Source organism: Lichenostomus cassidix, chromosome 20, assembly GCF_008360975.1.
Source record: "Lichenostomus cassidix isolate B80296 chromosome 20, HeHo_3.0, whole genome shotgun sequence".
NCBI classification, from domain to species: domain Eukaryota; kingdom Metazoa; phylum Chordata; class Aves; order Passeriformes; family Meliphagidae; genus Lichenostomus; species Lichenostomus cassidix.
In genome coordinates this window covers 8,159,896-8,448,253 of record NC_139500.1, presented here as the reverse complement: position 1 = coordinate 8,448,253, position 288,358 = coordinate 8,159,896, and the positions used below count along the sequence as shown (strand labels likewise).

At 41.3% G+C, this 288,358-nt stretch overlaps 5 protein-coding genes and 2 long non-coding RNA genes across 13 annotated transcripts; 4 read left to right on the top strand and 3 right to left on the bottom strand.

Annotated features, from left to right (window-relative positions):
• Positions 1 to 77,784: 77,784 nt before the first annotated feature.
• Positions 77,785 to 162,423, top strand: EYA2 (EYA transcriptional coactivator and phosphatase 2). 3 transcript variants are annotated; one of them, XM_085078904.1, is made up of 16 exons: positions 77,785 to 77,868; positions 113,776 to 113,894; positions 117,519 to 117,567; positions 118,182 to 118,324; positions 121,187 to 121,303; positions 133,286 to 133,353; positions 135,290 to 135,467; positions 137,115 to 137,242; positions 137,725 to 137,808; positions 149,097 to 149,186; positions 154,644 to 154,702; positions 155,514 to 155,674; positions 156,264 to 156,378; positions 156,993 to 157,114; positions 157,933 to 158,033; positions 161,762 to 162,423. In XM_085078904.1, the coding sequence occupies exons 1-16, from the start codon at positions 77,804 to 77,806 to the stop codon at positions 161,786 to 161,788; spliced, it is 1,626 nt and encodes a 541-aa protein (XP_084935030.1). In that variant the 5' UTR covers positions 77,785 to 77,803; the 3' UTR covers positions 161,789 to 162,423. The 3 variants fall into 3 exon arrangements, with proteins under 3 accessions (XP_084935030.1, XP_084935029.1, XP_084935031.1); XM_085078903.1 differs by having other exon boundaries at positions 161,554 to 162,423; XM_085078905.1 differs by lacking the exons at positions 77,785 to 77,868; positions 113,776 to 113,894; positions 117,519 to 117,567 and adding an exon at positions 117,617 to 117,747 and having other exon boundaries at positions 161,554 to 162,423.
• Positions 162,424 to 164,376: 1,953 nt separating this feature from the next.
• Positions 164,377 to 213,885, bottom strand: ZMYND8 (zinc finger MYND-type containing 8). Of its 3 annotated transcripts, none has more exons than XM_085079285.1 (21): positions 213,588 to 213,885; positions 203,626 to 203,696; positions 193,677 to 193,825; positions 189,021 to 189,239; positions 188,036 to 188,149; positions 187,147 to 187,239; positions 185,780 to 185,867; positions 185,077 to 185,132; positions 184,545 to 184,622; positions 183,402 to 183,517; positions 181,862 to 182,343; positions 181,377 to 181,517; positions 178,627 to 178,779; positions 177,447 to 177,950; positions 174,827 to 175,198; positions 173,069 to 173,259; positions 172,446 to 172,526; positions 171,374 to 171,452; positions 170,585 to 170,824; positions 170,282 to 170,439; positions 164,377 to 168,877 (listed from the first exon to the last, which is right to left on the bottom strand). In XM_085079285.1, exons 1-21 carry the CDS (start codon positions 213,599 to 213,601, stop codon positions 168,803 to 168,805), a joined length of 3,474 nt encoding a protein of 1,157 aa, XP_084935411.1. In that variant the 5' UTR covers positions 213,602 to 213,885; the 3' UTR covers positions 164,377 to 168,802. The 3 variants fall into 3 exon arrangements, with proteins under 3 accessions (XP_084935411.1, XP_084935412.1, XP_084935410.1); XM_085079286.1 differs by having other exon boundaries at positions 164,377 to 169,993; positions 213,588 to 213,884; XM_085079284.1 differs by having other exon boundaries at positions 164,377 to 165,762; positions 213,588 to 213,884.
• Positions 213,886 to 224,156: 10,271 nt separating this feature from the next.
• On the bottom strand, positions 224,157 to 227,188 carry LOC146428759 (uncharacterized). The gene is made up of 3 exons (XR_014856008.1): positions 227,033 to 227,188; positions 224,442 to 224,613; positions 224,157 to 224,275 (listed from the first exon to the last, which is right to left on the bottom strand). It is a non-coding gene; the product is annotated as an uncharacterized LOC146428759 (long non-coding RNA).
• A 707-nt stretch (positions 227,189 to 227,895) lies between these two features.
• LOC146428758 (uncharacterized) lies at positions 227,896 to 253,985 on the bottom strand. Its single transcript, XR_014856007.1, has 5 exons — positions 253,108 to 253,985; positions 244,928 to 245,052; positions 236,190 to 236,598; positions 231,988 to 232,140; positions 227,896 to 228,880 (listed from the first exon to the last, which is right to left on the bottom strand). It is a non-coding gene; the product is annotated as an uncharacterized LOC146428758 (long non-coding RNA).
• LOC146428757 (protein-glutamine gamma-glutamyltransferase E-like) lies at positions 228,150 to 254,346 on the top strand. 3 transcript variants are annotated; one of them, XM_085079292.1, is made up of 13 exons: positions 228,150 to 228,303; positions 245,024 to 245,191; positions 245,499 to 245,732; positions 246,257 to 246,375; positions 246,857 to 246,985; positions 247,934 to 248,111; positions 248,305 to 248,440; positions 248,995 to 249,098; positions 249,567 to 249,812; positions 250,753 to 251,058; positions 251,716 to 251,873; positions 252,074 to 252,207; positions 253,980 to 254,346. In XM_085079292.1, exons 1-13 carry the CDS (start codon positions 228,150 to 228,152, stop codon positions 254,125 to 254,127), a joined length of 2,214 nt encoding a protein of 737 aa, XP_084935418.1. In that variant the 3' UTR covers positions 254,128 to 254,346. The 3 variants fall into 3 exon arrangements, with proteins under 3 accessions (XP_084935418.1, XP_084935420.1, XP_084935419.1); XM_085079294.1 differs by lacking the exon at positions 228,150 to 228,303 and adding an exon at positions 237,474 to 237,585; XM_085079293.1 differs by lacking the exon at positions 228,150 to 228,303 and adding an exon at positions 242,876 to 243,251.
• Positions 254,347 to 256,678: 2,332 nt separating this feature from the next.
• Positions 256,679 to 270,698, top strand: LOC146428756 (protein-glutamine gamma-glutamyltransferase 6-like). Its single transcript, XM_085079297.1, has 14 exons — positions 256,679 to 256,947; positions 257,953 to 258,067; positions 259,987 to 260,160; positions 260,362 to 260,601; positions 264,251 to 264,369; positions 264,574 to 264,699; positions 264,853 to 265,033; positions 265,271 to 265,406; positions 265,777 to 265,880; positions 265,974 to 266,216; positions 266,895 to 267,206; positions 268,185 to 268,348; positions 269,002 to 269,126; positions 270,195 to 270,698. The coding sequence occupies exons 2-14, from the start codon at positions 258,061 to 258,063 to the stop codon at positions 270,343 to 270,345; spliced, it is 2,082 nt and encodes a 693-aa protein (XP_084935423.1). The 5' UTR covers positions 256,679 to 256,947; positions 257,953 to 258,060; the 3' UTR covers positions 270,346 to 270,698.
• Positions 270,699 to 275,540: 4,842 nt separating this feature from the next.
• LOC146428755 (protein-glutamine gamma-glutamyltransferase 6-like) lies at positions 275,541 to 286,558 on the top strand. The gene is made up of 12 exons (XM_085079108.1): positions 275,541 to 275,748; positions 276,103 to 276,342; positions 276,875 to 276,993; positions 278,159 to 278,287; positions 279,471 to 279,648; positions 280,462 to 280,597; positions 280,986 to 281,089; positions 281,870 to 282,112; positions 282,782 to 283,108; positions 284,102 to 284,259; positions 285,965 to 286,098; positions 286,404 to 286,558. Exons 1-12 carry the CDS (start codon positions 275,541 to 275,543, stop codon positions 286,555 to 286,557), a joined length of 2,130 nt encoding a protein of 709 aa, XP_084935234.1. The 3' UTR covers position 286,558.
• The last annotated feature ends 1,800 nt before the right edge of the window (positions 286,559 to 288,358 follow it).

Here is a 288,358-nt window from a genome sequence, read left to right as displayed (position 1 = left end):
ACCTAGAGCTCAAGACCATAAATTGCACCTACAGCAGAGGTACTTGCTGGTGGAGGAGACAGTCAAAGCCAGCAGCAAGACTCTGCCAGCCAAACCTTCACTAGCGATGGAACATAGAGGGCAGTAAGGAAGGAAATAGGAATGGAAAAGATTTTAAACACATGAAGCATCATTTCATAAAACTGCCATAAGCAACACAGCTCAGTTTCTTATATTTCGCCTCTCATTTCTGACTAACTTTTGCTAAGTCACAGCCTTTACACCCCCATACAGTATCTGAGGAGGAAAAAACATCTGATTGTTCTGTGCATGCCTTTTTCTTTTTCTTTTTTTTTTTTTTTTAATCCTTATGTAGTACATGATACCCAAAACAACAGGAATAAATTATTCTAGTTTTCAGAGCTGGCATGTTTTAGCCTCTTGAATACCATCATCTATATTCTACATCACTTCCAAGTACAGCCCAAATGCCTTGTTCTGCAAAACGACTTTAAAGGTTGCAATCATTTATGTCGCATTCGAATCTGCTGCCAAATTTTCAAAGCATTCTGCACTTGGCTGTCCTACCAGCCACGCCTGCAGAGGACGCTTTCCAAGTGCTCCCCGTGGCCGTGCAGGGACAGCGTCTGCAGGCAGGGAGCTCCCGTGGAGCTGCGGCAATGCTCAAAAGCAGCCGGCTAGCAAGAGGGGAGGGAGACAGCCTCCTGATAACTGAGCTGACAATTTCTAGGTTCTCCAAAGCCAGACCCTTCCAAGAATGCCCTTTGTTCAGCAGTTGCTCCATTCAGTCTCTCTCCCTGTTTGCTTGTAATTTATTCCTTCTAAAAGCCTTGCCCTAGGCTAGCAGAAAATTAAAACAAGGAGCCAGATTTTCTTTTTTTTTTTCCCCTCACTTTTGCTCTTTCATCAAGAACAGTGAAAATTTGGCACAGTCAAATATTTTGTTCAGCTCTTTCTTTCAGTCTTTGAAGTCCCCTAAAGCCTTGGTAGGAGTCTAGGCTTCCACTCACATCTGCTTTCCATGAAGCCATTTACCGCACTTTATTTGTGCCATATTAGATTTTTCAGGACAGGGACAGAACTAACGAAGCATTTACATTCTTGGGAAAGTGGCATATATACAACTACCGCATTACTCTGATAGAAACAAACTATAACTGACATATTTCAAGTTCTCCAGCAAGGAGCCATGTCATGCCACAGGCAGCAAAGAGTCCTGAGCTGTTGGTTACCTCATTTCTTCCCAACGCTCATTTAATATCAAATACCCTCATTGCAATTTTTGTTTACACTGTTATCGAGGGATGCTCTAGTACCTGCAGGAGAATGAAGGGAAATGTCCTGCAAAAGGGAGAGCTTAGAGGAAAGCTTAATAAAAACAAATTGTGGCTGAACAGAAGCTGCATCAGAGACGGTATCAATGACACAGAGCACTGTCAACAAGATAATGGCATCATGCTGCTAACGAACTGCTAAAGCATTTCTTTTACAAGCAGAAGACTAATCCCCTGACAATGCTCCATTCCAAGGACTTTATTGTTATTAGAGCAGGGAAAGGGTGTTGACTGAATCTCTATCAGAAGGATCCTGGCACAGCTTAACGGAATATTGATTATCCTGCTGTTTTCTATTTTTCACTTCTCTCTTCAATAACCAAACCCCTCCCCTAAGAAATATTTGTCTACTTCTCATAGAGAGTATTACTGAGAGAGTTCTAAGTCAGAAGTGATAAAGTAGCAACTGAGAAAAATATGCCTTGGAGGAGGCAAGATCAAGAGCTCAGCAAACTCATCCTTTGAGCACAATCTCCAATGGTCTTCTGAGCTTAACTAGGGGGAGTTTGTTAAAAAGCCAACTGGAACTTGGAAAGTTCATCACAGGATTGCCTATCCAAGCTCAGCGCAGCTCCAATCACTGAAGCTCATGGAAGAAACATTTTTTGGAATCCGGCTCTTTGCCATCCAGGCAAAGGACCAAATCACAATCAAATGGCAAAGTTTGAAACGTGCTTGGATTCATTTAGGCTTGGGAGGAAAAAGTCACTTACTGGTTGAGCTTGATGGCAGGGGCTATGCATCAGTGGGTGAAAGTGTTCATAATATTGCTTAACATTACTTAGAGCAGAAATGGCCAGGTCAGAATCTTACGTGTGGCTTTGAGTAGACAAATACCCACTTTGTTGTCTAAACAGACATGGAAATCACATCCCATGTACAGCTATGAACAGCAGCAAGGAAGGTGGTAGCACAGCCTCCCATCTCAGTTTTTCTCTGAAAGTGAGAGAATAAGGTGTCCAGAATGGAAGTCATTTACTACATCCTGCACTGAGAGGTAGGACTACAAATACAGGAGGATTATCCTGGGTTTGATGGAAAGCATGGAGAGGGTGCATATCCCACCTCTTTGTAAAGCTCCATTCAGTTTCCCCTACCTCAGGCTGAGCAGTGCTGGTCCCCTCCCTTTTGATACATCTTTCTTCTGAACACTTTCTGCTTCTTCATCTTTTTCATGGAGAACGTTTCCAAGGATGGAGGGTACTGAAATAACCCACAAGACAACCATTGCAGTTCCCAGATGACAGCCCTGCACCTTCTGCCTTGCAAGAGGTGTCACATTCCTGTAGGACACCCTCACTGCTGCCACGTGTTTTGCTGCTGAATTGCACATCCCTTACAAAAATATTGCGGCATGATTCAGATGTTTAAAGGTAGCTTGGACCCCAAAGCCTTCCCCAACCTGGGCAGGGGATGAGGTGCCCCAAGAGTGTTCAGGTCTCCTCTGTCCAGAAAGACCCAGCTCTGGCTGGGAGCTGCTTGCAATCACTGGAGCAGGGCTGAGGTGGATGTCAGGAGGCAGGGGCCCAAGAAAGGGATGCTTTCCCCTGCTGCCCTAGCGATTTGAATTATTTCATGATGGCAGAAAATTAGGAGAGGAAAAAACCACAGCACTATATTAAAAAAAAAAAAAAGAAAAGAAAAGAAAAACAGGATTTTAAAAAATGCTGTGCCAGGTAAAACTCCTCCACTTTGTTATTATGAGAGTTCCCGGTATTGATAATTTCTCCTAGTTGCTGGTTTGTAAGTTACTTCTGAGTAGAAAATTCAATTACATGGGCCAAGTCAACAATAATGTTTTTCCTGGCAATGGTTCATTTTGCCAGTGGAAACATATTCCCCCCCTCCCTCTTCTGGATTCAGCTCTGCAAAGTTGCTAAATTCTTCCAGATCTCTGGTCTGATGTGATCATAAATATCCTGATTGTATTCGACTGATTGACAGACTGGGGATGGATTAAGTGGGGATTACAGCCTGGAATGATCAAAATGTGCTTTCATGGTCAGTAACTCTGCAATAAGTCATAGTTCCAATGTACATTAACTATATAATCTAATTAACATGGCTGTTTATGTATTTAATATTATTCTTAAAACTTTTTAATAAAAGAGGTTTTAAGGAGAATTAAATGTTGTTTAAAATATAAGAACCTGCTCCTTGAATGTACAGTAGTTTGGGGTTTGCACTGTCATTAAGACGACTAATAAAACTCTCTCTTACTATTAAAATGAGATTTGAGCAGTATGATGGGCCCAATTCTGCCCTAACTAATAGGTGTGTAAACTCAGGCTTTCTCTGTTTTATTTAAAGTTACTTCAGGTATAGCAATTCAGGGCAGAATTTAGTCCATTAGGATTAAGAAGCTACTTTTTTTAATCAACCGAGAATATTAAATCCATATAGGTACATAACAAAACGTATTCTAAGGTGCTCAGCAGCCACAGATCTCACAGCTATCATTATTTACTGAGTAGGAGCAGCAGGAATTAGCTTTATGGGTACTAATCTGAAAAGTTTTACTGCACAGGTTAACACCCCCCCATACATATCTAATGATATCAAACTGAATGAAACAATTCATCAAGGCAAAACTCCCAACTACAGCAATGTGTTCAGCAGCTGCACTTGTGAGTATAAAAAGAGCTGGCTACTTGAGGGCAAGGGCAAGGAATTATAGTGGAGATGTTGTGCAGTTGTCCATAAAAAATGAAATCTGAAACGAGGAAATATCTTGCAGGGCATTGCTGTCTCCAATGCACCAGTCTCAAAGTCAGCATCTCAGAGCTGTGAATCATATTGCTCTGCACATCCAGCTCTCCTCCAACACCCTTTTTAAGTTTTCAGGTTTTGCATTTTCACTTGAGAGGTGCCCAAGCAAGTTCAACATGGTGTGTAAGTAGTGCTGGGCCATGCCATCAAAATCAGGGTGAGAGGAAGTTCTTCTGCCCTGCTCTCTCACACCCACATTGGTCTCCTCCCTCAGCTGCATAGCCAGCTTCTCACTTGTGTTCTTACTGCTTTTTCCTGACCTGAGAGCCTCTAAAAAGGAGCTGAAAAATTTCAGCACATCCAGCTATTGGCCTCTGATGTCCCTTCTGCTGCCCTCCTGGTCAGCACATGGCCAAGGGACTGCTCGTTCTGCTGTGTGGCCATTGCTGAACCAGGATCAGGATGGACACCACTGACCCAGACTTAGGACCTGACTTGGAGATCACAGAAAGGCTGAGCCCTCTGCTTACCCAAACCTGGGGTCCTGGCTCAGATCACAACTCCACAGCATGTCACCAGAGATCAGTGATGGCTTGCCTTGAGACTGACCTTGCACAAGACAATCCATCAACCCCAGGGTGAAACCCGCTTCATCACACAGTCGATCCTCCAAGCCACACAGAAAGCTCTACCCAAAGTCCCTTAAATGAAGCAGGAATGTTTCAATTTAAAGGAATTAAAAGCATTTTTAAAATGTGATGGTTCCCATCATACTAAGTCCCTACACAGTGCGCTGCCCGACAAGCCTGATTATTCTCCATCCAGCCAGGGGCTTAGAAAGTATGTCGAGCACTCAAACCATTTTAGATCCCACTGCACTGTGCATACCCAGAATTCGAGCAGGGTTCACATTCAAGGGCTTATAAAAACTTGAATACACTCCAATAACTTAAATCACTCAGTGAGGTTTACAGTGATTTAAAGCCATTGGAACTCTCCACGTTTGGTGTACAAGGGCTCCAGCTTGGAAAAGAATCAAGGCATGTTCCAGCATGGCAGCTCCAGGCATATTGAATCAATTTCAGCATGTAAAAATAATTAACAATGATAAAAATACGTTAATAATGCTGTAATTATAAGGCCAGACCAAAGTTTCAGCCTGGAAAAAAAAAAAGAAGAAGAAATTCAGCAAGGTTCGTGAACGGTCTGGACTGGGAGTAATGAGGGATTTCAGTGACAGGAAAATGCATTGAGGCAAATCAAGGGTAAGGAGCAAAGGAAGATCACATTTGTCAGTAGTTTAAAAAGTTATACTGGCCTGAGCTGCAGGACTTGCTAAATTCTGTCCTGGAGGTGTGCCAGCACAGCACTGCTAGGCCAAGGGATCAGAAACAATCCAAGGTCCAAGTTCTTGCAAGCCTTCGGGACAAGGATCAAATGCTATATATCATGGAGCTGCCCCATAAATCTCCACTTTCTAGTAGCTTAGAGTAGGGAGGCCAAAAGTAGCACCTGTCTGGAAAGGATGCCACACTGTCTGAAGGATGCTTTTCCAGAACCAGCTCTGTCCCTGTAGGGTGATGTCAATCCCCAGGGGACAGCAGGGATTTGGCTATTTCTACATGAACTTTCCAGCACCTGGTGCAGTGGCTTCAGCTTGGACCAGCACTGAGGCTACAGGAATAAATACTGCCAGGGACATTAACCACCAAATGGTTTAGTCACATCAAACAACTGATTTGCTTTGGTCGGCAGTCCAGGATGATTCTTATTTCATCAAGGCTGATTCACCCATCCCACTTGTTCTGTACTCAGCCCTTGTGCAGGTGCCTCCTTGAGCCTTCCAATAACAGCTCTGCAGAAAAATTTATAAAATAAACTAACAGCACAAGGTCTGCCCAAAGGCTGCAGGGAAAAAAAGTAAAATATGACAATCTCTAGTGCACATGCTTGAGTGAGAGAAAAGGGTTGGGCATAGACAGGTGGTGCCTCCTTTATGCAGGGGAAAAATGTGTTAACTGTAAATCTCCTGGCAGAAGTATTTTTTCATTGTTCATGTGAAGGTGAGTTTTTGCACACAGAAGATGGTGACTCTGTTTCCAGAGCCACCAGAAAAAAAAAATAAAGCCTTATCATATGCCATTATATCCCCAGTTGTACTGCAGTTTTGAAATTAACCTTTTGCTTTGGCACAGATTTCGATCTCATTTTCTGTGAAATACAGCAGAGCTCAGGACAAATGCAACGAAGAGAGATTTCTATGGAAAAAAAAAAAAGAAAAGGAAAAAAAAAAGCCTGTAAATCCTTTACTATCTTTAATCATGAAAATAATTCAGTTGCTGCAAACCTGATATTCATGGCTGGGGCCCAAGGACCTTGCAATTCACAAAAGCACTGAAGGGATCCATAAAAAGTGGCTGGCCATGAGGAATTTACACTTGTTTTTTAAAGGGAGTAAAAATGAGGCTATAGTAATTTAGAAGAGTTTATGTATTCTGGCCTCAGAGAGGTTTAAATCACTCAGTTAAGAAAGATGCATTGCTGGGTTAGTGAGCCTTTAGGCAATGCAAAAGGCCAGAAGAAATTCTATGACAGAAGCATTTTGGGGCGGAGAGTGCTCTGAAATCTTGCTCTGCCCCTCAGTGGAGTCCCTGACTCACTCTGGACATTCAGAGCATCCTCCCAACTCCCTCCATGTCTTTTCCACCCCCCTACACCAGTCGGGGCCCCTCACACCCAGCTCAGATCCCCCAGCTCCCCTGGAGCAGCCCCTCACATCATCCAGCCTCCTTCAGTGCTTGGGAGGTCCCTCTGTCCCCTGGGATGACCAGGAGCCTTTGGCCAACAGAAACATCCAGGACAGGGAGGCCCAGGAAGAAAAGTGCTTTCAGAGGGCTCAAGATAAGATGTGGTCTTTGGGAGATAATGACAATCCCCAGCCTCACAGCATGCAAGACTAATTGCAAAGCCCATCTCCCTGACCCAGGTTTCCCACTCTAAGCCCTTCTCTGTTTCTCATATTCACTTGCTAATTCTGTTCAAGCATTTTAATCCCACCTACTGCCAGGACAGAAAAATAAGAACTTAGTGTTTGGAAATCAAGCTAGTAAAAATACAAGAATGCAGTGAAGAAAGGGCTGCTGGTGTGCAAGAGCTGTGATCTCAGGTTTTGCAGGATCTCAGGGCCCCTGACCTGGATGCCCCACGTTGCCCTCAGGTACCTGGGGGAGCTGCTGCCCATCTGCAGTGTGAGTTCAACACCACGAATGTTCAAGCTGCCTTCCAGCGTCACACAGCTCTGACAACAAATACCATCACATGCTGCTCCCTCTGACAAAGATATTCTGGCAGACTTCAAGAATTTAGGGCATGACATCCCTGCTGCTTGCAGGGGAGGTGACACAGCAGCAGCACTCCTTGATCCTGCAGCTACACTATACCTGGAGCTAGAGAAACTGAGGAAAAGTGCCTGATGCCAAGACGTTTAACCTGGGAGAGCACAACACAGAGAAAAGCACCTGGCTCTCAAGTGGCACAAGTTTTGCAGCTCAAAGGGCCACAACTCCACCTCTGCATCTCCCAAAGTTGCCATCCCAGGAAAATCCCAGTTGCTTGCTTTTTCCCAGTCCTGGGAGCAAGTATGGGAAAGGCACTTTTCTTGTTCAGCTTTGGGTGTGTGTTTTATTTGCCTTGCCTTGGTGCCCTCAGGGTGGTTGTTGGCTGTAGTAGATGGTGGGTTTTATTTTCCTGGCTGGTTGTACCCCTCTTGAGAGAAGTTGTTACAGTTGTAGTTGTATTTTTCCAGCTTTTCCAAGCTTACCAGATCCCCAGGGTGCTGTTTGCCTGAGTGGTTTGGTACAGTTTTATTTTTACAATAACTATTACACTTTTAAATTTTATTTTTGTATGTTAATTAAATACTTTTTAATCACAATGCAGACGCAGTTGCAGGGGCCAAGAAAAATACATAAACAAGAAGAGAATCCAAACATATATCTGCCCAGCATGGTACAGAAAAACTTTCCAAACCCAAATTCAGCCTAGCCCAGTCCTGGATCTCTGCATTAAAGGTTTAACAGCAGAACTCAGCCATTAGTATCTTGTTCTTCAGTTCACTGCAAAGATTTTCTTTGCATTATGGAGCAGGAAGGTAAAATGTCCAAGAGCAGTCATTGGCATATGAAAAGTGCTGAGCTGTGGCACCAAATGTGCTCACCCGTCTCAAATCAGAGAAAAATATCCTAAAGTTCTCTTAAATAGTGTTTGTCAGATTATGCTGAAGAGATGCTGAAATTGTACAGCAAATGTGACTTGTTTCTCACCCCTGGGGCTGAGCACCTGTCAGGTTAGCCAGCTCAGTCATCTGTCCCATACATTTTCTCCTATTCCAGTGCTTACCCCTGTAAAATCCACAGGGAATCAGCTTGTCCACCTATGCAAACGCAGCAGAAAAGAAGCCAAGAGACCATGGACATCTGGAGAGACCTGTCTATGCCTATAGCATGGTCAAAGCCACCTCTTTAAAGTGCAAGTGCTGTAAAATTCTTGCCATGCCTGAGAAATAAAATGTGAGGTTTAATTTAAAATGAGAGATATTAGAATGGTGAGCTGCAGGTGATGAGGTGATGGCGTTTCCTTGGCTTGGGGCCAGGAGGGTAGGAAAAGAAAACAAGCAAGATGCATTATATCCTACATACCTTGGCAGCTCAACAAAGTGACACTCATGTAGGGCTCATGAGCGAGGCAATTAATGACAGGGAAGTGGCATAAAGAGGACTGTAAGAAATTAGAGCTGAAGTTCAAAAGCACAGGAGAGACAAGGCTAATAAAAAAAAAATCCAGCAGCAGTGTGTATGTGAAAAGTCAATGCAGGAGGTATGTAGTGAAGGTGGAAAAGGTAGCTCTTTTGAGAACCTGTGTGTGATCTTTGCATACCTGTCACCTTCTTCTTATTAAATGTCTAACTAAGTGGTGATTTCTTTAATATCTCCATGTATGTAAGTGGTGAACACAGTGGTGCTGGGTTAACAGCTGGACTCAATGACATTAGAGGTCTTTTCCAATCTTAATGATTCTTTGAAAGGCTGGGAATGATACAGGTTGGAACAGCTGAGCATGAGGACCCCTTGTCCTCAAAAACAGGTTCTCTACAATACTCCGAAATTTACCTGATGAAAACCACAACAATGGAGTTATCTGAATATGTGCAAAAGGTAAATAATAACATTGATTAAAATAGTTTGTTTCATGATATTACAAACAATGTTTGAAAGACAATATTATCTCGGAAATATCTATTTTTAGTTATTTCCCACAATTAAGTTTTTTCTAAGGTTGTGCTCATGGTGGTGGGCAATTAGAGCTGTGCTTCCCCTTTAGCAGAAACCCTGCAGTATATCTGGCACATTATGAACTTATCAAATCCGCTGTAAATACTTTTTTTTAGTAATTTATAGCAAATTATTAGAGCTTTTCTGAACAGGCAGCAGCTCTTCCACTCATAATTTGTCCAAAAGGACAACAACAAGGCTCAGCTGCTTGGCTGCCAAGCAGAAAGGTCAAATTACTGACCTCCATTTTGGGGTATCAGTTACAGCCACCTCAGCACTCCCCATTGCCTGCTGCAGTTGTCTTCTAAATATAGCTGCTCTTACTTGCAGGATATTCTCTCCTTGTACACAATGGCAATAAGGTTCATCACTTCCCCCCAAAAAGCCTATCACAGGATACTGCCAGTATTTATCATTAAAAGTTACAGGTTCTCTGCTATGTTATTTATTTAGTGTTGACAGAAACTTTGATGCTGCTGGTACCTCCAAGTAAAGACAGCATGGTTTGAGCAGTTTAAGCCTAAACCAGCAAAGCTGGGCCATGTCAGTTGGCCCAAATAACGCCAGATGTGTGGCTCAACAAAATCTCAAGTCACTTTGCACAGAAAGATTAAGTCCATAGATATATTCTACACTGAAAATTATTTTACATTTCTTTCAATCACAGGAACACTAGCTGACCTAAATTCATGATTCAGACAGACCAGTCAAAATGCAGGACTGGGAAATAAGACCTGGGCAAGTCCACATGGAAGCAACTCAGCTGCCCATGAATGTCCTTTCATCTCCAGCACAACAGATGGTGGGGACAAAGCCAACCCTAGAGCTGCATTCTGGCTTGGCCTAATTTTAGACACAAATGTGTTATTCATAAGAAAGTCTTGGGGTGTCTATTGGTTTGGGAAGTCACAACACAACAGTGGGAGACTGATCCATCTTCAGGGAAAATCCAGTGGTGTTTGCCAGCATGCCACAGCCTGGGGCAACCAGGGACTGAGCAACACATTCCTTCACAGTGGTCTCCCTTTCTCTCCTGCTACAGCAGCATAAATATATAAAACTTCTGTCCCTGGAGGGTCTTTTTCTTTGACTAATAACTGGAGGGATCCCTTAGTACCAACAGTTATCTACAGAGCTCACCCCACAAGGATAAACACCAAGCAATTTCACTGCCCATCATCTGGGACCAAGTTTGGACTTGGGGGCCAAGGAGAAAGTCTCTCAAAATATGCAAGGGATAAGTCAGTAAGTTTGGCTTGTGCAAGGCATTTTTGACATTCCCACATCTCAAATGTCCACAGCTTAAACACAAACAAAATCAGTGGAGATTTAAAGAACTTTGACCCTCTATTCTTCTTGCTTTTCGTTTCAAAAGGAGAAGCCGAAAGCCCCTCATGCATGCTCACAGGCACAGGTTGAGCACCCTGGCTCAGGCCATCTTTCCATCTCTTCCAGGGGGATGAAACTCCCCACTGGAGCCTGGCCAGGTTGTCCAGGGCACGTTGTGCTTGTTTTCATATCTGCAGTCTCAGCAGAGCAGTGAATAAGTGCTGTCAGGAGTGTTGAACAAACACTGCTCTTGACTTTTCACTGGGCTCTTATGGGCTCACAGCAAAAGCCTGGATCTGAACCCACAGAAACTTTGGGACATGTCAAATCTGAATCCAGATCTGAAACTTGTGGTTGGGTTTCCACCTCTAGGGTTTCAGTTAGAGTTTAGTTCATAAACACTTCTGCCATGGCCTTTTTCTGCTTTACTCCACCATGAATCAAGAGTTACTGCCATGAAATTAGGTTAGACCTAATCACAAGTGGGAATAGAGCAAAGTTTACTTATGTCACCAGCCATAGATTTTTGCTTTTTCAGTTCTATAATATATCTATCTTACATATATGTATAATATATAATACAGTCAGGGACAGTGGCTCACATGTCCATAGATTGTGGACACAGCATTGGGTTAAAGCATGGTGATGCTCTGGTAGGAGGGGGTGAAATTAAACAGGAGAAGGACTGGGCAGAAGCACAGAAGTGTTCAAAAGTGGTTATAAAAATTTATCTACCTCTTCTACCAAACACACTGCAGACCCCACTGACTTTTAAAGCCTTGCAAACATCCACCTCAAAATTTTCTCACTCATGAGCTCCTCGCCAAAAATTAAGTTCCTGAGTTTGCTTGTGATTCAGAGCAGGCAGGAGTCACATGTTTGAGACTTCACCAGGCAAAGTGATTCAATGAAATAATAAACATTTTAACATAAATTAAGAAAATCTGCCTGTGGGCTTGTAACAGTAGAACTCCAAACCTGCACACCCTGTCTCCAAGCATATAACTGTAAGAACCACTGTAGTTTTTCTGCTCCTTTCCCATGGAAGGGAGAATCTGAACTGAAAGATGCTCCCCAATTTGCCCCTAAAGCTCTGTGAAATGGGCAGCTCAGAGCACCAACACACTGTCTCATCACACAAGGTGATGCTACCACCTCTCCTTCTCACCCTGGTTTTTGATGCTGGTGGTCCCATTCCTGCATTACAAATTCCCCACTCACTGAAGATTCTGTGGCAGAAGCTCTGACACAGAGTTTTATTCTTTGATGACCATTTTCGTGGCTTGATATCTTTTTAAGGCTAAAATCTGTTAAGCAGATACTTCCTACAGTTGATGTAACCTGCTTGTGTCTTTACTCTAGGATCCAATAGCTTTGGTGTGACTGTTAATTATCTCCAGTGCAGAGTACTATTTTCTATTTACAGAAGGAAAAAAGAAAATGAGCTCATGGTGGGGTGAGCAACCAGATATAAACCATCATCCAGTTCATCAGAAAACTTTTCACTAACCCTTTGCATATTCAGTTCTTCAGGGGTTAATAAAGTCTCTTAGAAAGCAAAAGGTTTCCATCTGTAATTGGATCCTTTGTATGTGCTTTCCGCTATAGGAATCAACTTAGCATTGACATCCTCGTAAAAATTTCCATTAGATCGAGGCCTGAATGCCCACTAAGGCTCAGTGTGGTTTTGCAATTGATTCACTGAATGAAATCTTATCTAAAATCTTTTTATTTTATGCTATTATGGGCACAAGGGAAAATAGTGATGCAAAAATTTTCACTGCTTAGTTAATGCACAGTGCCTCTTGGAAATGGCCTTCAGGTTAGCTAAAAAGATTGCCATTTCTATTTCCCACTATTTTGTTTCATATTACCAGTAATTGAAAAATGTTTCATTTCTTACTGAGTTACCTATTGACACTTTGAATTGAATTCAGAACCTTTATCTTTAATCTTCTCATTAGATCTCTTCAGACAGCAGCTCATGCTATAGAGGGCAGGAAGACTCAGTTCATCTGTTGCATTTTTTTTCAGCAAGAGACAATTTTCACAAGACGTATGTAAAACTGTTCTTGTGCTTTAAAGATGTAAAGAGCAGTCTGGCCACGTAGAAGCTAAGAACCAAACTTCACATTTCCAGTGTCACTGCAGTGGTGGTGTTCTCCAAGGAATGATAGGTCAAAATATTGTTTACAAAAAATGTCAAATATTTTATTCTTTAAAATTTTATTGAATCAAGGACAGAGAGAACTGAAGGGAAAGAACATTTTGTCTTTAAAATCTGCAGGTATATATGGATTATCCACTGCATTTTTTCATTTGCATGCTATGAAGAATAATCACCCAAATCACCCAAACCAAATTCAGAAGTTGAAGCCAGAATGAAGGCTGAACTGAGCAATTATCAGAATTCTTTGCAATGACTTCTTATGTCTTCTCAGCCAAGCAGATTGGAATTCCCATCCATCCACCATGGGCACAAAGAGAACTGTGTACTCACAGCGTGTACTCAGAGTGCACTCAGCCATAACCTCAAAAACAACCACTCCAGCCTGGGGCAGAAGCACATGTACAACACCTGCACCCTCCCACCCTGTGCACAGCTGCCCAGAGGTGCTCAGTGCAAGCACATGGCTCATGCACCAATACCTGCACTCAGACACAGCACATGGACACATGGTCTGCATGTGGGTCCTACACACAGAGTCTGTATCTAAAATTAACAGGTTCATTTTCCTTTTATCTTCACTGGTTCTGGCCTGGGAACATCTCATGTCCCAGTAGCAGCTGCAGCATCCCTTACTCCAAGCTAGAAGACGTTTGGGCCACTGAGTAATACCATCCCAATTTAAACAGGAGATCCTCATAGTCAGCTCTTGTGCACCTCACAAAGCAGACAGGGATAATAGCAACAATAATAAGTTTCTCTCTGCCTTCCTGCCTCTCGTTTCAGTTGCTGGAGGTCTTTACAGTGCTTAGAAATGAAAATAAAACAATCCCTTGCCCTACTGCTGGAGGGAAGGGAATGGAGCACTAGAGCATCCAGGAATGAGTAAGGCTGTGCCAGCCTGGAAGGAACTCCACATCCCAGAGTGCAGAACGTGCCCTGTCCCCTGGACTGGAGGCAGTTGAGGGACAAAGAGCAGCCCCAAGCCATGTTCATGGTGTCTGAATGATCCCTGCCTGCCCAGGCTTCTCCACAGGAGGAACCTCCACTTATATGGCTCTCTATACAACATTTAATGATAATTGGAAAATATCCTAGCAATGCTGTGTTGTCAGCTTTCCAAACATCTATTTCAAGCTGAGATGGCTGGCAATTTTCTGAACTTTTTTTCTGAGAAGCCTGCCTTCCTAATGTTTTTCAGATAATCTTAAATTTTTCTTTTTAAAAAATCTCAGATTTCAAAATTAAATTGTAGAGCTTTTACTTCAAGTGCTCTACCCTTTCCTCTGCCTTCCCTCACCTCCTGAGTGCAAAAACATGAGAAAGTAGTACAAGATAGCAGGAAAGAGGAGATACAAAACCAGCCAAATGCAGAACAAAACCCAAAACTGCAAAATTACTTTTTTTGTTTTTATGAGTTTTCTACTGAAAATGCCAAACCCCATTCTTTTTCACAAAACAATTTAAAAAGTAATATTAATGAAAATAGTCATTTTTCCTTACAACTCACATCTGGCCTGAGTAATCCTGAAGGCACCTGACATTAGATGAGCCATGGGACCATTGGCTCAGCAGTGATATTTGTCATTAGTCCAGCAAGAAACCTCAAACTGGCAGAATTTTCATTCTCTGCATACACGAACACACACAGTGTGACCACAGCCTGGAAACTCCCCAAGACGACAAATGAGCTGAATCCCAGATTTCATTTCAAAGCCAACCTCAGAATTTCCATGGTGCGTTGAGCCCTCCAGCCTTCCATCCAGAAACCAATGAGGTGACATTGGCATGGAATAAAAATAATGTAGTGACGAAACAGGGCCCTAAAGTACTTCACAGTGACATTTTAAAAACTAAATGCCATGTGAAAAAAATGAAGTCAAATGCCCTTTAATCTCCATAACTCTGTAGTGTCACAGTCTAATTAAACCCTCAGCCTTCTGCTGACTTAGAGCTACACCCACTGACAAAAGATGCCCTCTGATAGGCATTCCTAGGTGACCTCCTCCACCCCAACATCTGTCTAAGTGCCCTTAGCTCTAATGAATGCATGTGCTGGAAGAATGACTGGATTTCCTACAAGCTCAAATTCACCCCATAAACTGCAGAGCATTGCTAATGTTTCTGTCTGTCCCGCTAAAATCCCATCCCTGGATCAGACAGGCAGGAGGAATGAGCTGGACCCCTCTGCTGAAGCTCTGTGCAGTTCCCCTTAATATAAATCTAATGCAGGAATAACGGCAATTTATAACCCAGTGTCCTAGGTTGCAATATTGATGTAGTTAAGTATTCTATTACCACCAGCTGTGGGCCATTAGCTGCTATCACCCACTCCGGATGACAGGCAATGGGCCATCCGTTAGCTATTATCACTTGCTAACGACCCACCCCGCATGACAGGCAATGGGCCATCAGGGACCCACCGTGTGACTCATGGACTTATCTCATCCCATTGTGAGATGCTCTGCCCAGGAGGGAGGAGCCAGGTGTTCCCACGTGGATATAACCTGGCCTTGAAACTGCCTGAGCGAGCCCTGTCTACTGGGTTCCCAGAGGACCAGAGCTACTACTGGATCTTCAGCTGGAGACTAGACCTTCAGAGGATCACCGCTTCAACTGGACTACTTCAGTTGGACTGCTACTACCACCCTAACAGGGTGTTAGGTTGTATCTGACTTTGTCAGTGCTTTTCCTTGTATTATTTCACTTATTTTTAATTTCAATCTTGACTTGTGATCTCCCACTGGTTTGTTTTCAAACCAAGACATATTTTGGCGCCCAACGTGGGGCACGACCTGGGGAAACTCAGAAAATCCTATCACCATGATGATCAACCTGTCTATGTGGGTAATGTATCTTACCCTTTATATTTTCCCTCAAATGGGAAACTATCTACCCGTTGCATTGCTCCTGTTGCGACCAGGGAATGGCATGAGAATTGCTGTATTGGTTTATTATGCCTATTGCATGGTAACGTGTGAGGCGATGAGTACCATTCGGAATATATACTCGACTTTGTCTGCCTGGCCTAACCTGAGCTGCTTCGTCTGGGACCTCCTCAGCAATCGCACCCACCCTCTGGGGCTAGGAGGAGAGAGTGGTTTCTTCCAGCATTTCAGGCCAGGCACAGCCATCTTTGACAACATTGAATTCTCTCTGGATGCTAAGGATGGCATAATCTTCCTGTTAGTTCTGTTTTCTTTCTTCTCTGCGACCAGCACAGTGTACCTCATGCTGAGAAACAGAACAATACCTAGTGTTGTACAGCGTCTTCTCAAAGAGGAGGAAAAAAGAAACAAGTCAGCAGGCAAGAGGAAAAGAACCAAAGGAGCAGTCAATGTCTCAACACAGACCATTGCCGAATCAGAACAGCCAAAGCCAGTAGCGGTTGCCCCCGTCCAGAAAAAGAAATCCAAGAGCAAATCAGTCCGCACAGCGACTGATGAGGATGCGGCAGGACCATCTCACCCAGCAGAAGAGACAGAGCCGGAGATCATCACTCGCTCTCTATCCCTGGGAGAGCTGCGGGACCTACGGAGGGAATTCACCCGGCAGGCGAATGAGTCCATCTTGACCTGGCTGCTCCGTATCTGAGACGCCGCAGCTAATAACACTATTCTGGATGGAAGTGAGGCCAAACAACTGGGATCCCTGTCTCAAGATGTGGTCATTGACCAGGAGATTAGGAAAACCCAAGAAACTCTCAGCCTCTGGCGGCGATTGCTGCTGAGTGTACGGGACAGATACCTGTGCAAAGAAGACCTCCAGATGCACCAAAGGAAATAAAACACAATAGAACAAGGTATCCGATGCCTGAGGGAATTGGCTGTGCTAGAGATCATTTTCTCAGACAACGAGAGATTCCCCAAGAGCCCAGATAATGTCCGGTGCACTTCACAAATGTGGCTAAGATTCGCACGGCTCAGACCAGAGATATACTCTCGTTACCTAGCAACACTGCAGTAGAGAGAAGGCGAAGACCAGGTGGGCGTGTTAACAAACAAACTGAAAATTTATGAAAACACTGTCACCGCTCCACTACGCACCCAGGTCTCATCGGTAAAAACAAACCTGGCCGAGCAAGTCCGGAGTTTGATTGAAGAGAGCCTCCAAAAACTAAGGAAAGAGTTCAAAGAAGGATTTTTCCATGTCACACCGAAACCAACCCGAGTCTCTGCCATCAGGAGCAGACGTACTCCAGTCAGGGAAAGAAAACAAACTCCACGACGTGACCTCTGGTTTTTCCTTCAAGAGCACGGGGAAGACATGAGGAAGTGAGATAGGAAACCCACCTCCACCTTAGCAGCCCGGGTACGTGAATTGAAAACAAAAACATCCACCTCAAGAAGCTCATCTAAGTACAACACTGCCCCAGTCTCTTGTGGACAGAACCCCCGACAGAATGGAAGTGATAATATGACTGATCCTCTTGAAGGGACCTCAAGAACACATTTACAGGAGAAGAACATCGTCCACCAAAAACAGGATTAGAGGAGCCCTGCCTCTAGCCAGGTAGAGGAAAGGGATAATCGGATCTATTAGACTGTGTGGATCCGATGGCCTGGCACGTCTGACCCACAAAGATACACGGCTTTAGTTGATACCGGCGCTCAGTGCACCCTGATACCATCCAGGTATGTGGGGACTGAATCCATTTCTATTTCTGGGGTGACAGGAAGATCCCAGCAGCTGACTGTACTGGAAGCTAAAGTGAGTTTAACTGAGAATGAGTGGCAAAAACACCCCATTGTGACTGGTCCAGACGCCCCATGCATCCTCGGCATAAATTATCTCAGGAGTGAATATTTCAAAGACCCGAAGGGACATCGCTGGGCTTTTGGGATAGCAGCCGTAGAGACGGAAGACATAAGACAACTGAATAGCCTGCCTGGTCTCTCAGATAACCCGTCTGCTGTAGGACTACTGAGAATTGAAGAACAGCGGGTACCAATTACTACAGCAACAGTGCACCGCCGGCAATACCGCACTGACAAAGACTCTGTGGCCCCCATCCATAAAATGATTCGAGATCTAGAGAGCCAAGGGGTGGTCAGCAAGGCTCACTCACCCTTTAACAGCCCTATATGGCCGGTGCGTAAGTCCAGTGAAGAATGGAAACTGACGGTGGATTACCGTGGCCTGAATGAAGTCACACCACCACTGAGTGCTGCTGTACCAAACATGTTGGAACTTCAGTATGAGCTGGAATCCAAAGCAGCAAAGTGGTATGCGACCATTAATATTGCCAATGCCTTTTTCTCCATTCCTCTGGCAGCAGAGTGCAGGCCCCAGTTTGCTTTCACCTGGAGAGGTGTGCAGTACACGTAGAACCGACTGCCCCAGGGGTGGAAGCACAGTCCCACCATCTGCCATGGACTGATCCAAGCTGCACTGGAAAAGGGTAAAGCTCCAGAACATCTGCAGTATATTGATGACATCATTGTGTGGAGAGACACAGCAACGGAAGTATTTAGGAAAAGAGAGAAAATCATCAGAATTCTCCTAAAAGCCGGTTTTGCCATCAAGAAGAGTAAAGTCAAGAGACCTGCCCGAGAAATCCAGTTCCTGGGAGTAAAGTGGCAAGATGGACGGCGTCAGATTCCTTCTGAGGTCATCAATAAGATCATCGCGATGTCTCCACCAACCAACAAAAAGGAGACGCAAGCCTTCCTAGGCGCCATAGGCTTTTGGAGAATGCACATCCCTGAGTATAGCCAGATCGTGAGTCCTCTCTACCTCATAACCCGCAAGAAGAACGATTTCCACTGGGGCCCTGAACAGCAACAAGCCTTCATCCAGATCAAACAGGAAATCGCTCATGCGGTAGCCCTTGGCCCAGTCAGGACAGGACCAGAAGTAAAGAATGTGCTTTACTCTGCAGCCGAGAGCCATGGTCTGTCCTGAAGCCTTTGGCAGAAGGTGCCTGGCGAGACCCGAGGCCGACCACTGGGATTCTGGAGTCGAAGTTACAGAAGGTCTGAAGTCAACTACACTCCCACCGAAAAAGAAATCTTGGCAGCTTACGAAGGAGTCCAAGCCGCCTCAGAGGTGATCGACACAGAAACACAACTTCTCCTTACACCCCGACTGCCAATACTGGGGTGGATGTTCAAGGGAAGGGTTCCCTCTACCCACCATGCCACTGATGCTACGTAGAGCAAATGGATTGCCCTCATCACACAGCGCGCCCGTATTGGAAACCCGAATCGCCCTGAAATTCTGGAAATCATAACAAACTAGCCTAAAGGTGAAACTTTTAAATTATCTTCAGAAGAAGCAGAAGAGCAAGTAGCACGTGCCGAGGAAGCACCCCCGTATAACGAGCTGCCGGAGAGTGAAAGACGCTATGCCCTCTTCACCGATGGGTCCTGCCGAATTGTAGGCGCAGATCAGAAATGGAAAGCTGCAGTATAGAGCCCCACACGACAAGCTGTACAGGCTACCGAGAGACAAGGTGGATCGAGTCAGGTTGCAGAGCTTAAAGCCATCCAGCTGGCTTTAGATATTGCTGAACGAGAGAAATGGCCAAGGCTCTATCTCTACACCGACTCCTGGATGGTAGCCAATGCACTGTGGGGATGGTTAGATCGCTAGAGAAAGGCTAACTGGCAGCGCAGAAGAAAACCCATCTGGGCCGCTGAGATTTGGCAAGACATCGCCGCCCGGGCAGAAAAGCTGACCGTAAAAGTTCGACACGTGGATGCACATGTACCTAAGAGTCGGGCTAATGAAGAGCATCGTAACAACGAGCAGGTAGACCGAGCTGCCAAGGTGGAAGTATCACAAGTAGATCTGGACTGGCAGCACAAAAGAGAATTATTTCTAGCTCGTTGGGCCCATGATGCCTCTGGTCATCAAGGGAGAGATGCGACATACAGGTGGGCTCGTGACCGAGGGGTGGACTTGACCATGGACAACATCTCACAAGTCATCCACAGCTGTGAGACTTGCGCTGCAATCAAACAAGCCAAGCGAGTGAAGCCTCTGTGGTATGGTAGACGATGGTCAAAGTACAGGTATGGGGAAGTATGGCAAGTTGACTACATCACACTTCCCCAAACCCGCCAAGAAAAGCGCTACGTGTTGACCATGGTGGAAGCAACCACGGGATGGTTAGAGACCTACCCTGTGCCTCATGCTACTGCCCAGAACACCATCTTAAGTCTAGAAAAGCAAGTCCTGTGGAAACATGGTACCCCTGAGAGAATCGAGTCTGACAATAGAACCCATTTCAAGAATGGCCTCATAAGCACCTGGGCTAAAGAACACGGAATTAAATAGATATACCACATCCCCTATCATGCACCAGCTGCCGAAAAAGTTAAACGGTGCAACGAACTACTTAAAACAACTTTAAAGGCACTTGGCGGGGGAACCTTCAAAAATTGAGAACTAAACTTAACAAAAGCCACCTAGATAGTTAACACAAGGAGTTCTATCAATCGAGCCGGTCCTGCCGAGTCCGAACCTTTGCACACAGTAGATAGAGATAAAGTCCCTGTGATACACGTAAGAGGTTTCTTAAAAAAGACTGTTTAGATTAGTCCCACCTCAGGCAAAGGCAAACCCATCCGTAGAGTGGTTTTTGCCCAAAGACCTAGTTATACTTGGTGAGTGATGAAGGCAGATGGGGAAACCTGTTGTGTACCACAAAGAAACCTTATCTTAAGTGAGAACTGTGTAGATGGTAATAGAATAAGGGGTGGATAATGTCCTAGGTTGCAATATTGATGTAGTTAAGTATTCTATTACCACCAGCTGTGGGCCATTAGCTGCTATCACCCACTCGGGATGACAGGCAATGGGCCATCCGTTAGCTATTATCACTTGCTAACGACCCACCCCGCATGACAGGCAATGGGCCATCAGGGACCCACCGTGTGACTCATGGACTTATCTCATCCCATTGTGAGATGCTCTGCCCAGGAGGGAGGAGCCAGGTGTTCCCACGTGGATATAACCTGGCCTTGAAACTGCCTAAGCGAGCCCTGTCTACTGGGTTCCCAGAGGACGAGAGCTACCACTAGATCTTCAGCTGGAGACTAGACCTTCAGAGGATCACCGCTTCAACTGGACTACTTCAGTTGGACTGCTACTACCACCCTAACAGGGTGTTAGGTTGTATCTGACTTTGTCAGTGCTTTTCCTTGTATTATTTCACTTATTTTTAATTTCAATCTTGACTTGTGATCTCCCACTGGTTTGTTTTCAAACCAAGACACCCAGGCAGCCAGAAAGCAGTGAAATGGAGCAAGCAGCCAGTTAATAGCCTCAACAGTGCTTCTGAGACTGAAATGCAATTTCTGGCCCCAGAGGGTGGTTTTGGGAGAGCGATTCCACCTTGCTCGCATTCCTGCTGGACACCATTCCCACCCCCAGCACACAGACCTGCATTCCGAGCAGGAAAATCTTTCCTTTGGCCATGGCCTCTTCCTCATCCACCTGAGCAAACCAGGCATAAGGAGAAACTCTACAGAGTGGGGATACCATGCTGCTAAAATTCCTGTCCCAGGCAGCAGCTTCATTTGGCCTCTTCTCCCCCATCACCGAGCTCAGCACTTTTGGGGACACACTCATCACACAAAACTTGACACCATTTCCCCCTCTGTCTCCATCCATGTGTCTGTGCAGTTTAAAAGCTCTGCAATACAACATCTTAAAGACTAGAAATATTAATGAGATTATTACTGAAGTAGCCATATCTCTCCCAAAGAACCCCCTTGTCAGTAAGGATTAAACGCCCACTGGTCTTAATGGGCATGGTTCCAATAGGAAACAGCCCTGCTTGTTTCAGGCAGAAAAGGACAGATTTGTCCTTCTCTCATGTATTTACCAGTGAGCATTTCTATTACTCTGCATTCTCACTTCCCTTCCAGACCACAAATGCCCCACGTTGTGCTGGACACCATTCAAATGCTTTGCATAGAAACCTTAGAAAGAGTAAACAATAATAATACTATAATCATAGGCCACCCCAACACAAAGTTTTCACAACCCAGTTTGAGAACTCCCCAGGTTACCCAGCAAACCCAAGATGGACTAAAGATTCACCTCCTTCAAGCCAAGCCTGCTACAACTACCTGCCCTTCCTGAGGCCAAGCTGCCTTTCCCAGGAGATGAAAAAACCCAGCCAGACAGTGTTGCTGTCAAAAAGTCAGTCTCCCTGCACTTTTTGGAGGAAGGTCTAGTCTGCAGCAAGCAAAGGCAGGGGCTACAAGACAGCAAAGAGGAAGCAGGGGGGAAAGTAAGCTGGAGATACAGATGAGACCATCAGTGTGATCATTCAGTGATGGCCACACTAAATGTATCCTTTTCCTATGAATATTTCAGGGTACAGATGGATTTTGGAGGCTTGGGCCCCAAGTTTGTTCTTTAAAGTGAACCTCTACACCTGACTTGGCAAAATAAATATTTCACAGGTAGGTGCTCCCAATCTCCTTCACTGTGCACCTCCTGGGAGAGTGGGCACTGAGGGGCTGCAGGAGGAAGGAATAGCCCACAGCACCCAGCCAGGTCACCTTATTTCCGGGAGAAAGGGCCCTGGGACCATGCACTGGGGCTGGCAAAGAAGGAACCTGTAGCAAGAAAGCAGCAGAAAGCTAACTTCTAGTCTGGCACCACTTAAGCAAGAAGAGAACATGTATCCACAGGCCACACTGCTCATGATTTACACCGACATGAATAAGATCAGAACCAGGCCCTGGTGCTTTGTTACAACAGTGAACACGACAGGGAGCTTTGCCTCTCCTCCTCAGGGTATATCCCTATGTCTTTGTGGTACCAGCACAATAAATAATGCATTCCTGGAAAAGGAGATCCAAGCTTTCCATAAACAATTCAGGGTTTCTCCTTTAAAAACCTCTGAAATATATTCTTAATGCCTGAGCCATGTAAGTCATTAGGTTTCTGTCAGTGTGCTCAATACATATGTATGTGCCAGAGACCAGAATCCTGGTGGAGTCTGTACTGCAGGACATCTATAAAAGAAAATTGCAGTTAAAGTGTCCAAAACAATGATCTGTGGGTGGTCCTCTGGTTAGCAGATTGGTTTCTACAGTGCACATATAGCTGTTAGCAACAAACACCTCCTTGTTTTTGAAAATCTCAGTAGCCTCTGCATGTTAGTGCACAGAGGATTCACTGCCTACAGATTAGCAGTCCATGTATCTGTACTGAACAGTGTGCAATCCTATCTAGGTAGGTCTGGGAGCTCTAATAGCATTTTCACTCAAAATGGAGCTACTTGTAGGCATTTACCATCATAAAATAACAAAACCTGACACATGTGCTCTCACATGGCATAATGTTTTCCAGGGGAAGCCAAACCACAACAGGTAGGGTAAAAAAAGAAATTAAAACCTCTTTCCCTTTGACTCATGGAGACACCCATAGAGCCAGTGAGATGTTGCCTGTTGGATCTACCAGTTTTGACCACAAACCTAATGTGGAGCCTCCCCAGTCTAAGGTTTCTTTGAAACAGGCCATGAAGAATCACCTTGAACATCCCAGTCATAGTTTAACCTAAGCAGTGTTGCTCCTCTGATTTGGAAGGAAGAGTTGCATAAATTACATTGAGGTGGAGAGAAGCATGAGGGATGGGGACAGTGAAAGGATTGTCAGGAAGGTCAGAAACCTTTAAAGGGAGCTCATGAAGACTTACGCCTGCCAGGGAGTGACAGGAGAGAGAGAGAAGAGTTTAAGCATTTTACAGGGCTTTAGAAAATTCAGGTGACATGACAAACTGGCCTCTTGAAACTTTCTTTCCTGCCTCCATAGGTCTTTCAAGAGTAAAAATTACCTGGGTAAAAATGAACTGATTCTAGTTTTTAGTTCACTGCATAGACAGAGATTACTTTAACCCTCTTGGCTTTAGCTGTTATTTAGCTCACAAGGATCATTGCTGGAATGGATGGTTTGGCCAAAAAAGTACTGACATTATGGATGTTCTAAAACATTCACTCCAAAGTGAATTAGTTCATAAGCACTTCCAGAGCACATGATGTTTCACACTACAGAGCTTGTCTTAAATTTTCCATCTGGGTGTAAATCCTGGAAGATGTCACCAGCCAGTTCTGAGAAGTGAGAGTGTCATTAGCATGTTGCTTTAATTGTGTTTTGAATATCATATTAAACAATTTTTTGTACATTTCCTAAGAAGAGTCTTCTTTCCTGAGGTGTCCCAAGTCTCATGTCAACTTACTGTGGCTCAGATGTGTACATAAAATCAAATTAACACATTCCAAACTTCATTTCCACTGAAACACAATCAATTGTAACTTATTTTGGAATCACGCTGCTTTCTCTAATTGTTAGCTCCAGCCTCTGCTGAATAGGTGGTTAAGCAAATTATTCCATCTCACATATGAAAATTGTGCTATTTATGCCGACAGCTTTCACAGTTACTGATGAGGTTTCTTGAGCTAATGAAATAATGAAAACACAAAACAGATTTACCTTTCTTAATAAGGAAAAAGATAATGAACTAAAATTAAAATTGAAACTCTCACTATACACAGAGTTACTGTAATATCATTTCTGTTTTAAATTAATGCCCATGCTTTTTTATTTTATTTTTTACATGCCAGTGACAAAGCTAGTTAAAAATCAACCATGGTAATGTAAAGATGCCATTACTTTATTGCATTTTTTATAATAGAATTATGGGACATACAGTTTTGGTGACTTTTCTGTGTGATTAGTCATACATGAAAGGGCAACACTTTGATTAGACTCTGTGCTTGGCTTCATTGAAGGGGAAAGGGGAAGAAAGTTGCTTTTGGTCACCTTTGCATCCTTTTGTCCATGCCTTGATGCTGGGCTGGGATTGTCCTGGTGCAAATCTGGTGGGATTTGCCTTGCTGGAGCCCTGCAATGCTAGCCAGGTTCCTCACTCACCCACTGCTCTGCTCAGCTTCCCAGGCAGTGCCAGAGATCTTGCTCATGAGGAAGTCTTCCCAAGGAGAAAGCACAGCCACACTGTCCTTCAAAACTCCACCTTCTCACCCCAGGGCCAAAGCAGGCAGGAAAACTCAGTGTGCTTCTGTCACCTGTATGGCAAAGCCCTCTTGCTTCCTCTGGTTTACACATTTTGAGTCTGAAATGGCCTTGCAATGTTGTTTTGCTCTCTCCCTCATGGTCCCCACGGGGAGGCCAAGGACTGGGGCTGTGGGGCTCCAGCAAAGGCTGAGCTGGTTGAGCAGGGAAGGAGCCCAGCCACAGCTGCCTGGGCTGTAACAGGAGATACCCCCTGGCACCACTTCAGAGCTGGAAGCCTACGAGTATGTGGTCCCTCTGGTTTTGAAATATGTATTTCTAGGGCTTAGCACCATTGGTTTTCATTGCAGAGAGATTTTGGCTGGGAATACAAAATCTAAGAAATTTGATATGGGGCAACTGTCAGGATATATTGGTATTTCTGTCAAATAACCTGCACAGCAGGTCCAGGAGATGCTCCATGTGTCCATGACATGTCTTTGGAGTCTTGCAGGGTTACCAGTAGGATCCTGAATTCATTCCTCAAATCCTGTCAGTGATATTTTCTTGAGGAAGATCAAGAAAAAGCAGCAACAGCAGAGCCCAATGCCAAGGGATCTGGCTGCCCGAGGATCCCAGTGCTGGCACATCATGCAATGCCCTTGCTTTAGGAATGCATTAGGAAATTGCTGCTAAAGCCCCTCAGGCTCCCACTCCTCACTGAGCTCCCAGCTCACACATCCCTTCTCTCTGCTGCAGCACCCACTTTTGTGCTTAACCTAAAACAATTATACATTTCTGTCAATAAATACCATGCCATGAATTAGCGGGCTTGTTGGCTCTCTGCCTGCCAGTGCAGGAGGAAATGGCCTCATAAATATTTGTGCAAGACATCAATAAATTTGAAGTGTTGACTTGAGTACTCAGCTTCCCTATCTGAGACCTGGAGCAGAGCTTCCGGAGTTCACATGTTTCTGCCGCGAGAGGCCAGCGCTGGAGGCCAGCGATATCCCCAAGATGCTGAAACTGGAGATGCAGAGAGAAACCCCATATAAACTCCTTTGCAAAGTCCCTTCATGCTACTGATCCCGGTGGAAAAGGTCCTTGCAATTCAGACAGGGGAGGTTTTAAGAAGGAAGGTGTTTCCTTGCCCGCTGCTGCTCCTCACTTTTTTTCTGATTTCCCAATTTTTACTGTTTATTTCTGCAGAAAGGCCATTGTTGTAGAGCTTCACATGGCCAGTGAGCTGAGCAACCCCCTCCAGCAAAGCTGCTTTAGGCTGAACACAAGAACCAGAATTTGTTTTTCTCTCTGCTCTGTGTCCATGGTGTATGCACACACACAGACTGATCTAAGGAGCATGCCCCTCCAAACAGCTCCGTTCTGTCCTCAGGAGATGGTCCAAGTGGTTTACGAAGCTTTTCACTTCTTGTAAATCAAATATTTGGGAGTCTTGTCTAGAAATGTTCCCTTGCTACTTGTGGAAATGTAAGTGTTAGAGGAAAAAAGTCTCTGAGGATGTAAGGAGAAAAGGTGAGGGTCAGGAGGTTTCCCTGGCTCTGTGTGGAACTCCTCTCTTCTACCCCAAGAGATGAGCAGCAGCCAACAGCTCCATTCTAATGAAATGGTGTTGATTGGAAAGACAAGTGCAATATTTTGTTCCTATATAGGCAACAGGCTCTCCTGCATTCTCAGTCTGTGAGATCTCAGATTGTGATAACTAATTAGAAATAGCTGTGAAAAAAGCATGTGCAGGACTTGGATTAGAGGGTGAAGCAGATATACAAGGAAGGTGCTCTCTGCCTCACTTTCCCTGGTATTCCCAGCTCACTGTCTAGACTCAGCTCTCCTGGGAAGAAAGAAGGCAAGAAGGCTCAAGGAAGAAAACGAAAAAATGAAACTCAAGCTAGCAATTGTCAGATTTGCAATAATGCTAAATTCCATCCTTACTATCCAGGCTGCTCAGGAAACCATTTTACAAGGCTTTGAAGACATCTGGGGCTGAAGTCAAGAGATATTTATTAAGCCGCTCACATTTCCAGGTTTGCTAAAACAATTGCTTTATCTCTTAAGTTCCCATGTGTTAAGATGGTTACTGGAACACAGACCTGGAGAGGGACCTTGAGCAAGGTCCCTGGAGAGACCTTGAGCACCCCACCCCATGGATGAGCAGCAGCACAGCCAGACATCATCCAAGGCACCATTTCCTGGGGCCCAGGGTGACCCAGGGTGGCCCAGGGCTCAGTCCTGTCCCCACAGTGCCTGTGGCTGCTCCAGCTGCTTGTCGTGGTGCTGCTCCTGCCAGCACAGCATTCCTGTGTGACGGGGTACCCAGGCACACACTGGCTCTGTGGTCACAGATTGTTCACAATTCAGTGTTTTCTCTAGTCCAGCATGGCATCCCCAGTTTCTGAGCTGGAATTTGCCATTTGGCTGTAGCCAGGAGCTCAGCATCAGGATCCTTCTTCCCTGTTGGAGCCTGGCTGCAGATTAGTCTTTCCTTGTTCCTTTCAACACAAGAAAAAGCACTTTTTTCCCCACCCTGCTGGAGGGAAACCAAGAAGCAGAACAAGAATTATTCTAAGTTTTAGGGTGTCTTTTTGCTTTTTGAAAGAGGACAAGGGCTTTTCCCCCAGGTTCTGCTTCATGAAATGGATGTTTTAGAGAAAAGACAAAGCACTGGTGGTGAACTAGCCCCTGAAGAGGCTGTAGAGCTGCTGTTTGGGTAGGTGTGTGTACATCAGTTGGGTTCATCTCATTCTCAGCATTTCACCATCTTCATCAGCAAGAGATTCAAGCTCAACCCCACCAGTCAGCCCTCCTGCCTTTAAAATGTGAATCTTTATCTCCCTCATCCAGATAAACATTACAACAAATTGGAAAGCTCCACCAAAACTACAACTGTAATAAAATCAACTTAATACGACTTCTGAACTATTTGCTATGGCAAAAGAAGGCAAGGGAGTATTCCCCAAAATAATTTGCCTTAAATCTGCAAACAGCCCGTCAAGCATCATCAAACTATTCAGGGAAGATGGCAAGAAGATAGAATTTGTTTTGCTTACTGTCACACCTGCTTGTCCTGGTTACCATCTACTACCTTCCTTACCCTGGTTTTCTTTCTCTTGTAAAACATTTCCATTTTGTTTTCTTAAGAAAAGCAATGTTGCAGAACAGTAACATTCATGTATGGAGGGAGAACGGCTGACTAAGGGGATTTATGCTGGCAACATTACACACAAAAGCTATTTTTCAAAGGGGAAAAATGTGTGCCACACTTTCTTGGCCATCAGAGATCACTCTCCTGACAGAGAATCTGTTCAGCTGAGCTGATGGGAAAGACTCTCATTACCAGCTTGGGGTTACTGGCACCGCACCTGCAGCAGCTTTCTGGAGTTCACGACTTGCAGCCCAGTGCCAGACCACAGAAAAAGGCAGAAAAGGGAAAGAACAGCCAGATATTATGTCTAACTATCGTGACTCACTAGGGCTCCTATTCTCAATTTGCTGTGACCTTTAGAGAAGTGGAGCTGATACAGAGCAGACAATGCAGCTCCCTGCTCTCTGGGAAGCCCCAGCTCCTGCCCTGTGCCTCTCTCTGAGCAGTTTGCCCAGCACTGCCAGCCACACACCCCACCCGGCCCGGCTGGAAGGGCTGGGATGACGCACCAAGTCAGCTTGATTTGTGGCATCTCCCTGAGTAAGATGTGCAAAATAAAGACAGATGGCAATGGATAAACTCCAGTGACTGTGAGGCTGCTATTAGCAATAGCTCCCACACTGTGTGGAGCGCCCTCAAATGAACTTCCCTGTGGCCCCAAGCCCCTGGTAACACACGGAGATACTGCAGCCCATCTTTTAGTAAGAGCTTCTGTGCCTTTTGCCATTTTACCATCTTGTTTGGCTTTATACTTTTTTCCCAACCGCCTGACTTTTTTCTAAAAAGCCACCACCTTCACACAGCTGTTCCTGCAGCTGTCCAAGTTAGTGGTGGTACCTTGGCCAAGCAGGGAGATTTCTTACCTTCAGGGTCTGTGTGGGAAACCTCCTTCCAAATCCAAGCTTCAAAAAGCCATGGGAGCTGTAATGTTTTCCATGTGCTCCCGTCATGAAGCACTAAGATGCTAATTCCTCAAAATCATTTTCTCCCAGGATTTTTGCAGCATCACCAAACCACGTTGAAGCTCAGCAGAAGGATCCAGGTGATAATCCAGGCACCTTTCTGGGGGAAGTTTTGCTTCCCTCTTTATTCGTCGTGTTACCTCTAAGTTCAGATGCCTGAGGTCTGCAGTTGGCATAAATGTTATTACATCCAAAATAAATGTAGGCACATTAATGTTTTCTGATGACTTTTTCCTTGGATATATCAACAGAAACTGATCACTGGTGGTCTTTTCCAGAAATTAAATTAGGAGGCAGAAATAACCAAAATGCAAAAACCAACCTGGGGTAGCATTTTAATAAGGAACCTCTGCGGTTTTGGAGCCTCTGTGTTATTTTCAATAGTAATTTTCTCTGCTTTGGATTCAGTTCAGCTTTGAAGAAGAATCCTACCTTGCTTACATGCCTTTGCAATCACTCCTTTCAGCCTTCAAAGGTCATCTCACCACCAGGTATACGGAAGGGAGAAAACTGGGATGGTTTAGTTTAATGATAAAATCTGAGCCTTTCATGAAAAAGAAAATGGAAATTAATGATACAATGAGAACAATAACTTTTGTGGGTTTAGTCTGACTATTATTAGTGTGGAAGACATGGTAAAGGAAATTTCACACATTTTTTTCAAAGTCCAGTGGAGAACAACCTGGGTCTGCCCAAGGCAGTTCCCCAGCCCAGCAGAGGCTCATTTACAGCCTCTGGTAGCCTCACTAGCAGATTTCCAAGTCACTCTGGTGAAAGCAAAGAATTTCCTCATATGCGCAAACATACCTGACGAATGGCATAATCCCAAGGAACACACATTAGGTCAGTTAAAATATTCCACTGTATTGATATTAAGTCCACAGCTCAGACCCAAGATCAAGTTCTCATTTGTCTGAATAACAGAGTATTTAAATATTTAGTTCAAATATAAAGACTTTTGGCTTATATACAGGAGAGGGGGAAATCCAAGGAACAAAAGTTTTCCTTGTAGCATGCACAGTGCAGATTCCCAAACCTTGGCAGCCACAGTACAACACAACCATGGCAAATGCCTGGCCAAGACAAATCTATAAAATTTGCACTGTACATGCACCCCTTCCATGCATGAAGGTCTAATAAGCCCAGATACTTTCTGCCTCTTCAAACAGTCAAGCTACAGAGGTTTCCCCATGGATTCTAGCGAGGCCAGAAGCATGGAGACTTTATTATGTAACAGCCCACATTATTTAGTGAAAATCTGGAATGCGCTTTATTAGTTGGGCCTTTGTTTGGTCAGGAAATACCTCCAGACAAATGTGATGACACAGGCATTTTTAATTTGCCACTTCACATTCACAGCAAATTAGGTGATTTTACGTGTTATTCCCTCCATTAAAAGCGACAGGCTGCAAGGTTAGCAGTTTCCCTCAGAAGCTCTTGATGACATTACAGACACACATAGAAAGCACGAGCACATCAGAACGAATTAAGATCACCTCTCTTTGCCTATAATCTGAAACACTCCATGTGGTCTCCCTTAGCACCAGTCCCAAATGCCAATGCTCTGGAACAGCATGTGCAAGTGGTTGGAGGTAAGGGGAGGAGAGGTCAAATTCTGTGCGCTCCGTACGATCAAATTTGTGGTATAAAACCAACAATTACCAGTGAAGTGGTGAGTGAAAAACAAACGTCCTATCTATTACCCAATTTCAAATGCCAGTGCGATGCCCGCAGGACTCTCAGACCTCAGTTATTTTTTTGACGTATTTGGTAACGTGTCAAGTCTTAATCCCTGCTTTCAAATGGAGTTGGATTTTTCCATTTGTGAGCTCGAATTCATTTTCATTTCAGAGCAGACTTAGAAAAAGGCCAGTTAGACTGCTGCTGAAGTATAATTTGAGGACGTATTCCTCTGTGGATTACACTTCTGCTTAGGATAAGTAGGAAAAACTGCAGGAGAAATGATGTTAAATGCAAAATATTTAATCTTGACTGAATATCACTGAAGCAGCTCAATGAAGACCCAAAGGAAACGCTGGTAAAGAAAAAGAAAGAGGGGGGAAAAAGCAATCCTAGTTTTCTTACAGTGAGGATTAGGAACTGAAATGTGGCCAGCATAGGAACATGCACTATTGCTGGACTTCAGTCCAGATAATAAAAGGAAAAATAGAGATTATGTAGAGCTGGGTAATAAAAGAGGTAGCGGTGGTGAGTCTGCAGCGGCAGGTTTTTTGGCTGGCGGTTTAATGACTGAGGCTGCAGATTTGCCGAACGGCGCTGAGCGGGACTGACGCAGCTCCTGGGGTTTGCTAAAGAGGGGAAGCATCAGTGGAGGTCTGCAGGCTGCAAGGGTGAGTGGGTGGGAGCCCTGTGCTGGAGCTGCTGCTCAATCCATTAGCGGTGTGGGACACACCGACACCTTCCCAGGCAGCGGCGGGTTCCGGGTGTTTGTGCAGGCTCAGGACACCCTGCGAGCCCTCCTCACAGCACAGGGCTGGTTTATGGCCAGGCAATGAGGTATGGCTGGGCTTTTGAGGAATACCAGGTGTGCTGGAGAAGCCGATTTCCATGTCGGGAAAGCCTCCGGCCCCTCTGCCTGGCTGGCCAGGTGGGTGGCCCTTGCCTGCCACTGGCATCCCCAGGAGAGCAGGAGTGCTCCCCTGAGCAGTGACCTCAGCCAAATGCCACCAACAGCCCTTGGTGTGACTGCAGGGAGTGAGCAAAGAGGAGGAGGAGAGCAGGGCTCCATTAGAAAGTTGTCTTCCAAAACCAGGAGCTGCAGACTTTAATCTCTTCCCACCTCTTAATGAGGCTCAGAGTTTCCGTGTTATGTTTTTTCCCCAAACTTCTCTGAAGTTGGGCACCTAAAACTGTCAGTGAAACTCAGGTTTCAGCACATGAGGAATAATTTGGCTGCTTTCTACTCAGGTATTTGAGAAGTACTCCCACAGCCAGGTGCATTTCTGCACAGTGGCTTTGTGTGCTGTTGCTGCAAACACTTCAGTGGAGACTGGACAGAGGTGACAAATTGGAGACTTTTTCCTTCAGGTCAAGCAAATCCAGGCTGTGTTTGTAATGCAGTTTCCAACTGTTGGATGGTCCCATGCCCTAACAGGTGTAATGTCCTTTCAGAATTCTTTCCAAAGAGATAACCCCACAATGAAAACATCTCCTCACTAGCAAGGCACAATTCCTTGGAAGCCACCTCAGCAGGTGAGGCAGTGGTGGTTTGCAGATCTTTGTCTTCAGCTCTCAGAGGTGCAGGATCTGCAGGTCAGCCAGGTGTGAGTGAGCAGTTAGCATCCTCTCCTCTGCCTTCTGCTAGACAAGGCTAAAATACAGGAAATCCCATTCTTGAGTATTTTTTCCCAGTTCTATATGAATAACTTTCATTTTTAAAGCAAGAAGAAACACCAGATGTATGTGCATACCTGTCCTGCTGTCTGTGCCTCACCCTCTTGCCACCACCAGCATGCAGTGAGCACTCTGTTGAATTTGTCTGCCCTGATGTGTTTTAAGCCCACTTTTAATTGCTGAGAAACCTTCTCTACTGAAAAGTCAGAAGAGACTCTTTCTTTGTGTTTCTTTTTGCTCAGAAGGGGCTGAAGCAGCAATCTTGACTTAAAGGCTGACTCTGATTGGAAAATAAACAACTATAAAGTACAATAAATCCCATTGAAGAGCCCAGTCAAAACATCCCAATGAACAGCTAATGCTCCACTAACCAACTCCAGATGTCACAGCCTTGTCTGGCACTAATTGGTTGACTGGAGAGTCAGTAACTGTGTAACCTGGAGGAAATCTCTACTTCTTGCACTTGAGATGAGTTCCTAAGACAGAAAATGGTTTTGTTTTTTGTTGTGTTTCCTAATTTCTAAACTACAGAGGTGTCACAGGCACCTGCTGATATCTTCCCAGTGGCAGGACACTGTCCAATTTTAGGGTCCCTTAGGCACCTCACAAAAATTTTCTCAAGAGCATGAAGCTGCCTTTGATGTCTGATGTTTCTCCATTCCCAAGCTTTTCTGGGTTTATTTGTTTAACCAGAGGACATGCCCTAGCAGATTTCAGCTAAATTCTTAGATAAAGGTAGTTGCAAATTCCATCTGGCAGTGTCTGAAGCACCAAAAAACCCCAAAGAAACCCCAACCAAACGCAAATCAAAACCAAACAAACAAAATCCCAAAGAAAGAAATTGCTTCCAATTTTAGTTAAAACACATAAAATCAGAAAACTGGAGATGAGTTTGGAAATCAAAAATAATTTTTTTTTAATAAGATGAGCCTGGTGCACCCCAGTTCCTACAGGCTGGAAATTCCATGTCTGCCTGCATGACTGCATTGGCAAGGAACATAAAAAGTGGCTAACCAGGATTTTCCAATGGGATTTTAAGGTATATTTGACAGGATCATATTATATATTCTGTGTAATACTACAAAGCAATGTGTGCCTGGAGGTACCTCCTCTGTTTTACCAAAATACTTCCCAGTGCCATGATTCTGCACACATTCACTTATGTTGTTTAACTTCAAGGAAAGATATCCCACTGCTGTCTGAGACTTCCATGACATTAAGAATTGCTATTCATAATTCATTCTTGGGGTTCTGGTCATATCCTGAGCACATGGGAGGAGGTTCTGTGAAAGACCTTTCTAGAAAGTTACTTAATATGTTTCTGTCAAAAAATATACTGTTCATATTCCTTATTATTTTAGATTAATCTGTAACAATAATTTTATCTCTAATAAAAAAATTTATCAAATGGTTTACATGAATTTTAATAAACATTTCCCTTAGTGTCACTGAAATGACGTTTATACTTTGTAAGAGCATTTTATAAGTACAGAAATTTACACACCAAAATCTGATGTTGAGCTTCCATTCAATTACATATAATTGAATTTTTTTAGTGTTTGTAAAAATACCCAAAAAACCCCAGTCTATAACCTGTTTCATAAGTGTCAAAACCATTTTTTCTGTAGAGTACTATGCAATGGAGCATCTGTTTGGACACGTCCAGCCATATCTTTCACTCCTGATCTGCAAGGGAATAACACAGGATTAGAAATACAGTAGACACTTGTGCAAAGCATGAACAATGAAAATTACATCCAGCCCTTAATCCAGGGGATTCTGGGCTGAGCTCAGCCTCCATGGGTATACATATCCATTCTGCATTTAGTTCCACATATTCCAAGACTGGATGTTTCCCTATGAGAGTCACATGGGAGCAAAAGTGGGATTAAGTGGCTTTCTCTCCATGTTTTGCTATTAGCATTACACATGTAATATGCAGGCACATGAGCAACTGGGCTGCACAATGGTCAGCGATGAAATTAATTTCTTCCAAGATACCAGAAGGTTTCACATTTCATGTATCATCTTAATTTTGTCCATGGCCTTGGGAGAGAATGGATGGAAAGGAAGCAGGAGGTTAATCATACACCATACATTCAGATTCAGAAAAACTTTGATAAATCTTCCTCCTTCAAGCTTGAGTGAAGGACTGTTTCCTGCCAACAGGGAGTGCAAAACTGGCTCCTTCACCAAACTTCTCCTTTCATGCTTTCAAATCTGCCAGAATCTGACCTGAGTTTGGCAGTGGTGACACAACAGAGGATCCTCTGTGTGCTCTCTCTGGCTGCTGAATTTGTATCAACATAAATAAACCCCTCTTGCTGGTACAAAGCAGCACCTCTTAGGTGCAAGGAACATCTCATCTACCTGGTCTATAATTTGACTCCAGCAGGAGTTAGAATTGTAAATTATGTAAAATTAAATTTAAAAATTAAAATTTAAAACATTTAATGCATGAAAGTACCAAATTTAAGTAGACAGATATTGAACTGGTCACTATTTTCTGTTCAGTTCTGTTCTGTTCAAAAGTTCCTACAAAGAACTTGTGGGATGTTAGAAAGGAAATGCCTGTGGAAGTTAAATTTCTGTTTCCATTGAGCTGAGTTAATTAGATATAAATTCTGAAAAAGATTTTTTATACCTTTGCAGAGCATCAGTGCTCATTGGCATTCAACATTAAATATCTCTGTTTATCACTAAGCACTTAAGAGTACTAAAGCAAATCTTTAGAAACCAGCCTTTGACTTTGGCAGCAAAGTTGTCTGTTAAAAGAAACTGTTAACATTCAGTTGAGTGGCATTTGGAAGAGAACTGGCAAAGTAAACTCAAGGGTTAATGAAAGTAAATGAGATAATCCTCATTGATCCCCCATAATCCCCATGGTCTGAGTGCAGCTGTCAATCACCAGGAGAGACTTTTTCCTAATCTATTCCTCTGTGAATAAGTCACTCCAAACTGAATATACTTTATACACAGACGTATTCAAACATACAAACAGACACTCTGAACATAAAACAAAAACTTAGCACAGTGAATTCCAAAATTAAGGGGAAAATAAAGCATAGCTAAAATATGGTGCATAAATTTTAAAAATAGAACGCTTCTTTTGCTAGCTAAAACATATTCCAGCTGTCTGTTCTTACTAACTCACTGTTTCCCATGTAAGCTGGTAGCAACTAATGAACCTGTTAAATCCCTTCTCTGTAAAGCAGGAAAGACTGTTCCCATAAAATTAAAACTTGCTGTTTAACAGATTGACCTAAGACAAATATAGTCTGGAGCATAAAAGAAATTATTTCATTACTTTTCAGAGAACTGCTGACCTGAATAAAGTATTAAATCAAATTATGCCATATCTGAGGCTCTGAGGATGTTGCAGGAGGAGCAGGGTGTGCAATGGAAGGGCATGGAGAGCTGTGCCCATGACTTGTCCTGGCTGCTTTCAGGCACTTCTGTAGCCCTTCTTTAGCAGTACCAACCCCACCAAAGTTGTCCCTTCCTTTGTCCACATCACTGCAGGGCTACCTCACATCCCTGAGGGCTCTGGACACCAGTGGTGTCTGCAGAGCTGAGCTCATCAACTCACTTTTCCGAGAGCTGCACTGAGTTCAAAGAGAGTCTGAGGCACCAGATTCCTTCCTTAGCTCTCCTTTCACTTTGGTCCTTAAACACTTGAGCAGTTAGTTCTGTGCTCCTCCTGCACAGAGGGATGCAGAAGGACAGGCACCAGTTGTCCACTCCCAGATCTGGGGAAGGAACTGGCTCAAGAGAGAGTGGGATCTGGGGAGATGAACACATCTGGACATCAGCTCTTGTAGTCCAGATTTGCCTCAAAAGCTGAGTTGTAAATCCATGCTTGGTTTTGTGAGAAATTCATCCAGTGCATAGACACTGTTAATTGCAGCATTTACAAGTACCTGCTTATTCTGGTAAATTTCCATCTAATACTTTGCAACTGGAATTCTTGATGGTGTAGACATGGCACTTAGGGACATGCTTTAGTGGGGGACTTGGCAGTGTTACATTTACAGTTGGACTCAACATTAAGGGTCTTTTCCAACCCAAATGATTCTGTTTCTATACTACAGCAGTCACTTACACAGAAACTCTTTGGCATCTAGAAGAAAGCCAATCTTTCTACAGAGCATTCAGACCCACCTGTAATAACGTTACTGCATTCTGCAGAGGAAAAGGAAATTGTCTGTCAAAGATTTGGGATAGAAATGCTTCACACCGCCCAAAGGTACCTCTTGATAACACAGTGCCACAGCCATTTTCCTCCTGTAAACACTCAGAGCCACCACCTCTAACCTGAGGCTGAGTTGGAAATAAATGCCCCACTCTCAGGTTTAAAGAAAAACCAGCTTGGTAGCCATTTGGCCTGCAGCCAGGATTAAAGTGTTAACTCAATGTCTGTCAACCTGTCACTTAAACATTTACAAAACTACTGACCACTTCTATTAAAAGACCATTAAACCAGGATTAAGCTTTTCCAGGGTTAAGCTGATGTAAAAATGCAAGGAATGTCACACCGAGGGCAGCTCATTTTATTTGTATTGTAAACAGGCAGAAGTTGGAGGATAAAATGTTACATGTTTATTAAATATGAGGGTATACCCCTGCTTTGCATTTTCCCTTCTTTCAGCATCCTAAACACAGATCCCATTACTCAGGCTCTGATAGCTGCAGAGGATAGCCTAGTGAACATGGAAACCTGCAGCTGCCTTAAAACCAGCCCTGGATGCTTCAGAACAGATTGGGGTAGCTTTGACTGGAGCAGGGATGTGACACAGAGTCTGGCCATAGTGCTGGGAACAGCCATGGATATGAACACGGCATTTAGTTAATGTGTCACAATCATAATTAATTATTATTATGTGTCATAATCATAATTCATGTCACAATCAGATACAAACTGTTAAAAAAGCAAGAGTGTATTTTGAGCAGTCTGTGGACTTATTTTGTAAAAGCAACAAGGTCCACCAAGGGGTACCAAGAGCCTCAGTGGAACTCCCTGCAAGCTTAGCTCGGCAGGTGCTGTGGTGGGACAGTGAGGTTCCTCTGTTTCCTTACCATTTCTTAGCTCTTGCTAGCCCTTGGCAGGGACAGGGTGCAAGGCTGGATGGGCTGATGGCCTGATCTGCTCGGTCTGTTTGCATCTGCCACATAATTACCTCTGAATAAAAGCGTGCTGGCCTGAGCATCAGTGCAGAGACATGACTCACAGAACTATTGGCCTTTATTTATTAACTACTACCCTGCAAAATTTCCAAACATATAAGCCATTGAGCAAGTCTGCCTACATAAATATTACAGAATTGGCCATCCCTGAAGAGGGAGGTGCACACATTAAATGAGATTTCTCCCCTTCCCCATAGCCCTCCCTCCATCTAGCCTGTTATCTTTATGAAATATAATTTTGGTTTCAGGAAGTATCTATGACACTTCCATCTGAAGCAGTGCTTCCAGTATTTACAGATATCAAAGAACTGGTCTTAATTTCATCTGATACTTTAAAAAGCCTTTTATTCTAAAATAAATTATTGAAATGTGGTATTGGTAAAATGGGTTGCTCCAGTAATGGATTTACTGTGATGGTGCAATCAATTTCAGAGATTGGATTTCAGGATAGAAACTATTCATCACTCTCCATGTCAAGGCAAGGTTTACCTTCACACTGCGGTCACCCACTGAAGCTTATGGATACCAAGGGCAGAGGAGGATCCATTGGAGGAAAACCCATACTGTTGCTTTTTTCCCATTGTTTCTGAGGCCAGAGTTTGGAGTTTTGACAGTTACAGCATCTCCAGAGCATCATGGGCTACCCAGGGGGGTGCAGAGGGACTCATGCCTATGCCACAGCAGTTGTGCTTAAATATTCTGTTTATCTACTCTACCATGACTCAAATGCAGGCTTCACTGTATGAATTTTCCCACTTCTCTGTCTGATTTCAGGATCAGCAGAGCCTTTCATTAGGTAAAGTCCTTCAGCAGTAGGGAATACAATGGTTTGAATAGGAATGAGGGGGAGACACCTGCAGTGGTATGAACTCTCCCCATCCTGTAACACTGAGCACTCAGCTCTAGTGATGCCAATGAGGTAAAGAGGAGGGGGGTTGTGACATGAACCATCCCCTCTTATGCCTGCCCTGACCCTCTCTTCCACATCTGAACTTTTTCACAAGCTGGAGACCCCAACAAGTCATGCCCTGCCATAGCTGGAAATGGATCTCCTGGACCTCTGCAGCAAAGGAGGAGGTTGAGAACAGAAGCAGTTTAGTCCTGGAGGCCAACAAAGACAGGATTTTTCTCCATTTATTTTTGCTCCATAGAGGCCCATGTGCCTATTAGCATAAATACATATTCACAGTTTCCTTAGTATTGCCTCTTGCTCCCTCCCCTTCAATCCTAAGGGGGCCACAACCCAGAGAGGCTCTACAAGGCACCATGAAACACAGCTTCTCTGGGGTGTCCTGACCTATCAGTGGCAGGAACAACTGGCATATCTAAGCCTTGTGACACAAAAAAATTAAAGCTTTTTTTCCATCTTCATCCCTAATGAACCTTGCTCTTCATTCCTAGAAAGCAAAATCAGCTCCATAAATCAAGAAGTCTGTGGATTTGGGGTTTTACGTTAACACTTCAATTTGTGCTTTGCTGTGACCTCTTGGATTGGGGTGAACTATTCTACTGTGCTGGGAAACAGCAGCTCCAGAGCCAAATTTAGCACCTAGAAGATTTCCCTTGGCTCCCAGATGCCTTAACTTTAAACCTGACTCCCTTCTTAAAGACAAAGTCATGTCTACTTTTGATTTCAGGGGTTACATACAATAATTTAAGAAGTGGGGACCCAGCAAGTCTCTGACTATGGAGGCAGTTGAAAATATTATTTGGAGCCAGAATTGCAGCTTTCGTGGCTATGGTCTCTGTACCAAACTCAGCTCTGCATTTAGTCTTTCACTGACTTTCTTAAGTACTACAAATGATGGAGTTTTGCTCAGCTGGAGAATCACCATCAATAAATACAGCTGGATTGGAATAACTAATGAAGGGTGAAAAACTGGGCTTGTTATAGTTATTTATAATGCCTCTTAAGACAGTTAAAAGTAACTGAAAAGTCTCTGGAGTTTTAAATCTTTCTTCTTACTCTACTTCACTACTTGCACTCCTTCTTTTCCTGTTTTTTCATATGAAATATGGCCTATCCTGGAAGTTTATTTAAAAAATCAAAACTCTGAAGAAACTCACAGAAGGCACTTTGCAATGGCTAAGACAGAGTGAGCCTTGGCAAGAAAACTTCTACTGATGTCCCTGTGATGCCTGCAAAGAAAGGGCTCCTGGAAGGCCACAGATGCTTTCATTTTGGTGACAGCAAAAGGGTGCTTAAGGTTCCTCAATGCAGAAATTCTTCCATCCATCCTGAGCCTCTGCTTCACTTACTGTGGGGCCTGCCTGCAGCCTCAGCAAGTCTGTAAGAAAGGTTTCTCAGTTCTTACATTTTTAGTCCTCCTGTCTCTGTTCAGAGCTCTTGATTTTGCACAGGGATGAGGTGAAGCTGCTCTACCTATGCCAGAGACTCAGTATTTTCCACCTGTGGTAACCACACTTGGAACATTGTAAAATATAGGCTCCTGGGGTGCTGCACCTTCTGCAATCCAGCACTGACCAGAGCAGATCTACATAACTCAGTGGTCACCAACACTAGTGTATCTTCTTTGGGAGTGCTTTAGGGATGGGAAGTGATGGAAGGGTTCAGGAAGGAGAAGCAACACTGAAGGGGGATGAAACTATATCGTAAATTAGACTTTTACTCAGAATTTCCAAGTTTTGAATTTTGAATTTTCAAAACAGCAACTGCAGTGATGAATGAAGAATTCCTTTCTTAATGATCCAGCATGCCCCATAAGATGTAAGGAATCCAAGATATTCCTAAGTCCAACCATCATGTTACAAAAACCTGTTCCTGCAATTACTTTGTGTTTCTTATCTTAGGAATATCAATGGACTGGAAATAAATTAAACCCAGAATATTCTTGCAGCCTTCTCAATCCACAGTAAAAAGGGGGGAAAGGGATACGACCAGATTCAGCAATAACCTCTAGAAAGCCCAGTAAATGACAGCTGGAGTGCAGGACACTCTGAAGTTATCAGTGCTATATTAGATATTTCAGAGCAAAGCAGAATTAATCACTCTCCAAGGAAGCTCTAAGAGCCATTGATCTGAGATCTGACTCTGGTATTCCTTGGGATCTCACAGCCATTATACCTGGTTCATCTGTAAAGAGATCTCAGATCTCCCTCGATGAGCCAGCAGTGCCTCCTGCTGTACTCCAGCCTGCATTTATTCCCAGACTCCCAGCTCTGCCAGGTTGCAGCTACCAATGAAGCTACTGTTGGCATTTTGAGAGCTGTGATGAGTAATGGCAGATGTGCCTAACTGGCCTCAACACCTCTGGAAACATCAGTCTGTGTCGGGGGGATACACCCTGCCCAGCCCAGCGTGGGACAACTGGGAGCTCAGCAGTCTGTCAGGCAGCCTGAAACACCCAAGAGATGTTTTGCTCACAAACCAGCTTTTAACACATTGCTGAGTGTGTTTGAGTATCACAGCACACTGGGGCTAATCTGTGGAACCCAGAGGGTTTCAGCCTACTCAGCCATGCTCCTCCTCTAGCGTTTACACATTTCAGCACTAATCTGCAGGAAGCCCTGCTGCAGTACCACGACCTTCTGCTGAACAGGCTTTTGCTTGTGCTGACCCATGACAAGCCATCACAGTTGGGGAATGCTGACTGTATCACAGCCCACGTGAATGCCAAGTCTGGCTTAATCCAAAAACATCAGAAAAAGGAACTTGGGGTCAATCTCACTTAAGGAATGTGCCAAACTTCCTGGAGGTCACAGCGAGAGAACAAGCCCAATGTTTCACCTCTGAAGCTGAGAGACGGAGAGGTTTTAAATCCTTTTGAGTCGTCAGCCTGCAAAGCAGGTAGAGTGGCAAAACAAAAGAGGGGCTTGTCTCTGCTCTGGGCTGTAACTGGGAGTCTTTCACTGGAGAGGGTTCTTCCTCCCCCTCGGGGTGGTTTTCTGCATATCAGGTAGAAAATCTCCTTGAAAAACAGCAAGTCAAATCTTTCAAAACAACCATTATGATAACAAAGAAGAATAAGACTACTCTGCTGCCGCAGCTTCTATCCAAAAAGTTCCTGAAGGCTTTGCAGAACCTGTTTATTGAACCTCAGGAGCTCAGGGGAGAAGCATCAACATCAACATCCTCCACATCTTGCTGTAGTCACTCCTCACTGCAGTTGGCAGAGCTCTGCTGGTGAGATGGCTCCAATAGGAGAATGTGGCAGCAGCCTACCACCCTTCCCTCCCCACAGCTACACTAATCATAAAAATATGCTCCCAGTAACTGACATTGGTTCAGATGATGGCACTGCTTTAAAGGATGTCAGTTTGTCCCACTCTCACACCATTTGCATCAGTCCTGTTTGCTGACTTTCAGACACTGGGGCTAAGTAACAAAAGCAGTCTGAGATCTTGGATTCAAGGATGCCATGGGTGCAAGGTAAACTCTTTTGTTCCTAGGGAAGCTTTAGACTACCATTAATTTTCATAGCACTTCTGGCACACTTCTGTTTTATGTTAAAAAAAAACAAGACAGAAGGTCTCATGGTTTCTAAAGATGACCCAATGAAACTGTAGGAGTTCCAGATAACCCTTTGATGACCCTTCCATTCAAAAATCCCTTTTATATTAATTTCCCATTAAGGATTGAGAAATATCCTAATACTCCACTATGTGAAATAGAGAAGGACAGTTATACCTGAAACACATTTAATCAGGGAACAGGGCTACTAAACAACCTTCCTTATGCAAGTCCCAGTTCAGTGACAAGGTAGGAGGGGACAGTGGACCTGGAAGCTGTGACACTTCCCTTGCCAGGCACAGTGCTCCTGCCAGCCTGGCTCCAGAGGCTTGTGCCAAGCTCAGCTTTGCTGCAGTAATCCCCTATCAACAGCATGGCCAGGAAAAATGTGATCTGCAAGCTGTGGTGCCAGCAATGCTGGAATGCTGAGCCCTAGGAAGGTGTGCCAGGGCAGCTAAAGACCCAACTGAGCTGTGGTACAAAGCCATGAAAGGATGGCCTCAGCTGAGGAGAAAGTTGAAAAAACAAGGAGGGGATGGTTTGGAGGCAGGAAGAGGCCTGTGGACACTGATAGAGTTACTCCAGGCTTCTTCTGGGATAAATGAGGGGAAAATCTTGATCTTGTCCATGCACAGCCAAAAGTGAATGTATGCAAAACCTGAGTGACATGAGGGAGGTATTTCTACTCATTTCTTTCCTCCTATAATCATTTCCCCGATTACCATTTCATACTTCTTTTCTTCTTCCTCATTCCAGAGCAAAAAGCCTGATCCATGAACAGACAGGCAATCCACTTATGATTTCAGCTTTTCTGTAAACTCTCCAAAGAAACACTTTTCCTTAGAAAATTATCTGCTCCCTCTGCAGACCAAAGAGAGCATCATCTTCTGAGCATCAGTGCAAGCCAAGCCAAACTTCTAAATTGTTGGCAATTCAAAACTCACAGTTCAAGACACAGCATAAAATGGAAAGTTTTCACTCTTTCACAGTTGCTACTGAATTCTTAGAACAGAGCAAGCACTGCATTTGGGTAGCCATGCAAAAATATTAATTTGCATTATTAAGACTGTTTTCATTAGCTTCATTGACTGCTTTCCAAAATTGTTCTTGAGAGTAAGTAGGGTTAATCAGAACAGTAATCCTTCTGACATTAATAGGAATGTGAGCATGTGCCAAGCATTCTGAAATGAAATAGTTGATACTCACTGGCAGCCAGAGGAAGGAAGATATCACCACAGCATCTCTCTGCATCCTTATCACAGACATTTTGTGCAAAGCAGCAAGAAATGCTCAGAGTGAAAGTTTTTATATGGGAAGGGGAAGAGGCTTCTCTACTTCACAAACTAAGATGTGGCAAATTATATTTCCAGAAATGAAATTTAGAATTAATTTAGAGACTCACCAGACAGAATCATCTCTTCTCACAGTGCATATAAGTACTTTTTGGACTGGTCTCCTTTCTCTCAAGCATTTATAGGTGATTATCAAGAGACAAATGTCATATTCCTCCTTTGTCTGAAACTTGGGTTTTTTCCTTGTCTCTGTATTTTCTGAATAATAATTCAAAAGTTGGCATTTTGGGAAGACTTCCCAAATTTCTGACCATGCTTGCCATGGGGTTGCATTCCAGCATAAAATCCCAGCCATCTACTATTTTTCTGTTGCAACCAGTAAAGAAGGAGGCCAACATATCAGCATATATAGGTATAGGGAGGAGCTGCATGCACTCTGCTGGCAAATGACTGCAGTTAAGTACAATTTTATATTTATGAAGAATTCTCTTCTCGTGAAAATAGACAAAGACATTCTTCCTACTTACTGTACACTTGAGGATGATGTCTAGCCAAGCACTTTATTACAGTTTGACAACCAGAAATATCCTTGGAGGGGTACAATTACCTGACACAATCCCTATGAAGAGCCTGGCAATTAGAAACAATTAAGATCCCCGTTAGCCTTTCGTAGCTTCCACCCAGCTGCTTCCTTCAACCTCCTGGACATATTCCTCCCCTTCACTGGCCTCCCTGCCATTTATTTTTGTCTTGAACAGGGGAGCCCAGAACCAGCCTTTCACTCACAATGCTGTGAGGCAGAGAGGAATCACCATTTTCTCCAAACTAGTGGCTGTGCCTTTGTTAAACCAGCCCCATGTGCCTTCATCACCTCTGCATTCCTTGTTCCTTCCCTCTTCTTGCTTTCCCCGTGAGGAGAGGAACAGATTCTTTCAATCAAAGGTAATTTTAATGTGTTCCTCTCCTTTGCATTGTGCAAAAATAAAAGGAGGTGCTCTTCATTTTGTAGTAGCCTCACAGTTTTTGGAAAACTTCAGTCTTAATTTTGCCTACTTTGCAGATACACCCTGGGTGTATAAAAGCCTGAAGGAATTGAAATGAGGCCCAAAACAGAGGGCTTGAGCAAATGTTGGACAGCTGCATGCATCTTTCTGAAGTAAAACAGATACTGAATGTAACTACTTGGAAATTAAGATTTTCTGCTTCTGCTATGCTTGTCATCCTGCAAGTTCTCCTTGTTTTATTTATCAGTTTGGATGCACCTGACCTTGTCTGTTCTGTCTTGAAAACCTCCTTGTGCAGAAACAGCAGCTGGGCACTCGTCCCACTCACAGCCCTGAGCAAAGCAGCCAAATGACCCCAAAACTCTGTCCATCTGTTTGTTTTGCATATTTTTTAATGCCAGGAGATGTGCAGAAGGCAATCCCTCTGGGTTCTCAGCTCACTGCCATTGCTGTCCTGTGGTTCCCTCTGAAGTGACCACCCTGCCTCCTTCCTCCCAGCTGCCCTTTCAATGTTCTCACCGTGATGGAGCAATAAACTCATCTGGGGGACAACACCACCCAGGAGAAGGAAGGCAAAAGTCACTCTTTGTACAAATTTCCATCCTGATGATGAAAATGTAAAATGAAAACAGATCTCGTCTTCAGTAATGGGATCATGTCAAGCACTCAGTCTCTTTTCCCTACCCCACTCCCTGCAGTGCCTGTGGGGTGATCTGGGGAGCTTTCCTCCAACCCAGGCCAGACAATGTGGGAACCCTGCCCCAGAGAGCCCTCTTGCTGCTGCCAGATGTTTGCCAGAGGACTTGGTGTCCCTTCAGTCTGCTTTCAGGGATTGACATTGCATCTTCATTCTCTTCAACTGAGATCAAGAAAAGAGCTCCTTGTATCCAAACACTCCCAAGCTGCTGAAGAGTGCTGTCCTGGCTCTTCTCTCTGTTCTTGTTCTCCAGGCTGGTGACACCATGGGAGTTACACCCTGAGAGGTGTAACTGGTCTTGTGCACTGCCTTCTACAAGTACTTGGATGGTTATATTAAAGGAGTTTATTTCATCTGAAAGACAAAAGGTTGGTGCCCTGGGCAAATGCAGAGATCAGTCAAAGGCAGAGGTTCCTGGCCCTCTGCCCTCTCAGGATTGAGATCTGGCTCCACTCAGGGCTTCTGGCCTTGTAAAGATTGAAAATTGGGGTTGGACACCCTCCCTTGCTGTCCTGTGCCCTGGAGCAGCATGGCTGGTGAGTGATGGACCAGGGTCATCCCAGCCTGGCCTCAGCCTCAGCTCCAGCCTTGCACTCTGCAGGAACCACAGCTAATAATTTCCTGTCTGTCACCACAGGACAGCATCTCTGGGGCCACTTCTCACCTGCCCTGCCATGTGGGCAGGCTTTCACACCAGGGAAACCGCCTGAAAAACACATTTAAAGCAGAATAACAGCCCAACATTTATCACACAACAGGGAAATGAAAATGTGAGCATCAAAGAAGGCAAGGATCAGCCCTCTTGTGCACAGTAAACAACTTCCCCATCTCCAGGATAATTTCTTGTCTTCTCTCTCTTTAAATCATCAGTGTCACAGTGGAAAAACCAGAAGGACGCAGTCCCTTAAAGCTCTTTCCTCTTTTTGCCTGTTGTTTAATTAAATTATCCTATAATGAAATCTTTCCCTAATGAGTCAGTGTTTAATAATTTATTAGCCACTGAAGCCCTGCTTGGAGTCTCATCAATTATGTATCACAGCACTAGGCACTTTCAATCTCTCTTTTTTCATTTCTCATTCACTTCATTAAAAGCCCCAGCCTTGATGCTTCTGGGTTTCAATTCACTTGCTCAGACATAGAGGTCAGCTCAGTGATACCAACTTTGCCCAGTGCTCACCAACAGATGTGTGTGCATGTGCTGCTGGTCTACAATTACACCTGGCATCTGGGTACACATCTGTGCACACGTGTGGCAGAGGTGGTTACCTGCCTTTCTGCCTGGGAGAAACAATGTGTATTTATCTCAGATTTAGAGATTGTCAACCAGGTGCACAGGTAAATACATTTGGAGATGTATAAAATCTGTTAGCACTTGTGCAGCTACATCTATAAGGTCATTTTTGCTCACATCTGTGAGGAATTCTTTTAGTTGTGGGGGATTAGTTTGTCTTATTTTCACTTTTTTTTTTTTTTTGGGTCTCCTTAAAACTGTAGCACAGATAACCCATAGGATTCACTGAGGAAATACACATGAAAGACAAGGAGTTTGTATCTACTGAAGAAATTGGGAAGAGACTACCAAGCACAAATTGCTGCAGTACTGTGTCACCCATGGGTAACCTGGGGAAGAGGAACTTGCTTTTTAATGAGGTTTCCCATCCCATTCACTATCAGCCTACTGCACTAATCTGTTGTGTGGACCAAGCTCCTCCAGTGACACACAGGTAATTCTGGAGTCACTAACCCAGCTGACCGTTAATCCCGGATGCATTTTTCTGTGAGGAATTGTGTAAAATACACTGCCATAAAAACCTGATCTAGAGTGAAGTTTTCCTAAAGCATTGTTGGCCTTGGAAGAGTTGTTACAAAACATCAGCCTTTTGGTCCAGCTTATTTTTGTGTTGATTTTTTCATTTAGCAGAAAAACATGATTAGTTTAATCTCCATTTTGGGAGTGGAGAGTAAAGCGCAGTTGTGCTAACTTGTGCAGTGTCCTCAGTAATCCTGATGTGCTGGAGAGCTGAGGCAGGAGAAGCACCTGGCTCCACACACCTCTGCTGGGAGCACAGCTCAGTGGCACTGGCAGTGGAAGAGCAGATCTGATATTCAGCTGTTCTGGAGATGCAAAGAGTTCTTTGGTTTCCTTTCCTGAGCAAAGCCTTGCTTAGCCCTGCCTGAATCTGAGCAGATGGAAGCACCACTGATTTATCCTGATGTCTTAGAGCTCCCTGCAACTTTGGGTTGGGATTCTCCAACTGCAGCACGTCTGACTTTTTGGTTTCAGAATTATGCTTTTACAGTAGCCAGTTTGCAGAGAAGAGCAGAGAAGCCATGGTGCTGGCTGCCTTTCACTGCAGTCACATTCTGACTTTGTCCTATTTCCCAGCAGTTCAAGAGAAAAACAGACCCACACCACATGCATGGGGTCACCACATGCTCCCAGAGATGAGGCTCTCTGGCTGACCAGGAGGATCCAAGGACAGAGGTGATCCCTTCTCCTCCTCTGGACAACCAGCACAGCCTGGCTCTGCTTCACCTGACCACTGCCCCTGGTCACTCAGGGCTGCTGCTCCTGTCCCTTGTGACATGAGGTGGGGTGTAAGTGCTGCTCCCACAATGTTCCCAAGGATGGGAAAATCACAATCACTCACATGTACATGCATTTGCATTTTGAATACTTAACTAGACAGCTGTTCATGGGAAAGATTTTTTGATCAATTTATACCCTGAAGCACAAAATTTGATTTTCCTCTTAATTATCTTATCAAGCATTTCTAGAAGAGCTGTTAGCTGTAACAATCTCATCTGTTCAAAAAATCTACTGTGATTTTAGATGGTCTTTCTTTACCTCAAATTGTTTCTTTCTAAGTGAACACTTCCCCACAACCATTGCAAGAGAATCTGTAACAAACACCAATAAAATGCATTTTACTAACTAAATCTTTTTTTTACAAAAAAGAGGATGCAGCCTTCCAAAACAACCCTGTATTGGTGTCACTGGAACCCTGTGTTGCTCATCAGTAAATATTCTGTGTCAATAGGCCATTAACTATTAATCCCAGTGCTGGCCATTTGAGAACTTTACATCAACACTCTTGTTATTTTACACATTGCTTCTCATCTTATTAAATGACTTGTGCATATGGACAGGGCACAGGCTCTCAAATGAGCCCACATCAATAACACACGGGACACCACCTCTGATAAGGAATGGAGAGAATCCCAAGAAAATGAATATGTCTGGGGCTATCATGAGTATTTATTTACATTGAGAAGAAAGAGATCCCATTTTTGAAGAGCTTATTGTATTACCTAAGCTGAACTTCCAACATATGTTCACTCTCAACCACATCCTGGCTTCATTTTTTTTTTATCCTTAAAGCAAATTTGGTGTTAGTGAAAGATGCCAGACTGACAGGCAGAGCTCCCTGCTCGCCGTGCAGGCTGCTGTCCAAATGTGCTCCTCTCCTGCTCAGCTCCTTGCTGCTACCTGATGCAGAGAGATGATTTCCAGGGTGAGAACTGAGCTTGTTGATCCAGTCCTACACTATTACCAAAGACTATCAGTTTCAGGAATGTGTTCTCCAGAATAAAAGACAAGGGGAGACTTGAAAAGCCTTGATTCTCACCCCTTTTCTTCAACAGTATATTGCAGCTTAAATGGATTAAATGCCAAAAAACAGGAGCAAGACTTTAATGGTGAAAAAATGTGCACCAGTAAACAATGGTTTTTCAAATTATTTCAGTATGCTGGACATTGCTCCTCCCAACAAATTCTCTCCAGGCACCTAATTTACGATCTCAAATCAAACCCTGACCTGCTGATTTTAACCTGACTCTTCTGTAAGTCACCCTAGAAATACTTTGATTCCCCAACTGGCTTTTCACTTCCTTCCAAGTAAGAGTCATGCAAGTCCACAAAACTACTCCAAGCAATTATTCAACTGGACAATCTAAGAAATACAATATCCTGTATCCAGCTACTAGAGATGTCCCTACAGTATTCCTCAGGCTGTTACAGAAGGTGACTGACAAAAGTTTTGAAAAGTCCTATTAGTGATGTATGCGGTGAGACTGAAGGGGAAAAAATACTCACTTCATGTTTTTACTCTGGCAGAGAAATGGAAGCGAGGGATAAGCGAGGAACAGAGATTTGCAAGAGGTGTCAAGAGCATGTGGCAATGCAGCAGCCAGACAGACACACGCACACATGGACAGAATTGAATAATATTGACTTGGCAATTGCTACTTTGTGATTGCACAGCTCTAATTCCTGCCACTTAGCTGGTCAGAATTCAGCAGGAATTGCTGTGTCTTCGACAGAGAGAAATGATGACATTGCAACAGCTGTGCTCTCCAGTAAAATCTGTAATGATACTCAGGTTTTACGGCTCTCTGGTTTGATTCCCAATAGCAGCTCTCCTATTATCTGTGGTCGAGACAGGTTAGCACCTGCTAAAAGCAATTTCTCATAAATTAGTCCATGTCAGCTCTTGAATGGCTGACGCTGACGCCGAGCTCTGCCCGTCCCGTGGCGGCTCCGCGGGTGCAGATGGCTGTCCCCACACAGCTGTGCTGGAACAATTGGGGCCCTGTCAGAGCCTGCCAGGTTGTGCTGGTGCTTGTGGGGACCCACACCTGTGCTGTGCAGATGGTGCTTGTGCCCCTTCCCTTTGGGGGCTGCAGAGGAGGAGCACACAGGGTGTCTGTGAGCATCTAATGCTGGGTGTCCCAGCAGCCGCATTTAGGAGAGGGGCCAGGGGGACTGGCTCACCTCAGGAAGCAGAGCCCACCCTGTGCACAGAGTCCTTAAGCAGCCTAAGGGACTTGTTTGTGTCTGGCACTGGCAAATGGGTCATTTGTCAGGAGTCAGCAGCTCCACAGTCAGACTTGACTGATGCAGAAAGTATAAAGTGGGTCCCACCCATCCACGCTAGGCTCTTGCTGTACATTGGTCATTACTTTTACATACTTCCAACCCAACATTTGAAGGCACTTCCTTTACCGAGTATCTGAGACCAAACTCAGCCCTAACTTCACTGTGCTGTGAAGAGTTAAGAGCAAAATTTGAATCACTCAGCTGTAGAAACGCAGATCTGCCCGCAGCTCCGCCTGTCCTTTGGCTGCTAGAGATCAACACGTGCTTCATGCTCCTTGCAGAGACCCAGATGTGTCTATTTGTGCCCACTCCACTCCATGCCCAACTTCAGAGCTGCCACTGTGCAACTTGACCCACAAGCAGCAGCATTGTGGGCTGAGCTGCTGGTGTTGACCTTGGTGGGGACGAGGCGTTTGCAAGACAGCACAGATGGAACATTTCCTTGACACAGGCAGACCTTATATTACACAGAGTCCAGTAGGTCACTGTAAGTGCTTTGGATCAATGAGGTATCTCACGAGAGGCCTTGCAGGCCCCTGGACTGGGATGAAACCTGATCTCATGGCTCAATGTGTTAGAACAATTTTTCAACTGCATTGAAAACAAGAGGCTACAGGGCAAGCAGTTGTCTCTCTTGAGGAAATAGCAAGGAAAGGATGAGGTTTACATGAGGCGTGGTCAGGATCACCAAACAGAAAGTAACAGCTGTGAACAGGGGGAAGCAACAAAACCTGATGCCAGTTAGCTGACTGGCAGTGGTCAGAGCAGGAATGGTCAGCACAACCTGCCAGTTATGGCCATTTCATTGGCCTGGCATTATAGAGCAGCATTTCCCACAGATGCCACAATTATCACCGTGCAGACCAGGGAACCTTGTTTCCACATGTCCTACTGGGCTCCAGACCTTCCCTGCCCTGGGCCAAAGTCTTTCCCAGGCAATGACCACTGCAGGAAGCTGGCAGAGCCTGCCCAAAGGAGGCACAGGGCTACTGGAGTGCACCACTTTTCCCCACTTCCATTACCACACTCATTTTTACTCATTTCATAACTCCAGATTTCCTTTTATATTTCTGATAGCTTTGTTACCATTTTTCGTTTTATTTCCAGGGGATAATTTTATTTTTTCATTTTTCCCCTGTGTCTGTTCCTCCTACACAGTGTTTCTTGTTTTTGTTTTCCACTCAGCCCTACCACCTCCTCTGCTCTTGAAACTGTACGTTTCCACAGCTCCTTCTTCCTCTTTATTTGTGAACAGCTTTCATTTTTAACTCAGCAATTTCTTTATCTGTTGGACAATGTACTAAACCCTACCAGAGATTTAGGTTTCCATCCAGAGGGAGGCTGAGCAGAGGCTGAGGCTTTCATCCTTCTTTGGGTATTGCATGACACACTTTTCAAGCAGAGCATGGATGTAAGCAGTTTCAAATTCACACCAGCTAACAACTAAACAGGACTAGCACACCTTCATCCACAGTAATGACTCTTAAGAAAAACATTAAATGACATATTTTACCTGCTAAACAGTGACCATGGAGGAGACCTGAGTCCCATTTCAGTGGTGTGGATATGCACAGGTGCAGAGCCCCAGGCAAACATCACTCCCACAAAACAGTGTTTTCAACACATTCTATTCCTCAACAATTCAACCCCAGCAACAGCAAAAACTAGGAAGCAAAGAGCACAAATGCTCCAGAGTTAAATAGTCACAGGGACAGGTGCACCCCTCACCCAGGACAGCACTTGCCATGTCTGTGAATAGCACAAAGTAATATGGAAAGTTGGAAAAAGCCAGGAAAGTCAATATGGGAAAGTCACGGTCAGCAGGAGCATAAAGACCTCAGTTTACAGCACCAGACAGGGGGGAGTGGGGGAGGTGGGGAAAGAAAAAAACCCACCAGAGTCAACTTCATCTGTCATAGGCAAGCTGATTGCAATCAATAGACACTTAATGGTCTCTCAGAGTCCCATCTGGGCAATTAGCAATAGCATTAAGCAAGCAAAGACGTATTGTAAGTCTGTTTCTTCAGTGGAAGTGACAGAAAAGAGTAATAAGATACCAAATTACATCTTTAGATCCAAATTCTTCTCTCATTAAAACTGCATGAAACCTACTGTCACGGTCAAAAATGGAATAAAACTCAGAATTTTGTTTTCTTCCTGCAATTTTCTGTTGCTTTTTTTTGGTGGTGGTTTGTTTAAAATTCAATCTCAGTTTCAAACTGTAATAAAATCTGTCAAAGCTGGGAAGTAAATATGAGTGCCAGTGAAAGAAAGAGTGGCCTTTGGAGTATTTTTTTAATCAACAAATAAACAAAAAATAATTATTTTGAATGCCCCAAATTTCACTGAAATCAAGGAGAAGCAGTTATATTTTCTCTTTCTCAACCCTAAAATGCAGCAGGCATCCTTCCAGGCCTTCCAAGGATAGAAAACAGCATTAGCAATAACTGGAAAAGGTAAAGTTTTCTGTACATCTTTTATTTCATTCATGACAAACACTGACGAATAACTTACTAATCAGGCAGAAGTATGTAGTGTGCTTTTGATTTTATTAAATATGACACTGATACACCACAGATGACAAAATTATACACTACAAGTCATGTAACTAAATTACTGTCTCCACTGTGATCTCAGGACACTTTTCCTGAGAAATGGAGCAGATCCAGTATCCTGCACAAATTTAGTTGATTATCCTAAATTTTGCTCTAGCAATTCAGCTGACCTGCTATTGTGCAAATTTTGACCTGTGATTTCATAGAAAATAAAGACCAAGGTTGTTGTTGGATTGGGATTAAACTTTCTATTGTAAGTTGTGTTCTTTTATTGTCTATCTATCCAGATATTCCAAAAATAACAGAGAAAGTAAATTTTGAGTACAGGAAGTTCCTGATGTGCTTAATATTGCACAAGCAAAATGGGAATCTGTGCACACAGCCAACAAATTGGGTGCACTCTTGCATTAAAAGTAATTACCTGTTTCATGTGCCATCAGTGAACTTCTACAGATGACACAAATTATCATACAGAAGTCAAGTCTATAATGGAAAAAAGTAATTTTGAAAGCTTTTTCTCAGCTCAAGACTTCAGAGAGTCTGTCAGAGTTAGACTGGAGTGTTAGACTACATAAATTTTGGCAAGTTATTAGCACCTTTCTCTATCCAAGTGGGGCTACGAGGATCAAATTTGCAGCAGATGCTGTTAACTTCATCTATGGAATTTTGCAGACAAAACAGACAAATTACAGAAACGTATGTCAATTTGCCAATGGAAAGTCATATCCTGTCTATGCTTAAGTTCTGTGGAACAATTAAAAAGAAATAGTGGGATATGCATTCCTTATGCATTTGCTTTGTGGCACAGCTATGAACTGAAGATGGTAATCTCAAAATGACAGAGCAAGAAAATATGACATCTCTGAGCACACTGACCCTGTATCATGGTAACTCTCTGCACTGCTGACCAATCTAACAGAGACTCTTTTGAGCTCAGCGTTGCCCCTCTGAGAATCAAATTACATTTTAAACCTGCAGTGCTACTATTTTTCTTATCAGTGACCTACTGTAGGAAGCAACTCTGAATCTGCCTTGAGTAGACCTGTTTTCAACAAACTTTTTAACTATTACACTGGTGGTGAGCTCTGAACTCCAGAAGCAGCAACTCACTTGCAAATACTTAGTAAATCACTTTATCTGAAATAGTTGTCAGCAAGATAGAGCCTGTGTTTCTTTGCAAAGTCTTATCTAAGAAAGAGTTCTTTATAAAGGCTTTATTAAATACTGCAGGAGTGACAGACATAACAACTGAGCCACAACCAGATGCCAAGAGTCTGGCCATGGTAGCAATTATATTTGGCAAGATAGGTTGCTGAAATGCTTCTGGTTGTTGAATTTCTTTTTTCAAACCCCTTCCTTTCCCCTGCCATAATGAGTTTTGCAAACATATATAAAAGATGGCACCGAGACAGCTTGTAACATATTGACTGGGTTAACCAGGTCTGCCTAGAAGGGTTTTCAGTGGGAAAGTGATACTGAAAGCAATCCTGAATCCTGGCTGCTCGCTCCTAATTGATTTACATAAATGTTTATGTGACTCCGATTTCATAAACATTACATGCAACATTAAGGGATTTGTAGGACAGATTTTTACAGCTTTCCATTTGGTCTCCATTTATCAGCAGAGACAGAGATCAGACTGAGAAGGGCCAGAAGGAGAGGCAGAGCAGAACCAGGAGATCTAGTGTCAGAGGAACTGTACATCAGATGAAGTTCATGATTTCTAATGGGCTGTTATTAACTGTTTCTGGGCTCCCCAGTACCATAGAGATCTGGTCACTCTAGAGTGAGTCCAGCAAAGAGCAAGAAGGATGATTGAGGGACTGAAGCATCTGACATCTGAAGAGAAGCTTAGAGCTGGGACTGTTCATCCTGGAGAAGAGAAGCCTCTTGGGGAGCCTTATTAATGTGTACAAATATCTGATGGGAACTAGGTGAGAAGATGGCTCAGTGATACCCAGTGGCAGGACAAGAGGCAATGGGTGCAGAAATAAACACAGAAAGTACCATTTAAACATAAGAAAAACATTTTTTTGTGGTGAGCATTGTCAAGCACTGGACCAGGCTGCCCATGGAGGTTGTGCAGATATCCAAAACCTGGAGGTACATTGCCCTGAGAAATCTGCTCTGGCTGACCCTGCCTTGAGCTGGAGGCTGGATGTGCTGAGATCCCTCCCTCCTTCAGCACCTTTGGGGTTCTGCTCTGTGGAGGGATCTGAGTAGCTACAAACAGCCCCATTACTTGACTCACACCATTTGGAAGGTTGGATCTGTAGCAAGACGCTGAAGGAAAAAGTGATTTTTAATATATTCTTGGTTCTGTAGATTAATTTGGTGGCACACAAAATATGTTACAATTTATAATTTATTACTGTCAAACACAGTGTAGATAATTATTCTTTCACTGAACATGCTGTGATCTCTTTATGTTAATGACAATATTCTGCACCTGGGTATAATCGCCATTATTAATACTGATGTAAATTAAATGTTAATTCTTGCTAATACATCAAACTATGAAATGCTTTAATAGCAGAATTGCTATAATAAAAGCAATTGGGCTTTTTCTTTGTAATTTGATGGCCCACAGAAGTGCAGAAACATGTCTTATGGCTTTACAAATCTGTGATAATTTCCTTCAACTTTTCCTTTTATTGCCTTGTCATTAAATTCTCATTGAGTTCTTAAAACAAAAATGTTTAAAACAGATGTGGCTGTTAAAGTTACAATATGAATTTTACAACCTTAAATTTTATGATACTGAAAGAAATTTCAGCCACCAAAGTGACAAGAATGGAAGCAGAAGGTAACTCTAAGGGTGACAAATTTCCATAATTGCCAAAAACTTAACATAATACACACATTATATTCTAATCGTGTAAGTCAGTATTCAGGAAGAAAATTATCCCAAATGCTATCGGGACCAAATAGTGAAGAAACAAGAAAAGGAAATAAAAAAAAAAAAAGGAAAGGGAAGAAAAAAGAAAATAAGGAAAAAATGAAAGAGAAATAATTTCTTAGTTCCACTTTAGTTCTTTATCAGTTTCCTGTATCGATCTAATTTATGGGACCTAAATAGTTTACTTCACAGTGTTCCACACAGAATTCTTCAAGCAAACCTGGGGCAAAGATCCATTAAAAAAAATATTAGTAATTTTCATGATATTTTGGGAAAAAAATCAACTTCCATTTAATCTGTCTATAAAAACCCTGATATCTGATTTCACCAGAAGTCTCATTATTAGTAGACAGACAGACAGAAATGTAGACATGGTCTCTTTATGTCTTAAAATAATTCACAACAAGTGTCAGAATGACCCCTCGCAGTATATTATCCCACACAATATGTTTTCTGAACTTTCATGTGAATTGCTCCATGCTAATTCCTCATTTCCTGGATTTAAGTCTGCATGCCACAACCCTTCACCAGTGTGTGCACATTTCCTTCGCTCCCTTTCAGCAAGAAACATCTTCCCATGTTGAATATTCTTTCATGTTTGAATGTTCTCAATCAGTTCAGCAGGATTACATCATGACTATCCCAAGTGAGAGAGGTAAAATCTGATTTCAGCCTTCTTATTTTATCTTTCTGTCAGTTTTTTTTGGTCTTTCCAGTTCTGTGGATCTGTAAAGCTTTGAACCTCCCAGCAACTATATATTTTTTTCTTCTCCGAGGCAATTCATATTAATGGTCATTTGCTAAAATTTAAGTCTACATATTTCAGATATGGGCTGTCTGACTCACTTTACAATAAAACATCCATAATCTGGTTTAAAATCTGTCTTCCTTTTGTTTATCAAGTTCTACATACCTCAGCTTTGTAATCAATTAAACAGTTTTAGTGAGGGACTAAATCTTATGCTCAGGGAAAGTGAAAATTCAGCCCCAAAAAATCTTTAGTGTGACTGTAACATCTCCCTGTATGCTGCCAGAACACTGTGAAGTTTTCCTGTTGGATTTCAGTGGGATGTGTATTTAAGTAAAGACTGGTATCATCGAATTAACCCATGTAATCAAGTTGCTGCAAAGGCTGGTGTTTATTAATGTGCTCCCCAAGTTTAATGGCTCCATTTTTTAGTTGAACCCCTGTCAGCAGCAGTGTCCCCGCACCACACTGCTCCATAGCTCTCTCCAACTCTCCTGCAATGAGCCTTGCAGACGTTTTCCTGTTCCCTGACTCCCTGTTCTTGCTTATATTTTGCTCAAGACTGAGCAGAGGCTTTCCAGCTTTGTGCTGGTCCTTGATTTACTGCTTTTCCTCCAGTGCACTCCACAGTAACTTCCCCGTGCTCGTTACTCCCATAGTATCAAGCACATTCTAGAAAAGGCAGCTCTGTCAGTCAGCCACATGATGACGTACACTTTTGGCTTCAGTAGGGAAAAAACCTTCACCTCTTCTCTCCCAGTCAGTCCCAACTCCAGCCCCTCTTCCCCAGCAGCCACATTACCTCACGGTTTCGGCAGCCCTCCCTCTGATCTCCCCCTTCTCCCGTGACTGATCTCAACACTGGCCAGGTAACTTTCCATATTAGCAGCTAATCTCTCTGCTCCCATATGGCTGGGGTCAGTCATCATTTCCATGACTTATTTGTTTCAATATCCGTAAAAAGTGAGGAAGTCCTTGGCATCAAGTAGCTTTAAATGATGTCAGGGGTCAACTGTGTCTTTGTTCCAGCACTGTGAATGTTCCCCTGTGCCTGTGCTCACCTCTGAGCACTGCCCTGCAGCGAGCAAGGGGGTAGCACAGGTGTCCTCCCATCTCCTTTAATTTACTGCAGACATTATTAGAGTATATCCGTAGTATTTCAGTCATTAATAATATGGTCCCTTTCCTATCAGCCAAGCATGAGAAATGTCTGTTAGGAAGGTAAGTCTGGGGCTTACGGGGAAATCTGATAAAATACTGTCTCACTTCCAGAATCACCATGTCAGCAAGACTCAAATGTCTCTCAAAATCTGTATCATCCATGCAAGGTCACAAAGGCAAAAGAGGCGGAAATAGATATATAAAAAAACCCCAGGGATCTGAGTTGCCAGAAGGCAGAAGCTCCTTTGCTAAAGGAGGGTGCAGCTCCCTTAGCTACACCCTCCCTTAGTTTGACAGCTCTCAGTCCATTTTACTCAGGCCTATTGAACTTCATCTGTTTTAAAATTATTTTCTTATAATTCCTTACCCACTGCTGTGTAAAATCTGTAAGACCCATATATGCTTTTACAAATAAAGCATATACATCTGCCAGCACCTTAGCTCCTCAGTCCTCTAGATAAGTTAAGAGAGAGACAGAATATCTCTGATTGATGCTAATGCTTGATTAGTGAGCTAATGCTCTCATGGATGCTAACAAGCCACCATGTAGAGAAAGTGCTACATGAAACATTAGAGACTGGCATGAGAAAATGATATAATAGGCCTATTAACATTTTATTCTATTATTTATTGTAGCTAAATCATGTGTAACTTGCATGCTATAGTGTTAACATAATTTGAAAAGTCAGAAATCTCTCTGATATTAAGAGATTCATGCACATATATACAGAAATTTTTAACCACTCTCCAGACATTTACAGTCTAGCTATTGCACGTAGCTTCAGAAAAAGCATTTTTTTTCACTGAAAGTATCACCATCCGTTCCCATGCACAAATAGTTTGGACATGATATAATGACAGTGCTTCAGACCAGGCAGCCCCCAGATTTCACAGATGTGGTGTGTAACTGGCTGCCACCCAAGTGGTGATACACTCCTGTCAGAGCAGTGCAAAGAGATTTCACCCAGAAAGTCAGGCCAGCTTCTCCCTCAGACTGCAGAGCACAGAGTACAAGCTGTGTTTGTCAGCACTGACCTGCATGTTTTCAGCAGCAGCAAAAACAGATGGGGCATCATCCACAAGTAGTACCAGCTGGGGGATCTGAGACAGAACTGTTTCCTTTTGTCCTTAGGGAAAAAGAAATACACAAAGAAACTACGGGAATAAATTCCACCTGCTGTTTAACGACATGTTCAAGAGCTAATTAAGGCTCTTCTAGTCACAAGCCAGAAGGAATCAAACAGGAGGAGGAGCTGAGGGTCTGTGTAAGGTTTTCATCACATTAGGAAGCTCCAAGTGCTGCCATTCAGATCCTGACATCCTGACCCACCTGGGTGATGTCTCTGAAGCTTAGAAACACTGTAAAAATAACAACCTCACACACATTTCAAGGAGAAGCTTTTAACTCCTCCCTTCTTTTCAGCAAGGGCTTGACATTTGGTGGCATGGGAATATGCATGGTGCCTGGATGATCTGCAGCTCCCAGTGTGACTACAGCTTTGCCAATGTCTAAGTCATGCAGCTCAGAATTGTTGGTCTGCAAATACTCATCAGAGACCTGTGGAAGCTGAGTAGCTGTCTACTCTGCTTAGATGTAAAAGGGGGCTAATAAAAGGATTGACTATTGCAGCATTGATGCAAAGGTGAAGTAATTAATTTTGAGAAGCGTTCAGATATAATGGTGATACCACCATGGAAATGTACACAACTAAATTAACTTTCATATTCCAGCAGCAGTGGAATGATGTGCAGTACAAAAAATCTGGGACCACATATTAAAAGGGGATATAAAGCACTGAATAGCCCATGAGCATCCAGGGGATGAAGCAGGACAGGATGATGCAGTTATGATTTAGCTGAATCAAGCATAGCCGAGGAAAGATAGTCTGCATTAAGGTTACAACATTAATTCTTGGCTATTCTAGTTTTTGAGTGCTTGAAATAACAATTTCAGCATATTTTGAGAAAAGTAATATAATCAAGTTTTGCGCATACCTTAATGATTTCAGTTGAAGTGTGTGTAGGTTTGACTAGACAGTGTAAGCAGTAGCACTGACACTTTTCTCTTAGTTACACTATAGCTGAGAAAGTAGAGATACATGTGAAATAGATACAAACAGGCATCCATTTCACTTTCCAGCTCTGGCATTTAGAAGTATCTTGGATCTCAGCTCTGCTTCAAAGTTCCTGTGGAGCAGCTTTCCAGCTTATTGCAGCTTCCCTGATAAATGCACTTACACAAAATGCCAGTAAGAAAATTTGATATTACGTGAAACTAATCTGGTTTCACATTCTGTCAAAGCTTCCAAACCAAGTCCTTCCCAGCTGAAAGATTTGTGTACCTGTGACCCATTCTTGTGTTGCCATGAAAACTGAGCAAAGACGGGAACAGATGCTTTAGACACACAAATGAGATGATTACAACAGTTTAAGCTAAGCTTAACCTCTGGATTTGGGCCTCAGTCTGCAGCTGAGTGATAACCAGGATAGACACTCTCTCACACATATAAACTGGGAAACATTTCTGCAAGGTCCTGGGAAATGAAATACAGAGCTGTAATCGGAGTCTTCTCCACTCTTTCTCAATATGGAGATAACATCCCCAATGCACAAACAGCCAAAGCTGTCTGCACAAACACTGTCAAACCATGCCTTGGGTTGTGTCCCCACAAACAGACCATATAAGCTGCTGAAGTGGCCCTGCCTTTTGTTATGGTCATGCAAGAATGGAGTCACAGTGGCAGAAATTTTATTCTCCCACATTCATCCTGCCCCACATATCCATGAAGATGGTCACTGACCCCTGCATAGCCCCTTTCACACGAGCAGCTCAGCAGGTAATGAAGGTGGTGACCAAAGTGATCATTCCCTGATGTGTACATGGCAGCACTGGCAAGTAGTGTTCTTGTAATTCGCTCTTGGCTATGGCAGAGAAAGCATCTCCCTGGTGTATGTCCCTGATTGTCCCTTCTCCTGCCATCCCACGTCAAATCTGGGGACAAACACACATGTTCTTTCACACATGGAGCAGCCCAGCCTGGGCCAGGGCTGAACCCCTATGATAAGAAAGAAGAATTTTGTACTTAATTTTCATTTTCTTTGGGATTTGCACAAGAGAACCCATCAGTGTGGCAGTGGAGGCAGAAGTAGTTTGGCTCTGTTTGGCTCTAAAAACACCATCATGGAGTATTTGCTCCTTCTCACTTTGATTTCCATACAAAAATATACGTAACATTTAAGTGAATACTGTAATAAGAGTTATATTATGAAAATCAAAGTCTGGTTTGTTTGTGTGAGTTCCTTCAGCCCTATACCTTCATCATGCATTATTTTTTTGGTTAAATTAGAATCTCAACAATATTTATGGTACTCCACGTCCTTAAGGAGATTAAACAGGCAAATTCAGTGAACTTGGATTTGTATCAATCAATCTCAGTTTTATGATTCTCTATTGGTTTTGGTTCTTTCAGGCCAACAAAAGTAAAAATCAGTAAAAACTTTTTTTTGGCACTAGAGACAGTGGATTTGACTGAATACAGAAAAACAGGAGATTGACTGAAATGGTTTCATTATTACATGGTCATTTTGAATGTTGAACTTCACTTTAAGCCAAAGAACATGCTAAAGAAAATAAAGCTTGAATATATTGTTCCCACATTTGCAAACCACTAACATAGGAATATTTTTGAGCATCCTAAATATTCACCATTTTTGGCTATGACTTTATCTCAGTCACCATCTCCAATGCCAAGTTTATTTTTAAAGAGCAGTCTAGTTCCTGCTCCTTCAGGTTTCTGCAGACAGCTGTTTTGTTTTGCTCTTCCCATGCTATGAAAAATCTGTCATTCAGTATTTAATTCTAGCACCTAACTGCCTCTCTTGAGACAACAGAGGAGCCTCCAAAAACTATGAACCCATCAAGATCCCCAACTAGGATAAAAAACCCCAAAGTGAAGGTTAAAGCAAAACAGCAGGTCAGGAAGCTCAAAAGCTTGTAGCATTGATTTCTTTGGCACAAAAACCACTGGGTTAGTCCAGTCTGTCCTCTGATTTAAAAGGAATTATCCTGAGGTAAAAATAAAGGAATGCAGTGGTGAATTGGGCTCATTGTCTAGATTTAGCACGAAGCTGAGATGAAGGCACTGGGCTGTGTGTGATGCAAGGTGTAAATGAACAACACACAGGAGCAAGGCTTGATCTGTTCCTTATGGTGTGTGCAAAACTTCTCTCAGGTGTTTGTCTGCACAGCTCCTCAAGCCACACAACACTCGTCTGTTTTCTGAGCAAAATATTGAGCTGATACATCAAGACCTTGAAAAACCATTGGAGCACAATCATACGGTGAGACTCCATCATTTCTCTGTCAAAATTTGTAGGAAGCCACTTTTAATTGGGGAAGGTTTAAGGCTGCAAGCTTGTGTTTGTCAATATGTACTTGGGAGCAATTTGCTGTCCATGATTCTACTCCTTCCCTGTGATTGCCCAGCAACTGCACTTGATTTTTTTCATCCCTTTTGAAGGTTTAAGGGCTGCTCCTGTGGCTGCTTCTCCCCTCCTCCAAAGCAATCACTATTCCCTGTCCTGAATAACTTGCAGAAAGCAGGGCTTTGGCTGACCAGTCACACAGACTGCAAAGGTTCAGGTGGGGAGAAGCTGTGGGGAGAAAGCAGGCTGGGCAAGAGCAGAGCTCATAAAGTCCTTAACATGGCTTTCAACAAATATTGCTCCACTGTGCTTTATATCCCTCAGGAAAGCAGTTGCCAAGTGACTCAGGCTGTTTTCATCTCTGTCTTCTGTGCATCAGACATGAGCAAGGGGCTTATCAGACCTTCTGGGTGTCCTGTAACAGGACAGTTGCACCCTCACTGTATCAAGGCTTGTCAATAGGACTGCCATTTTTGAGAACTGCCTCGTACAATAAGCATATACTAAGAGGGGCCCAAAAGACAGAGATAACCAGAGAAGCATGCACTGGAATACACAGAGCTTTTGCCCAAACATTGCAGTGCTTGGTATTCTTTTTAAAGCACCAGCCCTAATGGTATGGCTCTAGATAATGAGATGTGACTGCATTTGAAATATACGGAGTTCATTGAACATCACAGTTATGAGGACAATCTAAACCACCAAAAAGCTCAAAGAGCCCGTCACGATTGTTTTAAGCATCAACTAAACTTTCCCTACACACCAGTGGGGGAACCTCCCTGTGATGCTGGAGCTGTGGGATTGACAGCATTGTCAGCCTTTCAGGGACCATGACCTGGGTGTACCTGAGACTCCCAGAGAGGCAAAGTGACACTTCTTGAAGCAGCTTCCTGCCTTTACAGAAAACCTCTTCTGGAGATTTCCATATCTCACTACAATCTGGCTGAATTTTAAACAGAAACTTAGCTAAAAAGGGGCTTCTCACTGTGTTTCACAATACCTGGCACTGGCTGCTCCAACAGTGAGCACAAACGCCCTAAGAAAAACACCAGTTCAGCCATAATTTCCTGTCTTTCTGTTTCTGCTTTTCGGGGTTATGCATACCATTACCCAGGGCTTAGCAGTGTTGTGAAAGACACTAACCAAGTGTAATGACTTGGGGAATTCAGCTCTCTTTAGAGTTTCCAAAAATTTTTCTCCCCCAAGAAGATTTTCCAGCTATTTTATAGGCAGCAGAAGGAAAAACAGTTTGCCCAGACAGCAGCAGCGTGAGCTATCTTTGGATCCATGCTGTCAAATGCAGAAGGCATTTGCTGGGCAACTCTCAAAGTGTGCATACCACAAGATTTAATCAAGGAAACTCAAGTTCATGTCCTATTTTGCAAGAGGTATATTCCCCAAAAGGGCTGGGCATACCTCCAGAGAAAACTCATCACTGCTGTGGAGCAAAATGGAGATGGCAAATGCTTTAAGGCTGGAAACATCCGTGTGCTGCTCCTGCACTGCCTGGGGATCACTAGCCCAGAGCTGGGACCACAGACTGTGCCTGAACTTTTGCAAACTGTGGGGCAGTGGCACTGCTTTCAGCACTGTGTTCCTGGCAGCAGCCCATGCAAAGCCCCTTGGTGGATCATATAAAAATTCAAGGCCACTCAGATTTGTGAAAAGTTGTGACAAGAGCTTTTTTCCTTTTGTTGGGCAGATAACTTTGATTTTGAAATGTCTTTTTAACTAGGAGACAGACTAATTTGGGAAGCCCATTCTGTTCCAAAAATGGCATTAGGTTTATACCAGCCCAACTAGAAAAACTATCAACAACCAAGACAGAGAAGAGCCAGGTTCTGTTATCTTTGCTCACCTAAACTAGCACTCCTATAAAAATAACCTCATGGAAGCTCTCAGTTATTGAACAAGAAAAAGATCATTATTAAAATAATATTCAAATATTATTGCATGAGAATACCTATTTTATAATACCAAAAATTAATGTCAAGTGTGATAATGATCAAAACTAATAAGGAGCAAAATAGGCTTCTTTTTAAAGGAAAACATCTGCTCTGCTTTGTTTTTTCCCTGATCACTGCGAAAATAGCAGGTTTTGCCTCAGGAGGTAGAAAAGGTTTCACTCCTCCAGCAATGCCTTCATTTTTCTTCTGACCCCTTGGATCATTTAATTGGGCTCCTTTTAAAGCCACTCTGTAGGTAAACTGCATGCATAATTAGCCAGCTGGGTCCCCTGCCAAGAGTGTGTCATTTAGTATCTGTGAGTGCCAGCAGGGTCAGGCATGACACATGGTGCAGCTCTGAAAAGCAAACAACCTTCAGGTCTTGTCCATAAAACAGGGAACACGTTCAGGGCTGTATCAGGCTCTTTCAGCAGTTTCTCATGCATGACCAGAGGTGTGGATTTTATGTGCAACTCATAAAGAAAACCCTCCAATTTGCACGCCACAAGCACTAGCAGGTGATGGCTCAGGGTAGCAGAGGAGATGAAAAAACTTTGGCAAAGACATTAAATTGTGTCTGCATGTAAAGAATACGCTTTTCCATTTAGTGCAGGCAGCAGCTGCCATGTGATGGCTTAAGGAGCTAAGCTGAAAGTTAGAAATAGCTTTGGGAATCACTTCGTTGTATCCCAGCAGGACTAGCTCAGACCCTTTGGAAGGTGAAATTTTAGGAATCTACCTGTAAGTGCATTTTAATTTTAATTAAATGCTCCGGCAGGACCCACCCTTTGCTTTCAGTGCAAAGGTGGTGCTTTGCACAGCTGGCAGAGAGTTAATAGTGCCTTGGCCATGTGGTGGCCCACCCTGGGTGGATTTTGGAGAAGGTTGTGTGCAAATTAGCTCCAGGCATCTCTGCAGCCACTTGGAAAGTCCTGTAGTAACAGAGCTGCATTACACTGTGCTGGGTGTTATCTCTGACTGTAGGATATGCAGCAAGGAGATTTATCTGGATCTGATGAACAGAGAAACAGTTTCCTGACTGAATCTCATCCGAGTAATCTCATCATTATTATACCATCCCTTCCATCAAGTCACTCTTCTCTGCCTTGCCTTCAGCTAATTTCCTTCCAAAATCCAGATGAGACTCACGCAGTGATGAAGTGTAACTTGCCTGCCCACAGTGAGAAGCCATCAGACACCACCTATGCCAGGAGGCTCCCATTTCCATCAGTCACCTCTGTTCTTCCCCTGGGTCAGCTGTGACTCTGCCACCAAAGAGTCACCTGCTCCTTGAGGGTGCATTGCCAAGTCCTTTGCTGGTAAAAAAATGCATTTTCTGATTAGGAGAACTTTCACACTCCATGTAGGAAACTGAACATGGAAAGCACTCATAAAACTAGATTAAAATACACAGTGACATTCTTACCCTGGAAGGACAAACCCAAAGCCAAGCCCCAGATGCGAATCCTAGCAGTTCTTTACTCATCAAACCCTCACATTGTGCCCCTTCTCTGCCTCACACCAGCTCTGTAAAACACACACCCAACACCTGTGTGGCTCCAAACATCCACAAGCAAAGTATGAGCAGGGAATCCTTGAATGATGTCAGTATCCCAGGATGCCCTCACCACCTCTTACCACTGACATTTCTTCATTGTGGACACTTCACAGGCCACTGCTTTTATTTTCTGAGGTAGGGGCAAACTTGCAGATTCAAAATATAAAGGTCTGCCAAATCTGCAAAATCAGAAACTTTGTATTTTAATATTTGAATCTTTTGGAATCTCATTTCTAAGCTTTTCTCCACAAGTAGCAACACTAGTAGCTTGTCTGAGTGCTTGCTTATGTAAAGTACATGGAAATGCTGACAAATTCATTGATTCTAGAAGCTGGAGATTTAAGAAAAACACCCGGTATTGTGAGACTCTCAACAGTCATAAGACTTTGATGTTTTGAATGATGGAGTTTCCACCACTTCCACTGGAGACTAGTCCAAACCAGGTCCCTGTACGCTCATGTTGCTGTTACTCAGCAGTTTTGTATTTTCACTACAAAACCACTCCTTTCATATCATTCTTGACATCCCATACAGAGGAAATCCAAAGAATGGAGGTTTCTCAATTCTCCATAACACTGAGGAATATGAGATTAATACATTCATGTGGTCCACTTAAGGTTATCACATGATTGTCTTCAGGAAATGAAAGGGGCCAGAGCTTTTGCACATTTTTAAGCATATACAAAAATAATTATTGAAAGAAAAAACTCTCCAATCTTCTTGTTCAACAAAGAAGATATTGTTTGGAAGATAGAAAATAAATTAATTTTCTACTATGACCTCATTAAGATTGGATTTAAGTTCCAACCCAAAAGAATTTTAGAACAACATTAGTCTCCTGCCCTTAAATCTCCATCTATTGAAGCTGGTCTATTTATTAATTTCCCTGCTGGAGAGCATATTTTGACTGGCCTGAGAGCTGAGCAGACAGTCTCTCCCCAAAAGCTCACACACAAGGGCCATTTCCTTATTCGTTTCTTCTCAGTAAAAAGGGTGTTTCCAACCATATCATTTTTAATCAAAGCACTCTTGACTCAGACACAATTGTTCACATTGATGGACAGATGGGGATTTGATCCAGACCCAAGAAAACAAAAAAGCAGAAAGGGCAGCGCCTCTCTTATCTTCAATGAATGAACGAGATTAGCCATAACCTGTTCTCTTCTCACCATACAACAAATCCAGTGTGTGCTCCCAGCACAGCCACAGATTCACATCTTGTAATTTTTAATACAAGACATATACAGCCTGAGGGAACAAATTACTCTTCTGTATTCAACATGCTTCAATGCCTTCAGAGGACTGTGCTTGAGAAATACAGTTACTTTGCTTGGCAGAAAAAGCCTTTGAAAACAAAGGAGAGTACTCTCTGCGATGAAAGTCAAGTTCATCCCAAAAGCAACAAAAGAAAGCAGTTTGGGAAGTTGGACAGGCTCTGGTGGAAAATTGTCCAGACACGAGTTCACTTTCTAAGTGGCACCGTGCAGCAAATTGTTTTTCTGTGCAATCCCAAAGCATGACTGTCTGAAAAAAAACCCCAACCAAAATAGAAAAACCACAGTTCGAAATGGGCAGGGCTCTGTATCCCAGTTTTCCTGTTGGGAACCTGGAGCTGAGCTGTTGGAATGAGAGAGCCCCTCTCTTCCTTCTCTCCTCTTCCGCCTGTCTTAAAATCTCAGCTCATCAGGAGAGGCACTGTTTTCTCATGTGAAAGTGCCAGAAGACTGGGATCTCAAATGCTACTGAAATAAAAATACCAAAGGGAGATGAAAAGCGTGTGGGTCTCTATAAATAAGGCCGAGTGGGCTCGTTGTGTGATACCCCTCGGCAGCTGGGCCACCCCTGTGTGCACTAAATCACACCAGGGCTGCCTCCACACTCAGGTTGTGATACTCACTCAAGAATCATGAGATTCGAAAAGTTACAAGGTTTGAGAGACCTTATTTGTTTCATACAGCATGAGTTGGTTGGAGCCTATGAAAGCAACGAAAACTAGAAACTTACTCTCTCAAAAACAAAAGCAAAAAGCCAACCAAACAAAAAGAAACCACTGAGAAAGAAAGGAGAATTTGGTAATGGCCTGACTTCAGAAACAAAACCCACAAACAGTAAATTTCTTTTTACTAAGCAAGGAAAGGGGAGCCTTTCTTATATTGAATATTTGACCAATCACATCAGATGCTCCATTTGAATTTCCTTTCCTGCAGGCTTTGCCACATGAAGATTTCTATAGGACTGCAAATGTCAAATACAGAAAATGTTTCTATTTCTCTGCCTGCAGTACTCCTCACTAACCCATCCACAATACTTCTTTTTTCTAAGTGCTCTTCAGAAGAACCTTTCTCAAGAAAAATCCAATTACAAAGACTGCAGCTTTTCTGATCTCAGAACTGTTTTCCAATATGATATAATTCTATTTCCATTTTAAATCATCACACTGAAAATACCAAAATATTGCTGTTTTATACTGCATCCGTTCAGAAAATAGTTTCAGGTTTTGGCAACTGAACATTTTTGTTTTCCACCTCTGCTGGCAGTACAGGAGGGTTTCCAATTTCTTAACTTTCTCCCTGTCTACCAAAAAATACCCCACCAAAGCAATACAGCTTGTAAGAAGCATGAAAAGGCAAGTACAATGGTGAAAAAAAAAAAAAAAGAGTGATACTGCTTTGCCTAGGGGATGTAAATAGTGTTTATTTACTCTCTTTGCCTCTTGAAATCTTCGTAAGAGTTAATTAGAATGCCATTTTCAGACACAGTCTCTTTTTTTTTATTATTGAATTGAGATTTTCTTATGCATTAAAGTCCAGCATTCATGTCCAAACAACAGTCCTATTTTCTCTTAAAAATGTAGCTAGTTCTAGATGCCTCTCATCCTAAACAGTTCCATGGTTTTGGGAACAATGCAGGTTGTATTTTCCAGTTTACAAGTAATAAAGTGTAACTTCCAGGAAGGAAACCCAGGATAAAGTATCCTGTCATCTCTCCATACAGTGTCTGGTATATTCATTTGCAGAACCAAGTATGCAAAAATATAAAGAGAGCAAATCAAATGTCATTTTAGTGCAGACACAATTGCATGGGTAATGATAATACCTTGTTGTTAGTTTGTGGGTTTCTCTAAGTGAAATGTTTTCCAGTCTATTCTGAAAATCTGAATTCATGTGCAGCCAAATTCTATCTTCCTTGCTAACAATTGTCATAACAACAAAGAAAAGACATATGCAAAATTTACATATACAATGCCTATTGACACAGACTTAAAAAAAAACCTCTTGCAAAAATGGTATATATGCTCCCTGCAGTGGATTTGATTTTGCCTGGCCTGTAACTAAAGTCCCTCGATACCCTAGTTTTATGAGGGTGTGATGTAGTGGTAAATCAGGGCCATACTGATGATCTAAATCAGAATAACCAGCATGTTTTTCATTTCAGAAGGAAAAAAAAAAAAGTTTGTGAGAGAAAGTTTGCCAGTTTCAGCACTTCCTGGCCGCCAAGAACATTTACTGAAAATCAATGGTCTGTCCAAAACCTAATGTGAGCAGGAGTCGTAGTGCAGCTGTTCAGAATCTATACTGCTTCCTAGGCAAAGTTTCTAAGCCCTTTCAGTCCTTTAGAATAATAAAAATGATTAATGGTCTCAAACACTGTGAACCAAGTGTTTTGAAGTGTAACCTGCTACTTGTAATGCACTCAATATTTCTGATCTGTATTGTACTGGCACACGGCGCCTCTGGAAGTTAATGTTAAAACGGGCAACGTTTGAAATGAGTGAAGAGAGGCTCATGAAGTCTGGTAGCAAAACCTTTTTCTCCCAAACCAAGATATTATTTTCCCTAAGTTCACAAAGGCAAAAAAAAAAGGGACTATAAATATATATAAATATCTATTATTTTCTATAAACATGTTCTAAGAGAGCAATGCGGTGACCTCACAATGTGGAAGGAAAATGATCCATCGCATTCAGTGCTCTAGAAACATCGACTTGTTTGGGAGAAAAACAAGTTTGGGTCCTCTCAGAGAATGCATGGAACAACATCTGGGTCTTCCCTATTCCTGCCCCGTTGGGCACAGCCTTGCCATAGGCACAAACCTTAGAGCCAGTCTGATCTGTGCCAAGAGCTGGTAGATTCACATAAGTAACAGAACCCAGTGAGACCCAGAAAATCGCTGGTGGCCAGAGACACCCAGTGCCTGCAGAGCAGTCACACAGGTCACCATGGGGCACTCTGCTGTGCCCCAAGGCCACCTCCAGCTGCCACACACCTGACCCCAGCTCTGCCTGAGGCTGCAGTTGCACAAGAGCCTCTCTCTGAAGGGCTGGACTGCAGCCCAAGCTGTCAGTTGGCGCCCTGGTTATCCCGGCTTGTTTGCTCATGCCCGGTACCAAACTCGAGCAAACAAATAGATTAATTTGGGCCACAGTTATTTCCAGATATTGGCAGTGCCCTGGATGTATTGAGTCCTTAATTGCCCTGAGCAGCCTCACCTGGGCCCACAGCCCCTGCCCATGGCCCAGGAGCTCTGTTCAAGCTCAGCCCAGGATACCCAGTCCCTATCTGGGCTAGAGGGGTTTGTGTGTCCAGCCTGGTCTCCTGGGTGAAGTTTGGACCTGTGCTGTAGGTGGTTTATCCCAGGTATTCTCTTTGCCCCCTCTTGCCCCAGCCTGGGTGGGTTTCCTGGATGGACTCTGCTTCATTGCTCCTCATGTCTGGGGCTTTAAATGGTCCCCATTGCTGGCACCCATCACTGCCTGTCCAGGAGCCATGCTTGGTTCCTGGGCCACCTTCCCTTGGGAATCTATTGGCATTTGCTGCTCCCTGAAAAACATAAAGTTTTAGTGAAAAGTTGTTAGAGGTGGGAAAACAGCTACAAAATACAGTGGAACAGGAGGAAGCTCAACCACTGCATTGGCTCTTCAGCATCCTGGCTACCTGCACTTCCCTGTCTTCTTGCTGGGTGCAATAGAAGCTTGGCAAAGCATTATAAGGAATATTCAGTTAATGTTTACAGAGAGGTGATGTGCCAAGCTCTTTTATGAAACTTCCAACTCTAAATTTACAGGCCTTATATGCAATATTATTTTGGGGACGGCATATTGTATTCATTAGATATTTAAAATGGTATAAACAAGGCAGTAGAAGTACTCAAATTGCTGCAAGCCAGATGGAGATCTTATCATAATACCTCCCACAATTTGGAATAACTTCTTTTTGAAAGTTATTCTGCTCACAGCCTAGCAGAGGAGTGGATCTCCAGGGTCAGCACTGATCTAGGGTGTGTAGGGCACACAGTTGGCTGTCCCCTCTCTGCAAAGGAAGGACATGAAGTGCTTCTCCTCTCACTAGTGCACAGGAGCAGAAGGGACATGTATGCTTAAACCTAATCAAAGTAAAAATTAGATCATGCAAAGTCACATTTTTGCAGCATGAGGGAACATTTTAGTCCAATTATCTTCTTGAGCACAGAAAGGAAAGGAAACATTTTACCAGAGTCAGTTTTTAAAAGAATTATCCTAGGTAAATTGATCTGCAGAGAATTTCCCCCTAAAACTATAAATCATATTGATTTCTTTGCTTTACACTCCTAAAGGGTGACCAATGAGTTATTGGAAGGGTGCATGGAGCTCTCAGCCTCACAGATTGAGGATGGGGTTTATTCCTGCCTGTAATATGGATTAGTAAAATGCAAATGATCTTTGTCATTATAAACAGGAAGGGAGTTAGTGTATGCTTGAGCAAAAAATTGAGAATACACTATTAGTAATTACCTAGCACTAACTGACTAGATCTGATTTTCTTGAATTTCACGGTATTTGCATAGGAGTTAGGAAAGAGCATTTATTCTTTTAGCTTGGGGTGGATCTGTACAGTTTGCAATCCCATGCAATACTAAATGCACTCTGGAAGCACATCTCCTTTGGTACTTTGCAGTTCTTCAGCACATAGCATCTGCCCTTTCATTAGTTTGTAAAACAAATTTAAAAGTCGAATAACTACAAACGATGGGAAACTGGCAAAATGCTCTTAGGCATCTATTGTATTCTCAGATTGTTTCAAAACACTTAACAGCCATAGTTTGGAGCAATTTTTAAAATATTATGTTAAATTTCCAATTAAAGTTTTGCGGCAGCCAGATTGGCTTATCTGAACAAAGCCATTGGTTTGGCAGAATTGACTCAGGTCATTCTACCTGACAGCATTCCCTTTTGTGGGAATGTAACTCTTACTGTGAAAATGTTGTACTAAGCAAACCTCAGTTCCGCTCGTAAATCAGTTCGATGAAAGGTTTGAAAGGCTGTTTCTATGGTGCAGCTAAATTACACTCAAAGTACAACTGAATTTGTCCCTACTTTTCCATCAAGTTTAATGTGACTTCAAGAAATGTTCTTTAAAGACAGAGAACATTTTAGAAAGCCAGATGAGAATTCCTGAATGAAAGTAGATAGAATTTAGGTAAACATTCTCCAAGTTTAAAATAACAGACTGAAGCATTTGTCTTTGATTATCAATTTTAATGTACATAATAATGAGACTCATTCCCACTAGGACAAGCATGCTAAAAAAGTTTTGGAGTGCTTGTATTCAGATTCCTAAAATCAAACTCTTCCTTTCAGTCAAAATCCTATGTAAAGCTGGAAGAAGAATGGCTTTTGATACCTGTGTAAATGAACTTTCAAAAGACTTGCTGTTCTACAGGATAGATGAAATGAAAGATTTCTGGAAAACTAGTCAGGCTTATGTACCAGATGCTCTTGCATCAAAAGCCAACCAGTGCCTAATTTGGAGCCCACCCAAAATTCAGCTTTGTTTTGGTTTACTGAAACATCAACTGTCTGGAGAGATACAATTTTATATGGGTCAGAAGCAACTTCAGTGATGGCCCCAAATTCCATTTTGCCTCATGCACACTCTCCAGCCATAATGAAACAGAGCCAAAAGTTGTAATTCATGAGTTGGTTTGCCAGCCTATGGAATTTGTAAGTCTTCCCTGAGGAGGAAGCTGATATCTACAAAATATTTCACCTGAAGTGTAAAGAAAGAAATAAAAAAGCCAAGGACCCATGAGAAAATAACTGCACAAATCCCTTCTGTTTTCATTCACAGCCACAGGAATGGACCATGTGTCTTCCTTTTGGATCACTAATACACACTAGTTTCAAAGGGAACGTGCTTTTATTAAAAAATAATATAGGTTTTATTAATCTGACTTTTGATGCACATATTGGTTAGAACTGAAAATTGGTCATTTCTCAGCTCTGCTCTAGTGTAAAAAAACCCCACAATCCTGCACCTCCTCTCCAAATGGATCAATGTCCAAATTCTTCCTAGTGATCTTTTTTCTTCCTAGTGATTTTTTTTTTTTTATTGCTGGTAATTGAAATAACATCAAACCTTAACTTTAAAATATTGCTTTAGCTCAGTGTCAGGTTTTCAAATCTCTCCTGCAGACCATCATTCCTTCCACCAGCAGAACCACAACCATTCCCATATTCGGATCTGGGTTCGTAATTGCACATGGCAAAGTGAGTCAGCAGGAACCATGTATTTGCATATAATGCTCCATGCAGGCAGCACAACACAAGAATTTTAGTCTGACATTATGTTATTAAAAGAGGTCTTGCAAGAAAGCTCATGAAGAAAAACACCAAAATGGTCATAATACTTATTTTTTCTTTTAATATCTTTCAATGCATTTCAATTTTAATATCTTTCAAGTGCTCACCGGTGAAATTTGTTTTTTTCCTGTTGCTAGAGATGGCTGTGGTAAGAGTGGCAGGATCCCAGCCTGGAACAAATCATACATTTTCTGTCAATGGATGTTTTATTTGTGAAATTTCATTGTCTGCATAGTACAAAACATTTGTCTGCTAAAGGATAAGGAAACAGGAAGGATGGAATAGAGGGATCTGTTGATTGTAGAGGAGAAATTCCACGCAAAATAGTGGGAGAGTATTTAAAAAAAAAAAAAAGAAAAAAATTCTAGTTTTTTCGTTTCAATCCAGTAGTGGAAGTTGATTAATCAAGCCCGTCTGCAGCCAGTAAAAAGGGCCAAACCTATCTTGCTAATATTAAATAGCAAGCTTCTATTTTTGAAAACCAGAAAGAGGAAGGGGACATAAAACTAAAAAACAAACAGGCATATTTAATCATTTAGTGGTGACTAGATCAGGCACTCCTCAGTCGCAGGGTTTTATTTTTGTGCATTGTGTCAATGATTGGAAACCATATGTTTTAAGACCAGCTTCAATAGTATCAGTAGCTACAGTCCTGCTCTCAGATTACTTTTTACTGCCTGCCTAATTTTGAGCTTTAATAGCTAACATGCACTTTGTTTATCAGTTACAAATGTTCTGAATGTTGATGAAACAGGCTAAACAACACATATTGGTTTATCATCAGTACCAAGGACTGAGATAAAATGTGTTTAATGTGGCCTGTGACTTTGCAAACAAGAAGTTCTTAGAAATAAGAATAATCTCAGAATTGATGGCTCTGAATGTGTGTTAGCACTCAGATCCTGACACAGCTCTTATTATTCACAGAAGAATCCATCCTACAAGGAGCAGAGTCTTTTGGCACCAAAAGTGCAACCAAGTACAGTACAGTTAAGCTGTATGAAAGGCTTTATTGCACTGGGGGCAGTCTGGTGGTATTCAAATTAAATATATTTAAAGTACTTCCAGAATCAGACCCTTGGTACCTTGCAGGCCTGAGCACTAATACATGAAATAGGTAATTTTTTACATAATTCTGTTTAGCTGTACAGCAAAGAAATTTAGAATAGTCTCTAGATTGTGTTATTTATCTTCTAATTACTAGAGAACAGAGTACCTCTCTTCTGTTTTTAAAACACTGCATAAATTAACAATGTTCTAACAATAACAGCAGCAGCAATTCAGGGCATTTACCAGAGAGAAAGCAACCATTAGCCTTGAGAATGAAATTTCCTTGCAATCCACAAAATAATGTGTTAGGAAATATTATGGTTGCCAACTTTCGCAATTTTGTTGAAAGTCTTCTAAAATGTGAGGGTTGGGGTGTTTGGGATTTGTTTTTGTTTTTTTTCCCCACAAAGCCTGAGCTCTGGCATCATGTGAAAACATGAAAATGTGAGATCCTCAGTTTTAATTTTAGAAGACAACTAAGTTACTCAGCATTGTGGTTGCAAAGAGAAATTGAAAACATGAACCCAAGGGCCAGAGAACAATTAGGAAGAGCCCAAAACGCATTACTTTTAAACTCTTACACTTTGTAAAGCGATTTCTGACTTGGGCTATTTCCATGCTCAGGGTTTACCATATTCAGTACCCCAATAAATCCTCTGTGTCCTTTTTGAGGACTTCTGACTTTGCTTTTTGACACGGGGTGACATCACATCTTAATTGTTGGGGAGGATGCTTAAGCTCAATATTGGTACATTTCTTGTTTTCAAAAACAGAATCAGCTGTTTCTACGGAGTAGCTCTCTTCCTTTTGTCCATGTCAACAGCAGAAAGTAGCAGTACTTCCTCAAGGGAAATACACTTTCCATAGTAAGTAAAATTTGGGATCTAGCTCTTCCCCTTCTCAGAGAGGCTGACGTGTGGCTCTCCTACACTGTGGGATAAACCCTCTGGAGCCCAAGTGCTGGAGAAGACAACTCCCCATGTGTTCTAAGGACAGGGTATTGGCTGGCTGCCCTGGTGCCCGAGGAAGCCCAAAATCTCCTAAATCTGTGCAGGACACTCTCACACAGTGCAGTGACTGGCAGCATTTCTATTTGGAATACACAGAGCTTTCTGCACCGTTTCCCTTAAGTCTTTGAGTTTATGATTTGTGGGAATAAGCACAGAGTAACAAGTCAAGAAAATCCCCTTTTAAAACTGCCCTGTTTTTTTGACCAAAAAATATTCCACTGCTCTGAGAATTCCCTGGCGTTATATGGCTGATTATGCCCCAGCTTGATGAAATGGAGACTTTTATCAAGCCAACTGCTGGGACTGGCTCCTTCTCTCTCATCTTGCAGCCTGCTCCCCATGCAGCTGTCTGACCCTGCACCTCAACCCACAGTCTCACCAACGGGGCAGAAACCATATTATTCCCTTGCCTTTCTAAATGGCTTTTAAGATCTACAGGTATTTTCCTGAATACTTACAATGATGGAAATACTTAAAATTCCTAATTGAAAAAAATACCCTTTATCTTCCTCTTTGCCCACCCTTTCCCCTAAATATTGCATACAACGTTTTCAGTAAATAAAAAGGATATTAGAGTAGACAAATAATGTTTACTCAGCATTACTCCACCAGCTCCAGAAAGGTGTTTCTGGCACCAATTCACAACTTAGTCACAATTTACAAAAATTACTTATACTGAAAGGGACAAGGAGTGTCTTTTTGTGTGCAGGGTGCTGAACAAACAATGAGGTCCTGGTCCCTGCCTGGCTTGCCGTGGCATTACCACAAACAATACTAATTCTTAAATACCTGCCTGACTTTAAGCACTTAGGTAAATAATTGTATTGATTGTTGTAGGACTATTCACATGCATAAAACTAAGCATATATTCAAATATGTTGTGAAATCGGGGGTTGAAGGAATTTTGCAAGCAAGGCATTTTTAGATACGAATTTACTTGTTAAAACCAGCATCAAAAGGAGCTAATGTGGCAATCAGGCTTTTGGGCAGGGCAGGGGGAGGAAGGAGAAGATTTATTTCCAAGATGGATCCAAGGACTTTCTTGTACTTCAGAGACTCCTCACCAGAACCACAATTACAGGTGAGAAAGGCAGCAGGGAAGTCCCCCAGCCAGTGATTGCTCAGAGTTTAATGTGAGAGCAGTGTAAACTCAGAACTGCAGATAATCCATGGGGAAATCAGGGGGTTAGTGCCGAGAACTGATGGGGAATAACAACTGAAAGAGCTTTGGTTTTTCTAGGCTGGCGGGAGGTAGCTCATGCTAGGAAGCCTGCCAGCTCCAAACTGATGCTGGGAGCTTTGTCTCCTTTGGATTGTAGGAACACACTTTGCAGTCAAACTGATCTGAGAGATTTTGATAGTAAAAACAGCTGTCTCATTGCAATGATGTTTTTGTTCCATTGTCAAAATCTTGAGTTAAATCCATGAGTGGGCTGCAGCTTGTTCAAATCCTGAACTCAACACCCTTTGTGCTCCTTTGGCTTTTCCACCGCGGTTCATGGGATATCTCCTTCCTGAGGAAAGGGCTAGGTGTAATAAAAGCCGTTGGGGCAAGGAACTGCAGGTCTCCTCCGATGCCTCCCCAGTGCTGGAGAGACAGAACTGGAGAGCTGCAGTCTGTCCCAGACTGGTGAGAAAGGGGAATAGAGAGGAAGAGCAGGGTGAGGAAATGAAACACTCCAGTGCTGCTGAGGCCAGGCTGCATCCCCAGCAAGCAGGTATGCAGGTGGGAAGGGGCAACTATGTGGTACCTGAGCAGGGACGAGGCCAGCATGGGCAAGGGGCAGCTGATTGTGGGGTTTCAGGGGTTTCAGCACAGGGGGATTCAGGGAGGATGCACGCAGTGGGATGTCCCAGCCCCATCTTCCCAGCATAAACCATCTGAAGGTGCCTCTTGTCCCTCTCTTGGATGTGCAAACGAGCAGATGGAGATGCCTGATGGAGGTGTCCAGCACATCAGGCAGGAGCACGAGGGGCACATGCCAGACAGCCTCTGGTTTTGTGCTGACATGGGACATGGGACAGCACCTCTGTATGGCCACAAAGCCATTCTGTCTCCCTTGAGGTGATGGGATCTATGGGCAGGCTTTTGCCCTCTGGGGAGCCAGGAGCTGTGTGATGCTCTGTGTGTGCAGAAGGGTCGCTTGTGCGAGTGATGCTGTTCCTGCAGGTCTGCAGGACCCAGGGCTCTGTGGCACTGTATGTGTAAGACAAAACAGATGTCAACAAAACCCCTTCCTTTCAAATTGCTATTTTAAAATTGTCATTAGAGATGTGTAACACAAGGACTGTACTGAAAATGTTTTCATGGAAGCAGAGCCTACATCCAAAGTGGTATTCACACGGTATTCAAGGGTCCAAGCTCTACACGACGAATTTCTTCCAAGGACTTGCAGCTCGATGAGCGCTTACAGCACGCACGCATAAAGCTGTAGCTCCGGGCGGAGACAGCGCGTCCAGCGCGTACCTGCGGCCGGTGAGAGCGCTGCCCTCCTGCCCGGAGCGGCGGCTCCCTGCGGCCCGGGGGGCGCGGGCAGCTCCGTGACAGCACCGGGGGGCTGCCGGGCGGCCCCGGGAGCCGCGGCAGGCTCCTCCTCCGCCCCGGCACCGCGGGCAGCGCAGCGCTGCGGGCTCCGGGACGCGCCGCGGCCCCACGCGTGCGGTAGGTGCGCCTCGACGGCGGCGGCCCGGGGACCGCCCGCGGCTCTCCGAGGGACCGGCGGCCCCGGGGCCGGGCTGCCGCGGGGGGCGGAGGGTCGGCCGTGCCGGGCGAGCAACAGGTCAGAGGCACCGAGCGAAGAGCCCCGCGCCGTCCCGCCGTGCGGCCGTGGCGCTGCGCTCCGCGCTCCGCGCAGCCTGCGGGCGGCTCCGGCGGGAGGCGCGGCGGGGAGGGGGCGGGTGGGCGCGCCCGGGGCGCAGCGCGGAGCGCGGAGCCGCCGCCCCGCTCCGCTCCGCTCCCTTCCGCGGGCATGCGCGCCTGCCTCGCACATGCTCACTGCGCCCGCGGCGGGCGCGCACACTCCGCAGCGCCGCGGCTCCGCGCTGCACCGCCGGTGAGTGGGGCAGGGGCTGTCCGCGCCCGCGGAGCGCTGCGGTGCGGGGTGCCGGCGGGGCTCTGCCCGCCCGCGGAGCGCCGAGGAGCGGGAGAGCTGCGCGGGTGCGGGGCGGGGGCGCGGGGCGCGGAGCCCGTCGGGGTCGGTGTGGCGGAGCGGGGCTGCGTGAGGAGCTGCGGGCGACAATTAGCAGGGGGAGTTAATTGCCGCGCAGCGAGCGGTTCGCTTTTACCGTCAAACGAGCCCCGCTTATTAATTACTTTAAAAGCTGAAGTGCGCGTTTAAATAAAATGAGCCAATGCACTTTCCCGCGGCTGCTTCTGTGAGGAAAACTTCTATGTGATTTATGCAGTTTAAGTAAACTTTCTTGAGTGTTAAATTGTGCTTGAGCCGTGTCTGGCCTCTAAAGGAAATTTTTCATGGTATACAGCTACTGTTGTTCAGACATTTCAAATAGTGTTATTTTCTCTTGTATAAAGTTGTTATTGCTAAAATACATGTAGAGAACCAATAAACAGTTTATTGGTCTATATCAAATATTAACAGAAATTCTGTTCGGTGCAGTATCAGATTCACGCATCCCTGAGCGCCGTTAAAGGCATTGGCAGGAATGGTTTATTGTTTAATCTCTCTTGTGGACTTTATTAATTTACTGAGAATTTCTTATCTCTGCAGTGCTATCTGTAGAAGGGTCCCTCCCCTTCCTCTGCCCCAATTTTTTGAGAAAGCATGTCTAAATTTCTTTATGCTAGTCCACATCAGTGTGTGTTAGGGCAATCTGGTCCACCGAAGATGGCATACATTTAAACTAGTAGTTCGATGTCTAAACTAATGCTCCTTAGATAGTTTCATACATTTAGCATTGCATTATTTTGTTACTTGTTGCTTCAGACAGGAAAAATTCTTTCTCATCATTCCTTTTTTACGTGGGAAAACTGTTTCTATTCCTTAATGAAGCTGAATTTATATTTCTGCTTTGAAGTTGAAGGCATAGTGTGGCCTCAGATGTAACACAGGCAAGCAGGAAAGACTTGCAGTACAAATGTCTTGAAAATAATCAGTACTCACAGCTTTGGAGACATTCCAGAAACTTTTTAAGCATGTTTTGAAAATTCACTTGAAATGGCACAGCAGCTGATAACTTGACTTAATTATTCTAACCTAAAACTCTTAAAAAAAATTTAATGTATGGTGTAAAATTGAATTGTGCAGTTACAGAGTCAAATTGTCCACGTAACTCTTGTGCCTCTTCTACTCAACCACCAACAGGTCAAAACGTTTGGCTAAATAACAAGTGGTGTATGCTTTTGGTTTTACGCTCATCGATTTGTTTGGCTTTGCTTTGTTTAGCCCACTCCCCTCTGCTCATTTTCTTTTAAATCAGCACCCGGAGACTCGATTCCCATGACTCGCTAATCTTGTGACCATTATTTGGTTGCAATTTTTGAAATGGGTTCCTGTTTCAAATATCTCACAACCCTGGCAGTCTTAGGTTCCATTAGGAAAGCTTCATTAGGGAGAAATAAAAATGTTGTTGGTAACTCCCCCTCCAACAATAAGCCCCACGTTCAACTCCACGGTGTGTGCGGATATGCCTTGAATTATCAGAAGGAATTAAACTCAGGTATTCACACAAAGAACTTGATGTCACAATATCACTTGAAGAGTTTCGCCTATTGCTGTGTTGTTGTTTGTAGCTGGTTAATATGCTTTTCTTTTTATTTTTTTCCGAAAATGTAACAATTTAGCTATTAATCCTGCAAATATTAGTTGCATGCTTAATTTCCAGGCTGAAGTCTGCGTGGCTGTGTTTGTGTGTCAGTGTGGATATGTACACACTGCTGACAAAGAAAACAATTAAAGACGTTAGTAATTTTCTGCTGTCTTCCCAACTGTTATTTATGATGTGTAGTAGTAAAACAGCTATTCTGAAATCAGCTATAATTCTCTTCAGTAAGATTTGTTTCTCCTGTGCCAAATTTTGCAGTAACCAGATGGTCTTAAGGTGTCTTCAGCCGGAGAACAAGCATGAACAGTGCTGAAGACTAATTATTCCTTGCAGTAAATTCCTTCTGCAATAAATTCACAGGTTGTTAGACCTAATCTGTGGAAATGATTGTTAAGATTACTTAGGCAGTGAAAAATGCTTTTATAAATCCGTGAAAACTAGCAGAAGTTCTTAGAATGCTAAGAAAGTATTTTTGAGTTAATTTTGCCTGGTTGGGGTAACTTTTATTTGGGACAAACTGTTAAATGAAGTTGCAAATTCAAATACTTTTCATAAGCCGTGGAACACTGCAGTTTTAATACGAAGATTTCAAATATATCCTGTAAGTGGAGGGGTCGTTTGGTAAACCAAGTAGGGAAATCTCATACTGCCATTTCCAGTGTATAGTTAATTACCCTGTATATGTGTATTTTTCACAGCACGGGTAATACAAATTTGATTAGTGTATGGTGGAGTCTCCTGGATTAACAATCAGGTTCTTTTAATTAAATTTCACATTGTACTGCACAGGACAGAAAAACAGGAACAATAATATATTCAGAGTTACAAACAGTGGTGTATACTAAAGTTAAGCCATTCAGGCTTAAATACGTCCTCCTTTTTGGTGGCTTAATGTAGTAAAAAATGCGAGTTTTTTTTTATATATATGTCTATGGAAAAAAAATGTAAATACCCAAACCTCTTGGCATTTTGCTCGCTTTGGTATGAATAGGGAGAACTTGTCAAATCTCTTTCCCTTCCTTTTCTGCTGAAAAGCCAGCAAGACCATCCTGGTTGGGACTGTTCATTAAGAGATCCCATCAGAAAACAATTGTTCATGGCAGTCAGATTCTTAAAACAATACTTCATCTTTATTTGCAGATCTTAACTCAAGTAATGATGTTTAACAAACACCTTGTTTTAATCAGGTGAGGATAAGCCCTTCAATTAGGATGCAAATAATTGCTTCTCTTGGAGATGCTGCCATTTCCAAGTAGATTTGGTCCTCCTCAAGGTTTGAAGCAGCAGAGAGGAGAAAGCAGGAATAAGGATTTAGGGCTTGTGCAAAATATTTTTTTATCACAGCATCCAAAACCTGAGCCAATTCCTTTCTTTGTCAGGCTGTTCAGTTGCTCTTGATTTACTGCTGCAAGAGGTGTGAGAGGAAAATTGGATCCAAAATAATGTTCACTGCTGAGATGGTTCCAGCGAGTGTGTCACAGAGTGACTATTTAATTGAAAATAGTCAAACCTCTTTTCACTCAGTCTTTCTGCCTGTGCTTTAATTATGTATTTTAATTATTTCAAAGATGTGTAAAATGAGATGAGAAAGATTACATGGGCATAATCCTTCCCATTTAAAATTATTTGTCTGCAGCTGCTTAAGTCCTGGCTTTAGGAGTCACATATAAACATGTTTATTTAACATCAGCGTTATCTGTTAGATTGTACATGGTTCATTAACATGGAGAGAATACTTTTTGTTTAATAGTGTGTGGGAGCTGCCAGAGGTCAGTAGAGGTTGTTTGCCTGAAGTCGAGATGGCATCTTGGCTTTGCTCTCATTCTGTTTGTCACCTCTGCTGTGTCCGGAAAATGCTTCATTAGTGCCGTGCTAAGGTATTTTCCTGGTGGTTTTAGGTACACAGGCTCTGTGGAAAGCCAGAAGTCTGCTGCAGGGTTGCAGTAAGGTTTATGGGGAATTTTAGGGGAGGTTTGTTGTAATTTGGGGAGGTTTGTTGTAATTTGTGGAGGGTTCCATTAGAAAAAGTGGCTTGGAAAGGATGGGACAGGAGGGGGGAGAGGAACCTGGACATTGTTGTGATTTACAGCGTGGCTCTAAGTGGAGGTATTTTACAGAATTGAGAGTGTTTTTGTGCCAGTGGATAAGGTTTGTTGGTGTGGCTGGTCAGAGCTGGGCTCAGGAAGCTGTGCCTGGTGGTGATGCTGATCTGCCAGAGGTGACACCTCCTCTGCAGGACAGCACAGGATGGGGCTCTTCTCTCTCCACAGAGCTTGTGGGGTGTTCTCCACTCTTCATGCTGCTGATAGAAACATGCCTGGACATACAGACCTGAATCAGGGACTCCAGGAATATACAAGTATCCATGGCCTCAAGTTAGAAAAGGTTACTTAAAGTCTTTTAGTGTGACTTCTGTATGCGAGCTAATAGACACCCTGCATGCAGTATTGGGAGGGAGATGTGCACACTCATCTCTGTGCACAGTTTTAATTTTCATTTCAGCTTCTGGAAAATGTTTCTGAATGTTTCCTACATGTCAGTGAACTTCTCCAGCCTGATTTGGATGGTGGGGGCTCATTGGGCTTTTTGTGCCTTGGAGGGAGAAGATAATTTAAATTTCCATTAGAAAAAGGAAGAAAATTGCCACCTTGATTTTTATCAAGCAAGGACCCTGGTAGATAATAACCAGAAGGTGTTGAATAAAATGAGCATTATTGTAGAATTCAAAGTGCTGTGGAAGATGCAGTGTGACTGAAGCATACCGCAAATGTACAGTTTTTTAAAAGCATAACAGCAAAAATAGAAGGGCTTAAAAAAAAAAAAGATTAACTACTGTGTTGATTATAAGTTGTAGCTGAATCACTCTTAAGGCCTGGATATTGTTTTTTAAAAGCCAGCAAAAACAGCTATTTCTGAAAAAATAGTAAGTTCCCTCAGAAGGAGAGAGAGAACAAAAATAAGTGTTATCTTGGAGGAGGGAATGTCTGCGAGAGGGGTTTTTTTCCTTTGAATTATTTTCAACAAGTACTTACTCTGTTCTGTATTTTTAAGAAATTATGTGGACAGCAATTTTGTTGCTTTACCAAGGCAGTGAAAACACCAAGAATCCTTTTTATAATTTGGAAAGAATGTCAAAAGAATGAAGTAGTTAAACCTAAGTGTATTAGATCATACGCCTTAAATGCATAAATAAGCATAGCTGCAATCACAGAAACCAATGTTAAAACCACCAGGAAAACTCACCCACAAGCCGTAATGACTTAAAGGGAATGACCTCAGCCATTGTGAAATTTGTGCCTATTTGTTGACTGACATTTATTTGGTAGAAGCAGGGTGCGTGTTTTGTTGGGGTGTGGGATTTTGTTATTTGCAAGACTGCTGGGGTTTTTTTTTTGTTGTTGCTGCCAGGTTTGAATACAAAGAGTGCAAATGGGCTCGAGGCCGTGAGAGCCTGGATGTGATTTGGGCTTTAGCAATTTTGAAAAGCAGGTGAAGGGTTTGTTCTTGATGCACAGAGACTGGCAGAACTGAAGTTTGTTGTTCAGATGTTGGAGACTTCCTTGATGATAGCCCACTTCTAACTTATTCCCAGTGGGTTTCCTCTTAAGGAAATGAAGGTTTAAAGTATTTGGTTACAAACCTGAGATTTCTTCACGTCCGTATCTTTGCGTGAGTGCTGCATGAAATGCTGGTGTCATTCATCTCCCCTCTGCTTTTTGGAGAGGAAATTGATGTGTGGTACAGCCTCAGCTTGCCTTTGCTACAACTTAATAGTTCAGGGAAATGGAAGTCTTGAGTTATTTTAACAATAATAGACTTCTTTGGGGATGTTTTTACGTAAAGCGGCGTTACAGACTGCAGACTTGACCCGAGCCATGTCTCTCTGCAAACAGGGTTTCTCTCTGCTGGCTGCTCCTACTTTTATGGGTTGCAGTAATCAAAGGAGGTCCAGATTTAATTGCCCCTTCTTAGATGTGCAGAAGGGTTTGAGAAAATGGGTAAGTTCGTGCTGTTTGGTTGAACACCTAACTCTAGACGTTCAGCCTGGTTGTGCAGAAATTCTCATGTGCAATCTCTGCTTTTGAGAAGGAGAGAAGCCCAGCGAAATTAAAAAAAAAAAAATCCTACGTACAAAAAATATTAGTTAATCTAGTCAGCCCAGATAGTAACCCACGGAGGGTTGATGTGTCTGTGCTGGAAAGGGCAAACTGCACAGGGCAGGACAGCCAGGTGCTTCCAAACAAAGACAGTGGGGAAAATTTCTTAAACTCAGCAAACGCCTTAAAAACTGGCAATGCCTCTAGGATTACTCAGGCACCCACAAGAAACAGCGAGGGGAAAGTGGGGCAGGCATCTGAAATGTTTTTGTTTTTTAAATAGGTTGAGTAAGCAGAGCAGTCTGGGGGCCCCAGTTATTTACAGCTCTGTCTGTGCACCATGCAGAGAGTCTCATCAGCTGTCTTAGCGACAAGTTTTCCATCTATTGCAAATCGTGTCTTTTGATGACATTTGATTTGGCTGTTTGCTGGGTAATTGTCCTGCAGCTACTTGGAAATAGCTTTGATCAGTTTTGAATATAGATCTGTATCTCTAGTTTTGATTCCCCTTGCGACTGCTGTGCTCAGTTACCATCCTTAGAGTGTAATTGCAACTATTTGACAATTCTTTGATGCTAACTCAAATCAAAATGTATTTACAAAATACTTTACTCTCAGTAAATGTTGACAATGTGTACTTCGTTTTTGTGAACTATGCAAATTTATTATTTTCCCCCACTACTGTGGCTGAAACAAGACAAAATCTCATCTAAAATTGAGCAATACTTTTTATTTGAGGAAGAGAGATGTTTTTTTCCACCCTTTAACAAACTAAAAAGCACCATTTTTTTCTGAAACATGACACTTGAAAGTAAAACATGTGAATGTTATTTTCACTGTATCCAAATTTTCCTTTTTTTTTGGTAGGCTGACTTTATGTTTTAATTTATAAACCCATGGGTTTTGCTAGCTTACATTTGGTAAGTGCTGTGTTGATACTACTCCTCTTCACTGAGATAGAGTTAGGAGTAAGTCAGCCTTAATGCTTGTAGCAAAATACATAAATTTTCTCCTTCCCTGTGTTCAGCTATGGGTATTAGATCCAGTCATGCTCTCACTGCACTTCCCAGTCATTTGACTCAAATTGAGGTTGAATCCTAAATGAGTGGGAGCAGTTTTAAACCTTCTGTATTTGTTGCAAAAGTGTATATTTAAACTTTTTTTTTTTTTTTAATCCCGTCATAACTGCTGCCAATGCAAGTCCAGCTGACTTTTTCCGTGCAAAACAGGGGTGGGAATCAACATCCTTCTGTGCTATCCACGCTCAAAGGCCGTTTTGCAATCTGCAAAGGTTTCGAGCAGCAGTTAAAAAAGCTGATAAATCTGAATTGGGTGGGAAGGTCCCCGAGAGGGAGGTGGTTGTAACCTCCTGCACCAAAACTTTGCAGTGGTATGACTTAGTCCTTGGGATCACATCTGACCTGTACTCCTAAGTGTGTTGGTGGAGTTAGGTGTGCAGCAGGAAGATAAGGCAGACACCATTTTTCTTTTTATTTATTGAAATAAAATTATGAGGTGCTTATTCTGTTTAGCCTTGGTAGCTTGTTATGTAAATATCTATGTTAGAGCAATCTTGTTTTTAATCAAGTTCATTTCTCTCTGAATAGGAGGCAAGCTTAGGTCTCTGACCAGAAATACATAATCATTCAGCAATGCTGTAAATGTGTGTAACCCTGTACAAGGCAGTGCAAGATTATGTTCTGTAGAACCACTTTCACAGACCTTTGCTGTCTTTCCCTCTTCAGTGTCTCTTCACCTGAAAACTGTAAGTTGTGGTTTGAAGGAAGGCGTATTCTGCCTATTATGTGTGATTTCATGTTGTTTGTTTGGCAACCATCCTTCCTGTTTACTGCTGCAGATGAATATAATTTGGGGAAGAGAAATAGATGGGGAGGGGGACTAAGGAAGCCAAGTGAGTCTTCTGTAAAATATTTGAGATGCAGCGAAACTTCTGGGCTAGATTAGCTTTGAAACACCACTTACTCCCCCCTGCAAATTAGGGGTGGAGTGTGCAGACAAATGCTTGATTTCTAGCTGAATGTAATAAAGGATGCTGCTGCTACCAGTCAGATGCATTTATGTTGGAGCTCGATGCTTTCCTTGGTAAAGCCCAGGGCTTCTCCTTCCCCCAGCGCTCCCCTCGTCCCCAAAAATCAGGATTATTCAATCACAACAGCAGTTTAACCACGTCTGCGGTGGAGCAGGGTGGTTGCTTAACGATGCACAGAAGCATTGTGCCCTGGTCTAGGACAGGAAGTGGAAAATGAATATTGTTTTGAACTTGAACTTTGTGAGCAGACAGAAAGTAATTATTGGAGCTGAACTCCCCCGGGAGAAGTGGGGGAGTGATGCTCTGCACTCACCAGAAAAACTGTGATCTTAAGTATCTAGTAGTGTTTAACGCTTTGGTTTTACATTTCTGCTTTTTAATTGATCTTCTGCTCTTCTCTTTTATTGGCAAAGAGAGGAAGAAACAATTGGATGTAGACTTAGTGTACTGTGTTTGTTGATAGACACATTCCTGCCCTTCCTTTGCTGGTGGGGCAGGAGTCTGAAATTTTCCTTAGTCTTGGTGTTACTTTCAGTTGTAAATTGAACTGTTTTTCTGCTGGGTTACTTAATGGACCTATTATAATCTGAAAAATTAACTTAGTGATGATGAGCATGTAAAGGAATGTGAAGCCATTTAATCAGAAGCTGTAAGCCTACTACTTGTCTGGTATTCAGTTTTAATTTTAAACTAGAAATTTATCTGCCTTATAAAGTAGAAAACCCTACTGAAATGACAGATAATCTGCATGGCTGTAAAGTAAACATTTTGAGAATCAACTTTTTAATAATACATAACTACTAAAATATTACTGTTGTCTAGGAAAAAAAAAAGAGAAAATGGCAAATCTCTGCCTTCACTGAATATTTTGCTGTGTTTCAGTGGTCTGTGGCTTCAGTGAGGTACTTAAGTGTTTTTAGTGTTTTTCCTTGTATTTTGGTTGCTACTTTACAAGTTCTTCAGCAAAGAATAGTCAGTGCAAGATGTCTATTTCTCTTACAGATTTTCTGGTGTCTCCTGGAGATTTTTTAATACTGTTCCTTATTAAGATAATTAAACAGAGAAGGGAAAATATTTTTCTGCTAATTTCTGCCTATGATAGGTAGATGGACTTTCCTCTCCGAAAGGAATAATTCCATATTTTAAAAATACCATTTAAAGTATGGAAGTGAAATTACATTTATTTTCAAAGTAAAATTAAATACAGGGTGTTTATGATAAAGTCTCCCTGACCAAGTTCACAAGACTATTTTAGCAGTGATGAAGTTTTAGAGGTAGTAAAATTAAGTCCCTTTAAAAGAAAATTGTGTGATGATTTATTGTAGCAGAGTAGGTGAAATTCCTCTAGAGATTTTAATACCTTCCACCTGGTATAGAAATGAAAAGAAAATATTCTTTAGCTGGTGACTAATTTGTCACTAATACCCAGGGGTTCCTTCATTACAATGCAGAGATGTCAGTTTTAAGAGAAAAGTACAGTGAAAAAACCAAGTGCAACTTCCTGTTGGAGACTGTTACAAAAAAGGAGGAAAATAAAGGTCTGGAAAGCAGCCGAAGTGGTGTGAAGGAAGGCTCTAAAGCTATCAATCAGGGCAGAACGCTTGGGGAAGGCTTTTACCTGCAGGCTTCGGTGGAATTCATTAGGACACGTTTGAGGAGGAAAGTCACTCGATAGGACTCCAGAGGAGGAGTCTGACAGCAGCAATACCCAGGCTGACACTCCGTTCTGCTCTGAGCTGCACGTACTGCATCCTGCTGACTGCTGCAGGAGGAGCTGGGTTGGTAAAAAACCCTCACACTCTGCTCACTGATGGCTTTTTTATTTTATCACAGTGTTGAATGGATTGAATCCGCGGCTTCGGTGAAAAGGTGCTGGAGAATATCTGCAGCTCAGAGCTGGCAGCAGAGATCGCAGTGTTTCTGCCACATCAGTGTCTTGACAAGTCGTTTTTCCCAACAGAAAGTTATTCCAGTGCTTGGGGACTGGTGTGGTATCCTCACTTTGCCTTTGCTGCAGCAACAAAAGTTTAACTCTGCTCTTGTCCTTCCAGTACTGCTGTTTCCAGCAGCTTGGTGTGAGCATGAGCCATCACAATCCAGGGAGAGAGAAGTGAGGATTTCAGTCTCTTCTCCCTTAAGAAACAAGCTGCTGACCCTGCAGCAGCACCAGCACTCTTGCTTCTTGAGGGCTTTCTGCTTTACTCTTCCCCCATGTTCAGTACAACCCAAAAAGTTGCTCAGGAAGTGTGTTTGCAGTGGATGTCTATGATAGAAGTAATGATTCAACATTAGGACTCCGATGGTGTTAGAAATTAGAAGTGAGCACTGCAGCAAACAACATAAATGCTGGAAGCAGCGTGCCCAACAGCTTTGTGGTGAAGGTGTTTATGTTGCAGGGGAAGCCCTGGCATGTCCTGCAGACTCCAGGCCTTGGTTCTGTTTCCTACTGGTGAGATTTAATCTCAGCTGTTCTATGGTTAGTTGGAGATATGGAAGATTTTATGTTCTGTCAGAAGGAGATTACTGGAAAGGAAATTTATGGGGTTTGCTGCATTTCTTCCAGTTGTGGTGTATTCTTCCATCAGAGCACTGAGTGAATAAGAAACACTCTTGTATGTGTGGTGGGTTGACCTTGGCCAGTGGTCAGATGTCCACCCAACTCCTCACCCACTCCCCATCCTCAACAGATCAGGGGAGAAAATAAGATAGCAAAGCTCATGGGTCAAGAAAAAGATAGGGAGATCACTTACTATCTCCTATCACATGCAAAACAGACTCGACTCGGGGAATACTAATTTAATGCCAATTACAATAGCACTGGATGGTGAGAAACATAAGCAAGAACTAAAACAGTTCTGCCCACCCCCTTTGCCAGGCTCAACTTCACTCCCTCATTCCCAATTCCTGTACCTCCCCCAGGGGAATGGGGAGCGAGAGCCTGCAGTCAGAGCATGCATTTCCTTTTTACCACTCCTTTCTCCTCACACTTCTCCCCTGCTCTCTGCAGGCTGCAGTTCCTGTCAGGAGATCCAGCTCCAGCCTGTTTTCTCCGGGAGCTGTGGCTGTTTTTCTCACTTTTTTCCTTCCTGCCATGCTGGATTTTGCTTTTGGCAGAGGTGCCACCAGTCTCAAACAGCTCCTGTTGGGGTCTGTGCTGGAGCTGGATGGAACCAGCCCAGGACAGGCCCTCAGCCTTCCCCTGTCAGGCTCTACCTGTGCAGACACCTGGTAGAGCCTGACAAAATCAGCCCTTTATAAAATCACATCAGGCTGTGATGGCACTTTCTGCCCAGCAGGAATTCCTGCCAGGTTTAGAGCATCCTGTGACAGGGAAGGAGAGGGAAGGGTGACACAGAAGGTGTCAGCTGTCTCACACCTGAGGTAAGAGATCTGAGTGCTAAAGTTAGATCCACCTCTTCAAAAGTCTCTGAGTTGATGCAGAAAGGCTAAACAGGTGATCCTGTGGGCACAAGTCATCCTGCATGAAAAGCTGAGCTTGTGCTTGACTCATGCTTAAGGAGTGATTTTGATTGAAAATCTAGTTGTACTTGTATGGTAATGTGCTGGCTGTGAAATGTGTTGTCTTTTACATGAATTCCTGAATGAGGGACATATTTTTTTGCATTTTCAGGATCTTACATTTCCCAGATCTGTTTTCTCAAGTGTGTTTTTTTATTTTAAGTTGCCTGTAAATTTGTAACTGCTCTGAAGATTGGAAAGGCTGCTGTAGGGGACCTTTCCTCTTCCCTGCTTCTCCAGAGGCCAAATCTTTAATGTTTGGGAGGGTTTTGCCTGTATTCTATTAATATTCATATCTAAAGTGCTAGAAACAAGTGACATGATCTTGCCATCAAATGGTGGCCATCCTCTGTTTTTAATCATGCATTCAAGGCTTAAATAACATTTAAAATTTTCTCAATAAGTTCGTCTTCAGAGCTTTTCAGACATGAACTTGAAGCTCGCATGGCATCATTTTTACCCTTATTTATTCTCCAAAGGAAGACGTGTTCAGTTCCTTATGACCCACTTGTCATTCCTGATGATGATGATGGCAGCTCTGTGCCTAGGAAGAGCCTGGAAAGTGCAGGGCCGAGTTTGTCTGAGGAGGGTATAGAATCCTGCTGTTCTCAGTGGAATTAGGTTTACTTTGAGAGGGATCTTGCTGAAGATTTGCCTGTAGCTGCTAACAAGGTGGTAATGAACGTGTGGTGCTGGTGTTATCACATGTATTGATGTGCCAGATGCTCTGCTGGCAAGCTAACATTGTCTTGTGCTGCTTTTTTCTCCTCAAGATAGCCTTACATTTATATTCTTGTCCTGGGAAGCAAGTTAGAAAAGTCATTTGAGCATCAGTGAGCTCAGGAGAGAGAGCTCTGTGTAAGCATTTTTGTGCTTAACCTGACAAGCCAAAGTCTTGCCCCAAAATATTGTCTGCTGCTCTACAAAGAAGCTGTCAGTCCTTCATTAATCATTCAGTGGTCCTTTAACTGCACAGTAAACAAAACCCACCAGGCCTGTGTTGTCCTGCTTGCAGCCAATTCTCCTTTGCTCAACACCTCATGGAGAACTAGGTTTGAAACCCAATCTGGCGAGGTGCAGCCTCCCCCAGCAGACTGCTGCTAATGTCTCCTTAATGAAAGGGTTTTGTTGTGCCAACACCATCCTCTCTGTCTTTCCTCAAGTGGATGCTCTCTGTGTTGATGCAAATACCATTACCAGGAGTAGAATGGAACCTGCAATGTTGTGGTCTCTGGAACTCAAAATTCTGTAATTACTCTTGGCATATACTCTTAAAGGTTAGTGCATACAGGGGTTTTTTTTCAGCATTGCTGAAAATCAACCTCCAAATTCTGTTGTGGTTTTTTTTTTTTTTTTTGTAGTGCCTGAAGTGGCTGATACACCCTTGTGACTTTTGGAAGTGCAGTTCGGATTGTGTTCTGCAAATTAAATGTTAGTAAAGAAGAAATAGCTGGGATGTGACTTGTTGAGGTGTTTTTCACATGGTCTCCTGACAGTGAGCAGTCAAGGGCTTAGATGTTGGTGTATTACTTAAGCAAAAGGAAGTTAGAGTTTAGTTGCCAAAATCTGACTTTTTCAACTTGTGAGCTGACAGAATAGGTATGCTTTGCCCTGAAGCCTTAGCGTAGAAGTTACACAGCAGTTCCCAACCCTGTAAATTTGAGGATTTCCAGGCTCACTTAAGTGCTGTCAACCAAGGCTTGTGTTCAGTCTTAAGCATTTTTCGCTTTTCTTAGGAGAGCCCAAAATAATCAGTTCTTGGAAAGGAAGCTGTGTTATCCTGACATGAGTTAAAAAGAAATATTGCTCCCAGATTGCATATGTCTGCAATACACTGCTCAAATTTGTTCTGCTGAATGTTAACTTGCAACGCTGAAGGTAAGTAACTGTGAAGATAATTTTCATGTTTAATTAGTTGTGTGCAGGATTCATATGTGTTTTATTCTCATTTCAGTTTCTTGCCAGCCTTGTATTTTTACTTTGCTATGAATCTGTGAGTGTTTTTGGAGGCAGTGCTTGTGAAGTGATGGCCACCAGTTCTTACCTTTTATGAATGTATTAAATGCATTTTTGATCTGAGGATTTTGACTTGCTAGGTACTGACAAGTCAGATTTTTTTTTTTAATACAAAGGAGATAGAATCCAGTTGTCTTTAACAATGTATGTAATCTCAGAAGAGTAAACCCCAATGCTTACCCCTTAAAAAACTCTTCAGAGAAAGAATTGCTTGGAGGAAAGAACCTGCCAAGCTTTCTTTGCCTTAAAAATACTTGCAAGTATCATGTAGCCAGCCACTGTGTTCACTGATACTAAACATCAGTGAGCAATATCCCACCAATTCCTAAATTCTATTTAATTTTCTGCTTCTCTAGTAGAGCTTTTTGGCTCTGTTTTTAATTGCAGTAAATGGCTGCCAAGCTGGATGCATGACATGAAATAAACCTCCAAAGTGGTTTGATACCCCTGCAAATGGGACAGTGCTGGGGATACCTGAAGTATATATCAAGAAAGGATTGCAGAGTTGAAAGTCTGCACATGAGTAGAGTTTCTGGATTAGGTGGTGTGGGCAGGGTCCTCAAAGCCATGTTACAATAATCTGTTTGTCAGTTAACATTATAATAGTAAAAGTGGTGCCAGCTTCAGCTGTGTTGGAGTATTTAGATGTAATCCTGTGTTTACAGGGAAGTGCAGGTAGCTGTCACCTAAAGAGGGCAGTAATTTGGGCAGATCTTACATGGCATTAGGACTACAGTCACCCCATGGGCTCTGGGACCTCCTGAAGCAGTGGTGTTGGTAGATCACAGGTATGGCTTGCGGACTGCATTAATGTCAGTGCTCTGTCCTGGCTCTGTCCTGCTCAGCCTGGCTGCATGTTCCTGTCTTCTCCCCTGCTGGTGCCATTGGATGTGCTGCAAACTGGATCAACTTGCTGATCCAGCTGGGTAGAAAAACAGGGAAAAAGTAGTTTGTTGGTCTGGCTTGTGTCATTGCAGGAGGTTGTGGCTGCCCAGGAACAGGACAGGGGTGTATCTTTGGTCAGTAGTAAAGTCTCTGAATGTTTACAATCATTAGAAGCTAACAAAATCCTGAGAGAGATGATGATACAGTTTTGCAATTACCCTTGATAACTGAACTTCCAGGCAATAATTTGGGAAAGAAGTCAATTTGCAAGTAGTCATTGTCACTGTTGAGGATTGATCAGCTTAATATTTTAGTTTAGGCTTTTTTTTTTCATGTTCTCTTTTATAAAATTTCAACCCTTACCTGGCTTGAACTTCCAACAGCATGTGCCAAGTCCTGTCCTGTTCCTTCATGTGGCTCCCAAGGGCACTTTTAGGTAGATATTTTTGAAATGTGCATCTTAAGCACATTCCGGATGAGGTTCAGAGCAAGATGGGAAGTTTGCTGCTGCTTTTATAACAGCCAGAGAAGCTGGAGGAAAATAATGGTTATGCACTGAATGGTAGGAGTGCTTGCCCCAGTCCTAGGAAGCCCATGATGGATTTCCTCCAGGCACAGGCTGTGTGTGACATCCTCAGAGTATAATAGTAACACACTGATCCTTATTTAATTCCCATTTGGAATCTTGTCAGAAGTGACTTGCCCAAAATCTAGCACCATGTTAGTAGGACAGTGATGAAAACCAGGTATCCTTAATTTCTAAAGTCACTGGTGCATTACCTACTTAAAGACCTTGCTGAAATGAGCTGTAGCATTCCCAGTTTTTTGGTTGCAATTTGTAAATTGTATTTTAAAATAGCTGTATCTCTCCTTCAGGTGGGGTTGATAGGATTGACTGACAAACTGTTTTAATTACTGAATGTAGGTTGCATATATACAAAAAGAACTTCTCTCTGACAAAAACATATTATATCTTGGCTCTTGGTACTAACCAGCTCAACTTAAATTTCACAGCTTGCTGCCAACAGCTGCCTTGCTAAGACACAGTGCTCATAATAAATGAAATTTCATGAAAAGAAAAATGAAAACTTTGTTCCAGCTGGATTGTAAAGGCAGTTGGAGCATTTCTATCATGCATATAAAGCTGCCATCCACATAAACATTTCAAATTAGTTTTTCATTTTTAATAATCAGGATCAGACCTTTTCTTATTATTGAGGCAAATGCAAGCTATTAGAACCATACAATTTCATTCAATGTCCATTAGCTGTTGAATCCTGTCCAAAGTTAAGTGTTGCAGTGTTTGGGGAGAAACTCACCTTTTAGTTTCGGGTTTTCAGGTTTGTGACAACCTTTTTGGACAAACACCCTGCAGTGAGCAGGCTGCTCTGGCCCTGCGTGGTAGCACTGGGAAGGGTGTTAGTTACATCATTTGTTCTTGGAGCTGTTGCTGTGCATTGTTGAAAGCCCTGCAGCTGGTGAGTGCTTGCCCGGACTACCAACAGGAATCTCAGCTGAATTATCACACACCCTCTCTGCACATGGAAGAGATTAATTCTTATAGCCACAAACAGAATGAATGCTTTGTACTTAGTACCATAATGTAAGTTCATGCTGAAATACAGTGCCAGTAACCAACTCTTTTACCAATAAAATCACAGTTCTAATAACCATGTGTTTTTATAGCATCCTCATCCCAAAGGATCAAAGAAACATTGATTTATTTAGCTTTGGGTCCCATCCCCTGTTGTTCTCACTCTTTTCCCCTTGCTCCCCATGAGCTCAAAAGAGCCATATATGAGATGAAGCCCAACTGTTGGTGTGTACTCCCCAGCAGGGAGGGACACTCTGCAAAACCACAGAAGAGAACATTTCAGCCAGCAGAAGTGACAGGCAGTGTTGTGGGCAGACAGAACACAAACACTAGAGCCTGCTTTGGCCAGGGGTTGATATTGAAAGTTTATAAAAATTCAACCTTTTAAAAAATCACACCACACGTGGTGTACAACTTTGCCCGTGTATAGAAGAGTTTGTTAAACTCAGAACTGATCTCTCCAAAACCTGGTTGAGGGTGCTATGAACAGTGTTAGTTCAAGACACCAGAGGGGAGAATGTTGATGTGAGTGCCTGATCAAGCAGGTATACAGTGTGCAGTTCATATGTAGAATTTTGTCCTTTAATTCAGAAAGGTGAATAAAGCTCTCGAGGAGTGTTCCCACCCTATAGCTGAGCTATTGGTAATGTGATCATGTCCCCAGCCTACTACAAGGGCCCCTTGCCCTGCTGCAAGTGTGTGCTAAGACATGGTGTAACATCCCTTGTAAGTAGTCCCTGGGGGGCTGTCAGCATTTTTACCTCAACTGCTTCTACACTTGCAGGACTGGTTGAAGTTCCTTATCAAAAGGCAGCTCAATACAAGAAGATTTCGGAAAACTTGAGCTGACAAAACTAGCATGCAGTACTGAATTTGCTTTACAGAAAGGTGTTTTGTGGTTCAGACAGGATTTGGTGGTTGTTGATTACAGCAACAGGTCCAAGACCTACTGTGAATGTAGATGTAACTAAAGTGTTTGTTGCCTCAGAATATTTATTTCTTATGATCAGAGAAAAAACCAGCGTGGACACAAGATAGAAATTTCCATGAGCAGGTCATTATTTTATTTAGAAATAAACCAAATATTTGGGGTTTGCCTCTGCATTGTAGAGCTTTAGAAAAGCTTAATAATTCCTAATGGCTGAACATTCCACGTTTAAGCCTAAAAATCCTACTTCTGGCTAAAAAAAAATTGTTTTTAAAAAAGAACCTGTGAATGAGGAGCTACAACTTTCACTGTTTTAAATGTTTTTCCATCTCATCTTTGAGTGCATGAAATAGGTTGTATGCCACCTATGGGTCTATCAGAACTGGCAGTATGTCAGGGAGAAAGAAATTGATATACTGCAAAAAGCCCTGTCAGCAGCTGGAGGACAATCCTATTCTGGCATAATTCTTACTCCAAGATATTTCTGTTGCTGGAGGATATTGTCACCTTGAGCTGTGCCTTGTTTGCACATTTAATGCTGCCTCGGGTTTGTCAAGTAGAGATTGCAGTCAGTACTTGAAGCAGCATGGATTTTTATTACCAGCAAGAGTCAGACAGTATTGTTGGGAGGGAGGGGAAGGTTACGTGTTCCTGTGCTCAATTCTGTGTTCCTTAGGTGTTTATGGAAAGAGAAGCTCCAAAAATGTTTGCTGCAGAAATGTTGGTACTTTGTGTCTCTGTAGATAAGAATGGCAGAATTACTTACATATGTCTGTTTGTAGGGAGAGAATAATTGTTGGAAGTATTTAAAAATGGGAATGATTGAGTATCTAAAACTGTTTCCAACACATAGTACAAATCTTTTTTTGACATTTGATCTATACTGTTCATACATCTTTTATATACACAGAGGGATTTACTGCTTTGTAATCAAGCTGCTGAAGAAAAACGTTGTCCTTTTATTCACTGGGGATGACTGTAACAAATTAAAATGGTTTCCCATTAGCTTTCCCTACTTAGCTGAATCACTTAAAATTACTTGGGACTTTGCCCTTGTCTGACCTCCTCACCTTTGCTCAAATATTTCTGCTTCCAGGAGTGCAGCAATGTTGGTCCCTCAGCCTCACCTCTGTGTCTGGAGTTACAATTCATTTTGGGCTGGAAGCAGAGAACCAAGACAGAGCCCAGAGTGAAAAGAAATTAGTTTTAAAAGCCTCATGCTTGGCAGGTGATCTCTGGCATGGTAGGTTGCTGACAGTGTCAGCAGCTTATTGTAGCTTCATTTTCAGTTGTGTGTTTTTCGGTAAGACTGTGCATGCAGATGAAGATAGGTTGTTTTGATTTGAGCCTTTTGTGGGCTCTTGGTGTTTTTGTTTGTTTGTTTGTTTGTTTTATTGCTGCTGTGAGGTTTCTGGGCAATAATGGCTTTACCAGCCTGTGGGCAGGACTGTAGAGCTGAAACACCCAAACCTCTGAGGCTTGTCTGAGCACAGAAGTACATTTAAACAGTATATGTAAAATTCTCTCTTTCTCCTGTTTATTGAATGCAACCAGAGTTACACTGATTTACAAAACAAACTGCAGGTTTGTAACTGCTTTTCTGTCAAATGTACAAGTCTTGGTTTATAACTGACAGTGCCGTAATGTTAAATGCACACACATTAATTAGTCATTATGATAAAGTAAGAAGAAAGTCATGACAGTATTTAGGCAGTATATATGCAGTTCAATTCCAGATTGTTATTTTTGTTATGATAGGAATGGAAGGAATGGATTTCTTACCAAATTCCCAAATATTACTTCCTCCTACCTGTTACTTCTCTTGTACCCAGTTTCTAAATTCAGGTTTTATATCTCTTGCTGGCTTGTAATAGTAACTTGGAGGTGATGTGAGATTGTCTTAGTGCAATGTCATAATGTGGAGAGCCTTAGAGAAGATGCCACACTTGGAACAGGGCAGAGGAATACATGGCATTGCTGAGTTGCTTCTTTGAAATATTTCATTGATGTAAAAGTGCTTGAGGAGTGCAGAGGAATAGTGCTAGGATTGAGAAGTTTTCTACCAAATAAAAATCACTTGTTTATGCGTAGAAGTCTGACCAGACAGAGTTGTTTCTGTGCCAGGAAAGAATGCTGGGCAGGCCTGGAGTGACCCCAAGGTTGTGGTGTCCAAGGTGGTTCAAACATCTGATTTTGGAGGCACCATGACTGGAAAATCCCCCTGGCTAACCCTGGGCATGCACACCCTGATGGATGGCATGCTTATTAACGACTACAAATTAATGCATTGTTTTATAGACAGCAAAGCTGGATAGAGCTCCAGCCCTATCAACCCCAGCTATTCCAGTTTTGAAGTGTTTTTGTTAAGCAAGGGCTAACTTGTCAGAACAAAAAAAAAAACCAGCTGTAGGATTCTTGGCTGGTCATAGTGAAGATCTCATATCTTAAATATTTTCAGCTATTTATGATTATTCCACATAGATAGAAACAACTTACAGTCCACATAAATGTGGAGAATGAGCACAAGCTGACTGCAAATGTTGCTTGAAGAAGAAAAACATCATCATTGATAAAAGTAATAAAATCATAGCTGAGGGCAGCTGGGTATCACTAGTGTCTTCTGGTCAAGAGGGTGTTGGAACTAGAGTAACTCCTGGACTATTGTGGGTTTCAGGTGGGTTGTGTAGCATAGGCAATGTCTGGCAAAGAAATGTGAAAAAGGACTGACATTTCTGAGACTATCTGGATTCCCTACTGGTGTGTCTTGGGCCATTGGGGTGCCAAGGGCAATACTGTGAGCAGTTGAGAAAAGGAAACATTCCCTAGTTCTGCAGATGCTGGTGAGCACTTGCATCCTGGGAGGAGAGCAGAGCAAGCAGAGTGTTTGCCCAGTGAGCTTGTCTCTGTTCCAAAGTACACTCCGGGCTTTTTTGCATATGGAAGTATGCAAGAATTCATAATATGACCCTCTGTTTTATTTGTGTGTATACATAACCTGCAGTTAATTACAGAAATCATTGCTGCCCCCCTGCCCTGTCTGGGAGTGATGCAGAGTCAAGAATAGCCTTAGAAATTGCAAGAGGTTTCATACAAAACCACAAGCTTGAAAAAGCTTATCACTGGTGAGAGAATGATCTCTGTCATTTCATAAATTATCAGCAGGACTAACGTGCTGTTTGGAGATTTGTATCATTAGCAGATTAATCATGTTCAGGAGCACTGGGGTAGCAGTGTTGGATGAGACTCTGTGCAACGCCTCTCTGCCAAATAAACTGCAGATGGGAGGTGGAGAGGAGAAGCCAGGCTCAGCTTTCACATTACCTCAGTGTTGTCCTTGATAGCAGTCTTTAAAAATATCAGTTTTTAAAAATTGTTAAACAAAATGACAGGGAAAAGCTTCTTAGCACCTTGCCTTGCTGTTGGCAGAATATGAGGATGGAGTGATTTCTGCTTCTGAGACCTTCAGTGTCAGTCCTCACAAGAATCATCCATGGGAGTTTTCTCCGTTTTCCCCCAGGTGTGTCCTCCAGCCCTGGAGTGCACATGGGCATAAGGAGGAGTGGAGGTGCATAGAGATGCCACAGGATCTAAACTTCTGCCTAAACTTCCTTTAGGAGTGTAAAGTTCCCCTGGAATTTTACCCACCTGAGTACTCCTGTTAAAAACCAAAGAGCTTTTCTTGGCATGAGCCCAAAGCTTTGGGTAATTTTGCCAACCTTCCTAGAATATCATTTATATGCTCAATTATTAATAGATTCTTGTGGTATTCAGGTATCTGTTTTTCCACTGAATTCACCGAACTTGAAATTTTAATTCTAACCCAATTAGCAATATTTCCCATACATTTCATTCTCAAATACTTACTTAGATGTAAGTTTCCATACAGCTAAAGATGCTATTTATCCCTCTGCTCTTTTGATGTTATATCATCTTCCCTTTAAAAAATAAATACAAATGTAGACCAGGAGCTAAAACAAGTGTTGGCCTATTCTATCATGCCAGTTTTCAGTTACTGTGTATAACCTGCAAATTCACTTCTGTGGCAGTGCAAAAGACCAATGAAACCATTCTGTATATAGATATTTGATTAAGTGACCTGTATATAGACTTTATTTGGCTTTTTTCTTTGACTCCACTTTTTTATTAACCAAACTGGAATGTTTCCACAGAGAAGAAAAGCAATTAATTTCAGCATCCTAGAGCCAGGACTGTATTTTGGGGGTTGCCATACATTGCATTAGTCTAGAGACCACCACTGCTCATTCAGTGTTCTGGTGTAAGTCAGATAACTACAGTTAATGATTAAACCCCCAATATAAATCTGCTGTATTTCCAGACAGCTGTTAGATTAGTTCTCTCAATTCTTTTGCTGTACCACTGGATGCCAGCAAGGTCCAGATTTAAATGCTTTTTAATTCTTTGTACAGTGCTGGACACATTTTATAGAGCTGAGCAGGAGATATGCTATATTGTGCTTAATAAACTACTCTTTAAAATATCCATGATTCAGCTGCTTGCATAGAAAAATGTTTGCTTAGCTTTGAGAAAAATCTTAACTCTTACAGCTTTCACTCTCAGGCTGTTACTCATAAAAGTTGGACTTTTTCTTAAGGTGTGTGTATGTGCCTTTCAAATTATTTGTCCCACGTATTTGCTGGCAAAGTGGTATGTGACAGGACAAGGGAAATGTTGCCTTTCTGAATTAGATGTTAACTTCTCTCCAGCAAGCCAGAAACTCGAGTTCTTGTGGGCACTCCACGAGAATTAGAGGGAAATAGATGGAGTGTAATTCTAGCAGAAACTTGTTTTGTTTGTTTAGAAATGGTACTGAAAGTTTTTTGTGGGTTTTGTTTGGTTTTTTTTTTTTTTTATCCAGTGCATGGAAAGGTTACAGAAATTGTTTTTCAGTAGTACTCCACAGTATTTCAAAAGGCTTCTCTCAGGCACACATCCCAGGAGCTTTTTACTTTTGTATCACACTTTCTTCTTATTTTGTGTTATTTTCTCGCTGATTTTTGTGTTTCTTAGCTTTCACCTGACTGGCACATGAACACTAAGGAAATAGTTCCTAGATTAGGAGGTGGAGGTTGTGGCAAATACTGTCCTCTCCTGGGAGACCTTGCAGTCTGGAATCTTTGCACCCATTTACTCTGCAATATCTGTTGCTGAAAATGCACCCTATTAACCTGCAGGAACTGTGTCAGAAATGAAGGATGGAGAATTTTAAGACATGAGATGATCCCCCAATGCTAATTTGTGATTACAAGCTGAACTAAGCAAGGCTGGTTCTCTTAATTGTGGCATTTCAATTCTGTGCTTAAATTTGCAGCTGAACTGAAAGAATTCAGTTGCTAAAGAATCAAAGCCCTCCACGCAGGCACACAGCACTCTTTGTGATGACAGCCTGTAAAACCAGCAGCTGTCCAGGGTCATGCTTCATGAGAACCACAGCAGGACATGTGTGAGCAGGAGATGGACAAACCTGGCAGCTACTGCCCCAGACAGGAGCAGAGCAACTGGAGTGGAGTGGTTGGGATGGAAGAGTCACACAGACACATGTGAATTAAAGGGAGAATTTAACCATTCAGAAGTAGGGTGCCAGAATGAGGAGGGATATTGTGTGGACTAGGAGGGAATAGGAATGTGAGGCTTTGGCTTCTGTTGGGTTCTGACAACTGCAGGCAGTGCCTGCTTCCTGCACAGGCACCAGAGCAGAGAAAGGTTGTGAAGGAGTAAACAAAAGTCAGAAATACACAGGTTTCATGGCATTTTTCATAGGTGTAGGGCTGGTTTTCTCTTTGGCATTGATGTATTTTTCTCCCTAATGCACTTGCAAGTGCTGACTTACCTGAGTGCAGCATGTTGAACTCAGAATGCTCAGAAGTAGAAAAATACAGAAACTCCTGTTTTATAGAGGAGGGGAATAGAGGCAAACAGGTTAAATATGAGTTGGCTTTGTAAACTACTCTGGTTAAGAGGAAACTTGTGGCTGTCACAGGACTGAATCCAAGTCTCTCTTATGAGAGCCCTGGCCACTGGACTATGGCATCAAATTTGACATTTCTGACAATTCACTCAAGAGAAAAAAGTAAATTGTTTTTCTAATAGCAGTCAGATTTGTGTTGGTTTTTTTAATATGGCTCTCTAACTAGTAGTTGAGGGAAATTAATGTGGAACTGTAATTTGCTTGAGCTCAGATACCTTTGCTCCAATTTTTGTATTACTCCTGTATATGCACTAATTAAAAAAACAAACCACAACACAATCTGAAATTAGGCACAGTCTCCTTTTTCCTTGTTTTTCACTAGAGTTATCAGATTTTCTGTGAAGGGCAAGAAGAGGTGAGCTGCTGTATTTCTTTTGGAAGCCAAGAACTACATTCATATATTTTGCACCATTGATTTTCTTTTCTTTTTTTTTTTTGGTATCTCATTTCTGCAAACAGATGGAGTCAGCAAGAGCATCTTTGCGTGCTGCTTGGGAGCGAATTGGATGTATCTGTGCCATCCTGTAGTCTCTGGAAGGAGGAAATTACTCTTGATTCTTTTGTCTGTGGTAGAATTTATTCCATAAGAGTGTCAGAGAGAAGCCACACTGAAGGTGATGAGCTGAAGTTAATCCAGTGTCAGGAAACACATCCACTGTTGAACCTGGCTGTCAGGCTGCTCTTCTGGGCTGTGAAGGGGTGAGAGCCTTTGAAGTCCCTTGTGTGCAAGAGAAATTTGCCTGTAAACTAGGGAAATTGCAGCTCAAATCTGAGTTTTAAGTCTAAAGCAGTCACCTTCTCCAAGGAACTTACCAGCTTATTCTCAAATATCCAAGCAGCAAAAGTTGGCTTTTACTTACAGCTGGATTTCTTAATCTGTACAGATGATAACACTCTTTTTTCTTAGATTATCTGAAAGAATTCTAGGTAGCTGCCATTTTTCTGTACCTGCAGGGAATTACCTTGGGCTGCTTTGCAGTCCTGTGAATGAAATAGTTGCCTGTTGCTGGTTTGGATCCCAGCACTGTCCTGTTCCCAGCAGTTCCCAATTTGTCATTATTCTCCAGTGGTTGCTGTTGATAGGTGGCCTCAGAGGTGATGAGCTGTGTCACAGAATAGCTTCAGGAGAGTTGGACTGGTGATCCCAAGGGTAAGTGGTGTATTATATGATAGGAGAAAACTGCTCTTTAGAGAAACAAAGGGAGCTTGAAGATGCTAGTTTTGTCATGAAGCTGTAAACATCTTCCAATAAGAGGCCATGGTTTGTGGTCATTAAAAGCTGCCCTCTGTTTTCAGATTTGGCAGGATTTTTGAGGAATTTGAAGCCACTAGGAAAAAAGTCAGGTCACAGTAATTAGATGCTTCTTTTTTGTCAGTTTGTTTGATTTTTGGGAGCGGGGAAAAAAGTTTACATGTTTAAACCAATTCTTGCTATTCATCTATTCCTTAGTAAGCTGCAAAAGGAGTCTGTAACTTCAGTGTGCTTCCCTCCCCAAATACCACATTGGCTATCCTAGCAGGAGTGCTTCATACTATTGATAAAAGTTACTGCTGAGGGTCAGGTGAATTGCTTGAAATCTGCCTTGAGTGTTTTTATGTGTTTCAGTGCTAACCAACTGGCAAAAAGCTGTTGCAGAACCACAACTTCTGCCTTTGATGGGTGAAGGTGGTCCCTTATTTGAGAGTTGGTGCTTAAAAATTTTCTAAATTTAGTGAAATTCGGTATGGAATATGGAGCTTTTCTGCTAGGTAATGACTTGGGTTTTTTTTAGATATAAAGTAGCAATTGAAAGATGCTGCTATTACACGGCTATCTAGTTGTCTCTGAAATAAGCTGGTGGCATCTGTCCAGTTGCAGGCAGATGTCCTCATCACAAATCATCAGACCCTTTTTATAGAGCAGAGAAAATCAGCCCACGCTCTTTCAGTTCAGGCCAGGAGGGATACAGTGAGGAAAACTTGCATTTCTCTTCTGTTCCATCTGCATTTAAAGAAGAAAAACACTCATATGCATCTCTTTCCAGAGAACTGTTCCAGCAGCATTGAATAGGAGCAAATGTCCTCCCGGGAAAGCATAACTGAAAAGTACTGGGAAGAGAAATTTGTTGAGACAGATGTGCTCTTGTGTAGATGAAGTATTTTTCTTTGAATAATCTGGTGGAACTTGCAGTTGTGCATGTGAATTCTCCTGGCTGACAGGTAGCTGCCTGGTGGGTTTTTAGGCTCGGTTTGGTATGATGGACAGATGAAAGGCACTGTTATGTTACACTCTGGTCCCTGCTACTGCTGCTAATTTTGACATGCCATTGTAAAACTCTTTACTTTTCATATATGAGAAGGTGTTAGATTAAGTGGTTGGCTAATGGGCATCTTTGTTCCAGTAACAACTCATGGTCTCTTTTCAGCACTTTTCCATTTACTGCCCTGACTGCTGTTTATGGCAGCAGTGGCAAGAGCTGTGGCTGCCAAATTTATTTTAAAGATCATGGTGTTTGGTGCCAACCCTAACCTCTTTTGGTGCCAAACTTGGCTCCAGCAGCAGTAGCTCTACATTGTTATTCTTGTGCAACAGTTGCATTACGTCATGGTGAAAGGAGGAAAAGAGATTTTAAAAATTCCAGTTATTCAAATGCAGTATTCACAGTGGAGAAAAACAAGACGGAAAACAAAACTCCTGCAGTTCAAATGTCAGTGTCCCTCTGTACTTTGTTAGGTCATTTGAGGCCTGTTTAATATCATAAAACAACACTTTCAGGAAGTGTGTTTTGTTATCAGATCAGACATTGCAAAGGAAAATAGGGACATTTGTGTCTATGACATCGGGTTGGTGCATTTGTTTTATTTGGGGTTTTCACTACCATACTGTCCTGCAGAGTGACTGGATGGCAGGATCTCTGTAACTCCTGTTTGTTTGATTATCCTCTGGTTATACCTGCAAAAATGCCTTCCCTCTGTCTTGAAAATAAACCTAACACCCAACAGCTTTGGGAACTTGGGCCCCAGGTTCACTTTTACTTGGGCTTAATGAAAAAGCTTCAGCTTACTGTCATCCCAAAACTCTTGGGAAATCAGACCTTGGCCCACCTGAACATACAAAGTGACTCTCACTGTCCCATTTTTTATGCCCATATTGTTATTTAAGCCTGACTATCAAATATCCACAGAAACAAATTATTAATGGAGTTAATAGCAAGGAAAACATCATGAGCATTTGCTCTGAGTAGATTCCTTCTCCCCTTGGGTGTTTCCACACTATTAATTGGAACTGTTGATCACAGGATCATCTAAACTTTGTGAATGTGGTATTTCTATGAACTGTAGCACTAATAGAGCAGTTCTACTCAGAAGTGCCATAATCTTATCACCATCTCTGCTGTTTTATTGACGCAGAAAACAAAGCAATCAGAGATTCTTTCAACCTTCTACGTGCACAACAGACCTTTCTCTTTGCTGTCTTCTCTGCTCAGAGAAAATCTCACTTGAGGGATTTAACCAAGGAGAGAGGATGTCATTCTCACTCCAGCCTCACCTGTACTGTTATGCTAGACTTTCCCCTCACATCCAAAGTCCTTTTGCTAACTTACATTTCATAGTTCTTTTCCCATAGCTCTTTCAGAATTATTATTCCCCAGGTGCTGCTCCTTTTACAGGCTGAGAATGGAGGTGCTGACACAGGGCTGTTATAAAGGGGCAGCCCTACCTTTCTCAGTGGGTTGCTGGAGCCTTTGCAGGACTCTGACAGGTTTGAGAAGTAAATCAGAATGGTGAAGAAATTCTCATAGTCTGGGAATGGAGAGCTTTTGGACCAAAAATGAGTGAGAGAACATGGCCTGAAGGACAGCTCTCGTGCCTCGCCTCCTTCTTGGCTCTCATGTTCATGTTGGTCATTATTTATTGGCATGGATATCAGTGCTGCAGCAGCGTAACAGATTTCACCTAAAGATTTCAGAGCACTTTCCAACCCCTAAAAAGAGCTTAATTGGCAATTTATACTGCAGTTCCCAGTTTTACAGAAGCCTTAATGTGGTCCTGAGAAACTTGCCCAATCTCATAGTGATTGGAAGAACTCAGTAGGAGCTGCTGTGTGTTACTTCAAGGTAAACTGCAGCTCTAGGGAAAAGTGTATATATATATATGTATATACATCTTCTGTTATTGTTGTTTATTTGGTAGTGCAGTATACCTCAGGGTCTCACAGAGAACAGGACACCATTGCACTGGTGAATGTGTTGTGCACAGAAGAGAAACACTTGTCCTGCAGCTTCTCTAGGGAATGCACACACAGGTCAGGGAGCACAGTGGTGGCACAAAGGACTTGCCTAGGAATCAGCTGAGTTACCAGGGGCAGGATAGGGAGAAACCCCCTGGTTTTCTGAGTCTCAGACCAGGGTTTAATCTGCAATTCCTCTGAGGCAGAGTTAATCTCACTGTGTCCTCTGTGAGAACTGTGTGAGTGAGCACCACATTTTCCTGCACACAGTTACCTGTGGATTTTAGTAAGAGTCTTACTGCTCAAGCAGTGTGGGCAAATATTTTCTAATACAATGATTTTCCTGTGGGAACTTCATAGGATTATAGAACGGCTGGGGTTGGAAGGGCCCTTGAAGATCATCCAGTTCCAAAGCTCCTGCCATGGACTGGGACATCTTCTGCTAGATGAGGCTGCTGACACTCTGAAGGTTGGGGCAGCTTCATGAATGATGCATCACTACCTTTTGAATGAGGAGTTTTTTATTAGGATGTGGCTTGTATAAGTGTTCTAAATTTCTTGGAAAATGTTTCCCCTTGGCATCCATTCCAGCTAATGGCCAACCTTCACTGCATTAAAACACTGCAGTGATGGAATTCCTGTTGCTCTGCAGCTCCTGGGTGTGTTCAGCCTGGTGATAGCTTTTGTGTGAGGTGCTTTCCCTCCAGAGCCCTCTGCAACTGTGATGATTTGTCTTGTCCTGCTGCATTAAATAGAGTTTCAGAGAAGTTATTACTTTCCCATCACATAGTTAGTTTTACAAAAATAATTGCTTACAAGTAGTTTCTCTCATGCCACTGGGCAGGTGTACCCAAGGCTCTGCAGGTAGGAAAGGAAAGCTCAGTTTGCTGCTTGTGATTTTCAACTACTTTCTGAGGCAGATGTGTTTTCTGTGATGTTCAGTGGTTTATTGTCTCTGCTTTATCCTGGTCTGGTAGAGCTGAAGTAGTTTCTGGATGCTTAATTTTGCTCAGGTAGTTGCTTTATGTTACAGTGTATTGATGGAAATGTTTTACAAAATAAGGCACTGCAACCACAGACACCTGAGAATGAGTTTTTTGTAGATAAGACCAGAGTTTCATGTCCAAACATAGATGCTGCTCTTTACTTACCATGACATGTGAGGAGAAAGCAGAAAACTGAATGAGGGGAATAAATCCACATTATCTATTTATATTTGTATTTCTATTTCTCTTTATATTTGTATTTGTATTTCTATTTGTATTTGTATTTATATTCATATCTATATTCATATTTATATTCATATTCATTTTTTTATATATATGGTGGTTTTAGCCCTTGTGATTCTGAGGAGAAGGAGTAAAAAGTGCAATTCTTCAAAGTGGAAAGAGGTGCCTAAATAGTGACAAGTGTCACGAGCTGGACCCTGCAGCCCTTGCTTTGGGAAGCAGTTGGTTTGCATTATGAGCCCCAATTCTGCAGCTGGAGCTGCCAGAGTGGTTCTCTGCAGTCACATGCAGCCCCAGCATGCCTGGGGGATCTGAATAGGAAGAGGTGTGATGAAATTAAAAAGGTTGTGAATGTCAAAGAGGAATGTGGAAGCTGAAAGAGATTATTTATGTGCATTTCTATGTATGCATGCACATGCAATTTTGTATTTCAAGTAACTGTAGGCTATAAGCTCATAGGGTTTCTTCATCAATGTAACCTGTTCTGTGTGGTACTTGCTTGTTCACAGTAAGAGAGCTGAGTAATTTTATGCTTTGGCAAATAATATATTTTGCAAGTATTGCTTCACTTAGCAAATAGGTCCAGTAGACCAAAGAAAAGGCATTGTGAAAAATTCTATTTTCTCATTTTGACTTAGAAAACTGCACCTAGAGAAGGCAGTAGTTGAAGCCTTGCTAGGAGGAGGAAAAACATTTATTTATGTGAAGACAGCCTACTTCTTTTTTTTTTTTTTTTTAAATCAACAGGTCTGAGACAAAAGCGAAACGCTGTATTTAAAGAAAAATCATTGAAAAGCGGACTGGAATAGCAGGTGAAGCAAGTCAGTGTTTCTGGAAATTCAGGACTTCAGGGAAACAAGGCATGCAATTATTTGTTCCAGTTCCAAGCACTCAAAAATCTTAAGGCTGACTTTCCTTTCAAAAAAAGGTGAATTTGGCTCCAATGATCCATGAGACAGGAATTTTCATCTGTTTTTTACTGTCTGGTCTGTGGGTTAGAGCAAGACAGAAAACTTCCAGTGAAAGTAAAATTTCGGTAAAAAAGACTGTCTCATTAAAAAAAAAGACAAAACACAGAAACCATGCGGGGAAAGATTTTAAAGCTGATGGAATACTTTGAGGTTTTTTAAACAATAGTGGTTTCAAAAGTGTGAAAGGATTGGTCTGTTCTGTTATTTTTTTTTTCTCAGTTATTTTTCTTAAACTTGTTTAGAATTAACACTTCAAAAAAAAAAGGGGGAATTTGAAAATCTTAAAATTTTCATTTAAATCTCAATATTTAAATGTTAACCCAGAACTTTTTTTTTTTTCTTATCTATCACATAACTTTTGTCTTGTTTCTCCTGGTTTCTTAGCCTGAGATAATATGTGCTGGAGGCTAATGCAGCTCTGTTCTCCCAGCCCAGGGGCTACAGCTGTACTAAGGAGTCTTCTTTCCTTTGTGTCTGGAACAGGCTGGGAAATGCTAAATCCAGACAAGTAGTGCTGCTTTTATTGTGCAATTACATCAGCAAAAAGCAGCTCTCAGGAATATCAACAGCCCGAGGCAACTGCCCTGCAGGTCACCTTGAAAGGATATCTTGTCATCAAGGCTGTTCTGTCAGTCTTGGACATGAACATTTATGAGCATTTATGAGCATTTGTGCCAGCCCAGGTTTGACTTTATGCCTCTTCAGGCTTTTCCTGCATACAACTATCAGATGGACTAGTGGATGAACTGAGACTCATTATAAAAGAGAAAATAAGGCTGTGGGTTTCACCTGCTGAAGCATTTTTGAGTTCTTGAAATGGAAGGAACAAAGGATCTATTATAGATGGAGAGGAGAACGTCCAAACAGTGTGGGGAGGAATGTACTGACAGAGGAAATGAAATTACTTTCCTCTGCTTTTGAAATGTGTGGATAGAAGTGGCCAAATTCTTTAGTGTGGGAGATTCCCTATGATTATACCATGTGGAAGGTGGCTGCAAGATAATACTGTTTTCTTTGCTTATGAATGATTCCTTTATTTTTGTACAGGAGCAAAGTAAAATTGGGAGCAGAATTTTGCAATCAATAGTCCTGGCACTGCTGCCTGAGCTACTATGCTTCCCATGGAGTTAAAGCAGTAGAAGTCTTAATTCTCAATGAAAATTAATGAGGCATAGCAGGTGCTTTTGAAAATTTTATCCATATGGGGAAAAAAAAATTGCAACTAATCTTCCATTTCCTAGGAATGAATAAAACCCAAACTTTTTAGGATTGGGGTGGGTTTTGTTTGTTTTCTCTGAATGAGAGAGCGAGAAACCATCTTCAGATTTTTTTTTTTTTGCATGTGATTCACTTCTGAAATAAAGTGGGGAATTAGACTGTCTTCTTTTTTTAAATGATGAGTACCACTGGAGTCATAAAGTACTTCGTAGCAATCTGTACCATTTTTTAGGAGGATAGAAAGATGAAAGCAGTTTGATCAACTAATTAAAACCAGATAAAGTCATGGAAGCAAGACAAAAATGTTCCTCTCGCAATTCAGCTGCAATCTCTGCCTCTACTCCTCCCCTTCCCAGCAAAGCAAAAAGCAGAAGACTTGGCTTGTACCACTCCTGCCTAGGGCTCTGTGCTGGCATATGCATATATTTGGGAAGATCTAGAGGTTTAAGCTTGTATTTGGCCTCTATCCAGATACAAGTAAAAATTCTTGAGCAGATCATTGCATGGGATTGTTGCAGAGAGCATAATTCTGTATTTACCTCTCCCCTCATGGACGAACTTTGCAGTTTCTCACTCCTGTGAAGTACTTGTCTTTTCCACTGTAGAATCTGGCTGGTTTTTCCCAAGGGGAGGAGTTCAGTCTTTCTCACCTGCAGGGCTCCTAACTCTTCAGTTCCTTCACTGATGACAGATGCAGAGCTCATTCTCTTTTTTTCCCACACCCATGCCAGCTTTTTATTCCCCCCATAGTGTGTTTTACTCCCAACTGTCCTTTCTGTTGCTCCAATGCCCTCCTGCAGACTGCTGTCATTTTGGGGAAGATGCTCTTCCCTTCCTTGCCCATATTCCCTCTGAAATCTCTTCATTGCTTGGCCATTGAGTTCACCCTGGTACCTCATACTCCCCAGGTGTCTTATTACCGAAAATGCCCTGAAAGTTTTCCTTTGAATGTGTGTTCTACCCTTCGTGTACCTAGTGAAGCCAGAATGCTGATTTCCCAGCCTAGAACTGGAGCAGAGATGAATGAAAAGCACAGACTCCTGGGCACTGCCTCCACAGGGAGGATGGAAATGCCCATGGTCCTGGGATGCCTTTAGTGTGTTGTAATAACAAGTTAGAGCAGCCTGAGAGAGGATTTAAGTTGTGCCTGAGCAGCAGAGCTCCAGGCTTTGGAAGGAGGCTCCTTCATCTGTTGCTGGTGCCTTTTGGCTTTTCAGCTGTTCTGTGCAGAGCTGTGCTGTGGTTCCATCTGCCCTCAATGCCTTGGTGGTTTCCTGTTCCATCCTTTCAGAATGCTGTCTGTGGAGTTCTCACCACCTTGCAGACTCAGTTTGCACACCTTGGCATTGCTCTTGCACCCATCTTGGAGAACTTTGCTGGAGAGAGACGAGATCAGTCAGTAGTTTAATCTTCAGCACATTTGACTGTCTTGACTTGGGGTCTGGAATCACTGCCTTCAAAACATCACTGTAAAAGAGTACATGATTTGCCAGTTGCCCCAACACCTCACTCAAAAATCTGAAAACTTAAAATGTTTAATCTGGCATTCCTAGCTTCATAATGACTGAAAAAATACCTCTATTTCTATTTTTTCCTTCCTGAATATTAGAAAAAAGTTTCTGGTTTTGGCAGAGTTTTTGTGGGTTAACTTTCAGGGCAAAATGCTGGGTTTTGAGTAGGGGATTCTAATGGAAAAGCTGAGCAACAAATTCACACAAGGTTCTTCTTAATTATAGAAGCCAAAAGCTCTTCCAGATGTCTGTCAGCCCTGCATGCTAGATGCTGCCATCACTGGTTTTAATAAAAGCTCATATTCAGCAAACTTTATTACTGATTTACTGTACACTGCTTAAGCCAGAAAATGTTTTTGCTCCAAAAAGAAAACAAAGACCTGATATTTTCATCAGTTGCACTCCAGCATGTCATTTACTGTGTTAAATACCAGCCCTGTTCCATTATTTGGCTGTTTTCTGTAGCTTGCCGTCATTAAAACTGGAATTTCAGAAACTCTTGTCAAGAAGTCCATAGGCAAGAAATGCACATAAATAAATCAGTAAGTGGTGCGTGCAAAACAGGCAAAGCCACTAACAGCACACATACGTGACATGCACAACCAGACAGGCAGTTCTGTGAAAAGTTACCTGTTTGTACATGCAACTAATGCAGGCTCTAAAGAAAAAATGAGAGCTGTAAAAAACACAGGAAAATGTTATAGAATAAATACAGGAAAATATGATGTGACTTTGTGAATACAGAAGTGAACAGAACTAAACGAGTAGAAAAATCATCAGGCAGAGAGTATCTAATGAAATCTCTGAACAATGATGTAATTAAAGTGCACTAATCATTATAAAAGATCATTTCCCTTTAAACATCTGCTCCTGTTCACTTGGCAACAGCCTGGACAGTGTCATGAATGATGGGGGTTTGGATTATGCTGAAGGGTTTGTGTTATCTGAGGAACAAGGTGGAATATCCCCAGCTTGACAGGATCTGGGACAGCAGTGCTTTCCCTCAGTTCAGGTATTATAACTAAGGAAGTAAAGGGAAAAGAAATGAGATGGTGCTTAGAGTGGAAAGGAGACTCTTGTATAAAATGGAACTCTGCCTTCTCAGCCATGCAGACAAAATTTAGTTGGGTGCCAGTGGATTTGAATAAACGAATTCCTCTGGGAAAAGAGCCCCTGCCCACTGCTGCTTTTCAGAGAGCCTTAGGAGCTTTAGGAGACACCTTGTTCTGCCCCACTGAGAAGCACTACAGAGTTGTTTTGGAGCCTTTTCTCTGTGCCAGCAAGAGTGAGACGAGCCATTCCAGGAGAAAAAGCTCTTTCCCTCTGGCATAATCTCAGTGTGCAGAAGAAGGGCTGTGACCATCCCTCGCTGCCCTGCAGTCTGTGCTTCACTAATGCCTCTGTGTGCAGGTACCAGATGGAACATCTCTTCTTCCAGTGCTGTCAGGGCTGAGTGAAGCTTCTCATGAGCTGTGTTCTGAGTAAGGCAAGGAGTCATGGATTGTTGTTTCAGCTCTGTCATTGGGCTGTGTCACTTAGGTGGGATTTTTTACACCTGAGGACTATTTTTTGTATTTTTGTATTTTTTGTATTTTTGTGTCCTTGTGCACGTCTGACTCCCTGTTGCGTTTCCACGCAGTTGGTGGCAGGGACACTGGTTGTGGGTGCAATTGGTGGCCCCTGTGATCTGCATTGTCAGCTGGTGTGTGTCTAAGGCAGGCAGGGGGGAGGTAGTTGTGTTCCTCTTACAGGGACACATCTGGAAGTGGAAGCTTTTGAGACCCACTAGCAGTAAAGATGCAGCTGCAGAGCAGCACTGATTTTTATGCTGCTCTTGTTTTCTTAGCAAATCTAAGCATGCAGCACTTAGGGACCAGGGGTGACACAAGTGTTGGATCCAGAGTACTGAATTTCTACCACTTTGGTCATTAATAAGGTTTCCTTCATGGCACATGAAGCCTTTACCAGCCTCTGGACTTGAGGCTGTGTTGGTGGTGAGAGTACATATGCCCACGTGGATTTCCAAGGGAGGCAGACAGATCCCAGACCCCACCTGGAGTAAGGACTGGGACTGTGGACACTGTACAAGATTATGTCTCTTCATGCCTTTTTTTGGCAGTTCTGTGAATTCACAGAGGGTTTGTGATTTTTCTGCCTGGGCAGCTGTTGGGTGAGAAAGTGAAAATGAGCTCAGCTTTGGTCTTTGCTGTTCACCTACAGGTTAAATACTTGATCTGGTTTGTGCCTGTTCATAACAATACCTGCCCTCCCTCACAGAGACTTGCAGGCTTTGTGAAAGGAATTGGGGAGGTTCAGATAAAAAGTATGTGGTTTTCTGTTTCTCAAAGCTGCTAAAGCCATACATTGGTATTTAAACAGAAAACCAAAACAAAACTCTTGGCTTCTTCCAGAAGTGCATAGATTGGTATTGCAGAAGCCTAAAGATTTCAGGTTTATGCGTTTTCTTTAACTTCACAATGTTTTAGGCGTGCTGTGGATTTTTACCAGCCAGTTTCTGCCTGTGTAGTCCAGCTCAGGAAGGTGCCAGCCTGGGAGCAGGGATGTGCCAGCTGCCTTGGCAGGGTCAGTGCTGGGGAAAGGGAGCCTGAGCAGGCTGCAGCCAGGTGCTTGGATCCACTCACCACCTTATTCCCTCTCCCCCATCTGCTCTTCATCAGGCTCTGCTCTGTCCAAGAGCAGAATTAGGCTTTTCCCTAATAGCCCTTATTCTGCCTGGTGACTTCTAGGGGACTGAAGTGAGGTTGTGCTTCTTGTGTCTGTGGAAAGCCAAGCAGCACAGAGAGTCCTTGGGTTCTTTCTGTTTGTCATCTGGGCTTGAAACAAAAGCTGCAAGTTTAGCCTTGAAAAATTCAAATAGGTTTCCATGGCATTGGAAAATGCCTTACTTGAAAGAAATAAAGATAATTGTTGGGAAATTTAGCTCCAGATTTTCTTTAGCTGGTGGGCTCTTCATGATTCTAGATGCGGGCATTGGTTGCACAGGGAACAAGGGGAGAACATTTTTGGGGTGCAGGTTTTAAGGAAATCTGCCTTGCTTAAAAGTAGTTGTGCAGGTATCAAATGTAACAGACCTTACTGTACTCGCCCCATTGTCTTTACCCAAACTTGTGAATGTAGATGTGTAAGTCTGTGCCTTATTATTAAAGCCATGTTTTGTACCCATCCAAAACATCCAACACTTCCAAGGAAAGCAAGCAGCTGAAAAGGTCTATAGCTGGAGGTGGTGTGTACATAAATAGACCTATTTATGCTGTGCATAGAGTCTGAAAAAATGGTTTTTGTCATCCTTTCTGGACTGTTTATGTAATGCAGAGGGTTTAAGCTTTCATTATAGTGTATATCACATGCACACATAAATAACTATATTTTTCTTCGGAGATGGAAGTCCTAGGTGCTGTTAATTTGAAATTTTTGGTTGCATCAGATGAGGTTGTTGATGTGAAAGGGACTGTCCTTGTGTCACTGCCACCTAATGGCCAGGACGTTGTAGCTGGGTGCCTGATTTGGGTGTACCCTGGAAAACTGATCCTGTCACCAGTACTAACTTTATTACCTTGTAAGACTAGATAATGCTCTTAACTGCCCTCAGCTTCATTTTCAGCTTGTAATAGTCTGTTCTGCAGCCTCACTGGACACTGGTGTGTATATTCATGCTTTGATGGCATTTGAGAGATCAGGAATTGAGATTTTGTATGGCAAAATCAAGGAAGAAAGGGAAATCATTAATCAGATGGGTGTAATCTCCAAGGAAGCAAGTACTGCATTTTAATTCAGCATTTCCCTTTGATGAAAACTTTAGTGAATGTTATTATGTGGAATTTATATGAAGCCTGGGTTTAGGTAATCAGCTTTAATATTTATACTCTTAGGGAAAAAAAAGTGAATCATTAGTAAGCATGCATAATTAATGAATAAATTGTATTTTTCCTTTGTTTTCCTTCAGGTATAAGGAAATGCTAGATCTAGTGATATCACCCAGTCTGACTGTAAATAGAGAGTGCCCTGACAGACTGAAGCTTAACCTTTCTCACATTTATGCCACAGCTCCAGATGACATAGAAGGTAGGCTGCTCTTCTGCTTACTGTTTGCTGGGTTTAACATAACATATATATATATATATATATGTAACTAAAGGGAACTGGCCACTACAAGGCCTCTGTCTCTGGCAGTTAGCTCTCCACTATAATGAGCAACTGAGATTTTTGAGTATTTTTTTTTGTAGGCTCTCCAGTTGTGATTGAATCCTTGGGTTCCGCAATGGTTTGAATGCAGATGGAATAGAAATACTTCATATATATATTTATGTATAGTTTATGTGTATAGTTTATGCCTGCGTTTACACACGTGCATGTGTAGATTTTTGTTCCACTGGAAAAATTGCAGGTGTAAATCTTACTTTGTGTAGACCTGGTGGATTTTGCATGGACCCACTGGAGCCCCAGTGGTGGGGTGTCCATGAGCCCTGGGCTTCGGTGGCTGTGCTGCTGCTAAGGTGGGGCTGTGGGGGTCCCAGGCTCAGAAATAAATTGAGCAGCCAGAAAACCTTTTGCCAAAGCAGCTCTGTGCCCCACTTTGCCTTGCTCCAAGACCACTGCTGCCACCCCCAAATGGTTAGCCCTGCTAGCCTCTGCTCTGGCTTTCACCTTTGGCAGGTACCAGGGACAAATTCTTTCAGTGGTTGAGGCTCTGATGGAAATTTATCTGCTCTCCTTCTTCCCCCCCACCTCCCCCCCCACCCCATCATACTGTTCAAGTGAAGGAAACAGAAGAATGTTAAATCTGCTAAAAAAATTATTGGCAAGTGATGCAGCTGAACTAGTTCTTGCTAGTACAATCCCAGCTATTGTTTGCTGCGGTCAGGATCTGTCAGCCTTCCTGTTAGAGGGGAGTTAGAAAAAGGCACTGGCTATTATGTTTTAGTAGCATGTTTAACCCTTCATTTATAGGCTCTGAGAAGCCCAGATGTTTTGTTTGCATGTTTGCTGAGGCGTTAGGAATTGTGTGATTAAATCACGTACATCATGACTGCCTGTTTACCAGAGCAGTAGACGGAATAACAGTCTAAAGGAAACATCCTTCTGAATGTTCCTGTTTGCAGAAGAGATTAGAGCTAGAAATGATTTTTAGGTACATCATTTTGTAAACATCTTAGTGGAGAAACTGTTTTTTATTATGTGATATAAATAGGAGCCAACACAGGAGTTGTACTGTTGAACACCAGTTTGCCAGTAACAGCTTATGTTGATTTGTTTCTTATCGAAATATTACGGTGTTTTTTCTACAAAATGGTCCCCTGTGCTACCAAGGTTGTGCTCTTCCCCTTGAAAATACTTCTTGCTATTTTGAAGAACTGGAAAACACTTGTGTGTTTGACAATTCTCTGACTGGCAGAGCTCTTAATGCAATACATGCACACAAATTTATGCTCTGTATTACACATACAGTATTAAATTTAATAAGTCTAATCATGGTACTTGCTAATTTAGATGCCCATGTAGCTGTCTGGCCCGTTGTTTTCATGACTTGCAGTCATGAGATGTGCAGTTTTATCAATGTAAATTTCAAGTGTATATTTTTGCCTGTAGGATTAACTTTGCCTTTTCTTGTCAACGACAGTAGCATATTGCATATTCACACACAGTAAATTCCTACTTGGCATTCTTGGCAAACTTATTTACTCTGTACCAGAACAAAAAATTTGAAGCTGTGGTGTTTTTCAAAGAGAGAAGAAATGAGGCTTATGCTCAAACCGTTCAGTTGTTTTTCAATGTAAAAGGGGTTATGAATTCTAAAATGTCTCTTGAGTCAATGCAATCCTGTTTGGTAATGAGGGGCAGAAATTGTGCAGTTCTTGTTTTCACAGTCTAAAAATCTAATTTTCTAAACTGTTTTCTTTCAGGTAAGTCAAAGCAAATTTTTCATAGTGTGTTTGAAGGTGAGTCAGGTAAGCCTGATTTTGGATATAAACCCAGTCGTTTTTCTGTGTAAGTGAATTGGTTCATTTGTATAACATCCTTTGTCAATAACTCTGTCTTTTTAATTTTAAACTAAATCTCTCTGCCTGTTGCTTGGGAAATAGGTTACTGTACCACATTTTACAGGTAGAGAAACTAAGGCAGGATTGCAGGTAGGCTTTACTTTTCTAAGGTGTTGGAGGGTTGCAAGAGTGTGAAGAAGGTATTATTACTGTTATTATTATTATTTACAGTTTATTTATTTTTATTATTATTATTATTTACGGTTTTATTCCTGCCAGTGATTCGGGTGATCCCATTAATGATTACTCCTGTATAGGTTTCATGGTTAATTACATAAACGAACATTCTAAAAAAAGAATAATACTGAGTAATTACTACTTTAGGTAAGAACTCATGGCTATGTATTTTTTATTGAAATCTAGTCTAACAAGGCATCAGATTAAATTGCAGTGTTTTTAAAAACAGTTTGGTGTAATCTCCATGTTACAATGTGAAATGATCAAACCATGTAAAACGCTGTGAAAAAGGGTTGTGTAGGAAAGAACTCTTTCAAAAGAGAGCTAAATTAGGAAGAACAAATATTTCAGAGGTGAGTATGTTGGGGTTTTTTTGGACATTCTGTCCATGTTTACAGCATAACAAGTTACCCAAACCCATAGGACTACTTGCATGTAGTTATTTATATGTACTTGCATATTTCATTAAATGAAAAACGGTTTAAATGTTTAATTCTTCAGCTGCCTGATGTCTGAACAGAGGAAGCTGTGCAGTTAGTCTGGTGTGTTCACTGATGCAGCCAGGAGACACAGAGGCTGAATCAGTTGTGCCTAATGTCATTATTGATGACTGTGACAGTGCTTTGGCATTTATAGTGCTGAATTAATGACAGCTCCAGCCAGGAGCCAAGAAGCAAAGTTTGGATGGCAGTGTGGAGGCAACCTGCAAAATACACATGGTGATATTTTGGTATGATGTTTTCAGTACAAGTTGCAGGCAACTTGCAGGTTTTAATTTCACTCTTTTTTTTTTAGGTTTTAATTAGGTAAACCTAAATTTATCTTTGAATAAAGCTGGTGGCACATTTTTCTTTGGTAGTGTTTGTTACAAGACACAGCTGTTTGGTCCATTAGAAGGCACCTTGCACATATAAGTTCTGTTATAGGTTTTCTACTGATTTAGTTTTTTGATTGCTGAGAGTTCAATAAGGTAAGCTATAGTTAACTAAAAAAATTCAAATTAAGGAGATTTATGATGTTGTATTTTTAATATTTACTATTATTTGATATATTTTAATGGACAGTGAAGAAAGTGAGTCATGGTCTAGGAGAGTACCAAAAAAAGGAAAAGAGAAAAACATACAGTGAGCTTAAATCACTTCAGCAATCATAGTATTGGCTTTTATAGCCTTCAGCATATGAGTCATTGCTTCAAAGCCCAGCTTCATGATTGATATCAGTCCCATGAGAAGAAGAAACTGGTAGTTCCATCAACTGGTATCATTCTCAATTAAAAACTAAATCCATATTTGTTGTTAAGCAGAGAATATCTTTCTTATCTACCTCATTTTGGGAATATTAACTGAAAAATAAAAAGTCTTCTGGTTCCTGTGTATTTTTCTCAAACCAGCAGTGGTAAAAACAATTGTGTGAGCTTGGCCATAGAACAGAACGTGATGAAAATCTAAGACCCTTTAATTTTGTTTTCCAGGCAGCAGCAAAGCAGCACCGCAGTGTCCTCTCCATCTGTACACCACAAAGTGAGTGCTTGTGCCAAGTGCTGTCATTTAAAAACCGTGTTTTGCTGAACAGCCATTTTGTGCAGACTTCTGTCACCTTAGAGAACATCTGCCCTAAGCCCATCCACCTGTTCCCCTGCACATCTCAGGCACAGTGATGGTGCTTAATCTTCTCAGATATGGAGTGAAATAAGGGTTGAGGTACTGTGCACTGTATTTTCATACCCCTGAGAATCCAAACCTCACCAGTTTGAATATCCTTGTGTTTATGAGTGACCACGGAGGGAATGTGTTGAAATGTCAGAGGTTTCCCATCACACTCGCTTGTTTGGCAAACTCAAAATGAAACATGAAGAATCAGTGCTGATTTTATTTTCTTTTTTAAACTTGCATGTATTTTGCACTGTGCTGAAGTCCCCATGCATGTAGGTGACTTAATCTGAAAGCTCATATCAGGAGCCACGTACTGAAACAAACTTCAGCTTCACTCCAGTCAATTCCAAGTTTCCAAAATCCTCAGCATCACTTCTTAGATTTTATTTTATCAAGATGTCCAGAACTGTTCTACTTGTGCTCTAGAAGATCACATACAATAACTATTGCCTTAAATCCTTCTGTTTTCTTGTTCTGGACAGACATTATCCCCATATAGTGACAGTCCCATCCTTCCCAGCCATGGCAGCGTATGGACAGACTCAGTACAGCACAGGAATCCAGCAGGCTGCTGCATACACTGCCTATCCTCCCCCAGGGCAGCCCTATGGAATTCCTTCCTACAGTGAGTACTCCAGACTCATCATACCTCTGAGGACATCATCCTCCTGCTCCTGGCAGAATATATTGAAAGTCTTTAGCTTTGGAGGGAAATGTCAATTGTGTCTCAGCAATGTTCTCTTCTTAGCCTTAGAGGAAAATCTGACTTTAAAAATACTAGTTCTTCATATTATGGATTATGTTTTTACAAACTAGGTAAGTTTGGAGCCAGTCAGTCGTTGGCTATGAGAAATTGAGGTTCAGTAGGATGTGCCCCTTAGGAGCTGGTGAGTGTTCCCATGACTCACTGTGAAGTATCTTACAGTAAATATGATATTTATGAAAACTACACTTTGCCTTCCTTGATTCTTCCTGAAGTCTCAGTGAGACAAGCTACTTTAAGAAAATTTTTTGGTGTATTATTACAGAAAAACCAAAATGCAGAGCAGAGTAAGGCATGGTGAAAGGTTACAGAGTACACTGGTTTTGGAAGACAGTTTGTGTGTGAATGGACAGTTACTAGCTATAGGTGCAGTCAGCATTTCTAACCCCAGTCAGCTTTGTTCTCTGCCTCTCTGCACAGTCTTGCCAACAGCTGTGGGGAGACAGTGCTGGGCAAGAGCAGCTGGGGGATTCACACAGGGAGCTAATTAAACCAGCACTCCTGGCAGAGGAATGCCTGGTAAACCAAGCCTTAAGTGTCCTCAAGCTCTGCATGGCAATCCTGAGCTCTTGAGGAAGCGGAAAGTTCTTTCCACTCCTAAAGACAAAAGAGATGTTGCTCTTGTTTAGGGTACAGCTCATTAACAAAAAGCTTTGGGCTTCTTACTTCTGGCTGGTCCCATGAGGGCTGAGTCTTGCACCATTAAAATGGCTTCATAGTTTTGTTTCCACTTCTGTTTTCTCTTGTGCTCTTAAACACCTTTGTTTACTTGGCAAATACAGTATCTCCTACCAACAAGAAGCTTTTATACAGCCATTGACAAAGCTTTTACTGAAGAGAAATTTAGTTCAGCAGGCTAGAAGTCTGAGGAAGTGGCCTTGGCAGAGCCAAAGCTCTACAAGGATGATGAGAGGAATGTTTTGAGACCCTTTCCTGGAGCTATTTGTGTGTTTGCATCAGCTGGCCGACTTCCAAGGAAAACTCTGAACAGTTGTCCTGTTAGAGCAGGTGAAAGTAGAGCCATTTGCTACTGCCTAGAGGCTTTAGGGCATACATGTGTCAGGCCCATATGCTGCTTATAAATCCTGTGGGTGACCTCTTAGCATCCTTGAGCAGTGCTTTCCCTCCCCCAGCCAATACCACCCTCTCTAAGATACTCAACACAGCACATGAAAAACTCCACCTGGCTGACAACCAAGAACAATGAAGCAGTATTGTTTTTAGGCACAAAAAATAAAACTTGGCCAGTTTCTAGACAAAACAGAACATTATGGGGAAATTAATTTGGTGCTAAGTTATTTTGCTGTCTGACAACAATTTTTAGGCTTCCAAAGAGGCCCATTCTCTGAAGATTAATTGTTACTGGGGTAGGTTGAATGCTTGCCTGTGGCGTGCTGATGGAATTGAAAAGCACAGGATGTTGGGAAGAGGGACTTGCCTGCACACACTTTCCTTCCCCAGCAGTGAAGCCACACACTTGCACCACCACTTGTCCCCTCACTGTCCAAATAAACTTCTCCCTTTCCCACTCGTTTTGTTACCAGCTTGTACTCAAACTGCATTGCACTTCTTCTCACCTAAAGCTAAAACAAGTGATTTTAGTTAGGGAAAACGTTATCAATAACTTATTCCAAACCTGAGCAAGCACAGACTTGTTGCTTCTAAGTCTCACTAAGCTAGGAGGCAGCATGTTTGGGGAAAGGCACCTGAATTTCCCTTGTCTTTTGGTGCGTTTGCCTACAAGTGCTAAAAGATGTCAGCAGCCTTGAAAGTGTCTAAATCCAAGGCCCAAACATCAGCAAGGTCTATGTTTAGTCCCAGTGCTTGGGGAATGTCCAATGGCCATTTTTTGTTGTGCAAATAGGATGCAAAGGAGAGAAGGAGCAAAGAGCTCAAAGGGTTCATAATAAGACACACCTTTGAGCTGTTTATTTTAATAATACAGCTGTACAATCTCAGCAGCATCTGAGAATAAAATATCAGCCCCTTTCATTACCAGCTAGGGTTTCATCTTGCAATGTTTAATTCAGCTATTGCCATTCTCCCTGTAAATTATCAGTTTAATTGCCTGGTTTTAGAAATGAAAAGATTTTTGTGGCTTCAGGGCTTACCTAATGTTCCTGAACGGTATGTTATATCTAATTGAGTAGATGATAACCCTCCTGTAGAACTTGCCAATAAATGTTTTGATACCAAAGCTGAAAATATAATGCAAGTAAAAAATAACTGTTGAGAATAGAAATCTTGAGGTTATTTTGCTGAAAGTCCTGTTCCATTGTTATTCTTTGCTTGCATCTGATAATTCTTCAGAACGTTCATGAGTCAATGAGTTTCTTCAATTCTATAACAAAACTATTTGTTCAGAAATTGTTTCTGAAAACAGTATTTTTCATGGTTGTTTACCCTTCTTAGCAAAAGTGCATTTGGGTGTGGATACAGGATGTAGCTGACTCAAATACAATTTGTGATGAATTTATTTGGCTTTTAAGAGACCTGTTTGCGAAAGGCAAATAAATAAAACATACATATATTTATAATTTTATGTGTGTGTGTGTGTGTGTGTGTGTGTGTGTGTGTGTGTGTGTGTGAAAAAAAAAGTATAGAAAAAAAGAGTTTATTAGGTTAAAATCAAGCTGAAAATTTGTTAATTGCTACACTTGTTTTTTTACATCTTTCTATGACAAGCACTGACGTTCTGCTCTTGGTTTGCCTTGTACCCCAAAGGCATTAAAACAGAGGACAGCCTGAGCCACTCCCCAGGCCAGAGTGGATTTCTCAGCTATGGCTCCAGCTTCAGCACCCCGGCAGCAGGACAGGCTCCTTACACATACCAGATGCATGGTGAGTGCAGCTCAGTGCCTTCCAGGGTGTGCTGTGAGCACTCAGAATCTCAAAACTGGACCAGTTGTCCTTCTGCAGGTACTGTGGAAAGCTTTTAGGTGCAGGCAGTCAGCATAGGGGAAGGAGGTGAGTCTCTGATTGATCTGTTTTGCTCATCAAGGCACTGATTTCTGGCTAAGGGACTGGATTTAACAGTATTATATCCTAGCAGAATTTCACCTCTGATCAATATAGGCTTTGTCTTTCTGCAGAAACTATGTTTTCTTGTTTTTTTTAATTAGTTCTGTGACTGCATACCTGGGATTGTTGTGTTAGTGTGAATTCCTGCATTCTGGATGGAAGCAAAACAAAGGTGGTTTTTCACTTCATGCAAACAGTCCTGTCAGTATTCTGCTGCTTTCTGCCTTATGCTGACCTGAACAAACTGCTCTGTGCTTGAACTGCCATATAGTCTCCCTACTATTTTTTTAAAAAGCTAATACTTTATTTTAACTAATAAAAAAATATGAGAGTGACTCTGCTTGAGGAGAGACAAATGCACATGAGGATAAAGCTCTGCCTTGGCTTTGTCCTCCCATCTGACATTTTCCAAGGGTTGGAAAACCAGAGAGGAATTGCATGGCTTTCCCAAATTCTTGTAGAAGCTGTGGAAGGGAAGAGAGATCAAGTCTGTCACTTTGCTTTTTGATATTATTGAGGGGTTTGTGCAAAATGCCCTTTTGTGCCATTGTACTTAGCTGTCCCCATTGCAAAACTGTTTTTGTCAATTCTCTTAATTTTTCTCAATCTTGAAAGTGAAAGGTGGACATATACATGCACTTTTATTTTAAGTCTGAGAGCAACTAACATCCTAAACAGTTATGAAAACAGAGAAAACAAGGTAAAATCCATTTTATTCCAGAAATCACCTAAGAAAGCTGAAGACAAAGAGTTGACCCTTGGTTGAGACTTTACCTGCTAGTTTTGTCAGAGCATGTTATCTCCAACAATAGGGTGGTTAAGGGGGCTTGAATACCTCATGGTACATGCTGAAGACACCTGGGTTGGATTTGGCACAAAAAAATTAAAATGGTAGCCTATAGGTTTGGGGTTTTTTGTCACCTTGACTCCTACAGGTTTCACCTGTCCTACTTCCACATGTGCTCTCTGTTGGCTGACTGAGCTGGGCTGACTGAGTTGGGAAGGCAGACTTGGCTTTCTTAGGGCTGAGGTTTTTAAGGTGGCCTCTTTGTTCAGTTAAGAGCTTTAGACAAGCAAATTCTGTGCATTGGCACTTGAAAATGTTGCACCAGCAAACAGCAGTGACACAGCCCTGAGTTGTACCAAAACAGCCTGAGGAGAGCAATGTGTATGAGCATGAGTGTGCCCTAAGGCAATGCTGTGGTATTAGGTGAAATCACTTCATTTCAGATATTTATTACAGGAAGATCATTTTAGCTGGCTTACTAAGCCTTTAATGCAAAAGAAAATAGGCCAAAACAGCTTCTGCAAGTGGCAGGTGCTTACTGCAAGGCACAGGGTGCAGGAGTAAATGTGTCTTCTGTAAACAAAGATTTCCACCCTCATTCTTCTCGCTTCTGAGAGGAGCAGTCTGAAGCTCCCAGACTGTATGGTTTATTTACCTTGCTGAGTGCTAGTGAAGGGTTTGAATCAGGAGCCTTCCTGTGCTGAGTGCTACTGAGGAATGTGGGCTCAGGGCTTTCCCACAGCACAGCACTTGGGGTGGGAAGTGATCACTGCCTAGTGTGAGCAGGCAGCTCTCTGTGCCACCCAGCTCCAGGACCACTGAGACTTTGCTGGTGATGGGCTAAACCAGCTGAAAAGGGCAAACTTTTATCGATATATTTTTATTAAAAACATCAGGGGGGCTTTAAGAGTCAAGCTCCTAACACCCATTTCAAGGACAAAGTGTATTTTGCATCATGCAGGAAGAGAGATCATGAAGAAGGTGATGGTCAGGGGATCAGCAAGAAAAGGTGTCTCCAACTGCTGCTCAGTTTTGTTGTATAAAGTGTAAGGAAAATTTATTTTTTTTTTTAAGCTCTGCAAGTATTGTAAAGTGGTAATAGCTCAGGCATATAAATGAAGTAATTTTGTATTGTTTGCCTCCGCTGAGGACCAGCTCCAGGAGGAACATAGTGAACTCATCTGGTGGGGTTGGGAGGTCAGGTTGTTCAGGTTGTGATTCCTGCTCACTGTCCCCTCAGAGATGAGTTACAGCAGCAAATAAGTGCCCACTGTAGGTGTTACACCACTCACCAAGGAATAGGTGACCTCCTGGGTGACAAATCTCTGTCTCATGGGGCTCTAGGACAAATTCTGTCTTGCAGTAGGTGCCAACATAGCTGGTGCTGGTTTGTTCTCTCTGGTGTTTGTTTGGAACCAGCACGGGGTGGCTGGGAAACCTGTGAGGCTGTGATCAGTAAATGGTACTTCTGAAGCCAAACTCTGCCCTCTGTTAGGGTCTGTCTGTTTGCAATACTAACACAGGTGATGCAGGTGTAAAGGGGGAGCTTTCAGCTTAAACTCCAGCTGTCAGTTGTATCCTGGTTCTTGAGTGAGAACAGGATCACTAAAGAGCAAGAATGAAGATATAACATCCTTTCGGTCAGTAAGTGGTGAAGAAAAAGACCTATTTTACAGCTAGACAGAAGGGGAAATCTATTTTCAGGCTTCCCTAGCATGAAAATAAATTGATTGTGGAAGAGTTTGCTAGCCAAATAGCTAATGCTATGTGTCACACACATGTATAAATGTAGGAGGTAAGATTAGCAAGTTGCATAGCTCATAAAAATGATATAAAACTATATTGCAAAGGTACTGTGGATTGAAATAAAGATTTTAATTCTGATGTAACAATGGATATAATTATATATTATCAGGCTTCAAGTAACATTCAGACTGAAATCTGGTGTTCACATATTTGCTCTGAAGGAGTAACTTTTTTCCTCTCTTCTTTTCCTTTTTAACCAGTGCTGTGTACAGTGTTGTTCCATGTCATTATTGCATTTACAAAATTATTTGTTTCATAATGAAGGTATTTGAAATATGCATGTGGACAGTTCTGGGGATAGCACTCACTTTTAGAGTCTTGAATCTGGAGAGGAGGTAACAGCTTGCATTAGATTTTTGCCTTTAAAGTGGTAAATTTGTCATGCTGAGAAAGAAATGTTTCTTCAAGGTCCATTTCATTTCTTAATCAATCCTCATATAAGTGTACAATTATAGCACCAAATCACCAAACACCCTGGGCTTGGTATTAGAAATATATTTTAGCACACATTTTTTCTAAGTTTACATTTTCTGACAATTTAGCAGTTCAGTGATTTACTCAGACTGCTGGTAAAATTATTATTCAATGATAGAAATTTAACATGAGACACGAAGATTATCTTCCAGTTCTGCCCCCAAAAACTTACTGTCTTAGCTGGCAATTGAGGAAACTGCTTGTTGCTGTGGGTGAGGGAGAAATCTTTGGAATATAAGAAACTTAGCATTTAGTGAGCTATGTACAATACAAAGAGAAAATTGTGCCAGGACATTAACTAACCCAGAAACCCATCAGCTCTGCACAGAGTGCAATAACAGCCAGCTTATACAGCATTTCCAGTGGCTGCAAGAGCATGTGCTGCTGCTTGATTGCACATTAGGCCATCTCTTCTCAGCTTGTCATTAATTCCTAGACAATGCCTTGCTCTTCAGTTATAATTGCTAAAATGACAGCTGGTATGAAACTATGAGGTTGCACAACAGTTAAAACTGTGGCCAAAGACCACTGTGGATGCTGTTGTTGGGCAGGAAAAGATGTGTCTGCTTTTTCGGGGTTTTTCAATATCCAAATCTATCTACCCACAAAATACTTCTTACATTACAAAGGAAAATTCAGTTATGTAACTGGGATAACTTTCCAGTTTCCAAGGAATTGCAAAGCAGTATTGAGCTTGGGACATAAATTTGGGACCAAAGCGGTGAAATTCTTTGCTACTGCTGAACATTTGTTTTCTTTGTAGAGCCCTTCTGATGAGCTGTTAAATGGTGAATAAATAGAAATTAGCATTTCTTTTCTACAACACAGATTTTGAATGGACTAATTATGTATATGTTGCTTATGTTTGTGGGTTGCATTGGTTCTGAATTGTTCTTCTGGCCTGAGAACAAGTAAAAGCAGAATAATTAGTCAATTAAAATGTTTTCTTGTGCTGAAAACGTTTTGACCCTTGTTGATATCTGGATAATTTAGACAATTTTTTTCCAAGAGATACCAGAATTTCTTGCAATTGTGTGCCAATTTGTGTGTTAAATATTTAATACAAGGTCATAAATTCCAATTTGGCGTGAACAGTTACCTCTGCCTGCATGAATTTTGCAAAGGAACTCCATGTTTAGTTTTAGCCTTGATTCCTATACGCACTTGGTGATGAAAATAGTGGTGAAATTTCAATCTATACCTGAGAAATGTGGATCACACTTTGGCATAGAGTGAATCCATGTGAAGTCCCAGAAAATAAAGCAAAGTGAGAGCATGTTCTCAGCAAACTGTCACTCAGATGCCTTAGGCTGATCAAATTAAAACCTCAGTAGAAAAGGAGTAGCCTCTTTCAAAAGCTTCTGCTTCACAGCTGGTTTGCATTAATTGCAGTCTGAAAGTGTGGCTGTAAAGCTGTGCTCCACTCTGTGGTGGGTTCAGCAGGGAGAGGCCTCTCTTCAGGAGGGGTCAGACCTCACTTTTTACAGTGTAAATACAAGGTTCCTCAGAATAACAGCACAGTCTCCTTTTCAAAGATTCTTAAACACCAGGGGCTGACTGTGCTCCATTTACTTTGTTTTAAAACGAGCTGGCTTGTAGGAGAGGGAAGTGCATGGGAGAGGCAAAGGTGTTGACAGTGATGCACTGTGGGCTGTAGGATCTGTGCTACTGCTGCCCAAGGGGAGAGCTCTGCTCCAGCTCTTCCCATTTCATGGAAATTAAATATTAACTGGTACAGTCAAAACAAGAGTCTTCTCCGAGGCAGAGCTCAGATACTTTGGAGGTATCTTGTGTCTGCTTGAGAGTTTTGTTTGGCTGTCCTCAGGCTGGCAGAGGGTGGCACTAGGGAAGATGGGAGCAGCTGTGACAGTCTTGAGTCAGAGAGAAGCAGTAGGGGCAATAGTAAAGGGACTGGATAAGGAAAATACAAGGAAAAGTTTGTGTGGTGAGAAAGGGGCAATCTCCAAAGAAAGAAGTAGCATTTCCCTAAACTGCTGTTTGGGAGCATTTGTGGAGGTTTTGAGATAGGAATCTCAAAACATGGGTTAATGAGCAAAATCGGCATAGAAAACAGTCACAGATACCTGAATGTCACAGAAACTTCTCTTTGTCGATTTTATTTTCATTGCTGCTGTAGGATGTAAAAAATCCAAAAGCATAGGATGGTAACAGCTTGGGAAATCTTGAACTTGGCCTTGATTATCCAGCTTACAGTGCAGTTGGCAAAGAATATGCTAAAATGTTATGGAAGCTTCGCTGAATAATTGATTCAGTATACCTAATGATGTTTTCTCGAAAATACCTAGAAGGCAATGGAAGAGGTAGTGTAAAATTACATTTAAAAGTCTGTATCAGGCAACATCATACCTGCATAGTCAAGCACTTCAAAGTTAGGAAACATCAGATTCATGGTGCTGTGCAGCCTTGATACTGCTTTTGTTGTATCTCATTTCCAAGTACTGTGTGAGGTAATGCTGTGGTGAAAAAATAGAATGCAGTCATAGAATGAGAGACTGGGATGATGTTTGTGGACAAGTTCAGCCTGACCCTGCTTCAGTCAGCACAGCCTGTGCAGCTCAGGAGTTTCTGAGCTGCTCTGCTGGCACTGGGTAACACTCTTGCATGGGCCTTTTTATATGTAATCTGGATGCCACTTCTATTTATATTATTAGGTTTTAAACACTGACACTTCTGCACTGCAGTACTGTGATCTCTAGAACTACCAGAATACCTGCACTGCCTGAAGAGTTGTCCATTGAATTATTACAGATAAAAAGAGGGGGATAAAAACTTCACTTCGAAAGTCTGTAACTGGCATATTAATTTAAGCTGAAAAGGCAATGCCTGGGCAAACATAATTCTACTGTTGTTGTGTTTTTTACACTTTTCTCTGTTGGCCACTGTTGTGGCTCTTCTCCTGGAGACCCTGCAGTACTTACTGAAGCAGTGCATGGAGGCTGGAAAAGCCTCAGGACAAATGCCTGGATATAGAGTGTTCAGCTGAGACAGGGATCCTGAGTAATGGGTCAAAGAGTGGACATGTGCTGACCAGCTCCCTCTTTGCCACTGGTATTTAGAGCTTTACTTTGCCAAAGAGGAAGAGAATTGCCAAATATGCAGCTGTGCTGACAGGGCATGTTTTTATCCCCATTGCATGACAGCAGATGTGATAAAGCTACTTAGATTTGAGTGCTGAGCTGGGAACTGGAGCCTCATGGCCACAAATGAGCATAGGAGGTGGCAAATCCAGCTTTCCTTTATCGTGTCTTGATGTCTGTCAGTGAAGGATTGTGTCCAGGCTGAAACATCAGCTGGAGGAATCTTTATTTTGGTGACTCCATGGACACCAAAGAGTAAAGTCAGTTTTGCTGATTGTTCATTTCAACAGGGGATTGCACAGAAACAGTCTGCATCCTAGCTTTAAGGATGTTCACTTTTTGGCCCAAAACATTTCCTTGTGATTTCTTTTTGAAGACAGTCCAATGTGATTTCCTTCTGTAGCTGCAGCATCATTTGATAGAAGTGGTCCAAAACACTTTCCCAAAATACAGTAAAATCTAACTGCTTTCCCATGGTTCAATTCCTGGGAGTAAATGTAAACCATCCCAGCACTTTCAACACTGTTGTTGATCTGGATTGAGCTATACAGGTGAGCAAGCTCAAAAGGATGGTAAAAGCCAGGCCCTTAAAACTTCTGCAACCATCACTTATTTAAGCTCTTTGAGGCTTTGTGGGTTTAGTGGTCCCAGGAGCAGGGGAAGAGCTTTGACTCAGAAAAACTGAACTGTGAAATGTGTTTTATATCACCATTCAGAGTGCCCTCAAACACCTGGTCAGGCTCGCAGTACTGAGATTGGGATTGTGGTGGGAGACAAATGGACATCCTTTGAACGGGTTGTGTATCAGAGTATCATCTGCAGGAGGTGTTCATATGCTTCTGGGAGCAATGTCCCTTAGCAGACACTGCTGATGTCAAGTGGTGTAATGTTGTAGAATCATGCTTTTCATCTGGGTTAATAGAGTGTGCTCTTTCCTGCACTGTCTGAGCTCTTCCAGACAGAAATACAAGTCTTTTTGGGGAAGGGTTGATTACGCCTAATGGCAAACAGTTGAGAAATCTGCTGCAAAGTACATATGGGTTGAGTTTTTCTCCTCCTTTAACAGGTCAGATAGTCTTGAAATGCCTCCACAGCTGACAGCCATGCAAGGTTTTATGAGTCTTCTTGCCCAGTAAATGCAGGCAGATGTTGTAGGATTTGGAACCTTACAAGGCACTGGAGTATAGCTGGTGGGAGGTAATTTTGATGAGTGCTTAACCTCTCACTAAAAATGTAGCAGCTTGGAGAAGTCAGTATTTAAAGCAGGAAACATTAGCTTGTCAGAGAGCTAAAGCTCTGCAAAAACCTCTCTGAATGACCATGGAAGTCCTCAGGCAGATGTTGTTCATAGCACAGAGTAGTGCACACTGTGCAGGGAGGTGGACTGTAGCCTTTGCTTGCATCACTCACAGTCAGCATTGCTTCCTGCAGGAAAACAGCTTGATGATGTCAGAATGCACAAGCCATTATATGCAGGCTTGTAAAATACCATGCAATTCAGCTGACCCCTGCAGGCATTTATTTTATTAGTCCTAAATGGCCAAATAATCCTTTGAGAGAACTCTGTGGAACCACTGTGTGATTCGTCTGCAAGTTAGAGGAAATGCTTAGGTCTAAGCTTCATCAGTCTCTTTTTCAGGAGTTAAATCATGACACAGACATATTCAGAAATGCCCGTGGTAGCCACCCTCAGTGTTGCATCTTTTAAATGTTCCTGGACTCCCAGCTGCTGCCCAGAAAGCTGTGATAAGCACTGCAGCTGTCCACCTGTGTTGAACCTGGCTATCTCCTCTGGTTGTTGCGTATTTCATTGAATGTTGAAAGTGCAAACCACATGTTCTGTTAAATATAGCAGCTTATTCTCTTTTGAGTGGTACAGGAGGCTTGGAGAACACCTCCCTGTTGTCAGGGCCCCTCTAACCTGTGAAAGACAAGGACACAAACCTGATTTTCAAAGCTTGCTGTGGTTATGATCTGAACTGCACCACAGGCCCATCCTGTCTCTATAATCACCACTCCCTAAGACAGCAGTATTTCTGTATCATACTGTGTATTCATAAGCTGAAAAAAACGTGTTTTTTTTTTTTTTAGCAGTGCCAGAGCATAGTTCTGAATATACTGCCAATAACCATGAATATTCCCTTCTTTTCTTTACTTGCTCATACCTGGCAAGGAGGGGAAGAAATGCAGCCTGATATTGCAGTGACTGAAAGACAGATGTAGAGATTGAGAGGGTGCAAAGCTGGTGTGAAAGTTTTTGCAGGAATACAGGCCAGATCACGCACCATTGAAATTATCACTGACCATGGCATAGATCTTTTTTGAATGCTCGAATTAAAAAATGAAGGAAGGGAAAATAGCAAATGAAATCCATGTGTATGAGAACAGAAATATCAATCAGCTCACAAAGAGTTTTTCTATACATGTTGCCCTTGTACACTCACACAGAGAAGGGCCACATCTACTTATCAAGGAAAAATCATGGCACTGGATATGCCTGACATGTGGATGCCTTTCATGCAGTGTCTTTCCCTGCAAGTGTGTTTGTGATGTAAATACTTTACCGAAACACTTACAGTACCATACGTCTGAAGAGCTGTTCCACTTTAGAGTTCAGATTGTTTTATTATGAGCTAAATGTTCTTTAAGCTACCTGTGAATGAGGGCATTGTGACATTTAGCAACTGGCTTGATTGAACACAGATGTGAACCATATTCCATATGGAGAAGATCCAAAGGGAAAGATCCTAGGCTTGTTTCTGATTTGCAGGGAGTTTGAATGCAATTACTTGGCACTGAGCTACCAAGATAGATGGAAACAAATTGCTTGCTTGCACCTCTGCAGTACTGCAAATGTAAAACCAGCCTCAGTTTGAGATGGTGTGTTGTTTTCACAGGTTGGGGGGGGGAAAAAAGCTAATATACATGAGAGCAAAAGTCCTGTGGAAATAGGCAGTATCCACTCAGAAATGAGAGGCAGCCAGGTATTCATGTTCATTGCTTACCAAGAGGCTTCCTAGGAGTGTCCCATTCCACATAGCACCACTTTCCACTTCATTCCAGTCTGTCTCTCAATATTACAAGAAGTGCTTTTGCCTGAGAAGTGGTGTTTGCAGGGAAAAAATGGTTACATGGGGAATAAGGCTAAATTGATACAGTCAATATGCAGTATCTGTTGATAATTTTCCAGTTTCTTGAGTGTAAAATTTAGTGATGCAGAACTGAAATTGTACATGGCAGAATTAATTTTGTTATGGAAGTGTTTATTTCCTATCCACAACTTAGGGAGGAAAAGCAAACATTTGGGGCTGGTTCTGGTATGTGTTCTGAACTGCTGAATTCTACAAGGCTGCTCACAGAAATTGTGACCAGCAGGGCTCATTCTCTGTTTATGGAGAGAGAGGGTTTATCTTTGTCTTCATTGCCTGTGGCACTTGTTTGTTTTGCTGCCATTTGAACTGAGGGTGCATCATTGAAAACATGATCTCTCCAGTCTGGCCTGTGAAGTGGAACAGGGGCTGAGCTGTAGTAGTTCCTAGGACAAATATTGCTGAACCTGAATCTTTAAGAACTTCCTTTTCCATGCACATAATTGTTTCTTGGTTTGTTTTTTTTCTCACAGCTTTTCATCCTTGTTCAGCTGGGAAGAAATTCCAAGTGTTTACTAACTTTGGTTGTCTACAGTGTCCTTATCTGTAATTATTCTGCTGTAACACTGAGCTGCCAAGACATACTGGGCTTAGCAGCTCTCAAGGTGTACCCTGGGCAGGGGGTTCAAATCTCTGAATGCACTGCTGGAGGGCAAGAAAAAGGGTTGTGTTTTATCTCAGTTTAGGCAAACAGTGCTGAGATGATACTCCACCTTGGTAAGAATACAATGACAGGAGCCAGAAGAAGAGGAGAACCTGAGTTGCCAGCTTGAACTTCAGTTTATAGTGAATACAAGTCTTAAGCACTCACAAATATTTAAGTATGTAGGTAAAAAATCTGTCTTTCCTTTGGAAAATCCCCTGAGCAGAGGGAGCCAGCCTGCAGTGGCCTGGACACCTGAACTTGGGTAGCTCAGCTAAAGTGGCAAAAATAATGTTCTACAAAACCTCTTTCATAAAATGAGTGCAAAATCCTCTAGATTGCCTCTGGTCACAGTGCAGTGTGGGAAACTGTGGAGCACGAGTCATTCCCCATCCTCTCATCCCTACATTCCTGCCCTCCTCTCCCTGCTCACTTACCTGCCCTGTGTGTGCATGAACACACTCTCTCTCACAGCTGGTACAAAGTTCTGAGTAAGTTTAATCCAGCTGTGCAAATCTCTCCTTTTTCTCACTCTCTCTGACTGTTTGGAAGCCAGGAAGCTGCAGTATCATGTGCAGGTAGCACAGCAATAAACATGTTCTCATCACAATTTACACACAAAGCGTGAGTCCCTCGAGGTAACTCATCCCCCTCCTGACAGCTTTAATAAAGGATGATGGATTGTTTCTAAATGACAGTTTAGGAAAATCAAAAATTCCCCCCTGTATTGTTTTGAGCTCTGGTGTACAAGAGCTGTTTTGTCTTCTGTGAAAGTTGTTTTTGCCTGTAAGCACTGGGGCTCTATTACTCTCCTTCACAGTGGTGAGAAATGCTGTTACCACAGGAATATATTCATCCTGGTGCATAGCTGTGACTTTTGGAAAACCTGCAGAAGCCTGTCCTGGGTGGGAAGTGGGGAAATGCCAAGAGCTGAATGTGTTGCTGTCCTTAGGGTGCTGCTCTGGGCAGTGTCCCCATATGGGTTATTGGAAGCAGGAGGGATTGGACACTGATTCACCCAGAGCTGCCTCTGAGGCATGAATGCCAGGAGGAGGAATCACCTGAGCCCACCTGCACTGGCTCAGCTCCCAGCCAGCACATGGGGACATCCTTGGGGATACCCAGCCCTCCAGGTACCTGGCAGTCACCTGCACTCTGTTTTCCTCCTCTCTGCTATTTTCTTTTTAAAGACCACATGTGGCAACAAATTAGTTCTGGAGGGCAGAGTCCTCTCTCTTGTTTCTTTTTGGCTTGAGATTTATATCTCAGTGCGTGTGCTTTGTAGCTGCACTTGGCAGAGTGGAGTTTGTTCAGCTGTCCATTCCCCAGCTAATCTGGTGTCCTAAAATAAAAACAAGCCAGTGGAACTTTGGGGAATGGCTGCCACATGGAGACGTGCAGAGTGTCAGGTGGTTAAAACACCACTGCTCAAAGCCATTCACATGGTGACAAGCGAGATGTGAAAAAAGGCTGAAGATGTGATGAGGGCTCAGTGTGATGGTACATTGAGGTGACAAAATGAAGCCCAGATGAGCCCAGTGCAGCCAAACAGCATCAAAATCATACCTCTTTCACATGCCACGTGAACTGAAAAATACTGAAATCAAAACCAGCATAGAGTGGGGTTAAATCAAGGCTAGAACTTGTGAGGAGATGAGAAGCTTGCAGCTCTCCTACCACTTCCCTGATGGGAGTAACAGTGTGGAGTCTTCACAGCCTCAGATTTGTGCCATGCTTATTTCTAGTGAGCTGGTACTTTACTTCCCGTTGGAAATTATTTGTAGTAATGTATCCTGTTACTTTGATTGCTGATGTGTCTTACAACTGTGGTATCCTTTCCTTTAGGCACAACAGGGATTTACCAGGGAGCCAATGGCCTGACAAATTCTGCAGGATTCAGTGCTGTGCATCAGGTATGGTTCAGCATCTGTTACTGGCAGTCTTGTCACTTCTTTTAAATGCTTGGAAGATTTATAGATCAGAGAGATTATTTTAGTGTTCACATATATTTAAGGAAGGTGTTGCTTTGTATTTTGCTGAGCACCATTTGGCTCTGCCCCTTGGGCCTGTTGGTTCTCTGGACTTCAAGAGACCTTGGTTAATTTTAAGGTGTGCCTCAGTTCACATGCCCAGAGGGCAGTCCTTCCAGGAGGAGGGTGCCCTGGCAGTCCCTGGCTTGCTGCTGTAGCAGTGCCAAGAGTTTCATCATTCTCCTGCCATCTTACAGCTTCAGCTCTGTTGTCCATCCTCTCCAGAGGGGATGGCTTCTAGAATCTGCTGTCTTGGCACTGTGCAGTAAATGTGAACAGTTTGAAAGAGGCATTGGCAGGCCCTAGTGGATGTGGAGCCATCTGAGCTGTCTGTGCATTTCCCTCTTTGAGAACACACCTGTCTGTGGGCTTCGTGCCTCAGGTACCTTGATGAATGTGTGTGTGTAAATAAACAGCAGGAACACACACACAGGACAGATGTTCTTCAGTAGCAAATGGTTCTTCTTGTTTGGACCAAACAAATGAGTACACTGTCCCAGGAAATGTATTTTGGTTGGCCCATAATTTCAGTTCCTTGTTTCTAAGGTGATGGTTGAGTTGTATTTTCAATGCCAACAGTGGGCAATTTCTTTGTTGCTTCAGTTTGGGCTTAAAACATCAGCATTTGCTGATAGAAGTGCATTTGATTGAATTATGTGGGTTACCTAAAAAAGGGAGAAAAAATGGGGCTTTTTTCATTATTTTGTAATATTCTGTAGGAGAAAACAATGAAATTATCTCATTTCTTTTTCAGTCTGATTGTTCTTATGATAATTTGAGTCTTTGTTCTTGAGAGCTCCCTGGTGACTGAAAGTTAATGAAATAGCTGTGTCACAAAGATGTAAGCTGTTAAGAAGGAAAGTGCTTTTGGACTTTCTAAAGACTGTTTATTATTTAATTTTATTTAATACCGGAGACTAATTATAATTTCTGAGGAAATAAAAGCCTTTTGCTGAAAGACAATGCCCAGAGCATGAATACAGTTATCTGTCTGGCAAAGCAAATCAGTGGACAAGGGCAGGAGTTGCAACTAAAACAAAAAGAAACAAATAAAACCTTTTATGCTTTGATTGTTCAGAGATACATTTTATAAGGTTTTCCAGCATCCTGGAAAACCACAAAACAGGTAAGGATGATGGTGTGGAGTTTGTTTGGGAGCCTTAAAATCCTGACAAAGGGTTTTGTGATACCTCATCTCCCTGAGGTCACTTGCACATTGTATTTTAATTCATTTTTCTCTAGGTGGGGAAGATCACTCAGGCATTTATTTATCACTGATGTAGTGGAGCATACTGTTGTGAGCATTGCTGCAAAACAATTCCTACTTTCTTTGGTTTTTTTAGCATAGCAGCTGATCAGAAAATGTTGCTGATCACAAGAACATGCAGCCTGTTTTGCTCCTTCCCTCATCCAGTTATTCGTTCTGTTCTTGCAGTTTCTTAGGTATTTTGATGGCTTACAGAGATTATGTGTTCCATCATGGCCCTTTTCTGAAAGCCACCCTACTTCACTCTTATATAATATTGTTAAACTCTGTAGTACAAAATCTGTCAGCAGTGATAACTAAAATCCTGTAAAAAAAAGCAGAACTTGCCAGATTTGTGACCTCTTGCTGCTTAGTCAGTGGTAATAAAATAGGAATATATTTGGGAGAAGCAGAAATGTAATTTGGTAAGTGAATGAAATGCAGTTCTTCAGTGAAATATCCCTGACCCATGACTTGCTGCGTGCACAAGTAACACAGCTTTTGTGGTGCCTTATTTGTTCATAAGATAAAACCAGATACATGCCAGTTAGATGTTTCTTTTCTCCCTCCAAGGAATACTCATCGTACCCCAGCTTTCCTCAGAGCCAGTACTCACAGTATTACAGCTCATCCTACAGCTCCCCATACGTGTCTGCAAACAGCATCAGCCCCTCGGCCATCCCCACCTCCACCTACTCCCTGCAGGAGTCTTCCCACAACATCACCAGCCAGAGCACAGAGTCACTGTCTGGTAGGTGCATCTCCTGTGTCCCCAGGCTGGCAGCCTCAGCCAGCTGCAGACATGAGCCCTATAACCTTGTTGTTGGGTTTTTTAAAAAATGGGTGTTTACACAGATAGCTCAGATTTTCTTGCACTTAAGAGTTCTTCTTGTACAGGGGTTTGGGAAGAGATTAGAACATCCAAGGTTTCTGGAAAAGTCCTGTGTTGTTTTCATGAGTACATGAGGTTTGATCTCCTCTAAGGTAGTACAGAAATATAAAACAATGACATACCAACTCCAGGTCAGTCCTGAGAGGTGACATGGATAGCAGTGAATTAAAAAAAAAAAGCCTTGCTCTGAAAAATTGTCAGTTTCCTCAATGTCTAATGACATTTTAGTCCATATCTCTGTCAAGGATGATATTGATCTCTTACAACAAAATGCGATATGTGAATTCATAAACAAGTACATCACGAGAAAGTCTCTCTTTAAAAAATCTACCCAAACTGTGTGTCTAATTTGAAAGTTCAAGATGAATTCACACCAAAAAAAAAAAAGCTTCAAAATTTCTGGCCTCTCTTTGAACGCGTTATTTTTAAAATTTTAAAGCTTTAGTTTATGGAATTACTGGTGGATTATGAGCCCACAGTGTCCTGTTCAAGAACAATCTTCAGATATCACCTCCCTACCAGTTTTCATTGGCGTGAAATAACATTTATATAAAACACCACAATTTGTGGATGATCCCAATACACACCCACTGAAGGTCTGCTGATTTACAAAACGAATCTGGACATCTGTGGTTGCTCTAAAAGAACAATAAACTAGTATTGTTTATTAAAAAGCAATGATCACAGACTGCTCTAAAAGCAGTTGGAGGATTTTCCATTCCTTAGATCTTATCTCAGCCTTTTTGAAAAAGGATGATTTCAGAAAGGCTTGTTAGGCACAGTCCCAGCTTCTCTGAAGAACAGTATGGTTATTCTAGGAAGTTGCAGAGGCCACAACTTAGCAAGGTGCAAAGAAAAATATGTTTGAAAAGGATTTGTAATGTAAGGTAAGTGAAACCCAGACAGGTCTATGAAAGTCAAGCCAATCAAAACAGATACCTTATACATGGGAAGTTTACTTTTAACTGTCTCATCTCAGTTATTTCTAAAACACTATCCTCTGAGAAATGGAGTAGGGCTCAACAGGTATTTCTGATTTTTTTCAAAAAAAGTTAATGTTGACAGTATACTTTTAATCATGAGCTTTCATCAGATTAAAAAAAAAACAGAACCGAACAAAAATACTTTTAAAAAAATTCAGAAGTGTAATTGGTCTTGGATTCTGTTTCCATTGCCTTTATAATTTGTGTCTCTGAAAAGAATGGGGAGGAGTAAAATTCCAAAAGCTTTTTCTTTTCAATGAAAGATTTGATAAGGTTTTTGAAGTGACATGTTTGTTGTAAAATGTTACATATGCAGGTGTGGTGATTTTTAAATTTGTTTTAACAGCTCTTAGGAGTTAAATCTTATTTCTCTATGACTGTTAGCTATTGATGTGAAAAGAGTAAGGTTTTCTCATGGTGTTTTCACAGTGTTTCTGTTGCTTTCCATTAAAAGGTTTCATGCTTTAATTATAATGACATGTTGCAAAATTTAAGTTTATAACAGAATTTCTGTTCCTAATAGGGGAATATTCAACAACACCAGCAAAAGATGTAGAAACAGACAGACATCACAGAGGGTCAGATGGCAAGGTGCGAGCACGGTCAAAAAGAAGCAACGATACTTCCCCTACTGCTGACAGTGAGATTGAGGTAATAACCTTCATTTATATTCCTTTGGTAAATCCAGCAAAGATGAACAGTTGCCTCTGTTAGCAAATCCCAGAGACAGAAGAAAATTAGTAACACAACTGGAACCTGCAGACATGTGTAGTCAAAACAATTGCTCAATTTCTGTGTTATCAACATCTCAAACTGTTCTTCATATGTACACTTCTTTTTTTCCTTTGGGCTTTTTGTAAGTCTGATGTTTTGTTCCCCTGATTTGATAGGCAACAGGGGATTTCTGTGGTTGTTAGGAGACCAGGCTCTTGGGATGGCCAGCACACACACAGTTCCAAAATTCCTGATGTTTCGTTTTGCCTCTTTCACAAAACATCTACAGTCAGTGTTCCAAATGGCTTGAGATCTTAAAAATCTCTAGTCCAACAGGACATATTTCCTGACTGAACCTGTTCTTGCAATTGCTTAATATGTAACTATATTTCTTTTTTCCACCCCATCTGTCATCACAGCGTGTGTTTGTGTGGGATTTGGATGAGACGATAATTATTTTTCACTCCTTACTCACGGGAACCTTTGCATCCAGATATGGGAAGGTAAAATTTAATTTTTTTAGCATTACTGCTTGTCCAGCCAAATTGTGTCGGGAACTGTGGGGGCAGCTAATGAGACAGCTTTTCAGGCAGATGCTGCCCGTTTTATTCAGACATATTTGTATAACTGTGTCCTGTGGTATTTCCTCCGAACATGTGAAAATTTAATTTACCTCCCTTTCATGTTGCAAGTCCCCTTGTTTTTCCAAAGCTTGTGTTGTTCAGCTGCTGCTTGCTGGGATGTTCTTTCAGTGTCTGCCTTGTGCAGGAAAGAGCCTCCAGCAGCCAGACAGCATTAACTCCAGCCTGAATCAGGAAACACTTTTTTTGTTAGACCAGTGATTTCTTATGAATCTCAGACACCTTTTTAAGAGAGATTTTGTGTTTGTTAGTCTAGGTTGCCATGAAGAGCTGTGCTTCCCACATAGCTGCTGAAGCTCACATTTCTAAGGGGGTTTCAAAAGCACATCTGGCTACCCATACTTCAGATACCCTCTTTGAAATACAGGCAATTCTGGTTTTTTAGGTAACTCTGTGGCTGAACTTGGCTGCTAAGGAGAAAATGCTGGCTTTTGGATATAGTACCATGTGCTTCAGTTTCTTCCTAAGGCAGCTTTTTATGATAAACACCTAAGTCACTTTGAATTACAGAATGTCAAGCACTTTTAAATGGGTAAGAAAAAAGACAATATCAATGCCTAATTAAAGGTGGATGACCTAGTTGGCAGCTGTTTCCACACATGGCTTTGAGCACTCAGCTTCATCAGGAGACTGGAAAATAACCCAGCTTCTCTCTAGAAAGCAGAAATATTATTTGACATCATTTCATGGCTTTACCAGCTGTACTTTTTTACGATGGTTATAACAAGCTGAATGTGTAATTAGTAAGATAGATTTATTGTTCACTGTTAGATGTGCACAGTTGTAAAGGATATAAAATGGTGTTTGTGGTGTGGAAGTCTACTGCAGCACTTGGAATGCTGCTAACACTTCTAACAGCACCCTCTGAAAACCAAGCACGTGTTTCCAAGCAGGGATTTATTCAGACCCCTGTTGTAGAAGGTAATTGAAGTGGTTACTTTTGCCAGAGAACATAATGAACGAGGTGTACATGTGTAAGCTCAAACCTGCTGCCTGCAAACACCAGAAGGAATTAGGCAGGATCAGGAAACAAACTTAGGCTCTGCAGATCTGCTCTGTGATGAAGCTTGGCCTGGGGTAGGGGTGCTGTATTCACGTGGAGAATTCCCTTACTGGGCTGACTTTGTCCTAGCATAGAACCTCTGAAGCAGATGCCTTCACCTGCTGCCTCCTGCACATGTTTAGAGGGTGTAGAGTTGGAATCTGCAGTGTGGGGGCTTCTGTTGCCTGTGTCCCTTATCTTAATTGAAAGAATTATATAAACAGGGATTTTTTTTTTGAAAGCATGAATCACCTTTTCTATTAAGTTACAGCAGGTTCCTTGAGAAACTTCTCTAGGACTTTTTTCTTTGCAGTTCATTTGTTTCATCAGTATTGAATTCCTCAGGGCTCTCCTATAAGGGAAATGGTTGTGTTATAAAAGTATTATAGGCTGGTGGGTTGATCCAAAGACAACCATAGGCTTTGGTGGGCTTTGGAACAGAGGGAAATACAGCTCCTAAACCAAGAGGGAAATACAGCTCACTCAGCCAGGCTGTCCTGGGAACTGTTAAAAGTAGCACAATACAAAACTATCAAGTACAATTGAAGCAGCCAGAGGTTAATAGCTTCAGAATCTCTTACTGCACTAGCATGGGAAGTGTTAATCCCCAAGTAAATTAAGTATCAAAACAGACCTTCTCCATAAACGATTCACATGCCTGTAATTAGACATGCATATGCTTATAATTAAATCTCACTCATGGAGATCTTGGTTCACTATGTCTTCCTCCAGAAAAGGTATCAGTTTATATCATCCTGACCATTCCCCAGGCTAGAATTTATGTCCCTCTATCATCCTGTCTGTTGCACTGGTGGAGCTGCAGGTGCTCAAAGAATTAGTCTGTACAGTTTTTCAAGCTGAAGTATAGCACCTCTTTCTGGGGTGATTTTTCTGGAAAGATAGGAGGAGGAACACCAACCACAGCTTCAGAGATTTGGATCTAACCTCCTGTGGTCTTTAGCTACAAAATCTCACCTGGTTGTGTGTGTTGCCCCGTCTTGGCAATGGCAGCAGCAGGGAGCTGTCCAAAAAATGAGGGGAAAAATGAAAAAAAGGGAAGAAAAAGAAGTCACAGAAGAATCTTCTTAATAATGGGTAATGCCTCTTTTCTGACCTGAGTTGATGTGAAAGTTCTCTTTGTTTTCTCTGTGTTTCTTGCCATAGGTATGGCCTCCTCAGGGCACTGAGAGATAATGTCAGGTGTTTAGGAAATACCTTGCCCACAGCATCAATAGCAGTTAAAACTCAAAATTTACTGAAGATTGAAGCGTGAATGAATAGCCCAGCCTGCTCCTTTTTTGTCCTCTCTTCCCAAACTCTTTGCTGTAGCCCATGGATTGCACAGTCATCAGACACTTGGTCTTAATGTCTGTGCCATAAAAGGCAACGCCTCCAAAATCTGCAGAGGCAGCTAACCCTGGGTATTATGTTCAGTAGGGTTTATAAAACCTGTTCTGCAGGGTTCTGATCACTGTATGGGTGCAGAATATTTGCCATGTGCCTACAGACCCCAGCAGATGCAGACCCTTGTGGGTTGTTGTAGTGTCCATCCAGCCTTCTGAATCCCTCAGGCATGTGTAACAGCGCTGCTGTTCCAGGGGGAGATGGCTGGAGTCCTTACCATGTCAGCAAAGATCTGTCCCCCAAATCACTGACTGAACATAGTGGGGAAAAACAGCTAAAAACCCATAACAGGGCTGCTGGGCTTTCACAGGAGTTGGGTGAAAGTCAAGACTGTCTGACACAGCAAGGTGAGCACAGAAAGACTCTTTTGGAGGTAGAAATTCAGAAACAATATGAAGAGATTGCATGCACTCCTGTGCTGAAAAAATCATGAGTCTATTCCCCTTTCCCTGACAGGGATCTTTGCAGCCTTGTTCCATATAGCAGGAACTCAGGACTTTTAGGAGAGAGGAGCACAAGTTTCTGCTTGGCCCAGTGGAGGACAGGACATAAACAGGATTTTCAAGTGTTGAAACAAATGTCATAGCTGCTGCATGCTGGCTGTGAACTGGACTGTCTTGTTCTCACCAGAAAGGATGTTGGGGATCTAAGAAATCTTATTCCTCAAAAGTTTCACTGACTGTTATATATTCTTATAAAAAGTTTTCCTTTAAATTAATTATAATTTCCAATTAAAAAAAAAAATCATTGAAAAGTTCCTTCTTGGCTCTACCTGGGATCCTTGTAAAACCCTGGGTTTGATTTTTGATTTTTTTTTCTTCCCTGCTTTCACTGAATGCTTCAAGTAGCTTGAGCTTTCCCCTGCTTTGTTCTCTCACAGGACCCTAAAGCCAGGACCTGATTGAAACACCATGGGGATTTAATCAAATCTGCTGGTGATTCATGCTCCTAATGGCTGCGTCTGTCCTTTACTACTTTACAAACTGAGAAGGAATAAAACCCCATTTTATTGCTGGGCTGTTAAAAACTATTTGTAGAAGTTGCTAAGGTTCAAATCAAAAGCGGCCTCCCTGGAGAACTATTAGTTAATTCTAAGTGCCAGGGCATCGCTTTTTTTTCTTCTTTTCTAGCTTGAGATGTGGCCTTATATCATGACTGCTGTTCAAACATCTGAGACTTTTCCATTCCTTTGACAAACATGAGCCAAAGTGCTTAAGGACATCTGTTTATTTTACTTCTTTAATGAGAAAACCTTCCAATTTCTTACTGGCTCAGCTGTGTTTATTTACATTTTGTTAGTCATATGTGTGGGGCACCTTGGGACGTTAAAAACCTGCAGAGGCCTATGCTGAGGGCTGCTAGCAGGCATCCTGGTCAGAAAGGCAGAATAAGCCCTTCCTAAGGAAAACACAGTCCTTGGAACTCCATAAAATAGATTTTCAAAACAAATAGAGCCTAATTCACTCAGTAGATCATGGATTAAGTCAAGATGAATACAATTTGGAAAGGATTTTCTGAGGAAGTTGGAGATTTTTTTACCCACTGGAGGCTAAACCTTGTGTTTAATGCCTTTTTAAGTTAAATTAAAAAAGCATTCAATCACTGCAGGTAATAAAGAAGTCTGTTACTTTAGACACGCTGCTATATCAATTATTTAGTTCGTTATTGGAGAGGAGGGAGTAAATAATTCCAGCTATTTGATTATTTCAAATGTGTATTTCGGGAGCAGACATCTGTGTTTATCATCTGTCCTGGCTGATGAGAAGCAGCAGCAGAACAGCAAAAGCAGATCCCCAGCAGGTTGGAGGTGGACACAGGAGATGCTCTGAGCCCATGTGGACGTAACCTCTTGTCCTGGAGCTTAGGAGAGCAGGAGGGTTCTGAGAAAAGTGCACATGTGGCATTTGGAACTATTAAAGGATTATTTTGGACATAAAATATATGTCAGAAACAATGCTTGGTTATTAAACAAGCATGAGGAAAGGGAACCTGCATTCCAGTATTGCTGAATCAGGACTGGAATTTTAAGGGGAGATGTTTAAAAAACAAAGGGACATGGCTTGTTTTAGGAAGCTGCATGTGCAGAATATGTCATTGGGCTGAGGGTTATGCTCCATGATGTGTTTCCACCAAGCTTTCCAGAAGTTTTGTATTTTTCACAGGGCTATCAAGGGCTTTCATACAGAAATACAGTGACTTTCCTGTGTTCAGGGGAAGGAAATTAAGATTAATTTGTTTTAAATTCCACTCCCTTTTCTGAAATGCATGCCATGCTTAGTAAAAATAAATTATTTGTAGGTTTTTGGTCCTTTTGTATTACTAAATAAAAATAATTCCCATTTATCCTCAAGCTTCATGGCCCAGCTTTTAACTTGTATTTAGGTACAGTAGTCCCACAGGACTGGAATCTACTTCAGACTTTATGGGTTCAGACACTGGATAAATGAGTGAGGGCATTACTGTCCCTAAGCATAGTTCATTTCAAGAGGGAGGAGAGCCTTTTCAGCCTCTGTGGGCATGTAAATGTGAGGATTTAGTGACCTATGTGCCCATTTGCACATTGGAATGATTTCCAACCATATGTGATGAGATGCATGACAGTAAAAGGAGTCCTTCAGTGAGCAGTAAGCATTTGAAGCACCCCTTAAATCACAGTAAGGGTGGGTATGAAAAGGTGTCTGGAGAAAAGGGATTCAGTTATATTTGCTCTCTACCTATCATGGACTTCTCACAAGGTCACACTGTGCTATCTGTTGAGACTCTTTGTTTAAATTCAGTAGATTGTCTAATAAACCTGGGTGTACCAATGTTTAGGTAAGCAATGTCTTTATTTTGGTGGGGAAAAGTTTGGACCCTGAAAAACTGAGGGATTCTGTTTGAAAAGGGATGATCCTTTGTAAAAAAGTCTGAAGTGTAGTCCTTTAAGTAAATCACTTCTAAAGTGGGTTTTAGTTCCTGAACTACTTTCATTACTTTAAACAACTTTTCTCACAAGTGCCCATTCTCACTGGGAAAGCTCTGAGAGGCTCAGTCTGGCTGTAGCCTGTGTTGCTAAATAGATAAAATTGCAAGCTGAGCTACTTAGGTCTAGTTAGTAAAAGAGTGAAATGTGGTTTCTTCCTAAGAAAGCCCTGGATTTACTTGAACTAGAACTCATACAAATGGTTAATTTCCCATTATTATGGGAAAGTCTTTTTCATGTCTCAAATTTTGATCAAGGTATAAAATGTTACAATGAAAGGATGATTATTCTCACAGACTTTTTTTGTTCAAACATGTGGCCCTGGTATTTGTATCTTTTTCTTTTCTTTTTTTTTATTTTTTTTTTACTTCTAAAACCAAGCTAGTCCATTTTCCCGGCGTTTCCAAGTAATTAAACCCAATTAAAACTATTAAATTCTTTCTTTTGGTGACAACTTCGTTATTAACAGACAACCACAAGGAGGAGATTTAACTTGGAAGGCCCTTGATTGTATCCTAATCCGTCGCTCACCTCTGGCTGACACCTGTGGCAGATAAACCCTATAGAATAGGAGTCTGATGAATACTCTTAATTAATACTTTCTTCCTTGTAGAAAAGTAATTATTTGCTCACGGCATAAACAGGTATTTGGCAGGGATTTGAAAGGACTGATTAGTTTTAAATGCTAGGGCTTTCTTTTGGTGGGTTTTTTAAGGGAGGTGATGGTGTCTGAATCCAAGATCTACTCTCAGAATGACTTTGTCCTAACAATTCGAATGTCGAGTTAATTGTCACGTTGCTGAAGAGAAGCAGAGTCAGACAGCAAGCAGATTTGTTATCTGCCTCAAAGGAGCCAGCTTTGCCCCTTTGCTAATGGCCTGCAAGTCTGAACAGGGTACCTGCAAGGCAGAGGCTTGGAAAGGGCTTTGGATCCAGGATTGGAGGCAAGAGTGACTTGCACTTGAGAGATTGCCAGAGATAAGTCTGCTTCCCTCTTCCTTTCAGAATTGCAGTGCACAAGGGGGGAGAGCTGGCTGTGGCCATGCAGCTTGGATTAGTTGCAGGTGTTAACAAACACATGCCTTTTTAATGCATATTCTAGGGCAAGTGTAAGCAGTGTATGAAAGAATCAATCGCCGTGTTCCAGGAGGTTGGTGGGAAGGTGGTTTTAAATCAGAGCCTTTTGGGAGGATGCTGGAGGTGCAGTTTGAGTTTGGCTCAATGCACAAGGGCTTCTGTGGGGATGGTGCCAGTACCTTTAGCAGGGAAGGTACAGCAGTGCAGGCTTCTGTGCAGGTCAGCCCCTGGGAAAGGGTCTGGGGACCAACACAGTGTGTGTTGCAGCATCCTGGGAGCTGTTTGTACCCACATTTGGTAGCTTAAAGCCAATTTGGGTGTACATGCACATTCTGCATTCCCTTTGCTCTGCTAAAATACAAACTAGTGGGAGTTTCACGTGGTGTGAGCAGATCTACCTCCCCACTGCTGTCATAGGGAAATATTTACTCTTTGATCACCTCCAGTTTTCATGGAAATTGTCTTTAAGACAAATGGAAAGCTGTTCAACAAGGTCCTTTCAGCATTCTTCTGTGATGTTACTAGTGGAAATGAGGGGTCAAAATGAAAACAGAAGCAGAAATTAATTTTAGGCAAGATGTTGCTAGCTCAGAGGACGTAAGTGAGCTCAAGTTGTAATTTTTAAAACACAGTTAACTTCAACTGTACAGGGTTAGTTCAAGGGTTAGAAACAGTGCATTCCACTGGCCAAACTGAAAGCAAATTGGCAGCAAATGTGTCAGCTTGTGCCATTGGGTTATGAAAGAAAATGTGTTTCTTGCTGAGTGGATGGATACTTTTGTCTCCTTTAAGAAACGTTCCACAGGCTTCTGCTGCCCATGTTTTCCTCTAGTAGGACTGTGCTGAGCAGGCAGCAAAATTACCCCAAAACAAGTGGATATGGAGCTGGCAGTGCCTCACTTACAGTGGAAGTTCCCTTGCTCACAAGATGTGGCCATTGCCAGCAGTGTGCAACAACCCATCACACCTGAGCTGAAAGTCTCAGAGGTGACAGAAACAGCAGAGTCATGTCCAAGGATGCTCTTCAGGGAAAACATCTTTGATCAGAAATGTGGACAAAGGACTTGCTCTTTTGTATGTTGTGATTTGTTTATGAAGGAGTAGCAGGGAATGGGAGCTTTTTTCCTCTCAGTTCCCTCAAGATGTGCCCTAGGGAGAAGTGGGAGCTGTAAAACTGCAACTCCTGTTCTTTAAAAGTGGGAGTCAAGGGTGTGTTGAGGAATAAAGAATTTAGAATGACCACATCTCTCCTGGTGATTGTCTTCCCCAGCCATGGGAAGAAGCCGTTCAGGCTGTGCAGAGGAGGATCAGGAATACTTGGACTGCCCTGTCTGAGCACCAGAGGTTTGCTCTAAAAGTAATTTGTGGGGCTGTTTAATTTTGACCCTGAAGGAAACTCCACCATTGGAGCATGGCAGAGGTGAGGCATATGGGGATACACCGTGGAAGTTTTATTTACAAAAGGAGTTTATTGCCTGTTTTCCACCCCTGCTTCTCATTGTCCTTGTTTGTGAAAGCATGACTCGTAGATTAGCAGAGGGAGGACCTCGCTCTTCTAAAGTTACTAAACAAGCACTGAGGGTTGAGTTTTTAGATTAATCTGTTTTCTCTGTGAAAAATGGTTCCTGGAGGAGATTTGATTTCAAGCTGTCTGTAGTCCTCGGGCTTCACATGCATCAGGAAACCTTGGCTGGATCTGTTAGTCAGGAAGCTTGTTCCCAGGGCTCCTGGGCACACTTTCCCTGCAGGAGGACATGCTAGCAGGGATCATTGGTAACTTTACATTGCTCTGCTGAACTCACACTGCTCAAATATAGATGCCAATAGTACACCAGGGCACCACTGGCAGGACGAAGATGTCCTTTAGTGGCACAGGATTTCTGTGCCTAGGAAGAGCACTACAGAAACATCTTCAAACAGATTTCATAAAATCCTCTTTCAGATTATTTACAGACAGTACAGAGAATTTGGATATACCTCTCTCATTTTGATGCTTTCCTGTCAGCCTGATTTTCCTGTTTGTTCATACTTGAATTGACAGCTGGAGCAGCTGTGTCTTTCCTCGGGTTGGGTACAACCTGTGGCACAGTGAGGTTCAGGTCTGGGACTAGTGCTTCTACATGTTACAGTTATGCAAATAAATGACTGCTGGAGGAACTCTGGCCTCATGCCTCTAGACACCTCTGTCATACCCTGAGTGCTGGTTGGCCTTACAACTTTATCAGCCTCTTTAAGACTTGGAAGTGTGCCTTGCTGTGGAGGAAATGTCCATACTGTGGAAGCAGTGATGCCAAATCATTTCCCCAAACAACTTCCCCTCTGGGTGGTAAAGTGCATTTTTCTGTTTTGTTTTCATTCCATCATATTCTGTACCTCGAGAGAAAGATTTTTTTTTCCCCCCTCTCGTCTACAGTTTAGTTTCCGTATTGTTTAGTTTAAGAGAAGGTAACTTCATACACTGTGGAAATATTTCCTACTCCCCATTAGTGATTAATACCAATAAAGCTAAACCAAAACTTAGAGGATAAATGACAGATACCAACCAATGAGATTTCCTGAAAGAGTTTTTAGGGCTAATGATCCTTGAAATGTATAAAAATAAATTGCTTCATTAAAAACTATTTTACAAAATAATTTCTTCCTAGCAGCATATTTTCTTCAAAACAGTTCCCCCGTGTAACTACACCTGGGTAGTAAAATTTGATTCAGTGCTGCTCCTGTGGGGCCACAGTCAAATGGCCTGATTGGGCCTGTGTCCCTGTGCCTCATCAGGGGAGCAGGTTTGGGGCTTAAAATTAGAACATGTTCAGGGCAAGTCTGTTGACATTTTTACTTTTTGCCCAGAGACAGTGCCCTTGTTTCTGGGACAGCAGCAAGCATGTTTTAACGTGAGTGACAGAGCTTCTCTTTAATGGGCACAGTGCTTGTGAGTCACACACATGGCTAAAACCACAGCCATCCTGCTCTAATTAAAGAGAACTTCACTAAGAATGCGTAGTAATTAGCTTAGTGTGTCGTACACCATCCATGTCAACAGCATCTGCCACAAAGGTTGATTGAGATGTACTCACCCTCCCAACATTCTGCTCCCTGCTAGAGCTCCTCAGCCAATTCATTACTGTCCTGTCATACAATAACAGCCCTCCTCAGAAATCTGCAGAAAATTAGAGACTACTTTTAAGTGGGTGGTTTTCCTCTATTGAAGTCACACACCATGCTAAAGCAAGGCAGATTTATACGTTAAGATGAGAGATCTCTGACCTATTGAAGATGAATTAGCCAAAAAAAAAAAATCTGTTGTGGGAATATGAGTTTTTTCCAAGTTGTCTGCTGGTGTTTAATTTGAACAGGCACAATGCTTTTGAGCTATTACTGTTTATCAAATTAAATACAGATTATTTTTGCTTGTGTTTTTTAAGTACTTAATGGATAAGAAGATGTAGTGCTGGTTACCTTGTTTGCATCAGTGTGTTTCTGTGCTCTTGCTGTGGGTTTAGGAGCAAGGTCAGTTGTTTGGGGGCAGGAGGGGTGGTTGACTTGCTGACTTGGTGAGGCAATGAAGTGAAGTGACAGCCCTTTCACAGGATCAGTGGTGTCTCAGGTGGGAAAAACATTAATTTTTTAGAATTAACACACTTAAGTAGAGCTGCAGGTAGAATCATCCTGCTCTGGGGAACTCACTAGAGGTTTTGTCACTGATGTTGGTGGGAGCAAGATCTGTGAGTGAGAAAGTTCAGATCTGCTTAAGAAGGTGCAGAAGCAGTTTTAGAGCTGCTGGCACCTTCATCTTTATATTCAGTCATTAAAAAAGAGTAGTGTAAAAAGGCTGCAGGCAGCCAGAGGTTCTGCATCATGTCCTTCCCTTTCAGGAAGCAGTTTGGGACCCTCCTGGGAAGGGCCAAGTCAGACCTACAGGTGGCTGGGCTGGGAGCTGCTGGGACAGGAAAATCAGAGTGAGCAAATGGGTACAGTCAGGAGGATTGGGTGCACTGCCATTTTCAACATGAGCTGGAGTGACAAATAAACCTGTCCTGAATTTTCATGTGCTGTGTCTTATCTTGTCTTTTTTATTATTGTATTTATTTATTTATTTATTTGGGGTTTTTTTTAAAGCGATGTAGTTATTTGGGTGTAACTGCCATTGGGGCTGCAGTTGAGGCTCTGCTAGCATGGGGCTGTTTTAACTCTGTTGATGAGCTTAAATAAGTAGGCAGCTTCAGTGGGGATGGAATGGGTGGTTTGAAGGACAAGTCAGGAAAGAATCACCCTCTGCATGCCCTGTTGGTGCTCACTATCCCCAAACCATTCACTGACAATGCTATTGGAAATCAATTTTTTTGTCTAACCTGCTGAAGCAATTCTTACATAGTTTCTGGTGTTTAGAGCATCTTTATATCATCTGAAGTGTTTGGGATGTTAGTGGTCAGGGTGAGTCATAGACATCCTTCAAAGAATAGAATCTGTTTATCTAGGAGAGCAAAGGAAAGGATGGGAAAATCCTGTTAATGTTAAGATCCACATGGGGAAATACACTTACTTTAATAAATGTATCTTCAGAAATAATAACGTGTAGATCCTGTGTTTGGTTTAAGATCTCCCACATCTCCCCACCCCCAACAAAAAAAGAAAAAGATTAATGGAAAAGACCTGCTTTTGCCCCAACAGGACACTACAACGTCTGTGCGGATAGGTCTCATGATGGAAGAAATGATCTTCAACCTTGCAGATACTCATCTGTTCTTTAATGACCTGGAGGTATGTAACTGCTTATTTTATTTAACAGCTCTCTCTTGTCATTTGCATGTGGTCTACAAACTTGAGGTTTTGGCCAAGAAACTTTTTATTTTTGACCCCAAAGAAATGGACCTTAGGTAGCTTACTGGAAGCATCCTCACTGTGTCGCTTTGACTCCTCCATTCTGTTTGGGAATTTTTTCTAAATACACAGTTAACAATGGCTTTTTGCATGTTTATGAAATGTAATAATGAGGACATTGCTCCTGCTTCTCCTGAAATTTGCTATTTAATAATTTTGTTAACCTAAATTACCATAGCTCCTATGGGGGCAGGTGGCAATTAGCTGAGAGCCAATGCAGAGGTTTTAGAAATGTTCCTCTGTTCTTGAGGAATCTCTGTTGCACACCCAGACAGAGCAGGAGGTCTGCTCAAGCTCAGGAATACTGCAGGATGAAACTGTGAGAGTTTCAACATAAAGACCAAGAAGGAAGAATCCTTCCTGCTTGTGGCATGGTCAGACCTGACTCTCTCTTACACAAAACAAAAATCCTTTTGAGTATGTGGTAAAATTCAAGCAATGTGATGCTAGCAGAATTCTGTCAGCAGCTGAGAAGCAGCTGTACAGCAATGATGAAAATTTGTTGGCATTTGCAATCAGGACACACAGTCTGAATGGATCATGTAGAGAGTGAGTAAGGGGAGGGCTTGTGCTGTGGGTGCCTTGGCATCACAGCTCTGCTTGGAGGCATTTGGAGGAAAAAAGCCTGGCATCCCTGATCAGGCTTGTATGGCCTTTTTTTTTTTCTTTTTCTTCACTTGAAAAAGGAAGAATTTGTTTCTGTGCCAGATGAAAGAAGAGAAGTTTTTCTGTGCCTGAGGAGTTCAGCAGGAATTTCTGGTTCCTTCACTGCTTAACTGCACTGTGGTCCCCTGTGTCAGGGGAGGTGCAACCTTTCCTGCCACCTGGCTCCTTGCAGTCTTGAGCTTTCACTTGCTGAGAATTTTTATTTCCTTTCAAAGACAGGCACCTGAACTGACAGATTTTTCCTCTTTTAACTTGTTTCAGAGAGCGAGTTTGTGATGAGGGCACAGAAAGTACAAAAAGTAAAAAAAATCCTTGTCTTAGGGAAAAAAAAAAAGAGCTCCTTTTTGGTAGCCCAAGGCTCTATATAAGTAGTGATAATATTTACTACAGAACCATCACCTTTCACCCATCAGATCTCAGTATGTGATGTAACAAAGCTCCATGTCCTGCACAAAGCAGCCCTCCAAAACCCCTCTGTGTTTCCAGACTTTTGCAAGAACTACCAGTTTTAAAATAACTTTTCTCCTTTTTTCACTTACTACTCTTAAACTTTAAATGAAGCAGCAAATTGTCTGGCCTTAGTCAAATTATACACATTTATCAGTGAGTAGCAGCTTTGGGCACTGATGGTTTGGTTTTAGCTGAGCTTTTTCAATGAAAAATTGAGGGATGATGGAGAATTCAAGAAAAGTAAATGTTCCTTACAGAATTTTACTTTCCAAAAAAGCCATGTCACTTTGAAAGAATTTGCAGTGACAGAGTCATCCAGAGTTACTCACCCTACTCCTTCATTTAGGATGATAAATAAAAGTCAGCTTTGTGTGTTCACAGAGTGATATTTAAGGATCATACAGCACTGAGTCCTAGGCTTAAAAATGTAGTGAATGACATTCTTAAAAAGGAAAAAAAGAATTGGCAAAAAACAGCACAGAAACAGACCCACAGGCATTACCATATACATTAGCACCATCATGTGGTGCAACACTGGCCTGTACAAGACAAAATGAGCTAAAACTGCAGAGGGCTGAAACCATTTCTGAGCACCTTCTGTACTGGGGCTCAGTGCAAGAGGCTGCAGCTGGGACAGCAGCAAGGTGGTTGCTCTTTTGAAACCAAAGCAAGAGTTCTCTTACCAGATGATGCTAAAAACAGCGAAACATTTCTCTGGCACCAATCCATAGGCAAGTTCAGACATTTTGGGGGGTGACCAGCAGACTGGGCTAACCAGAGCATGGCTGGCCTCAGGCCTGACAGTGGAACCAGGGAGAGAAGTGGAGGAAATACTCCTTCCAGAGAGGCAGATTGGACAAGGAAATCAATATCTTGCTTTAGCACAGGGGAATGGTTTATTCTGCTGACTGCAGTTTTCGGTGTTGTGCAAAGGAGGAGGTGCTGCCAGGGTGCAAAGCCCTTTTGAAGCATTCCCAAGAAGTGCCTGATGAGGACAAAACATTTGTCCATAGATACAGCAAGGTTTGCACAGTCCTTGGTGGCATTGGTGTGATCCTCCTTAGTCTGGTGAGGATGTGATATCACATCCTAGCAAAAAACTGGCTTCAGAGTCTGACCTAGAATGCTTCCTTTTTTCTGTTAAAAAAAAAAAAAAAAAAATCTGAAACTCCCATTAGCCAGAGCTTATCTTTTCTTAGGATCTACCCAGAAGGGATTCAGGTAGCTGTTTTCTGCATGCATTAGCTGAATGCATTTTGGCAGTGCTTGGGAGTGGGAATCATGGATGTGTGCAAAGATGAACCAGCAGATCCATCCAGATGGTTCTATTCATCATGCTTCAGCCCATCCTCTCTTAGTGCTGCAGTCCATAGACAGGCCAGGTTCCAAATGATTCATCCCAAGCCACAGGGTAGTTGTTTGGAAGGAGGCTGATCACTGGTCCCCAGGGCAGGTGGGTGACTGGAGAAGTCTTAGACTCCTACTAAAAAATTTCAGCCTTTTTTACAGAAAGGGATTCTCTGTCAGCAAGTTAAGTCTTACAGGGAGATGAAATTCCTGCAGTCTGCAAGTGTGAGCCATGTAAAGTGTTGTGCACAAAGGGCTCTGATCATGCTCAGAATGTATCAGCAAATATTCACCTGACAGGAGTTAACTCTCGCTCTCTGCTCCCCTTTTGTGAAACTGGGAAGAACTTAGCCAAGGTTAAAAATCACAATGAATTTAAAATACAAGCTGGGCTTTCCAAGGTTGTGCTTTTTTTCCAAGATGCCTTTTGTTCACAATACAATGCTGGCTAAAGAACAGCACCTTCCACCCCCAATCCCTCTGGAGATATTATTGTCTAAAACACTAGAAAACAGGTATTAAGCACAGGAGGACTGACAAGGGAATGAGGAGTTAACAAACAAGGGGATTAGTGTATGTACAAGTTGCTGCCTTTCAGAGCAATCCCTGGAGGTTTTGTTTTCTGGGAACTGTTAACCCCCACCTGGTGAGGAGTGCAAGCTCCATTGATCAGTGAAACCATGAGACGTTTAAAAATCTCTAGCCCAGTCCTGGTCTGCAGGTAGGCTATGTGGGAATTTGTAGGTTGTTTTCAGACCTGCAAGAGACATACCTGGACAGTATTCAGAGGGAATGGCAGTGGTAACAGAAGGAGCTCCTCAGGAGCCCTGTATTTCACAAGGAGGCAGCAGAGGATTTCTCCAAACCAGCAATGCTATTTCAAGTAGTTCAGGCTCCTTTACATGTGGGTGCAAGGATCTGCTCCCACCTGGAGACAGGTTGTGTAGCACCCAGAAATACCCCAAGAGTAAAACCAGATCAGTGCCCACAGCTGCAAGGGCTGACTGAGTTCTTACATGTTTGCCTCAGTCACAGGCTGACACACATCACACACCCAGAGACCCCAAACTATCAGCTTAAACATCAGCAGATGTGAAACCTGGGCCATGTCCCCCTCACAGCCTTCCCTCCATACAAACCATCTCTGCCTTTTCAGCAGCCCAGATACCCAGCTTTGTTTCCCTGTTCACTGAGCTTTCAAGGAGGTTGTGCAAGGATGAAAAATTAGTCTTGTACCCAAGTGGTAAAGCATGGTGCACACTGTGGCTGCAGCAGTTCCCCAGTAACACGAGAGGCGCAGCCGGTGCTATGAGGTAGTGTCTCACCGAGTGTCAGGGTATTTTATGGAGCTAGAAACGTGATAGCTACTGTTGTCACACTTCAGTGTACAGAACAATCCATTCACAAATGAGAAAAACAGATCCCTCCACAAATGCCTTTCCCCTGACTTAATGCCCCACATCATACAGCTGAAGTGGAGTGGGCTGAATCAATGTTACCCCAGCGTGGTGTGCAGCAGCTATTGGGAGGAGGGCTTAAAAAATAGTGGGGTTGGAGGACAGAGAGAGGTGCCAGCAGAGATCTGCTGTTCAGCTGCTTGGCTCCAATTAGATACAGCAATATACACTCCAGTGATGGGTTGATAAGAGGGCTGATGAGATGAGAACAGGGTGGAATTATGTGTCTTTTAGATAATTCCCAAAAATGAGAAAATCTCATTATGGACAAGAACTGTCTGTCATGTTTTGTCTTTGATAGCAAGTTTGGTTACTTGTTTGGGGTTTTCTTTATTTTTTGAAAGGGGCTAGTTTAAAGTAATTCATCAGACTCAGTTGTATAAGGAAGGTAAAACAATTTCAGTGGTTAACAGAACAATGAAGTGGTGAAGAATTACTGCACCTCGGTCAGCTGCAGTTGTTCTGACTTCAGACTCAGTATCCTGTGGTACCAAATGTCACAGCTTTCAACCTCTGTTGAAAAATCAGCCAAAACAAGAGATAGTGTTCATCAGCTTGCAGCCTTTCCATTCTCTTCTCATCTGCAAGGCTTATGGTGAAAGGAGAATTAAGGTTGTGAGGGAAGCTTCCTGATTTTCCTCTTCCTAATCTTAGTGCTGAGGCTGGGAAAGAAACCAAAGGAATAACATTTCTCGCATTTTTGAGGCAGGGCCTCCGCCATTCAAACAACGAAGAATTTTGGAAGATAAGATCTAGAGCATACTTCATTCAGGTTGAGCTCCAAGTGTGTATTCTGGTTAAATTTCCTGTGCACAGATTTCCTCTTTACTGACACACATTATCCCTCAGCTCTGTCCGTGGCTGGGGCAGTGAAAGAGTGTTGCCTTCAGTGCTTCAGTCCAGCTTCCCTGCACATCAAAGGAAGCTCAGCCCCCTCAGAACAAACTGGGAAAACATGGGCAGGACAAGCCTGTCTTTGGGACAGATCTTCCCCCATGTAATTGTGTGGGTATACACCTCCTGTCCCAAGCAGTAGTCTCACAGGGGGAAAGGCTGCCAAGACTCTGCCTTATCATGCATATAGAGTAGAAAAAAACCACAGCTTTCCTGGCTAAAACACAAGCATCTCTCTCCCTCCTGTCTGCATAGGAAGGTGTTCCACTTACTGTGTTATTCAAGAGCTCTTGTGCCCTCAGATAACAGCAGATCTCACACACACAGTCTTTGTCCATTCATATTTTGTGCAAGTGCTACGTGGTACTTGTTGCTAACAATTAACTGGCTAGACAACAATACTAGCAATATGTAAGATTTTATCTCCTTAATATTACACTTAAAGTAATTTTGCATTACATTATTTCAAATTTTTTCCACAACATCTACTTACCACTGTCTTTTTTTTTCATATACCTCTCAGGACTGTGACCAGATCCACATTGATGATGTATCATCAGATGATAATGGTCAAGATCTAAGGTATGGAATCTCCCAAGCCTGGAAGCTGCAGGTCAGGCAGTCCCCAGCCATTTGGAAATAGCAGGGGGCTGGTCAGTGATTCTCAAATGTGCACTCTGTCCCCTCCCTGGCTCCATGCTGTCTGCATTTATCAAGCACAAACAAGTACAGAGACCTCTTTCTCATTTTATTGTGCCTTCTGTCAAGCCCTGACTATGCTAAGCTTTGAACCATTCTGGGAAATATAGCTAAATTAGGTTGAACTGCAGTTAGACCTCAACAGTTTCTGATAGGATTTGACCAGACATTTGTCACAGCTGTGGCCAAAATGCTTCAAAACCAGACTGAAAGGTTTCCTTCCCACTGTCCAGTCTGTAGAGAATGGGCTTAGTAGTGAGGAGTTGGACTTTGCCATGCCAGATTCTTGCAGAAACTTGAACCAAAACTGCACCAAACATTTCTATTACCTGTGTAAGTTAGGTCATCATGTTCATAGAAACAACTTCTGTACAATTCCATGTGCTTTCCCCAAAGTGTTGTCTGCAGTCATGGTAAAGGGACAAGAATGAAATGTGCAGAACTCATATAGAGCTTTGCAATCTGTGGTTTTATGGATGATTATTCTGAGAAATTGGTGCAGGAACAGAACATTTTTTTAGATCTGTGCTGGTAATTGTGCAAAGAAGATGAACTTCAGCTCTGTATAGTGTGTCCTCTGTGTGTCTCTGCTGCCAGTTGTCTCCACATTTCTTCTCAATAGTTTCCCCTCCCTGCTGGCACTGTGCAGGCTGTAATTACACTGACCTTTCCCCTCCCCTGCTCCCTTTCCCAGCACGTATAACTTCTCTGCGGATGGCTTCCACAGTTCCACTGCCAGTGCAAACCTGTGTCTGGGCTCTGGCGTTCACGGGGGAGTCGACTGGATGAGGAAATTGGCGTTCCGCTACCGCCGCGTGAAAGAGATGTACAACACCTACAAAAACAATGTGGGGGGTAAGTGCCACTGGCCAGCCAGCCAGCAGGCCTTTCATCTTTCCGAAAACTGGAGACCCTCTAGGGACATCTCTGGAGGAGCTGTGGGGAGCCTCCTGGTACAGGTGCTTCACAGTGAGCTGTGCAAGTGCCTCTGTAGTCACCCTTAAACGTGGTTCTGTACAGGATTTGCAGGAGACACACTAAAATACCTGGTTTAGTGGTTTGAGAAAGGCTTAGGTCCAAGTGTGGGGCTTTATTTTGTAATTTATTTGGCAGGAAAGCAACGTTCTCCAATTTGCCAGAATATTTAGCAAGGAAGCTAACAATTAAAAACAAGAAATTGTAATACAAGAAAGCCTTCAGACAGAGATCAGATGTGTTGGGTGGAAAAAAAGAGCATATTTAGTTTTGAACTCCCCCAAAACAATACCTGATGTCAGGATTCCCTGGGTTCCTTCATCTCCCCAGTGGACAAAGGGAAGCAGTGGGACCAGGGCCAAGACAGGGACAGTGGGAGAGTTCAGAACACAGACAGGTGCCCTTTGGCATTGTGCATACAAAGCCATGCAATTCTCTGCTTCTGCAAAGACACTTTCCCTGCTTGCAGGTTTAATAGGAGCTCCTAAGAGGGAAACCTGGCTGCAGTTGAGAGCAGAACTGGAAGCGCTGACTGATCTCTGGCTCACACATGCTCTGAAGGCACTGAATTTGATACATTCCCGGTAAGAACAGCTCAAAGAATTGCCTGTGGGCTTCATCCAGGAGCTCCTTTGCTTCCCTTGTTTTTCCCCCTCTAAACAAATCGAGACACATTTACAGGACTTTGCTGGCCAAGCCTGTGGGAGGCCAGTCTGCACGTTTGCCAGGCTGAATTATCAAGGGGTGGGGGGAGCTTGGGATGATGAACTGAGCAAAAGCAGAACAGTCCTTTTCCTTGCCTTTCCTTGGCTCCCTCATCCCTGGCACCATTTTCATGTGAACAGATTTACTAAAGAGGAGAGGGAGGACAGAACCCTTCTGTCCCTGAACACATTGACTCACAGCACCCAGCATGGACATTGCTACATGATATTTGAATTCCTACCAAATAGATCCTAGCAAGCTTGCAGTAAGGCTGCATCACTGCTGTTAGTTTGGTTTATGTTTTTTTTCATTCTACTGAGCTGATCAAAAGACATTTCTGGTACTCACATTATCTTCCTCTGAGGAAGGCTACAGAATCCCCCATTGGCTCAGGAACTTCCTGGGGCAGGAAAGGTTTGCTGCCTAACATCATTCAGTCCAGGCTGAAAGAGAGAAACACAGATTGCCTCTTCTAATAAATTTTGTTTTCTAGGCCCAACTGTGTGAATGTGTTGGTCACCACAACTCAGCTTATACCAGCTCTGGCTAAAGTGCTTCTTTATGGACTAGGCACTGTCTTCCCCATTGAAAACATTTACAGTGCAACAAAAACAGGTAAGAGCAAGGTGACTGAGGCCTCACCTAAGACAGGCTGAAGTTTTGTCTCTGAGTCAGGCACAGCCATCCAACCTGATCATAACAAGCAATGAGCGAGCTTTATTTTTAGCTCTGTACTTATGGATGTCTAATTCACATCCTGACTCCTGGTCAGGATACTGTACTCTTAACCTAGTACAGACCACAGGGAAAAAATTTAAAAAACACTTCTCAGGTGTCTCCCTGGGGGAGTGAGCCCAATATATAGATATATACCCACCCTATGGAGCACTGACTGCATGTGGGATGTCCAGCTGCACCCAGCTGGATGGAAGGTCTGGTTGGACCTGTTACAGAAACATGGTTTGGATCCTCTTACTCTTGCAGAGGGGTCAAGTGTGCTGATGAGCTTTATGGAGCTCTGTGAGTAATAAGTAGTGATAGGGTTGGTTTTTTTGTATTCTGTTTTTTCTGGTGTGTTTGAACCTCTGAGGATTGCATTTTCCTGTTTTTACTGCAACCAGAATGAACAGAAGAGGGCTCTGGAAACTGAATGCCATGAGTGTCATTCTGGTCTAAGCAGGGCATCACAGTCACAAAGCTCACAGAAAACTGGCAGCACTTGGATGTCCTTGGCTGATAAAGCAAGTGCTGTCATGGGATAGAGAGGATCCAGCTCAGATGAAAATCCAGTTAGGTTCCAGTTTCAAAAGAAAACAAGGAATGTAGCAGCCAGTTCAGTTAGGTTCTAACTCCAGGTCCTGTACCTGAGTATTTGTTCTGCCTGTGTTGTGTGTCCAGATTAAAAAAAATGTATCTTCTCTTGTGTTGCTTAGGGAAAGAGAGCTGTTTTGAAAGAATAATGCAGAGGTTTGGAAGGAAAGCCGTGTACATTGTAATAGGAGATGGTGTTGAAGAGGAACAGGGAGCAAAAAAGGTACAGTTTGTGGATACCATGCTGGATTCTTCCAGGTTTTGATTGCAATGACCCTTTATTTTTGCATTTAATGAAGCTCCCTCCATTTGAAGCAGTTTACAATAGGCCTTATTTCTTTATATACAAAATATTCAACAATTACTTTGTCAGAAATTCCATGCTCTAAATCCCCCCATTTTGGCAGCTGGTACAATATTTCAGGTAGTTGCTGTGTCACATATTCCAGGAATCATTCTTGCTTAATAAAGATGGCTATAAAGACATGAAAAGGGAAATTCCAGTGTGTGATCTCAGATGAGCAGGCAGGATGGATTTCTGATCTACACATGCTGCTTTTGTAAAGTCTGTATTGTGGGAATTAATTCTGAATGACTTACTAGAATATGCATATATCCATACGTGTGTTTATATTTACAACTCACTGAGACCATGGAGTGCAACATCACTCAAGCAAATACCAAAGGGACTTGTGCAGAGTTGCTGCCTTTATCAAGGACTTAGGGATCAATGTGATTAACTTCACAAGCAAAATGGAATTAGAGAGCTGTGCTGAACACAAAACAGAAGTTACAGAAGCTCAGTGGTCATGAATAACAAGAATTGAACAGTCAAAGTCTTCATTTCCTAAACTTTACACCAAAAACCTGCCTGTAAATCCCATTTGTTTGGCTTTACAGGGCCAGGAATACAATTCATTAGTTGCAACCATTATTTGTAAGATGCCTTGGTGCATGCTGGGTCTTGTGTTCTGGATGTAATTGCAGAAATGTGAGAGAGCTGCATTTGCTCCGGGAGCATTGCACATGAGTTGAGATGCTGGAACTGGCTGAATGAGCTCCATCTTCAGCAAGCTTTTTAGTTTTTAATACACAAATGACTGGTGTAGCTCAGGTGATGTACAAAGAATTCTATCACAGGGGCTCAGCTATACAGCTGAACCTTGTGCTAAAGGACCTGGTATCTCATGCTGACTGAAGATCCTGCAAAGACTTCCCAAGCAAATTGGAGTTCTTTGGTTGCACAAGCCCAGGAACAAAAGGGTGCCAGGAAATAAGTGGGGGGCACATGTTCTATCCCCAGAATTGTATCTCAGGTTATCTTCAAAGCAGCAGAAAACCTATTTTTTATAGTGTATTTCCCCTGGCCAGTGGAAGCAACAATATCTGCACCCACCTTGGAAAACTGCCTAAATCTGCAGACGGTTGAATAGCTCATGAAGGGTTAAGGAGCTGTCAGGGAAGAGTCCAAAATACATGACTGGGGCTGAAGTGACAATAGCCTGCTGCTTGTGGCAGCTCAGTGCCACACTTCAAAGGCAGTGGGTCAGTGAACAGGACTGCATCAAAGGCTGCAGGGAATCCCAGCCTGTGTGGGGAGGTGGGAAGGTTCAGCAATCTCCTCTGCTGGCATTTCAAGAGCCTCCTGCTCCTGTCTCCTGGCCTAAGCAGCTCAGCCATTAGTGGAGCACATTCTTGGTTGGGCTGTCTCTGCCTTTGATTGATGACAATCATTAATCAAAGCTTCCACACACCTGAGCTTTATACAGGAAAAACAAAAAAGTGAGGGGACAGGCAGAGAGCCTTTTGCTGTTTTGCTGACAGCACTGATAACATCTCCAGTTTCGTGGGTCATTTTTCTTCACCTGTCTGACGAGTGATAAATCTGTAACTGCTGAAGAGCAGGAGTGGCTGGGAGGCCAAGTTTTCTTCTGGTTTTGGAAAGAAAAACAGATCATTTAATGCAAGGGGTTTAGTAGCAGACGGGGGAGGGAGAAGGAAATAACTTTAAGGGAAAAAGTGAAATTGCAGAGCAGTGGATTTCAGTCACTTCAGCTGGCTGGGTTTGCTTGCTGTCTACACACACTGATAAACAGCTCAAAGGAAACATTTGTTTACTGGTAGGCAACATACCAGAGGGAAGCTTGAATTGTATTTAAAGGTTAGAGGAGTATAAGTAGATACTCTACAGCATAAACATCGGGAACGACTGGAGTTTTTTGTACACAGGTAGGTATACAATTGGAAAAGGAACATCTCCCTTCATCAGAATCTCTTTAGGAAGTGTATGTTCTCTGAAGCTTTGTTGGAACTGTTTATGTAGAAGAAGTGTGGTTACAGGTGAATTCCTGCAGTGATAAAAGACACTTAGAAATGTTATGCCCATGCTGGAAGGGACTAAGTGCTGTCAGTTTAGGCTTTCTAGGTATTTATTTACCTTTTCTAGGTATTTATTACTGCATATATACCACTGACTGTGCAGAGGCTGGCATTTTGGGAGAAGGCAAAGAAAGTCACAGTCCCAAATGTTATAAAATCACAATGCAGAAAGGAGCTCTGTCTTTGATCTAAAGTAGAACTACTCTAACAGTTTGGGAGAACAAACAAATCCAGTGCAAACCCCAGGCTCACCAGAACATACCAAGAAAAGTAGTATTTAATATGTAAAAGAACATGCTAATTATTGTGAGATTCTCTCTCTGCAAGCAACCATGGGGATCACAGCTCTTGCTAAGGAACTCTGCTGTTCCAGGGCCTTCTGATTGCAGCTTAACCTTCCAGGTCCCCAATGAAATTGAACTGAACTTGTTTCACAGCAATTAAAACGTTGGTACTTTGTCCCCCTTCAGATGGAAGTCTTGTTTTTTCTACAGTATATTCACAATTTTTAGGAGAATAATCAGAATATTATAGAGAAGATAAACTAGATCACTGGTAGTTGACCTTCCAGATTTTGTCCAGATACTCAAATTTCAAGTGGAATGGGCTGGTTGAAACTTGGACATGTGTGTACATGGCTTCAGATTTATCACAGCAAATACCAACTCAAAAACAGGGAGGCAGAGGAATAATAGAAGATAATCTTTCAGAAATGGGAGTTAGGAAAAGTTTTGGGGGGACAGGCTGTTTTGTAACCCTGTTGCACCTTTCCCTGAGGCAAGTGTTATTTTAAATGAATAATTGATCTGAGCAATGATACCAGATCCTACATTCAAAGAAAATGCAGTATGACCTACAGTTCCAGTTAATTGTGAAAATGTATTGTTAGAAAGCATTTTGATTGTGTGGCATTTTATCCCTTTGTTTACATCTTTATACATTTTAGTAACTTCCTTCACTTGTCTGTGAATCACTGATAACAGCTTTCACTAGTGATGTTTGCCTAAAACTGTTTCTAGTAATTCTGCAGTTCTAGAAACATGAATTATAATTCATGGGGCAAAAATAGGAGCAAATTTTTGTATCCAGCCCACATCCTCCAACACCTGTGAAGCAGGATACTCCTGAATTGTGGAGGATGTATTTTCCTGTCTGCTTAGGAGAGATAGGTCAGCAAAGAGACACTTCCCACCTCATCTCTTCCTCCCTCCCTCCCCACTTGCCTCCTTGCCTGTGGCACTGTGACAGCCTGGTGGCCAAGTACAAAACTCTGTTCCTGAGGGTACAAGCTAAGAAAGTTGTTTTGATCTCAGTATTCTATAAAAACAGAAAAAAAAAAATCCCCTCTTTTGGTTTCACTCTAGCACAACATGCCCTTCTGGAGAATCTCTTGTCACGCTGACCTGGAAGCTCTTCGGCACGCCTTGGAACTTGAATATTTGTAGCAGAGCCCAACATCTTATCACTGGGAGAGCTTCACACAGACTGTTACATCAGTTCCACCTATTCCTCAACATTTTCTTAGTGAAAAACAAATCCCACAGCAACTGCAGTTTTTCTTTTTTTTTGAAGGAGAACCCTTTCAGTGGAAGCCTTTAAGAACTTGCAGCCAAAGAACATTGTCTCAAGGCCTCCTTCCTTTGGACAGAGGAAAATCCTCCTGATCAGTTGCTGAGATGCTGCAGTTGCTGGCTAAGCTGGAGGCACAGAGCTCTAATAGCTTTTTTGCCATCAACAAGGCAAATGCTACAAGTCTGGGTCTCCCTGTCAGCGTTCTTGGTTTTGAAGTGGGAAGAAGACACAGCAAGGAGTCTCTGCACAATCCATCACATCACATGGGACCTTCCGAAAATAAGAGTGAAACTGTTGATTTTTTTTTTTTTTTTTTATTTTTTTAATTTATGAACTAATCTCATTACTCTGGTATTAAGCTCTGTACCTGTGTTTTTAATCTGGCTTTTGGGGGAGGGAGGGTAGGGAAAGTCTTACTGTTCTAAATTAATAGTTCATTTCTCCAGAACAAACTCTGGGCAGAATCATATTGTGTACATGAGCAGTAAGGACACATGGTACTGTTGGCAAGAACTGTGGCTGTGGTTTTGAACCTTACCAAGATGGTACATGGACTGTGCATGTGTCTACACAGTGTCTTATGCTGCCTTCTTGGGGCTGAGGATGGGGAAAAGGTACCTTGTGATGAGTGAAAGGCATTAAATAAAAACATGTTTACATTTTGGGGGACTGGATTACCTGCCTTCTCTCCCACCACGCTTGGATCCAGAGGTAGATATGGAATATGTGCTCCCTGTTTCAAGGCTGGCCTGGTAATCTTGCTGTCTAAATATTTAAATTCCCTGAGCCTGGATGAATCTCTTTCTTTGAAAACAGCTGATGGTTTCTTGTTGTGGCACCAGGTAAGGTCAGAAGGATCAGAGCTTCCCTGAAACTAGGTATTAAGAGATGCAGGAAGTGCTACAGCCCTCATTTCTCAAAGGGTTACACAAACCTGAAAGATACTCCTAACCTCTGAAAACATTTAGACAAATCAGTGCTAGATCTGAGAGGGGATTTTCTGCCAGGCTAAAGCAGAAAATCTGATCTTAAATTAATCCAAGGCAGCAGCCCAACAACAGCTGTGACACATCAGCATGACCAAACCCAGCCTTTCAGTACACACTGTGGGGGCATTTACAAAGAGCTGCTGAGTTTAGCACAACTCCATCCAAAATGACAGTTTTCTAGCAGAGACATTGCTGTTCTCAGGGCTTGCTGAGCAGAACTTTTTCCTCAAGGTTTCCCTGCTGTAAGAATGATTTCCTTCACTTGTGATAGAACTTCCTATTTGTGACAAAGTCAGTGGAGAATTGACTAATGCTTGCAAGATAAGCCCCTGGAAAATAAACTTTTGAAAGAGGAATAAATGCCAGGGATTGCAGACTCCTAGAGAAGCAAAACTTCAGCTTTTAAGATCCTGTCAATCAGCTAATCCATCTTGCTTGGAATTCCAAATTTAATACCTGGCTTAATTGAGTCAATTATCTGAGTACTGATTTTGGGGTTTTTTTCTTAAAGTTTCTTGTAAGATTTGGCTTCCTGAATATATTTAAATGTTTGAAAGGTCTTGTTTTTGTTGCTGACTTTTTAAGCAGAGCTATGGGTGGGACACACAGGGTCAGAAACACAGGTCTGTCACACAGCTGTGACCACCTCCTTCCCATCACCATAGCACATTCATCTCTCAGTGAAGCATGAGTATCAGGATTTACTGTTCCAGGGAATTTATCATGGATAGAAGAGGGGATCTATAGCCATTTTGTACTTAAGAACATGCAAATGGCTTGGGAGCGTGCATAGACACATGTACAGGCCCTGCTCCTTTGCCTATGGTTTTATGCATATCTACATTTTCTACATACTTTACTAGGATTTGGGCACCCATTATTTTAGAGAAACAACCCTTCTGTAGGAAAAAAACCAATGCTCATTAATAGGTTGGAATAAGTAGGATTTCCTACAACAATTTGTACATCTTGTGCCCCTCTTTCCTTTAACACAAGGTCTCATTTCAACATCCAAATTCCATGGGGAAGGCCAAAACATCATTTCAACCTTTCAAGATTAGTGCTTTTCTGTAAACAGCAGCACTGGGAACATGAACTGTGTGGTTGCTTTACAAATGCACAGAACAAGGTAACTGCAGGAGCAGGAACTTCAGATAATATTCACAGATTTTACAGTGGGATGTTCCATAAGCTCCCTGTTTCTTCTAACTTATAATTAGGACACACACAAGTCTTGCCCAATTCATCTCCCTTTTGGGGGGCTACAACTGCACTCATCATGAGAGTCCCCATTTCTAACCCACAGATAACACCTAACACTGATGTGCATCAGTCCAACCCCAATCCAGCCAAAGAATAAATTTACACAACATCAAATTGGACAGCCTTGGATCCAAAGGTCTCAAACTTCTGAGACCGAAGATGACAATGTAAGTGCAATTACCTGTGCTCTGGAGACTGTGCAGAAATGAATATTCCTCCAGGCTGAACCAAAACTGGAAATCCAGGAACACAGAACATTTTTCTAAAACAGTTTAATTAAAAAATCTGTGACGTTTCTTGAAAAATTGGGGAAACCCAAAGCATATTGTGTGTGTCACCTGTCTTAGTCACAAAGAAACACAATTGTCAAAAAAGATATTTAAGTTTAATACAAATTTTATACAAAGAAAATGTGAAAAAATACTTCCATATGCTAAAAGCAATTATGCTTCACAAATAAGGCCAGCTAGGCTAGTTTTGACACAACTGCAATTAATGAATATTCTGTTCTTGCTTTTTTTTTTTTTTCTTCTAATACTTTTTTTCCTCTAATCTGGGTACTAGCTGGAGACTGTACAAACCGCATTCTTATATAAACAATGGGAGAAATCAACATGACTAAAATGTACAACAGGATGTACTGGAATGATATCATACAATTAATTTTCTCATATACATACATCACCTTTGCTTTGTTCAATGCTTTCGTTTTACACAACATACAAAATGGGACTACAGTCTCAGTGTAACAGACAGCATCTTTAGGGGGTACTTCCTCTCATACTGTACTGCTTCATGCTTACATAAAACCATAAATTCCATCATATAAATAATACATGCTCTGGCCCAGCACCAAAAGTCCTCTGCCCATGTTTCCCAATCCATGTTTTTTTCCACAACTACTTCATGTTCAAAGTCCTTTGGGAGGATTTTTATAAAATAAGAAATGCTGTGAAGCATAGGAACAAACTTTCCTTAATCTTTGATATCAGTAATCAGAAATCCTGCTACAAGCAGCTGCTATTACACTTCCCAAATTTTCTTAGACTGAATGAAATTTTAAATTAATTTCAACCTGTAAACGACATGGATATTTTTCAGTCTGGTCATTGTGAAAAACAGTGTAAATTTTATGGATTTCAGGTCCACATGATTTGCCTAATAGAGTTAAAAGAGATATCCTTCAGCACTTGGTTGTTCAGAGAAATTCCACAAGAGTTTCAAAAGTGCAGAAATTTTTTTCAATCCAAATGCAAAAAATTGTTCCGATTATTTGACGCAGTTTCCGAAGACCAGTTTTCAGCATTAGGTTGTGGTAAGGCTGTTTTAAACCTTCCTTTTCCAACTTCAAACACTCTTTATAAGTTAAAGTCAATACAAATATAAAAAGGAGATGGTACTCTAATGACATCCACAAATTGTACATTATTTACAAAAGAAGCATAGATTTCATATGGATCTTACCTGTCCTCAGCTTTTCTAAGCCAGCACTAATGCTTTACATTAATGTAGTGTAATTAATGCTTTGTACACATACACAAAGCTAAAGTCTGAACCTCTGAGGTTATTCCAAAGAACTGTGTTTTATTTGTCACATTTCTATTAGATTTATTTATTCCAACAATTGTATGAACTTCTTGTTAGCAGTTAGACTCTTCGTACTTGGACTGGCATTGTGGTCTGAACATACTGAACTCCAGTTCTCATTGCCACTGTCCCAGCAGAAGGACTTACCACTACAGGAATGGTCTGTGGATTAAAACCAAGAGAAACAGATTGTTATGTTAAAGGTCACATAAACATGACCACAGAAATAGAGCGTTATTTTCCAGGGGAAATCCAGAACAAGTTCCAATTTTGTGCAAGAACTAATACCTTTATTACCGCAGTATTACCTCATTCCAGGGGAGAGAGTAGTGCATTACTTCCCTATAGCCAAGAGTTTCTGTGTTCTCATCACTGCTATAGAATTACAGGGACAGGAGGTGCTATAGGGGCTGCACACACTGTGTGCTTGCAGAGTGAGGGTTTCAGAGTTACATCCAGTTATGCATTTTCTGCAAACTAATACATGGGAAGAGGAAAAAGGGCTAAGAAAATCCTTTGTCACTTGAAAAAGTTTTGACAAATCAAACTAGAGTACAAAAATACCCTTGTTTATAAGTATATTCTTGTTACACATTACTTAAATTTTTTTCCCCAAAAGGAACTTTTCCCCCATGCATTCAGTCTACACAGAAGAGAACAAAGAACATCCATTTGAACAAAAAATGTACTTAAGTTAAATTCTGCACAAATCAATAGCAAAAACATCAGCATTACTGGGAACTGTCGTACACATCCTGTAAAAATATTAATATAGAATAAACTTTTCACTTCCATCATACAGATCATGATTTATACATCTCAACAAATGGAGTTTCAGGACATCTCTATAGGTGGTAATTCATTCTACAGATGCAGAGACAAAGGCACAAGAATGTTAAACAATCTGGTCAAGGTCACATCACTTGGAAATGTGTAAGAGGATTTATTGAACCTAAAGTCTGTATCTTAACCTTCCTCCAAAAATGTGAGAAAGTCTAGAAATGTCTCTACCATACAAACTGCAAAGTGTGTTCCAATACAATTCCAGTGATGCACAACTGGTGATCAAACGCATCCATTTCAGCTCACAACATCTTGTGGAAGAAACAGGGAGTGAGATCTTGAGGAACCTGAAAGGGATGCACAGATCTTCCCCCAAAGGTAGTGTGACATTCCAGAGAGAACATGGAAGAACAAACACAAGTTCACTGAAGCCCAATGTTTCCCCACACTGATGCAAGAAACCACATGAGTGTCTTAATGATACTCCACAAAGACTATCCCTGCTGAGATGGATTACAGCTCCTTTGTGACTGATTCTGTGCCTTCCAGAAGCCTACTCATTCCATTCCCTGGAATGCAAAGATGATGGGTTCATATTTTTACATTATTTTAACTGCAGAAAGAATAAAAAACAAACATGGGACCAATTTGCTGAATAAATTGAAGAATACTGCCAGTTTGTAATGATTTCAGAAGTGTTTACAAGGTTCAATGGAAGTTGTTCAGAGGAAGAAATTCCTACTTGGACACAAAGTGCAAACTGAATTCTAAAGAAGCCATCATGTAAATCACTGTCAGTACTAGAGGTGGGGAAATTAAGGTTGCCACAGTTGCCTTTTAAGTATACACACTTACACATATGGAAATAATTATGTTTCAGTTCTGAGCACGATGGAATATGGAATGTGCGAGACTCCTTAAATGTGTTAAGATCATTCCCTGAGAGGTAAATTTTCCACCTCTGCCAGTTTTACACATATGTACATTTTGCATACATATTAAACATGCATTAAGGTTTAAAATTATTTAAATTGCACGTGCAGTCATTAGAATACAGAGGTGTCTGTAGCTGTGCAAGACTAATGCAAATGTGTACAAAGTTATAGACATGCACAAATAAAGTTGGAAACCTTTCACACCTTCCAATTTTGCTTTACATAACTCAATACACTTTGTGTCACAGAAAACCCATGAGGGTAACTGCCATTTTTTTTAATATGACACAAAACCACTGTAGGATCTTACAAGCTCGCAGATGTTCACAAAAAAAGCCTGATGTCTTAGATGTCTGCTATTGGATTTTAAAACACATACAAAACCTTGTTGTTAATTGTAGTTCAGTCCAAGCAACTCAGGGCCAATACTGCAAAGGTGCACAGTGGTCTCAGCTGAGACCAAGTGGAATTAAAATGCTGTGAGGAATGTGGGAAGTCAGTCCCCACCAAGAGCTGTGTTTGTGTGGAGTCTGATGGCTGTGAAGCAGTGTTTGTGCATGAGTGTGTATCCACCAACACACACAGGTGTCCTGCAGCTGGGACAGGGAAAGCTGTGCACAGGGAGAGAGAGACAGAGACAGAGAAACTTCTATAGCACATCAGGCCTTACAGTCACAGTGCAGGTAAGGTACACTGTTAAAATACTACACACTGTTATAAATTATCTGGCTTAAGTCAAACTGAAGTTACCTCACACGTGGTCTTCCCTGCTGAACCCACCACAGAGGCAGAACATGGGCCGTGACCAGGGCAGCATCAGCTGAGGAGCTGACTCTGACAGGAGCACTGCAGAGCACAACCAGCTGGCTATTATTGTGCATAAAACACAAAAATCCAACTCACTTCTGTCCCATCTATTGTGACTGACACTAGGGAATTCAGGTGTCCTTGGTTAAGCCTTTGACAGGAAAACCCAGGTCTGATTCCAATGTGATTTCTCATTTCAGAGTGCTAATGTGCAAGACTGTATGGGAGACACACTGCTGACAAATTAATATTCTCTTTTACAGGTACTGAGATGTCACAGGAATATCAAGCATAGCTCAGAAATAATTAAATCTCTTTAGGATACCATAGACAAAACGATATTTAAAAGACATTTAAAATGAACTATATATATTTACACTGATGTTGTGGTCAACTATATACATGAAACAGACCAATGATGCGAAATGGCATCAGCCTGTCCTCAGTGCCTTTGCCAGATGTAATGGTTTCTGAATCCTTGCAATGGTGAATGGAATGAAAAGGTGGAATGTTGCACAGCAAAATAAAGCTTTTTGCACTGCAAGTTGAGACTATACCAGTGAATTCATCTGTTGATACAACAGCAGATGGAGACAACCCCCCAGAGATACTGAGCAATTTTAATGCCAGGAACAGCACTGCTGCAGACTTTATGATGTTGTACTCACAACTGTGGGTTAAGTAGTTGAAATAGAGGTCTGTGGTACCTGGACCAATTTTATAGGCTGGTTGCTTCTCACACCTGTTGCTATCTGCAGAGACAGCACAGGCAATCTCAGTAGAAGCCTCAGCTTTTACATAAATTCCACCTAGTTGTTATATTATTATTATTATTATCGTATTAAATTTATGCTGGATGTTTTCTTTGTGCTAAAAACTTGCATCTTAATGAATTCAAAGGTTACTGCTTTGTTAAAAAAACAAAATTCAAATTATGAACATGATCAATGTATACAGCATGCTGTTTTAGGTAGAACATCTATATAAAAGCAATTCCATATCTGTGTAACTGGAATATTCCCTGGCAGGTTTTAGGTCTCACATTCCCTACTTCCCCAGTAATACAAAACTTGTGCTGCCATAACAATGCATATGAACATTAACTGAGTGAGCCAGAGTGTAACAAACTTCATCAAAACATTTAACTGAAACAGCACATCCTTTTCCCCCTCTTGAAATCTGTTCCCCAAGTTACTCTCTTAGATGACATTTCAAGCCCAGAGATCTAACACCAGACAGTAGCAAAAGTGTCAAGAAATGAACACAGCTCTCTAGATTACTATGCTTCCCAATTCTACAGGACTATCTCAGCGAGACATCATGCTGGAATCACAATACTACAAAATTAGTTTGCTTTTAATATTTTAAAATACAACAAGGCTTCTACTGATGTGGAGGATCATGTGTAAGGGTTTGAAGGATCAGCCCCACCCCCCCACTAAAAGTTTTCATTTAGTAAATCTTGCAAGGGCAGAAAAAAAAAAGATGCCGAAACTGCTAATAGTCAAGCCCTACCTATAAAGCAGAATCTTCTCTATAAACATTTTCTATATATGCAATGTTAAGTCCCTTTTTTTAGAGCATTTGCTCATCCTTGCCTACTGAAAACTATCAGAGTAGATGCTATGGAGGATTTCAAAACCGCTCCGTTAACCGTAGATCCGGGTGAAGTGTTGTATCAGTGTTATGGAACATTGTGGTACCCTAATGGCAGTCTGTGGTGAGAAAGTAAGTTGGTTTGAATGCAGGTCTTGAGCTTGGCCTCTGAACCCCCAGGCAAGAAGGGCTTGGAAGTGCTGCAGTCAGTATTGCTTATCAGAAGGCAACTTGTATCGAAAGATCCACACCAGAAGCTACACTGATGGGTCCTGGAGAGAGAGAGAGAAAGAAGTCCAGTCCCCCTTGGCTGGAAGGATGAGTCAAGCCAACACAAGGTTTTATTGGGAATAAGTGAAGGGGAAAGGGTGTTCCCAGCAGACAGAAGGAGGTTTTTTTACAAGATGAAGAACAAAAACCACAACTCTCTATCACTCCCCAAAACACACTCTTTGAAATATGCAATTGGTTATAAATGCCTGGCTTATCCAGGGAAGCCTTTAGGGGTAGGTTTCAGAGAGATCTTACACATTGTTTTTATTTGAAGTGATGATACTCACTGTAACACTCTCTTTGCTTTTATCAGCTGAACCTTCCTTTTCCTTAGGGGTGCTGGCTGTTTCTGTGGGTGTAGACTGCACACTTGAACTGGGCTGGGATGATTTATTTAGTGTTTCTGTGCTAATTTCAGTATCTGTTTCTTGCTGTGTAGCAGTAGCTAAAATAAAGAAGAGAACGAGGTCAGTACTCACGGGAGCCAGTCCACAGTCCCTCCTCACAGACACATCTAATCATGAAAAACAGAGTCACTGTGGATCCACACACCCACCCAAACCCCCTCAGCTATGAAGAGGCACTATTACCTGACTGTGTGCAAGATTTCATATGCTCAGGCCAGTGAGCTTGTTGGCAGGGGTAGTCACAGTAGCTGGTATTCCAACAGCAGTAAAAGATGGCCTCTTTCTTGCAGTTGGCACACCATTGCTTCTTCTTGGTTTCATCCACTGCTTGCTGCTTTTCCAGTTCTAGCTGCTTCTTCACCTCAGCAATCAAACGATCTCTTTCCTGTTCCAGGCTCTGACGCATTTCAGCCATTGTCAGTTCTACTCAAAATCCAGACAAAGATGGGTTTGCATCTTCCACCCCTCAGCAGCAAGGTGCAAAACAGTAATATTCATGAGTTTAAAGACAACATGAAATTACAACTAACACTCAAGGCATTCCCCAACTCTGGGCATCTGTTTCATACCTGCTCAGCAAATGCAAGTCTTCCATCTTCTTTTCTTATTCTGGCACCATGATTTTTACCCATTACCTTTCATTTGTTTTAACACTTTAGATCTGAATGTCCCACAAAGCACCAGAATCCAGCATAAACACAAAAAGGACTTAGGCAAAAAGGACTGCTGCTAACATACTTTATCTTTACAAGCCCAAACTTCTGTTCTGCTCCAATACCCAGAGAATACAGAGAATTCAATTTCTTCTCGCATTTTTTCATTGTATCTTGGTGTCTTTACAAAGAAAACTGTGCAAGTTGCAAAAGGGACAATGTGCAGCATCATGTGAGAAAGGTAACACACACTACAGGCATTTCCACTTTCTGTGTAGGACCAAACCTGGCACACTGTTTTGGACTGTCATTTTCATACCTAGATTATGTTTCATTTCTGAGAGTTCCTGTTGATGTAACCACTGAAGTTTTTCTATCTCAATCCTCAAGCGCCGAATCTAAATGCAAAAAAGTTATTAAAATAAACTAGCAAAAATTTAATAGTAATAATAAACAGTCCATGGTTCATATAATACATAATTATTATATAAAAAACCATGCCCAAAGCAATGAGCCGCCATTTTCATCAACACCCTTTCATATTAACATGAGAGCAGGACAAAAGTAAACCCCAAACCAAAGTGTGAAGTATTCTAAATATTTCTTTGCTAGATTTGCTCAACATAAAGAGCACAGAACTCTTTTAAGACAAAAAACACCTATTAAACTTGTTCTTGATTCCTCTGAAACTGTCAAGTCTCAAATTTCTGACTGGAATCAAAACCCTATTCCTCAGTGCTGTTTGCATTTATTAGTGTGACATTTCATTTCTTTCATTTTATTTTTAGCTAGATGAGGCTTAGAAAAGCAAGTTTTTCTATTCACAGTGGATTGGGAATACAAATATCACTGCTCAAAACTTTGACTTCCTTATTTTGGTTAAAACAAGTACACAGATCATCACACTTTTATTTGTTCCCATTCATACTTAGTTTGAACTACTAATCTGCTTTTTCAAGTTTAAAAAAAACAACCCTTAAAGATACTAAGTGCTACCCTTAGGGAAAATTAAAAACAATGTATAGCATTTCATTAAAAATGCAAAAAGTACAAAGTATTTTAAACAAGTATTAAAAACTATGGTCATAACCACATAAGTGGAATAAGCTACTGCCCTCCACAGTTTACAAAAGTTATATTTTGAAAAAAAGCTACTTCATTTCTGATTTTAAACAAGGTGACAAATTCTTGAAAGAACATTCAAAGACCTGGGTTTGATGGCTTAATGCTTATCTTACAGAGCCCAGGTGGTATTTTTTCAGCATTTTTTCCACCACTCTAATCATTACCTCTAAGACAGCAAAGGATCTGTTGACAGTCTCTCTATACACTCATCTGCATTTTTCAAACTTAAAATACAAGTTGGGGGTATTTTTAAATCTTGCGCTAACCTCAGCTATTGTGCTTCCAGTAGTATTTTTTGAAAGATCATTATATATTTCAGTCATGGTTCCTTTGATGGCATCCATCATCTGAAAGACAAAAGAAAAAAATTATTTCTTTGATATATATTTTTAATAGATTCTCACTTCCATTTTCTTTCAAACACTCTACTGGGAACCTATATTGCTACCCTTTTCTCTCTCTCTCTCTCTAAACAGATATAATTTACCAGGTTCTAGTTATTTAGAAGGTAGAGTACAACAATTTTGATCAGGACTCCAATTTTGAAGAATCCCAAACAAGTGAACTGCTTGACTTACTTTTCTAAGAAATTGCTATTGCTATAATTTATGAGCAAAAAGTATATAGCCATGAATTTGGAGAAAAAATTCGATGGAAAAATATATAGCATTCATTGATTTTTTTAATTTAAAGATGTAAAAGAGTATGGAAAGCTCATGTCCCATCCCTCACTGTGACTGTGATGAGACCAGTACTGTAACACCCCTTCTCTTTAACAACTTAACATCTGTTTTAATGCATAAACACACATTTATGACAAGCTACCACCTGATGAAACTACAGAGTGATTTTTAAGTCAACTTTGTTAAAACCTTACTCCAGAACTTACTTTGCTGGTATATTTAGCAATATCTGCAGCCACATCAGCAGAAGCTGTTGCAATTGGCAAGTCTGTGTTAAGTGAGGAAGAAAGTGTGCTTGCAGATCCAGAGCTGGTAACCATAGAAATAGGCTGGGTACTTGTGACCAAAGTTATAGTGGATGTGGAGGTGCTCTGGGTGATCTCCTTTTGCTGCACAGCTAAGAAAAGAGAACATAGAGTGGATCAATCACACAAGGAATTATGAAAACAAAAGGCAAACTTCTACCTTCAGTATCTAACAATGGTCTGCATCTAACCACTTCAGATTTGCTTTATTTATAAAATGCTGCTATCTAATGATTAATGGTACAGTGCCCAACCACTGAACTTGTACATAGTCGTAAGGCTTAATGATAAGGAAGCAAATATAACTTTGAAACATAACCATTTTAGACTGGTCAGTGCAGAATTCTCCCTCAGTTCTGATTTATCTGATGGAGTATTTTAAAAATGGTATTTTTTAAAAGACAAAACTTTTCAAACTATTTTTACTGATTCATATTATAAAAGATATTTCCAATATCCTCAGTCATAGAACTACTGAAATAAACCATTTATTCATCTTTATGTGCCATATTTTTCTTTATGCCAATTCAGTATATAAAATTTTTATAGTTTGTAAGATTGATAGATTTTATAGTTTTCACTTGATAGATTTCTAGATTATTATATTTAAGATGGAACATTGCTGTGACATGCTCAATAGTAAACAATATTGAGAAAACAAACTCATGGGCTAAACACGAAGTTCAGCCCGTACTATTAGGATGTGTATTAAAGTGTGATTCTGTCAAAGGTTTCACATTTGTTTCTCCTCTGTGAATATTTCTGTATCAAATTTGTGCAGTCTACAATCAAAAGACACCACTTCCTCAGCACTGCTTAAATGACAGACACAAAAGCAGTTTGGGACCAGAGAAATGAGCCTCTGTAAATGTCTGTATGTGAACCATCAGCTAAACCTCTCCCCTCTACAAAATCCCCACCATGCCAGCTGTGTCAGCAGAGTGGAGACTGTCTCCTCATCAGGCACAGCAGTAAACATTTCACTTTATCAACTTGAAATGACAAATGAAGCTGATTTACATAAAGTTGCTGGTAAGTGAAGTGAAGCAACAGCAGCACAGGTTTGTATTACTGTGTGCCTGCTATTGGTGAAAGCTCCAGCAAAGGGATGGTGAAAAAACAGCCGCGAAAACATTCTGAAATGCCAGGGCTGTTTGTTCAGTAAACTAGCATCGAAGTCTTGTTAAACAACAGAGATTTCAAAGACAAATCCTGGAGCCTGGGTAATTTCATTGTTGTCAAATTATACTCTGAAAAACCCTTCAGATCAGCTTCTAGTTAGATAAAACTGGAAGCAATTTGCAGATACAGAGGTGACACTGGTAAACATGCAAGTGGAATAGTTAACTGTTTTAGCATATAATCCAGAAAATAATTCAGTTCATCTTTCCAAATATGTTATGACTAAGAAAAGCAAAAATATTTATCCAGACACACACCATTTTTTTGTCATTAAAATAAGGAGACATGACTCTAAATACACACCAGAAAGAGCAGGTATAGTGAGCAACTTGTATGCAAAAGGCACTTATCAGAGTAGAACCAGACTTTGAGATTTTGTTTACACAGAAAAATTCTTGGCTGGGCACCCCTGGAGCACTGAGATCACTATTGGGGAATTATGGCACCACAGGTACATTGGGTTAGAAAAGTGTATACCTTTAACTGCTTGTCTTGTCTGGTATCTTGTCCCTTGAGAGGACTGAGGCTGCTGTGACTGAGACTGCTGGCTCTGCTGCTGCTGCTGTCTCTGTACCTTCTGCATGTGCCATTTCTGAGAAGATGTCTGGAATTTATTTGAAGAATTCCACACTACCCGCTGCACAGCAGGGGCAGTTTCCTTGGGCAGCAGAGGCCTCTGCTTTTTCACTGGGCTTCCTGTGGCAGCAGAGGGAGCACTGACAGTAGAAGCAGCACTGGTGGTTGCTGTCACACCAGCTGGGGGGGTCTGGGATGCAGAGCGGGTGAGTACTGGAGTTTCTGGTAGAGGCTGGGTGCTTGCACTGGAGGGAGGTGGAGTTTTACCTACAACTAAACACACATCAAATGTTATGCCAGCTTTTCACCAACACATCTGATTCACAGTTTTCCATCTAGTTTTTGGAAGTGCCATATATACCTTCCAGTCTGCTTTGGATTATTCTTCTCAAAAGTAGTCAATATTCTACAAGTAAAGTCATTTCAGTCTAGTTGAAAGTGGTGGCAATTCAGATGAATCAGTAACTAAGCAAAGCAAAAAGTACAAAACCGAGAAAAAGCAGCTTGACCTCATTCAGAAGATACGTGAGAGGTTACCCACTTGTTAGGATGTTTCTGCCTTACCACTTGCACCTGTCATCCCAATCTCTTTCAGCAGAAAAAAAAACATTCTAAAGGATTTATGTTTGAACAGTAACTGAAGAACAGCAGACTAAAAACTTTCTAAACGGCAAACTGACATTGACAATCACATGCAGATGACACGAAGTTGGGCAGCAGTGCTGATCTGCTTGAGGGCAGGAAGGCTCTGCAAAGATCTTGACAGATTGAATCAATGGGCTGGGACAACTTAATCAGTTTCAATAGGGCCAAGTGCTGGGTCCTGCCCCTTGGGTCACAACAACCCCCAGCAGCACTACAGGGGCAGAGGGGCCTGAAAGCTGCTCAGCAGAAATGGACATGGGGGTGCTGGAGATGAGCCAGCAGTGTCCCCAGGTGACCAAGAAGGTCACTGATTGTCCCACAATACTTGGCACTGGTAAGGCCACACCTCAAGTGCTATGTTCAGTTTTGAATTCTTCAGAAAGGACAGCAAAGTGCTGAAGCAAGTCCAAAGAGGGGCAAGGGAGATGGGGAAGGGTCTAGAAAACATGTCTTCTTAGGAGCATCTGGATGTGGCACTTGATGGTTTAGGGGTGACTGTGGTGGTGCTGGGTGGATGAATGGACTAAATGATCTTGAAGGTTTCTTCCAACCTTGATGATTCTGTAAAATATACAGTGCATTTAAGATATCTATATTTATTGGAAAATCATCCAGGATTTATACCTGACTGTTCCACACACATCAGTTGAGGAACTGGATGATTCTTTCAAAGGTGCAGCCAGGAAAAACCTGTCTGAAAGAGCAGGCTGCTGCACTGACAGGGTTCTTGAAAGTGACAAAGACCTTCAGATGTCCACGCATCGTATCTCTTTTCTGGACCAAGGCATTTTGGTATCTTGTTGACAAAGGTAAAGGAAGAGCCTTGGAACCATGGACAGGACACAAATTATGCCTCTAATACACTATATATACACATGAATATTTAAATTAACTTTTAATTTCACACAGAATATGTATTATTTCTTTGTCTCCATATCAAAGTAAAATTTTAGGATTACTTACTATTTCAAGCATCAGTGGTTTAGGCCACTAGTAATACGTGGATCAGTGGTTCTGAAATTCATAAAGCTGCCTTGCTTAAAAAATTATCAAACAAAACAAAAATACCCCAAACTTACAATTTTCTTTTTATTTAATAAGCCTGTTTCTTGACTACTTCATAGTAACATTTATGCATTAAATCCTGTTTTAAGATTCCAAATTCAGGAGCACTAGGTGGTCTTCTACAGTATGCTGAGTTAATGGACTAAAAATACTATTTTATATAAAGTGATTGAGCCAACATGCTATAAAATATTAACAAGAGGATAAAAGTTATATGAAGAGAAAAATATTTTTCAATCTAACCATTTAAACTGGTTTTCAACTTTCTGTTCTCAACAGACTAGCAGCCAAAACAAGCTTAGCAAAAGCACATTACTCATTAATTGAGATTGCTTTCCTCTTTTAGCAACACAGAAACAAGGTACCATATCTCAGAGACAACAAGTGATTTAGTTGTTCTTTGGATTAATACTGAGAGCATTCAATTTGAATGGGTTCTTCTGCAATTTCTATGTTAAGTTGCAATTTCTTCTATACATGAATTTTGAGAGGCCAGTGGAAATGTAAAGACTCAACTGAAAGTGGTGACAATTGCAAAATAAAGTCTGCATTTGTCACAGAGCAAATATCAAGGATATTCATAGCTCTACTCTGCCAAAAGGAAACAGTGAAACAAATTTTGTTTAAATCAGAAAGTGCAATGGGCACTGAAAACTTGTTTCATGGTCACAAAGAATGAACAATCACTCCTAAAAGTTGTTTTCATACAGGCATTTTTATCTTAATGCAAAAATAAAGGTAACAGTTCTGTCTTTGGTAGCAGCCCTACAGAACAGAAGGAGAAACAAAGGAAGGAAAAATTTCATCCTACCATCTTGTTTAGGAGAAGGTTCTTTAGATTCTTTCTTGTTTTTCCTTCCTTCACGAGCACAATGATCATCTCCTAGATCGATGACAAGTTCGCTCTCAGAATCAGAGTCCAGTCCTAAATGCACAGTTGGAGAGTCTGTTTCATCTTTACCTTTCAGCTTTTCTTTTGCAGGATGCTGTAAACTCTTTCCCTTTTCAGAAAATTCTTTTTCAGTGTCTGAAACCGCCTTTTCCTTGACCGGTTCTTCTGTTTTCTCTACTTCTGGACTTGTGCTTTTAAGTTCTTCCTTGTCTTCGTTCTGTGCTGAAGGTTTAGGCTTTTTTTTCAAGCTCAATGATTCTTTGTCACTTCTTGTACCTTCCTTGTCCTCACCATCCTCTTGATCATTCTTTGATTTCTGATCCTCATCACTATATTCGCTGTCACTGGTGTCGGATTTTTCAGAATCTTCAGAGTCACTGTGTTCTACTGCAGTATAAACAGCTTCAGATATTTCATTTATTCCTAATTGTGGGAAGGAAAGTACATTCCATGCTGACATCCGACTGACTGACATTAGCAAGAAAATACTCTATATACTGGAACAAAGTGTACACACACCATTACTTTAACTGTCAGTCCTTAAGCTACAAAGCCCAGTGCCCTTTCCCAGCACAATAATGCATAAGAATGAACTTCTACATACTGCAATTAATATTTTTGTTTCATTCAATGGCCCTCCTTTCACTGCTTTTTTCCACTATCTGCAAGGTTTTTGTTCAACTCAGTAACCCAATGGTGGCAAATACAAGGATGAATTATTTCTATCCACAAGAAACCACCTTAAAAATCAGCAACACTGTTCACCTAATTAGTTACTTACATTCATTCTGATTTGTGCAACTGACACAATTTAGGCAAAATTCTCAAATTCTTCAACTTGCAAAGCATATAAGACTATAATCCTCTCATACTATCTACATCAGACTGGTAGAAAAACAGATTAAAAGATGAAAGCTTTTTGACAAGAATTTGAAGCATCAGGTCTCATTGTGTTTTAAAGTAAACTAGCTCACTAAACTTGCCTCAAAGTGTTGAAATATCCTCTACTTGTGTTTTAAAATGCAAAATATTTATGGTTTTATTACTCCAATTTAAATGTATCCTTCAGATGTCCACTGTGTTCTTGAGGGACACTCACCAAGTTGTGCTTTACAGCTCTCTATGGTCTTGTCCAGATTAAGCTGGAACCGGCTGCGGATCTGCCGTTTTGGAGAGATGAGCTGCACTGGGGTGCTCTGCTGCTGCACCGACTCACTCAGCTCCTTCAGATCCATCTCAGCTTTGCTGCGATCTGGAAAAAGAAACAGAAACTATGAAAAACATTTTACAAAAAGAACCGAGATCACTATCCAGATAAAACTAGTTTCACCAAAGAGCCGTGCAGACATGCTGAAACATATGGCACTTTCTTCACAGTTATGGGCAAAATAACAACTCTAAAATTATGTTATTACAAAAAATGAGGTCTTCCTCTCTTCACACACAAAACAAGTGCATCAATTATGGTGACATTTTCTCCATCAGTGTGAATTTATCAAGAAATCCCCATTCAGGTTTGTAAAGCTGTCTGACAGCACCTCTACTAAACTACTGTTGTTATATACTCCTGGAAGTACTACATTCACAGAGAAAATGAAAAATAAAGTCTTTATAGTCATCATTTAAAATCCAAAAGTTAGGTCATGAGAGTACATATAAAAATGTGGATTGTTTCACTGGATAGATTAGTAAGTTCAAGACTGAGTAATACATGTTTCAGTTATGTCAGCAAAATCTTGAGTTTTCATCTACATGTGTAGAATTTTCACTTTGAAATGCACACATCTGTCTGTAAAGAGTACAGACTACAGTGCTAAGGCTAAAATTGTCTTAGCAACTAAGGTTTATATTTTTGCTTCAATTTTCCCATTTCAGAGATGTATTTCTGTAGCATAAGTCCTATCCTTTATCTTTTGCCAGGAATGCTGACACTCCATCAGTGCTCAGGGCACTGAATCAGTTGGAGTTAGCTGAGGGAAGAGGAAGGACCCATGAAGAAGGGGAAAAAAATGAAGAGAAGAATTATGTTTGATCAGTTTAGCTCCTTCAATTGGCTCATCAAAAGAGCCAATACCATATGCTGAGAAAGACCAAAAAGGTTTTGGAGAAGGCAAAAGATAACACTGGCACAATGTGCATTTGTGCTTTATTTTCAAATTTCATTTCAGAGCAGTTAAATATGACAGTGTTGCCTTATTTTACTTAATATATATTTATATAAATAATTACAGGGTAGTTTCTGTTGATGTACAACTCAGAGAAAAGTGAAATAAATATAAAGGGCTAAACCAACAATTCCTCTGATCAAACATCCTTTGTAAGTTTGCATTTCATACCAAGGTACATTCTTATTGTTTTCTGCCTCTGTTATCCAAGGGCAGGTCCTATCCTATCAGAAACATGGGTTTTTTTTCCGAAAATTCCTGTATATCTTGCTCATTCACACCTCATTTTTCAAATTAGCAAGTCTGCCAGTAACAACAGGTGGCTCTTTTCTATTATTTTTCCTTTCTTTTTGCTGAACTTTGGAGATCATAAAGTCCTCCTAGCACTCTGCTCAAGATACAAAGTGGCTTTGTTTTCTGGACTCTCACTTTTATTTTTGCTGAGAGAAACCCTGTTCACATCAGGTATGACAATGAGACACATTAAGTTATATTGGAAAAAGTCTAACATTCACAGAAGAATCCATTTGGCACATCTGACACTGTTAAATGAAGAATAGTTGTCATTTTCATTCCCAGCACCAAGGAGTATATTTAGCAAAGGAAATTCCCCTGAAACTGAAAAAAAAACCCTAATATTCTACTTGAAAACATACAAGTACTTCATTCGTGGTATTGCTCATGGATCATAGCATTGGTTTTTCCAATCTATGCTATTTATTCAGTGTTTTATGCTCCAGCTGATATGTTCCACCCGTGGCTCAAACAACTGCAGCACTATGTATTTCTTGATGTTTTCCCAAATGGATTGTCACCTCACAAGAGGTGACAAACAGCGGCAGTGTAGTAGAATGTCTACATGTATAGGCTGACTCACTGAAAAGTAGATTTGTGAGCTTGTATCCAGAATCAGAATATCTGTAAGGCACTGAAGACAGAATTCATTATTGGAACTCAAGTCTTCCTGAAATACCTGGTTAACACCAAGAGAAAAAAAAATCCTGGTTCTTTGTGTAACATCACGTGTAGGTAAAAAGTAGCCAGAATTGAATCAGAACGCTCACAGGAACAAAGCATGACTGAGGAAACTGACTTGCATCTGTTTGTCTTACAGAACTATTTTACCAACTTAGTACTTACCTACTTCATCTTTCAAAATTCTACAATCCCAAAATTTACTTCTAGGGAATTTCAAGACTTCAAGAATTCTGCTAATTCCTTTCATCCCTCTATCTCCCTAGAGAGGGATGGTCAGTGAGGAGGTGATGTGAAGGCAGCAAGAGAGAAGCCCTAGTAAATCCTAAATCTTAAAGATCGCAAGACAACCTTGCCAGCAATTCACTTGAGTGAGATTGGGTGGTAAAGAGCAGCAATGTTCATGTAATTACAACCTTTAGAAACTTACCTATTGTTTAGAAACATTTATTTGTACAGTTCAGCTAAGAAACAAAACTATCCTTTAACTACTTCCTTTTATCATCAAGAAACAGTAACAGAAACTTTCTTTTATAAAATTAAAAAACCCAGTAAATTTGATGAAACAATAATTACACATATGCCCCACTTACAGAACTTTCTTCATTTAATGCCATATATAAGTACATTTGTACATTTTATGCTGCACTGACACCACCATAATTTGTTTAGCTGTAAGAATATTAGGTTTTCGAACATCAAGACTAACCAAGGTTAAGATTCAGAATGCTTCCTGGAGTGGAAGTTCTCTCTTGCTTAGAAGAAATTGGTGTTGATGCTTGAGGAGAGAAAGGTTTGGGGCTGCCCGACAAGCTCCCTGCTTGACCTGTTCTTGTTGGTGCTGGAGAAGCTGAAAAAGTACAGAATTAATAAAGACAGATTTAAAACTAGAACATCTAATAATGACAATTATAATGGGTTTTGTATTTACTTCCACTCTCCACTCACTTTGACAGCTACAACTATTTTCTGCTATTTAAACTGAAGGGGTTTAGTCACTTTTCAAGATTATTTGTTCCTTCTCAATGGAACAAAGAAAGAACTGGTATTTCTTATCTGTGATATTAAAAGTTAAATTCATCTTTTTTTTTTTTTTTAATTTCTTCATAAACCAAGTCATAATACAGCCTGTCTTTAAAAAGTACATGGAATAAAACTAGTCCATTGCCAAAGTCCTGTGCCTCCTTTTTTTACCTGTATTTTTCTCAATAAAGTCCATGGATTCTTCACTGGCACTAAAATGACTGGAAGTTGCTTTTTTCTCTGCATCCTGTTCAACATCAGATCCAGTGTGAACTGATGAGTTTGTACTCATTGGTGACCGTGGCATATCTGTCAGTGAAATCCTGCGCCCTGTGCTACTGCTCAGCATGGACTTGCTCATCAGAATCTTGGGCGACGCTGTCATATCAAAATTCAGTTTGATTTTCTCTTGTTTGTCTGTCTTTGCAGTTCCAGCAGCTGGGTTTGCAGGGTCTAACAACATTTGGTATTGATTGTTGGGAGTATATGGTGTCCGGAAAGGTGCATAATTAAATACTCCAAATTTTCTACGAATGTTATCAACATAAACCTCCATTTCTTGCATTGCACTGTTGAAGATGCTTTTAGTCTTTTTCACAGAAAAAGGAATTTCTTTAGACATGAGGTAGCAATTATTTATTGGAACCCAGGCCCTATATATAAAATAGAGAAATGAAAGATAATATAACTACATGTGACACTTTGAATTGACATTGCCAATTTTTGTGCATGTGCAAATTTATTTCAGCCTAATCATGAAGATATGCAAACCTCAGATCATTTCAAAGAAACCTCACAACATTCTTTTAATATTCCAGTGCTTAGCTCTGGTAAATAAGCAAATTGCATGCCTTGGATTATCACTAGCTTATTTTACTTTACCCAGTAGCACATAAAACATGAATTCACTCTCATTGCATATGACAAAACATTCCTAATTGGAATAATCTATGTAACTGCAAGACAACCATTGCTGAACAGTCTATCAATCTGTCACAGTACAAAAATGTGAAAAGCAGGTAAGGAAAAGAATACTTCACAAGCACCTTCTTAGAAACATTTTCTACCCCGTGTGAGGTCAGCCAAACTCCTCAATGCGAGGAAAATCAAGTATTGGACAGATTTTATTTACCATTAAATGAAGCAGACCCTGAAACTGCCTCCCAAGATCCTAAGATACAAGGAAATTTGACTTCATTATTTCATGGCCCTATGTAGTCAGTTTTTTCAAAGAACACGTTTTTATAGATTTTTATTTCCAATTCATGACAAATCAACTTGTATTCATCATGCCTGTCTCCATCTAAGCAAATGATTCACAGGTACAGAAAACTTAACTCCCTTCAGAGTAAAACTGGCATTTTCAACACAGGTTATCCTTCTGTGTTTTTCAAACCTACAGTTGCGTATTTATTCCCATACTATTTAGACAACATAAATGACTTAAATGGTTTTCCCACCTTTAAGAACTACATTTCTCCCCAGCACAACATCAGACACAGGAATTAAGTTGCACACTCACCAGATTACGTATATGATCATCTTACAAACACAGCTCCATTCTACAGACATCATATAAGGAACTAAAACTGTATTTGCTACAGTATTACATAGTTTGTTAAGGTCAAGGTTCCAAAAACTTGTAAGCACACAAAACTACAACATGAATTCTTTAAGTACAGCCAAAGGCATCCTTTGGTTCAACTCCCACCTGTCATGTTGGCCGAAGAAACGGGCATCGACTTGCCCATCTTTATCCCTCAGTGCTTTAGCAGGCCAGAATGGAAAGCCTTTGAGTTTAGCCCAGACCAAAGGGTGGGGATTGCTCTAGAGGAAGATGCAAAATACACAGTAAGAAAATGTAAGCAGTACTACCTTCAAATCTGGTAATAAACACAGGGGTTTTCTAACTGTATGTATTACTTAGATTCAGTAAAGATCTGGCATGGACAAGGCACTTGCCAAATACAGGATTTGATTTTACCATAAGCGTAATAAATCCTGAGAGGAAAAAAAGATAGAATTGTATTAAAAAACTCCCAAAACATAAAACCTTATATATTTCAATTATACTTATCATAATTGCACTTCTTTATTCATTTATTTTTCATCAGTCCCCTCCAAGTATGTAGCATTTACATAAGTTAGGCTACAGTTAATATTTGAAATGCTCTAACTTTCACTTAGGCTTGTGTCTTGGCAGATCACGAGACACTAAAAGGTCCTTGACTTAGGGTAAGCAGTACTTAGCAAGAACCAAACATCAGTGTGTCATCAACATTATTCTCACACTGAACCAAAAACACAGCACTGTACCAGCTACTAAGAGGAAAATTAATTCTTATCCCAGCCAAAACCAGGACAGCCCAAGACAGAACTTGATGGATTATACACTTCTACTTAAGAATCTTAAGGAGTCTTCCCAAGCTTAGAGCAGTATTAAACAGGAAAGAGACAACCTATCAACAGGTCACAAAAGAAGAATCAAGTCTAAATTGATGCACATCAGCAGAAAGAGACATTCACATTTCAGAAATCCTCCCTGAGTGCTAGTATCACATGTAAGCACAGATGGCACAAGGCAGTTATATTTGAGGACAGGGAACTTGTGAACTGGTTGCTGACACTCTTTACAATTATTTATGACTGAACCAATTTTTTGTGAAAATCTGCAATCTTAGAGCTAAGTATCTTGAGATAGTCTGACTCCATAAAGAAGATGCCTCAGCCCAAGCTACTTGGTAAACTGCAGCAGCTTTCCTTGACTCAATAACCACCACAGGTTTAAAACAAATAGGGGATAACAGGCAAATGAGATAATGTAGTAGCTAGACTACCATAATTCTTAACTTACACAAGGCTCACAAAACCAATTTTCTCGTTTTTGGCAAGCAGCTAAATAACATTCCGGACATACTTCAATTTCATTCATCTGAAAAGTAAAAGGAACATTATTGGAGAGATTAAACAGTCCAAAGCGTGATCATTTGCATTTATTCAGAGGAAAATCACATTGTTACAGTAAAAGAACCACCAAAAAGCACATCTGTGCATCAGAAGATGTTGATCTCTCTTTCCAACTCCAAATATTCATTAACAAGACAGATGCCTTTCAGCAGAATCCATATATCCACTTTATTGTCTTCCCTCCTCTCCCCACAGATCTTAATTATAACTAGGGAATAGCCTACTGGAAGACACTTTAGCAATGCTGTTGACAAACACCATTCTGTAGGCTATGGATATGAAGACCTAAACAGAAGGAAGCTTACAAAAATTATAGATCTTCAGTACACACATTAGAAAACGTGTACTTTGTCACTCACAAATACATTAAATGGAACACTGAACATACAGAACAATTAATTTCATCGGGGCACTCATACCTCATGCTCACAGATTTTGATGATGACTTTTGCTGTTTGTGTCAATTTGTGATTTCCTGAGGAAACAATAAAATGCTTCAACCAAGAAAAGTGTCATGCTAGAACTATGATAAAATCAACAGTTTTCAGATATAAAAGTTATCCATAAAAACAAGAGAACATCCAAACAGACCATATAAAACCAGATGTATGAACTAAATGCTTGCAAAAGCAGAACATCAGCACTTTTCTTCACAATCTAACATTTAATAATTTTTAAATCCTCCTTTTCGAAGCCTATTGCAGCCCTCCTACTACTGACTTACGTTTCAGTAAGGGATGTGCTGTATAATCTTCTCAATTAGGTTTCAATTCAGTGCTGCACAACGCAAAACACTAAAGCAATTTGGGACTGGAACCAGATTATAGGGGTTGGGCCAAGTAATCTTTAAGGGTCCCAACCATTCAATGATCCTATGAATCCAAACCATTCCATGACTCTAATTTATTTGAGATTTTTTCTCTGAGATGGAATAAGCAAGGGACAGCACAGGCTGTACTGGGCCCTACAGTTTTATGCATGCCAGTTGTTTAAAAAAAAAAAATCTGTTGTGTTTAGGCACTGTGGTCATTAACAGGAAAATATTTTCAGTGTAGAAGTCTACAAATTTCTCCATGACTTTGACTATTTCAAAGTTTCATATTTGAGGACACAAGTACCTACCCCCATTGTAAATAATGCAGTTGTGCAAAATCCATTTGGCATCAGCCAAAAATGCTTCAGTGCAACCGTACATTTTCTTTTTAACATTCTGTAAAGAAATTAAGAATGTATTAGGAAATAGAAATCACTAAAATTCAGCTTCTTCCTGAATGTTGTTTCCTTCCACTTATACAATGAACAAGACTGACTCGTGGAAGTGTTCAAGGACAGGACACTGGACAGAGCTGTGGAAGTTGTCCCTGACCACAGCAGGGGGTTGGAATGAGATGAGCTTTAAAGCCTCTCCAACCCAAACCAGTCTGTGATTCTATTGATACTTATTTACTGCAAGACTTAGGATTCTACATGCTTAAGAATCTCTCAAATTCAGGATGCCTTTTAACTGCCTGAAAATGTATGAACTTCCTAAATTAAATTTAAATAGTGAATTATTTATATAAACATCTTCAACATTTCCAAAAAAACTGTTTCTGAACACAGTGCTAGGAACACCATGTTTCTGCAGACAACAGTCCTTGGTTTCTTCTACTGATGTATTATCACTCCACCGCAGTTTTAATTCTTAATTTTCACAAGACCCAGAAAAAATACTGGTCATAGTACATTAGACAATATGTTTGGTATTACAGTCTACCCAGTAGGTAAAGCGATCTGATTATATAAAAATCAGTCCCATAGTCTTGTTACAATTCATACCACAAAGACACCAGCCTCCACAGTCCTGCTGTGTAAGGCCACAGAGAATGAAAACTTGTCCCTTCACCAGGTCCCAACAGAACAAAGTTTTGCAATGCTTCACTCTTCATTAAGCAGTGGAGAAAGGAGAATTTCTTCATTATATGTACTTTCAAATTACTATTGAACTGAGAATTAAAGTCCCATTATCCACCTCTTGACTGTTTCTCTTTTCTTCTACACCTCAGTGCAGCAGAGATTACAGTATTTGTTGAATGATCAGTAAAGTGAGTCTGGAATGACCCCTGGATATACATCAAATGGTCCCTAATTAATGAACCGATGATCCATAAATAGCTTACAAATACGATGATCAAATGAAAACCCTGCTTGAAGACGTCTCTCCTGGAGATCATTCATGGACTCAGATGAATTTAACAGGAGGAAATCAGCAGTGTAAGTTTGTCTTTCTCACACTATTTTTCCTGAACATTTGTTACTGGCTCAGACAAATCAGTGAACTTCAGTTAACATAGGACTGTTTTTAAGCTGTAAATGATAATAATCAAAAAAACACCCCACCCATCAAAATCATTCCAAGCAACTTCTCTCTCCCTGCCCTCAAACATTTAAAAAATGTTACACATAGCAATCAAACTCAAGGAACCTTTCTCTGTTACTTTCATACAAACCTTCTCTAATGTACAAAGGTCCATTGGATGAAAGATATATTCTGCATAATCTGGGTGTTGATCCAGTGAAACTGGCTTTTGAAATGGCTCTGTCTGTTAGGGGAAATAATAAGCCATACTGGTTACTAATACTGAACAGTTTCATCGATTACACAATACTCACTCATTTTTTAATACTATTTCCAGCTGTATTAACAGACCAAATTCTTTAAAGGTAATTATAAAATGTTGTGAGGCAATAAATTATTGGCAGAACAACAGGAACTAAAAGGTCTCATTTAACTGACTTTTTTATATGCTGGATATGACAAATTTCAAAAATTAGGCGATTTTTAAAAGGCACTGGCGTGATTTACTACATACAATGGAACGGGTTTTAACCACACTGAAGAAAAGTTCCTCAGCATTTTAGAAGTACATGATACAACCAACTTCTAAGGTAAACACAATTTCTACTAACAGACAACAATTACATTTTCAACACATATAATGAATATTGTAACAGTGCCAGTGCCTAGGGCTCCTGTCCATATAATATTATTGGGAAGAGATCATGTCTGCCAAATTCTCCTTTTATCTCCAAGACAGCATTGTTCACTTTCAGAAAGTAAGAAACCACTATGTTCCCAGGGAAGACCACTTTGTATTTTTATTGCATCAACTGAAAATACATCCAGAAGTTACATCAAGAAACTACATTTTAAATGCACTTCAAAACAGTCTGTACAACTTAAACTAATGTCTGTGCTAGACAGGTGGCAGATAGCACAGAAGCTGTCACAGACAATCTGATAAACTGAACTAGATTCATCATCCACTAAAGGAAGCAAACCTCAAGATTATGACAAGCACAAGTATTTAAAGAAAAAGCCAATAAAAATTTCCTTACCCCTGGCTGTTTCATTTTCTGTAGTGCAAACTTCAGTAGATATGATAGCTGTTCGATGGTGAGCATTGTCATTGCTTTACTCTGTGTTTCTATGCATTCTGCAACTGTGATTTTCTAAAAGTTCAGATTAAAAAAATATTTTGTCAGCAAACATTTCTAGATAAATCCTTCTCCACTGAAACATTCTAATATTCAAATGAAAGAAACACTATCTTACAAGAAACAGAACATTTCTCAAGATACAGTGTAAGTACTTCAGATGCCTGTTTTACCTGGGTTTTGGTCTGCGTATGTTACCAAAAAAGAAGAAAAAAGGAAAAAAAGGGAAACAGTAGAAAATTATTCAACATCTTCAAGATCACACGAAGTGAATATGTAATATGGAAAATTCCCAAATACAATGTGGGTTCAGAGCAATGTGAGAGTGAAAAAGTCACCTGGGGTCTAATACAATAAGCAATCAGAGAAAAACATGCCATAAACCAATTTGCTTTCATTACAGATACTTGGATGCTAAATATTCTCTCCCCAGAAATCACTGGAGAGGAATGATTAAATTCTTCCTCACTCCACAGCAAAAATTAACAAAATACCCACTTTTTTATGTAGACCCTACGGTGCATTTTTTTCTGCACTGTTGAAAAGCTGATCAGCCCACCAGAAGCAGCACAAGTTAAGCTACTGAAAAGTGCAGAATGTTTTCAGAATTACTGGTGCATGATGAAGAGATCACTCTTTGAAATGGTGCTTCTCTAGAGCTGGAGACACAAAGGAAGTTGAAGACTCATGATAAGGCAAACACAACCCAGGTAACACACAGAGAAAAAGTGGTGAAGCAGAGCCACGGAATCCTCTTTTGTATAAATTTTTCTGGTACCTTGACCAAGAGGCAATGTAGAAATAAACCAGAAACATTTCAGAACACAGAAAATGCTGCTTAAATCTCAAAACCAAGACAGAAATCCGCCCCTCATTTCAAACTAACCTCACATTCTGGGCAAAACCAATCCCCCTCTGGTTCGGCTGTCAGTTTCAGACACTTAGCATGATAAACCCGAGGACACAGTTCACAGCAGAGGACTTGGCCTTCCCGATGACAAACCCAGCAATAGAAATCATTCCGTCCATCCTGTGGTACAACATCAACAGGGTCTGTGGTGAGTGGCTGCTTCATATAGTAAAACGGACCATGTCTTAGTTCTGACTGAAATGTAGGCAAGAAAAACAGGTTTGGTTTCAAAACAAATTTGCATTTTTTCAAATCATAATATTCATAATATATAAGCAAACAGCAATTTACAGAGTTTGATTAACATTTATGCAAGCACAGTATCTTAGTCATCGCACAAAATCACTCATAAAGAAGTTTACTTCTTATTCAGATGTCAAATGAGAATTTGTACTCAAGACCAGAAATCAGTTTTTGTGGCAAGTGAGGGCATTGAGTGCAAGACATGCAATCCAACCAGAGCCAGCAAACGCTTTTAGCTTTAAGAAAGAAGTATTGCTATAAAAGCTATTAGGCCCTCTAAACTCAGAATTTCATGGGGCAGTGCAAGGTAAATACTCATATATTTAGTGCTGGCTAAACCTGGGACAACTGAAGAAGTTAGTCCTGAAACAAGGAGTTGAACACCATGCAAATCTGTGCTAGTTTGCAGCACTTTATAGCTTTGTACCACGAAGCAAGCCAATGCTGAATTTGATTAATAAGCCAAAATGTAGAGAAGGATGACAAAGGAGCAAATTCACATCTTGAGCAGCCACCTCCACTACAGGAGATCTCATTCACCACCTAGATGCATATCAAAATTTAAGACTCACATCTCCACTGGTTTGCCTGCACTAGAAAACAGTGTTAACTTTGTAACCTGCATGAATTTCTCTTCCCTTTGAGCCCAACAGCTCAAAGAAGACACAGCTGATGCCAAAACACAAGCAGTCAAGAGCCTGGGATGGTTTAAATGGGTCAACAGATACCTAAAGTTTGTTAGTATCAGCTATGAAGAGCTGTTAACATTTATTGGAAAACTACATTCTATTTATTAATGTCAAGGGAACTCAAATTCTCTGGTATTCATTATAGTGGTGGTTTGCTGAGGAGGGAAACAATCTTGAAATTTTAGGCATCTTGTTTACTGTGACTCTTTTGTTTGATGTAAAATCACTTGCTTGTGACTTCACTTATAATTATCCAAATACTTGTAGTCTGAAGAACCATTTTGTTTGATTTGCAGGTCATTTTGCAAGTGTCCTATACCATTTATAAATCTACAACTTCCAAGACCCTGGAGCTGTCCCACATCCATGTGATTCACAGAACAGGGCAATCATGCTCATGTTCTCTACCTTTGAGGCATCCTGAACAAAATCAGTCATATTTAATATTTAACATTTTATATTTAATAATGTCCCCAGAAAGCACCAGCATGCCACTAGGAACAATAGTATTTCTAGATACCTAAAGTTACAAAGGACGAGGTTTAATTATTTGAAGGAATAAGGGATCTTCAAGGCAGAAACGACAACTGAAGATGTTACATCTCAAAAAAACCCCCTGATTATCTAACACTGTACAATATGTTAGGCAAAGAAAGGATGTTATCCATAAACATTCTGCCACATAATATTTCACATGATTCTGTGCCAGTTTTGGTGGTTTTCATTTTCTATTCTACAGATGATTAAGGCCAAAAAGACACTTTGCTCCCACCACATAAATGGGCAAAGTGTTACTTTCTATATACACACACTTAATCACATAACATGACAAGAATTTCAGAAGGATGATTCTATGAGATCTTGTGGAATTAGTGGGACAGCACAAGGGTTTAACTCCATTTCAAACACATTACTACAAGAAGCGTTCAAAAAAAGAAACTGCAGTGAGGAAGAGAAAGTTGCAATTTCCAGTGCAGAAACATGTTTTGTTTGCAGCTAAATCCACACACAGCTGTGAGACCAGTATCTCAATCTTTTATACATGGAAAGGCAACTATGGGGCATTTCCTCCACTGTAGATACAGGAAATTACCAGAGGAATTTAATACATATTCCGACTTTGAAGTGGATATAACTAGTATATGCACACTAACTTTGTAAGATTCGAGGACTCTGCTTTAAGACAAACAAAAAACCTGTGAAACTTCCACAGAAATCATAACATCCAAACTGAGAAGTCAATTTTTGCTGGAACATGAGATGAATTAGTTTTCTGTTCAAGGACACTTTTATCATTTAGACATCTATCACCTTACTCTGCCTAAGCCAAGTTTAAGAAACAAAACTAAAGAGGGTTCAGAGACTCGAGAAACCCAAAGAATAAAACTAAAAGACTGAAAATGAAAGATTCAACTGCATCAATTGACCTTTTCACTTGTCCTAGTCAGAATAATATATTTCAGGAGTTCAAATTTTAACAGTTGTTAAAGTTCAAGCTTAACTAGGTGCTAGCTTGTTTTAAAGACTTTAATAAAGTTATTAAGACCTGTAGAACGACATAGAAAACTGAAGAAAACAAACAACAGTATTGCAGTGCAATTTTGAGGATAAAAGGATCTCTATTTAAATTCAGTTTAAATTAATACTGAAGCTAGCAGTAAAACAAGCTGACAATTTAAATTACATTATAACTGACCAATTCAGCGTCAAAAATTCCTGATTCTTCACCTGCCTTAGTTATAGTCTACAATTCCTTAATGCTTTGCTTGAATTTCAGCACTTTAAATACCTGATGGCACCATTCTGAAGATCTGTTAGGGCTTCCACAATATGTAACACAAAGCTACATGCAACTATAATTTTAGTAATGGTATCTTGAAATGTTTAAGTATCTTTGTAATGTAGAATATTAAGTCAGAAGTTTCCGAAGTCAGAGAGGTTGTCACACAGAAGTCAGAGAGGTTGTCACACCTCAAAACAGATTTATCAGTCAATCAAAACTACAACTATCAGCTACATCATACTTCAAACTCAACCTGAGACCAAAACTAGAACCTGTATGCTCAGCTGACATCTGCTCAGCAGTAGAAGAATCTTTAAAACCAATTCCTGCTACCACATAGAAAAGAGTTTGAACCTATTTAGATGTAGCAAATTTCAGGCATGCCCACTTCAAATTTGACATGCAAGACAAAATAAAAGCAACTTGTAAAAGCTAAACAAAACTAAACAGATGATATTTTCTTGCTAACTTGTAATAAACACAGCAAAATAAGCAAGTCTGATTGGTTGTCTTCATTAGATACACAACTTTATTTTATCCTGTACATTTCAGGTCTGAGACACCTGGAAAACAGAAAAGGATTTACCAAGGGGAATGGATCGAGTTCAACAACTGCAACTGTGTTTTCACATTTATTTTTAAAGGCAGGAAGAAAAAGTGGAAATTAATACGCAAGGATTCAATTCCACTGTTTGTAAAACTATCTCTGCATTGCACAGTTACAAGCTCAGACATCAGTGGGGCAACATCTGCCCAGAAAACCTCCAAGATGTAGAGGAATAAATCCAGCTTGCACTGAAGCTCAGCAAAAGCCCAAGTGGCTCCAGTGCACCTCAACATGCAACAGTTAGAGCTCCTGAAATGAAACACAATTGACACTGGGTTTTAAGGCCTGATTTATTCACAGCCTTTGTCCCAGGACAACTGCAGTGAGTAGGAATTTCATTTTCTTTCTTCACCAATGCAATTGTACCAGGATAATGTGGATGCTGTTATGGCAGGAGAACGTACTTGGAACACTCAGAACTTAATCCTGTGTTTATATGCTGGCAAAAACACCCGTGACACAAAAAAGCACTTTGAAAAATATGCAGGCATGTCATTAGTACATCAGATGTGAAGTCATTTCAGTAAGGTTGAGCACTGCTTTCATGTAATCTCTTCCAAGATGATGCAGATGCTTTACAGCATTTGCTATTCAATACAATTCATATAATTCTTTCATGAGCATCATACAATGAATCAGAAATTGTCAAAGAACTTGTGAAGTCAAGTTCTTCTAAGAAGGACACCAAATGCTATCAATTCAGCATTCAGGAGACAGTAAAAATAAGGTTACAAGCATAAACACTGAAAAGTCAGTGTAATCCTTTGACTTAACTAGTTTGGTAAAAGTGTACACTGCCTGCAGTTTTAAGGAAGAGGAGGAATTCTATAGAGTACTGAGGATGGAGCTGACTTTTGTTACTAACTGGCAGTAGGAAAGGACTGCAAGCAGATGAGGAACTTCCACTGACATTATGAGATCTTTGTTAACCTAAGTTATCACACTAACGAACATTTCCGTTTAAGGGTTTTAATTTTAAAAATAGCTATTTTTTGGTTTATTATTGTTATTATATTTCTTCATATTAATTCTCTTCCAAATTGCATTTATTGGTTACACATCTTATTATCTTTATGAAATCACTAAGCAGGACACAGGTGGTCATTTTCAATGATGTAAAACAATAATCAAAGAGCATTGAAATCCAAACTACAATGCTAACTCCTACCTTCACTGCATTCAAAAACTAATAACCATTCCTTAAGAATACATAAAACAGTTTCCTAAAGAGGACTAAGCTTCTGGATCAGCTGTCTCTACATCCTCTAGTGTTTCATATTCTACCATAATAAAACCATGACTTCTCTTACCTGCTCTTTATTATTACTGTTCAATAGACCAGGTTTCTTTTTCTTTTTTATAGGACTTGTTGATGCATCTTGAGGCGAGTGGCCATTGGAGGAATGTGGAGGGCTGGGAAATTTCCGTTTTTGTGCTGTGCGTTCAGCAGAGCCAGGATCTGAAACAGATACAAAGAACATGGGTAAAGCCTGCAAATTCATGAAAAACATTCCAGCTGGGTTATGGTTTATCAGTCACACTCTTCAAAGATTTTTAATTCACCTTTTTAAAACAAGAACATTTACAATTTCATTCTCTCAGAACAAAATTTCAATGATCCCTAATGAATATTAAATGCTCAGCTCAATTACAAAGAACTTACTGATATTTTTCAAAAGAAATAAGTACACAATCAGCTGTACAACACAATCATAGAACAGTGACATGATCCTCACAAAATACAAACGAAAGTTCATCAGAGTTGGGTTAACATGTTTAATTTTTCCTTAAGCTTTTAATGCATGCAATAAAACAAATGGATATGGATATTTTTATAGATAAAACCAGAGGAGTCAGAAGTCATCAACATCGCAGAGAAACAACTGAATCACCCCCAAAACATTTAACTGCACTGAAAAAAAATAAAAAACCCCAGTGATTTTAGCTACTTTCTACACAAATCTATGGAAAATATGGTGCTATATGGTGACTTCTGATTGACCAAAAGCTTGGTAACGTGTCAAGATAACATTTAAGGAAACTATGAATAAATATCAAAAACACATGGAAATATAGATGGAAGGATATATAACTGAGGAGGGAAAAGAAAAGTAGGAGCATTCACCTATCTTGCATTTTGTTAATAGCTTTACCAGGCTAACATCATCTGGAATTTCAACAATTCTAGGAAAAGTGTCTGCCGCTGGTTCTGTAGGCACAGCCATTTTAGCAGTGCTGCCCAGCAGAAATGTAGTGTCATCTCTCAGAGAAACTCCTCTGCTGACATAAGTTATAAAATTTTGGCAAAATGTAGTGAGGCTGGTTTAAATCAACAAACAAAAACTGCCCATGTCTTGAGGTTCGACACTAAGATGTGACTTTCCTCCCTTCCTCCATACCCCTCCCCTTTTACACTGATAGACAGCATTTAGTACCAGTTATCTGCTGACATGTCTTGGCTGAAATCAATCAATACAACATATCTAAGGCCATTATTGTTACTCGTGTTTGGATTCAAGCAAATCTGCCTCCTGCTCCATTTAGCTCAAAATTTAGATTGATTTGACAATACAAAGAACTGCTATGTCACCTATGTGTGTGAAAAATACAGTGTCTGCTTCCTCCCCTCCTTAAGCAATTATGACAATAAAAATGCCAACACAATACAAGTCTGCTGACAGGAAGCTCAGAGGGTTTGTCAGTTTAGCTGATTATGCACAGAAGGTGGCAGAAGAACTCCTTGGGATGGATACGCACCATATATCCCAAGAGAGCTGTGCTAATCCAGTTATCCTGGAAGAAAATGCATCATGAGTGTCACCTAAACCAAAGCCCACAACTAAATCAAAATTATCAAACCTAATACAAAAAAAGCTCTGAAGGCTATTTTTTTCATGAAAGTAGAATTGAGCTTATTCAGCATGGGAATGGTTTGCATTCAGAATGATCCACAGAAACAGCATCATATGGTGTCTCTTCTCATCTTCCATCACCACATTAAGTCATTGTTTCTTTATTATAATTTGCAGTTCTCAAAGTCCTTTCACATATTCCTAAAGGCAGTCATAAGAAAACTACTCCACTGTGAAGTGCAGACCATGCCTTAATCCTCATCTTCCCAAAGCAGGGAGATGTCCAGAATTGTCTCTACAGCAAAAATCCTCCTCAAAGGACTTGCAAGGACTCTGAGCCCAAGTTCCTCACCAGCAAATAAAGCCACCACTGTAACTCCCGCAAGAGACTTGGGCTTTTATTTCCAGATTGTACCTATGCAGGCACAGCTTAAACCAGGAAGGTAAATGGACAGTAGAGTTTTCTGCTTTTTGCCTCTTATTTTGTACTTCCAGGCACAAAACTGCCACCAGTGAAGCACACCAGTTTGCTTTCAGCTCTTCAGTCTCAGATTGCTGGGTTTATCAAGAAGCTGACTGTGACACTACATATATATTGTACCTCAGCTCGAAGTATGAAAATCAGCTGTAAAGTTCCTGCCCTCATAATATGATGCTTTTCACTTTTAAATGTTGTTTCTCTCCTAAACTAAATGATTCAGGGTCAGGAAATGGGTTTAACTGTTATTAGTTAAACCAGAATTGAATTACAATTCAGTCACAGCCAAATCCAAGCTACAATTCAGGAGAAAAGGTGCTGATTAAATACAAATCTTACTAAATGGTTGCACAAACGTGTATGTTTAGTTAAGTAATTTCAAAAACTACATAAGGTGATGTAATTTTCCTCCTAGGTTCAAGTAGCCTGAGTACTGGGGATTTTCAAATCAACGAGTGGTGACTTATCAACAACACAAAAAAATTGACCTGAAATACACTTCATTTTCTTTTTTTTTTTTTTTTCAATTGGCAAGTTATTCAAATGCACAGAAGTTTTCTTGAGGCAATGTAAGATGTAACTGGAAAAATTAAGGAATAGACAGGAAAACAGCAATGCACAGGCATATTCTTTCAGATTTAGTTCTGCTAGAAGAATAGGCTAGAGTCTTTAAATACCATGCTATGTTGCCAATTTACCTAATAATACAAACAATCTTCTAATTCATCTCAAGTAACAAAGGAATGGTCGCACCTAATTGAATTGTTTGAGCTATAGTTTCCAATTCAAATTAACACAAAAAATGCTCAGGCTGCATTTTGTGTGAATTTCTTTCAGTGGGAGTACCCTGTTTAGCACAAACTGCTGCTTCTCCTTCCCTGGCTCTCCCAGTTGTGTGAGCGGAGCTCCTGTTGTGGAGTTGTGAACCAGATCAAGAAATTGATCCCTGTTAAAACAAACAATCTGTCAGGAGGAAAGTTAATTTTTAATTTTGAATCATTTCCTCAGTTCAGTGTTACTTGAAAGAAAGTGAAACAGATCTGGGGGGAAAGAACAAAAGAAACCAAATTTAAGCTCTGCAATAACTTGGTGACTACAACCTCCTACAATTACTTAGGAGGTGGACTCAAGTTTCTGCTCCAAAAAGGAACAGCCAGGATTTCTGCAATCTCTCTGTGACAAGTAAATGTTTTTCAAAAAGTGTTTAATGAGCAAGAATGGTCTCACTTTAAGAACTATCTCACATGGCCAGCTCAGCAGCACCTGGCATGTGATCCTGCAATCCCCCTGCTCCTAACTCAATTCCTGTCACAGTCTGAGCACATCAACCCAAACCAAACTTTTCAGGCAGGCATCAGTTTGTGCACCCACACAGCTTTCTAACTGAAAAGGCTGAGATCACGGGCAATTACTCAGCACTCAGAAGGTTAATAAGAAATTCAATGTTCTGTGTGCTAAATGAAGTGCATTATAGCAAAATAAATTAACATTTCATTGATAAACCAATTGTACTAAAAAGAATTAACTTGCCAAGGAACATCAGTCCACTTATTTGATTTTTTTTCTGTGATTTTGTTTTCTTAGCATCATTTTAAAAATGTGCTTCCAGCTCAAGTGAAAAAATAGACACCTGAAACTACTTTTTCAATTCTCATTAAAAGTTACCTGGTTTTACATCACTAGGTTAGTATTACTTTGTCTGCGATTTTTGTCAAGGTTGACAATAAGCACCTCTGACTGCTCTTACAAACCATTCATTGGGGAACAAGCTAACGTGAGCTTCACCTGAAGCTTAAATCTTTGTTTCTACATGCCATCATGTGACTAAATGATTACTAACTACTGCTCCCAGGAGACAGACTAAAGCATACTTAAACCCTCAAGCAGTTTCATTTCACACTTCATGACTATTTTGTAAGTCCAATTTCATGTGCTGACAATGCACTTCGTAAGCAGATAACTACGGCAATGCGTTAACACAGTTTAGCTTATAAAAACAAACAAAAGTGTATTATTTATATCAGGGATCTTATCTTGCTGCAGCATATGGAGCACAGACCACAACCAAATATTTTTATTCTCTAAGTATTGCAAAGTGCTGCACTGTAAACACTCTATAGCAGTGATTCCTGACAACTGACAAGTTTAGTTCTTCTCAATAAAAGCAGGTGCCAACTCAGAAAACCTGTAAAAGTAGGATGTTGTTTTCCTTGCTTTTCCTGTGATATTCAAATGTAATTCTTCTTGAAAACAAGCAACAGCAATATTCCTTACTGTAAGAACACAGCACAAACTGCTCAGTACCAAAGACCGACAGTGACACTGCCTTTGGCTCTTCCTTCCATACTCCATTTTTGTTATTTTTTTAAACACTTAAGCTAAATGCGGTCAAATCAATTCCAGACTAAAACAATGATGAAATCACATCTACATGTGTAATTCCAGGCATCTCTTGTATTTGTATTATTTTCTCTACCAGTAAAGCCTTAATGAGAGCTCAAATCCACACCTAAGTCAAGGCTTAAAGCACCCTTCCACACATACAATTTGTTTCCTGTTGCCTTCTCTAGCACTGTGGTATGTTCACTAAGGAAGCAAGATGGTTTGGAAAACTGATATGGCCTAAATCAACAAAAAATGGCATGGAGTGTAATCAATAAGAAATATGCAAGAAAATGTAGCAAAACTAAGTTGTCCCATTTGACAGAAGAGGTTTCAATTAATAACTTAGAGGAATTTCAGAATTGCGAAGTCTCACAGATTAATTTATTATTCTGAGGGGTTGTTAAAAGGTTTCTGATTTTTCAAATCCATTACCTATAATACTACAGCAAGATTAATTCTAGTAAAAACTTAATAAAATCATGGATAAATATGTTAGAACTTATACTCTGCTTCGAGGAATTTAAATTTTCTGCCAGAATTTTAAAACATTATGCACTTGCAATCAACCACTAAAGCCCTGTTTTCATTCCAGAAACTTCAACTGATGTAATTAACCCAATCCAGCTCCTTAATGAAATAACAGAGGTCAGCCATGGTTGTGTAAACTCTGATGAACTCCGACAACATTACAGTTTCACGTAAGTACAAAAAGACACTGTTGATTGTTTCTTCAGTGCAGGGCTTTGGGAGATAAAGAAAAAGAAACACTTCCCAACAACTTGCAAGGTCAGAGCTGAAAGGTGAGGAAAAGCTCGAGCCTGGCTATGGGGGACTTGCTGCCCCAAGGCCCTCCTAAGGTGGGATAGCTGATAACAAGGGCTCTGCATCAGAGACAAAAGCCCAGGGCTCCACTTCTGCTCCCTGCAGGACTCTCAGTTTCACACTGGAGTAAGAATCTCATGTCCGTGTGAAGAAATACTTGGTATCACTAGAAAGAAAGCTCATAAAGAAGTACTATTATGAAACCATTACAAAACATATCACGCATTCCGGGAATTCCATTTAATTAGTCATTTTTGTATTTACATTCATAATATCTGAACATTGTACCACTGAGAGGAGCTCCTAAGACCAAAGCCTTTAACACAAACCTGAAAAAAACCAACCTGTAAAAGTCAGAATTCTCCCCATTAAGAAGCAGAGCCTCAGTATATGATTTTATGCCAAGCTAAGACCATCTAATGCCCAGCTGTCCCTGCTGGGGCAAGGTTGCTCCAAGCTATGTCCAACATCTGCTCAACTCCCCCAGCAATCCAGTTCAGGGAGAAAAGCAGGTGGAAAACTACCTCTCCACCCAAGTCCTAAGAGCCAGCATAGATGTAAAGGCAATGTAAGAGATGTATGACTGATGATGGCAAAAAGAGAGTTAAAAGAGCTCCTTTTGACTGGGCACTGAACAGGCAATTGTTCCAGTACCAACTGAAATACGTGAAAACCTACATGGAAGTCCATCTGCCACCACAGCTTGCTACTGTTGGCAGTAGCCAGATAAGTAAAACAAGCAGAAATTTGTTTTAAAAAAAAAATTCTTCCAGGTCAATAGGAAGAAAACACCCAGTAGAGAGTTCATTCTGTCTGAAGAGAACAAGTACAAGCAAAGACACAATTTGCTCTGGAACCACAACCTGGAAATGCTCAGACATTTATCCAGAGACCTTGCAATCCCCAACCTGAAATATTTAATAAAAGAAATTAGAAAGCAGTCCACAAGGCTGGAACAGAAATATAAAAAGATGTTTCTGCTGGACACATTAATGTATCATATGTAAAGGCCAAAATACAATAATGTAATCCATGACCTCTCTCCTTCACTAAACAGCAATCCTCTGTTGACGGCAGTTTATGTTTCTGGACTCCTTGCACTCTCTTTAAGCTCTCATTTCCCATTTCCAGTTCTCAGAAGCCTTATGCTTTCTTATTTTCATTAAGAGAGTGAGATTTTAAAATCTTGTTTTTAAAACAGCTGCAGATGCACAGCTTATATGCAGATCTAAATTATAACTACAGCAACTCTACTCCTCTTCCCCCCTTTCCCACCCTACCAGGTATCTGTCCGTACAACTTTTTGTGGGCAGGCACTGGTGTTTAAGAGTAGGGTTAATCAGTTTATGATTCAGGCAAAATCTGGTACTACAGAAAATAATCAATTTTCTGCTAGGTCAGCAGCTGGACATAGCTGACTGTGCAACAGCAGAAGCTTTACAGCCAGCAAAGAAGGGTAGAGACATGCAGCTAAACATGTAGGACTCCATAGCCCTGACCCAAGCTACAGACTCGCTTTACCTATCACATTATGAAGTAATAAGTGTCAGTAATGGCTTTAAGCTCTGGTTTCATTCCAGCCTAGCCTTATCTCAATGCTTGCTAACAAAGCTCCATACTTGCTGCACCCAACTGGTGTATTCCTGCCCTCTCTCTTACACCAGTGTTGGCAGTCCACCAAGCTTTTTCAGCACACTGAGCTAGTAGAAAACTGTTCATGTTATATGGTTCAGTTAGCTTCCTGCCAGCTTAAATATGGAAGGAAGTGGATAAAACTGTTGCATTGAGCAGTTTGACCAGCTTAGGCTGCTTTGAAACCACCACATTACTTAGACCGATTCAAAGGCTGTCTTAAGACCCGTGGTACAAATTAAACAATGCATGGTTTAGTTTAGCTTAAACTGAACTGGAATTGAATTATAGCAATTAAACTCCTTATACCAAAACAAGAATGTTCATGAAGAGCCACGCATCAGGCTAATTGGTTTTTAAGCAGTTAAATTTGTTTCCCTACAACCTTATTTAGACACAGTCTCACATGAGCTGTCTGAACTATAGCAGGGCAAGTTAGGTTACAGACTTGCAGCACATCCGCTGCTCTAGGTCAAGTGTGAAGTTAAACAGTGCCACGGATTGATCTCCTGCACAGGCTTTTCACACATCAAAAAACCCAAACAAAGCACAAAGAGCTGCGTACTCCCTTCCAGGTTTGCCTAGATAGGGTCAACTTCCTCATCTACATCCCTTCCAAAGCACAAAAAGCAAACGTCTGCACAAGCTAATTGCTACAAGGGGGAACAGTGCTGCCACAGTCCCACCAGTTTAAAACTTTGCTGCACCTTTTCTGCCTTGCACAGAGCACAGTAACAGTTAAAATTCTGGTTTGTGACTTTTTTGCTGCAGAAACACTGCACTGAACTATCACAGAAGCTTGTTTCAATCCAAATAACAGGTGTGCAGAAAGATTCCTTACACCACCCCTGTAATGTGGCCAGCTCTTGGAGATGACATTTATGATTTGGTTAATTTGGCAAAAAGCTATATATTCAACTATTATAAAGTTTTATCACTAACTCACAGATTAGGTTTGGTATACAAAAAAGAGAAACAGCTTACAGGCAAGTGTAAAGAGTTCTTTATATCCCACATCCTTCACTGAAAAAAATGTAAGCATATAAGGGCTTGCGGTGGGTGGCTGTTATTCTTGTCCTTAGAATGGTGCTGGCAGGGGTTTTATCAACATACATGTTAAATTTAACAAACCAACTAAAGCAACTCAGCATCTAGTTAAACAAAAAAACAATTCCCTTATTATTAAAGTGATTCAACCACTGCTAAGTTTTATCTCTACTATGATGATATACAAATGCCATTTACATCACTCCCACTGCTGTTTAAAGCACTAAGAGTCCTTCTACGCATGGATCAGTGACTTTCACACAATGACAGCTTGGGTCAATCTAAACCAGCATCATGGTGAGACTGGCTTTGTCATCAGCTGGTTCAGAGAGTTGTACCAACAGTAAACATTATGAAAACACAAGTCTCTTTCTGCCAGGTTAAATCCCTCCAAACTGACCAATTTTAATTGTTAAGGGCCCACAATGCAAGGGAAGCTGCAAGATCACATGTGTGAGAAGGCTGGGAGATGAAAAACTGACTCTTTCAGTAACTATGAGATATTAAATCAGCTCATGGTCCTAAGGAACTTCATCTCAACCTTACCAAATAAAAAGCCAGAAGTTTCCTGTGGGCTTAATTCATTAAAACAGCACATCTTGAGGTCAGAGCAGTACTAGAACTACCATGAGGAAATGGCAAATTTTTGCATGGCCCATACATCTATTTGTGGCAGATTAAAGCATCAGAACTAAAATGTAAAGATCTACATAAGTAGATATCAGATTTCTAAGTGTCTTTTAGACATTAATTACATCAGAGTGACATAAGTAATGGTTTAGCTCACTTGAGGCAAGTAAAACACTAATTAGTACTAGTAAGTGGGCCCATGTTTCTAAGAAGAAATAAAGATGAGATTTCATGGGCAGCTAAATGTTTCTAATAACCACCATTGTCTCTTATACCGATTTCTGATATTATCAAACTCTTTCACACACAAACTGGTCACTGCAACAGCAGAAAAATGTTTCCATTTTTAACTTGGTTAGCAAGTTCAAGTAGCTGGGATGTGAGAAGCACCAGAAAGGAAGTAAGTGGTGGAGTGCATAGCTAGGAGCTTACCCCAGTCAGTAGCAATCATTAAAGCAACAAAAACATTTACTTTCTGCTGGCTTAGAAAACTGAAATACAGAGAGAAGTAAACATTGAAAGCAGTCCTGTGGTGGAGACTGACATAGCAGATCAGAAGGAGAGAAGGGAGAAAAACACGGGGAGAATGGACAAAAGGAGCAGGTGCATATCTTCTGAGGTGTCAGATCACATGTACTACGTCACCTAACTGTACCATGAGAACTGAAACAAGAAATTTACTGTTTATTAGTACAAATAAGACCTCAATTCAATTTTATAACCATGTTATCCACCGAAGCTTCCTCATTAAAAAACATGCAGATGATGTGTTGCACTTTCAAGACAATCTCACCTGCACATTCAGAGTTAACTAGACTTGTGAGTCCTGCTGTAGGAATGTGAAGAGTAATTCTGTGTGTGCCAGAATTTTAAAAGGACGGTGGTAACCAGTGCTGCTATTTTAGAGAAATGGCTTTCAAGTAAACTCAGCTGCAAAGTCACTTGCAAGTACAAAAGGAGATGGACAAGCATGAATGTCCATGAAATAATATACTGCTGAGGGGACTAATTTCTGTGGAAACAGAAATGCTACTGTGATTCTTCATTATCATAAAAAAAGGATTCATTACTATAGAAAATACTACCTTAATATTTTGGCTACTACTATTATTTTATCCAATCAAATCTAAAAGTACTACTTTAAAGGAAGCCATGATATGTGAGGTAACAGAAGAGGTTGATGTTTTTTCATAATCTAACCTTAGCTATTCATAAACCTAAAATAACACTGGAATATGTGTAAGTGTACATTTGATACATAAACACTTTCTAACATACAAAAGCAACTGAAAAAATGCAATGAATCTTGAGCCTCCAATCAAGTGTAGCTTCATGGTAGATGACACAGCTTCACTATCCTAGTTTACAAATAATTGTGTTGTAGAAACTAAATGAAACATTCCTCTTACTCACCTTTGGATCGAGTGGAGATGTCCATCCCCTCCACCACCTCCTGCTCTGCCTTTATTTCCTCTTCAGCCAAGCTGCAGGATTCAAAAAAGGTGAATTAGAGTTTGGACTTTCTGGACTATATTACTCCCATGACCAATTTCTATCCATCAAGTTCAGCATAACACTGTGAAACACAACTATATTACAATTTATGATGGAATGAAAGGTCTGCTGTTTGCCAGAGCATATATTGATCAAATGTATCAAAACCAATTCAGGTACACACATGTGCTGCAAATTACCAAGCACAAAAGTAACATTTTCATACTAATGACAGTCTTGTAACATGTAGTAAAGATTGTGGCAACGTATGTATGAATTGTGTGTGACAGACAAACAGGAATTCTGTTCCTTCCAGCTCCTAATCTCAGATAAACCGTGTGGACAGATGCCTGCCAACATTTAAATGCTCATCAGCATTTCTGAACAGATTAGCTCAAGCAACAGACTTAGCAACACAGAACAACTTGCAAAATTAGAAGGTAAAATGCAATTTTAAAAACCATTTAATAAATCCTTTTAAGGATTTTGGAACTAGACAACATAACAGAAAACTGAATATTTCTAATTTATTGGCAATACAATTCCACCAATTATTAACCATAAAAACAGTATAGAGTCATTACCATTCAATCTCCCACAGTTAGTTTTCTTTTGCTCCAAGCAGGATTAAATTATTACAAACTACATCTGACCTTCTTATATTCTAATTTCTTAGAGCAATGCCATTGAAGAAAACAATACAATCAATTTGGCTAGTTAAGTCACTTTGGGAAAGGAAGGTGGAATGGAGAGAAAAAAATTAACAAGAATGAACAGGGAGTTACAGACCAGTTTTGGAGATGTAACTGCTATCCTAGATGAAAGGCAAAAGAAAACACACAATCTTGAAGCAAGCCCAAATTCAAAATGATGGACAAATGGGGTTCTGGAGCCTCAGGAAGGTATTGCAGTGAGCATTAACAGCACCAGAGCACAACTGCCATGAGGAAGGCAGAGCCTCTCCTTTACAAGGACAATTTATCACTCAGTCTGTTAATGGAAGTTCTTGCTGACACAAGCTTGCAGTGCTATGGCAGATTATGAATTTCTGCTGGTATGGAGTGGGCTGAGGTTCCATTCAGCTACCCCAGCTCCAGGGACAGGGCCAAGAGGGCAGCTGGAGAACTTTGCTTTTGCCACTGTGTATAAATCTGTCTGAGACATCTCATCAGAGCTCAGAAACAACTGTGAGGACTTGGTCACATTTATACCAGAGAAACTCTTCAGATTGACAAACAGTTTATATTAGCAGGAGTTTTGTTATGGGTATAAATTAAAAGAGATTCCTAAACAAAGTAAAACTTAATAGCAGAAGGATTTTTTAGTCTGTTATTTGGCAAAACTACTTTTAATTAAGTATTGGCTCCTGGGAGGGTTGGGCTGTAATTCCTTTCACCATTTTAAACAGTACAGTTATGTCATCACAAATTTTAAATACAAATTAACCAACCTCAATGTATGGAAACTCTAAAGTTGAGAAGACACATGAGTGCCAGATATCGTTATCCTCTGTCATTTCTATACAGAAATAATTTACAAAATAAGCTCTTTAAAGTCACAAAACACTGAAGGGAACTGCTATTCTATTAACATCTACCTCCCAGCTCATGGGCTACTGATCACTTCAGCAGCAAGGCAAGGCACTCATGTAACCAAAATTATGGTAAATATGTAGCACAGTTGACCATAACACAGTGGTTCTCAGATTAAATGCACAACATAGCCAACCGTACTATGATGCTCACACATTTCCTATGCATGGGCAGATCAATTATCTTGCACATTTGTTACACCCTTTCTCAGGGGCCTCACAAGAGAAGAGCTGGCAGTGGCCTGCAGACACCAAAACATTTCATGCACCACTTGCCTCTCCCCATTCCTCTCCTATGCAAAGGGAAGGGATGGATTCATTGTTCTCTTCAAATGTTGCACTGGGTTTTTTTCTTCCCCTCCCTCTCAATAAAATCCTATTGCAATATCACCAAACTGTAAGAAGCCCCCTATCTTTAAAACATCTTGTATATATGATCAATAACGCATAGAGGTAAATATGTATTCATACCCAGTACTTCTGTAGGAATGAAGTAATCTAACAGTGCACATTACCTGCTTCTAAAATATAGATCTAGTTCCAGACAGACACTAGGACACACAAGGCTTTACAATACCCAGGTCGAACACTTATGCTCACTTTACACAGGCTGCTCCTAAATGGAATGGTTTCCCCAGTTCTTAACTTCTTGTTCCAGAAATCATGTCCATTTTATCAGAATCAGTTCTGGAATGTAACTCACTGTGCAGCTGGACATGCGGAAAATGGGAGAGAACCACACAGGGAGAAAAGGGCACCAGCTTTTTAGCAGCAGCTCACATTTAAGTTACATTATTGGAATATTATGGTATTCCATAATATTCCAGACTCATCCAAATCCATCAAGTCATTTTGTTCAAATCACAACCTCGGGGGAACATGACACAACATCAAAGATACAACAGTTGGTACAAATCAGAATTACAATCCAAGGAGCTGTGCATTAATCCTGGCTGAGAAAAGGGGGTGACTGGATCAATAAGGCAACAACACGGCAGGAACTGTTCCTACTTCCCTGACCAAAGGACCAGGAGAAGCTACAGGTTGACTGAGGATGTTCTGTGCCCCTGGGCCCAAACCTAGCACTGCAGGGAGTTACAGGGCAGGACTCCTATCGCAGCACAGGAGGGTTTTTCAGCTCAAAACCTGTCCCACCCACAGAATTTAAATCTGAGCTTAATTTCAGAAATTGAGTCAATTTCCTCCATTACCTTTTAAGCGCTCTTCCAATAGTTCTATAAATGAGAAAGCTTCTTCAGAAACACTTGCAAGATGAACCCAGCATCTTGCAAAAACATGATACAAAGAATCACAGAACCATGTGATTGCCTCGGGTTGGACAGGACCTTAAAGATGACCCAGATCCAATCAGCTGCCATAGGCAGGGATGCAAACACCAGGCAAAGGATGCCTGAAAACAGCTTTCCCAAAGATTTTAAGTATAAATGAGCAGTCAAAAATGCATTCTCCACTTGACACCAAGGTTCTCCACTTTCCTTAACAATGGAGGAGCACATTCCCTATACACATATATGCAAATTGCCCATCACTCACACAAAATCCAACAATTACCTGAACCTCAGAGGAACAGAGGCATCTCCATATTCTCTGCAATTAATTAATCTTTTAAGGGCACAAACATTTAAGTATACAAGAAAACCACAGAGATTATTCTGAAAAAAAAAAATCCCAGTGTTGGTGAGGAACAGTTAAAATGTGTGTTAGACGTGGCTATAAAAGATATTGAACATTCACAGCTTTTCAAAAGCATCTCCCAGTGCTTTATTTGCTGTAATGTATAATGACTTGCACAACATGACGTTGCTTGAATGTTAGCAGTGATGACTATAGTGGTCATCTTTGAGACTCAATTTTGTAAAAACATAGCAGCAATTCATAGCAAGTTTAGAGTAACTTTTCTAGAGCTGATATCTTTTTGCCTTTGCACCTGCCATCAACACAAGTAATATTCAGAAAATGCTTTATAAAGCACAGACTTCCAAAAGCAGATATTAGCAGAAGATTTCCAATTCGATAATTCAAGAAAAACAGGTCTTTAATCAGTTGCCTTACTATTACCCACAACAACATAAAAGGAAAATTAAGACCAGCAGCCAAATAATTAACAACAGGTATCTAGATCCATAGAAACAATAACTGTGTGGTCAAGTAGACTATTCTAGAGAGGGGTTTTTTTTTTGGAGAATTCATTTTTGTGGGGCTCAGAGCATCTGTTTCAGCCAGCATGCATTACTGTCATGCATGTATGAATGGGATGCTCTGAGGCAGCAGATCAGAAATGATACTGGAATATACTCAATTAAGTACCTAAATGAATACAACAAATAACTTATGTAATTCTGAAAGCTACTGTTATTTCCTCACGAAGATGAATGAACAAAGAATATGTTTTAAGAACACAACTGAAATTTAAGCTTTGCCAGTTTCCCTGTCAACTGACCAGAACACCAATTAATCATTTAAAACTTCCCTACTCATATTGACAAAACTTGCAATAACAACAAAAGATTGTTTTCTAAAATGTTAAGCTAATTTGTTTCATAAAAACTAGTTTAGCATATCTGAACGAGGGTAGAACGGGTAGAGGTTATTCCTTTGGGGAGAGGTGGGCAGAGAAAGAAAAAAAAATAATGATTGCAAACATACAAGGTTTATTGATACTTAGGTAAAAACGGAAAAATAATTGAGCTGCCTAATTTTTAAATATGTTCTCTACTAAACTCAATAGAGAGTGGGGGTTTTTTTAATATAAAATTCAGCTTTTCAAATTTCACATCCCTAAATTAAATACTGACTTTTCTGTTTAGCAAAATCAGTCCTTTACTCTTAGTAGTACTTACCAGAGAAAATGCACATACACAAGAATATTTAAAGCTGCTCTAACCCATAGTAACTACAAAGAGCAATTAAAAGTTGCAGATGAACTACTGCACCTTGACATTTAACCAAGTAAAACTGACAGATATGGCAAACCACTCGAAACAGCTAATGCCCACATACACAATCTAGATCTACATTAGGGAATAACACACAAATTTCAAATCAAGAACTACATATTTCTGGAATTCATTTTTCCTTTCAATTAACAGAAAACAAAACAAAAAAACTGATTAGAGACTATAAGCACCTAAACTGAATTTCATCTTTAAGATCATTCCTGCCTCTCATGCATCACATTTGTGAGCAGCAATTCTAAATAATTATTTCAAAAAACTGCATTCAATAAAAATTAAAAAACAAAAAAAGCTATTTGCATGCCATTGCTGAATAAATAGCAGCTTTGTATGAGCACTCACCTATAACAGTCTCTTACTCATCGGTAGCTATGCTATTTATGCAGGGCTCTTAAAATGGCGTCTGCCAGCACTGCACTGCCTCACTCCTGCTCTGAAGCTAAAATGGTAGCACTTTGTTCAATACCAGCAGCTCCTGTTTACACAGCAGGGCAAGATTCAAAGCCAGCATCTAAATATCAGAAATGGTAAAGAAGGACCAAAGGATACATGACATCTGAACGTTTAACTAAGAAGGCACAAGATAGGGAGATCTGTGAAGTCACAGGTTACTAAGGAAATCACTCAATTTTAGCTTCACTCTCCAGTGTGAGCACCTCATATTTTACATTTCCTGTTGCAGAATTCCCTGTAAAATGCTCCATGTGAATTAAGTAAAAAATATTTTGTATTAAGCAATTAACAGACAAAAAAGGCTTGTTCAGACATCTATGTACAGAAGTGTTTAAGCTAGTTACATGCAATAACAAGCACAGTAACTATTTCACATTTAAAGAACATTTAATTTCTTTTTAAAACCTTACTCTTATTCAGTGTCCATCCAAAACGGCTGCACAGAAGAGTAAAATCAGGGGAGGGAGGGGGATCCTTGTTGCCACACAGCCATCTTTAAGTCTATAAACTATACAGCTGAGGCCCAAGCTAGGCAAACAAATAGCTACAGATTTCAGATACTAAAAATATAATCTGAGAACAATCATGCTTGAAAGTAAAGGTTTATATCAGAAGAATTAAGAATATTAACATCCTGTCACAGCATGGTTTTAATCTCACAGTGTGAAATACAGATGCTCTGACAATGGGCAATAAAGGGTTAAGATAAGAGTGACAGACAACTACCAAATACATGAAACTCACTTCCTCTGTAGCTATGGCTAAATTAGTCTTTAACCCATGAATACAAGACATGTTTATTAACAAATGTATTTAAAACACTTTTAAAATACAATTTAAAGGGCCAAGCTTGATGGCCTACTAGGATGGTTTCCAGTCTGCAGACCCCTGAAAGCCAGTGTACTACCACAAAGGGGTTTGCAGACAATAACCAAGTAAATCAAACCTATTCTAACATGCTTAAATTCACTCTAATGGGATTCATGTGCCCATGGGAAAAATACTGGGGATCCACAAATAACAAAATTTGAAAATTGCCGTCTACTCCATTTTACATGGGCAAAGGCTATGTTCAACTTTCAAGATATTTAGGAAATTCAAATTAATACTTTGAATTTGAGACAGAGAAGAGGAGAGCTTTTACTGAGATATATCTCCCTTTAAGCAATTATGCTGGAGTAGTACCACCACTATGGAAAACTGACCATGACCTATCACTTTTCAGTGACTGGATCCACAGGGGCAGTAGCTGAAAACTGATACAATACAATACACTGGAAAACAAAGCAAAAAAGGAAAAACAAAACAACAAAATCAGAAACAAAATAAAACACTGGAAAAAACCCTCAAGCAAAAGTGATATCACAAAATGGAAGACAGCTGAGGAAGATGACCCAATTGAAGTTTGTGGACACTGATATGAAGGGCTAAATTTGTAATGTAATCTATTTATGTTTTTTGAGCAAGAAGTTCCTTTTGTTACATGCTCACTTAGTAGCAATGTAGGTTTTCTGCTACATTTCAATACTCCTACCTACTGTGGGGGGGTGACTGTTATATTTGTAGTGGTTTATACTCCGCATTTTTTTCATTCCCAATATGTTAAGTAGCGTCATTTGTTTCAAGAAATTACTCAGCTTTTCCCTAGCACTATTTAGCTTCCAAGTAAAACAGCTTGCCTGCAAAGAATGAAAAAGGCATGTAGCTTTTAAAAAGCTACTGTTTTCACCATGATTTATAATCCAGATCACTCCTTTGTTTTCCCCCCCACTCCATTCTTTGTCCAGTTAATTACAAAAGTAACTGAATGTTGGCACTAAATAATAATGGCTAATCATATTCATCCTGGGCAATTCAAATTACTCTCTAGTAGCCAGAAAACTTACAGTGCAATTATACGATTAACTGCTAGTTATAATCAGAATAATGGCCATTTGCTCCAAGCTGAATAAACCTCAGCTGCATTGCTTCATACATGTCCTGTCTAATTGTGATAGTAACAAGATCCAGGCCAGTAAAATCGTGGGGAGAAAGCATACTTGCTTTTTCTCTGCATCTGTCACTTAAACAAAACCCCACATTCCATCTGTCCTGAACAGAAAAAACAGCAGAGTGCTGCTTATTATGCAACCTCGGGAAGTGAGTGATAACACTGTACCTTGACAAAGCACCAAAAAAAAAAAATGTATATATGAAATTCTTCAGCTTGGCTGAATTTGCTTTCCTTAGATGGAACAAAGATGGCAGAAATTTCCAGAAGGCCTTTCTCAGCCTTGCCACTGCAATTGTCAATCTTTAACCTGCCTGCTGCAGCAATTGGCTCCAGCGGTGGTGGAGCAGCGCCATTGGGCTGAGCTGAGGCACAGCGCTGCTGTCTCTACCTTGCCTCAGACATCTTGCTGCAATGCAGACATTTGTTTTTTGTGAACTATGAAAGAATTATAATCCAGTGATTGAAAATAGTGAACTTTAACAGACTCACGATGTTCCATTTCATTACATGCATGAGGGCAGCTCACACAAATGCGCTTCACTGTCAGCAGAGTGTCTGGGGGTGCAGATTTGAAACAGATCCTGGTTTAACAAAACCTGTGGGAGCCATTTTAATACAAGCTTTCTGATTGCAGATCACTTACCCCTGGTCCCCCATTTTAAATAAATATTATGTTGTTCATTCTTAAAGGCTGGAAGTATACTGCTAATATGTATAAACAACTGCTAGGCAAATTGTGTCCAAATGTAATTTCTGGTTTTTAGCAACTGAAGAAAAAAAAAAACCAGAATAACTTCTTAGCTGTATCAACACTCTCTTGTATGCTGAAAAATGCATTAAAACTGCATACAAAAATACTATCACATGAAATTCAGTGGTATCCCAGCAGTATTTCAGGTTTCAAATTGAACTAGACATTCTTATAATCTAATCCTAAGGGATGGAGGGGTGGGGGGGGAAGAGGAGGAGAGGAAAGCTTTTAACCAAAGTGAGATATTCAAAGTAAGATACTCATACTGGCAAACAAGTAACCAGAGCTAAATTGCCATGTTAAAGAACATGACCAAATACATGGAAAGGGTCTATGAAAGTTTGCACGCACCACGCCTCAGCACAGTCATTTCCAAAGCCAGACTAGCTCTCAGCTCTTTCCTAAAATAATGAATGTGTATGGACTGTTAAAACAAGTGCAAAAATGACATAAAAAGCACAAAAGAGCATCCTTCCTCTGCTTTTGTAACAGCCCTGGTGATCAGTGAAAAACAGCTTGTTCAAACAAGCATGCAGGCGCTACAATTAAAATCTCTATAAAGAGCACAAAACGTTTTTAAATTAGTTATAAACCAAGCAAGTTTGTCTGAGGTTACACTTTGTATAGTATCAGAAACATATGCTCATTAAGTGTTATTTACTTTACTTCATAAGGTCACTTCATTGCTGAGCACTAGCACTTTCATCACACCCGAAAAGCCCAAGGAACAGAGAAAACGCGCTTTACCCTGCAAACATGGTAATTAGTGATCTATGAACAAACAGCAAGTAGAATATTTTTCACTGGCCTGAAGTAAACAGGAAGTAAAAGGTTCAAAATTTAGAGACAAATCATCAGAAAAACAGTGCATTCAAATTGAGCAGTTTACAAGTCCCTTAAAATGGACGCTAAGCAAATCTGACTTTTTTATATGACTAACCACTAACATCACTTCATCTACTGAACTAACTGACCCAGTGAAAACAAAATGTTTGGAAAACTATTAAAAATGTTCAGAGAGTAGCATGCTGCTTACTTACCAACTGTTCAAGCACCCATCTCATTTTTCCAGTTAAGAAGATACAACAGGCTGGCAGATTTGGGAATTGATCAAAAAGGAATTTCTTGAAATAATTACGTAGTATTAAACCAAAAGTTAAAAAAATAAAAGGGGAAAAAAACCCAAGAACGAACAACATGTATTACTGTCATGAACCACACATGATTTTATATCTTCTGGACTCCACAACACAGAACTGTGGCTGATACAATGTAAAACAAAAAGGCACAGATAAAAGTTACATTAGTTTATTTGAACTATGCAAAGCAAGAAAGCTAACAGTTTAAAAACATTTTCCATAAAGCATCAGATTTGTAAACAGATGCACTGCTGCGTTTTACTGAGCAGCACCCCATTTCCAAAATCTGCAGCATAAAAACTCCCTTTTAAAGGGACAAAATATTAACCATACATTGTCCCTCAGAAAGACAAAAGCGTTGTATTAAATACTCCTGCAAGAAAAAAGCTTCAATAATCATTTCAAGTTAAGATAAGCTGCATAAAAAACATGATGCAACAGCATACCACCACCTAGGCCCAATATCTACAATCTGCCATTAGCACTTTTTGCTGATGTCTAGGTTTTTAAAAATCCCGTATTTTCTCAGAGATAACTTATCTTAGCTGTTCCATTCACTGTTTAGAAAGGTAAACTTGCCTGTTCTTCTGTCTGCCATTATCCCTGCTTGACTCCCTGTAGGGCAGTTAAATGCATCTGCTCCCTAGCTTCCATTTTCTCTCCAGCAGGCATGTGACACAACAGACAATAGTGCTGGCAAACTGCTCAGAGACAGAAACCTCCTTTGGAATACCAGGATCTTGATAAACTCTAAAAACACCATCCTCCTGTGAAGAAGTAGGCATGCCAAGCCTTTGCCAGACTGTAAAATAAAGCTGTGGCTAATGGCTACTAACCATGTGACCCAAGAAAGCAAATTTAAACAATTCCAACTTAAGTGCTGTGGTGTGACTTTTGCACGAGAAATCACAGAGAATCACACTCTCAACCCACAACTCATAGGTCTTAGAGAAAAAGCAATGTAAAAAGCAAGGCTTACCTCTGTGGATGCATTGTTAACACAGTGTTATGTCAATACTTATAAAACATGGAGGACAGGCTCTCAGTACTCGGGCAGGGAGGGCTTGGCACTTGGGCTTGATGATCTGTCTTCCCCATGAAAGCCGCCCTCGGATTGGCTGCTCCGGCAAATCCGCATGTAAAGCGTCAGGGGATTGGCTGAGACACTTCCTGAGCGATTATCTTTGTGCGGCTCGGGGAGCAGGAGCCATCCCGGGCTCGGAGCAGGCCGGCGCGCTAGGCCCAGCTCGGCTCGCCATCGCCGCTGCCGCCCCAGCGCTGCGCTCCCCCGGCCCGAGGCACGTACTGGCCAGCTCGGGGGAGCGGCCGCACACCGCCTGCCTGAGCAAATGTGCCCCACCGTGCCGTTACTGGAGGCATCTGGGTGTTCTAAACCCGAAGTAGGCAGAGTTCACCCAAGAGCTGTTCTTTTGTTTGCACGGAAAGCTAAATTCGCTTTGCTGGTGCTCTGCTGGTCGACAAAGTGAGGCCACAGACAGAGAGCAAAACTTACAGAAAGTGCATGGGCACACGAGAGACTGAAATTAATAACTCAGAATTCAGAGAAAGGTTCTCCTGCTCCAGAATTCGAATATATGAACACGCAGCACAGCAGCTATATACCTACACTGTGATTTCTTCAGATATCACAGTATGCTGAGCCTCAATAGGAAAAGAAGCCTTGAACAGGAACACTCATGTCTCCTTTTCCCTCAAAATATTACAGAATGGCAATTGCTTTACCACAGAACGTTGCTGCCATTTGGTGCAGGCCCTTCCTGTGTATAAAATGCTGCAGAGCAAAACTAAAAATACCAGTATCACCCCAGACCCTGGATTTCCAATCCCCCCTGGCCCCCACCTTTCGTCCTGCTTGGGCTGTTACACAAAAACTGACTTCCTTAGGAGCGGCTGTAACTGCAGTTTCCTGTCCATTAACCCTGTAGGACTTGGTGCTTTTTAAGATGCAACACAGGCCTGGAAAACACAGATTTCTCTACGTGGCAAATTATGCATCTGTCCCCATAAAAACATTCAGAAAGCTTTTCAGATGTTTTTGCTTTACCTATTTATCTCCTACCAAAATGCTGCAAATGAAACAAAACGACAAAACAGCGTATAAGTAACCACTTTGATCTTGGGCCAATTCTCAAGCTTTTGATTCAAAAATGTGATTCTGTTCTTTTCCCTAATGCAGTGAGAGTGGGAGGATTTATTGTTATACCAGGAAGGAAGTCTTAACTCTAGATGAACATCTTAAAGGTTAAATTTTTAGAAATCCTTCAACAAGCCTTTGTATTTTTGTTCAGAATTTTGCATCTCTGTTACACAGCTCCATGTTATCATTCTATAGCCATGAACAGATTGCAAGGGAAATTGCAGATGAAAGGGTGGTTCTGAAGCATACCGCATATCAAATAGTTTATTAAACAAAAGCAAAAAAAAACCAAGGGAAGGTGTAGAGGGAGAGGCTTAACATTAAAACAATAACTATTAAGTAATGAAATGAAATTTTTAAAAGAGCAATCTTCCAATGCAACATGCAGGATCAAGGATTGTGCAAAACCAACTATAGAAAGCCCTCTTCCGTAAACCTACAACAGTTGCGAACAGAATATGCACTCCACGATTAGCAGAGTGCTAATAATCCCAGAAACAATCACCACCAAAAAAAAAGTGCCCTCCCTTACCTCCATACAGCACTTCTCATGATATTACTACTTTACCACACAAACCTCTCTGCCTGAGAGCCGACGTGACTCATATCTGTGCCACTCAGTAAAATTAATCACCCTGCTCTGCTTTGTAGCATACTGCATTCAGATTATTCTTTGAGATAGCATTGTCACAGGGAAACTACCACAGCAGCCTATCGCTGTGCTTACAGTTTTGTGTTTCTGCATTTCAGGCTGCAACAGCAGATTAACAGCCCAGAATATAAATTATTGTCTCATAAGGAATTCTGGAGTCTCTGCTGGAAGCATTTTCTCTTTTTAGATTTGGCAATGCTTTTCAGGGCAGGGAGCAGGAAGGCTCATGGACTACACTGACCATTTGTTCTGTTTTAGGAATGTAGCACAAACTACGGAGAGTGCTGCTATAAAGGGAATCATACAACCCACTACAGCAACAGGATCACACTGGCAACTCATTACATTCAGTGCATACTTGCATCAGTTTCAACAGTTCAAAGCATTCAAGATAGATTTCTTTTCAGTTGAACACCTAAAGGTCTATGATGCTCAGAGGTATCATCCCCGACACACAAACATCCAAATTTTGATTCCTCCAGGTAGTAAGTGTGAGGATTGTCAGTCATTAACATTTATGGTCATTGTGCGACTGCTCTACTCTAATATTATTCTCTTAAAAAAAAAAAAATCCTAATCCCTATGAAGAACAGCATGAGAACAAACCTAAATACACAGAATTCGTCAGTGCTTTGTGCTAACCCTGACCTGACTCTGAGAATGTTGTAATGCTGATGGTGCCTGGGAACACTGCCAAGCCGACACACTTGGGCCTATCAGACAGACTGAGCAGGCAGTGGAGAGAGACAGCAGCAGCCTTAGGAAAGGCCTAAGGCCCCTCTTGATTCAAGGAAGCGGTGGCCCAAATGCAAAAGAAAAATTTATAAACCTGCAGTCATTAGCAAGAACAAAACCATAGAAAGCACATCAAACATGTACAGCATGTATATTCAGCCACTCTGCTACTCTGCTCAAATAGACAAAATAATTCTGTCAGGAATCAAAGGGGAAGCTTGAAGTATATTTCTCTTTTCTCTTGTCCACATGCTTATTTTGCAGCAGGAGGTACAAGCCTGGTATAACAAGAGGTACATCTAGAAAACAGAGATTTTTGTCTTAAGTCAGCATAATCGCATGTCCTGTTGCAGCTTGACCAATTCTTTTACATAAGAGCAGTGATTTTTTTTTGGTGGGGAAAGGGAAAGAAAGGTAAAAAACCCAAAATTAAAAAAAAAAAAAAAAAAGAGAGGAAAAGCTAAAAGCTTTGTTAAAGAAGAAAAGAGGATAGACATCACATTAGCTTGCATTTGTCCTTTTCAATGCTTTGGAGATATTAAAGGAAAATAGGTCTGTGAGGCAAGCGGAAAAAACAGCTAAACAGAGAAATCAAAGGAAAGATGGAAAGCCAATTCAGTCAAAAGGAAATTAAAAGACAATAATGGTTAAGTACAACCCATTATAGAGGTTTTTGCAAACAACTCTGCCCACTGTGCAGCATCTCCAGAAAGTATACACATCAGACATCACAGAGCTATAAGGGACTATGCTACATAATACATACCAAAGCCTCCAAATTAAACAAATACCTGTAAGGAAAATGTCTGCTTGCATGACAGAGGCAGGGGTCAATATTTACACCTCCATACAGCATGTGAATCATCACTGACAGAGATGGAGCATTAGGTGATGGATAAATGTTGGAGCATTTTGAACAGATACATAAAAGGGGAAGTGTCACATTTTTCAAGTATAATAAATAAATATATAAAAACAAGGGAAACAAAATGCATTAAGAGCTTGTTGCTTGATCCAAGATTTCCAATTCATTAATTGATAGCCCTGATTTTTAGAGTAAGAACATGAAGCATTGTGATTCAGTGTCTTGGGAGAAAACTCTTCCACTTTTTTCCCTTTATCATGAATCTGACAAAGTATCAGTAACTGCTTGAAGACCAGTAGACTGCTCTCTGGTACAGAATCTAACAATAAATGTCTATAAAAACAGTTCCTGAACTTTTAAAAGTAGGCTGGATGCTAAAATTAGTGACCTGTCAAAGAAGGTTGTCAATTTTGTAAATTACTAGAAACTACTGGAGAAGGTATTTATGCACACTAAGCAGCTGATTTGCCCATGAGCTTAAAAGGCTGTGGATGCATTCGGTCCTTCTGAACAGCAGGACCTTCAGTACTTCGGGTTGACGTGACCTGTCCTGGATTAAAATGGTCACTCATCTGCAGATTAAAAGCTGATTTGGTTTGTAACATACACTGAAAATCTGGTGCATTATGAAAGTGTCTCTTGAAAGCCATTTTTAGTGTGCTGTGCAATTGCTTCGTGAACATTTCCTTCCAAGGGAAATCTCCCCTCATGTTCAATCATCTGCCAAAAATACCTGGGGGAAAAAAAAGTATCTTTAAGCCATCTAACACCTGGAGCTTTTTAAAAGAGGTGCTACAGCCTATGTTATTTTACTGCATAAGCCCATATATTTCATTGCTGTCACCCCTACTTTGAACCAGTCTCTCCACAAGTAAACAGCTGGGCTGTTGGGTATTCTGTACAAAATAGAATTTTCATTATTATGTATTTAAATTTTATGTTCCATATTAAAGACTTAACAGATATAATTTCTTTCATATTTTATATGCAGACAAATACTTTTTCAGTTACCCAGAAAGCATCTGGGAGACACATGCAGACATGGTTCAGGTCAGGCCTAAAGCACAGCCACTGTGCAGGTGAACAAGTGGATTTTTCACCCTTGCTCTGTGATAACAAGTCCAACTCACTGCACAGGTGAACTCTGTGGCCATGGAAATGTCAATCCCCTCCATGCAGCCTAAACACAGAATCTTGAAAGAAGTCTGTACTTGACGAAATTATTCTAATGGCCAAGTGAGAGACATCTTGTATATACCACTTACTCTGGCACAGAGTACTTCCAAAGGAAACAAAAGAAAGTCACTGCTGGTTATGGAAGAATTATTTAGGGACTACATAGTGCTAAACTCCAATCCTATTACTCTGATTTCTTTCTCGATTTTTTCACATACAGGAATCAATTGGTCAACAATAATCACATGACATGATTTCTTTCGTGTTTTGGTATGCTATTACTGCTGTTCTCATTTGGTTTTGTTTTTTAATTAAGTCTCATAATGTCCCAGAACACTACTCCAGCTAAATATCATACCAAAGATGTCAAGTGACAAAATTACAAAAATAAAGTTACTACAATAATTTTCCTACACAACCCACTGCAGATTCAGACTATACCCTTTTCCTTCATGTTCCTTCACACACTAAATTCACAGTTTGGCATCAGCTTTAAGGCTGTGCATATTCACACCTCCCTTCTCTCTATGTGCTGTTCCAGTTGCTATTTCATCTCAGTTTTGTGGTTCACCTCTCACCAGCAAAAAGTCCTTTCTTTTTCAACCACAAGTTTCTTTTCTTTTTCAATTAGACTTACTGGCTTAAGCACCTTGCTCTTCGTTCCAGGCATAGCACTCAGATGTACTTTTACCAGAACTGTCCATACTGTGACACCAAGAACAGTGAATCAAAGATTTACTGTGTTAGCTTTAACCACGAAAGGCTCCAATTCACACCAGTTCACAACACTGCTGCAGTAACAACTGTCATGGCAGGACTGAGAGCAGGCATGATCAGCTACTCGGAATTGGAAAAATCACTACCACGTGAGACATTTCTGTGGAACTATGCAATCAAGCACTACATCCATCTTTTCATCACATTTGTGGGATGAACTAGGTTTTCTTCATGTCCTAAGAACACTGTAGATGTGACTTGGTCTCTTCAACCTCCTGAAAGGACAGGAATAAAAAAAAGTCTTTGAAATAGAGTCACGTCCTTGAAAGGAAGCAACATATTTTCCAGCTGTGGCTTTGCCTTCTAAAGCCAGGTGAAAGCCTTGCCTGTAATTAGCACATCACTCACATTAATTTGCATTAACAAAGTGTTGAAGTCATACTACCACATTTAGAGATTGTCATTTTTCTTGCACTTTAGACTTACAGCCAACGTTTACTAAGTTCCTCCTAACAGGTGACAAAAATGAGAACATTCTTCAGCTAAAGCCACTGTAAAGTTGTTTTCAAAGGTTGTTTCATTTTGCTTACTGTAAAGAAATGCACACCCACATGAAATAAAGTCATTCTGAAAGAGCAGAACAAATCATGCTCTATTTAACCTCCCTGCCTTTAACAATCAATTCTAAGTGCATGTTAATTATGTACATAAAATAAGTCTTAAGTACGCCACTACTGTACAAGCCTTGTAATTAAAGGCCACAATATCCTCATATGACATAAGAGTGGACAGATCTCACAGTTGAGGAGAGTCAAAAGCAAACCTGTATGCAACATTTGAACCATATAAAGAGTGACACTTGGAGTTATTTACATGTGTATGCATTCATTTAGAAAAACTTAGAGCTTGATAGACAGATAGCATAGAATATCACCAGCATTTCAAAATACAGCCGAAAAATTACCATTTCCTGATGGCCCAAAACCCAACAAAGGGACTCTATGACAAACAAATGCTACACTGTCTCAAGAATGGAGCAGTGTGTCCTAAGGTAGGGCTGTCAGCAGAAACTTCAAATACTGCTGTTAAATATAATTTAACGTATCAAAAACTGGTCTTCTGTAGCTCAGATAGAAAAACTTAAGATTCTCTTTAATATTACTTCTATTCATAAACATTTGTAAAGCAAATGGAATTTCTATATCCCAATTCTTTTAAAAGTAAGCTCATCATTCCAGCTTGTTTCATGGTCATTCTTTTAGTTGAAAAATGTTATAATGTTTTAATGTTATTTTGTTCTTCATTTTAAAATATGATGAAAGTTCACATAACTGTCTAACATATAAGTGTTCCTATTTTGTACAGTTTTTATAAGCACTTGAAAACAAAGTAAACTCCATAAAGGAAAACAAGTTCTAGGGCAGAATAACCAGCTTTGCTCCATAGATTTCAGACCTACAAATTCTTCTGTGTTTGTTCTCAAAAGGCAACTTTGAACCCTGGACTGAAGTTCTCTGTAGATTTGTCTGTGGTGTATATGATGCTCTCCACCAACTTCCACACGCAACTTATTGAACTGGGATCATTCTCCTAAGTTGGATGTTTCTACACGATAGATATTTAAAAATAAGCCTTTTTATACATACATACAAAGGACATTTAGACATAATTGGAGAACCAAGTAGCAAACAACTAAAAAAAATCACGTATTTCTACTCATTTGAATACTTAGCAATAAAAGACCCTTATTGCATAGAATGACCAAAAGCTTCTCTTCCCTATGTTTTGTGTGGAAGGGCATGGTAATAAGACCACAAAACCGGTAGTCTTCCCTGGGCAGTGCCAAAATTGTGTAGGACTGTAGCATCCCCTAGCGATGATTTGTCAGACATTACACTACACTTTTTAATGAAGTTCCCAAGAAACGTCAATCCTAGGATTTGGTGGGGAAGAGGAGCTTGCTAAGGCATTATCATCATCCATCCACATCAAATACTGCCTGCAATAATTTAATCCTAGGAAGACAAGCAAATACAAAGCATTTGAAACCAGTGCTGATTCTCAAACTGGAAGCGCTCTGGACATATGAGTCACAGTTAAATATCAACTATTGTACCAAATCTTAGTCAAGGGGGCAAAAAGGACACAGACTAGAAGCGAACAGGTGCTTGTGTGGTGCAGCAGCACACAGAAAATGCTGAATACACTGGGCATCCTACTAGAATGCAAAAGGCAGCTGTGACCTGGGACACACACTTAACTCTAACATACATTAAAAAAAACCTCAACATATTTATGGCAACAATTCATTGAGAACAGAAAGTCATGTGGGCCCTCAAAATTCACCTCTAAGTTCATTACTTATGAATGATGACCAGATACCTTCAAAGTTTTGTCAACAACCAATTATATTCAGAATGACTGCTCTTGCACAAAGCACATTTGATTTTCGTGAGTTTTGATATGTCAGATGGAAAATGAGTTTGCTATAAAGCTCATTAAAAATGAGGAAGATACATCTGAGTCGTTGGAGCTACATTGCATTTACATTCAAAGCAAACTGTTATAATCAGAACAATGTTCTCTGAACTGAATGTATTCCCTTACAGGTAAGAAAATTGAAAAAAAAAATTTCTCACACATGCATTGAGAAGGACACTGTTACAGTATTAGAATTTAATTTCAAAGGGAAAAAAGAGCTTAAGTAACCCAATACCAGAAGATCTAAGTTACAATACTCCTCCCAAATCTCCTCTAACTTTGGAGATTTATTTCACGTTTGGGACCAAAAGACGCAATGGACGGATTGAATCCTTTTAAGTGATTCAAGCCAGTTAAGGAGACTTACTCCTTCTACATGAAAGCACTATCACTTTCATATGTTATCAAACTACTAAACCAGACAATCCCTGAAAATACAAAAGAAACCATAATGGATATTAATCATAAACCAGAGACATAGAAGAAGGAACAGATAGCATAAAAAAAACCCAAACAGAAAACAAGGGACACTTTTCGGAGCAAAGACCAACAAAAAAAAACAACACAAAAAGAAAAACAAGGTATATTAAAAATACTTCCAGATGGCAAAAAAAAACCAGATAAGCAGGGGCTGGGCAAAAGCCCTGTGCCCTGCATAAAGGGTAGGCTGGGGGCTGGGAGAGCTCCATGTCGCCGAGTCAGGTGTGGAGAGAGGGGTGCTGACCCTGCTTACAAGGTGGACCCTCTCTCTGGGCAGCCAAAGGAGCACAACGTTGGTGAAAGACCAACAGCAGCAAAGACCTTGCCCCTCTTGTTTACAGGGGTGGTCACCCAGCACAGAGCAAGCTGGAGCTGCCAGAAAGAAGGTGCCCCGGGCGTGGGGGCTACGGCCTTTGCCCAGAGGGCCTCTCGTGCTCCCCTCTTCACCTCCAGGCCGCCGCTGCACTCACCTTGCCTCGCCGTTCTACTCTTGACCTCACCACTGCAGCTGTCGCCGTGCTTGCTCTTGACCTCGCCATTCTACTCTTGAGCTCGCCGCTGCAGCTCTCACCTCACTGGCTCTTGCCTCGTCATCCCATGGCTTCTGCCAACAGACAACAAGACACTCAGCACCAAAAGGCTCCCACACCTGAGGGCAATGGCCACCCAGCAGCCCAATGGGGAGATCCTTGAGCCACCACCCATAGACACCAGCCCCCCACCCCAGCTCCACAAAAGCCCCCAACTTCAGCTTGATTCACTATTACAACATCCAGCGCAGTCCCATCCGGCGCTGGGAGCGAGGCCCTCTGGGCAAATGAAGCTGGGCACACAGAGCAGCGGCCAAAGAGGCTGCTAGCCCTGCTTACAGGGGCCTCCGGCCGCTGCCTGGACTGTAAAGTGCCCGGGACTCCAAAGCACCAGCTCTGGGCCCCGAGGCCTGCGGAGGGGCTCCTTCTCCTCTCCAGTTCCGTGGGGCTAACTCCCACCTAGGCTGCCGGCTGAGGGAGCGCCGAGGCTCCCAGACACGCAAGCCTGCTTACAAGCCGGTCAACACCGGGGGGGCCATGGAGCTCGGCCTTCCCCCACGGTGACAGGAACGACACTGGACACTTTGACAGTCACGCTAGTCCAAGCTCAAGGCCTAAGGCCCAGGGGCCAGGATCCCAGCCCCGAGGACAGGGAGGGCACATGCCCGGCCCCGTGGCTCCTGGCCCCAGGCCCCTATAAGGCCAAGGCCAGGGATACCCGCCTGATTACAGGGGGTCCCTCCAACCACCCACTGAGGCCCAGGGTCGCACACAACCCCACTTACAGGGTCGTCACAACCCCGTGGCCCAGCACTCCCAACAAAGTGCCACGGAGTGCTCTCATTCCTATCACCTGGCTAAAGCAGCCTCTCCAGCCCTGAGTTACAGGGACCCAGGGCTGCTCCTGGGGACAAGGGGCTCCACAAAATCGTGACACATGCCCCAACTACAGGGCCGTGGCACGCTAGAAGGTCGGTAGCACCTGCAGGACAGGCAGTCGCGCAGCACAGGCAGAGACCCGGGCCCTGGCTACAGGCAGGTCACCATGCCCACACTACCACTAAGCGGCTTGGTGCTGCCCTCGGAAAGCAAGGCCAAGGCCTGAGCGTTTCCCCTCCCACTCAGCCGTGGTGAGGGTTCCTTCAGCCCAGTGCCTGCACACAGCTCCTCTTTCCCTCCTGGGAAGTCTAAGCTACACTGGCCTATTCCTAAAGGGGGTCTAAAGCACAGCCACACTTGCTCACACACACACCAACTACACACAGGGGGACACAGGGGAGGGGAGCGCAGTCCCAGAAGCGGGAGCAAGCTCTGTGCAGCCACCAGACCAAAGAAACCATCCCCACCACAACCGGAAGGCAAAAGCCTCGAGTCTCACCCCTGCTCTTCGGGGACAACACACAGGGGCCTCGCCACCCTGAGGCTACTCAGGGGTGGCACGGGGACAGAGGCCGTGACGCACCCCGAGTACGGGGGGGGTCACGCTGGCCAGGGGCCAGCAGACTAGGCAGAAAGCTGCCGGGCTTGGGGAGAAGCCCTGCGCCCTGCTTATAGGATAGGCTGGGGAGAGCTCCGGGTCCCCAACTCGGGTGCGGAGAGAGGGGCGCTGACCCTGCTTACAAGGTGCACCCAAAGGGCTCTCTCCGGGCAGCCAAAGGAGCACAACGTTGGCAAAAGTCCAACAACAGCAAAGACCTTGCCCCTCTCACTTACTGGGGAGGTCGCCCAGCACGGAGACAGCCGGGGCACCCAGAGGGCCTCTCATGCCCCCTCTTCAGCTGCAAGCCGCTGCTCCTCTCACTTGCTCTTACCTTGTCATTCCAGTCTTAAGCTCGAAGACGCTGCTCCCTCTGGCCTCATCATGCCAGGGCTTCTGCCAGTGGACGATGACACACTCAGGGCATGAAAAGCACCAGCTCCCACATCTGAAAAGAATGGCGACCCAACAGCCCCACAGGGAGATCCTCAAGCCACCACCTATGGACACCCCCCCACTCCCCCCCAGCTCCACAAAAGCCTTCAACATCAGCTTCACTCACCATCACAACATCCAGTGCAGTCCCACCCGGCACTGGCAGCCAGACCCTCTGGGCCAGTTGACACCCAACGGGTTTTTTTCCTGCCGCCTCTTTAGCTGCATGACACTCCACTTGTCTCTCACCCTTGATGCATCCTTCTACTCGATATTTCATCCTTCTTCTCCACCAGCTGCTGCCATGGAAGGATGGCATCATCAGTTCTGAATGCTGATTCCTTACCACTACCTCTTGACAACCACTGGAGCTTTGTGAGACTCTTTAGTTTTTCCATTACAATTGTGCACATCATCCCTTCTAAATCACCTCAGATATTCCCTCCAAAATGGTACCTCTGCCCTATTTACGTCACCTCACATATTTCTATAAAAACTCTTTTGTCCCTGTAGCAGGCTGCTCTATCTGGAATGGGGTGTAACAAGTGGAAGAATGCTCTATTTGCTAAGTTCCAGGTAGGAAATTAGGAAGAGATCATCATACTGCTTTTAGAGTTGAATATAGCTGAAACCAGTATGCCTTGTCAATCCCAAAGTTAAACACCCTGATAGTGAGAAGACATGGTAGACTTAGTGAACAATCCAATAAAGGAACAATGATATCATTAATGACTTTATATATAACTAATATCTAATGCTGCTGAGCTGACATAGCTGGAGATATTTGACAGTCAATCACTTAACACTGCTTAAAGAAGCCCAGTCCCACATTTTAACAGTTGGTCTCCTAACATATTCCTTCTCAGAATGTGTGTGTAAAGTTCCCTCTCTGAGTGGGGACACTGCTCTCTTACTTCTCAGAGCTAAATGAAAGAGATTTGCCACCATTGGGGGTATGGATAAGTGACCTTAACTTTTATTTAATAATTGTTTTTTGCTAGCTCTAATATAATCACTTTAAAATTGCTTCAAAGCAGTGTTTTATACCACACTAGTTTTTACAGCTCCTATACTGCACAGTAAATAACTGTGATTAAGATATTTTTTCTAATGATTATATTAAACAATATAAATTCATATGAATGTATTTGGCTTGCCATCCTTTATCCTTAAAGACAAAATTGGAAAGGTTCAATTACACCTATAAAATCTTTTAGCATAAACCATTGACAAAGTCTGAGGCTAAGATTAGATTCAGCCACACCCACATTCCTCTCTGCAGAATTTAAAAAGCATGGGGGTCATTTTCACACCTCAGGACCCAGCAGAAAGGCCTTTCTAACAGATTTTGTCTGACCGTCCCACAATGCCTGCGAAAGCACCCTTCTACATTAACCCAGGTTTTCAGCTAAAAACGTCACCCATGTCCCTTCTGAGTTATCCCCGATTTTCTATCAAAGATGCTGCCTCTGTCTTGTGTTACAACAGACTTTGCCTCAAAAAGGCTAATTTTTCCTCTCTAAATTACCCCAAATTCATCCGTTAAACAAAAAAACTAGTTTTGTTTATCCACATTACCTTCAGGTATTCTGTAGAAAACATGACACCCCAAGAGAGGATGAAATTTTCTCTACCTGTCCTCAACGAATTACCTCAGACTTTCCCCCAGAAACAATTTTCTCCCTAGACGAACAACTCAGACTTTCCTGCCAAAATGTCAGCTACATGCCCTCCACAGATTACTGCAGCTTGTGCTCCCACACTGCTCAATTTTAACCCAAAACGCTCATTTCCATGCCCTACAGGCGACGACAGAGAATTCCACCATTCCTCCCCTATGAAGCTGTTGCTGTCGCCTCACAGTTACCTCAGCAGCTCTCTGACCACACTGTCCCTTCCTCCTCCGTATCTCAGCCCAGGGTCTGCCCCAGGGCTACTCCCAGACCTCTTAAGTACTCTTTCTCTCTTCCCCCTTCTCCCCTCCGCCACCCCGGCGCCTCGCCGAGAGGAGCAGACACCGGTGTTTCAAATTGCCGCTTCCGCCAGGGCTGAGGGGACCGGCAGGGCTGAGGGGACGGCAGGGCTGAGGGGACCGGCAGGGCTGAGGGGACCGCCAGGGCAGGGCCGCCGCGTGTGGGCGGGAAGCGCCCCCTAGCGGATCTAACCGGGAGGCGGCGGCGCGCGGTCAGCACCCGCTCGCCCCGACCCGTGTCCCTGAGGGCGCAGCCACCTCTCCCTCGCGAGCCTCAAGTACCTTCAGCGACGCTCATGTCCCCTCAGCAACACACAGCACACCCGGATCCCCCTGTGACACTCATGGCCCCTCAGCAACTCGCAAGGCATCAGACAGCCCTCCAGTTACCTCATGTTCCCTCGGTGACTCTCACGTCCCCTCAGCAGCACGAGGGTCACCCAACTCTCCCTCAGGGACATGCAGGGCACCCACCACCCCCGTCACTGACACTCATGGCCCCTCAGCAGCACGAGGGTCACCCAACTCTCCCGTAGTGATATGCAGGGCACCCACCACCCCACTCAGTTACAGTCACGGCCCCTCAGCAACATACGGAGAAATTGCAACCCCTTCAGTCACACTCATATTCCCTCAGGGATCCTCAGAATCCCCTCGGGATCTCTTGACGTGGACACAGCTGGTCCGAATTCCAGCATTCCACCAATTCCTCCCTTGTGAAGCACTCACTCTCCCCTCAGAGTTACCTCCGTTTTTTTCTTTCACAAACAGGAACACCTTGCAGTTCGGTGACAGCGCTGTCCCAGCCCCCTGCGGGTCGCAGACAGGGGTCTTCCCTAGAGCGGCTCCCAGACCGCTCATGTATCGCCACCCCAGCACCTCGCCGAGAGGAGCAGACACAAGTGTTTCAAATTGCCGCCTCCGCCAGGGCTGAAGAGCCGCCGCATTTGGGCGGGAAGAGCACCTGCCCGCCCCGACCCGTGTCCCTGAGGGCGCAGCCGCCACCCCCTCACGACCCTCAAGTACCTTCAACGGCGCTCATGTCCCCTCAGCAAAACACGACACACCCGCATCTCTCGTGGTAACCCTTTCGTCCCACAGTGACACATGACATGCCATCATCTCAATTTGCACTTTTAGAGGAAAATTTTACTATTCTGTACCTGCATCCACACAGGTGTTAAAGACAATCCTTACCCTAGGTTTCCCTCGGCAGTGTCAAGTATTCAGTTTCAGCGACAAAATAATTTAATAATTGAGAGGTAAAGCAATGGGAACAGCTCAGGTTGGTGCCTGTGGACACAGACCCTGAACAAAGTAATCCCTGGAGTTTTATACCCTTACAATATATGTAGCTGCTCCAGTGGTGATTTTTGTATGTGGGGCTCTTCAGAGTCTCTGGATAATGGACTCTCCCCACCCTCGCCGGAGGCACCTGCCCTGAAATCTTTGTTAGGCAAAGGGTGGGCACCCATTCCTGGCTCCAGAGGTTTCCTGACATCCAGGACACAGCATGCAGCTTGCTCTGCTATCCTGCACACCCACCTACCTGTGCTGGGGTATTCTCCGCATGAGCACAGTGGAAGTTGCTCCTTATACACATACAGTGTCTTAACAAAAAGGGAGTTTATTAAGCATCACAAGCAACGTAACCTGCTGTTTACGATGAGAACAGTAAATAAATTCCAGGAACCAAGTTACAGCCTATTTTAATTCAATTCTTGTCTGTACTGGCAGGTCAGGGCTACATTTCTGAAAATTTATAGGAAATAAATCACAGAAAGCTCCATTCAAATGAAGCAAAGCATTGTAAATATTAATTAATCAAGTGTGAGGGCCTACAAAGACTGTCCCGAAGTTTCTATGTGTCCTCCTCTTGCAGAGCAATGCATAAGAGCCAGTTTCTTCTTCCAATGCTGTAATACAACATTAAGTGCTTTTGCTTGGAAATCCACGAGGGAATTAGCATTAAAAACAGCTGAGAACAGTCAAGAAGAGGGGAAGAAAACACGGGAGTGTGAGTACAGCCCCATGCATCTCGCTGTGTATATTCAAATGCTTTAGATAGTAAGGGTGGCCAGTTACTGGGGTGAGGGGGTGGACCACGACCCATGGTTGGTGAGCTCTTTCTCGAGCACGATTTTGTCGATGCTGTGATGCTCTCTGCCGTAGCGGAGCGCTGGACGCAGCCCGGTCTGCCCGCACGGAGGAGCGCGGACACCGGGCTGCAGTACCGCGCTGAGGCCGAGAGGCGGCAGCAGCGCAGCGTGCGAGCGGCTCCCGAGCGGGGACCCCGAGCCAGGGTTTGGGGTCGGGGAGAGCTCCGAGGCGGGGTTTTGGCACCCTGTGCCGACAGGTGGGAGCTTTGGAGCAGGGCTGGATGGGCCTGGGCGCCGACTGAAGATCTGAGCTATAGCTTAAAGCTTCGAGGGTCTTTTTGCAGGGGGTTGTTCACGTTCTCCTGCCTGCTTATGCCTTGGGATGATGCTTATGCTTTGGGATGAAGTTTGCAAAGGTCTGCAGGTACAAGCCTGTAGTTCTTGGTGACTGTAAAGTCATTCCCTCATGTTCTAGGGCTATTTCCTGAAGACAGCCTACAAGAAAGATGGAAAGAGTATTTACAAGTACATGTAGCGACAGGGCAAGGCAGGATGGTTTTAAAGTGAAAGACAATAGGTTTATATTAGGTGTTAGGAAGAAATTCTTTAGGGAGTGGATGGTGAGACTGGCACAGGTAGCCCCGTGAAGCTGTGGCTCTTCAACGCCAAGTGCCAGCTTCATTCCAATCCCTTCCAGTAATTTTCACTGTGGTCTTCTGCCGTGAAAATTTAAATTCTCCTAAAACTGCTTTAAATTTGAGTTGGGGAGAAAGAGCATTTATTCAACACAAAGCTTTAATCTTTCTTCTAGGTATCTGTCTTCCCATTTCCCCAGTTACAATTCCTAGGGTAGCATTAATTGAGCCTTACTGAAATTGATCTCTCAGCTTTATAATTTGGACTGTTTTCCCACTTCCTCTTCCATAACCTTGGTCACTTGACAACTATCCACCTGAGATAATAACTTGGTGCCTTGTAGCTTTTAAAGGATTATGCCTCATCACACACAAATATATGTGTATGTATCATACTTCGTGTCACATATACAGACTTGGCTGTACATGTAAGTGAGATACTTTCTTAATCACCAGAGGAAATTTGATTTCTCTTGTTTGGAGATGGAGGCAGTTTTCCATAAGATCTATTTGATTTGATGACTTTAGTTTCATTATGTTTGTCTGGTGTCTTCAACTGCAGCTGCAATAATCTAAAAACCCAGCACGGTATCTTTCTGGTTTAACAAATGCAGGTAAGATTACAAACAGAATCATCTGAAGCAAAGCCAAGATAGACAACAAGTAACAATAGTGGCAGGGTGCAAGTGGGAGACAGAAATAATGAACAATTATCCTCAGTAGTTATCAGAGTTAAGGAGGTTGGAACACTTCCTTGTGTAGGAGATTCAGCTGATACAAAGTTCTGCTAAACATGTTCACAGATCTTTTGTCATGTTATCTTTTAACATTTGCTCTCATTGGCTGCATCCCTGTAACAAACAGATAAGCTTTACATTTCATTTTAACTGAGATGCTGTTAAAGTTACATATGTGCTTTTTTTTTTCTTTAGCAAGGTCGTGGGTTTTTTCCTGTTTTGTTTTGTTCCATTAAAGGAAAGGTCCTAATACATCACTCACCATCATGCACTAGGGGGTTAAAATTTTGGAAATATTAAATACAGCACCTTTGGTTATTAGACAGGTAAGATAATCATCTTACACTCACCTGCAAGACTATTTGTTTTATTCTGTTTTAGTTTTATTCTACTATTTGATAGTCTGTCTCAAACCCTTATATAAATATGCCTAACCCCCAGCACTCTCAGTCCTTAGCTGCCTACAATGTGGATGACATTTAATGAGCTCCAGGAACTGTAGGCCATTATTCAACTACAACCACATGTGTAGCTGAAAGAACAGCGCAGACCCTCTCAAACAAAGCCACTGGTACCTACATTCAGAAACTCCTCTTACAAAAGCCTGTATAGCACTGTTGTTATTATTGGGTAACACTCAATGGAGCAATAGTATACAAAAAAGCACTGGTATATTTACAGTCATTCCAGAAGTTTCATCTCACCGTCCTCCTTCCAAAAGTGTTCATAGCACTGAATTTTGTGACCAAAAAGCCACCAAGAAAACCCAAGTACCCTACATGTTTTAACAAGTGAGTGAGCTAGTTTACACTGATAGCCTCGCACTGGGAATGAGTTCCGCTCAGAGTTTTCACAGAACAGGAGACAAAAGGACAGGCAGTTAATCAATAATATTGCTTAATGCTTTGTACCCTTCACAGACCTGGGTCTCTGAAGGGTACAAAAGGCAATTCCAAAGTCAGCATGTGGTCACCCAGCTAAAAGAACCCAGGAAATCTGATGACTCTCAAGCCGGCATCCTTTGTCCTTGGTTGCACCACAAATAATCCTGGTTGAACTAGCCAGACATACACATCTTAGTACTTGTTAAAATGCAGGTATGAAAAACAAACATGAAAGACTGACAATGAAATCTGCAGGAGAATAAGTGTGACTGACTGAAATCAGTTTTGTTTAGAATAAAATCACCTTCCCCTTCTATACAGTCTCACATTTAGCTTTGCTATGTTCATTTTACATCAGTAGCTGCTCACAGCTGATTGTTTTAATAATTTCAAGAAAATGTAATAGTGTGTGCTTACAGAAGAATGTCAAACTATTTAGGGAAGTGAGGACATGTCAAACTTGAAATGGCTTGTCTTTTTGAGGCAATACTTTTTTCCCCTTTTGCCCAAAGGAAGAGACTTGGCACACTTAAAGTTTCTGCTGTTACACCAGTAACTTCTTATTTCATGGTTCACAAAGAAGAAATAACTGTTACAACAAGCTGGTTTCTCAAAACTAGCCCTGAGTATGAAATTACAGGAAATGTCCTAAACATTTGTGTACAGTGACACATGCACTGCTGTATTAACATGAACAATCTGAACAGAAAGAGGGCCAGGAAAATGAGTATTTCTGTTTACCTGAATATGTGAGATTTAGAGACCCGATTTCAAATACAGAACAGAAATTGCAGGGCTTAAAGCCCTGAAGATTTCAAGGTTTCTCAGAAAGTATTTTACATTGAATTGAAAGAAAAAAGCCAGAATAATTTGCAATAGTCCATGTTGTTTTTGTTATTACCAACAGCAGTGGTTTTAAAATGGTGTGGTATTTGGTAGCAGTGACCTGTTCCTTCTGCGTGTAGCCACTGGGTCATGCCAATGGTCATACTGCTAAATACAAAGGATACACTACTGCAGTTCCATTTATTAAGTCATTTGCTAAAACAAACAATGCCATAGGGAAACCTTTTTTTAGGACAAAAGATCTGACAGTAATATAGTGAGATGAGACTTAGACACACTACATAGAGTGCCAAATGACGGTACCTACCTTGCCACTTTGCCCAGCTATAAAATATGAATTCTACTCACTACAAATACTAAGTTTTAGGGAAGAAAAAAAAAGTTTTTTTGAAAAAAGTCTTCAAGGTAAGCTGATAGTGTTATGGATATTCATGCTATGAAATTATTATGTTTTCAGGGACACAAAATTGATAATATTAAAACATTAACATGTGACCTACCCCTCTTTCACAGTTAGAAGTGGCTTCAGACTTTCAAAAGTAAATCCTGTCCAAAATAGTAAGCTTCTGCTGTTGAACTTGTCTCATGGTTATAAATGACCATTCTCTTACAATGAGAAGCACTTGCCCTCTTGTTAGAGAAGTTTCATTTGCCTGAAAGAAACAAACAAGGCATTGAGACTCACTTAACTCTCTAAAATGAAAATATAGGCTGATGTCTTGCCTTGGTAATACTCCTCAGGAAGTGCTTTTGTTTGATTGCCATGTTTCTGATCTCTCCCCAAATCTTTTTCATTCTTACTCCAGACTCATAGATTGAGTCTAGTGTGGGACCTAAATGGATTATGCTCTGTTTTAGCCATAGTCATGCATTCCACACTGACCAAATGCTTTCCTCCTGGAGGAACTCAAAGCAAGCGCAGGATGTCCTCATAGCTAAGTAAGATGCCAGGTCACTGGTGGCCAGAAATGTCTTCAGTCTGACTTGAAACTGAGCAAAGTTGTGGCTGTGAGTAAAGATGAGCTACAGAGGCAATGAACAGTGCTGGGTTGTACAGAACAGGTTTGGGTAGTTCAGGTTAATTCTGTGCCAGTGACTGAGGAGAAAACCTTCCCCAAACCATGATACAGTAGCCCAGTATACTATGGACAGGACCATATCTTGGCACTCATATATTCCAAACAATTCTCTTTCAGAGTCAACATCAGGCATAGTTACCCACTTTTAATACACAATGAACCCCTAACTATCTAGTTACAGTCCTTCTAATCTTGCAAGTGCCTGTCTGGTTGCCCTTGCTGCAAGAAAACAGAATAAGGAAAGGGATGGAGATGCACGATAGAGCTGCGGGAAGTGCCCAGGAGAAAAGGGACCACTGGTGTGACAGAGCTGTGGAGGCAACCACTGCTTCTGGGAGAGGTATTCCCTATCCTGCAGTAGGTGCCACTCCTGACAGCAGGGTGTATCCCACTTGGCAGCAGGAACAACTGTAGGGATTTTCCAACTCTCTGACGCAAAAAACCCCCGATGGCATCTTGCTGACTCCCCAGCAGCCTCTGTTCTTGGCAGTTTCCTGCTTTGCAGCCTGTTAAGAGTTTCACCAGTCCACTGCCAAGAGAGCTGGAGAATTGTGGAACATTTCCTAAAACATCCTAGTTATGCACAGCCATAGCATGTAGTGCTACATGATTTCCTCCTGAAAGAAGAGAATGCCTAGCCTTGAGTGAAAGGCTATGTGGACAGAGATGGAAACACTCGGTCTCAGGTGAAGTCTTGCTTTAAATTCTCAGCATAGATTCAGTGTTGCCAAAATTTCACCGCTATTCTAGCAGTGCTGATACTGTTGCTGTGTCCAAGGTCACACAACAAACAAGATTTGAAGGATGAAACAGTTGCTTATTACACCAGCAGATGCATCTGGAAAACACAGAAAAGCTATGGACGTGTGATTTCTTACACAAGTCCTTGGTAATTATTCTAGGGAGCATCTTGAATTTCAGTGAAGTTATTGAAATACAGTATTTATATATATGCTGATTTTGTATATATTTGCTCACTATCTCCTCCCTTTTCTTCCTTGGTTTGGTCCTTGATTCTCTTAAAGCTTCCATTTCCTGTATCCCAGATCCTTCTCTCTCTCCTACTCATATCCTGCCTGACCATCCAAAGGCTAGGGATTCCCCCAATACCTCCTTCTGATGACATTGCCTTAAACTTCATTCTCCTCTTCCTCAGTTTTATTCTTCTTGCACTCTAATAAATACCAAACCATCATTCTAGTTCAGTTTTCTCCATCTTTGACTCAACCCTAGTTTCCTTCATTATTTTCATTTTCTCCTCTTGTAGGGGAATATTTCTCGATGAATAAGATATCAGAGTCTCTGCTTTTCTTCTTCCCCATAGCCAAGCTTTCCATCTTTAATTTCTCTCTTTCTCTTTTATCTGAAATGTGTCCATTTTTCATCTTCCTCTTCACTTCCTGCTGTGCTCCATCCCAATTCCTGATCTCCTTAATTCTGCTCCTTAGTCTTTCACAGTTATCTGGCTTCTCTCTAATAACAGTATTTGTGGCTAGCACAGTTTTTCCCATGAGAGGTTTTCTTGTGTTTTGTAAATAAAGATAAAGTTTGGATGTTTTGGAACAGTGTCCCAGAACTTGGGCAGTGCAGGCCTGGCCAATCAGGCCTGGGGGAAGGCTTCTGACTGACCAATCTGGGTGACTTTTGAGAACTCTATAAATGTGATGAAATCAAAACAATAAAGGTCATTCCTTCTTGCCACTGAAAACCGATGCATTCATTACTCTGCTAGCTGCTCAACAGCGACAGTTACCAGCTCCCTGAGCACTCTATTTACAAATCCTGTGCCACTTCATTTGATACACTCCAATTGTCTCCTTTAACTCTATGGATTTCACACATTAGCTTGTTGTGCAGCTTCTCTTCACACAATTTCCAATACACCCCTTTTTTAGCCATCCCCATAGCTAAACATCTTGTTCAGGCTTGTTATTTTATGTCTTATTGTGACATCATTCCTTTGTACAGGATGAACAAACACCATCTTGTGGGCTGAGCTGAGCAAATGCTGAACTAACAAACAAACAAAAATGGCATTAATAAAAAATAGATCAGGAAATACTAAGAATCACTCTCAACAACTGATTAATAGTGTATTTTCCCTGCAGCATCATGTTCAATTCTTGTTCCTTTATATCACAAAAGCATACAGAAGAAACTGAATGAGTTTCAGTCATGTACGACATATCCAAACTATGGTATGCTTGAATGAAAAGAGACAGAAAAGACTGGTATTATGTAATTTGGGGGATTATAGTGTCATAAGACAAGATATTATAGAGAAATACAAAGCGCTGAACAATAAAGTGAAGCGAAAGCCTTGGGTGCCTTTTAATCCTGACAATGTAAGAACCAGTGGATCATAAATGAAGAAAGGGAAGGTTTAGAACATTATTTACACAACTCATAATTAGCATGTGAAACACTTTGCTCTAAGGTATGAAAACTCAATGAAGTTTAATGGATTCTAAAAAGGAGACGGCTTTTCTCGGAAAAAAAAAAAAAAAGATGTGGCTATTTTCAGGTCACTTCTGTAACTTCCCTCTTTTGGGAAACAGGTGATCAAATGTCTGAAGGTGGGACAGACTTTTCCTTCACAAGGTAATAAAAATAGATAGCTGTGGGGTTTCTACATGATGCTTGTGAACTGGCTTACACTAGCAGGTGCAATACTGGACAGACACAGTGCAAACCTCTCTCTTTCTATGCAAAACATTTTATCTCTCCTTTGAAATTTTCAGTTCTTAAGATGAATGTGACACACTGTCTGCAGGCTTGTGTGTCACAGTAGTTAGGAAATTGATAACCTTCATCATAGGACACAATGTGAAGTGTATTCACTGTGGGCAAGTCAGCCACAGCAAGAGAGCAAAACCAAAGCAAATGAGACTGAATCAGCACTGGGTGCAGAAAGCTTCATTTCCCGGCTGAGATGCTCTCTACACCATGCAGCGCAGCATCAGATGCCAAAAATAAGCAATGGGGGGAAAAGTGTCACTGTCACAGCTTTGACATCAAAATAAATGCCCCAAGGGCAGCTCAACTGCACACATGTATTATCCCTGACAAAGGTGCATTCAGGCTGTTCTTAATCTCCACGGAAAAGAAAAAAATTAACATTTTTACAATCTACCCAGAGGGTCTAGCTAAACACTTTTCTTCACTGCCAACATTTTTATGTTTCAGTTCAGTGTCTTCAGTCAAAGACTAAAGTTTTTAACACCATGACTACTCAGCTGGCCTCCTCTTTCTATAACTACTTCTTGTCTTTTTCAAAAATCATCATCTCTCTGCAGTTGCCTCTGTTTTAGACTGATCCAACTGACTTGAACCTTCTAGTTTTTTTAAGCTCTCCATTCTCTGTAGTCTTGACATTATCCAGCTGCGGTTAGCCCTAGGCTATCATAGTGCTTCAGTTGGAGAACACCAACAACAGAAAAGAGCACATTTAAAATGTCAGTGCTCCAAGGCAGCTTTTAATGGCACTTCAGCCATTATGCCCTTCCAGTTTGATGGTGATCCATTGAACCAATGCAGCATTTGTTTTTTTAACAACAAGTTATGCAGTTAACTAATAGGAATCTTGTGTAATCAGTGTTTCCAAAGTGTACTTATGAAAATACCCTGTGGGATCTTGTTGCAAATCCAAGTCAGCATGTGGTGATAGATGACACTTCTTACTTCTCCTCTGCTGGGTTCAGCTGACTTCTTGGCACATCTATGCTGGCTGTTATTCATTTAGATGCTAAGAAGTTAATCTCTTTCAGTAATCTCCAGGAATTTGAATCAAAGTAGTTGATGTCAACTGTAGTTTCTCAGCTCTTTTTCATGCCTCTTGCCCCATTTTATACATAAATACTGTGCTTGCCCATTTCTGATCTTATGAAATTTCCACCCTTCAAGTTCTTCAAGGTAAGCACTAACATTCCAGAGATTGCTTCAGTCTCTTCTCATCATTGTAGATAAGTGAGATGAAGTAATAATGAAGAGACAAAATACCTTCCTCCAGTCTGTGTAAGGAAACAGAAGTTCCTGTATATGGAAGGCAGAAGAGAGAAAGATCTGTTATCAGTTTACTAGCACTGATACGGAAAATGAAGGATTAGCCTGAAAAAAGAAATATTATGAGGCCATTCTGACAAATTCATTTTCTTTGTACCTATAAAATTTCCTGTACGTGCCAATGAAGATATTTTAAAATTTATTGTTCTCTATAGTCAGAAACTAGATGAGTAATCACAATCAATACACAAACTGTAGTCATAATTTGTACTTGCTCCAAAATGAGTGTTTTATTTTATGGGAATGAAGTTTCTCTCTGTGCAGGGAGAGTTACTGCTCAAGATCCACTCATCAAAGCTATTCAATGCTCAGTGGTTTGTCAAGTTACTACTAGTTTACATTTACAGCATTCATGCCATTAGTATAATTCACAGAGACTCTGAGGAGGGGCTGACACATAAGCATTACTGTGGTGATCCCCAGAAAAGGACCAATGAGGCAAATGAAAAGTTCTGGGGTTTTTTTCCAGACTTATGAGTACATTCATAGGGAGGGGACCATATGAAATTGATTATGAATGTATACTTTTATTGCATGAATACTCAACTTTGGATCATACTGGGAAGAGATATTAATTTATACTGACTCAAGAAACATCCCTTGCCGAGTGATGCATCACTGCATGTGAAATTCTGGATTCCAGGTATGCAATTAAATGCTCTGCTTTTCTAAGCATCTCGTCAACCTTCTGGATAAATGGCCTGAATTGCACAAGCTCAATGTCTTAAAACCCATGAGCTAATATAGGGTTACTAGGAAGTTTACATGACCACTGGTATGACTTACCTGCCTCACTCACCTAATGTGAATTATAATTGGTTTGAACATAAGGAGAGGCCTAAAGTTTTCCCTATAAATGCTGCAACACAGCCAGAGCTTGGAGTCTTATCATATAGGTCTAGAGTTGCTCACAACAATACAAAGTCCAAGGCACAGAGGAGCAAAGGAGCATGGCTGGTAAGTTAAAAAAAAAAAGTCTCTTTGTTCATATGGAATGGGAAAGTGAATAATGTACCATGTGTTAGCTTTCTCTGTGGGGTTGTTTCATAAAGGGCTCTGAACTGTTGAAGTACAAAACATTTTGAGAACTATGCATATGTTATTTCAGTCTATTTCTTTCCTAAATTTTCCAAAAGAAAACAAGAAAAGAAGATAATCCATCCATTGCTATATTGAAGTTAAACATTAAAAATATTATAAAATTGCAAATAGAGCAGAAGAAGTTATGGCAAACTGCAAACTTTATTTTAGCATGAAATTTAATGAATCAAAGAGTAGGTCAGGTATGAATGGATCTTGTGTTAATAAGAATGCTTATGCAAAGGATATACTATGGACTAAACTTCTTCCTACAGATCCTGAGTCAGGATCCATTTTTACTATTTTCTTTAAATTAGCTTGAAAGGCAAAGGCACTTTAAAATACAAATAAAGCAAGCAGAAGTCCAGCAGTGAAGTCTTAGAAGGGAAGATATCAAATCAGTATTTTTTAGTAAGATTGGCCATGTACTCTCTTAGGCCTGACTTGCTGGCACCTGTATTAAAACATTTAGAATTATAGAATAGTGTGAGTTGGAAGGGATATTTAAAGGCCATCTGCTCCAGCTCCCCTGCATTTAAGCAGGGACATCTGCAACTAGATCAGGTTGCTCAGGGCTCTATCCACCCTGACCTTGCATTTTTCCAAGAATGGGGCATCTACCACCTCCCTGGGCAACTTGTGCCAATGCCTCACCCCTCTGTGTAAAAAACTTCTTTCTTGTATCTAACCTAAATTGACTTCCTTCAGTTGAAAACCATTACCCCATGTCCTATTGCAACAGGACCTGCTAAAAGTTTGCTCCCATCTTTCTTAGAGGTCCCCTTCATAAATACATGAGTCCTGAGTTTAAGATTATGCTACTTTACCTATTCTAGGTGCATGCTGTGCTACCTTTATGTGACTTAGGCTTGGAAAGCTCAGGAAATTAATAAAAAACAACCATCCTTGGATCAGGGGCTCAAGTGCAGAAATGACATGCATTGCTTTCCCCTCATGTAGTTTAAGAGAGGTACAGTTATCCCATTCTCACAGTTTTAGGAGAAGTGATTGCACAAATGCTTAGAACACAAATGTTTGTCCATATATCTACTACTTTAAACAATTCCTGTTGTCTTGACCTCGTGCCAGCATCCCTCACAGCATCTGCTGTTTGCCTGGCTGATGGTGGTTAGTTAATGACTACCTCAGTGCAGCTGCTAAGTGTGATACCATCTACATGTTTGCTTGTTTAAGAGCAGAACTTAGGCTAGGAGGGAATTGGGTCCATATGACCAGCATAGGGCTGTAGGTTCCCTCATAAATCTCCTCCTCTGAGCAGAGCTTGAATAAATTGCAAAACACAATTTGATAGGTGAAGCTGAAATATTGGACTGGGTAGAAAAATCCTTTCTAACAAAAGAACTATATAGTAATGTGGACAGTTAAAACCTTCATCTACAGCAATGAGAGAAAAAAACTCACAAACCAATTGTTTCTGCATTGTAACACTTCCTTTTAAGCAATGATTTGCCAATAACTAAGAACATTTTAGTAGGGCTCTCTCTGAAAGCTTCCTCTTGAAATTTCAGACAGCAGTCTTTCCTTCTCAACAACAATTTTCTTACTGCATGAAATGCAAGAAGCAATAGTAGCATTTAAAGAACAAAGTGGTATTTGCTGATCATGATCAGCACTTGCTTGTGAAATACCCAAGCCCAGGATCCAAGAAACACCCAAGCCCAGGCTCAGTTGGAGACATTAGAACTGCAGGCAGATGCTCCTCATGGTTCCATGCACAATTTTTTATTTAAAAAACTGTGAGGGTTTGTGTGCAGGTGTGTGTGCACAGAGCTCTTTTCACTCCTCTTCCTCTTTTCCTACTCCTCCCATCCCCTGACACACATCCTGGAGACAGACACACCTTTTTCCCAGGAAATCTTTATGCATTTGTGGACCAGTCTCTAATGGAACTGCCTAAATAGAATCCAGGTTTTGCATAAAGAAAAGGGAAAAGCACTTAAAAGGTTCCTGTAAGTTTGCCTGATTATTTAAAGTGTTTTGATAGTCTGCAGCACCACTATTGCTACTAAGGATTTAACAATTTGTTTCATAGTCTCACACCGAAAATAATTATCTCAGCTTCTTTCAGCTTCTTTCTGTCACTTTTAAGCTTCAGTGTCATTATAATTAAGGCATGAGTGACACCTGCAAGCATCTTGTTTGTGCGTTAGCATTGGGAGTGTCTGCCCGCAGAGTGGGACAACACGCTGGATTCTCAAAGAAATGAGCAGAGCAGGACAGTGATGGGAGCCTGCACAGGAGTATTCTTGGATGATGAGTGTGCAGCAGTAACTGGAAGTTAAAACTTCCAAATAATGTCTTTACTCCATTCCAATGGAAGACATATGCGAATAAGTGGGAGAGCTAGGGAAATACATTTAAATATCATAGGCTACAAATAATAGGTGGTGTGTGACTATGTGGGAGCTGTTGGAAGAGTCCAGCATAGGTTCATCCCTTTCTGTGCACTGCCAGTTTGCCATATTCCTGTGTCCTGGTCCCGTGGAAGCTTTTGAAGGTCACATATTAGTGCATATCACTACTGTGTCACTATCAGCCTCTCTTCTGAATAAGCCATCTCATCTGGAATGAGCTGAGATCTCAAGAGAAGATTTAAGCCCAGCTAACAGGGTACCCTTCTTACACAGACAATATGGAAGGTGATTGTGCCAAGTTCTGCTGTCTTCAGAGTAATGCTATTGGCAAGCTTCAGGAATGATCAGGAACTTCAGGAAGGCTTGAGGCTGCAGCAGGCTGCAAGCTTCCATTCCAAATGCCTCTGCTATTTAAGGCATGTGAGTGGAAGTGGGAGACAGAAAATAAGAACTATATCTTGGACAATATGTAAGGCTCAGAAGAGATCTTGGCCAAATATTTTTCCACATGGACCTGACCACTCTATGTCAGGTGGTTCTAGTCCTGAAAAGTGCTGATGTGACTCAGTCCACACCTCTGTTTCAGGGATGCAGGTATCTCCCTAGTGTGGGTCATAAATACAGCATAGCTGTAGAAAACCACTTGTATTCCTGTATCTAGGATAGCAGGACTGGGGGTTGCTGATGGAATTTCTTGCTTAATTATTCAAAAATGCGACATGATAAGAGATAGAATAATCCAAACTTCTCAGGATACTGAATCACAGAATCACAGAATCATTTAGGTTGAGAAAGACCTGTAAGATCATCGAGTCCACTGAGGCGGTCCCAATGAGTCATGGCCAGGTGGTTGCAGCATGATGCTTTAGGGATATGTTCAAGAAGAGCTGTGCTCAGAAAGAATATAGGAGCAGATAGACTATTACAGATAGTAGTTTCTCATCCTGAACAAAAGCGCTATTATTGATAGGTGACATTTCATAAATATCAAATATCACTGAGGATTCTTATGAAGTTGGTGTGAAAGAAAACACTGCAAAGAAGGAGAGAAAGGAGTATACTGAGGGGGATTTGTCTGTTACCGAATATGTCCTTCACTGTTCAGTGCTGAAACTCTTAATCCTATATATTCATGTCTTTAACAGTTACTGAGGTGAGGGGAAAAAATCTGACTATTACTGGAAAAGGATGTTATGAAATATATGACTGGACCAGTCTGCAAAAGATGATTCTCATATACCTTATTCTGGGTACATGAAACAATATACTAAGATGGCTTATATCTTCAATTTTCTGAGGTTCAAAAGAGTCTTCTCTTGCTATCCACAGAGTTTCAAGTACCTGCCTATGCAATCCTTACATTTACAGCCACCATTCAAGCTCTGCAAACACTACTTGGCGTCCAGGAAGCTGCTTGGGTCAGATGCATTCTGCTTGACTGACTGCGTGTTCTGACTAGTGTTAATATTTCTCATTAATTTAACCCTCATTCTCAACCTTTGCCCATAATCTTTAATCCAAAGGTCCAGTATGTATCATTCATCTGTTTTACAAACAAAGCACACCAGAGGCCCGCAAGGCAACTTAGGCAGAGCTGGGAATAAACACCAGAAGCTGACACAACAGCCACAACTTGTTCTTCCTGACATACTGTCTGCCAGCATAAATGGACTGTTGTTCTTTTTCTTTCAACAGTAATTAACCTTCCTATCAAAGAAAAACGGTTTGCTGTGTATCCAAAAATAGGCTGAAAACTTAAATTTATTCTGAAAATTGTTTGTGTGACATTTAACACACATACTTAAAAGTATGGCTGGGAAAGTGTGTCTTAACATCAGAAAACTCTAATTAAATTCTAAGACATTTGAAATTTAAGAATTAGTCTAATCACTTTAAAATCACAAGTGGGCTTTGCAAGTGATAAAACTACACTCCCTCTTCAGATTAAGTATAATTAATGAACAGAGATTCAATGCAGAAGTCCGAATCATAGCCAGGTAAAAGCTGTTTCAACTAACAACACCTTTTTATACGAAACATGCATAACACATGCCTGTATATGAAATGGGTTGAGCAAGTTCCAATTCTAGATTTTGCAAATGTGATCCAAATCTGAAAACAGAACAATCTGGGCTACTGACTACTGAACCCAGCCAACTAAAATGATGAATTTTGGAAGGTTTATAGCTGTGCCCAGTTCAGCATGATGGGTATCACTGGGAGGCATCTGTAAGATGTGCATTGAGTTAATAAAATTTTACAGATAGTTTCATAAATCAGAATTAGTCTCTCTCTTTCTTATCAGAAAGTGGAGCCACCTGCAAAACATAAGCAAAATTCACTCTCCTTGAAATTGAGTGGAAGACTTTTGTGCATAAATTGGCTTTCCCAGCAGCATGGTCAGAGATGTCTTATGGAAAAATAGCAATGTACCAGGTGAAAGCAATGACAGATACTTTATCACAAGCCACAAATGTACTTACCTGCTGTCACTGTAGTGTGTCATGCAAATATGACATGGAGTGCTTGTCTATTGAACAGAGTTAAACAGCAATTAAATGATAAATGAAAAATTGGTTCTTTCAGTTTGGCCCTGATTGGACCTGGGGCAGAGACAGTATTTTGGTCATTGTTTTGCAATTACTACAATGCAGGCAGAAGAAAAAAAAAGCAGCTCAAGGACAACGATTGATTTAGGGAATTAATTTAAAGAAAAGGTCCCTGTAAATATTGCTCATTAAGTATTTCAAATTTAAAACAGTGTTGTCCAAGAAGGAGTTATGCTATTCCTATAACTTTTATAACAGAAAGAAAAGCCGCTAAATGTTGAAGTTCTTAAAACTTTAAAAACACTTAATAAGCGGCCAGACTGTTAGGAATAAATAATGTTGAAGCTTCAGATGTTAAGTTGCAAGGAAACAAGATCAGGATGTGAGGACTGAGAGAGGAAAAAATTAATAAAAAATGAATCCTCAAGCCCCACTTGTCAGACCAAGGCTGGGTTCAAAGGCAACCACTCAAGATCCACCTCCAGAGGAAATATTGCAAACAGACTTCTATTGCAAAAATAAGTGAAAGGCACCAGTCGTTCCTTGAGCCAGAGGAGGCCATTCAGAGGAAGCTTCAGAAGCTGCATACAGAGGACGTACTGATCAGATATGGGTCAAGGTGAGCAAGGGGGAAGCCCATCCTGTAGTGCTGTTTGTTGTTCCATGCACCATGTCCAGCTCTGTAATGGACACTGAGCGATCACTCCTTCTCTAAGGAGTTTTGGTCCAAGAAAAAAGAGCAAGAAAAAATCCTTCCATCAAGAGTCAGGAGAAGGATTTTCACAGGAATTGCATTTTTTCACTTATTGTGTGCATTGGAAAAGCAAGATATCACAACAAGATTTGGCAGCACAGGTGTATTAACTGATATGATAATGTTGTATTTTGCAAATAGGAAGGGGAAGTCTGCAGCTATTTGATGTTATCAGACAAGTGAAAATGAGAGACTGACAAATCTGACATAAAAAAAAGAAGCAAAGCAGAACTTTGGGAATGTATCATTGCAAAGGCTGAGGAAGGCTACAATGAGCAGAGAAGGCTGAAACCTGATGTTAAAACAGAGAGGATACAAAAACTGGGGGACTGGGGTTTTTTTGGCAGTTGCTTTATTGCTGTGGTGGATTTTTTGCTCACATGCTAATATTTACAGATATGCTAATATATATAGATATTTATAGAACAGTTTAATAATTATTATAAATGGTCTCATATTTCTTTTCCAACTCCTACCTTTCTAAAGGCAAAACTCCCTGAGCCCTCAGCTGGTTCTACAATAGAAGTGCTTCACTTCTAAGTTTCTGAGAATTTTTTTTTAATATTAGGTATGTTCCTGGAAAAAATCATGCATGCTTCTTGCCTCAGTACTGTAAAAAAAACCCACATTCTTTTCCATTTGGACTGTGGCTGCCTTGCTAAAACTACCAATATAGTTATTTCAAGGCATGTCTGAACCTGATAAATTTAAGATCATGCTGTAAAAAAACCTTTTCATTAATAAATCTGGTTGAACATAGGATGATGATTTTTTCACTCAATTATGGCAGAAGGTAACAATTTTCCACTCCTAAGCACCACACTCTTACTCCTTCCTATTCTGCCTCTTTGCAGGCAAAGAAAAAAAAATCTTTTTTTCTGTACTTCTGCACTTAATTTATACTGGCAAGCTACCTCCACTAGGTACTAGAAACCCCTCCATGGACTATGACAATGTCAGAGCCAAGCCAATCTCAGGTGCTTATTCTTTGGCCTCTGATTGAAGCCATTATTTCACATGCAAGAGCTTTCCACAGCACATTTTAGTAGTGCTTTCTCTCCAATTCTGCCATCTCTCCTACTGCCAAATGATAGTCCAGTGTCCATTAACATGTTCCTGTTAGGTGCTTCTCACAGTGGCAGCTATGTGACACATAATGGGGCCAGAGACCATATCATGGTTTAAAATACAAAGGCGTTTCTCAGCTCAGTCAGGTTTCTTTATTTCTCATTCAGAGGCATCAAGTCTGTGACTTTGTTAGGATTACACCATGTCAGAATGAATGAGAGCTTGACAGAATTAATGGAGTTCAGCCAGGTTTTTATCCAAGTAACTCACAAATATTCAATTCTCTCGGGTTTCTCTCCTCTTAGATGCCTTTCTGATTTTTCTTTAGTACAGGATATACTACTCCTTCTATATTTAATTATGCTGAAAATCTCTAACAGCCTGTGCAAGATGGAGTCTCTTCCAAATAAAAAAAATGCTCACATATAAATTATTTCTGATTTTGGTGGAAACCTCACATGGGTACCAGTTACCTGTAGAAGGTGATAAGTGATTCTTCAGAGGGTGTTTGTGCTCCTTCCTCTTTGGATGTACCCTCAAGTTTTCTTGCTCTTCTCATTTTTTTCTAGCTGCAACGCAGCCAAGTACCAACTGGCATCTGAAAGAAAATGCAAGAGAACACCACACAAGTAAATTTTCTAGTGAAGAACTAATTGTGAGGAGAGGACAGGCCTTTACTGTCACCTTCAATGGAACAGAACACCCTGAGCAAAACTTAGTATTCATTGCAGAAACAGGTATGGTCCCCACCTTCTTTCACAGAGAGAGTAATGCTGCCTCAGGACATTCTTCTGACCTGATATGCACTACAGAGCAGCAAGAGAATACCTCAGAGCCAACATGCTGATTCACATAGCCATGGAACTGTTTGGCGTGTTTGTTGTATTACTCCTATCTCAGCGAGATGCCGTAGCTTCCTTCAGTTGCCAATTCATGGCACAAAATCATCTGAGGGGAGGGTTACATCCCTGCTGAGTTTGTTGATGACTAAAGCTCTATTTCAGCAAGGTGTGGAAAAAAATTGTGTTTTGTTTTTCTTAAAAGGTCCAAAACCCTCAAAGGCAACCAAGACCCTGGCTGCATTTGGAATCTCCAGCACAGTGAACAAGGAGGGCTGGAGTGCAGTTCTACAGTCCACCAGTTCCAACTCTGTGAGCATCTCTATTTCCAGCCCACATAATGCTGTCATTGGACGCTACAAGCTGAGTGTTCAAAGTGGCAGCTCCTCTCCTGCAAGTCTCGGCACTTTTGTTTTGCTTTTTAACCCTTGGTCTTCAGGTATGAATATGTCAAATTTCCTCTAAAAGAACTAAGTTGCTTTTAGCTTCATTAATATTTGCAGCTTCTCTATATACTATAGGAGCTGAACATTGATGACATCATGTATCAGTGACAAAAAAAATGTGTCTAACAGTTTCTAAGGACCTTCTGGTACATAAAATCAGCTCTGCAGCATGTACACACTGGAGAGCTCATTACCCTAAAAGATAAGGTTCTGCTTTTGACAGAGCTTCCCTAGTTCTGCACGAATTTAGAGGAGTGTGTCTGGCCTCTGTAGAACGAAGAAAAGAGTCATATTTACCATTTCTCACAGATTTGGCAGTGTCATACCTCCATCTTGATTCAGACACCTCCCACCCCTTTCTCTAATTGTAGAAGATCCCAAGTTTCATGATCTGTTTATAGCAGCAAGTACAGCAAAGGGTGGATATCTGCAAGCACTCTTATAGATGGAGAACAAGACTCCTGAGGTTTTGTTTTATTTTGCAAGCTGTATTTGTACATCTCTTTTTGTTTTTCAGGTGATGATGTGTTCATGCCTAACAATGCTGAGTGTGAGGAATATGTGCTAGAAGAGTTTGGCATAATTTTTGCAGGCACTAAAAATCATATCAGCAGCTTTGGATGGAACTTTGGCCAGGTAAATGTAGCACTTAAATGCCAGACATTGTTTTTGCATGAACTGGGTCATTTCCTTTTTCCAATTCATTGCATACATCTCTGAAGAGCAAGATGCTGGTGCTAAAATCAGAACTTGTGCCAATCCTTCTTTCACTGACCAATATGAGGATTTGTAATTTACTAGTCCTAGTTCTGCCTTGGAAGTGCAGCCAGTAGAAATCTTAATGTCCTTACTAAGACTAAGTAGCCTTAGCGTAGTAAAGCACTGTAGCAATGCTGAGAGGCCTCAAGTCCACAGATTCCAAGTTTTTAAAAGCTCTGTGAGTTCTGATCTTCAGAGTTTGTTGTGGCTACATTTTTATATGGTAATGCCTGGCTGAGCTGCAGCACTTCCACCAGTGATTAAAAAAGCCCATTCAGTGCTAACATGGCTCTCTGCATCCTGATTTTTAGTAGAGTAATCTGTGTTTCCAAAACACTAACTGATTTCTGTAACATAGTTTCAAGGAGATATCCTCAATATTTGCCTGGCCATAATGGATCGAAGCTTATACTACCGTCAGGATCCTGTCACTGATGTATCTCACCGACATGACCCCAGATATCTGGGCCGTGTTCTCAGTGCAATGGTAAGCAACTTGTTCAAAAAATTCAAATTACTAAGTGTCCTTTCAAAGTAGTTAATGAAAGTAAATATGAAGACATTTTTTCGAGAATTTTAGGCCCACTGTATGCACCAGACAATATGGGTGGTGAAGTATGGACCAGAGAAACACCTGGGTGGTCATCTGATCTGAGCCTGCTAAAATTATCACCTCTGGAGTAGTTCTGATACTTATCACTTTGATATCCAGTAGTCAAACTGAAAATATATTACAGGGGTGCTTAAAAGACCAGCTCCTTGGAGGTCTTTAGTCCAGCCACCCATTTGAAGTGGAACTACAGTTATAGATCAGCTCAGCCATGGATTTGCCAGGCTGCTTTGAAAATCTCCAAGGAAGGATGTTTTGTGGCCTCTGTGGGTGACTAGTCCAGAGCTGCAATACCCTCCTAATGAGGAATTTTTCTCTTTTGTCAAATATGATTTTCCCAAGCTCCAGCTTTCTGCTGTTGCCTCTCGGTAGATAAAAGAGTAAGGTTAGTTAGAATGCACATTCAAATGGTTGTAAGCTGGTTTTACACACACCCCCCCCACCCTCCTTAACCAGAGGGAACTAGGCCAGTGCTCTCACCTTCTCCCTATAGATTGTGTGCTCCAGGACCCCTGACCATCTAGATGGTGCTCCCTCCTGGGCCCTTTTCAGTGTCTCAACATCCCCTTGAATGGAGAGGCCCAAAACTAGAGACAGGACTCCTGGCACAGTCTTGCTAGGGAGCACTAAAGGGCATTAACAGTCTCCTTCAACCTCCTGGTCACACTTTTCCCAATGTCCCCTACTGTGAGCTTTCCCTTTTTGATGAGGGAGCACTGTTGGCTTGAATTCAATATGGCATTTGCTGTAACTCCCAGGCCCATTTCAGACAGGTTGTAAACTCTTAATTTACCTCATCATAAATTCAGTGAGTATCTTTTTCAGGTCAACGCCAATGATGACCAAGGGGTGGTGCTAGGAAACTGGAGTGGAAAATACGAGGGTGGAAAAAATCCAACCAGCTGGACAGGAAGTGGTGAAATCCTGCAAAGCTGGAAGAAATCAGGATTCAAACCTGTTAAATATGGACAATGTTGGGTTTTTGCAGCAGTATTGACTACAGGTATGTTTTATGTCATGCACTTAGCTGACATTGAACAGATTCTATTAAAAGAAGCACTAATAATACTTCCTATATGGAAATCTTGCAAGACATTACTATGCTGTATGAAAACTGCTTGACATTAGTACTCAAGACATTACTATGCTGTATGAAAATATTGCTTTCTGACTGTGCTTTTCTCTTTATTCTTTAGTGCTTAGATGTCTGGGGATTCCCACTCGGACAATTACAAACTTCAGTTCTGCCCATGACGCAGATGGAAATCTGCGTGTGGATGAGTTTTATGATGCCGATGGAAATCATTTGGAGAGAGGAGCTGACAGCGTATGGTAAGGCTCAATATTTAATAGTAGAACTTATCAATGCCTGGAGTGTCTTCAGGTGCAGAGCACAGATACTACTGACAAATACTTTATCTTTAAAATTGCCTTAAAAACTACTACTACACACACACACAGACACACACACATACACAGGATCAATTAAAAAATACTATAAAATAATACTATGAAACTTGGTGTTTTCACTCTTTCTGAGTTAAACAAAGAATTGTGACACTAATTACAACAGCTAATTGAAGCCAGGTCAGGCAAAGTTACAGTTATGATGCCACAGATGACTTAAAATTTGCAATATTGCAGAGGATGTATCAAACAGTGAGGACTTTTCTGCCCTTGAACATTTATGTCTATTCCACAATGCAATTTTCAGCACCTCTCTAGTTAATACAGTCACAGGGTCAGGGTGGATGTGGAGAGTCCCAAATAAGAATCTGTGCAAATAAAGGCATTTGAGCCATTTAACTATGATAGCTGATTAACAGATGTGAACAGGAAGTCATAAATACATACTAGTAGCTTACTTTGTTCATTCTTGCACACAGGAATTTCCATGTCTGGAATGAAAGCTGGTTTACACGCAATGACTTGGGACCCTCATACAGTGGATGGCAAATTCTGGATGCAACTCCCCAAGAAGAAAGTGGAGGTACAAAGATTTTATTTCAGGAAAATGCTAAAAAATTATAAAGTCAGTCACTTTTAGAGAAAAGTAAAATAATTGTAAAAGCAATTTGTCATCCTGCTCAGAAATAGCTGCAGAAGAAAATACTTTATCCATTGCATTAGAAAAGTTTCAGATCATCCGTGGATGTCAGGAAAGAAACTAGACTTCCAGGAGCAGTTTTTACATCAATTCCTACATTTCCAATGTAGGTATTGAATATTAAGGGAAAATATAAAATCCCTTTATATTATCAAATCAAGTGTCCATTCAGAATAAACACAAGATACATTGGTGACTGACTGGCCTGGTATAAAGGTCTGTGGGGATGAAAGGGTTTGACTGGGACACCAGCACTGGGCAATTCAGGAGTCAGTGATAAATATCTGTCTAATAATCTGCTTACTGTCGAAGACCTGATTATGCCTAAATTCTTTTTCCTTGATGCTGCAGGAATTTATCAGTGTGGTCCTGCCTCACGGCATGCTGTCAAAGAAGGAGAAGTAGATCTGGACTATGACTGCACATTCGTGTATGCAGAAGTGAATGCAGACTGTATGTACTGGAATTATGACTCTGCAACTGGAAAGAAAACATTAATATTCTCTAAGTCTACAGAAATTGGTGACTCCATCAGTACAAAGGCAGTTGGTAGAGATGATCGTGTAGATGTCACCAGTGATTATAAATATGCAGAAGGTAAGTAAAACCACTGGTTCTTCTGATTACACAGCTGATTCATTCCCAAAAGCATATAAACTTTCAGCTAGGAGTCTCTTAGTGGAAAATTTTGTGCATTTATAAAGTAAGAGCAGAATTTATACATGATTTATGCAATTCCTACAGAAAAGGGAAGAAAAAGTACTGAGTAAAAAAAATATTGCCTTGCCCTTTCTGATAGGGAGTTGCTTTGTGGGACCTAAATAAGGCAAGTCCAAATATCTCCAAATAAAGTGCTCACTGTTCCATCTGCCTGTTGCTGACATGCACTGTCTGCCTCTGCTTAGTGAGAATTAGGCTACAGCCCAGTTATTTGTCTGCAGGATGAAATGCCTGTTACACAAACCTAAGCTAAATCAGAACTTTAGCCCAGGAAAAGCAACCCTTTCAAAGGGTTCAAGAGCACGTCACCTTGCCCAACCTTCGGGTCTGATTGTGCCCATGTTGTATTTCTCTTTCTCCTTTGCTCATGAGCAGCTTCTGCTTTCGCTGTTAAACTGTCATTACCTCAAGCCATGAGCCTTCTCCCTTCCCTTGGAAATGGAGAGTGAGGTGCTGGGTGGATGGTTGGCTGCCAGCCAGACTCCACCCACCACACCTTCAGCCTTGCCTTACATATCAGGCCTTTTCTGTAAAGCAAATAGGAATTCACATTCCTAAATGTTACAGCCATAAAAAGGGATTGAAATGGGAAAAGAGAGAAACTTCAGACTTAAGATTTTATGTTAAAAAAGGGTCATTAGAAGGACAGCGATATTACAGACTGCAATCCAGAAAATGAGGTATGGCTGTTGAAAACAGAGGGTCTGTTTACCTGTAAGCACAGACACTACATTCTGCTAGCTTGTCTCTAGCAGCCATGCAAAATAAGAGATGCACATTAACTGTTCAGGATAATTTTCATGGTTCTCCCTGACAGGCTCTGCAAAAGAAAGAGATATTTTTAAAAAAGCTCGTAAGAAGTTAGGACTTGAGGATAAATTTGATCCTACGGCACCGACACCAGAGGAGATTGAAAAGAAGCCTGACATTTCAGGGAAATTCAAGGTGGCTGGCTCTTTACAAGTTGGCCAAGATCTCAACCTATTTCTGGTTCTTGAAAATTTACAATCTGATGCTAAGACTGTAAATGTAAATATGACTGCATGGAGTACTCTGTATACTAGAAGACCAGTTAATGAGATCTGGAAGGACTCCATATCTGTCACTCTGGCTCCTAAGGAAGGTAATTTTTCAAATAACTTTTAATCATAATGGCTTTATCAGTAAATGGGCATTTGAGGCTGGTCAGCTTGGGAGAAAAAGTTCTAACAAATTGCAGTCTTAAATCCCTACATAGAAAAGGCTGAGAAAAATATTACATTGCACATACATTAACAAGCCATGTTTCACACTACCATGTCCCCAAGTACTTTTCACATTTTGGAAAATGTTGCCATTAGGAGCCAGGAATAAGAGATATATCAGCATCTCTAAAGTGAGATGAAAGATCATTGAATCACAAGTAATACTGTCTTGTGCTAACTTTAGGCTTCAAGTCATTAGTGAGAAGCAGAAAAAATATTTCATTTCTTTAATATGTAATTTAACTCCCGGAGAGGCACCAGTAAACTTCTTAAACTTCAGCCGTTACATCTTTCAGAGCAATTGGGAGGAAAACAAGCCAGGCAGTACAGTAGTGGTGAGTGGAGAAGGGATTACACTGAAGAAACCACTATCTATCTAAAGCAAACTGTTAGATTTGCATGAATTAACTTTGGCAGTGATGGCTGAAGGCCCTCCTAGTCCTAGTCACAGCATAAAAGGAAAATACTAACATTAGATATGAAACTCTGTGGGCTTGTAAAAGCGTGTACCAATCCCTTATTTTCACCCCTTCCAGAAAAACAATTTCCCATTAAGATAAAGTATCCTGAATACCAGCAGCGGTTAACTACAGACAAAACAATCCAGGTCACAGCTTTATGTCATGTAGAAGATGGTATTCAAGTGCTTGTGCAAAGAAACATCATCCTGGACAATCCTGCCATCAACATACAGGTAAATTCCCTTTGCTGTAACTGCAGTGGCAGAGAAAAGGGAAATGAGCTCTTTATAAGCCCTTTCTTCCCTGAAACAAATGTTCTGCTCACATTCTGCCATGGTCCATCATAGCATCTCATATCTCCTCCTCTGACACCTGAAAAGGCTCAGACAGAAAACAATGAGAGCCTGGCCTCACAAGCATTTTCTTTGCACAGGTACTTGGTGAAGCAAAAGTGAATAAAGAGGTGGTTGTGGAAGTGGTATTTTCCAATCCTATTGATGCGGAGGTGAAGGACTGTGTGCTGCAGGTAGAAGGCAGTGACCTGGTCCGAGGAATCCTGGAGTTACGGTAAGTATGAGAAATGTCTCCTTTCTGCTATTAAAGGTACAAGAGCAAGAATGTGGGCATGGATGAGCTGGAACTGGACTGTAGGAGGAGACATAATTTTCTTCTTGCTGTAACTTGGGAGGCCACTCGAGGTACATCTCATAACAAAGCAAACAGCAATGAACCAGCTCTTCATCTAAGCTGGGCTTTGGCTCCATGGCTTGGGAGGTCAAATAATTGCTGTCATAATTGGACAGAACTTGTTTTCCTGCCTATCTAGCAGGACCACACAGTTCCAGCAAAAAAAATTCATGCTTACCCAAGCTGTAAATGTTGCTGAGGCTGTCTATCCTGCTGTAGGCCAGACAGGTTGCACCTTCTTGTTCTGATCAAAGGGCCAACAATAGGATACACAACTATTTCTGTCCATACTTACCCAAATTACAACATATATCAACCAGGCTATTTTTTTCACTTTCTTAAATGGACTGCAGGTGCCAATCTGGGTGCTCAGTATTCTAAACAGATTGTATTTATATCTGGCAGGTAGAAATACATGTAAAAAGCAGATAAACCAGTCTCAGCTTTGGGAACAAAAAATAATACTGCTTAGACACAGCTGTGATCTCAAACACAGAGGGTGGGACCTCTGAAAAGCACAAATCCAAGTCTGCTCCATGCTCAGCTTTCCCAGACACAGCAGGTCACAGTTTATGGAGAATAGTTTGCGCAGAACAGACTAAGCCATGACAAGCAGCTTTTTCCAAAATGAGAGATATACTAATTTTCAAGCTCTGCTTTCAGAACTCTACAAAATAACTATTTTAGGAGATTAATAAACAGAGTCAAGAAACCATTTGATGATATTGAGATAGTGATTGAGAAAACTAGAATAAAATAGGTTCCTTTTACTATACATACCAGGTTCCCTTTATCTGCTTTGGTGATTTTGCATCTTGTCCTGCTGTTTTTCCTTCAGTATTTCATACCTGAAACAGAAAGGCTAAATTTTCAGACTGTCCTTCATTTTGTACAAACAAGAAATTGCACAAAAATTTCAACATATCCTCACAAATGCAGTTATTTCTGAAAAATACTAGGGAACATGTGAACATGCTCGAACTGAATACACAGACAAACACAAACAAACAAACAAACAAACACTGAAACTCAACATTGCTATTTGCACTTGAGCAATTAGGAATGTTCCATCCCATAATTTATATGCTCTCCTGAGGGAATTGCCAGCTTCATGTTGTCTATCCCATACAATTTTATCCTCAGGTAAGACAAGACAATATGACAGGGCAAGGGCAAAATATTAACAGGAGTTTCCAAGAATTAGAAAATACACTGGTGTAAAACATTTTAACTTCCATTCAGAATTTCTTCCTCTGTAAACACTGAGGTTTTCTTGGTGCTATAATCTGTTCTAACTCAGGAGTTGGTATTAACATTCTTCATGGTTTCAGATTATTCTTTTTCAATGATTCAGTGATGTGTCTTACACTCTCTGTTCTGCATGAAGTCTTATCTCACATATTATTATGTCCCCCTTTGTGGCCTTATCTGGGTTACTGCCGAGTGAATTTGTGAGAGACCTCAATGTATGGATTTGAATCTTTAAATACTTATCAGATACCCAAGTCATGTGTGGTCCTTTCATTACCATCTTACTTGGAAGTGATAAAAATTTTTATTTAAGGTGAAAGATGATTAGTGAAGAAACCCAAGCATGATGCATAAGCTTGTTTCCAACTTATATTTTCCCTCTGTTTCCTTTTTTTTTTTAGCATACCACCACTGAAAGCCAGTGAGAAATCCAGTACCAAGTTTAAGCTTACCCCTTCTCAGGCGGGTCCCAAACATCTACTTGTTAATTTCTCCTGTGATAAATTTCCAGATATCAAGACCTTTAAGATGGTAAATGTGATTAACTAAAATGAAGATATATAAGAAGTGTATAAACTGAACAAAATGTGATAAGAAATCTTGTATGGATAACAATGAGACAATAAGCAAAACAAATCTTCACTTCCTGTGAACCAACATCATATCACTGCAATTTTACATTGTAATTTTAAATAAACTGAGGAACGGTTCATTCTTTATTTGCTGTTGTGAGTGTCCATGTTATTAAAAAGAACATTTCACATTCTACTTAGAGACTGACTTTTGTCTGGCTTTCTTTGGAATTAATTCCTCCTGGCTCCCGATGTCTCTGCACAAACATTCATAAACTCATTGTTACATATTGAAAGCCTTATCCAGTGGACTTCCACAGCAGTGTTTCTCCTTACTGGAACTGTGATACTGGAATATAGTGAGGATGACTTGCACAGTTGTCTTCTTTGCTACAAACTCTGTCAGGACAATTTTCCTTCCTTTTTTTTTTCTTTTTTCTTTTTCTTTTTTTTTTGTAAGTCACAATGACCAAATGAGGCATAGGAAATGTTCAGCAGGAATTTGGGTGGTGTCCAATTTGAGAGCCATTCAACAAACACCTTGGGGTCATTTCCCAGCTCAACATACATATTTTAGTATGTTGATATTTTGTACTTGCTGAAAGTCCTCTTTGGGAAATAAAGGGAGGGTAATCTTAAGTCTAGGGGTATCCTGACTTGAGAAGAGATAGGAATTCTTCACTATGGATTATGTGTTAGGAAGTCATCTCTTAGATCCAACTTTAGTAAATCAAATTTAAACCCTTCATGGGAGGACTGGTACAGGCTAAATGATGGGTTCCAGTGAACTAGGTGTAGCCCAGTGAGTGACTTGGTTAATGGGCAGTAACTGTGCAGCAGTAAGTCAAGCCATGACTGAAGATGACTGTGTAGGTAGAGTGAATGGAAAGCTAAGCTTCTGCTCTATTGCACTGCTGGGCCAGGAAGCAATAAAATCTTAGCTCTGTGCCCCAGCTTCTGCCACACATCACAGGGTACCTGTGATGTGCCATGGGGACTTCCAGTGTTGAGGAGTGCAAGCTTCAACTGGCTATAAAGCTATTTTGTCCTTGCAGCCTGCAAAATTGCTTTACAAGGGCACCTGCAGTCACCCTGGTTTCCTGCTGCCATCAGATGATGTCAGTAGCAGACCACACTGGACATATAATAGGATGAGCTAGAGGGGCTGTGCAAGGAGCCCACAGTGGCACCTTCTCTTTTCGCCTGATGTTCCTCAAGGCTTGCCAGAGCCAAGAGCTCTCACTGTGTAAATCACAGATTCATAAAATGGTTTAGGTTGGATGGGATCTCAAAGATAAACTACTTCCAACCCCCTGGCATGGGCAGGAGCTCTTTTCACTAGACCAGGTTGCTCAGAGCCCCATCCAAGCTGGCCTGGAACACTTCCAGGGATGGGGCAGCCGCAGTTTCTCTGGACAACCTGTGCCAGTGGCCCACCACTCTCACAGGGAAGAATTTCTTCTTAATATCCAATCTAAACCTACTCTGTGTCTATTTGAAGCCATTCCCCATTGTCCTCACTCCAAACCCTTGCAAAGAGTCTCTCTCCATCTTTCATGTAAGCTCCCTTTAGGTACTGGCAGGCCACAATTAGATCACCCAAAAGCCTTCTCTTTTCCAGGCTGAAGAAACCCAATTCCCTCAGCCTTTCCTCACAGGAGAGGTGCTCCATCCTTTGATCATTTTGGTGGCCTCCTCTGGGCTACAGTAAACAACAGTAGAAGCTCAAGCTCAAGCACAGCTTTGAATTTAGAATGTAGATATACACCTAATGATTTCTTTTTACATATCTTGGTGTGTGAAACACCCAGACTATGCTAAAGTCAAGTGAATTGCATGAGCAGAAATGAGAAAAGCCTTTAAATCAGACCTTCCCCTGCAACACTCCACATACATGAAAATGTGTCTAATTAAAAGACAACTTCCATTCAGAGTCACAGAAGAGACTCTGCAATGGGTTTTGGCTTCTTTTTGGTGGAATTTATTCTGTTTTCCTCTTTCTAGTAAGAAGTAGTAACAAGACAAGTGTAAGGTGGATTTAGTTACCTTGGAGATATGAACAGTAGACAAAATTATTAAGGAGATGCATGAAATCAAAAAGTTTTTCTCTGGAAGTTAGCAAATTGAACAGCAATTCCAAGACTGATATAAGGAAAAAAGAGGAACAAAGTATTTTGAACCATTTTGGATGATAGGTGGGTGGAATTGTGCTCGGAAAAACACCTGTGACAACGTTCAGCCATTAGTCACTTAGGAACCATGACTGCTGCATTCCAAAGGGATTGCAACAGCAGCTGCTGGTGCTTTGCTGTGGTGAAGGTGCAACTAGCAGGTGCCAGTCTGGGATGTAGGCCAGCCTGAGAGAGGTTCTGGTGGCTTGGTGAGCACCACTGTGGGCGTGCCTTGCAGAGGTAAAGGAGGTGGTTGCAGCCAAGACAGAAAAAGTGTTCCGAGACTTAATTACGTATGTGAGTAGCAAGGAAGAAGAAAGGAAATAGTCAAATGCCAGTGGGAGCAATGTGTAACATCTGAGGCAATCACTGTAAGTACTGAACGCCTGAACTTAAGAACTGGTCGATGCGGTTTGTCACTAGGGCTCTGTGTGAAGATCGGGTAACATCAGAGGCTTGTGGCTCTTATGGTTTCCAAGGAATATGAATTAAGGAAAAGAGAAAAAGACCAACTGAAGTAGCTCTGGACAGCAATCAAACCCATTTGAGGTGATTCCCGGAACAAGTCTTGACAGCCTGAACATCCTGGAAACTTCCAAGAGAAGGAAGAACCGCTGAATTATACTGTAAGTGGAGATGTACTGTACCAAGTATACTGCTGCCCAGTGGGAAAAACTTTAGTGTCTTTCTTTTGGGATAGGGCTAGCATGACTGTCTTATTAGTAAGTACTCTTAGTTTTTGTAGTAGGAAAACAAAGTTTATCAAAAAGATACAACAAGACTGTCTTGTAAAATCAACCTTAGAAACAGCTGCTGGAGCTTAACTTCTGCTTTTTCAGTTGGTTTTTCTTTCTTTGTAACTTAAAATTCAGACTAAATTACTTTTAAGTCTTTACTGGGTGCTAAAACATGATCAGCAGGGCTGCAGAATCTTAAACAGATAATCCTCCTCAAAACTACCTCATTTTATTACTTGTACTCTTTCACAAAGTGATGGTATAAAACCAAGAAGAAATATATTCATGAAACCAAAAAGAAATAAAATCATGGTTGTTAAAATAGACAGGCTTAAAGCTTGTGCTGATAAAATGTACTCAAGGTTATTAGTTTGTGAGTTCTTTTTGAAATAAAACTTTTGGGAAATATTAATATATGGAGCCAACTTAACAGGTAAACAGATATTTGTTTCTAGTGGGAGCTTATAATTTTTTATGTCAGAGGGTATTGGAGATAATATTAAATGAAAAAAAACCCACTAAAACCAACTCACAGTGATTGGATAAAGCCAGAAGTGATATTAACCAACATGGAAGTTAAGTCATCAGGAAATGCTCCTTTTTCCTTCAGACAGCTTTTACGTCCCACCACACTCCCCATTTCCTCATCCTTAAAGATAACTTATTCATGGCACACCTATTATCTTTGTAGGAAGTTCTTCTTGTCTTGGGATTCAAGAGCATGCATTTCCTCTGAGTAAATAATTCTGGTATCTCCTCCCATAATTACACCCACGTTGAGTAGGAACTCTGGCATTACACAGGCATATATTATAGGAACCAGTTAATTCGTTTGACAACTTTACAGGTATTAATAACAACTGCTAAGTACCTCTCCCTTCTCTCAAATTTCAGCTGACAGCACGAAAAGATTGCTGGGCTTTTTCTTTTTATGATTGATGTGACTTGGACATCCTTGAAGAACAAAGTAGAAGTTGTATGCAATTCTCATAAGCTGAGGGAATGGCAGGTGAGTGCTGCAAGTCATTTGCTTCCCTTGAGCAGGTATTTACTCAGGGCTGTTTCCTCAAGATACATGCCCTGTAGGTATCTGCTCAGATTTCTTATCTGAAGGAAATTCTATATTGTAATTTGTTCTTGCACTTCATTTTCAAAGTTTTAATGTTGTTATTATAAAGACTTGTTTGAGAATAATTTTTGAGCTAAACCGAGGATATTGGGACAGGGAGGAGAAAAGAAATTTTCATTGCTTCAAAAGACACCATTTTTTAAATGCTATTTCATAGATGTGTTATGCTTGGTATTAACAAAATTTGGGTAATCCATTCTAATGGAGCTGTGAGTAAGGAACCTACAGATGGGAATTCAAAGAGGCATTAAAACCCTACTAAAGGAAAACAGTAATGAGAGTATTTCTACTTTTTCAAGTTTAAAATTAAGATGACTTGATCTGAGCATTTAAGTTGATTTGAACTGGGCAACTGCAAAGCAACATTTTCTCTCATTTAATGATGAAACAAGTATTGACAAATCAGCTTCGCAGGGAAAGCAGCAGCTCACTGCATTTCACGGTACCATATATTCATAATAAAAATTCTTCTTTCCAGCCCATCAGTGCTTACTCACATTACTTCTTCGTGGTCTACAAAAAAACCAAAAAGCAAAGACCTTCCTTGAATTTAATTATAATCCTTTTTTTAAAAAATTAGTTTTTACTTTTACCTCGTCTTCAAAGATCAGATGCAAATTGTAGTTTATGTGCAGCTGTATTGTTTCAGATCTGACTTATTATTTACTGCTAATCTCTATGGTATCAGATAGACCTAGAAGCTTGTTTGAAGATCCCTACAATAATATTTCATAGGCATTAATCCATCCTTTCCATCCTATTATTTTTGCTGTTATTATTGTTTTCTTTTGCTTCCCCTTTAAAATGGTGCTGGTTATGTGCCCCTATCCTATCCCCACACCCCAGCCTTACTGCATTTAGGATACAGACATTAATAAAACTGACTTGGAAGAACCTTCACTAAGCTACTTGCCCTGAGCATTTGTCAAAACTTGCAACACAATGCTCCAGGTGTACTTACAGAGTCTCCCCAGGCAAATATAAACACAGAAGGTGTTTCTCAGAATTCCCAAAGACAGCATAACTGCTCAGGTTTGAGCATGGCAAAAAAACAGGGAAGGGAAAACAATCTTGCAGGGAAGATCATATACATATTTGCTTGCTAAAAACGTAGTGTAGCATTTGAGGTGTCAAGAACCACTTTATGGGGTTTAAGCCACAAACCATAATAACAGCATATGTGCAGGAGGACACAGTATCAGAGAACTCCAAGTGCACTGCACGTCAGAATTCCTCTACGACATGAAGTTACTGCCTACAAGAACTGAATTCCTGTGGTCCACTTGAATAGAGCTAGATTCAGACAGACTGATTTCTTTGTCAAAAGCTTCAGCATGTCCTCAAATACCTCTTATTCATCCACATAAGGCAGATGATCTCTCACTATGCATTTTTCCCTGCATCTAGGCCGAATGGCATTGGGATTTAAGCATGAAAAGTAACGTGTCCTAATTGCCATTCCTGTGATCCTAGAAATATATATGTTGAAAATGTAGAGGAGCTACAGGCCACTTTATTTGGTGGTGATTATGACACCAATTTTCCAGTGTAAATTTTTTTAAGTCCAGTGGTAAAACAGCATCCAGCACTGTATAGGAAGTACTCTGTATAAGAGCTCTGTAACAAAACCCAAGGAAAGATTTCTATTATTGACCAATCGACTTAATTTAATGGGGCATCTGCTTTTAGTTGTACTTCCTCCCACAAAAGGTAATTGCTCTTAGTAACCTCATAATGCCACTAGACAGCTAATGACTTCATGGTGGTTGCTTCTTCATGTTTTTTCTTGTGTTTTACAGATCTGACCCCAACACACATCAGCTGGCAGCCATCAGTAAATGCAGCCAACCACCACACTGACAGATATGCCAACACTGAGCTGACTGTGAGGCGAGGACAAGGCTTCAATATCACCCTGTACTTCAACAGACCAAGGCAGGATGGGGAGAGCCTAGGATTTGTCACTGAAATAGGTAACACTGCCACAGCTTAATCCATCTTCTCACAGAATTGTAATCCTTATTCCTCGTAGTTCTCTCATTCTATTTAGAGATGCAATTTTTCTACATGTATTTTTAGTGCTCCTTGCACCCCAATAAGCTCAATTTCAAGTATGAGGTTAATATTGAAGCCACACTCTGGAATGGAAACCAATGACTCCTTCTTTCTGGCAGGACCTTCCCCCTCGGAGTCTCATCGCACCAGGGCTGCATTTAACCTCTCTGAGGCGGGGGGCAGTGGCTGGAGTGCTGCCCAAGGACCCAGTGACTCTGCAGCCATGAACTTTACAATAGCCAGCCCAGCCAATGCTGTCATTGGACGATACAACCTCACCCTCCGGGTAACCTCAGGGAACAGGATCACCTCCAGATACCTGGGCCAGTTTGTGCTACTCTTCAACCCTTGGTGCCCAGGTAGGTGCCAATGCCTTTGCTCTTGAACACAACTGACCCTATTGTTTTCCCACCTGCACAGAGCTGCTCCCTCAAGCTGTCTCTCTTTGGGTCGCCAGCAGCTGCACTCTCAGCTGTGTGCTCAGAGACCTCATTTGACTACACTAAAAAGCTGCTGCCACCACTCCACCCCCTTTTTACCCTAACAAAATATGCTATATGGGGTTATATCACAGACTCTTCAGAACTGAGCAGATCACTTTCTGTAGACAAGGGCTTCTCTGGGCAAACCGTTCAGTGCATCACTGGCCTCTAGGTAAAGAACTTCTTCCTAATAGCTGATCTAGATCTCTCCTTTTTTAGGTTATAACAGTTCCCCCTTGTCCTGTCACTCTCAGCCCACGTAAAGAGCTGCTCTTCCTCCTTTTTGTAAGCCCCTTTTAAGTACTGGAAGGCTGCAATGAGGTCTCCCTGGAGCCTTCCCTTCTCCAGGCTGAACACCCTCAGCTCTCCCAGCCTATCTCCAGAGCAGAGGAGCTTCAGACCTCGGAGCATCTTTGTGGCCTCCTCTGGAGGCTCTAACAAGTCCACATCTTTCCGGTGCTGAGAACCCCAGAACTGGATGTAGTGCTCCTGGTGGGGTTTCCCAAGGGCAGAGTGGAGGGGGAGAATCCCCTCCCTCAGCCTGCTGCCCACCCCTCTGTTGATGCAGCCCAGGATGTGGTTTGCCTTCTGGCTACAATCACACACTGCTGGCTCATGCCCATGTCTTTAATTCTGTGTTGAGAATGGACATCTCTCGTTGCTCCATCTTGTTAATACTACATTTCTGCTGCAACATGCTGAGGCTGCAAATTTGTAAACTCAGATTTTGCAGCTATGCAATAGTCTAGAAACCTAGATTAGTCTGCAAACATGACACTCAAGAGAGCTCTTAGCCTTCCCCATGAGTAAAGAGCTTATAAAAGAAAAGTAGCCACAAGCATCCACTAATTTTTTCTGTGACCATATGTTAGTCAGGGGCCACTGAGAAATACGTCAATAGCCAAGATGAAAAAAGCTGCTAATTAGCTCAGCAAGTCCTGGAAGACAAAAACAATTATACAAGTATGTTCAGGAAACTCAGACGGTCTCTGCATAGACAGTCCTGAGGAAAAATCCTCCCCAGAAGCCCCTGAAAGATCATTTGTGTGTCACTTGTAATTGATGGAAACCACACTGCAGGGACAGCAATATTTGACACCTCCTGAACTGGAACACCGGTGTAGCAATGGTACTCAAGAGACTAGACAAACTCTTCTCAGAGTAAAACTGAGAAAAATTAAGCTGTGCCCAATACAATTTTAAACTAATGATTTTGCAGAAGAGTTCACCAGATTTACCAGACAATGCAATGACTACTGACAGATAAAAGGGAGTGTCCTCAATGCTGAATGAAGGATGCTGCTGAATAAGTTCTGCAGAGTGGAATAGCTCCCTGATCCTGAAAATCAGGAACAGATTCAGTTTGAGGGTATGTTACCACTATTTTAAGTGTCATAGCAGAAGGGAAATAGGAAATTTATTTTCTTGGGAAAGGATTAATGGCAGATCTGGTCTGTAGATATGGTTCCAGGTGGGAGGTTAGTCTTTAAGCTGGGGAATACAGAAATGAATTCATCAACTGTAATATCAATAAAGAACTACTTATAAGAAAACAGTAAGGACTAGAGATGAAAGGAAAAACACTGGATTGGAGAGAAGCTACTAGAGAGTGGGTCCTTAAGTGTCATCTGAAAAACACCCAGATCAAATAGCTCATCACTGACTCTGACATGCTGACATTAAACAGCATTGTCCATGCACAGATGGGCTGGGACAACACACAGAAATAACTGGCTGACCTTAGAGATTGGAGAAGGTGAGAAGAAATAAGATATAATAATAGGAAATAAAAGACTATACCTCTAGGGAGAAATAACAATGATTTCAGTGACAGACTTATCACCTGGAAATCATGAAGAATATGCAAGCCCTTGTTAATCAAAGAACAGGAACCAAAGTGAAATGGCCCTGAAAAAGGAAAATGCAATCTTAAGCTATATAAAGAGAAAACAGTTAGTCAGATTTGAATGTTAATGCCACTGGATGAGATGACAAGAATTAAAACATGTTCAGTGAAGGGTAACTAGGATAAATGAACACATGAAAAACCTTTTGGACCAAAAAAAAAAAATTCTAGTTTAGCAAGCTATAAGTTTACTGAGAGCACATAAACCTCAGAAAAAAAAGATGTTCTTCAAGTGATTATACAAGGACATTTAGGTTGCTCAGAGTCATAAACTCACAGGGCTAGAAGGATCTTAGAAAGTCATCTAGTCCCACACCAGGGCTCTAAGTCAGGTTCAGTTCAGCACTTAGGTCATTCCTGACAGGTCTTGAATTCCTTCTTAATGATCAGCCATTAGGAAAGCTACAGAACCTCCCCTGGCAATTCTCTCCAATAAAACACAAGCCTTTCTATTAGACATTTATCCTATTAACTAACCAAATTTTTCTTGCTTTGACTTCAGCATATAATTTTTCATCCTACATATGATAGACACCTGGAATAGATTTCATATCCCCCTGCCCCATCCTCTTCACAAGAATTTCTGGAATTGATTACAATGCTTGACCCATTTTTTTCCTGCCTTAAATAATTCTGAGTTAATTCATACTTCAGATTTTCAGGAATGCTGAGCATTCTCAGTGCTCCTCCCATTCTTTCCAACTGATCCACACCTTGAAGTGCAGCACCTGAAACTGCACACAGGTCTCCATGTCTGTACTACCCCAAAACCTCAGGAATCATCAATTATGATATTATTTTTTTAAAAGTAACCACAAAAATAGACATATCACATGGTACAGATTTTAAAATAAATTGCAATCTTTTTATTTGCAGGAAGGGAAGGATGGGAACTTCCTATAGGAAGGTAAAGAAGTTGATTCAATGAAATAGAAAAGCTGATCTGTTTGCATGTGTTTACTGAAATCCTGAACTTTTCAGAAAATATTTTTAAACATTATGGAATTAAAAGCAGAGCTAAGCAGATATTGCTACCTAAACAGGGATCAAAACAACCAAAGTCTCTGTGGGAACCAATGCTTTCATAACAGCTACATAGTGTGCCATAAACTTGGAAAAACAATGAGGAACAATGACATCCAAGTGAGTGGCTAAGCAGGTTATCCTAGTAACAGTCCTGACAGAAGTGTGGATCAGGCAAATAAAGGTCTTTATTTAGGAATCTTAAAACAAACACAGGTAGAAAAGAGAGAAAAATGTCATCTGTGTGGCTCTTTTCAAATATTTGTTCTACCTCTCACTACCCTGAGAAGACAGAAAAATGTGGTGAGCTAGCCTGAACTTTTCTCCACCTTCCTCACAAGAAAACAATGTGCAGATAGAGGACATTTAGATAATACACAAGGCTATACTAAAAGTAGGAGGAAAAAGTTAAGTAATATAATATGGATCCTTTTGCTTCCCATCCCTCCCAGGCAATATACAATAACAGACCTTATGACTGGAGCTGTAATGATGTATTCTGCAAATAGAAGCTTTCTCCTTGCTAAATCAAGACAAAAATGTTTTTGAATGGTTGCTGGCATTCTTAGCTTTAAGCCTGCCCAACTTGGTTTTCAGGTGATGATGTCTACATGTCCAATGAAAATGAGAGACAAGAATATGTTCTAAATGAAAATGGAATAATCTTTGTGGGCAATGCAAGGTACATTGAAGCAAGAGGGTGGTATTATGGACAGGTAAGTCACAAGGAATTCATTTGGACTCTCATTCTGTCTCCAGAAGCATTTCTCTTACCATTATTTGCTGTTTATGTAACAACTGCAGAAACCTGGGTAGCCTTACTTGTGCTTTACTCAGTGTGTCTAACTGCAGTAGAAGCTCCTTTAATTCTGTCTGTGAAATCATCCATTTTCTTAAACTTTTTTCTTTCCTGATCCCAGTTTCAAGACCTTCTAAACATCTGTCTCACCATGCTTGATCTGAGCCTGTACTATCGCCAGGACCCAGCCATGGATGTGTCACGAAGAGGAGATCCTAAATATCTGGGCAGAGTAATCAGTTCTATGGTAAGAAATGGACAGCTGAACCCAAATCCCACACGAGTATGCAGAAAGCACTACTGAAAATCAACCACCCTAATCCTAAGCAATATAATGAACTAGATACAGTGCATTACACACAATTAATTTTGTGCATTCTGTCCACTGACCTACTTTTAGATCAATGGAAATGATAATGACAATGGAGTTCTCCTGGGAAAGTGGCAAGGAAGTTTCCACTCACATGAGAATCCATCCAGATGGGATGGCAGTGTGGTGATCCTCAAGAAGTGGCGTCAGGACAACTACAGGCCTGTTCAGTATGGCCAGTGCTGGGTTTTTGCAGGGGTGATGTGTACAGGTAAGCTGTAAAAATAGAGGATTGGGGTGAAATGGAGGCATCTGTGACCTCGGGTTTTATCAGAACTATAAAGAAATAATTTCTACAGCTAGAACATTCCTGTAAAGACCACTAATGCTGCAGAATCACAAAATATTTAGACACTTTGTTTCTCAGATATTTGTAATCATTGAACTAAAGCTGTGTGGGTTCTATTGCTTTTCTTGCTCGTTTGTTTTTTTATAAAATATATTTCAGTTTTGAGATGCCTGGGGATTCCAACTCGTTTGGTTTCAAATTTTAACTCTGCCCATGATGTGGATAGAAACCTGAGTATCGATAAGTACTATGACAGCTCTGGAAGGAGTCTTAATATCAGCAAGGATTCCACATGGTAAATATAATTTCTTGATCTCACCAACAAGTAGAAAGAGGATTTAGGAGACTTAAAAACATGAACATTAGTAGTACAAAAGCAACTGAGTGAACAAAGTGTAATATAACCATCTAAATTAATACTGTAGACATCCATTTGGAAAAAAAAAGCCAAAACAACATATTTTATGGTCTTCTCCCTCCCTGCCCTGAGGTCTTTACCTCAAAAGCAGGTAGTAAACCTGTCCTTTGAAAGAGGTTTATAACTGGACAGCCTGTGTCTCAGTTTGGAGAGACAGGTTTTAAAAAAACCTCACTACTCCACTCCAATTGGCAGTTTGTATGACTCCATATTACTATGATTTTTAGATATTGTTCTTTGTCTCTAGGGATTATCATGTCTGGAACGAAAGCTGGTTCATTCGCCCAGACCTGGGAAGATCATACAATGGATGGCAGGTTTTAGATGCAACTCCACAAGAACAAAGCAGAGGTAACAGCATAAATTCTCAGCCTGACTTAAGAGTCCTTCTCCAAACTGAGCACGACTAATAAAGTTTGACCTTTTTTTTTTTTCACATTTTAGGAATCTTTCAGTGTGGCCCTGCATCTGTCTTAGCCATCAAAGAAGGTGAAGTGGACCTGGATTATGACACCTTTTTTGTGTACTCAGAGGTGAACGCCGACTGCAACAGATGGATTGTATACAATGATGGAACCAAGAAAAGAGTTTATTGTGATACTGAAATAATTGGCAGGTCTATCAGCACCAAAGCTGTGGGCAGCAATGGCCGTGTGGATGTCACTGCTAATTACAAATATCCAGAAGGTAAAGGAACTATCACCAATTATCTCCTTGTTAACACAACTATTGCTTGCTGAAACCTTGGTGCTGGGAAGCTGGAATGGGTAATCTGCTTTGTTTGAGCATCTCTCCCCTGCCTTCAGAAAATATTTCTGACAGTGTTCTCAGACTATTTTCTTCATATGGTGGGTGTTATATTTCTGATTTTGTGCATTTAGTAGTTTCCTTATTAAGGGACAATACAAAGCATATTTTAGTCCCTTACACAGAAGTGTAAAATTTAATGCACACACAAAACAGAGCTATAAAATACTTTTTACTACCCAAGGCAAACAAATCCTCAGGGTTCCACTCCTCAGTGTTTTATTGCAACCATATTTAATACAGAGGATGGCTGGCATCAGATCAGCAGAGTAACACTTAGCACACTACTGCATGTTCTGACCAGACAAAAAAAAATCTCACTTCCTAAACAAATACAAATGCATCATGTTTCATTTTAGCAATTTATTCACCTTGCAAGAGCATATTGCCTGTGAAAAACCTGAATAGAGGCTTAATGAAGATATAGATAAAGGAAGCTTTTAGGTACTGCATATTTCTGAGTGATGCTGATACCCTATATTGGTCTGAAAACCTTTACACAGAGGAAATGCATTTGCAACAAAAGTACAATTTTACTTGGTTCTCTCTTTCCACCAGGTTCTTCTGAGGAAAGACGAGTTTACAAAAAGGCCTTGGCTAAGATATATGGAACAAGCATCACAGAGGGACGCACAGATGAGGGAAGACCTTCAGAGCCAATGAGAAACCCTGGGATCGCTGGGAAATTCAAGCTGGCTGAACCTCCAGTTTTTGGCAAAGACATTAACCTAATCCTAGTGCTCAATAACCTCTCCTCTGACCGCAAGAGCGTGAGGGTGGACATGAGTGCATCAACCATCCTGTACACAAGGAGAGCAGTGGCAGAGATCCTGAAGGCAGCCACTTCTGTGGAGCTTGGTCCTAAACAAGGTAACTTTTAACATCCCTAAGGAACCAACATAGCTCTCTCCCTAGCCACAGAAAGGCAACTGGAAGGAAGAAACACCAGTATCACACCTAGATCAGCTTTGTAGTGCATCTACTCATTCCACCTCTTCATAGCATTGTTTATGACTACATTGTATGTGACTTTTCTTCCCCTCTGAAAACTTTCACTAGTTCAAGCATTAATTAGGTATTTCATGAAATGTTACATAGAAGGATACACTTATCTCATAGCTCCAGAAGCAGCACTATATATATATGATGTGTATGTGTCATGGTATCTATTTGTGCATGTGTGTGTGATGATTATTACAGAGGAACACATCTTACAATCAACAAATAAAAGTAGTCTGATGTGTGCCTTCTGGCACTCAACAGGCAACACTTGAAAAGAAATCAACTAGGAAAAAGTTTAAAAGTTACAGTGAAACTCTGTCTCTTTTTTGAAGAGTTGAGACTATTGAAATTATTACAGGGATTTATTTCATCCTCAGGGGCTACAAAGATAGACATCTTTCCCACACACACCAGAAAAGTTGTAGGACTACAGTGAGCAGCTGACCAGGTCACTTGAAAAGGATCTCTGTGAAACTTGACCCAAGCTTCCTTCTCAACTGAGGCAAAATAAAGAGGATATAAGGAGGGAATAGATTTCAATAGTTATACCTCTAATCATAAGAAATACAAAGGGTCAGGAATCCAGTGAAAAGCAGATGAGCCGAATCCCTCAGTTTCAGGCCAAAGTCCTCTATTCAAAACTATAAGGGTCAAATGAGTTAAAGTAGAAAAGGATCACCAGAAGAGGGAAATACACAGCCAGTCTCACAAGAAGGAAATATAAACAGATTCCAGCTGCCTTACCTTTTTTTCTCTTCAATAATTAATAAACCCCTCACTATAATTCTCTTTTCCTTAGCTGTCTTTGAAAATGTAATGGTTCCTAAATATATGTCTGAATTCTAGGGAAGCATATCCGAGTAAAGATCCCTTACGCTCATTATGGAAAATATCTGACAACTGACAAAAGGATCCAAGTTACTGCTTTGTGTGAAGTCATGCGCACGAACGGGCTGAAGCTGCTGGTGGAAAAGACAATCATTTTAGAGGACACAAACATCATCATTAAGGTGAACAATTTTCTCCCTGATGTCCTGAATAGACACTAAAGGGTCTTTCTGGAGCTCAGTTCTTAAGATAAGAATATGGGGATAAGTGCATCACTTGAGGCTGCCATTTCAGAAGTTGTTCCAAAATACTGCCTGCTTAAATTGAGAAAGCAAGGATGTGAGAGGCCTGTTCTGAACCTTGGCTTGAATCTGCCTTGTTTTTCAGAACAGCTCTGTTACCTTCTTCCTTTTGCAGTCACAAGCCACTGCTTTATGTTCCACAGTACTTGTTTTCATTCCATGTATTGGCAAGTGCTTGTGTTATCCTTAAAGAACTTCCAAAATACAGATTTAAACCCTTAATTCTGACCAATGATAGAGCCAGTTCATATTGTTTTAGCACTTTAATCCTAATCAATGATGTGCCAAAAAAGAAAAAAAGGCACTCAGCAACCTGAGATCAGACAGGTTTAATGGGACATACCTGTGTAGCCAGGGCTCTATTTCACTGCAATGATGCACAAAATATTGCAGACAGCTTGACAGCACTATTTAGCTAAGCCACATCCAGCTTCAAACATTAGGAAAGCTAAATGCCACTTACAGCTCCACTGAATTCTGACTCCAGGAAAGTGTAATACAGTGAATGATCAGCAATGTGTTTTGTCCTTCAGCTCCCTCGGAGGGTTGTAGTGAACAAAGCTGTGACTCTGGAGATCTCCTATGCCAACCCCCTGCCTGAGCCTGTGAGCCGCTGTGTCCTGCTGGTGACTCTGATGAACCAACAGGTCAAGATAAAGTAAGTGGAAGCTGCAGCATTTACTCAGTGCTTCCAACATGGCCAACAGCATGTCTGATTTCTCAAATAGAAAGAAGAAAAAAATCACACTTGAATTGTCCTTTGTATATTTTCTATTTCTGAAACAAAAATGCCACCAAATAGATATAGATACATGATTTCTTGAATATGTGGTGTTTTATCCACATAAAACTTATTTAACAACTAAACCCTGCTAACATTCTTCTTTCCTGGGAAAGCAAATGCACATGTCAAATTCTTATGTCTCTCTGCAATTTATTCTGCACTTTGGCTTTCTGGTTTTATTTTCATATACAATACCCTGATACTACAAAGATAATTAGGCTAAAGCAAACATGTCACACATTCCCCTTGTTTCAGCCCAAACAAAAACTTGCTCTGTTCTCCTTTAAAGCAGGAGAAAATCATGCCTTTTCAAAACATAAAAGCAAAATGTCCAATTATGTTTTTTTCATTTCCTCTGGACTCTGCTGCCTGATGGATCAACTCAGTGTTGAGCAGTAGTTTGTATTTCCTAAAGCTTCTTTTATTGAAAAACAGCCTGACTTGCTTTGGCTGTGGAACTATTTGGACATAATAATCCATAAAAAACAAGGAAAACATTATTCCAGTAAAAGACTATGCCAATTAAAGCCAAAAGGAGATACAAACCAAAGCACAATAGCCTTTAGAAAAATCATTATTGCCAAAATGGATATGAACCAAGCAGGCATTGGACAGAGCACTGACCTTTGACATCAGAGTTTTTCTATTCTGAGTTTGTGTTGATATCCAAATTTGCACCCAGCCCTAAGATGAAGCTGTGATGTTGCACCTCTTATTTCCATAAGTCCACTTGAGAGTAAAGGAAGATGGTACTGTCCTTTCTCATTTCTTAGTCTACACAAAGCCTCAAACCCTAAGTAATTCTCAAAACCCAAGGCTGGGTTTAAAGTAACTGTTGAGGCTCTAGATAGCTTGCAGTTCTGTTTCTCAGGAATCTCATAAAAGACAATGCAAGCATGAACTAAATTTTTTTTTTCTTTTTCTGTTCTTTTTTTTTTTCAGTTTGGCACGACTGGCACCAAGAGAGAGATCAAAAATTTATTTTGAATTCACACCTCGGAGGGCTGGTCCCTTACAGCTGCAAGTAGACTTCTCTTGTGACAAATTTTCACACGTTAAGGGATTTGTAACTATTGCAGTAGCACCTGCATAATGTGATGGAATCAACCTTCCATTTCAGCATTAACAAAGCAAGACACTCTCCTCTGCACAGGAACAGTGATGACAGAAAAGAACTTTGCACAAAAATTGGTGACCTCTTACATTGCAATAGAATCAAGTCTGCTTTCATGGTGCTTAATTATTTAGTCTCTAACTGTGTTTCTCTCCCTCCCTACTCTTGACAAAAGAAAAAATGAAGCCCCTTCTTTGTAGAAATAGTTTCACTGTTTTCAAATCTCATTCTGTTAAGCTCCCAGTTTTGACTTTTCCCTCAGATAATTAATGCAATCTCTTTACAACCACATTCTAATTGTCAGCAATAAATAAAAATCATTCTCAACTGTTTTGTTTTGTAATGATTTGTACATTCCATGGGAGTATTACAAGAAATCACAAGACTGAGGAAAAGTCCTTTTGTTTTTCATTTCACAAGCCACTAACCTGGAAGAGTGGAATATTTCCTCCACTGTTCACCTAACTTCTGTATTTTGTGACACCTGTATCTCCATGAATGGGGAGGAAAGAAGCCTATGAAGGCCAGGACAAGTAATGCTTGGGGTCCAAGGCAGTCCTTTGGCATAGACCTGTGACAGAGTGGAGAACACATGCACATATTCAAAACAGTAACTTAATTCTCATGCAGCCTGATGGAGTCCCAGGCACCACAAAGCACAGGGAGAGTTTTGCAATAAAGTGGCAGCCCAGCAATGGACGATAAGCAATACTTTTTGCCTACAAGTGTAAGGTCACTGAAGACAAGGAATGTTTGTCTTCAAACATTCCCCATGTGGCTCACGCAGGGGCAGCCTCAGCCCCACAACTGGCAGTGTCTGCAGACAGAAGTCTCTTTTGTGGGTTCCCTGTCAAGCATTTCCAGGTACCAGGTCTCCCCTGAAACTCACTTCCAAGTAGCTGTAAGGATTCCCTGCTCCTGCAGCCTCTCCAGGATTGCTGTGACAGGTAATGACTGACCAGGCACAGGAGCTGCCAGGTCACCTTCAGAGCAGGATGTGGGGCAATCATGGTGTGCAAATGGCTCAGCCAAGCCTGGAGATTTATATTTGCTGTATGACTTATGCAAAGTTTAAAGCAGAATTAATAAGCTGAAAATTCTGAACCACAGAGTTGTCAGGAGTTATGGATATGGGCATTTTTGTCTGACAGGTGATAATATTTCAGAGTCTAAGGCATGATCACAAATTCTTACTGGAAAAAAGAGCACAAAAGAAACCATAAAAACCTCTTTAGATTCCTTTTTAAAAAATACATTTAAACTGCAGGCAATTAATTTGCCTTTTTGGTTCCTGGCCATCTTGATACAAATGTGGAAACAAAACAGAAAACAGAACTGAAAAGAAGACACAAGGCAGAATGTAAAGGTGAGGAAAATAAGAGATCATCCCTTCTCCTGACACCGCTTACTCCTCATCATAATCCACTGGAAGTCCACAGCAGTCTGCAACCTACTCTTGGGACAAATTGGCCAGGCATGTTTTTAGATAAGCTGTGACAGGATGAGGGAGGAGAGGGCAGCAGGGAGCTGCAGCAGCTGAGAAGAGAGTGCCTGTAATTACAGTGGGCAGGGCTCACACCAGAAGAGCAGCTCTGTAGCTTCCTCCAGGGCCCAAACAACCTTGCCATGCCAAACAGCTACAGAGAAACGATGTGAATGTGTTATGAACACCAAACTACAAAGAAAAACTATTAGAAGCAGAGGCAGCCATTTAACACTTCTCTTTACTTAACACAAGTCCCTGATCACAGTTGACTGCACAACAATGCCCCCTCCGTGGGACATATTGCTTCTCACAGAAGAAATGCAGATTATAGGTAATCATGTCAGAAACAGGTAATGAGAAGGAAGCATTACAATAATGCTGTGGCAAAGACAGAATGAATTATATGCAGCTACATGGAAGATCTTCAGACAGATTAGCCTTAAAAAAAAAAAGAAAATGTGGGAAAAAGGCTACTGGCAGTAACACTAATTATAAATCTACTTAGATCACTCCATGTCCCACACAGCCATGCTGTACAGTAGGTATATTTGTCTATACTTGCCCTCTGTACATACAGTCCCCAAAAACCTAAATTGACACAAACCAAACTGTACAAAATTAAGTTACTTCTGCCAACTTAAGATAATATTTCCTTCATTACACCCAATTTGGGATGCCTTCCTCTCTAAAACACCAGAATACCGATTACCATCTTTCCTCAGTCCTTCACCAGTTTTACATAAGGATAATTGGATTCAAGATTGTGCAATTAAAGCAGTCATCAGTGGATGCTCACGTAGGATATCACTACAAAAACAGTAACTACCAACCACAGGTCACACCCAGCTTGTATAAACTCCAGCCTAAGTCCAGTCCTGAACCTTTCATTACTGGTTCCAGGGGAAGAGGATTTAGAATGCTCTTGCACACTTTTGTAACCATAACCTGAGCTACGCACCAGTGTGGAAAAGAAGAAAGAATCCTTATGGCAGGTAAGTTCATCCAGCCTGATGGCTCCAGACATCACTCTTCCAATCCAGATGAACAATATTTGTTGAGGAAATGAGGTAAATTTACATCTAGCTGCTCTCTCAGCAACTTAGGCTTTTTAGGTTAAATGTATTTATGGGTTATTCTTCTAGACCTGATTTTATTTTTTCTTTTATTATCATGGGTCTTGAACCTATTTTTTTTCCCAGTAACACAGAAAAGTAGAGTAAGAAAATATTTTTCTACCATATCAATTAACTGCTCTATTCAGTGCTTCTGCAACCATCTAATCACTGTTGGCTAGTGACTGGGGCAAGGAAATCTCAGGGTCTAAGAACAAATGAAGCCTGGCCTCAGACAGGTCACTTGGTGGCCTCTGGGCTCCCAAGAGGGGCTATGTCAGCCTGAGTGCTGCTTGTCTGTATGGGATTGCACTCGCTGCAAACTGCAAACAATGCTGACTGCAAAGATCTCTAGTTAGACACATGTGTCATGGAATACTCACACACAGACTCTATCTACCGCTTAGCCTAAAGATATTTTCCTGTTACAGCTTCAGCTTTCAGTCAAAGGCAAAGAGAACCCTGTGTGCATCATGATCAGCATCTTCAGCAGTAACTTTTCCAGGCTTTTCCTTCTGAGCATGCTCCCAATGTCTGTCCATTACAGGATAGATACCCAAACGAATTTTTAGAAGTTTGGCCAATTGTACACTGACAGAATTATAGAAAATAAGTTTTCCTAATAGGCACTGAAAGAAGAAGGAAAAAAAAAGATTGAAATTGAAACTCTGAAGACCAAAAGAATGATAAATTTGAGGTTCACATGGACAAAAGACTGGCATCAAGCTTTATTGCACTCTTGCCCCATATATAGAACTTTTTTTTTCTGATCTTCTGCACGTATGCTCTAGAAATGCCTGTGTAACCATGAACTTTGCAAGGCAAATCAAACTATTAATGGAGCAAATTGTTAGAGCAAACCAACGCTATCCACTGCCTTCCTTATCTTTTCTACTTCTCCACACTTCCCCTCTTCCTCTGTTGGACATTGTTGTCTTTGCCTGTGACATTCCACTCTGCAAGTCTTTAGCAGCATTGTTTAGGTCCTTAAACACCAGAATCTCACTAATGTGAAGCCCATGGCTGGGGTGCCATTAAATCCTCTATGCATGACATTTTTATTTGCACATGTGCAAAATACTCTCAGTTTCCTGCATCCCTTCACAGCTCACAGCACGTGCTGCTCCCTGCCCCACAGAGCCTGGGGATTCAGGATAAACACAGATAAAGGGCAGCAAGGCAAACTGCCTCCTTTTCAAACCCTGACTCCAAGTGCCCTTCAGAAACACCTTCTAAATCACTCTTAAATTAGAGGACTTGATATTAGGAATGATGCTTTCTGTAGGTCCCTTTCAATTAAACATGTTTAAGTCAGGAAAATGAAGTGATGATGCAAGCAACATGCTTTCTAGGCATTTTACATCATGTGACTCTAACATCACACTCCTGCCAAAGGAATTTGTGTCTCCAGGTAACACATCTGAAGCAAGACCCTTAACTAAAAACACTCACACATGCTTATGCTCACAGACTACAGGAAAGTCACCTGCTCCAGGCCTTTACTGAAGCCTGGGAAATGCACATTTCTTCCAAAAAGCTGAAAAATGAGTACAATTTTGCTTTTATGAAGCCTTCACAGAATATAACTCTGTGCTGCAAATGCAGCAGAAAACTCAAATTTCACCTTCTCTATTATTATAGTAGAACCCTACAGAGTCTCTCAGATATCAGCCTCTTTCTTGGTTCAGTGAAATATTGGAAATGTTGCTTACAGCACCATTATTCTTCAGAGGGTTAACAAGCTCTAGCCAAGAGAGGAAGTTTTCTTCACCTAAAACTCCTCTGGAATATCATACTGGGAAAGGGCACTTTCCAAACACCTGTTTTCACAGAGAGATCTGTATTTTTTCCGCTTTGTTTTTGTTGGTTGTTTTGAGGGTTTTTTAACTTATCAAGGAAAGAGAAAGCTTGAAGCTTTTGTAATCTGAGCTTCAGTGCCCCATTTTTGACATTGGGCAACCTATCATGATACAATAGAGCAACCCATAGCACTGCCTCGAGATATGCCACTCCTCTGCTTGTAATCTTTTTCCAGCAGAGTATGAAATAACACCCAGCTTCAAGCTACAAGACTGTAAATTAATTGAGATACAAGATATGTGAGAAGATAACAAGCAAGTTCCATACTGAAGATAGCAACCTTCCAGTCATCGTCTGTCAGGCAGTGTTTCCAGAACCAGCCTTGCACTTTCTAATGAGGGCTTCAATACTGCTTTCTGTATATCTATAAAACATCATGGGAACTAGATATCACCACAGAAAAAGAGCAGGAACATGAGGAATAGAACAGTCTCTTCAGACTTTAACAAAGTCCTGTCTAAATACCAAATATTTTGATTTTTTGTTTAAATCAAAGATGAATCCTCTGAATTTTGAATTTTTGAGTGTGTTTTCTCTTTTTGAAAGAACCCTACAGAAAACATATTTTAGCTGTTCATCTAACTCCCTGGCTTTTTTTCAATTTTTAATAACAATGGATTTTTCTCTTTTCCTACAGCACACAATGCCAGCTATATATAAATATAATAAAATCAGTACATTAGACACAATGAAAAGGTGAGCAAGTCTGAAGGAAAATGTGTTTAATTAACACGTCTTGTGTCTTTCTAGCCCTAAAGATTGGAAAAGTCAACTGGCAACCCAAACTAAATAAAGCTGCACACCGCACCTCTGATTACAGCAGCACAGAAGTAATCTTGAGGAGAGGCCAGCCCTTCAACATCTCTCTGAACCTCAAAGCAACAGCACAATCTTGGGACAACTTCACCTTTATTGCAAGCACAGGTAATCTCCCCATGACACTCATATCCAGGTTATTCCAGCTCCAAAATACTAGTACCTTACAGGTCTATGTGGCCCATCCTTGAAACATTAAGCTTCGTCCTGTTTCAATCAGTATTCGTTGTCCTTTCAGGCTTAGGAGTTCCCATTTTAAAGTTTGATCTATACCTCAAGGGAAGAGACACTTAAGGTAATAACTACAGGAAAGGCAGGAGCCATCCTCATTCCAAAAACAAGGCTGTATCTCTATTCCTTTTTTCTGCAATACTGCATGTTATCTTCATTCTGGTCCCTGAACATATTGCACCTTCACCTCTCATAAACTATCATCCCCAGTTCATCCATTCTCTCTGGCAGGACCATCTCCAGCAGAATCCCAGCAGACAAAGGCCATATTTACCCTTTCTGAGGAGGGTGACAGTGGCTGGAGTGCAACCCAAGAGCCCAGTGAGCCTCGCTGCCTGAACTTCACCATCCTCAGCCCTGCTGATGCTGTCATCGGACGATACAAACTCAAACTTCAGGTCCTTGCTGGGAGCAAGGTCTTTTCCAAAGTCCTGGGCCAGTTTGTGCTACTCTTCAATCCCTGGTGCCCAGGTATGCTCTAATGTATCACATCCTTCAAATAAGTCACTGTCACAGCCAGGAAATCTGGGTGTGACAGTAAAGTGTGTATCTGACAGTCACAGCTACAGAAAGTTGGGATTTCTTGCTCAACATCAAGGATAAGGTTTTCTCCCTTCTTCAGTGCTTCAAGGCATCAAAGACCCAGACTCTTGCTTGTAGGATAAGAAATCAGAGGCAGTAAATATTCCAACTATTCATTCTAGAACTATTTTCCTCAGATTCTTGCATTTAGTTGTAAAACAAGCAACATGTACCAATAAGACATATACTGAGCTTAGTGAAGGGACAGGAACACAGACAGTGCCCCACAAGGAATTGTACTTATTTTCTATGTACATGCTTATTGTACTCATTCTGTAAATGATTAGGGAGGTGTAGCAGAGAGTCCTAAGTCTGAATGCATGGGCAGTCTCACCTGTTCCTTAGAACTGCTCTCTATTTGAGTTTTTCAGTTACAGCAAAACAATTTCCTCCCAGCCATCATATCTAACTCTGCTTGTAGATGATGATGTCTACATGGCTGATGAAAAGGAGCGACAGGAGTATGTTCTGAATGACAGTGGAATCATATTTCAGGGACTGGAAAAAGATATTCAAGAAGAAGCTTGGAACTATGGACAGGTAAACAGCATCACCTCTTTCAGAACTTTCAAAATAAGAATAGTGGCTAAATAGGGTCTTGAAGAGAAAAAAAACATTATCTCATAGTATAAAAGCTAAATCTTCCTCGCTCACTTTGTATTTTCTTGCAGAGATATGTCTCACTTATCAATACATAACAGCAGTATCAGGATAATTTCCCCTGTCTGGCATGTGCTAATAGAGAAATAAAATAAACAAAGCACACTTTTAGTTTTCCTTTGCCTATTGCACAAACTGGTTAAACTGTACTTGGTTTTTGACGCTTGTAGGGTGCAAAGAAAGCCACTGGGTACTGCAAAGCCAGTGCATGTAAATATTTACACAATCTGTTCAGTAATGGGGCAGAAGACACTAAAAGGATATCCCAAATCTACTCAACTGAAACAACTCCTTTTGGAATTTTCGAAAATGAGTTTGGCCCTCCAAGTGTAACTGCTGCAGTCAGAAGTGCAGCCCATTTCCAGTCATGCAGCCATCACACAGCTCCCCAGGCCAGCCAAAACCATTGCTGGCCACTTCATGCCCTCCAACTGCACCAGCATTTGCAGACAGCATTTCTATTGATCCTTCTGATCACTGTGGCTGCTTTTACACTAATAAATGAAACAAGGCCAGAGTTTCTTTCTGTCTCAGAGGTCAAGGGCCATCCTTGCCTGGACATATACAGCTGAGCACTTCGGCATTCTCTGGGCCCAACAGTGTCCCTGTGACCCTAATCCACAATAATTATTTCTGTGGGTTTCTTTCAGTTCACATCACCTGATATGAGGTGGAGGCAGCCCATGATTGTAAGATTTCGTAACAGAAGGGTACCTGAAGGGACATGGCAGGATGTGGGAGGGTGTGACTCCTGCTGAGCCTGACCCACACTGGTCTTGGCTGTGCCGCCAGGCCACAAAATGTCCTTGTGAATGTCAGTGGCCATGGCCCCAGACTGTGCTCACAGACATCTTTAAAATACTATGGAGAGTTGGCAGCCTAATGCTTATGTTTTCTCCTTGGCTTGATTTTCCTTAACAGTACAGAAAACACCTCTATTCCCAACATTTTCCTATCATGCTAGGAGAAGGAAAATAAGCAGGGAGCTTATCTGTGGGTTTACTTATGCAATTAGCCTTTAATCTATTGCTTGTTTTGATTGCAGTTTGAGGAGGACATCCTTGATATCTCCCTGGCTATACTGGATCGGAGCCTGAGCCACCGCCAGGATCCAGCTGCGGATGTCTCCCAGCGGAACAGCCCTGTCTACGTGAGCAGGGTTATCAGTGCCATGGTAAAGTCATCCAGCAGTCACAGATGTCAATGCACCTACCAACAAAACCCCAATCACATCCACGCTTGAGTGTGAATTCCTCAATATTTTATAGATGTAGCTAAGCAGAAAATAGCTACAAAATAGGTAAAATGGAGATTTAGATTTCCCAAGAGTTTGCTCATGACTGAAGGAATGTTTCCAAGAACTTCTGAGGAACATCGAACCACACATGTATTTTCCTAACAGATTTTCAGCCCGTTAGATCTTTTCACTAATTTGGAAAGCCTTTGTCTATTCTGAAATCACTTGCAAAGTTTTTCAAACATCAAGAGAAGCATGAAATATTTTGGAAAAACAGTGCTGGTATGGCTGCATTTAATGTCTGAATTTAGCATTCCTCACTTAAGGGATACTTTCTGCAACACATAGTTACAACTTCTCAGCACACACCCATCCTCACAAACACATAAATGCACAACTAGGTAGCTGAAACGTTTTCCAGTTTATAAATAATACATGCCTCGCCACATTCCTTAACTGAGATTCCTCCTTTACAGCTGTGATATTTTCCAGTCTTTTAGACAGCACTCACTTTAGGCATTCTCAGCTTCAACATAAAGTAAACAACTCTACTCAGATGTACAACATTACTAATAGTACGAATATTCAAGGAAAAAATAAATTAAAAAAGAACTTACTGCATCCTGTATCACCACACATGACACTTAAACAGGGCTCTACAATGGATGTGCACAAATATGTGCAACCACATCTAAGTTTGGGCAAATGTACTATCTGCACATTTGCAAAAAATGCACATTCAGGGAAAAGATGGACTTTTCAAGGCTTCCATTTAAATCACTTGTGAAGCAACACTGAATGTGAAGCAGCACTGAATGCACAGTCCAACAGTGTAACAACACACAAGGAGGTGAGATCAATAGATGAAACAGAGAAAATGTAAAAAGGTGTCAGTCAGTACATTTGGGAACACTTGTAGTGAAAACAATGCAGTTTTGAATCACAGACTACAATCTGATCCCATTGTGATACTTGAGCAGACAAAATTCTATCTAAGAATCAAATCCTCTGTCCCACCACCCAGGCAATGAGCACAGCGGTACCCACAGGGTCACTTCTAACTACTTCCCTCTCTTTTCCTGTAAATACTTTAATTCTCTCATGAGAAGGACTCTTTCAGGTTAACAGCAATGATGAAAAAGGAGTAGTGGAAGGGAAGTGGACTGGGAAGTTCCGCTCGGGAACAAACCCGCTGCGGTGGAGCGGCAGTGTGAGCATCCTCCGGAAGTGGTACCGCGCCAGGTACAGACCTGTCCGCTATGGCCAGTGCTGGGTCTTCGCAGGAGTCACCTGCACAGGTACACAGGGAGGGCTGGAAATGACACACAGAGGCAGCTCACTAGGAGTTCTGCAGTTTGAACTTTGGGACAGTAACGTTGAAGCTGTTTTAGACTTGACAGGGAGAGTGAAGAAACTCTGCTCTCCATGTATGAAGGGTTAATCTCTTCTGTTTACAGGTTGTAATAATTCATCCTAGCTTTGTGAGTAATCAAACAGAAATGAAAGGGGTTTTCCAGGCTGGGCTGGTGAAAAGAGAAAGGCTTCCTGTTTCAAAGCTAGGATTCAAGGAAAACCAGTGCTCTTTTAAATCCACCTCCTCACAGTGCCAGTTTTCTACTGCTGTGTCTTACCTGCTGACGGCACAAAAGCAAGTCACAATTCTGAGAACCTGTAAATGGAGCTGCAAGTCAGGAAAAGCATTTCATCCTAGCAGTATCCAGTCATAACTGCTCTGAGGCACAAGAGCCTCTTTGTGGAAAATACAAAGGAAAATTGAGAAGTACATCTCATTAAGGGGAAAAAGAAGCAAGTTACAGAGGAACGAACAGAGAGAAAATGGGAAAGAGAACAGGATGAGGAGTCAAAGATTAAAATAAATGGGTGAATCTAACTCTTATTTAAAAGGACATGAAGCTAAGAATGTAATGCCAGTGGAAGAGTCTTCTAAGCGAATTTACACAATGACTGTGACTTGCATCATATCTGGAGGGAAATTTCTGAGGGTGTGTTTCACCACTGAAGACATACACTAGACTGTTTGACCCAGAAAAACGCTCTCCAAATATCTGTAAAATGGCTTTACAGAACTTTTATGGTATTTTATATTGCAGTACTGAGATGCTTGGGAATACCTACTCGTGTTATTACAAACTTCAACTCTGCCCATGACAAGGATCTAAATCTGAGTATTGATAAGTACATTGACATGTCTGGGAAGACCCTGCACGTGAGTGAAGACAGTGTGTGGTAAATATACATATTTCTTTAATATTTCTTCCATCATATTCCCCACTAATTAAAATATCTAGAATCATGCTCCTGAAAAACCACCCCAACCACACACTCCCAATGATACAAAACTCCACACCACACCTTTGGCTTTTTGTTCTGGAATGTCCAGAACTAAATTATTCACTCTGCAATGAATTATTTTCCTTTTAATATTTCTTTTTCATAACATCCCAACATTTCTCAGAGATCTAAGCACAAAAAGCTCACAAAAAAGGGGAAAGAGGTACTCGTGTAAGGAGTACAACAGCTGCTCTCTCCACAGAGGAGTTTTCATTCACTCAATTAGGATTATTTCTTGCATTGTTCTATGAATCAGATATTCTGCATTCTACTTCCCTTACAGGAATTTCCATGTCTGGAATGAATGCTGGTTCATTAGAAGAGATCTTGGCTCTTTTTATGATGGGTGGCAGGTTCTGGATGCAACACCCCAGGAAAAAAGCAAAGGTAACACTGTTGTAAATAGAAAAAAACCTGTAGATATTGTTACGTCTAAAGATTGCCACAGAAATTTCAGGACAATTCTCTTCTATATATTCCCTGTAGATGTAGCATTTATTTGGGTGCACAAGAAAAGCAATACCCACATTAATCTCCAAGTAGGGAGCTTTTCTGTCAGCCTCTGGGCTGCTGACTAGCATAACAATTCTTCCTTTTTGTAATTTTGATTCTCTGTCTCCACGAAAGCCAGCGCATCTTAAGTTCCCTTATCTCACCCTCGCTTGTCTTAGCTTCTCACATCACACAGTCTCATTCCCCACTACCAGGTCTAACAAATTTAGTAACCTGGCTCTTCTCAGTGCACACACAGCACTGTTGATTCCAATCTCTTAAGTATGACTATACTTCTGACTTGGCTCACATCCCTCACATCCTCTCCTTTCACCTGACAGCTTTGCATGCAGTCTTGCAACCTTCAGAGGGTGAGAACATTTCTCACAGCACACATCATAAGAAGCTTTAGCTCTCCCTAACAACCTCCTCTGCAATCCCACCTTTTGATATAAAGTGCATGTGGGATCCCTGGGCATGGTGTTACTGCATTACACAGACATGAAAACAGTGCACTTGACCCAAATGTGTCTTTGGAGTGGCTGCCTCTCCCTCCTGCTGTCAGCACAAGGATTTATGTTGTTTAACTTCTCCCAAATGTGTCTTTGCAGTGAGTGCCTCTCCCTCTTTCTGTCAGCATAAGGATTTATGTTGTTTAACTTCTCCCTAATACAGGAATATATCAATGTGGTCCTGCCTCCACCAGAGCCATTAAAGAAGGGGATGTGAACCTGGATTATGACAGCCCATTTGTGTTTGCAGCAGTGAATGCTGACTGTGTTACTTGGATTCGCTACAGCAAGAAAAGAAAAGAGAGAATTTATTCTGATACCAGGAAGATAGGAAAATTTATCAGTACCAAAGCAGTGGGCAGCAACTCCCGTGTGGATGTCACTGCTAATTACAAATATCCAGAAGGTAAATTCTTTATTACAGTAGTTTTACCACTGATGATCAGATATGAAAAGAATTTAGACCTTTGTTGGACTGAGCACTGCCTTAGTTTCTTTACTTCTTCTAGAGCCAAGTAATTGTGAATTTTCAAAGACTTAGCGCTCCTTATCAGCTGATACTGATTCAATATGGCCTTTGTGGCCCTTGGTAAAATACTACTGTATTCGATCCAAAGTCAAAGCCCCTTCTGTAAAATATTCAGTCCCAGTTGTTCTGACCAGCTGGTAAAAATGTTTCTGTTACGACATGCAGCAATAGCCATTCTGGAGAGCTGTTTGGAGAGAATTTCTGCAAAAGGGTTTTTTCACCCTTCTCAGTTTCCAAGAAGATGGCAACTGCCCCAGCTTACACAGAATTGAGCTCTCCCATGAATTATCTTTCTACTGCCCACAGCTTCTCAGAGGTGCCCATGAACAGCCACCTGAAGCTGACAGGCAGTTTACTTTGCATCCTTCATGACCATGTATATTCATTTCCTTTTGTGCCAAAATTCACATTAAGATTAGACCTCACTTTCTTCTCTTGAGTATCTTTTCCCTTCTCAGCTTCCCTACATTTCTGAGATCACTCATGGCTCCACTGCACAATATCCACTATGCACAAGGTCTCTGACCATGGTATCTTTCAAAACAGGATCCTTGAAAGAAAGGCAGGTGTACAAGAAAGCACTGAAGATACTTGGTGTGAGAAGACCTGGAAAAAGAACCAAAATTCCAAGACCTAGAAGACGATTTTCAAGGGCACAGCCTGCACAACCCCCCACTTTCTCAGGGAAGCTGATCCTTGATGCATCTCCTGTAATTGGCCAGGATATCCTCCTTACCTTGACACTCAGAAACTTGATCTCAGATTTCAAGACCATAAAGGTTAAACTGAAGGCTTCAGCCATTCTCTACACCAGAAAACCCAAGGCAGAGATTTTGCAGTTGCATAGGTCTATTAAACTTGAATCTGAAGAAGGTAATTTTAATTTTATTACAGCTTTTATTGCAGGAAAAGACATAGTTTTGGCTTGTGATCAAATCACGTGAAAACAAAGACTGGCTCAAGAAGGGTATGACCTGCAAACAGTCGAGGTCAAAGCTATTCAGGGGAAAAGAAACACCCCTATTCTCCCTGTCTTAAGCATTTGCTTTTGGGCACTGACAAAAGGGAGACTGACCAGGGTGACCTTTTTTCTGTCCCAGCACTGCCACTATTGGTGCTATATTATCACCTTTTTTGCTGAGAGAACAACTAAGAGACATACAGTGGAGATTAGTGAGCTTCCAGCTCCCCATGAGCAAAGTATAAAGACAGATTAAATGGGGAAAGGCAAGCCCATGACTTTCACAACAGCATGACAGCAACCACCAATGGCAGTAAGAGCTGTGCCACCTGCAGAGAGTGGCCTCTGCCCTGCTTTCATAGGGACAATGCTGAAAAATTAAACATGTAGCACAGATAAATAGAACTACCCTCTCAAGCCAATACATAACACGTTAGAACTATTTGCCCCATTCCAGCTTTAGAAAAGCTCTTTTTCTTTGTGTACTGAGACCCATTCCCTTCCTCACTGGCACAGACTCTCTGTTTGTGCACCCTGTGCAAGGCAGAGGCTGAACAGCTGCATCTGCAAGGGCATTTAAACCAACCCACCTTCTCACTTCTGCCCTCTTTTCAAGGAAGGAGCAATGCCCAGCTTCAGATAATGAAAAAAAAACATCAGCAGAGATTGCCACATATATCCATCCTCAGGTCTGTCCAGCTACCAAACTGTACCTGATCATTTAGTGTTTTATGTAAATGGAAGTAGAAGTCACCCATGAGCATCATTCCTGTCTATTGGTGTCAACATCCACAAATGTGCAACCCCAGGGTGATAGAGTATTGCTCCTTAAAACACAGGTATCTTGCAGATAGCTGGCATTCAGAAAAAAAAGGAGGGAAATTTTGTTTCCATTTTCATTCCAGTGAAAGAGATTTCTTTCAAGATCGCCTATTCCGAGTATAAAAACTATCTGATGGATGACAGGAAGATCCTAGTGACTGCTGTGTGCCAAATCAAACGGGGCTCCTCGCTTCTAGTTGAGAAGGATATTGTACTTCAGGATCCTTTTCTCACCATCAAGGTAAAAGCTAGTCCCCTCTGTGACCCTTGAGAGATGTGTGGAGAGGAAGCAACTAGAATTCCAACTCTATCTATTCCTCATGGGAAGGAGCATGGAAAGTAAAATCACATCTGAGGGAGACTGGATCTTGTTGCTGTAGTAATAGGCCATGTGATACAAGTGAAATTATTTGCTTTTCTTCAGTGAAACACTAAAGAAAAGCAAATCTTTCCATGGCATAGCTGTGCTGTGTTATTCTTGCCAGTGCTTGTTAAGATGGCACTGAAAAGGTCTCAGCATTACAACAATTACAAGGAAAGTTTACCTATGGAGGGACAGGCAGAAGAATACAGACAGACAAAAAATCTCATCCATATTTAGACCTCCCCTTTTGTTAGAAAAGTCTGATCAATAGCTTCCAGTTTATTTAGGAAGACTGATTTTTACCAAAGACATCTTCACCAACTAGCTGATAATGCCCAGGGATGTGAGTCTCTCTATTACCAATATTCAAAGCAAGTTCTTTATCAGGATAAATGTCACTTTTGACCTTATGCAACATTCCCCAAGCCATTAACTAAAACTGGAGGCTTTTTTCCCCCTGCTTTTGACTGACTTGTGACAAATGCAGTACAATGAATAAAAAGCAGTTGTTAGTCTACAGGAAAGATCCTGCACTGTGTTTGTCCAGGGACAGTCCTGGGTTTGTATGGCCCATCACATCCACATAAATGAGCTGAACTGGTTTTGGACAGCACATTTAAATGCTGTATCACACATAGGATCAAGTGTTCTCTGCTCATCTTACTGTAAATTATATAGAGGGAATATGGTAATTTGCAGAGTCTTTCAGAGCCTCCAGACTAGACTAGCTGTCCCAAACCACTCTGTCAGTAGCATGCAAGAAAAGCAAGGTCACACACAGGAGTAAAAGTGTGGATTTTTGCAGGTCTGGCAATTTCTGAATACCAAGTTCTAGTGAGACTTTTTACAAAGTCTTTGTGCTGTACCATGCAAATAACAAAGTCAGTTGATGTAGGGCAGGCACCTGTATTACATTGCTTCAATTCACTGATTAAGTTTTAAGACACATTTATGTTTCTGTTGGTTGAAAATTCTCTATAAACATGGAAACAGTAATAGACAAATGTAGTTAGGCAGATGGACTGCTTGATTGTGTTAACTAATTTTACATTATCTACAAAGACAACCAAATATGCCAATTTCACATTATTTCAGGCAAAATAAGGTAATGAATGTGTTTATTTGCTAATTTGCATTTTTTTCCCTGAGACATCACAATTCTCCTCTGTCTCACACCTCCCATGTTCTCCAATCCTAAACCTTTCATTTAGGCTAGTTAAAGCTAATTTAAGATGTCTCTAGTAGTTAGCCATATATGCCAAACTAATACTTACATTCTCATTCTGTTCTCCCTCTGGCAAGTACCATATACTGTATTATACATAAAACTATGCACTGAACTGGTTCAGAAAGGGACTAAATGGTAGATTCTACAGCAGTTTGCTGTTTCTTAGCCACACTGGATGGCCCATTCAAGACTGACCTCTGTTGCCCAAAAATATGCATGTGAACTAATTCCTGGCTCCTTCCTACCCACGTGAGCCTAAGAGGGTAAGTGGTTTGCAATGGGAATGAAAAGAGAAAAGCACAAGGAAGATGTGAGATAAATATTGTGGCTGAGCAGAATATTGTCTCTCTGTAGGTCCTTGGTCCGACAGTGGTACAAAAGGCTGTAAACGTGGAGGTCACATTTACCAACCCTCTGTCTGATGTGGTGACAGACTGTGTCCTGAGAGCTGAAGGCAGTGGTCTGCTCAAAGAGCAACTCCGAATCCAGTATGTAAATGCTTCTGGCTGGGAACTTGTTCACTCTGGGGGAAAATCTGGAATACCAGTGGGGTTTTTAAAACGATTCTGTCAACCTTGTGACTGTCTTTTGCACCAACCTTGGACAAAATGCCATTATATTAGTACCCTCCATACAGCAGATGGAGTTTTTTACACCTCTTTTGCCAAGCTTTGAATTACACAACGCTCAGAAAGTGGAAAGATGGTATACAGACTTTAATCTGAGTACTCAGAAGAAAACATAGCAAGAATTTTTCAGCTGCTTTAACTTACTAATGCATTCTCTCTTTTAGTGTGGAAAGAATGGCCCCCATGGAGACTTCAACAGTCCAATTTGAAATCATTCCCTACAGGAGTGGCACCAGGCAGCTTCAGGTGGACTTGGTTTCCACCTGCTTTTCAGACATTAAGGGATTTGTGATGCTTGATGTGGCTCCTGCTCAGTGATATAACCTGTACAACAGTTTTGCCTGTTTATGAGGCTGGTGCAGTGTTCATTCATTATTATGATTGGGAGCACAGAAATGCAGATTACTCAGCCAAAATAAAGTGATGTAATAAGAATGGAAACTAATAAAAAGGTTCTACACACTATACTGTAAAGACAGTGTCACCTTTTTCATTCTCTAGCCTGTTTTATGGGCCTTCACACATACATTTACCAGTGGAAATCATTATATAATTTAACTTGAAGGAGAGGATCAAGTATGATGGTTTTCAGCATTAAGAGCCTGTAGCAATAATAGCAGCAGGATTTCCAAGGAACATAATTTAAAATCACTGGTTTTATAAGCTTCATGGTATGCAATTTAATTATCACAGAATCATAAAATGGTTTGAGTTGGAAGGCATCTTGGAGCTCATCTTGTTTCAGCTCCCTGCCAGGGGCAGGGACACCTTCCACTATCCCTGGGTGCCTCCAAGCCCCATCCAACCTGGTCTTGAACACTTCCAGGGATGGGGCAGCCACAGCTTCTCTGGGCAACCTGTGCCAGTGCCTCACCACCCTCACAGGGAAGAATTTCTTCCCAATATCCCATCTAAACCTACCCTCCTTCAGCTTAAGCCCATTGCCTTTTGTCCAATCTCCCCATAACCTTGTGGAAAGTCCCTCTCCAGCCTCCTTGTAAGCCTCCTTTAGGCACTGGAAGGGGCTATAAGATGTCCCTGAAACCATCTCTTCTCCAGGCTTATATCCACTAAATATATTTTATTCAGTAATAGCCAAAGTACTGTCCAAGTAGCTGACATAATTAAATTCAAGAATTCAATTTATCATTTAATCTTATAGCTAGGAGGAAACAAGAAATAAGCAAATACAGCAATAAGATATGGCAGTGTTACAACAGAACACTCTTCTTATGACGGGAAAAATGAGAAGCTACAAAAAGTACAAAAGCAGAAAAAGAAGGACATCAGAAAGAGGTATGAAAATTCACAATTAACAGTCACTCATCCTCATACCACAAAGCTGCTTAAGGTAGATCATCATTCATGAGGGAGGCATTGTGCCACCCATATCTAAATCCCTAATGTGCCCATTCATTCCTTGCAAAGTTAATAACCCAATATAGCAAAGATATGAATGTTCCTATGAGACAATTTGACTTTTGCCTCCTGACACTCAGTACTGTCCAGCAATGCAGGACTAATGTCCCCCAGAAAGAATGTTCCATGCACACAAACTGACCCTGTGACACAGATTAAACTGAGGACTCATTTAAATTTTTCTTTGATTTAAAGCCAACAAAATCCTCAAAACATGAAAAGTCCTATTTTATTACATCAATTACAATATTTTTCCACCCACACATATACTTACAGTGGATGTGGAAGCTTGGTAAAACTAGTTAGCCCAGAGAGACTGGAATGAAGGTTGAAAAGGACACACACACACATACACACAGGAATTCAGATTTCTCCAGGCAAAGGAGAGGGGAATAGGTAGCTTTGCACCTATCAATTAAGTCTTGCAGGATCTTGGAGAGTCAGGGTATACAATCATCCACTAGCCTCAGAAAAGGCCTTGAGGTAGTGATGGTATTTCAGAAAATCTCATTAAATTTTACAAGAATGCAGGCTGACATTACCTTTAACACAGAGTACAGCCAAAACATTCAAATTCCTTCAGTATTCCTTCTTAAATACAATCCAGGCGATTATTTCAGACAGTGTTTGTCACAAGAGTTTGGAATTACCTCATCCTAGTTAACTATCTGTAAAGGAAGCTTGCAGTTCAAAGGGAAAG

Coding starts and splice junctions, on each gene's coding strand:
- LOC146428755 (XM_085079108.1), top strand. CDS start 275,541: ATGTGTTTAATTAACACGTCTTGTGTCTTTCTAGCCCTAAAGATTGGA. Junction 275,749..276,102: donor CACCTTTATTGCAAGCACAG/GTAATCTCCCCA, acceptor TCTCTCTGGCAG/GACCATCTCCAGCAGAATCC. Junction 279,649..280,461: donor CGCAGGAGTCACCTGCACAG/GTACACAGGGAG, acceptor TTTATATTGCAG/TACTGAGATGCTTGGGAATA.
- EYA2 (XM_085078903.1), top strand. CDS start 77,804: ATGCTCACTGCGCCCGCGGCGGGCGCGCACACTCCGCAGCGCCGCGGC. Junction 121,304..133,285: donor TTACACATACCAGATGCATG/GTGAGTGCAGCT, acceptor CCTTTCCTTTAG/GCACAACAGGGATTTACCAG. Junction 157,115..157,932: donor TTACAGTGCAACAAAAACAG/GTAAGAGCAAGG, acceptor TGTGTTGCTTAG/GGAAAGAGAGCTGTTTTGAA.
- ZMYND8 (XM_085079284.1), bottom strand. Junction 188,150..189,020: donor GGTTTTGCCCAGAATGTGAG/GTTAGTTTGAAA, acceptor CTGAACTTTTAG/AAAATCACAGTTGCAGAATG. Junction 185,868..187,146: donor ACCTTTGTACATTAGAGAAG/GTTTGTATGAAA, acceptor ATTTCTTTACAG/AATGTTAAAAAGAAAATGTA.
- LOC146428757 (XM_085079292.1), top strand. CDS start 228,150: ATGTGTCCTCCTCTTGCAGAGCAATGCATAAGAGCCAGTTTCTTCTTC. Junction 245,192..245,498: donor AGTATTCATTGCAGAAACAG/GTATGGTCCCCA, acceptor TTTTCTTAAAAG/GTCCAAAACCCTCAAAGGCA. Junction 246,986..247,933: donor GCCGTGTTCTCAGTGCAATG/GTAAGCAACTTG, acceptor TATCTTTTTCAG/GTCAACGCCAATGATGACCA.
- LOC146428756 (XM_085079297.1), top strand. Junction 264,370..264,573: donor GAGGGTGGTATTATGGACAG/GTAAGTCACAAG, acceptor TCCTGATCCCAG/TTTCAAGACCTTCTAAACAT. Junction 265,407..265,776: donor ATCAGCAAGGATTCCACATG/GTAAATATAATT, acceptor CTTTGTCTCTAG/GGATTATCATGTCTGGAACG.